The sequence below is a fragment of the Canis aureus genome, chromosome 25 (genome assembly GCF_053574225.1).
Source record: "Canis aureus isolate CA01 chromosome 25, VMU_Caureus_v.1.0, whole genome shotgun sequence".
Taxonomy (NCBI): domain Eukaryota; kingdom Metazoa; phylum Chordata; class Mammalia; order Carnivora; family Canidae; genus Canis; species Canis aureus.
The window spans coordinates 32,149,645-32,378,004 of NC_135635.1; the positions used below are offsets into that span (position 1 = coordinate 32,149,645).

Below are 228,360 nucleotides of genomic sequence, written 5' to 3' on the forward strand. Positions count from 1 at the left end.
GCCCATTAAGGCAAATATTGAGGAGCATTAAATGCAAAATGTCTTCTGTCTTTCTTACTGATCCCTGAAGCAGGCATCTTCATTGGGAGTGGCTCCATTTTGCTGCTTTTGAGACAAAGGAAACACTCCCGTTGAATATAGGATATGTGCTGAAGATATAACACAATGGATTAAAGTTCTGATACAGCTACTTAATTTCTCTTGGTGTGGTACATCAAGAACTGGAAACATGGCTGCAAAAACTTCCTTAGTTGACAGAGGAGTACTGGCCCATATTGACTGAGGGGGAATATGGAGGGAAAGTGTCCATAGACACGATCCCAAAGAACTGCTTCAAGAAAGGCCTGGTTTGGGGACTTTTAAATAACTCCAATTAGATAAGAGGGGCTGAGGGTTCATTTCAACTTAAGTTGGTAGAAATAAATATAAATATTCAGAAATACAGAACTTGATAGGGGAAGAAGGTAACATGTTATATCCGAACACAAATGCCATAAGATTCTGTGTAATTGAATCTCTTAAAATTCTATATCATCTACCTAGACAATTCTTTCCACATCCCAGACTTCAAAGACTTCCTGTATGCCCAGATGATGAAATCTCTGTCTCAGGCCTCTTTCCCAAACTTCAGACCCATTAGGCATTCAACTCCTTACTGGCTATTCCATTCTGAATTCTGTATGTAAGAAAAATCAAGCCTATCCTCTCACAACTGGTTCTTTCCTTTCATTCACTCAACATCTTGTCTCTTGAATATTCATTATGCACCAGGCGCAATGGTAGAGGCTGGAAATACAGAGATACCTACACTAGATCCCAACATTCAGGAAGTTCAGGTTTAATGGAGCAGGCAAATAAAAAGGAGCACAATGCACACATGAGGACAGCTAACAGGCTACAGGACACAAAACTGGCTCATCCTATCCAGGTGTGGGTTGTGGAGAGGAAACAGATTCGTAGTCACGAAAGTCATTGAAGATAAAACATTGGTGCATTCTCAAAGGATTGGGAGGATGACACCTGAACAGCTAGGCAATTCCTACCTGTGCCACCATGCAGCATCTCCATTCAGTCTGGCCCTTGACTCTGAGAGCAGTGGCTTCCCAGGTCAGCACTGGCCCTGGAAACTGCCTTCCTGGTTACATCTCTCCCATCAGGGAACTGCAGATGTTCCCTGAGTGCTAGCTCCCTGTCTGCTCTATATTGCAGTGGTTTTCTGGAGGCCACCTAGTATCCTGGTAAGAACACCCCAAATCTGAAGGCATGAAATAATAGCCTTGTGTTTCCTGCTCCTTTGATCCGAAGTTTCATAGTCTTTGGGAAATCATTTAACCTCTCCGAAACTCACCTCCTCATCTGTGAAAGGCTAATAATTATAATACTAGTGCTCAAGGGAGGGTGTCACTCTCAAACGAGACGAGGGATGAAAGCAGGTCTAGTGCAGCACCAATATTAATAATCATCTTCGTTAGGTTCTGAGGATGGTGGAGTGTGACTCCTATTCAAACATTAGAAAGGCCCATCATGGAAAGGAGATGGTGAAGCTTTTGGAGCTTTGTCAGATATGTATAACTATAAATAACTATATTAGTTATTTACGCCATATAGTATTGTATAACTGTATATAGTATTATAATGTTAACTGTATTAGTCACTATAACTATATATAACTATAAATGACAATAACTATAAATTTCCATTACATTCAGTACTTTAGATCGCTCCTAGCATCTCTCAGCTTCCAATCCGGCCTGGATTTCATTGCAACCATTTACTAGCCTTGGACAAGTTATTTATCTCCTCTTTCAATTTCCTGTTGGGTAGCACGGGGAGAACTCAAAGGTGCCCCAAGGGGATGTCTCAGTAAGCATCGTCGGAAGTAAGGAATGGAGGCTTTCGGAGAGAGCGAGGCTTTCACGCCAAGAGTTTCAAGCGAGGAGAGAGGTCCTCGTGGGGGGGACCCGGCGGCCGGGCGGAGCGGGAAGGCGCCCCAGGCGGCGGGGCTGCAGCGCGCGGGGGCCGGTGTCGCGGGAGGATCGCGCCCCGGCCCCAGCAGGGGGCGCCGCCGCGCCGCACTGCAGCATCTCGGCGGCCCGGCCGGGCTGAGCTCGCGTCCTGCCGCAGTCCCCCGGCCGCCAGTCCCGGCGAGCGCCCGCGCCCGCGCCCGCGCCCGCGCCCGGACCCCGCCGCCCCGTCGGCGCCCGCAGCTGCAGCGGCGGCTCCCGCGCGCCCCCGCGGCCCCGAGCCTGGGGAACGCCGGCCGCGGCCGCGCTGCTTCGCGGTCCCGGGGGGCCGATTCCCAACTTGCGGGGGACCGCGGCTCTCCCGGGCCTGCAGAGTGTGAACAGGTGAGTGTCACGCACGCGCCCAGGTGGCTCTTTCGGGACGACCCCCCTTCCCCCGAGCGCTTGGCCTGCGGTCGGCCGTCCTGGCCTGGGGCTCGCGGAGAGCGAGGCAGCTGTGAGCCCGGCGCCCCGAGCCTGCCAGCGCCCTCCCGGCCAGGCGGAGCCAATGCCCTCTGGACTCAGGCTGCAGGGCAGGGCGCTCCAGGTGGAGAGCGGGTGGCCCGCCGTCCGCGACGGGCTTGGTGATCACTCTGCGAGACCTGTTGCTTTTGGAGCAAAGCTGTCCCCGCAGGGCGTTCGTTGCACGACTGCCCTGGTCGCGGCGGGGGCTGCGTTGCAAGAGGAGGGAGAGCTGAGGAAGGGAGAGGAGGAGAACTTGATCTCAGAGCTGGAGAAGAGGATCTCATTCCCACCACCAGGCTGGACGCTTTGCTTGCCTAAACAGCTGCGCTTTATTTGATGACAAATACAGAAGTTAGAAAAACTGTTATCTTATAAAGATGCTTGCTTGCTACCCCCCCACCACCCACCCACCAGAGAGGAAGTGGAAAGCAGAAATTTTGATAAATATAGTCTTGGGAATGATGAATGAATCCTTTCTTTCAATAAATGTAAAAAAAAAAAAAAAAAATCAGGTTATTGGTGACCGAAATGTCACAGGTCTAACAGATTGTAAGCTCCTGGAAGGTAGCCACTTTTGTTTGTCTGTGGTTAGCATGATTGTGGAATGATCAATGAATGTATTAATAATGACTTAAGATTTGGAGGCTAGCTTCTTTTTTCTTCTTCTTCTTTCTAAGCTTTCTTTTAATTCTTTTATGTGTTGAGGGGGGCAATCACTATGCTTTAAATCTCTTAAATATTTACATGTGATTTTAGTTTTAGGAGCGATAGAAACTCAGAAGTTTTTGTCTTAGGAAAGCACCATCCACATAGTAAGTCGATGGCAGCTCCTAGACCCAGCCAGGATATTACTATACAATAATTAAAACAAATGTTTTTAGGCCCACGTTATGGAAGATCTTGGATCATAAACTATTTTGAACATCAGGAATTGGCAAAAGGTCACTTGTTGCAACAATTTGCACATTTATCTTTGTTTTATATCTTTGTCAAATGTAACCTCACATTTTTATGTGAAAAACAAGCTGTTGAAAGGTACATGTCAGCTTGTGTCTTCCTTTAAGTGATTTTTCTAAACATAAGCTTGACAATAAGCAGCTGTATCTTTATAAGTGAAAAAATTAACCTACACAATTTCTCTCTCTTATGTGAAATTCCTGTACTGCTGAGGCCATTTGGGAGTTAATGAAATACTTGACTTAGCAAATGTTGTTTTTACAAATCACATTTGATGGCTACTTTCATGAACTATAAATCAGATAGATAATTACTTAGGTTTTATGTGCATGGGAATGAGCGATTTTGCATGAAATAACAAATTGTTGTTTATACAAGCTTCAGACCCTCCCATGGTCTATGTTTCAAAGAAATGCTTGCCATTCTCATTTAGAATTTATATAGTTATGTATCTCAATATATTCTGCTTTTGTGATGCTTCTGTGATGAGGCTCTGAGGTTTAAGCATAGGGTCTTTCCTTAATGAATACATTAAAATGACAAATAAGGAAATTCTTTTATCTTGAGCCAAAAGTAGGGGCCTGGACAAATTGCAGATGTTAAAGCTTCTGGTTTTCATACTATTAGCGATTACAGAGAAATTTTTTTTGTTACTGGGGGTGAGATAAACAATAGCTAATTTAGATATTGACCTCTTTATCCTTCAGAGGAAGCTCTGGTCCTTTGGGAATCAGCAAGTTCAAAGTTAGTTAGGTCCAAGTCCATGGCTAAGATACATCAGGAAGAAAACAATTACGCATTAATGTCTTTGTAGAATACTTTTCGCAGGAGGATTTTTACCTTATCCTTTCTTTTGAGAAACTCTTTTGAAAAGTTGTAGATGACAAAACCCTGGCAGGAGCCGTTTACACGTTAGATAACAGATTTGTGTTGCAAAAATATCTTTGCAGTCTGAAAAAAAAAAAAAAGGAAGAGAGGATGAAATGAATGAATCACTGATGTGATTAAGTTTAACATGATGAGAGTGAAGTCTTATATTTAGGCTTAAAACCCTGATTGCTGAAGTTCAGAACGAGGGAGTCTCCAGTTCCTGTGAGAGATGTGAGTCTTGCTGTGAGTGGCTGTGCAGCCACGGTGCCAAGAATAGAGAGAATCGTGATGAATTTTGATAGGTTAGTTTGTCAGGACATATCTCAACTAGTGAACGCAGTGGATGCCATGCTTTTGGTGATCACATGACAAGTACCAGCAAAGAGGGCTGCGTGTGGTAAAGAGAGCAGGCAATGGAATATTCCTCAGCCATTAGAAACGACAAATACCCACCATTTGCTTCAACGTGGATGGAACTGGTGGGTGAGTGAAATAAGTCAATCGGAGGAGGACAAACATTATATGGTCTCATTCATTCGGGGAATATAAATAATAGTGAAAGGGAATATAGGGGAAGGGAGAAGAAATGGGTAGGATATATCAGAAAGGGAGACAGAACATGAAGATTCCTAATTCTGGGAAACGAACTAGGGGTGGTGGAAGGGGAGGAGGGCGGGGGGTGGGGGTGAATGGGTGACGGGCACTGAGGGGGGCACTTGACGGGATGAGCACTGGGTGTTATTCTGTATGTTGGCAAAGTGAACACCAATAAAAAATAAATTTATTATAAAAAAAAAGAGAGAGAGCAGGCAAGAGTCAAAAACAAGACCATACAGCTCATAAAGAACAAGGGAAGGTCCAGGTCTCCTTTTCCTAGGAAGTAGTAACCTAGGATGGGACAGAGGGTCCTAATAGCTGCTAGGCTACGTGAAGGCTTCTGAATGAATGTAAACAAAAATTTGACTTGATGTCTACTCACCAGCACTGACCCCAAGTTCCCGCAAGTGGTAAATCAGACGCAAGACAGTTGTCTGATGGCTGGAGGATTCCTTCGGTTGAGCCCAAGGCTCTTTCCAACTTCACATATTCGTGGTACTAAGAACCTAGGTGTCATTCCTACAACACTCACCTCTATATAATGTGCTTACATTGTATGTAATGTCATTTCCTAAGTATTGGACAGTGTTCAGTGTTAAAGTTGTTATAAAAAAGGAATCAAATATGTGTACCAGGGGCATTGTGCCCAGAAAAATATAAAAATATAAACTAGATAGTATATATCAATTCCTGGAACATGTATACCTGTCACATGACCCAATCATGTGATCTAGTGTGAACTGAGCCCAAATTTGACCTTGAAGTACAAATCCAATCATTACAGTAGGATAGATTAAGATGAAAATATATTATTCAGCCCTATGGAATAGAAAGAATTCCAAATGTGACTCTCCCCGTCATACGAGTTGTGTATTGGGTATTTAATGACGCATGATAAATACAAGTATTCACATACTTCAAGTACTTGTTATCAGTTAGTGACCAAAAAACAGTGCCTTCATAAAAACGCGACTTAAATAATGCTATTTTGTATGAAAATGCATATGTTTTAGAACCAAAGAGAACTGAGTTCAGGTCATGAGTCTGTCACTTATTAGCTGACTGGTTTGTAGTAAAGGACTATCACCCTTTCACAGGATTGCGATGAAGATCAAAATGGAAAATGTTGATCAAGGGAATGGTGGCTGGCATGTATAAGGTGCTTACTAAACACTAATTCCTTTCTTCAGTCACTTATGAGTCTCCAAATCTCTTTTGTTCAGGGATTGCAGATTTACAATGATATGGTGAATCCTAAGGCTGGAAGCAAAAAGATTTTCTCAGCTTTTTAGTTTGAACGACAGTGAATTATTTACGGACACCCGGCATGGCTAAAAGTGCAGAGGTCAAACTGGCAATATTTGGGAGAGCAGGTGTGGGCAAGTCAGGTAAGTTTTTTGTTATAGTCTTCGTACTCTGTGTGTGTGTGTGTGTGTGTGTGTGTGTGTGTGTCTTTGATACTGCCTCCTGGGATTAGACAGGATGATGGTTGGCATTTCTCATAGTCTCATGTGTTGCTCTTTTAGGTGAAGTCTCTTTCTCTTTATCTAGAACTTTTACTTTGCATAACCAGGTTTATGTACTTTTTTGCTTATTGATGATGAAGCAGCTCTGCCAACAATACACAAAGCAATGGATATATCATAGGTCTTGGTATTCTGAGGAAGTGTATAAAATAAACCTCCAAAGAAATCAGATTGTGGAAATGAAAAAATATAGTTTTCCTTTTTTCTCTATGCAAGATCCTGTGGGACCAACTTTGTATCTCGTTCATCTCGGTATTTGTAGCAGCCAGCCCAATGTCAAGCATGTGTTGAGTGCTTAATAAATCCTTGTTGAATGAGTATATCCTTTCAAGAAACAGAATTGCATTATTACCCAGCACTTCTAAAATTTGGGGGTTAGGATTGGGGAAAATGTAGAATTCACGACCTCATTTTTTTTTTTTATTGGTGTTCAATTTACTAACATACAGAATAACACCCAGTGCCCGTCACCCATTCTCTCCCACCCCCCGCCCTCCTCCCCTTCTACCACCCCTAGTTCGTTTCCCAGAGTTAGCAGTCTTTATGTTCTGTCTCCCTTTCTGATATTTCCCACACATTTCTTCTCCCTTCCCTTATTTTCCCTTTCACTATTATTTATATTCCCCAAATGAATGAGAACATATAATGTTTGTCTTTCTCCGACTGACTTACTTCACTCAGCATAATACCCTCCAGTTCCATCCACGTTGAAGCAAATGGTGGGTAGAATTCACGACCTCAAGCAAGATAGATATTGCCAGTGTCTCTGGAGTGAATTTAAATGATCGTATTGTGGCTTACACTAGTAATTCAGAGACTTTTTTTTTTTTTTTATTCCTCACCTAAGAAAAGTCTTGTAAGACCTTAAAGATTAAGGGGGAAATTACAGATGTGAAAATGTATCTGATCCAATTTTGAAAAATGTATCTCAGACTTTATAATTAAAGAATACTGCTGAAGTAGATGTTGCTAAAATCTAAGGGCAACATGGCTTCTTAGACCACATTGTCTTGATCTCTTACTGGAGGAAAGAATCATAATTGACTTTGCACACAGAGCTCTGGGTTTAGGAAAAGACTCAAACAGATATCTAGTAGGAGCCTGTGTATAGAGGGAAATGCATTTGGGTCGTCCAATATAATAGGTAATCCACATAATCTTAAATAAACACACGTGAGTAGTTTTTAATTCTGTGACCAACCTCTCTTTTCTAATCCAGCACTCTGGTTTAAGTTCAGCAGTAAATCTTCCCTATTCTAAGTCTTTCTCTCTCTCTCTTTTTCTTTTAATTTTCTAAAAAGTGCTCTCTTCTGCGTCACCCTTTCTTCTTACTGCTCACTCTTGCCTCTGGCAGAAACCAAACAAAGAAAATAAGATAGTTGGCAAGGCTTAAAAACTGCCTTCACAAGATTGAAGATAGTTGAACTCCTCCCCATTAATCTCCTCAGTGTTTTCCGATGGCGTGAGAACCTAATTTCCGTAGCTGGTGGAAGGATCTGGAGAATGAGGAAGCTGTTCCAGTGCATGGAGAAAGAAGGGAAGGGACTGTGTGGGAGCCTGTGCTGCCAACAATAGCTTGTCTGAGTCCTTCGTGAGTGGAGGGTCTAGGCCTGGGGCTCCCTGTTTATTACTCATTCATTCAAACCTTACCATAGGCAGTAAAAGAAGGGAATTTTTAGAACTTTGATCATTTACCAAAATCAATTCCATATGGTTGGGAAAGTTAAGCATAAAAATTAAACTTTGGTGGGGAGAACTAACTAGCTGTATGTATAGCCACCCATTTCCTATCTTTACTGTCTCAGAGCAAGCTCCATACATCCTCTTCATCAAGCTTCATCAGCCTGAACTCTACCTATTTCTTTAGTCTTCTCTCAAATTGTTTCTCTTACTGCTTCAATTATTTCTCTCATTCTCCACCAACAGTTTCCCCTTAAGCATTTCTTTGACCACTGCACCATCTTTTTCTCTTTTCCAAACTTATAGAATGTGGGCTCTGGCCTTACTGTCTTAACTGTTTTTACCTTTCATTCATTACCTAAAACATGGCAATCTTCCACTGTAGTCATGTTTCTGAAACTGCTTTTGCTAGGTCATGACTGATCAATAACCAACAAATCTAAAGGAACGTTTCCTAGTTCTACTCTTCTTAGAACTTTTTTTTTACTATTTGGCACAACCACTCACTTACTCTTTCCTAAAATTCCTTCCCTCCCAGGCTCTCATGACTTCACATTGCTTGGCTTTCTTGCTATGGCTCCATTGTCTTTAACCAGCTGCTTTCATGGAGGGCTCTTCATTGGCCCACTTCTCAGAGCCCAGGGCTTTCAGGGTCCTACATACCCATTTTATGTCTTCTCACTCCATAATTCTCTCTAGGGGCAGTTCTTCACACCCACAGCTGAAGATACACCTGCATGCACAATCTAGATTCTATTGACCATGGTTTTATTTTATGTAAAATACAGAAGTTGGACTTGTTCACTAAATTTCTAACTGGAAAGTCTTATAATTCTTAATGCATGTTCTTTGGACTGGTTTTTCCATCCACCTTATATACATTCTACCATTTGTATTTATTTTCATGTAGGCGACAATGACAATGATAGAATATATGCCTTAAACAATTGCTTTTTGTCTGTCATCGATACACAGTGTTTACCTATTTCGACATTAGACTGTCTTCCTGAGACCTGGTGACCACACCTCACATTTAAAGGTAGTACTGGTTTGACTTTTGCATGGGAGACAATTCTGAGAGTTTTTCGCATAATTAAGTGAAAAGAACCAGAGAGTACTTCGTATTTATCAACACTGAAACCTGATAGTAGCACTATTGAACTCATGTTTATTCTAATTCTTTATTAATAAAGATATATGATATCTCTACCAGTAACTGTACGACACATTCACTTTTCTATCCTACAGGCTGTATCAATCTTTCTAAAAACTTTTAAAATTTAAATTCAATTAATTAATATATAATGTATTGTTAGTTTCAGAGATAGAGGTCAGTGATTCATCAGTTTTATATAACACCTAGTACTCATTACATCACGTGCCCTCGTTAATGCCCATCACCCAGTTAGTTACCTCATCCCCCCACCCCCTCCCATCCAGCAACCTTCAGTCTGTTTTCTATGATTAAGAGTCTCTTTTTTTAAAGATTATTTATTTATTTATTCATGAGAGTCAGAGAGAGAGACAGAGACAGAGAGAGAGGCAGAGACACAGGCAGAGGGAGAAGCAGGCTCCATGCAGGGAGCTTGACTTGGGACTTGATCCTGAGTCTCCAGGATCAGGCCCTGGGCTGAAGGCAGTGCTAAACCGCTGAGCCCCCCAGGCTGCCCTGATTAAGAGTCTCTTATGGTTTATCTCCCTCTCTGATTTCGTCTTATTCTATTTTTTCCTCTCTTCCCCTGTGGCCCTCTGTTTTGTTTCTTAAATTTCACATATGAGTGAGGAAAAATGAAATCTTGCCATTTGCAATGACATGGTTGGAACTAGAGGGTATTATGCTAAGTGAAATAATTCAATCAGAGAAAGACTCTTAGCATTATGATCTCACTTATAGTCTGTATCAACCTTATACGTAGCTTTTTTTTTTTTTTTTTTTTTTTTAGTCTGTACGAGGTTATACCTGCTAGGATGTCACTGCAGCTCCTTGTTTTCTCAAATGCCTCCCCACAGATCATCATGATCTTCCCATGGGCTCAACAATCTGTTTCTCTCCAGACACCCAGCAGAGGAAGCATTCTTGGAGGGAGCCAGCTTGTGATCTTGGAAAGTAGAAATGGAGTGTCTCTGATTGCACTGCTTCAGAGGCTTCAAGTCTTACATGTACCATCTACTTTTTCCCCACACTCACTACCAAATTAGAAATTGGGATAAAGATCATGTTGTCCATTTGCAATTAGAGAGCAGTGTAGACTGGAGTTGGGAGTAGGAGGTCTGGGGTTTCACTATTAGTCTGACTTCCAATTCTACACTTTATTAGTGGTGTGAATGTGGGAACTTTGGCAAGTTACTTAACTTCTCAAGTCCATCAACTATAGAAAGGATATAGGAGCACCTGAGTGGCCCAGTTGGTTAAGCCTCTAACTCTTAATTTTGGCTCAGGTCATGATCTCAGGGTTGTGGGATCGAGCCCCCCTTGGGCTCCATGCTGAGTGCAGAGTCTACTTTTCCCTCTCTCTCTGCTTCTCCCCCTGCTCACATGTTCATAAATAAATAAATAAATAAATAAATAAATAAATAAATAAATAATAAATAAATAAATAAAATCTTTTTAAAAAGGATCTAATCGTGCCTATCTCAAAGAATTGTTAGTATTGAATAACCTATTAGATGCAGATGTCTTAGAAAAGCACCTGGCACGTAGTAAATGCTCCAGTATTAGCTTATAATATTATAGCTTTTCGAGGTATGCTCATTTTGATTTGTAAGTTTTCTAGTGAAAACATGCAATCAAAGATACATTTACATTCAAGTGGGCATTTTAGTTTTCATTAAATTCAGGAAGTTTATAAGGCAAAAATTCTATATTGCTACTTTGCATACCCTAAGCATGTACACATGCACAAACATACACACACACATGCACACACACAGATTTTCTGTACGTGTACATTTATGTACATGAGATTGCACATATATTAAATGAAAACAGCAATATCAAATTTTCAGCAGTATCCAATTTTCTCTGTCTTTTGAATCCAAAGTCTGGTTAATGTCAATTATGGTGTGACTACTAGTGATCATAACAATACTTCTTGTGGCTTATATCTTGAAAAAACAGCCAGAAATATGTTTGTGTCATCAATAAATCATCAGCCTTAAATTTGAAAGTGCTTCTGGTATGTAGTAGACAGCTTCTTAAGCCACGTAATAGATAAGCCCTCTGTGTTTAAAACAGAATTTAACACTAACCAGAAATTTTTGGTTGACAGGTTGACCATAGAAGTGATGTTAGCACAGGCAAAATTTAGTAATATGTTGATTCTTAAGGAGCACTGAAGGAACATGTGATGTGTGTGTGTGTGTGTGTGTGTGTGTGTGTGTGTATATATATATTATATATATATCAGTATTTACATGGTCTTCTGTATTGGGAGGATTCTTTCCTTTTCTGTCTAATTTTACCTTACAGTTCTGTCTTCAGGGGAGCTTGCTTGCTGACTCAGCATGGTGAGCACTGTGGGGGATGCTGCAGACCACAGAGCCACAGTGTCCCAGCCCATTGCATTTTCTCTTGCCCCAGCAGGGTAAACATTTCCTTTCACTGGCTGAGAGTAGAGCGCTAATAACATGGCATGTGGGACATAGATTTCCTTACTTGTGTGTGTCAGCCTATAATTTGACAGGCTCCAAGTGATTAAAGCAGTGCTACCTGCAATAAAACCTAGAATGCACATCATATTTATTTAAATGCTTCCCGGCTTCATCTTATTCAAATTTGTAGTAAGTGCGGGAGTAGCTGAGAGAAAAGCCACTGAAATTTTAAATTTAGTTTCACAGCTGACATTCTCATTTTAGAATTGAAATATTGTTGTGCCATCGCTAAATATATTTCTTGAAAGGGCTAGTCTCAAAGTTAATTGAGTAATGCTATCCTCTAATTCAAAAGCCAATTGGTGCACTCATCCGTGAAGGCTTAAGTTCATAGATTCAGATTGCTGAGTTATAAATTGGGGGCTGAACACAAACAAACTTGTGATATATTTTTACTTGGCACAGAGAGGAGTGATTTATTTTCCCCCTTTTTAATTTGTTTCCTTGTTCTGTTTGCTTTTCTCCTCTCTCTCTCTCAATTATAAAAAAGTTTTGAAAACCTTTTTTTTCATTTTATTTTTTAGTGGGACAGAGACAATTCTGATTTTAAATATGACTCTTCTAGTAAGTACCAAATACTGCTTTAACATATATGTGTGCTTTATGGCTGGGGTATGTACATGAGATTGCACATATATTAAATGAAAACACCAATATCGAAAGTATCTTGAGGAGGTCAGTTTCCTTATGTTATACAACCAATCTTTGCATTTTAAATATTTGTTTATTTATGTTAGAGAGAGAGAGAGAGAGGGAGTGTGAGCTTGGGGGAGGGGAAGAGGGAAAGTGAATCTCAAGCAGACACCCTGCTGATTCTGAAGCCTGATGCAGGACTTGATCCCATGACCCTTAGATCATGACTTGAGTTGAAACTAGGAATTGGTTGCTCAACTGACTGAGCCACCCAGGCATCCCCCAACCTTGTATTTTAGAAGTTTTTCTCTATGTGTAGCTATATGCCAGTTCGTTCCATTTATTGAGAATGGTGTAGTATGATGCTTGAACATCATTTTCAAAGGACTTCTGAAAGAAGAGAAAGATCTAGGCAGTTTGGAGTATATAAGCATCTCATTATGATCATATAATTATTTTGCATGCTTTCTCAATTACATAAAAACTAGGCAAAACTTAATGTTGTTCTATAATGCTTCTATGTTTGAAAATAAAAGTGATACCCCCAGCCAAATAGTGACTAAAATGAACTCATTGGGAAGATAAAACAAGTTGATCTGTGACTTCAATAACATGTAGGCTCCAGGTCCAGTTTCAAAGCCACAAGTATAGGAAATGGCCTCAGCTGTGTATATCACATGAAAGCACATGTGATTTGCACTGACAACACTCCTGTAGCACCTACTTTGTTTTTTGTTTTGTTACCTACTTAAATTCTCAATCAGCTCTTCAAGTTCTTGGTCATTCTTGCTTTAAAATTATATAACCTTAATGGTAAATTTTCTTTAAAAATTTGGGTAAGAAGAGGGACAGATTGTGTCTAAAGGTGGGTACAGAAATTCCACAGCTCCTGGACACATGTATGTGTGTGTGTGAGTGTGTGTGTGTGCATGCATTTCCTAGGCGGTTGTTGAATTTGAAGGATTATCAGAGATGAGGCCCATTGGTGGTTCCTTGTATAGTTAGTTGGGGGTTAGAGAAAAAAATTGGCTTTTAAAGGGCTAGGCCAACGAGAGGAAGTTGGCATTGAGACAGGTTTGGATGGGGCTAGAAAACTAGCTGTTTTCCTGTCATAAAATGTTAATGATATGGTTACCTGTGGCTTTCAAGCATTAAGACTTTCTTTTACCTGCAAACATAGAAAAGCAAAAAGAGATGAACAGCCTAGGTGAGTTGATTTTCATTTGTTTCTTCTATCCCAACAGGAACAAAAGGGTATTTTCAAATGGCAGGTGTATGTGTAAAAACCAGACTTTGGTGCAAGCTATAAGTCATACTGACCTTTATTGTATGCCCAGGAAGAAAAGCAAAGATAGGAAATGGTGAGGGTTTAGTAAAAGGAAAGAAAAAGAAATAATTAAAAGGAAAGAAGAAATTAAAATCAAAATCAGTTGTTAGTTGGTGGGTAAGCGTCTTTTAGGTTGGCAATGACCAATTCTTAGATTTTTGTTAAGGAAAATATAATGAAGGAGGAAACAATGTGGAAAACAAAACAAAACAAAATCAAGATGTTTATCAAAGCCAAAAGGACATACCTCTGTCCCTGCATTTTTCTATTGGAATATATTATTAAAATTCAGGTGTCCTTTATTTTTAACTTATGGCTAATTTATTCATTGGAATAGTTTCCTGTAGTTACTTGTCAGTCATCGCTTGGTTCCATTTTGCTCTCAACTTGTTTTCTTGGCAACTGACAAGGACTAACTTTAAGGAAAGGGAGTGAAGAAAATTGTAAATCATCCATGTAATTCCCCTTTTTATTCCTGGTATTTCTCCAACTTATGAGTTTGGGGAAATCAGCCAAATTTTCAAAGTGGTACTGTCCTTGAAGCCAAAATTCCAGTGCAAACGCATCTCTGTTGCTACAGCTGCCTTTGAAAATTGATGTGGTTTCAGAAAACCGGCTATAATTTCTTCCATCCCATTAAAAAATGAGAGCAGTTACATTATAAACACAAAGTAGTCTGAAAGGTAATTTCAGCATGGAGCAAGCAAATATGTAAAGCTTCTGTACATACCTATGAGTGAGAGGTTGTTACATAGATCACCCAGCTTCTTGGGGCACAGCCAAGTCTAGAATCCTAGTTTATGACTCTTGCAGTTTTGCTACTAAATGTTTTCATTCTGTATCACCTCATTCTTTTCCACATTCTTTTGAACACCTCCTTTTAGGAAATGAGGTGATCATTGGAATTTTAGGATATGAACCTTGTAAAACCTGATGAGTTTTGTTTTTATAAGAAATTTCCAATAATCAATAAATAACCAATGCATAGCAAATCCTCCTGGGACTCCTGGGTGTGTTGCCAGCCAAGACAGCTATCTGTGAGATTCTCAGCAACCTGCGTATATAAGAAAGTTCCCCTATAATGTATTTCATGTCTTACAGCATTGAATCAAGTGTAAAAAACTGATGAATCATCCTCTGCTAAGGAATACATTTCTTATTTTTTAAAAAAGATTTATTTATTTATTTATTTATTTATTTATTTATTTATTTATTTATTTTAGAGAAAGAGCATGGGTGGGATGGGCAGAGGGAGAGAATCCCCAGGAGACACTCCGCTGAGCATGGAGCCCAATGTGCAGCTCCATCTCATGACCCTGAGATCACAACCTGAACTGAAACCAAGAGTTGGATGTTTAACCACCTGTGCCACCCAGGCACTTCAAATTTCTCATTGTTATCAAAAGAATGTTTTATACTATGTCCTGTCAATATGATCTCATTTTTTTTTATAAAAAAGCACTCAACTGTACTTACTGAAAGAATTGGGGTTAAAACTTCAGGTTTAGCACTGCCTTCGGCCTAGGGTGTGATCCTGGAGACCCAGGATCGAGTCCCATGTCAGGCTCCCTGCATGGAGCCTGCTTCTCCCTCTGCCTGTGTCTCTGCCTCTCTCTCTGTCTCGCATGAATAAATAAATAAATCTTAAAAAAAAAAAACACTTCAGCTTTTTCCTGTTCATACCTCTTTTTATCATATACATTTACTTGCTTGCTTGCTTATTTATTTATATAGCAATACAAGTAGGAAGCTTTGAAAGTACTTTGAAAAATTACAAGTGTGATATGAATTCGGTCTTCATACTATCATGCTCTTGTTGTCAGAGTCTATGTAGTTCTTCCCCTATAGTTCCTTCACATTTCTTTTTGGACAAACAGTATGGTGAGTTCTCGGACTGTCCCATTGCTGGAAGCCCGAGGAGAACACACAGTCCCGCAGATGGCTGTTACTCCTCCTCTACCGAGTACATAACATTCCAGACTGTTCCGAGGGAGCAGTTTCTATGCCTTAAGAGTTTGCCCTTTGAAATATGTGAAATGAATAAACATTGAGTTGGGGTTTTTTTTTGAGGATCAGTATGGAAGAGGTCAATATGCGAGAAGAGTTTAGGAAAGTAATTCAGACTTATGCCTTATTGGGGAAGGAAGCGTGACATGGTATATATATTTTTTGAGGATCAAATCCTATCCTTATTAAAAAATTAAAGTGTAAGACATGAAAATATTTTTAATTGAAAGGCTTCTCAAATAATATATAAATGAAAAAAAAAGAAAAAAAAATAATATATGAATGTATGTATCTATATATTTCCCTACAATCTTAGAATATATTTCACATTCATTCAGTTACTCATTTAACAAGTATCTGTTGGACATCACCTTTATGTTCTAGAGTAGTTGCATATGCTACAAAATTCATGTCCATTCCAACAAAGGAGAACAGTAGGTATATACCTACTCATCATTATGTCCCCAGACCCTCACACAATATTTGACACAGACTGGATCCTCAATAAAATGAATAAATTGAGTTAGACTCAGTGTGGGCTATCCATGCTTTATAATTTTATTAACAGAGATATATTTTAATGATCTCCTTATTATAACTAAAGTCATTTCCTCAGCTGCACCTGAATATCTCCAGTGAAAGGAACTCAGTATGACTTGATGTAGACCATTCTATCCTTGAACAGTTGGCAGTCTGTTCCAGAGAAACAGAACCAACAGAATAAGGACACACACACACAATTTATTTATTTGCTTATTTATGCTAGCAAAACTGTTATCTATAGAGCAAGCTGGCAGGCTGGAAGCTCAGGCAGGAGTTAATGTTGTAATCTTTTGGCCAAATTTCTTTCACTCTGGAAACCTAGGTTTTTGCACTAAAGGCCTTCCAGTAATTGGATGAGGCCCACCCACATTATTAAAGTTAATCTCCTTTACTTAAGGTCAACTGACTGTAGATGTTAACCACATCCACAAAGTACCTTCACAGTTACTCTTACCGTAATCTGTGATTAAATCATTGGGCACTGCTTTAGCCCAGCCAAACTGGTACATAAAACTATCACAATAGTTATTCCTGCTTGTTACTTTACCTTTGGAACCAAAGGTAGTTCATTAGCTTCTACTCATTGACTTGAAGCTTACCCTCAGAGTTACATGGGGGCATTTCAATGCCTCTTTCTTGTGACAGCTCTTAAGACATTTGAAGATAGCTAGCGTGCCTGGACTCATGCTGAGTTTTCTCTTCCACAGTCTGGTTACTCATAGTTACTGCATTTGCCCTACAGAGAGTGGTTTCTAGCCACAGCACCATTCTGGCTGTTTCACTTGATCTGTGCACCCCATGAAGTATGGGACCTGGAGGAGAATGCAGACATTTCAGAAATGGGACATCCAGACCAGATCAAAGCACAGCTCTGAATCTGTGGCTATACATCCTGCTTTTGTTAAGATATCCTAAGGTCATTGTTGCCTTCTGGGTGACAGCAGATGCACTGTTGGCTCATGGGGAGGTTATTGCAAATGAAGTTTGTTTTGTTTTGTTTAGTTTTGTTTTAATATATGGTGTTGCTGTGTCAAATCTTCCCAAACTTATATTTTTGTACGTTTAGTCCAGGTGTAGGGATGCCTGGGTGGCTCAGTGGTTGAACGTCTGCCTTCAGGTCAAGGTGTAAATCCCAGGGCAGCCTGGGTGGCTCAGCGGTTTAGCGCCACCTTCAGCCCAGGGCCTGATGCTGGAGTCCTGGGATAGAGTCCCATGTCAGGCTCCCTGCATGGAGCCTGCTTTTCTCTCTCTCTCTCTCTCTCTCTCTTTCTCTCTCTCTCTCTGATTCTCATGAATAAATAAATAAAATCTTAAAAAAGAAAAATCCCAGCAGTCCAGCAATCGAGTCCCCCATAGGGGTCCCTGCAGGGAGCCTGCTTCTCCCTCTATGTCTCTGCCTCTCCCTCTGTGTCTCTCATGAATAAATAAATAAAATCTTTAACCCAGGTTAGAAGTTTATTTTCATCCTTTTATTTTTTTTTATTTTTTTTCTGCTTTATTTTATTTATTTATTTATTTATTTATTTATTTTTTTTTTATTGGTGTTCAATTTACTAACATAGAGAATAACACCCAGTGCCCGTCACCCATTCACTCCCACCCCCCGCCCTCCTCCCCTTCTACCACCCCTGGTTTGTTTCCCAGAGTTAGCAGTCTTTACGTTCTGTCTCCCTTTCTGATATTTCCCACACATTTCTTCTCCCTTCCCTTATTTTCCCTTTCACTATTATTTATATTCCCCAAATGAATGAGAACATATAATGTTTGTCCTTCTCCGACTGGCTTACTTCACTCAGCATAATACCCTCCAGTTTTCATCCTTTTAAACATAGTTTCGTTAGATTTCATCTATTCTCCTGGCCTATTCTGGAGACTTTTGGATCTAGTATATGTATCACCCTTCTTTATTTTCTGTCATCTAGAAATATGTTGGTTTTAAACATTATGGGCCCTTGATGCTCTTATTCATGCATAGAATTTTCCACTTTGGTATAATTTAGCTCACTGAAATGATTAAGAATCCCAATGAGTTTTTTTGGGTAATTTATAGCCAGTAAAGAAAAACAAAGGTCTTTGGCTCTAAGTGTGAGGACATTACCAGCATATCACATTACTTCTGTGTTCATTAAATAAATTCTATTTAGATTTGCCTTAGAAAGAGTGATGTGGGAGGATGGCTTACAGTTATAATCCCTTGCTTAATGTTATATTTAGCATTTCTTGTTTTTGTCTCATATTCTTAGGATTCAAGGTATATCATTATATAAAGTGCATAACCGTGATCAGCTTTTATTGGTCCAAGTATCTATTCTCTACAAAAAGTTGTTTTTTAGGGGCACCTGGCTGACTCAGTCAGGTAAGCATCTGACTCCTGATTTCAGCTCAGGTCATGATCTCAGGGTCTTGAGATAGAGTCTGCCTGAGATTCTCTTCTTCTCTCTTTGCCACACTCAGACCACAAGCACTCTCAGTCTCTCTCTCTCTCTCTCTCTCTTTCAAATAAATAAATCTTGTTTTAAAAAAGGAAGGAAGTAATTTTTCAGACACTCATCCAGGATTTGAATGTACACTTCTGCACTAAAATGGAAGGATTTATGTGATTCGGAACTGCCACTGCAAATCCCCACTGAGTTTGGAAAGAGATTTTCTTCATTGGGTTATCCCAGTTGCTAGCAAACTTTAGCCTACCTCAGAATCACACGGAGGGCTTGTTCAAATACATGTTTCAGGACCCCATCCCCAGAGGCTCTGGTTCAGTAGATCTGTAGTAGAGTCAGAGAATTTGTATTTCTAACAAGTTCCCAGATGATTCTGATGCTGCTAGTCTGGGGACCACGTTTTGGGAACCATTGTGTTAAGCTTGCTAAGTACTCAATTTCCATTTGAAATAGGTGTTTGCAACATTGAAAATGCATAGAGCTCTTCTCCAGCTGTGTGTTAGAAACAGTGAGTGCCAGTCACTGCCATAAGTACTGGTGATACAGTGGCAAAAAAACGGATGGGCTATCTGCCCTCATGAGGCTAATCTGAGTGTGAGTGGATTAGGTGAGCCAAAAATACTCTCTGGGACAAAGCAAATGTGAGGTTTTTCTGAGGTTTCTTACAACTAGAATTTTTCACTCTATGGTAAGTTTTCTTTTAAAAAAAGAATATATACTTCAACAACTGTGACGTGCTGAGCTTTGGTTTTGAGATGAAATGTTTGACAATAGTAGGGGTCAGTTCAGCTAAACTGCATTGTTAAGTGTCTGGAAATTAAACATATAGCCTAAGACCACAATACTGAACTTTCTATTGAGAGAAGCTAAGCAGTCCACATAGGAATTGAACCCATAACCTTGAACTTTTCATTAACACCAAGCTTCACTGTGTCAAGTTAAGGCAAATGTAGAACTAAAGTAAGATAGTTTTACTTTTGGAACAATGACTTGGAAAAATGATTTTTAACTGCTCTTTGACAGTGGCATTTATAAAACTTATGGAATGGTATGTAGAACTCTATTATTGACAAAAGTTCCTAAGTTTCCACTGTTGGGGTAGAAAGATAACATCTTTTTCTCAATGATGCATTTCCTTGTTTTTTAAAATATTTTTTTAAAATTCTCTTTTGTTTTATGCCATTGGGCAGTAATTTAAGAGGAAAAGCCAAAAATTTAAAAAGAATAAAAAATTGTGAATATTTATTTGTCTGAAAACTATTTGACTTTTTTGTGCATTATGAACCCCATAAATTACAACTGAATCTAACAACTGAGCCAGCTTCCTAGTCATTTGGCAACACATGTTAAGTTAGAGGTTTTAAAGGAAGATTCAGCCATGCATGGTGATATGAGTAATGGTTATCTGTTCCAATGTCAGGGACATTTTTCCATTCAAATATTTTATAATCTTAAATTAATTTTTCCACAGTGTTCCAAAAGAGATGAAAACAGGAGCATAGCAACCATGAATTTGGATCTTTGAGTCCCAAAATTTAATCCATGATTTCCTGTCTCTCACTTATCAATTTACAAATGTTTATGAAATTTCCTCCTATGTTCCCAACTCTTCCACTCTCTCCGTCCTCCTATCTAGAATGTCAATATTTGTGGGGGAAGTCCAGAGAACTATATCCTTGTTTTTGTCTTCCAAGACCTTAGTGCTTTGTTGGATATATGTATGACTTACAATTAGAAATCAGCTAGTGATAGTTTGTGTTCCAGCAGAATGATTGATTTTTATAATTTTTTATCCTGAAATGTTTTTAAAAAGAATTGTCAGAGTTGCAAAACAGTACAGAGAGTTCTCGTGTATGCATCACCTAGCTCTTCCTGGTGATAACATTTTATATAACCACAACGTATTATCAAAACCATGAAATTACATGGACAAAATGCCAATTGCATTGCATGGATACAACTAAGCTATAGATCTTAGAATGATTGATTTTTTTACTCAATTCTGGCTCAGGGCCCATTTGGAAAGACAGTTGGGGAGGAATACAGAAGGAGAGCCTTCAAGAAAGGATGGAACTCTTCATGAGTTTTCAAAAGGTGAAATCTGATAAACTACTTATCAGAAATTTATAGAGGTATAATTGCAATTTAGCAATTTAGATCATACATAACATGTTCTAGCAGTTTAGTTCAGACCATAAATGCTAGAGGAATTGAGAAAAGGAAGAGAAATCAGTGGAAAATACTTGGAGAGACCTTGAAGGAGGCTTCTCTCTTATTTCTTATCTTTCAAGATTATGATGTTTTCCTCATACCAATTCACATATGTCATGAATGTTGGGAATTAGAAGGGGGGAAAAGGACAACAAAGTGAAAGAAAGAGATAGGAACTGAATGGTAGTCAGGAGAGAAGAGCTTTCACCATCATGCTGGTTCAGTTCCAGGAAAAGTCCTCTAAAATATGCCCAGAGCTAGTTCAGCAGTCCTCATTCCCTTCAGTGGCAGAAGCACAGTCTTGGAGCCCAACAGATCATTTGGGAACTGTGTGTGTGATTAGCTTACTTACCTTTGGGGAGCCCATTTTCCTCTTCAGTAAAATACAAATGATAATAATCATCTTATATGTGGGCTCTGGTGCACCCAAACCGAATGAGATCTAATGATAGTCAGCAATAATAATAACTAGCTAATGCTTACAGCATCAATTATAAGCCAAGCACTATTATAGGGCACAACACATATGACCCCAAATAATTACCTCAACTGCTCTATAGATTTGGCCCTATTACTATCCCTTCTTTACAGATGGGTAGCTTGAGGTCCCAAAGAGTAAGTAATTTGTGCCAGGCCACACAGGTAGTGACTGGATTCTGGCAAAGCTGGAATTCAAACCCAGGCATTTTGCCTTCACTGTCTGTCCTTTATCTATGATACTTGTGAAGTTTTCTAACAAAATGTCAACCACAATACTAGAAATACTCCATGAGTGTTTTCTTTCCCTCTCCTGCCCCCCTTCTCTTCCTCAGTACTTAGAAGCACTCATTTAGATAATTTGGTATCTATGAAAACTACTTTATTTACTTGATCCATTACTAAGGAAAATGAGGAACCAGAACAGAGAAGACGGTGATTACTAAGAGATCTTATTGCCTTATATTACATTTTTATTCGGCTCAGTTTTAAAAATAATATTTCTATTCCAAATTCTGCCTATGATTTCATGCTAAAACCTCTCATTTGGCTTTTGAGACCCAGCAGTATGTGAAGGAGGTGCTAGGAAGAAGATGGAAATTATAAAGACAGAAGAGCCTAACATTGCATATGTGAAAAATGTGAAGTGTGTTAAATATCCTCAGTGGGAAGGGAGGATACACTAATAAATTGACCTGGAAGAGCCCCAAAAGCAAAACTCAGAAGCTTTTTAAAAACATGAAAGTCCTAGCATGTCAACATTAAGGAAAATATATAGTCAAGTCAAAATTTTAAAATGATGTGTGTTAGAAATATTGGATTGCAGAGATTTCCTCCATTATTTGTCACAATAGGAGAGTGTTGTTTTTCTTCACTGAAATACAAGATGTTCTTGTGAACCAAATAGCTGAAAGAATCAGGCTCCTACACAGGGCAAAATGCCAAAAGGCTTCAAACATTTTATGAGGGCAGATTGGGCAGGTTTGGATCCCATCAGATAACTCAAGATCCTTTATCTGCTATGAATAATTTGTGATTAATTATTGCTGGAGACTTATAGGTCAATAAATTTGTTAAAGTATGATGCTGCTTATAACTGCAAGGGACTACCATCATTTATTGTTGCCAATTATTTTTAATCCGATAATTGATAATTCATTTTATATCATAATTCAAATTACATTATAGTGGTGCTATTTTGGATGAATAATTGGCATAAACAGTTGTGATGTCAAGGTGGAAACTTTGCATATAGTTTTTCAGGTCACTGTTTCAGATTCAGTAAAAAGGAGGTTTTTTTCAGTGCAAATTATGAAATTCTCAAACCAACCATCATGAGAAAATGTAGCTTCTGTAAGTGCATTTTACTTAAAGTATCACGAAACAAGATTTTAAAGATTATCTTTTATTTATGCAATATTGCATTGCCATAGTTAGTAATTAAACACTTCTATATTATTTGATCCCCTATAGAATAGTCATCAGAGTCTCCCAAATTCCTTTGCTTAGTCAAGCTTATTTTAAGTCCTCTGCACCTCGTATTAAGTTCTGACACAATTCGCACTATTGATATGTTTATTTCTAACATGTCCTGGTTTGAATGACTCCAAATTTACTATAATTTTATGACAGTGAAAGGGTTTTGTTTTATTGGTAAACAAATGCAAACATAAAGAAAGCAATTTCCAAGAAATATCAGGTTTATTTTAATCTTGGAGTATTTTTCTATGAAGATATATCAATAAAGGTGGAAACGAAACTGAATTTTAAAAGATACTGGACTAGCCATTCAATTAAGTTAGGTAATTTTCTAATCTCCACTGTTACTTGATGAATGTCTGTGTGTGTGTGTGTGCATGTGTGTGTGTTGACTAAGAGTATTACTCCAAAAAGTCAAAAACCTAAACCCTCTATGAGTAGTAGTGTTTCCTAAGTTTGAAATATATGGAAAATTCTGAGATTCTAATGGGCTTAATATTTCGTCTTCATTTAGTTTCATATGTAGCTTTTTAGAGCTGCAGACAGAATGGAAAGATTAAAGTGGAATGCAGTAGACATATGGGGACATACAGAAACAAAACAAAACAAGATACCCACTCATAGTCTTTTGGAATAAACAAAAGGAAACAAAATACCCACTCATGGTCTTTTTGAATGCCATCACCAAATGGAAGCATTTGATAAAATGTGTTAACTATAGAAACAGTAACAACTGTGTTATTTTAAAATATTTGCATTGGAAAAAGATTACCTCCTGTTGCCACCCAGAGCCTCACCCATAGCTGGTTTATATGAGGTAGTTAATGAGATTTGGGACTTTGGAGCTGGTGAGATTAATGTGAGCTTTGGGACTATGAATAGATATAATAGACTGTAAATATTGAGAACCTTAGAATGTAGTGAATATATTTGCATGTGGAACTCCCATTGGGGGCTGTGAGAGCATTGCAATGGGCAGAGTAATGACTCCCCAAAGATATCCATGCCCCAATCTCAAGAACCTGTCAGTATATTTTCTTACATGGCAAAGGGGACTTTACAGATATGATTGAAGTTATGAACCTTGACATGAGGAGATTCTTCTAGATTGCCCAGCCTAATCCCATGATTCCTAAAAATTGAAGAACCTTTCTAGGCTGAGGTCAGAGATGTGCTGCAGGGAGGCAAAGGGAAGATGTGACTAAGAAGGAATGGTCACAGAGGTGTAATGAGGTGCTGGCTTTGAGGACAGAGAAAGGGGACCATTGGCCAAAAAATATGGATAAACTCTGGGGGCTGGAGGAGGCAGGGAAATGGATTCTCTCCTAGCCTCCAGAGGGGCCCTGATAACTGTCAGGGGCCTACAAAAGTATAAGATGATAAGTTTGTGTTGTTGAGTAGTAAATGTGTGATAATTTGGATTCTTGTGCATGAAAATTGAGGCTCCTAGAAAATTTGGCTGCATACAGTGTGAAACTGCTGAGAATCAATATTTTCTATCCAAAATAAATTCTCTGAGTCTGTGTCTACATTTGCCCCCTTGCCCCAAAGTTCAAAATAGTCTGTGAAAACTCAGGAATGGAGTCCTAATAAGACTTCATGGAGACCAACTGAGTGGAGATGACCAAAATGCTAAAGAATCATAGCTAGTTAGTTTCCAAGTACAGGGCATCACAATGAGTGATCATTTGAGTGAGGCATGTTCTGGGTGGACTGGAGTCCTGCACCCCTCTTGGAAAAGAAGGGGCTGCCTTAGAGAATGGTACACATAGGAGAGGAGGCTATACCCATAGTTGTTCAAACCATGCGCATATCTCAATGGATGCATCCTCACCAAGGGAGAAGACCGTAAGAGAGATAAAAGGGAAAGTTTAGTCCACCACTAAAGAGAACTGAAGCATTGAATATGGGGATCCAGGCCAAGTGATATCCTCATAGACAAAGCAGTTTATGATCTTTAGGAATCTTGGTTTTCTATGGGCCCTAGATAACCTGGGCTTTTTTAGGGCAGACACCTAAAGGAAGCAAAGCTGGTGGCACAGGATGAAAACCAGTCTCCCCAATACAGGTTGCTCAGCCTCTGAGTCAGGCTAAATAGTGCCCTGGGTCAGGCAGAGCAGCCTGTCCACTCTCTGTGCACTGCCCACCCCCATGAGCACACATGCTGAAGACAGATGGGTGTAGTGTGCCCTGGTCTGTATAGTCAGGAATTTATAAGGTGCAGGGCTCACATTCCTAAGATGACTTAAGTTAGCTTCATGAGAACATTCTGTTGTCTAGCATTGAGGGCCCCTAAACAGTGAATAATAAAAATATCTTCCTTCACAGAACACCAGGCATTTTACAAAATACTTTACTTATAATACCTCACCTAATGGCTCATCATAGCACCACCATTTAGGTCTTGTTATGATCTCTGTCTTACTGATGAGTAAATGGAGGTTCCAAGAGGTTTAGCAACTTGCCCACAGCATAGATGTAGTGAATGGTGGTTCAGAACTGGAACCCAGGAGCACTGACTGCAAATGCTAGCTCTCTTCAGTTCTAGGCCTTGCCTGCTTAGACTGTCCTAGTTGAGAGTAGTTCAATTTCGCCAATCCAATAGTATCAGAGAATGCAAATATCTCCCAATTGTTTCACTTTTAACTATTGGTGATTTATGAGATTCCCATTGGCTCCAAAAGAGGCTGCATTTTATGATACCTTGCTAATAACTATAATAATTTTATAGCTCAGTAGCCAGACTTCTTGAATTCGGATCCTGGCTGCACTGCTTCTTGGCTTCCCTGCAATGAAAGCTACAGAATACAGGCATTTTTGTGTTATGACACGTGCAACAGCCCCAGCACCCAGACTAGTGTTTGACACGTTGTATGTAGTTGCTCAATAAATATTTGTAGAATGAAAGACTGCCCCAGGTGTCATTGTAAGTATTAAGTGGAATAATCTATGAGCATACTTAGAACAGTGCCTGACAACTACTGAAAGCTCAGTCAGTGTTAGCAATTGTTATTATACATGAGATGGAACCCCTCGACCTTACTTTGTGATTAGCAACTTTCTCCCTTGTTCCTGACCTTGCTTTCACCTCTCTTCTTGCTCTCACCTAGGACTCTTCTGTTTCAGTGTCAGCAATTAAGAAGGATCACACAGTATTTGTTAAATATAAACTGTGCCATGAATGCTGAAGAATAGCTATTCCTCTCCAGTACAACACAATAGGGGTAAAAAACCCCTTTCTTTGAATGAACTACTGCCTGCAACTGGGGAATCACCTCTTCTGCAGGTCTTTAAAAAACAATTTATCATCCGAGAGAGGTGGCATGGATTTTGTTTTCAGTGTAAACTAACTATTCACCACTCACCAAAAGCTTCCTCTTCACTTGTGTGTTTGCTTGAGTTGACTCGGCATATTTTGGGTGCGAGGTCCACAGTCTTGGAAGTAGAGGAGACCTGACTGACCTTTGCACGAGGGCTTAAAACTCAAGCACAGTCACTCAGATGAAGCCTGAGCTGGGGGTTGCATCTGTTTGAGAAATACTTCCTCAAGGGAAAAGATCGGCTAAGACAAGGGGTCATTTTCCAGCATATCTCTGCCAACCTTGTAGCAAGCTGATGTTAATTATCTTCATCCAGGATCAACTCTTCAGTCAGAAAAGCTGTGCCTGGGTAGAACAAAATGTTTTCCTTTTTTCCATCAACAAACAAAACCTCTGCATCCACACCATTTCACATGGATGGTGTGCACATCCCACGTATCTCTAGGACTGGGCTGCTTTCTAACTTGACTCAGGATGGATCCTGTTCAACAAATTGTTGACTGCAGAGGGCTTACTGACATAATTTGTGGAGGAATAGCCATTTCTTTCCCAGATTTTAAATGTCATGAAGGGAGAAGAGATGTCATTGGCTCATATTCCTCAGGTAGTCAAAGGTCACACAGCTTTGAGAGTGTTGCTGTGGGTGAAGCATGCATGCAGTCCAGTGAGCATTCTGGGTAGACAGCTATGTCCTTTTCACATGCTTGTCTGTCCAGCTTATTTTAAATATCTCAAGATACATAAAACACAAAACCATCTGATTGAGTGGCTCTCCATCTTAAGTTGTTCATAAATCCAATTTAAATGTGATTTGGTGATGGGAACATAGGATGGTAACTGAAGCTGCAAGCCTTCTGGGGAGGAGGATGGCATGTTAATAGTGTATTTATCATCAGTGATGCAACTTCTAGGTATCTGCTTGCCTCAGTTTGGTGCCATATGGCAGCCAACTCTGATTTCCTCCCACCTTCGTGAACTGATTTTCTTTTGACCTCAGTTCAATTTGAGACAAATAAATGCTGATGGATTTGGGCAATTAACTAAACCAACAGTTAAAAAAAAAAAAACAGCCAAACTTGTTGTGCATTAAGAAAGTAAATGGAGATTTTCCATGAGTGGTTTCAGAACCAGGATACACAATTATTCCCAGAGCAGAGTGAAGGCCACCTACTTAGCAGGAAGAAGATGAGTAGGCAGGAAAGATTGGAGATTAATAATGACCCGTCTCTGATGATCCAACTCTTTACTTCCTAATTAGGTACCTTTTGCATTTGGGACAGTGGCCTTTGTACATAACATGGGAAAGACAGGTAAGGGGTCTCAAAAAGTTTGTACCTCATTCCATCTGTATTGGGTTAGGCTAATCCTTAGCCCATGTTGGACCTCACCCATAGCAACCCTCTTGAAGGCAGTGAGGGAATCTCTGCCATTCTGCCACCATCTCTGGGTGACTCATTAGAATCTTTCCCTACTTGTCCATTAGCCACAACTATAATGATGTTCAGGAGGACTTTACCCAAGTCACTTTGCAAGCATTAATTTGATACGCTCTAACTTTCTGGGGAATGCGTTAAACCTTTGTATATTGGAAGACAATATATTGGAAGACAATATATAAAGATCCTTAAGAAACACAACAAAAAAAAACTCTCAATTTCTGATACATGTTGAGGGTGAATCCTTGATGTAAGTTACTCTGTGCCATCTAACAACCTGGAAATTGATCTTGCTTAACTGGTGGATATTGAGATAGTTGTGGAAATTATACCTGGAGAACCTGACAACCACCAGTAGGGTTTTCTTTATGGATTTCATCAAGTTCTCAGTGGTCAGACAATCAACCCAGTATCGTGCAGCAACCAGAGGGTGAAGTATGGACACAGCAAGAGGTCCTGCTATGGTCAACAGAATTGCTTTTAACCAATACAGCAAAATAGCACTCCTTTCTTGGCAGCTGTAAACTGGACATCGTGTTAAGCATTCCTGGAAGAGATGGGCTCCAGGCTTTTAAACAACACCAAGACTGTATATATAGTGCATGAATCTGAGATAATGGAATGCTAGTAAAAGAGCGAAACATTCCTAGTACAGATTTCACTGAACAGCAACCTTTTTCAAGAGATCAGGCTTCTTTTTTTTTTTTTTCTTAATTAAAAACATTCCACCTAATAAAAGCTATTTTCAAAAGCATAGGTTCTGAGGGGAGAACATATATATTTTGAGACCTGGGGAGCAGCAGACAATATATGAGACAGTAGAGAAAGAGTGCTTCAAAAGATCAGTTTCCAGTGACTTCTAAATGATCATTTATGATCATACTTAAATGTCTTTTGCCTTTGCTCCCTTAATAGCAGGCCTGGAATGTGCTTTTGAAGGAAGTCAGTGTTTGTTATTTAGAGTCCAGCCTGGATCCTGTGAATGTGTGTCATGCAAGCATAGATGTCCTACAGCTGCACACTCTTTTTTACCCTTCAGCATATTATTTAGCATAATCCCCCCAAAGTTCTCAAAACAGGGAAATAATCTTAAATCCTTGCACAGTTTGTGAGTCATTGTTTTGATTGTTCTTGAGGTACTTACTTTTTTTCCTGCTGGCAAAGGAAAATCTCAGATTCAAATCCTTTTGGGGGAGGGGTGGGAAAGTAGAGACTAAAAAGAAGCAAGGCTCTTTTCACCGATTCACTCCTTTTTGTAGTATAATAATAACCTGAATCCTTTGCCTTCCATTGAAATTTAGGAACAGGAGAACGCATGCAGGGAAAATAATAGCCAAGTGTTTTTAGGCAGCGTTTCTTCCTTCGCAATGATATTTATACTTGCTCTTACTTACAATATATTTTCTATCCAAACCAGACTCAGAGTTAAAATGCTAGATTATCAGGAATATCTTCCAGCTCTAAATTCAGCACCCTTTCTATTATTTTGTATTTTCAAATGTCTGTTATTATGTCATGGACCCTTATAGGTTTCTAAAACTGTCATATTAAGGGGAAACAGAAGAGAGGATTTCAGTGCGGGAAGTGTGGGAATGGGTGTGGAGTTCAGACAGGCAAGTATAATTCTCTAATAAAAGGAATCAGGATTCCCTGGAGAAGTGGTTGGTTCCAGGGCTGGGGCAGACAAATGAAAGATGAGCATTGGATATCTTGTGGTGTCAGAAAGTAAGGAAGAACTGAAAAACAGAGCATGGAGGCATGCCTACTAACCTGAAAGGGCTTCCAGGGGTGAGAACTGAAATCATTTGAACAAAATATGAACATAAACCCAGTAATAGTACTGATTATAACCCCGGGGGAAAACATGGATATTCTTGCATCCATACTGATATAAACAAACTATGAAATGATCCCTGGAAGTATAGTCTTCACTTGATCTTAGCCAAAAGGCCGAGAAGCGATTGGAAGTATAGTCTTGCAACAAATAAGTGACTAAAGAAATAAAAGCGGAAGAAATGACAAACCTTCCTTATAAAGAAATTCTAAATACTAAAGAATGAACAAAGGAAATAGAACATTTGAACACCATGGTAATAATTACTGCAGGCAACCATGGGTGGGTTTAGTGGGTAAAAGTTTAAGCAGAAACAAGATATTTGCATAGTCTGAATGTTTCACAGGGAACAGGGGCATCCCTCCATACGTTGAGCATCTGGCTCTTGATTTCGGCACAGGTCATGATGTAGGGGTTGTGGGATACAATTCTTGTTGTACCATGTCCCGTATCAGGACCTGCACTCAGCACAGACTTGTTTGAGTTTCTCACTCTGCTCTTCCCCCCTGCCCATGTGCACACACTCTCTCTCTAGTAAATAAAGAAATCTTCAAAAAAAAAATTATAAAGGGAACAATAGTAACTGTACAGTGAAGAAACCTGGCAGATACCACCTTAACCAAGTCCTAGAGGTTAGCATCACTAGGAAGAGGGCATAATGCCATAGTGATACGATGCCCTGAGAAGGACACATCATCTTGGTGGCATTCTTTCCAGTAACTCCAATAATCTCATATCTGATCACAGATTAACATCAGACAAGCCCAAATTGAAGGACATTCTATATAAATAGCTGGCCAGTACTCTTTATAAATGTCAAGGTCAAGAAAGACAAAGAAAGACTGAGGATCTGTCACAGATTGGAAGAGAATAAGGAGATGTGGCCATCCTATGTTCAGCATGAGATCCTGCATTGTATCCTGAAGGGGAGAAAAAAAAAAGGGACATTACTGAAAAAACTAGTAAAACCAAATAAGAGCTGTAGTTTAGTTAATGGTACTGTACCAATGTTAATTTCTTAGTTGTGGTCATTGTGCTATGGTTATGTAAGATGTTAACATTTCATGAATGTGGGTGAAAGGAATAGGGAACTCTACTATTTTTACAACTCTTTTAAGTCTAAAATTATCTCCACACAAGAAGTCCTTGCATATGTGATATTTAGTTATCTCTCTATACTTTTCAACACTAGAAAATAAATGTAAGACATTTGGGACAGTAGCAAGATAGCTGCTAATCATAAAACTTGTCATTTATTCATTCAACAGCTACTCAGCAGCCCTAGGTTGAATCACTGTTAGTTTCAGGGATTTAGCAGCTAATAAACCAGGTAGATCCTGATAAAGCAACTAGTGCCAGGAAAGGGGAGGTACATGGTTCTGTGGGGATACACAGAAGCAGCACTTAATTTAGGCTTGGGGAATCAGAGATCACAGAGCTAAAGATGAATACAAGTTAGCAAGTCTGGGTTGTTTGGGGAGAGAGGAGGCAGGAGGGGTATAGGGATATGTTTCAGGCAGAAGAAATAGCAGAGCAAGAGTGGAGGCAAGAAAAAACATGGAGCTTTTGAAAAAACAACAAGCATCGCCAATTGGAATGGATCATGGAGCTCAGGGGGAGCTAAAGAGGTGAAGCAGAAACCAGACTATATTAAGAAGTTTGTAACTAAAATGAGAGGGACAGCTAGTAAAGCGCTTTTATTGGGGAGCTATGCTATCATATTTATGTTTTAGAAAAATCACTCTGGCTTCTGTGTGAAGAATAGATCATAAAGAGGGATAAGGCAGAGGCAGAGGTTCAGGGAGACCAGTTAGGAAGCTGATCTAGCAGTCCCAGCAAGGAATGGCAAAGACCTTGACACCTGGTGAGCTTTATAGAGAACATGGACAGATTTGAGAAATTTCCGGAAGGTATAATGAACAGAAGCTACTGTTTCTTTTGTGTGATGGTGGTGAGGGTGAGGGACACTTCCTGTTTAGAATGCTCAGTTCCCCATCCAGAATCCGTCCATCATTTCTTAGTCTACACATAGATCCACACTATCATATATGGCAGTGGCAGCCTGTGACTCAAACATAGTCATCTGGAGCTCTATGATGATGCTTGTGTGGGTATGACAGACATACCTGGAGAGCGTCTCTAATGAGTTACATCCCCTTCCCTGGAGTTTGGGCATAAACTGTAACTTGTTGCTAACCTATAGAAAATGGCAAGAATGGGATGTCACTTCTATGATTAAGTTACATCATGTATGACTCCATCTCAGCCAACTGAAGTGAGAGACCCCGGTTCTGGCTCTGAAGGAATAAGACACCATGTTGTGAAAGGGCTGCACGGCAAAAAGTTATGGGTAATCTCTAGGAGCTGACAGCCAGCAAAGAAAATGAGCATGGGTCTTACAACTGCCATGAATTGAAATTCTACCAGCAACCTGAAGAGGCCTGGAAGTGCATCTTGCCCAAATCAAGCCTCTGATGAGACCACAATCCCAACTGACTCTGCAATCTGGTGAATTTCCTGACCCAAGGAACTTAAGAGATAATCAAGGGTGTTTTGAGCCTCTAAATTTGTTATGCAGTTTGCTGTGCAGTCACAGAAACTGAATCTACTTGCTCTGGATGACTTTGTCTTCTCTTTTGTGTTTTCTATCTTTAGCTGTCCGTTATTAAACTCTTAAACCAAGGGTCTTTCTTCTTGTTTTTATCTATCCTTATGTTTTCAGGTACTTAACCCAGATGTTCCAAATATCAAAAACTTCCTTTGGTTCTAGTATTATAAGTGTGTTAATTTACAAACCAAGAAACATCTTACCACCTTTGGATCTCTCTAAAATGATGGGCACCCATTGCCAATGACATTTGCTTTCAGGTGTTTCAGCATCCCAAAGGCCTTCTCTCTGTTTAAATCCTGAGGACCCACTGTAGACCCCAGCTGGCTTCCCATGTTATCCTGTATCACTTGTCACAGGCACTATGGACCTAATGGTGTTTACGGTTTTATTTAAACTATCACTATCTGCTTTAATTCTTACAGTTCTTCAAACCCCTCTAATCGTATCCTTAGCCTGGACTCTATATAGTGTAACCTCAATTCTTCCCTGTCTTCCTGTTACTAAGAAAATTAACATTTTAAGTTAATGCTAAGAAATAAATAGATTGGATGCCTGTGTGGCTCAGTGGTTAAGCGTCTGCCTTCAGCTCAGGGTGTGATCGTGGAGTCTCCTGATGGAGTCCCACATCGGGCTCCCTTAGGGAGCCTGCTTCTCCCTCTACCTGTGTCTCTGCCTCTCTCTCTCTGTGTGTATCTTATGAATAAATAAACTTAAAAAAACACAAAGCATTAAAAAAAATAGATTGTTATGAAAATAATATATTTGGGGATGTTCACAGTCTAAGAAATTATAGAGAGTTGTTAATGTCAAGCTCCCTGGTTTGTATCCTTACTGAAATTGGTGATAACTAGAAGGCTATGGCTTTCTGCCTTTTCCATGAACTTTTGATGATGAGGTTCACCAAGCTCTCCACTTCTTAGCCCTCACTTTGGTGAAGGTCATGTAAATTCTCCCAGAAGCTCCTTCTTCCTCATATTTTAGCTAGAGAACATTTATGCAACCAATGTTTATTTAATACCTACTGTATGCTAGACACAGTCCAAACTCTGGGAATATAACAAGGAACAATTACTTAAAAATAATGGAATTTACATTCTAAAGGGGAAGAGATAAAATAAGAAAAAAATAATGCAAATTATGTCAAATGATCATAGCTGTAATGGAAAAAAAATTAAAAATGGGAGTAGAAACAGTGTTGAGGGTTGCAATTTTAAAGAGTGATCAGGGAAGATTTCAATGAAAAGATGTCATTTAAGCAAAGATCTGAAGAAAGTGAGGGAGTGAGTCTTGTGGTTGGCTATCTGAATAAAAAGCATTCCAGGCAAATGGAACAGTAAGTGCAAAGGTTCTATGTATGCAAGGACACTGAAGAGGGAGGCCAATTTAGTTGGAGAGGAGAGGAGTGGAATGGAGGAAGGGAAAGAGGTCAGAGAGATTCTAGAAGATGGTGAAACCATATAGGTGCTTATTGGTCAGTGTAACAACTTTGACTCTTACTGGAATGAGATGAAAAGCCACTGAAATATTTTAAGCAGAGCAGTGATACGATATGGTTTGCATTTTAATTATACTGTTCTGATTTCTATACTAAGAATACAATAGGGTGTGTATTTAGGGCAGAGAGATTTGAAACAAGGGTGGGACAAAGAAAGAGTTAGGCAGCTATTTCAATAATCTGGGTAGAACAAAAAAAGAAAAAGAAAAAGAATCTGGGAAGGACAGTGTAAATAGAGAACATTTCCATCATCACAGAAAGTTCTACTTGACTTACTGGGAAGAGGGACAATATGGGAAACCTTGGCTTCTTTTGATCACTGATGTCAAGAGACCAAGAGTGCGCTTGCTCTCTCTCTCTCTCCTTCTCTCTCTCTCTCTCTCTTTCTCTCTCCTGAGAGGACATGTTGTCTGGGGTATTCTTTTAACTCCTGCCTGTGGTGAGTAGAAAACTGTGGAAGGAATAATAGGTTCCTCCTTCTCTAGAACATTTATTTCTCTCTAATAATTATCATTTTGGCTGGAAAGGCTCTGTTAAGAAAGAACAGATAAAAATCTTACTATTAAGTACACATTACATGCTACATACAATTTTAATATGCTCTTGGTATAAACACACATTATATTGTATCTATTATATGCTACATACAATTAACTCATTTTTTATCTTCACACTAAATATGTAAAATGTATTCCCATTGTTTGGTAAAGCCAAAGTGTAGAGAAGATAAATTAGTGTAGGCATTAGTGTTAGAGCAAGAACTGATCCCAAGACTACTCCCTTTTCATTGATATACTTCATACTGTCTCCTTTCTGGACATTTCTTCATGCATGATGATCAAAGAAGAATGTCAGTAGATTAGAAATCTTTGTACATGTGTTTGTGTAACTTCCTTATTATATCAGAGAAACATTGTGACCTTTTCCAACTGACAGTGCTTACTCAAGCTTGGATCTTTGAGCAGAGTGTGCTCTCTTGTCCTTTGTCAAAAGCTTATTCTATTAGAGAATGAAAGATAAACATCTCTTCACCAAGGAGAAGCTGACCGTGTGAGAAAAAGAAAATGCTGGTAGAAGTATATGAACTTTGGATTGGGTGGGGGTGGGGACAGAAGTTATGGTCTTGACTTTGCCACGGTTAGCCTTGTGACCTTGGGCAAGCAAATAATCCATGTCTCTGGATATCTATTCCTCATCCTTAAAATAAAACTACTGCCTGTTTAAGAACCCATTCTAGTTCTGGAACTCTGTGACCCAGTTTGGCATCATCTATTCTTATTTACTATAATGGGAAGAAATTTTCTAGGTCCTTGTGTCTTCGGTATTTGTTTATTTCCTGATAATGCAAAGGAAAGCAAGATATAATCCTACAAAAGAATAATAAATGCTTACTTCATTGTAGTTCTCCTAGGACAATTGAAAAGGTCTCAGAGTATTGAGTTTTGCTATTAAAAATAGCTAAATGACCAAGACGCAGCAATAAATATATTTGGCTTTAATTCACGTTAGTATCAGACATTGTCAGACTTAAGAGTTAACAGTGGTATAGCTGGTCGCTGACATATGGGCCAATTAGTAATGGTGCTAAGACCCCAGACCTAAGGAACTTTCTGGCTGCCAGTCAAGTCAAATTTAAATTTTGTATTAGTATGTTAATATTTAGCATATGGTTGTGCTGAATATTGCATTTACTCTCCTTTACACTGTAAGCCTTATTCTCCAAAAAGAATAGTATCTTTTACTTGGGGTTCATCATGGTCTCATCCTAATTCTTGATCTGAACACCTGTTCTATCACCTCTTAGAAGCTCAATTTTTATAACATCTATTCTTCTGCCCTTCCCATCTTTTCAACAATTACCTTGATCCTAACTCCCAGTGTAGTGAAAGTTTTATCCATGGTTAAGAGACTTGGTGAGAGATAAATTAGACAGTCTAATTATCTCTGTAGGAATCTTAATTGAAACCAAGCTATCCCCTGTGTTAAGTTTTTTTAAATAGGAAGAAAAAGGAGAAAACAAACCAGGCACCCAGGTCCTCCACCATTTTCTGCTTAATAGCGAAGTTAACAAGAGGCTTTTCCTGGGTATTATTCATTCACTGGGATCATTTCGGCTGTCCCCAGGGCCATCGACTCTTCCCAGCTGCTCCATTAATCTCCGGGAAATCCCCAGCGCTGCAACTGTCACTGTATAATTAAATGCTTTGTTATTTTCCGCATGGTCCTGGACTTTGGCAGCTTATTTTCATTAATAGCAAGGCCTGTTCTTTGTCACTTATCTCATATGGCTGTGAAGAAGTAGTCTCCAAGTGTTTTTTTTTTTTTTTTAATTTCTTCTTTTTTTTTTTCTTTTTTTCTTTTAAAATTTTATTTTAGAGAGACAGTTTGTGCATTTGTGTGTGAGGGTGGGGGAGGAGGGGTGGAAGGAGAGGGAGAGAGAATGTCAAGTAGATTCAACAGTCAGTGCCAGGGCCAGTGGGGTGGAGGGAGGGAGCTAAGAGAGAGGGCTCGATCTCACCACCCTGAGATCATGACCTGAGCTGAAACTGAGAGTTGGACACCTAACCAGCTGAGCCACCCAGGTGCCCCTCTCCATCTTTTTTCTGAGTCAGTCAGCTTCCTTTTCTTTCTCCTTCCCTTTTCCCTTCTCTTCTCCTTTTCTCTTCTTTTTTCCCCTTGCATCTCTCTGACTCAAAGCCAGATTCTCTCATATATCAGATGGATATCAACTATTTTTTCAATTTTCCTTCTAATCTCTTCTTACTCAGAAGAAGGTTTTAAGTTTTAGAATTAAATATGTATTGCTTTTAAATGTCTTTCTCCACAAAGGTTAATCTTTGGGTTGAGCACATGGTCCAGGAAATATCCCGATGATATGGATTGCTATAAAAGCTGAACAAGAAAAAAATAAAGAATTTCATTATTTGGCATTATGGTAGTAATTTTTTACTTGTGATCACAAGGACCACACCTTGACAACACAGGAAGGTATTTAAAAAGCATTATATTTTTCAGAGATTCCAACCTCAGAATTTTCCCCTTGATGCTCTGTTAATGCTTACAACAAACGCCATTGCTTTCACATAGAGAGGTTCTTGGCACTAAATGAGATGCCTTCCCCTAGCAGAAGGTAGAGGCATCCAAGGAGATCTAGCAGAATCAGGGATTCTAAGAGCAGATGGTCACAGAATTGAATTGCAAGCTCCCTAAGGAGCTTCCTTACCCATGCTTTGCATCTCCTCTCCATTCATTCTCAGCCTTTGGGTACACATTAGAATTATGTGGGGCGGTGGGGGGGGGCACCTGAATGTACGGTTGGTTGACCATCTGACTCTTGGTTTTGGCTCAGGTTATGATCTCAGGGTCGTGGAATCGAGTCTCGCATCATGCTCTGTGTTCAGCACTGAGTCTGATTAGGACTCTAGCTCCTTCTTCTGCCCCTCCCCCCTACCCTAAAATAAATTTAAAAAATATTTAAAACAATTATAGGGGGGAGCTTTTACAAATCCTAATGCATAGGTCACACCCAAGACCAATGTGACAAGGAATTATGGGAGGAGAGAATTAATTGAATAATTCCAAAGAAGAAATAGATGATAAAATATAGCAAAGAGTTCCCGTTGGAGGCCATTATTACAGTTATAAATTTGGCACCTGCTTAGCTGTCTCACTTTCTCCTTAAAGGGGAGAAAATAGAAGTACCTGGATGGTTCAGTCAGTTAAACATCTGCCTTTGTCTCAGGTCAGGATCTCAGGGTCCTGGGATTGAGCCCTACACAGGGCTTCCTGCTCAGCGGGTAGACTGCTTCTCCCTCTCTCTTTGCCTCTCCCCTCACTCTGCACACACACACACACACACACACACACACATTCTCTCTGTCTCTCTTTTCTCTCAAATAAATAAAGAGAATCTTTTTTTAAAGGACAGTGTGGTGGAGCAGATGATGCTTAGCTTCTGGAGTCTGACCAAATGTGAACTAGCACTGCTGCTTAAAATATGAAACAACACTCTTGACCTCTCTAGGCCTCAGTTCTCTCATTTGTACATAAGAATAATTGTATCTAGTGCATATGTGTGCCATGAAGTTTAAATAAAAAATTTATAAGGCGCGTAGACAGTGAGCGGCACTTGCTAAGAACCTAATCAGTCATTCAGGGGTCATGTAGCATGATAGCCCTTTTCCACACTTTACTTTTGTTTTTATGCTTCCTCTACTCCCACGGACTCACTGTGTCTGGTGCAGTAGTCACAATTCTCTTTCCTACCTCCACAGTTTTATACAGGGTTTGTATCCTAACCACAAGCAGCTATCCCCTTTGCTCACTCAGCAAAGTAATATTTACCCTTCAAGGATTAGCTCAGTTTTCACCTGCAAAGTGTTCTTCACCTTACCTGATCATACTTAAGTCCTTTCGTGACTGTCTTCCTATACTCTGTACCCATCTTGACAAGGGTAAAGTATGCTAATGGTTTAAAGCCCCATCTGTCTTCCCATTCAATCCTCAGTTTTTAAGGGCAAGAATGAAATCTTTTGTCTGTAAAAATACATGGAACAGAGTAGGCATTTGTAAATATTGTTCAGATGAATAAACAAATGAATTCCTTTAATGTCTTTTTCAAACACACACAAGTGGTTGGAGTTGCCCAGAACACTGTCAGGAGTGAGAAAGGAGAGGGAGACCCTGAGAACTAGTCCTGCAAAGAAGGAGATCACCTGGTAGTCAGAGCTAAGAAACATGGAAGTTGAAAAGGGGAATCTTCAAATAACATTAACCTCTAAAGAAAATAGAAATGTTTTGATTGTGTATTACAAAATTTAATTTATTAAGCTGAATTGAATTGCAGGCTTCCTGAGGAGCTTCCTTACCCAGGTAGCTTCCCTTTTTCTACCAACTCTAAACCAGTGGATGCATATTGGAATTATCTGGGAGCATTTAAGAAATCTGAAGCCACATCCTAGCCCCAAACATTAGCATTTTTCAGTTTCCCTAGGGACTTCATTGAGAAGCCAAGTTTGTAGCCATTGCCCAGCACAGAACTTAGGTCACTTCCTTGTTCACCATTGGAGGCTCAGAATCTGTTCTCTGATTGTACAACTGAGCTTTCGTTCATGCCCCAGCTTCCTCATCATAGCTAAGAATGAGAGCGAATTTCAGTGTTTTCCAAATACTGAATTCATCAGCCCTATAAGTCTTCAAAACAGACAGGAACAACTAATTTGTAGCTTCAGGGAATGAGTCTTTGTTATTACTGGGTTTTGTTGTTGTTGCCTGTTCATCTTTACTGTCAAACTAATATATTACATCCTTAAAGCAGTAAAACAACTCTAAAACTCTTGTGGCAGAAGGAGCGAAATAGAGTAATTGCACTTCTGTTTCTGCCAGTTGACCATTCAGATGTCCTCTGACCCTTACCAAAGCAAACAGGAAATGCTCCATGTACACAGTGGCTGTTCAGCATATAATGGCCACTAGAGTTTCTCAAAACTGTGGCTTGGAACTTAATTGTTGATATCAGTGTAGAATTGCACAGCATCGTATGGTAAAGGGAAGAATTCATGAGGATCAAGATTTCTTTCACTCCTAGAAGCAAAAAAGTGTTTGTTACACATTTGAAAGTGAAGGAAAAGAAGAGAGGAGGAGGAGGACTGTTTTAAACTCTGACTTGCCTTACCATTTTGGAAGTCAAGAAATACTGACTTCCCGTCAAACATGAGAGCCTATGGTTTCATGTTGAAACGTGCAATGCCAATATGTTGCTGGTTGCTTTTGGAACCCTTGCATGCCATAGAGAGAAACTGTTAAAAGCTCATCTTTCATCAGCATTCCTTGAGGGGGTGGAAAGGATGTTCCTTATAGATTGGCACAGATGAATATCATTAAGCAGATTGCCTTCCCCCTGTTCAGAAGTGTATTGCCATAGAAAAGGCAGTTTCACTCTTTAATCTACATAGATGTTTAATGTAGTAACTTGTCCCTTGTGTGCTTAAAACCCATATATTGTAGGGGTGCCTGGGTGGCGGAGTCAGTTGAGCATCCGACCAGTGGTTTCAGCTCAGGTCATGACCTCAAGGTTGTGGGCTCAAGCCAGGCATTGGGCTCTACACTGGTCACAGAGTCGGCTTGAGATTCTCTCTCCTTTCTCCCTCTGCTCCTGCCTCTTGTGCTCTCTCTGCCTCTCTCTCTCTAAAAATAAATAGATCTTTTAAAAAAACCATATATTATAAAGAGAGTTGAATCTGTATTACTTTTCTATGGCTGCATAACAAATTACTGCAAATTTAGTGACTTAACACAGCACTCATTTATTATCTCACAGTGTTCATGGGCCAGATGGCCAGTCTGATCATGGGTAGATTCTCTGCTAAGGGTTTCATGATGATGTCATCCAAGTGCATTCTCATCTGGAGGCTTGACCAGGAAAAAATCTGCTTCCAAACTCATTTAAGATTTTGACAGAATAGTGAAAGGGAGCATAAGAGAAAGGAGAGAAATTGAATGGGGAAAAATTAGAGAGGAAGACAAACCATGGGAGACTCCTGACTCTGGGAAACAAAGAGCTTCAAAAGGGGAGGTGGGTGGGGGAATGGGGTAACTGGGTGACAGGCACTAGGGAGGGCACATGATGAGGTGAGCACTGGGTGTTATACTGTATGTTGGCAAATTGAATTTAAATAAAATGTTAAAAAGTAAAAAATTAAAAAAAATATTTTCACAGAATTCATTTTCTTGCTGTCAGCCAGTGATCTCTCTCGGCTCTACAAGCACCCACAGTTCCTTGCCACATGACCTCCTTGCGATATGACAGCTTACTTCTTCAAAGCTGGCGAATAAATCTCTCTCACTCCGGTCTGGGTAACATAACATAATTATGAGAATGACATCCCATCACCTTTGCTGTGTTCTATTGGTTAGAAATGAGTCACGGTTTTCACAGTCAAGAAGAGGTGTGAGGGGAGGGGTTTCCACAAAATTGTGATTCACTGCTGTGACCCTACTGTGTGTGTTCACCACAGTATTCTAAACAGCTGCTTTCCTGAAATTGTTAATTTATTAGAACCAACTTGATAAGGATGGCACAGTGTAAAATTAATAAAAAGAATATGAAGATTATGTGCTCTGTGCTTGTCTAGCTCCATGGCTTTAGACTAGTTACTTAAATTTTGAGATTCAGTTTTATTTCCAGTAAAATGGGAACAACTAACATCTCCTATATGAGTTATAAATACAAAGTTACACATGTGTTCAAAAGTTTCTGAAAGGTGTTCAGTAAATCTTAATTTCCATTAAAAACAGTGATCAGCAAAGATTATTTTAGTATGTCTATCCTTTAAACCCAGGATCAGATCACTAAGATTCAAGATGTCTTTAACTCAACTTCTAGAATTTTAGCAATGAATCTGGAAACAGCACTTTATAACTTACTGTCTTTAGCAGGTATGACTTGCTATAGCAGGATCAAGTTCCAATGGAATCCTTCAGGACAAGACTATATAGAGGGAAAAATAATCAGGCAAATAGAAGTATCCTAATAACCTTAGACTTTTCCTCCTCCCTGTGAAAAAGATGAAAGAGGCACATTTTTAAGCATGGAGAGATAATGACGATTCTAGAATATCAAGCTTTAGGTCACAAAATTTCATCCCAGCCTATATTATTCCTTTTTAGAGAACGTGTTTGAGGTTTGGGTTGTAAAAGGACACAGTTTTAGGAATATAAACCATATCTCAGGAGCAAAGAAAATAAGTATTTCGTGTTCTATATTCTAGTTGTTGAAACATTGCAGAATTTAAGTTCAATTTATGTGCGTTCTGGCAGTTGTGGCAATCAACATAAGATCTAAATGTTTTGGGGGGAATGAATATTATATAAACATACCATCAGAAAAAAATTGTGGGCATATGCTTCCCTAAGATCTTGTCTGCTTAGGAATGAAGTAAATGTTGGGGAATCACATGGAGGTTATTTGTGCAGTGCTTAGTCTATGTTTGACAAATTGTTGGAGTTGCTTTTCTGTCACTATAAGGTTAAGGGAAAATAAAATTACATGTAAAACAGATTGTTGTTCCTTATGTCTACCCCCCCTTTCTTGTGATAATTTCAAATCATACGATCTAAGAGAGACTTTATAAGCACCTTAGTTCATATTCTGAACGAACTTCCAAGAGTTGGCCCTTTTAAGAAGAATTACAGGAAAATCACAAGTTGCCCCCAAACTGACTTGATATGCATTTTTCACAATTCTTATTAGACTGCTTTTATGACACACTGTCTGTCATTATGATTTGCTGTCATTGGATGCTTGCTATTTAATTCATTGGTTTGATCACACTCTGTTCCCAGGTTTATAGCTTGTAATAATGATCTGGATCTCTGTGAATTCCTGATAAATTAGGCCTGAATGATCATGTAACTGGTATGAGTGAGGTTTGCTGGATTAAAAAATTTCAAAAATTCTGGTTTATTACCTCTTCACTAGAAAAAAATTATAGTTTATAGTCCTTTTTAAAAAAAAAAGATTTTATTTATTTATTTGAGAAAAAGAGAGAGAAAGCAGGAGCAGCAGGGAGGGGCAAAAGGAGAAGCAGACTCTCCAGTGAGTGTGGAGCTCAATGCAGGGCTCAATATCAGGACTCCTAGACTATGACCGAAGGCAAAAGCAGAAGCTCAACGGACTGAATCACCTCAAGCATCCCTATGTTCCTTTTTTTAAAAGAAGCAAGCCACAAATTTAGGAACAGTAAATGACATATTTGAAGATAAATAAGACCTGCTTTCTGCAAAACTACTCCTATATACAAAAGAACATCTCTCACTTCTCTTTGGACCAGGCTCATTTGGATTAACTACATGTCACTACCACACTCATGTATTATTCACATTATAAAAACTATAAAGTGTAGAAATTTTTAAAAGATGAAATTAAAATTAATAGAAACAGAAGTTTGGGTATGTGCTTCTTGTCTCCCTTTGGAGACTACTGGTATGGATGAAAAATGGACTAAAAGGTGTTAAGTGATTTACCCAAATTTTCCTTTCTCCAGTTTGTGCTCACCATCATGTTCTGACTCATGAGTGTCATTGGACTTGACATATGTGTCTTGGTTGCAAGAGATAGAGGGTGATAGTAGGATAAAGTAGGTTTCCATAAATTCACATCACACATTTTACTTTAAGAAAAGTTACTTGGCTTCCTACAAAAATTTGATAGGAAAATAGAGATATTAAGTGTTAGTTTACAGACTCCCCAGTATGTTCTTCAGAGAAGCTGAAGAAATACATAGTTCTGATAAAACTGGGCATTATTCCCAGCTGGATTTGTGACAGGCTTACCCTGAAATGTGTGTATTTAGGGTTAATCAGGATGAGACTTTGCTCTCCATACTCTTAAGGGCCTGTGTAAAAGCTGTGCTTTCTATGGATTTAGGATAAACTATAATAAAGTGATTTTTCTAAAATAATACATGAAGGCCAGTTATTTAAAGAAAAAATATCCTAATAGCTTTCTAATTTTTTCACATCCCAGAATGAGATTGCAAAATAAATATACCATGCATAAAACTTTACATAACATCAGGGAAAATATTCTTCCTGCATTGTACACCTGAACTAGAAGTTTGGATCGAATGTGATATTTTATGCCTTCATTGGTTTTCTTTCACTAAAAATTGAGTTAGATGCCTATATTTTCTGGCTACCAGAAAGAAAGACTTTTATTTATTATATATATTTCAGAAAGAAGATGCAAATTTTTGAGTTGCAAAAATGGTGTTGAATAAGTATACCATTACACATTTAAATTTGTAAACAAAATCATCATTTTTGTAGATTTTATTTTTTATTCATGAGAAACCCAGAGAGAGAGAGTCAGAGACATAGGCAGAGAGAGAGGCAGGCTCCATGCAGGGAGCCTGATGTGGGCCTCTGTCCCAGAACTGTGAGATCACGCCCTGAGCCAAAGACAGATGCCCAACTGCTGAGCCACCCAACCTTCCCAACACAATTATTTTTATTCAGCATTTACTATCTTTTCTTTTTTATGTATTTTTTAAAATTTAAATTCAATTAGCCAACATATAGTACATCATTAGTTTCAGATGTGGTTTTCAATAATTAATCAGTTGTTATATATCATATAACACCCAGTGCTCATCACATCACGTGCCCTCCTTGATGCCCATCACCCAGTTACCCTATCCCCCCAACCCCCCTCCCCATCAGCAACCTTCAATTTGTTTCCCAAAGTTAAGAGTTTTTCATGGTTTGTCTCTCTCTCTAATTTTTTCCCATTCAGTTTCTCTCCCTTCCCTTATAGTCCTCTGCACTTTTTCTTATATTCTGCATATGAGTGAAACCATATGATAATTTTCTTTCTCCAATTGACTTATTTCATTCAGCATAATACCCTTCATTCCATCCATGTCAATGTAAATGGTAGGTAATCATCCTTTTGGATGGCTGAGTAATATCCCATTATATATATATATATATATATATATATATATATATATATATATAGTTTTCTTCTCAAAACTACTATATATATATATATATATATATATATATATATCTCACATCTTCTTTATCCATTCATCTGTTGCACTTGATCTTAGACAAAAGGCCAAGAAGTGATCCATTCATCTGTTGAAGGACATCTTGGCTCCTTCCACAGATTGGCTATTGTTGGCTTTAGCATTTAGTTAAAATCCTCAACTAAATTTAATGAGTCAACTTGATCACAGATTATTATTATATATTCTCCTGCCACTCTCCTAGTTTATGTTAAAATTTAAATGATATCCTGACTGAAAAGACATTTTCTTAACTATTAAACATGATATGATAACAAGTTATTATATTATGCATTATTATGTAATATTATATTATTATTACATTTCAGATTATTATCATTACATTCATTGAACTTCTGGTCTTCCATTCCATATCTCCCATCACTTTTTCATAATGTTTGGGCGAGCATCTCCTATTAATACCTTCTTAATGAGATAATGTCTGTAAAATATTTTGAGGTCATCAGGAAGTGAAAGATCATTATTATTAAGTTAGAATATAGAGATGAACAGTTTATATCACTTGATGTTGGTATCATTCTGGAATCAACATGTATGAAGAAAGTACATGTTTTATAATTTAGCAATAGGCTCATATTTCCTAGAACTTATGTATTCTTAATGGTGTTAGATGAAAAGAAATAAGACATGTATTTTATGTGATCTTCTATCTTTGTGTCAATATTTGATGATTTTCAACCTTCAAAACTCATATTAGCCATTTTGTTCCCATTATGTTTAAGATAAGGGAGGAATTACTTGGTGTATATGGACAGTGCTTTTCACAAGAACCCCCTTCAAGTATAGTCTGCCAGTTATTTTCTTCTTCTGGGATAAAATTGTTTCATCAACTGTAATTTAATTCTTCGGAGTATAAAAGAGAAAATGACTGAATTTCCAGATGACTCCTTCCAAGCATCATAATGACATTCTCTCAGAATTTACTCTGAATAGCAGAACCATTCAGCTACACCTTTGCAATGAGCTCATGGGGCATTTTCCACCTGGCTGTGTATGTGTGATCTCACTTCTCATCTTCTCTTTCTCCTTATTGATAGAAACTTAGAGGGATGCCCTTTCAGACTTTAGTTACTTCCTTTCTTCCCATATGGATTGGAGAGCAGGTTCACCCAGCCATAATGATAGAGCCTAACATTTACTGAGCTCTTCTGATATTTCAGGAATTGTTCTGAACATCTTACATATATTAATTAATTTCTTTTTGTATTAATTTCTTAACAACCCTATGAGATAACTAACTTTATCTCTGCTTACAGTTGGGGAAATTAGGGATAAAAGGCTAAGTAGGTGGCACAGCCAGGATTTGCAATCTAGCCAATACCTTACACTGTGTCCTGACAATAGTTGGTTGTTCACTCTTTAAGTCTGCAAAGCCCAGCTATCAGCTACTTTGACGAATGGGATAACTGTGAACACAAACAAGGAAACAAATCCATCCAGCTTTTGAATTGGATATGGAATTTCATAAAAGTGTTCTAGCTTAATATTTCAGATACTGTTTGGATTAAGATTTTTCAGGATGAAGATGACTAGCTTGCTGGCTGTTGGGTCTCGCTCAGAGTATTCACTGTTCTGGGAGGGATGAGGATTTTATTTGGACTGTTCTGTATGTGCTGGTTCTAAATTAAACCAGTCTCAGATGCAGAAGAGGAACCAAAACCAAATTTTTAAAGCTATTGATGTCTATGTTCGTTTTTTTCCTGGCCTAAGGATGTTTGCCAAGGAAACAAAAAATAAGTGGAAAAAGATAAGCCTGAATACAATAGGATTGTCATTATTAATCATTTATATGGATTAGAAGAATCAAGACGGAGAACAGATAAAGTATCTTTATAACTCATGGTCTGCCTAACGAGAAGCAACCTGGCTGTGTGACCTTATTCTCCAGTTTAGATAAAGAATACTAGAAAATTCTGCTTTCTGCTCACAAAGTTGGGAACCCCTCCTTCCATCCCTTACCACATCCAACGGGGAAGATACATCCCTATGGAGTCAGGAGTGAGGCATCCAGAAGTGAGGCTGATAGCTGATAGATCCACCTCAGAAATTGCTTTATCAGTAGTGCAAGGGATGGATGGTGGTTTAGAATCACCTAGTTTCTTTCGGATAGGAGGGCTCCACAACATTCCTATTGACTTCAGCCAGTGTGACTCCAGTCTCAAACCTTGTCCCTCTGGAGTTAGAGGGTGCTATGGATGATTTATTAGATTTGCCTCAAGGGCATGGGATTTTATGTTTGAACATTCTTGGCCACAGTTTTCAGAGCTACTGCTTGCAGGAAGCTTGGCTGTCGAGGCTGTGCAGAGGCAGGGCTCCTCCTCATGCCAGAGCCATAGACGCTAGCTCAGGCCTTTCCACCCAGGGCCTCAGCCCTCCCACCTCTTAAGCCAGAATAAAAAGGAGGGGTTTGAAGAAGGCTCCTAGGGGATGAATGGCTTGAGGCAGGGGCCCCAGGACCCATGGATGTGCTTTATGGGTTCATTTCACACTGGAAATAAAGCTAATCTTTATTTTTTATTTTATAATTCAAAACTTTATGAACTTCCTATGTCAGCCCTTTGCAGTAAAATTTCAAGATCTCTATTGCTTGTATAATAATAATCCTCTCTCTTTGAAAGGACAGTATTACATTATATTTCTTGCCTTTCCAGTTAGAAGAAGTTAAATTCCTACCCAAGGAATTGTGCTATCCTTTCTTTCTTTCATTTTCTTCCACTGGAAACCTCCTGAAATAGGATCATATGCATGGATTTCACGTCTCTTCCTCCTTCTTCTCAAAACTACTAAACTCAGCCCACCTGCTTTTCATTACAGCTTTGGCCTGGCCACTGACCCTGATGATCTGTGTCCAAGCTTGTGAAGTGCTGTCCCATGTGCTTCATGCAAAGTTCAGACACAATCTTTTGAAGCTCCCGCTGTTCAGTGGATAAGCTGCCATAAAGCATGACTATAACTGGAGCTGCCCACACTATATCCCTCAGTGTCTCATTTTGCTTTCTCTTAATTGGTAATTTTCTCCATGAAAAGCAGTGAATCACTGTGTTGTGGCTTTCAGGAATGGCAATTGGAATAAAAAACCCATACACATTTTCTCACATGTCTCTTAATGCCTTGATATTTTTGGATGTTACATGGCAGCGAGCAAATGTTTCCTAACAATTTTTTTTTTGGAGAAAGATGCAACCTAAATATGAATGATAATGCATTCAGGGGAATAAGCCAGATAATTCAGAAAGTTTTGGTGGAAATTCAGAAAATCTATATTTTTAATTGCAGCAGTGTGGGTCAGGAGGTTGCTTTTAACAGGAACAGAACTCTCATCCTGGACTTGAACAGTGATTGATGGCAGAGACCTTAATGCAGTTCTATAGTTCCATTTAGATAGATAAAAGGAGTTCAGGGCCCTAGCTTTCAGCCTTTCTCCAAACTGCATTGGTTTTTGAGACCCTTTTAACTAAACTGCCTTTGAGATTGCAAAAGTTATGGCTGATCATGTAAGGAGAAAATCACTGATGTCTTTAGAAGCAATTGTGTTAATTAAAGGACAATAAAGGGGTTTAAATTGGTTCCAGAATAGCTAAGAAGTAGCTACCCTCACCCTCCTACACACACATTCCTACCACTCACTCTTCCTCACCAGCCCCCATAAACACCGATTCTCTCTTGCTTTCCCCCTTTCCTCCCCTTTTTTCTCTTACTTCTACATTTCTGATGTACAAAATTTTCTTCTAACGGGGATATGGGGAAACAATTGTGATTTAGGCAACATATCATCTAGAGAGAGTAATAAATTATATCTTCCTCACCAGCCCCCATAAACACCGATTCTCTCTTGCTTTCCCCCTCTCCTCCCCTTTTTTCTCTTACTTCTACATTTCTGATGTACAAATTTTTTTTCTAACGAGGATATGGGGAAACAATTGTGATTTAGGCAACATATCATCTAGAGAAAGTAATAAATTCTAATTTCAACACAAACTCTTTTTTTGTGAGTAAAGGGACAGAAGTTTATTCAGTTCAACACAAACTCTTAGTAATTAATTTGGAAACTTTTACTGTAGGCACTCACTTCTTGTAACTGAGATTAAAGAGTCATAGCTGAGTTTTAATGCAGTTATAACTCTAGAAAAAGAAAACAGTTATATCCTGATAGGGGAGATCTCTTCAGGGAAGCATATTTTTTTTCACGTGTTTAATGGATGGTCATCTTATGGACTCTCCATGTAAATTGAGAAACATATCCTGGATGAATGTCTTTGAGGTCTGTAGGAGTCAAACTCTCCTTTCAATACAGTCATTTAATTTGTGTTTATGATTTAGTTTGGTTCTCACAATAGGTTTTATTATCTGTCTTACAGATGAGGAAATTGAGGCTCAAATATAATAAATAACTTGCATAAGGCCACAGTTAGTTATTAAGAGATGAATCTGGAACTCAAGTCTAGGCCTCCATGAATCCAAAGCATATTCTCTCCCTATATATTCTATAAAATTAATGAAAAAAAACTTCTGATGGATGTTGTCTCTATGCCTTCCTTGATAGTGTATCGATTATTCCTGATACTTTAATTTTGCAGAATTTAGATGAAGTCTATGCATCAGGGCCAACATCCTAGTATTCATATTTTTACTTGGGACCCAGAGAAATATATAATAGTGAATATTGCAGAAATCCCAATGATGTCATTTCAAGTGGGGTGGGAAGGTAGCATGTTTTAGCCAGAAGAATGATTGAAATGAATAAGAAGAATATAACTAGTCATTTCTAGACAGCTTGGAGATACTCTTGAAATTACTTCATTATATAATCATGTTCTTCTTAATACATAGCCCAAATGAGAGAATAGCAGAATATTCCTAAGTTATAGCACTTCTTTTACCCTTTCCTGCTCCATTTTAGTGATAGAAATGTGAAATCAGTTCCCTCAGTCAACCAGGGAAGGTCTCAACCTCTTTGGGAAAAAACTAAAGAGAGATTTGGTGACTATAACATTTAAATGTCTAAATGTATGTTTCCAACTCCATTTCTTCCATGTGCTCTGTGCTTCTAGTTAGCAGCACAAATAATTTAATAGATGATACATGTTAAAATGAAAGAGATGGAATCAGAGAAATCACAATTTTAGTCTCTCATTTTGTCTCTTGCATCTTCATTCCTAATGTCCTTCATAGGCTCCATCTTTCAAAAAAAAAATTTTTATCTTTGTCCTAGGCTTTTAGGTGTAGTCTAGGTGTTTATAAGACAGGAGGTTGATAACAAATGTTCCTGTAAGCTGACAGCTTAGGTGTCCTCAATTCTAAAATATAATGTGTTTGTTTTGTTTTGTTTTGTTTGCTTTTTATATTCAAACATAGGGCCATTAAACTTATTAGGAAGAAATATACTTTGAGGTATTCCACTAAGCAATGGTATGAATTTCAGGAGAAACTCATAAATAAGTGCTAAATTACAAAGGGATAACTTTTAAGGTTTTTAAGAAATTAGAAGTTATTATGCCAAAATATATTCTTAAACTTATTTGGAAATAAACAAAAGATTATGCACCTGTGTATAACTTAGATATAGAAAAATTCAGGAAGGACATTTTCAATAAAATCAATGGTTTTCATGCATATGTAACATTTTAATAAGATGGCATAAAGGTTTAGTGACCAAATAAATTTGCTTACTCTTGTTTTTTAAGTGTTGTGTGGTTAGTTAAGAGTAATGACTAATGAATTCTTTTATTGAAAGATTGAACATTAGAAAGGTACTGTAAGGTAATGCATTTCCCAGTAGAAGAAACCTTACATTATTCTTGCTTAAATATATGTATGTATTTTACTTTGACATATATATATTTTATATATATTTACTTTGTGTGTATATATATATTTATTATATATATAATAAAATATAATAAAATAAAATACCAAGTAAAAATTTGTGTGCTCTGGTATTTTAAATTCATGATTATCCTTATAGTCATTAAAGATGGATGGAATTTTTTTTCTCTCCATTGTTTCTTAAAGAATTTATAGGCATCACAGCAGGCAGCTGGAAAAATGTGTTTCAGCAAACTAGCTTTCTACCCATTTTCAAATTCCAGTGTACCAAAGTTCCTGAACTCCATTACAGAAAAACTAACCTATCAGCATCTATTTCACAATTTTCATTATCCAATCCTATTTTAAGCTGATATGAATCTGTGTAGATTCACATACTCAAGCAGGTATATACATTGATAAACAACAGCAATATAAACATAATAGCTATAACAGGGGAAATGGAAAAGTCCTTCTATGTTCTGCAAAGGTCTGATTGCAAAGGAATATTGTGTTTTGTTTTGGGTACTAATGGTACAAAAGGCATAACCAAACTAGAAGGAATAGATAGGAGAGTCACTTAGGGAATTGAATCTTTGATATAATATGAGGAACTATGTAAATGAAGAAGGAGCTGAAAAGAAACAGAAAAATTTAGGTTTCTGCCAGATGTCATAAATTCATGAATTTTGAATTAAATATGCAACCACCTAAATAAAATTGATGAAAATGGAGGTGAAGAATCATTTAAAATATATGAAAGGTTTTAATCAAATTTCATTTCCCTCTAAGAATAAATAATGGTAGAAGACTTCTGGAATGGCACAATGTAGACCTCTGTAGATTTCTCCTTCTATAAAAGCAGTGAAAACAGTGGCAGAATCATCAAAGTCAACTTTTTAGACCATTGTCAATTAACTAGTCTTTAATAATCTGAAGAGTTTATTCAGGGAAAACTAATGTACCTCATTAAGAACTATAGGATTCGTGGCATTTCAACTTGATTTACTATTATCACTCTTTTTCCAGCTCTGTATGTAGTAGCCTTGAAAACCAGCAGCCTCACAACCATGATAGCTGTGAAATATGGCAGCTTTTCAGGCACTGGAGGGACAGGCAGATCATATTTGCAGCTCCACAAAGAGTTCCAACTGTAGAACATTGTCACTATTTGACTTATTTCACAGCCTCTGGAAAAGTCCATCCAAGGTGGTGGTGTTATTTGATGTGACTCAGAACACCTGCTGGAGGAAAAGCCTATCTTTAGGGCATGTGTCAAAAAACATCAGTGGTGATTATTTAACATCACAAATAGCTAAAAGCCTGGCCAGAAACTTAAAAGGAAGTTAAGGGAAATATGATGTCCATAGGGTTTTTTTTTTAAAAAAGCTCTAGCATGTTCCTGGGGATCTAGAGGGCTGCATTCATGCACAGGGCTGTATGCATGCCCAGGAAAGACCTGAGAAGTTCCCAATATCTCACCTCTGGCTGACCTTGAATCTTTGTGCAAGCAGAAAATAAAATCTAAGGCAGAGTGGTAAACTCACTGCCTGAGCCATTGAAATCATGCCCCAAAATACACATACAGCCTGACAGCAAGGGTTGGAAGATTTAGTTTTTCAAGACATTTAAAGAAATATCTGGCCAATCATTAGCTGATTAATAAGGTAACCAAACAGAGACTTTAGCAGTTACACACTACAGAGAATACAAAATTTACAGGATCGGTCCAGGAAAGTTACAAAACAGACAGCAGCAACACAATAATAAGAAAATAATAATAACAACAATAAAACTTGGTTGGGAGAGGATAGTCTAATTTCCAAAATTTCCACATTATATTACTTAGAATGTCCAATTTTTAAGAAAAAAAAATAGATGTACAAAAGAATAGTAAAATACACAGGAAAAGAAGCAGTCAATAGAAACTGTCCCTGAGGGATCAGACTTTGTTTAGACTTACTAAACAAAGAATTTAAATTAGCTCTTAAAAATATGTTCAAAGAACTAAAGGAAAATATTCCAAAAGAATTAAAAAGGAAAATATGACGATGAAAGTCACTAAATAGAGAATATCAATAAAGAAATAGTGATTATAAGTAAAGAACCAAATAGAAATTTTGGTCTTGAAGTTATAAGAACTAAAATGAAAAATACAGAAGAACCCAACAGCAGATTTTAGCTGACAAAAAAAAAAAATAATCAGCAAACTTGGATACAGCTTAATTGAGATTATCCAGTATGAAAAACAGAGAGGAAGAAGAAAAAGAAACAGCTTCAGGGTGCCTGGGTGGCTCAGCGGTTGAGTGTCTGCCTTTGGCTCAGGTCATGATCCCAGGGTGCTGGGATCCAGTCCTGCATTGGGCTCCCTGCAGAAAGCCTGCTTCTTCCTCTGCCTATGTTTCTGACTTCTCTTTATGTCTCTCATGAATAAATAAATACAATCTTAAAAAAAAAGAAACAGCTTCATAGACCTGTGAGAACATGAAAAATAACAGATGTATCATGGGAATCCCAGAGTAGAAGAGAGAAAAAAAACTCCTCAAATTTGATTTTAAAAAACCCATTAATCCACATATTAAAACTCAAAAACTCTAGTAGAATAAACAAAAGAAGATCTACACCTACACACATTATCATAGTCAAACTTTCAAAAGACAAAGAGAGAATCTTGAAAGTAGGAGAAAAATTACCCATCATATATAATGAATCCTCAATAAGAGTGACAACTGACTTTTCCTCAGAAACCATAGAGACCAGAAGGAAGAAAGAATGTCCAAAGTGCTGAAAGAAAAAGATTATCAACCAAGAATTCAATATCCAGCAAAATTACACTTCAAAATGGAATAAATTAAAACAGAAACTTCTCTAAAAACAAAAAAACTAAAGAATTTGTCTCTAATATATCTGTCTTATGAAACACACTAAAGGAAATCCTTCAGGCAGAATTGAAAAGACACAAGGGATACTTGACTCACAAAAGACACAAAGAACATGAGTAAAGGTAACTGCAGAGGTAAATATGGAAGGTAGTATAAAAGGTTTTATTTTTTTAATAAATGACAACCAGTTTAGAAAGGAAGAAATAAAACAATCTTTACTGACAGATGGCATGATGATATATATAGAAAATCCTAAGGCATTCTAATGGGTTTTATTAGAAATAATAAACAAGTTTATCAAGGTTTCAGGATAGAGTCCATTTACAAAAATCACTAACGATCTATACACTATATGCCAACAATCAATTCTAAAATTAAAGGAATAAAACAATTCCATTGATAATAGCATAAAAAGAATAAAATGCTTAGGTGTTAAGGTCACAAAAGTAGTGCTATACTTGTACAATGAAAACTATAGAACATTGCTGATAGAAATCAACTACCACTGAAGTAAGTGAAAGACAGACAACTCATGCCCATGTATTGGAAGATTACTACTGCTAAGATAACAAGACGGCAGTACTCCACAAATTTTGTACAAATTCAGTGCAATCCCCATTAAAATTTCATCTAGAATTTTTTATGACATTCGTAAGTTGTTCCTAATAACACTAATATGGAAATGCAATAAATCCAGAATACCCAAAGAATCTTGATAAAGAAGACCAGAGTTGGAGACCCATAGAAGAAAGACAAATATCAAAACTTACTACAAAGCTACAGTAATCAAAACGATGTGCTACTGTCATAAGGATAGACATATAAATCAATGGAATAAAATTGACAGCCCAAAAATAAATCTATATATATGACTGAGTTTTACAGACATACCAAAACAATTCAGTGAAGAATGAAGAGCTTTACCAACATGTGGTTCTGGGACAACTACAAATCCACATGTAAAAGGATGAAGTGGGGACTTGTACTTCATACCATATATAAAATCTAACTCAACATACATCATAGATCTTTGGGGGTCCCTGGGTGGCTCAGCAGCTTAGCACCTGCCTTAGGCCCAGAGTGTGATCCTGCAGTCCCAGGATTGAGTTCCGCATCGGGTGTCCTGCGTAGAGCCTGCTTCTCGACTCTGCCTGTGTCTCTGCCTCTCTCTTTCTCTCTCTGTGTGTCTGAGAGAATAAATAAATAAATAAATAAATAAATAAATAAATAAATAAAATATTTAAAAATACATCATAGATCTAAATATAAAAGCTAAACTATAAACTCTTAGAAGAAAAACTAGGAGTAGGAGTAGGTATTTATAAGCAATAGTTTCTTAAATGTGACATGAAAATGTGACAAAAGAAAAAGATAAATACATTGGACTTAATCAAAATTTAAAACTTTTTGTTCCTCAAAGGATATTATCAGGGGGTGTCTGGGTGGCTCAGTCAATTAAGTATATGCCTTCAGTTCAGGTCATGATTTCAGAGTCCTGGGATCAAGCCCCACATAAGGCTCCATGCTCAGCAAGGAGTCTGCTTCTCCCTCTCTCCCTCCTCCTGCTCCTGCTGCCTTGCTCTCTCTCAAATAAATAAATAAAATCTTTTTTTTTTTTTTTTTAAAAAAGGACATTATCAAGAAAGTGAAAAAACACCTCACAGAATGGGAGAAATGTATTCAAACCAAATATCTGATAAGGGACTTGTATCCAGAATTTACAAAGAAACTTTATGTTAAATGATAAAAAATATGACTATCCAGTTTAAAAAGTAGAGAAAAGGAAACCCTTGTGCGCTATTGGTAGCAATGTAAATTGGTGCAGCCAGTATAGAAAACAGTATGGCGGTTCCTTGAAAGCTTGAAAACAGAACTTGAAATAGATTTTACTTCTAGGTATTTAAAGAAAATGAAAACACTAATTCAAATTATATATGCACCCCTGTGTTCATTGTAGCATTAGCTACAATAGCCAAGATATGAAAGCAACTCAAGTGTCCAGCAGTTGATGAATGGATAAAGATACAGTATATATATGATGGAATATTAATCATAAAAAATAATGAAATTTTGTCATTTGCAATGACATAGATGGACATGGAAGATATGCTAAGTGAGATAAGTCAGTTAGAGGAAAACAAATGCCATATGATTTCATTTTATGTGAAATCTACAAAATAGAACAAACAAAACAGAAACTGAATAGATACAGAGAACAACCTGGTGATTGCCAGAGGGGAGGAACGTGGAGAGATAGGCAAAAATAGGTGAAAGGGGTTAGCGGTTACAAACTTTCAGTTATGAAGTGACTAAGTCACAGGGATGTAATGTACAGCATGGGTAATACAGTCCATAATATTGTTGTAACTTTATATACTGACAGATGGTAACTGGGCCTATTGAGATGATCGTTTCATAACACATAAAAATACCCACTGTTTTGTGCACCTGAGAATAATATAATATTGCATGCCAATTACAAATAAATTTTTAAAGTGGACAAAATATTTGATTTGACATGTCTCCACAGGAGATATATAATGAAAAATAAGCACATGAAGAGATGCTCAACATCATTAGCCATTAGGAAAATGTAAATGAAAACCACAATGAGATATTATTTTTCACCCACTTAAGATGGCTATAATCAAAAACACAAATAGTGGTGAATGTTGGCAAGGATGTGGACAAATTGGGACCCTCAAACAAAGCTGGGGGAATGTAAACTGGTGTACTTTGGAAAAAAGCTGGCAGCTCCTCAAGATGTTAAACCTAGAGTTACTCTATGACCAAGCGATTCTCCTCCTAGATATATACCCAATAGAAAGAAAAGATATGTCTACACAAAATCTTGCACGTGAATGTTTATAGAGTGTTATTTATAATAATCCTCAAATGAAAACAACTCAAACGTTCATAAACCGATGAATGTATAAACAAAGTGGTAATTCATATAATGGAATATTTTCAGTAATAAAAAGGAATTAGTAGTCATACATGCTATAACATGGATAAACCTTGGAAACATCATGTTAATTGACAAAAGCCAATCATAAGAGATCACATACTATATGATATCATTTATGTGAAATTTCCACAAAGGGCAAATATATAGATACAGAAAGATTAATGAGTGGTTGCCTAGGGCTGGGATGGAGAGTGACTGCCGATGGGTATGAGGTTTCTTTTGGTGATTAAAATATTCTAAAACTAGATTGTGTTGATGGTCGTACAACTTGAATACACTAAAAACATCAAATTATACATGTTAAATTGGTAAATGTTTTATGTCAATTATCTTTTTAATAAATCCATTTGTAAAACTATTACATAGCTTAAAAAGAATAAACAAGAAGTGATAGGTGTTAGATGTGTTAAAATACTTTATTTCATGAAAAGTAGAGGAGGACTGTATATGATAATTCTATTAATTGTTAGCATAATTTTATTAGGATATTTAAACAGTAACCTATTATTTTAGTTAGGTTGCACTCTTAGAGTGTGTGAATTCTTCCCCCCCCCCCCCCCGTGGAAATACATCACTTAGAAAATACTCTTTTTTATGAGCTCATTGAAACAGAATAATTTTAATTTTATTAAAATTTGAAGACTTTTTCAGATTAACCTAAAACATTTCAAAATAATTCAATAATTATATAAAATAAAAAGAAAGAATAATTGCCTTGTAGGTATTCTGTTATTTACTTTGACTCATCACTCCTGATCACATTCTTACTAAAGTAAGTTTGATTATATTCCTGCCCCACTCAGAAACCTTCAGTGGCTCTTCTCTTCCAAGCTTCTCTGCCAGCCACTCAGGATCTCCCACAGTTTAATTGCAATCTACAGGCCAGCCTTATCTGCTGCTCTTACGTAAATTCTGTACATCATTCAAATGATTTGGCCTCTGAACTCACCTGGCATTCATTCATTCATTTATTCCACTAATCTTTAAAATATTTGTTCAATGTCTACTATGTATCATATGTACAGTAAACTAAAGTTCTTGACAGAAATTAGAAGGCCACAAGGTAGAGTAGAAATTAGTGGTGTTATCAACTCAGACATGCATGGTAAGGTCAAACACCAGCTGCAGTCACCAGCTCTGATTATAGCTTACTAACTAGGTAGATACAAACATCCCAAAGTGAGAAAGTAGCATCACGCTGCAGAGTTTATGGGCATAGTCAGGTAGTAAGGGACAAAGGTCATTTCTACTTGCTCTGGTTATTAGGGAAGTGATTTAGATTTTTAAAAAGTGGTTATTTAGGGTCATTTTCTCTTTAAGGAGCTAAAGTAGTTAGGAGGTGAGTGGGAAAATGGGTGTCTTCAGTGAGAGCTGGAAATGTCATTTAGATTCAGAGTGGAGAATTCCACAGGTTTCCTATAATGTGACTGCCCATTGTATGTTCTTCAAAATATGTTCATTCAGAGTAAAGGTTTGTGACCAGAAGTTAAACTAGAGTCTAGCCTCCAGAGTATACTCAGAGTTTGGAAGCCACTGGCCCCTGCATGTTTGTAAGAAACACTTGATAGCAATGATCCTGAGGACTTACAACTCCAGAAAGTGTGTCTTTAAAAAATTGGAAATGTTTCTTTTTTTAAATGGATCTTAGGGCGGCCCCGGTGACTCAACGGTTTGGTGCCACCTTCGGTCCAGGGCATGATCCTGGAGACCCGGGATCGAGTCCCATGTTGGGCTCCCTGCATGGAGCCTGCTTCTCCCTCTGCCTGTGTCTCTGTCTCTCTCTCTCTTTTTCTCTCTCTCTCTGTGTCTCTCATGAACAAATAAATAAAATATTTTTAAAAAATTAAAAAATTAAAAAATTGATCTTTTTTTTAGTTTTGTTCACAGCTAAATTGAGTTGAAAACACAGTTCCCATACAAATTCATCCTTATCAATATCCCACACTAGAGTGGTACATTTGTTACTATGAATGAATGCACAGTAGCAAATCATTGTCATCCAAGTCCATAGTTTACAGTAGGGCTTCCTTTTTTAATATTTATTTTAAAAATCATTTAGAGCACTGCTTTTATTTAAATAAATTTATATCTTTATGTGTAAGTAGTCCTAAGTCTTATTATTGTTAGGGTAGTTGAATTCAGTTGTGAATGCCAATTCCATGTATGGATATCTCACTTTAAATTTGGTGGGCTTTACAATAATTAACAATAGAAACATGTTGCAAGCTGGGTCTTGATATCTGGTTTCCCCAGAATTGCTTCATTGTAGATCTGATACAACATGCACAAACACACATGTACATACACACACACACACACACACACATACTTTTTTTTTTTTGTTTTTAGATTTTATTCATTTATTCATGAGAGACACACACACACACAGAGGCAGAGACACAGGCAGAGGGAGAAGCAGGCTCCATGCAAGGAGCCCGATGTGGGACTCGATCTGGGGTCTCCAGGATCAGGCCCTGGGCTGAAGGCGGCGCTAAACCACTGAGCCACCTGGGCTGCCCACACATACACACTTTAAAGTGGATTATCTGTTGGTATGTGCTCTCCTTGTTTCGGAGCTCATGTTGTGTCTGGCTTTTGCTAAAGTTACCACCTCCTGCCCTCCATAAGACAGTGGTAAATTATTAAAAGAGGACATTTAGCCTAGTCCAGAGATTGGTGTCACATGAATGCCTAGCTAGGAAAACATAAAAATAAGATTCTATACACATTTGAAAGGGAGCCCTTTCTGTCTAGAAGGAATATTACAGATGTCTTTATGGGTTATCTCTTAGAGAACCCATTGTGGGCTGAAACCAATTAAACTTCACCATTTTAAACCTTAAGGTTCAAGTTTGGGTTTATGGTTCATTTCACTGGCAAGCCAGAACTCCTATTCTCTTGTTTTATTTTCTTGCCTTGAGATCTCTTTGTTGTAAATTAAATCAACCCCCTAAGTCATTAAAACAATATTATCATACAAAGAAGAAAGTTTTAGTGTACCAGCAGAATATACTCTTTAATCGGCTGTTTGTCCATCCAGCATTCATCCATCTATTATCTATCTGCTTACCTACTTATCTATCTTTTTATCTATTTAAATTTGGTTTACCAGAAAAGAACCATCTTAGAGATGGGAAGACCTTGAACTTTCTGAGACAGCTGGGTTCTGCCTCTGTACTTGAGAAAACTGATAGTCTACATCTTTGCTTCCTCATCTGTAAATTGGGGAAATAATACTAACTGTACAGGTTTTAAAGGTTAAGAGAGATCATGTATTTAGAAATGACCGTATTACCTATATTCCACAGTGGAGAAATGTTAGCATTATGGGGGTATGAATGGTGTGGAACCATCACCTGTCTGGTCAGTCTACAGAAAGGATCCAGCAGCACCGGAGCAAGAGCAAAGGCTGGGAACACGGACCAGGGGGAACTAACAATCCATCAGTGAGAATACACTGTGCCCGTAACTTGACACCAAGAAGAAGGAAACCTTGCCAATTTTAAGGCTTAACAGTTTCCAAAGCGCTCTCATTCATGTTATTTAATTTTTTATTTGATCACCAAAACAACCCTTTGAAGTAGTCTAGGTGCATGTTGGCCCCATTTTACTATTGAAAACATGTGGGGAGTCAAGGGCTTCCTCCACGTCTGGAAGTAGGGAGCATTAGAGCTGGATGGAGGCTGAGTCTTCAGACTCAAAACCAGAGGCTCTCACTGCAGGGTTGCTCCAGAGCTAAAAAGGTGAGCAGATGAGGGAGGGTGGAGGCTGCACTGTGCTCATTCTTCACTTCTGGTTTGCAATGCATGATTGAAGCTACAGAGGATGCATTCCCATCATCCGTATTGAACCTGAAAATAGCACATAAATCTCAGGAAATGTAACGGCTTAGGAAAGTAGGGGACTATACACCTTTTGTTATGATGGAATGCACTGTTAAAAGCGGTGCCTTGGAGCTCTGAGTGTGACGACAGAAGGGTAAGAGCTTAATTGGTTAATTAGGTGAGAAGCAATCATAAGCCAAACTTGCAGGTATAATGAAGGAAAAAACAGAGGTCTAAAACTGACCTTACCTTTCTCTCAAGTCATAATTTCTAACTATTATTCAACTTTCAGAGGACAAATTGTAAATCTGTGTTGCCAATCTGAAAGCCTTTTGCCTTGATTTGGGCAAAGAACCGATTAAAACTTTATTCACTTTTCTAGCCAGAGGGGGGCAAAAGATTAAACCAAAAACAAAAAATAGATACCTGATGATTTTGTGTCTTTATAAAAATGTTAAAAAGAGAAATCTATACACAAAAAATAATATTTATTTGAATGTAATTTATCGAACAAGATTATTTTTAAGTTCATATTTATTTTTAAAATCACCCTTTTCTATTCCAGCTTCCATCAGAACCAACTCACAAGACTGCTTGTTTCTGAAGCACATGTAAAGGGTTATTTTAGATACCAGTACATATGTTGGCTCCTCCTAAATAGTGATTCTCATTGTGTGGTCTTCAGACAATGAGCATCAGCATTACCTTGGGAATGCAAATTCCCAGGCTCCTTCCCAGACCTACCACATTGGAAACTCTGGAGTTGGGGTCCAGGAATCTCTATGTTACAAGACCTCCAACTGATTCTGATGATTTTAAATTCCGAAAATGTCTGTTCCAGAAGAATCAGGCATTGACTTGGCAGTGGGATTCTTTCAGTACAAAATCTAAATCCCTTCTGATTTCACTTGGAACAAACAGGGAGAGGCAATCTAGAGACTGGATTCCTCTCAGGGGCAACTCAGCAGGAGGTTGCATTCAATCCTGGCTAGGTTAAGTCTCAGAGAAATCCTGCTATGTTTGGTCCTCCAAGCAGGTCCAATTGGGAAAGCCAGATTAGGCTAATGGGAAGAAATCTTTACACACACCCTATACTGCATTTGGCAGCGGGAATATGTAAGTCTTGCTTATGCATTGTCTCCTTAATAAGATTTGCCTTACTTGCATGACAATATATTTTAATTGAGGTTTTGAATTTAGAAGATAAGAAAGAGCATGAATACATGGGATAATATAATCTTAGGGTCAAGGGTTCTTAAAAGTCATAGAGTTCAGCTCTTTGTCAGGCAGTATTATGGTTATTTACAAATAATCTAAATAATAATGATAGCAAAGTACTATATCTTTTATAATTTAATACATAGAAACAATGTAGTTTCCAAATAACCTGTATATCAGGGAATATGAGTATCATCATCTTCATCATCATAAGGAAACTGAAGCTCAGAGAGGCTGATTGGCTTTTCCAGAGTTCAATAATTGCATGGGAGAATTCAAACTGAAATTCATATTTTCCTATCCTCTTTGCATCGTACTTCCCTAGGATCAGGGAAATAGATTAATTTGAATGAATTGGATGAATATGATGTTTTATTTGTAAAAATTCTCCTTGCAAGCTCATGAGAGTGGATATTCCCTTTCAATATATTTTAGATTATAAGAAACCCTGGGATCACTAGCTCTGCCTCCTTGGTCCCTTGCTCTTGGCAGCCACTTTCCTTCATTGCCCCTGCTACACATCATTGCCCAGGCATGCAGCAGGGCAATCCCTCATGCCCTAAGGGTTCAATAACAATAGAAATGCCTTTGGGATTCTTGCTCAAATTAGAGATGATGGGTTCTGATGGAGCAAAGTCCTTCAGCCTGTGCATACAGAAATGAATGTCTTGAATTCTCTCCAGTAGTGGTAATGATTATACACCACCTACATATCCTACATATCCCAATTATCCTGTAACTCTGACCTATACCTAGGAGGTATCAGAGGAGGTCATTATAGTTCTAGAGCAGACTGTGATCCAAGCACCTCCTTGCTTTTGTCCTTCTATCTCTAAAAGAATGAAGGGGAGGGATGGGGAGGCTAAAATTCTATGATTAGCAAATTGTGGATTACTTCTGGGGGGTTTGAGTGAGATGGTTAGGTGACACCTGAAAGCAAAGCTGACTTTCAGAGATTCTAATGATGTACTAGGCTGAAAGTGGCACCATTTTGTTTTTATCTTTTTTTAAAACTTCTTGGATCTCCCTTGAACCAACTTCAGGGCACCATGGTCCCAGTTTAAGAAAAACAACCTGCTCATGAAAGCCTTCCCAGCACATCTAAGTAGGGTTGTCATTTAAAGCCTCTCCAGTCACTGCCTGTTGCAAATGGAGGCAACTGGTGCATGGTAACTCATACCCCCATCCGTGACAATAAAATCATTGGCCCAAGAGCAGGCAGTGCATGAAATGAGGGACCTCAGGACCCTACATCATCCATTCATTCTACAAGGTCTCTTAGGGAAGCCTAGAATGTGTGTTTTCTGGAAGTACAGTTGTTTGAAAATGTTACTCCGAGCAACAGATGTTATTTTTGGAGCCTGAGCAACTTTATTTTAGTGAAAAAAAAAAAAAATCCTTGGCAGAAGTTAAAAGATTGTTGGCTAGAAGAAGTGGTTGGTATATGGGGTTCCAATCTAGTCTCCTCAGTTGTACCATAATGGTTTATATGCAGAGCCAGAAATCAGTAATTTGCAATCTTTGAGTGGCTGCCACCCTCCTATGACTAATGCCACCAGGAGTCCACAGGGAAGCAAGGAGACTTCCTTTCACCTTCAGCTTTTGAAGTGCCACCGAGAGAGGAAAAATGGTCAAGCAGCTGACTGTGTCCTCGGATCCTTTGGGGTTTCAGAACACTTTGTTCCCCCTTTTCATTTAGCTCAGAATCTGCTCTAGAGGAGCCGTTGAAGCCTTGAAGAAAGAGCACAACCTTTAGTGCCAAGAGAATTATTTACAATTTGCTCTTACATTTAAATTTTCTGAGTAGCACTCTGGCTTAAGGCAGTTGAATGGAAAACTTCACCAACACTCTTTTGGATTCTTCTTGGGGGCAAAAGGTCAAGTTTCTAAAGCAAATTTAGTTTTATTTCTATCTTATTCTCATATGTCTTGGACTATTTTGTGCTAATTAACAGCTCTCAGGGGTGGCAAATTACTGAAGGAAAGATAAAGAAGGAAAACTCAATTTTAATGCTTAATGGAAAACAGGGGCTGTCTGAATGCAGGGAACTAAACAGTTCTGTTGCCCCCACGGCTGATAGCCTTCAGATGAAGGCAGATGCTGTTGACCCTATCAAGGAGGTCCCGTCTGGAGGGTGGGGACACCGAGTCTGGGGACGCTGACTGGTGGCGATGAATGACATCCCACTGATGGCTGCACTGGGATGCCAGGTGATCAGTTCATTCTGTATCAGTATCCTGTTCCAAATTTAAGAGTTCAAGCTTGTTCATGTCCCTTGGAAGAGGGAATTAGAGCTGCTGAGGCTGTCAGGGTCTCAGAAAAATCCAACAGGTTCAGAGTAGACTCATATGGTAAGCTGGAGCCTAACTTCATACTGGTCCAAACACTTTAAAGCAAATAGATAGTGAGTTTGGAGCTCACTTCTGAAGTACCAGAGAGGAGGATGGACAAATCCAGACCCCACAGTCACTGAGGTCCTAATGGAAAACTGGCTTCAATCAGGACTGGCTCAGAGATTAATGTAACAGCACGGCTGGGGTCAGACTGCATTAAATGTGGGTGTTTTGGTCAACTACCTGGGGCATTTTGGATTTTTTTCTGCCCTTTTCTGACTCTAATCTATTTCAATGGAATTACATTTTCTAGGCTCCTTTGTCCTTTGCTTTACTGGTATGGCCACTGTGAGGCGGTGGCAGAAGATTGTAGGGTAGGAAAAGGAAAACCACAGTATTTCTCCTTCTTCCTCTCTCTGCATCTTTTTGTGTCTCCTGTGGTTGCTACCTTTCCTCTAGAGTTCTAATTACCTAAAAAAAGAAGCCTATCCCTCCATGGTCCCATCTCCCACATGCAGTCTCCACTGACTCCAGCTCCTTCTGGAAGGTTCCAGATGCCCAGGCCCTGGTTACCCACTTTCTCCCACTGTCCTGTCAGCACTAGTTGCCATTATAGCTTTCTGCTGTTGCTGCCCCATCTCCTTCCTAGCTGGATTTCCAGTTCTTCTATCATTTTGAATAACAATCTCCCTCTATTAAATGCCCTCTGTGTGAAAGACCTACACTGGTATTACATTTACCTGGCTAGACCCTATGATATATTCTCACTGTGCAGACCTGAAATTGCCTCAAAAACCATCTGACTATTAAATTACTTCCTTTTCACTATTCCAGATTTATGTCCTATTCCCTACTGAAACAGTTCTTTCTAGCCTGATTCTTCACATCCATGTTGAATTTTAGTTCTTTTGGGTCACCTATCTTTTTCGTCTCAAATCAGTATATCCATTTTAAAAAATTAACTGCATTATTTGAAATACGATCTGGAAAAATGGTCCTATGAGTCACAAAATGAAATTATAGACGTTAGTCCTCATCGTATCTTCCCTCCAGCCTGAATCATTGACTTTTCCTATTATGCTATTCTTTTCTCTTCTTTGAATATCAGGCCACCTGGCAGAGGTAGTGTCTGCTCAGGTTTGTATAGTGCTTCCGGCATTGTTGGCTCAGAGCAAGAGGAAAGTTCTCGTGATCTCCACCCACATCTGTTGTATTTCAACAGAAGGCAGAAATGCCATGTCACCATGAGGCTGAGGGATCCTCATTAACACAGCCAAGGGCCCAAGAACAAATAATATTCATGTTGCTTCAGCAAAGTTTGTCAAAATTCTTAGCAAAAATTTAGGCTTACCTGAATATCTGCCTGGTAAGAATGGTAATGGTAAGAATGGTAAGAATTTAAATTGTTCACAGTACAAATGTATGCTAGAGGATTTCAAGGTCAGGCACTACATTGTAAGGAGGCCTGTGCCAGTTATTAGCTATGTGACCAGAAGCAAGACTTTTCCTTATGGGTCTGTTTTCACATTTGCAAAGTAAGGGAGTTTGACTAGATAATCTCTAAGAGCCCAGAAATATAAAGTTATAACTTTCTGGTAAATTCAATTGTGCTTTTTTTCTTATTCTTCATACTTTATTTTCCCTCCTTAAGAACAAAAGAGCTCTTCATGAGCATAGAGAACAAAACATTCCTTTGCTTCTTTTCCTGATCGGATACTCCCATCTGTATTCCCCCCTAACACCTTGAATCATAAAGCATCTCTAATTATCCCTTTGCCCAAGAAGCAGTGCTTTGGCAGTTAGCTCTAAGAGTGGGAGAAAAGACTAATGGGGCTTTGGAGTCTGTGTTTTCGGTTTGTGTAGTTAACCTCCATATACCCAAGCTCCCCATCCTTCTTCACTGGAGGATTAACTTGGTATGTTGGAAGACTAGATCTCCTGAATTTTTTTCCCTTATTCTAATTGGCTCACCCCATGCTTTCTCCTGGTGGCAGTGCTCTGTGAGGGCTGTGTGTACACTGGGTTTACTTGGTGCTTAACCAGGGTAGGCACTCATTTCCACAATGAGATTTGAATTTTCCTGCTCTCAAATATTTCTCTTCTCATCACCCTACCATTGTCCCATGTTAAGACCTTAAAAGCTTCATAAGAGACTTGATTTTGATGAAGGCAGTATCTTATCTTTCAAGTCTTAGTTAGACAACACTTCCTTAGGAAAGTTTTTCATTTCTACCCCTAGGGTGGATTACAGTATGTTTCTACAATCCTCTCTACTTTCTTTACCCAGAGTACAGAGACTAAAGCCAGACTAGGTTTAAGTTCTGCCTCTTTTAGGTAGTTACTGGGGGAAAGTTACTTAAGCTTTACAAGACTTATTTTTTTTTAATTGTAAAATGGGAATGACAACAATATATACATTCATGTTTGAGGGAAGATTTTTCATCTAAACAGAGCATTAGTAAATGCTCAACAATATGGTTTCTTGTAATTATTAGATTGTTATTGACATTACTGATTAATTATGCCCATCTCCAAAGTTTAAGGTAATTTCTAATGCTCTCTTATGTCTTATATGATCAGTGGGACATTAAAATTTTGCTCCTTTCTGTAAGACCAAGATCCACGAAGTCTTTCTTTTTTCATACTCAAGAAGATGACTTGGGCAGAATTCTTTTGTTTCTTTTGTTTTGAGTCTGATTGATTCTTTTATCAATAAATATAAAGAAATATCTGAAAGCAATAACTAAAATAAAGAAAACTGAAAATTCTGAAAAGCTAAATATAAATCTTAGAAGAAGACATACACACACACACACATATAGTTAAATCAATCATTAATCTTTATTCTCCTTCCTGCAAAAGTAAAATGAATCATCTTTATGTAAGAACTAAAGATATTTTTGTACTGGCAGGGCATCAAATTATGCAAAAGAGTGAAATACTGTCATGGTTGTGCTCAACAGATGATGGGGACCTATCAAAAGGGCACAGGAACCAGCTCAATAGGGCTCTCACTGGACAATACTGAGACAAAATCAATACTGACAGTAATGGATTACAATTCATTGAATAAAATAAGATTATATGAGTCTATGGCAATATAAACAAATTCTGTTCTGTTAGAACAGAATATCAACTACTAAGTGTAGAGAGAATGGCAGATTTAGAGAACTACCATTTGTTTTTTTTGTTTTTTTTTTTGAGAACTACCATTTGGGCAGTGTTATATTACTAATTGATTCAGACATGTCATCAGTGGTTTCTGAAACTGATGGTTGAAAGTTTGATGAGGATCAAGCTATTTACATAGTCTCAGAATACCTTCTCCAAATTATTATTAATTGCAAGTGGAAAAATAACAAGTTTACAAGGGAGAAAACATGAAAAATCCCACCTTAATCAAAGGAATAAAGTTAGCATCACCAGTGATGAGACAAACCAACAACCTGTGCCTTCTGATATGATGTACTGAGGACACAGTGTTACTTCTGTGGCATTTCTGCCCCCACATGCACAAGCTGGATCTAATCATGAGGAAATATTAGACAAACCTAATTGGGGAACATTTTAGTCTGTCCCTCTTCATAAACTGTATACTCTTCAAGATGCTGTTGTGCTCTTCAAAAATCTCAAAGGCTTGAAATATTTTTTAAAAAGAAGAATGAGGAAATATTATAGTTTAAAAGAGAGTAAAGATAGAGGCACCTGGGTGGCACAGTCATTTGAGCATAGACTCTTGATTTCAGCTCAAGTCATGATCTCAGGGCCATGAGATCAAGTCCTGAGTCCGGTGCCATGCTCAGTGGAGAGTTGGCCTGAGGATTGTCCCTCTCCTTCTTCCCCTCCCCCTGCTCACACACACACACACTCTCTCTCTCAAATAAATAAATAAATCTTAAAAAAAAAAAGAAGACTGAGGAAATGTAACAGTTTAAAAGACAATAAAGATATATAACAACTAACTGGAATGTTTGCTCCTGCATCAGACTCTAGATCAGGAAAAAAGAAATGAATTATAACAGCATTATTGGGACAGTTGAGGAAATTTGAATATGAACTATGGACTAGATAATATTGTATCAATGCTAAATTTTCTGGTATTGATAATTATACTGGCATATTAGAAAATATCTTTATTATAAAGTACACATATTGAAATATTTAGAGGTAAGAATGCATAGTATCTCCAACTTACTCTCTAATGGCACAAAAAATGTAAATATATACATGTTCCTTCTATATTTAGCTGTATATATATATATAGAGAGAGAGAGATTTATATAATCTATCTATCTATCTATCTAATCTATCTATCATCTATCTATGTATTGAGAGAAAGGAGTGAATGATAAAATAAATCAAGCAAAGTGTAAACAATGTGTGGATCTCAATAGAGAGTATATGAGAGTTACTTATTCTATATTCATAGCTTTTTTCTAGGTTTGAAAGTACATTCTCAAAAAAATGACCCCCAAAATATGGGAAAGCAAAATTCCCCCAACAGCAGATGCAATCATCTGCATCTCACTGGAATGAGAAAGGAAAGCCCAGCTTCCTGAAATAAGCAGCCAAAACTCTCATTTCCTAATCATTATCTCTGTGTGTTTTGTGTTACTTATCTTTATGTGTTTTGGAGTTAGAGTTTTGTTTTGCTTTGTTTTTAATTTTTGCATCTTTACTTATAAGGTGGGAACTAAAGGGGGTAAAAATGGGACACTCCTGGTAAGTTCAGCCCTACGATTTTAGGGACAGGACACAGATGATCAGTTTTAGTACCATATTTTCATGAAACAAGAATATGGTTATTTCCCAAGAATGGCAATAAATTACATTCTTCAAGTCAGCCCCAACTGATGGGAATTTGTATGAAAAATTACTTGCTAGTTCTCAAGCTTCTTGTACTTCTCTCATGACATTTTGCCAAAGTAAAACTGGGGGTGGCTGGATTGTAAAATATTTCCCAAAATCACAAAATATTTTAGAGCTGATACCAGACATACACTTATCTGCTGACTACACATAATTTTAAGCTATTCTGGTATGCCCTGAGAATCTGCCTTATGCAATCCAAGGGGCCTCTTCCATCTCTTCCTGCCTTTTTAAACCAAGGAAATTTAAGAGTCCAGAATGAAAATCAGAGAACATCTACTAAAGGGGAAAATCTAGAGTAGGTCCAAAAAAAAGAAGCTGAAAGAGCAGACAGGCCAAGATGTTTGACAGATCTGTGGCCGGTCTTCATTTTCTCATTTCAAACAGGCAAGGGATACTCTATGACTTTATCTCATTTCACCCCTTAATATTTCTGAGGTGGGCACTATTTTTATCTCCTTTTAGCAGCTCAGATGACTAAAATTTAGAGAAGTAAAATGACTCACCAAATGTGAGTAGCAGGGTTGAGATTTGAATGAACTTCTCCATAACTTCAGAATCTCACTAAACTTTATCCTGTTTCATGAACTGTATCGATCAACTCACTCTACTTTTTCTCCTGAAGACTCATAGAATAATGATAACATCATCCACTCTTGCATAATTTGTTGTATATCCCAGTTTATTTTTTTAAAGATTTTACTTATTTTATTCATGAGAGACAGAGAGAGAGAGGCAGAGACATAGACAGAGGGAGAAGCAGGCTCTATGTGGCAAGCCTGATGTGGGACTTGATCCCATGACCCTGGAATCATGACCTGAGCCAAAGGCAGATGCTCAACCACTGAGCCACCCAGGTGTCCCACATATCCTGGTTTAGATAGAAGTACCAACAACAATTATAGGTTTTCTGACCTTGACAATCTCAGTCACAAGCATTCCTCCAATCTCCAGGCAACAGCATTTGGTACTCACAATGTTATCTGTTGGCATGCTGTAAGATTTTGAAATGACTTCTGAATCATCAGAAAGATTAGAGATTAAATTAACATTTCTTAAAAGTGGGTCATCATAATACAATTGCTTAAAAACTGATGTGGCATTGACATTATTGTGGTAAACTTCTGCATCAGGGTAGGTATACCTCTATAGTAGTTTTTAACCTGAGGTCCAGACCCACCAAGCAGCCAGCAGATAGATTTCAGAGGGTCTGGGAACTTGAATGGGAATACATTTCATCTTAATTTCCACTAACCTTTAAATTTTATTTGATTTATTAAGAAGTTAATAAATTAAATAATTTATTAAATTTTAATTTTTTAAGAAATTTAGCACTGCCTTCCATTGTGAATGTCGATATATACAAATCACAGTATTGTTAGCAATACCTGTGACTTTGTCACCAATAGAAATTACAGATATTTTCGACCCTGCCGATTGTTGCTAATATTTCAAAATGTCATTTATATTCATAATTAATTTGAGATTATGGGGGCACCTGGCTGGCTCAGTCGGTAGACTGTGAGACTCCTGATCTCGGGGTTGTGAGTTTGAGTCCCAGGTTGAGTGTAGAGATTACTTAAAAATAAAACCTTAAAAAAAACCCTTGAGATTATGATAATTTTTAGGTAATTATTAAACTTGTGACTCGATCTTATTTTAAATGTTAACAAAAATGTAATGGCTATATCACAAATTTGCTTCAAAAGTATTTTTATAGTAGTATGTCAATATTTTTGAACACTTTAATAGTGGTATCTCATCCTAGTTGGTTTTATTTGTAATTATATGTCTTTTATATTATTATTATTATTGTTGTTGTTATTATTAGAATTGGTTTATAGCCTATGCCAAAATGGTACATGGCACAAGAATGGTTAAGAATTCTGCTCTGTAGCGTAAACACTATCTTAGCCTTAGTGGGGAGTAACAATGGCTGCTTTCAGAGCCCCCTGGGGCATTGCAGTGACCCCAGGAATGGGGAAAGGCTCTAAATGCTAGACAAGATAATTGTGAGGAACTATTACGCATGTCCAACCTGATGCTTCCCAGTCAGAAGAGAAAGAGCCATCCTCTCCCCTCTCGGACCCCAAGCCCTTGCAGGACCAGAAGCCTGGGCAGTTACTCTGCCCAGCCCCACTGCTTGTTGTCTTTCCTACTCCATTTTAATGAAAGCAGATCTTTTGGCAGCAACTCCAGTGGACCCCAGTGCTCTGGGGAGTTGGGCCTGTGTTAGCAGGCTACAGGGGTGGATGGGAGCCAAGACTTTTGTGATTCTCTCCACTCTCATTTGCCTGTGAAAACACAGCCCAGAAGGACTATGCTGGAGGGTTGATGATCTTAGCTATATATTTGTGTTACTGGAAACTTAAGTTGTCCTTTTATGTGTCATTTTCTCTAATTTCTTTTTTTTAATCCTTTATTTTCCAACAGGCAGATTCTGGTCACACCTACACAGGTGGCACCAGGTGTGTGCATATTTTTCTGATAGTTACAATGCATCATAGACCCTTACTGGAAAATGAAAGATGAAAAAACGTAGTGGTGTTAGATTACTTTAGATATTCTATTATTATGCTGGCATTTTTTCCCCTTCACCTAGGTTTCCTTGTTGGTTGTCTTTCCACCCACCACTCCCTTCCCCACCAGAGTATCTCTTAGCTGAGTTTCTTATCATAACTTATCATTTTTTTTAAAGATTTATTTATTTAATCATGAGAGACAGAGAGAGGCAGAGACACAGGCAGGGGGAGAAGCAGCCTCCCCCCAGGGAGCCCGATGTGGGACTTGATCCTGGGATTCTGGGATCATGCCCTGAACCTGAGAAGGCAGATGCTCAATCACTGAACCACTCAGGCATCCCACAGCTTATCATTTTAATACATACATAATTCAGTGTCTTTTCCAAGTCTCTTTGTGGAGTGAGTACCATGAAGAGATGTGGCATCAGTGTTGAAATATCAAAGCACATGTAACCTACATTTCAAAAAATGAAAATGTGTGATACTATAATTTCATTTAAATTAGCTTCTCTTAAGTTTGTTCATCAACTATCTGGACAGACCCATTCTTGAAGTTTAATATATTTTAAAAATAGTAATAGTAAAAATTCTGTTGCATGATGGTTTTTAAGGCATCATCTTAATAATACGTGGAGGAAATATTTATAAGCATAATTGCTGAGTGTGACTGAGACAAGTTTTAATCTACACTGATTTCCCTGTTGGGTAGGAAACCAATGACCTGCCACCTAAATAGAAGCAGAAGATTTGCTGTGTTCTTGGGCCATCAGTGGATAACCATGGTGGCTTCTGGTTAATTCTAGTGTTTGTTTGTTTGTTTTACATTCTGCTAAATTCTTATTAATCAGACTACTCTAGCTATTTGGTCAAATTTTCCTGGAAGAAAATGAAATACAATCAAACCTTGATTCTCTTCTGATTATTGAGGCCACTTCTTCCTTTATGAGGAGCAATAATCAAAATAGAATTTGTTTTGCTTCCTCATGTATATAGTATGTGAATTTTTACAACAGATTTGCCCTTCTAATTGTGCCAGTCTGGCACATTTTTAAAGGAACTTGCCTTACATAGGTGGCAGTGTGAGATGGTTTAGAACCAGATCAGGTTGTTGAGTCTAAAGGCAATCTGGACACAACTTCTGTGCTCTGTTGATTGCCAGGAAGGCTGAACAGCTCAATGGCAAGCCAAAAGACAGGGATACATATCTGTGTGTGTTTGCTGGTGTTGCCATAACAAAGTACCACAAACTGGGCGGTTTAAACAACAGAAGTATATTATCTGACCATTTTAGAGGCTGGAAGCCTAAAATCAAGGTGTCAGCAGTATAGTTGGCTTTTTCTGAGGCTGTGAGGCAACATCTGTTCCAGGCCTTTCTCCTGCTGGTCATCTCAGGCATTCTTTGGCTTATAGATGGTGTTCTCCAGTGTCTTCATATCATCTTCCCTCTGTACATATCTATCTCTGCATTCAAACTTCCTCTTTATAACGATGCAGTCATGTTGGGTTAGGGCCCACCCTAATGACCTCATCTTAATTTGATCATCTGTAGAGACTCTATCTCCAAATATGGTCACATTCAAAGGCACTGGGAATTAAAACTTCAATACCAATATTAATTCACTATCAATTATATCCATTACAGTGTCTATCTTGAAATACCACCAGAGAAGATCATTATAACTATTAATAAAATGTATGTGAATCGTATCATTTGCCTTCAGCGAATTTATTTATTCCAGATGTCTTACTTAGATGGTAGAATGCTAGAATGCCAAAAGTAATGTACCGTGAATGTTCTTTTTCTATAAATTATAAATGCTATTCAATTCTTCCTACATTTTCCAGAGACTGTGATTCTTTATTATTTCCTCATAGACCCTGTTGGCATTTTCTTAAATCTCATTGTTTCCTCTTAACTTATAAACACTAGACTCTCCCTCTTTTATGCTGGGGTAGCATGTCTGGGGCCCTGTTATTTGGGAAATTTAATTCACTTTCATTTCTTTCAAATATTCAAAGTCTGTACCACTGGTTTATGTTTTTCACTATCAGAAGAGTAACCTTCACAATAGTTGGCTGTGTTCTCTTAAAGTAACAGACAATTATAATCAAATCTAAAATTAAGCATCCATCATAACTTTTCCTGTTCTTCCTTTAAAAAAAAACTTAAAAAGCCTTGGGTGATACTTGGGCTCTGTGGAATGGCTGGAAAAATACTGACCCAGAAAATAAATGTGTAACAATCTTTTCCATTACTAAAGGGAAATTGTGGCATTAATTTTTTTTCTTAATCTCTGGGTTAAGTGTAAATATATGACTCACCCAAACTACCTCACTCTTAGGCCATAAATATTAGGAGTGATGACTTATAAGGAGGTCATGTTGATGTGTAGTGAGCAAATGCTTGTCTGCACATATTAATTTAATAAGAAAGTAGCATTTTTCTAAGTGCATAACATGAGAAACAGTAGATAATTCAATAAAAGTACAAAGTGATGATATTTTTGAAGAAAAGTTATTATGACAAAAGAATCCTTTTTTTCAAGTAATAATAATAATGTAATTGTATTGGTTCTTTAATACCTAAAAACATGTACACCAGATCTTGTTCTAAAAAGCTTCCTGTTAAATTTCAAATACTGTGTGAAAATTAACTTTTAAAAAATATAGTTGTTCGTACCAAATTTAAATTCCTAGTACATGGGAAACTACAGGGAAGTTTTCCAGCTGGGTCGGTTCCCTCAATTCAAGTGATAAGTGGCAAACTTCACTCCTAGGGCACTGCTACATGGCCTGAATTTTCAGTGGCACAAGTGAGACAGTGCCATGTGTTCCCAGTTCTGAGAGCAAACCCCTACTATGTCCAGGATCAGGCAGGAAAGGATGAAGCTCTGAGTTTTCAAGAGGTGGCATGCCTCAGAATCTTCTCTGTTAGGGAAACAAATAAACAAAATACAACCCACTATGGATAACAGCTTCAGAAAATATTAAAAGCTCATCAGTTACAGTAGGGGGCTTAGAAATATCACTTAGTCTCTAAAACAGGTGCATTTTAAAGTTTTCCAGGGGTGCCTGGGTGGCTCAATTGGATAAGCAGCAGACTCTTGATTTTGGCTCTCACCATGATCTTGGGGTCCTTGGATGATCCCGGCATCAGGATCTGCCCTCAGCAGAGAGTCTGCTTGCGGTTCTCTCCCTCTCCCTCTGCCCCTCCCCCTATTCGCCCCCTCTCTAAAATAAATAAATAGATCTTTAAAAAAAAGTTTTCTAAATCAATGTTCAGACAGCCAGTGATATTAAATAAAGGCATTATTAGTTTTTCTTACTAATGAAATTTCTACTTCTATGACTTTGCTAATGCTGGCTTCTGTTTTCTTCTGTAGCAAGTTGATATGCTTCTGTGCCTTCCTCTAATGGCTTTCCAAAATGACTGTGGCCAATATTCTCATTGCTGAGCAATAGCATTTGTCAAAACCAAATAGCATAGATCTTCTATATGTTACAGTTTGTGGGTTTTTTCATGTGCCCCATAGTTTTTCAGATGCCCTGTGCTTGTCTGACTTGCGGGCAAGCAGGTGATTTTGTAGCTAGTTTGTACCATCATGGTGACAAGCTCAGTATTTAGCACATGGGAGATACTCAACATCTATTGTCAGCTTACATTTTTGTAATCAAATGGTTATAGCAATTTAAGAGTTGTAATAGTAAGTAAGTAATAGTAAGTAAGTAAGTTGTAATAGTAAGAGTAGCCCATAGTCCATCGATCTCTCCATAAGGAGGAAAAACCTTACCTAATTTATGGGGAAAAAAGCAAGCAAAATAAAAGTAGAATTCTGTTGACTTAATCACACTGGTTTTCTCTGCCTAGAACTCCAGAGGGGAGTGGGCTGTTCACCTTTTCCTGAGAAAGTTTTGTACATACATACTGGCAGTGCCCTCTAGTGGATAGTAACAATTCTCTTGCATCACTCAGATCCTGGACATCCATTTCACTGGAAGGATTTGTACCTTTTGCTACCACTTTGTACACCCTTCCCCACCTCACCCCCATTTTGCATTGATAGGGTTTTCTTTCAAAGTGACTTGGGATGCTACAGTCTACCACAGATGTCACCAGTGTGTGGTTTGTGAGAAATATTTAAGGTGAATTCAACTGAAGTGAGTTTCAGTTTTTACCACTGCCCTTCAAAGTCGTCCAGTTGCCAGTATGGGTGCAATTTAACTGTTGCGTGCAAACCCTTCGCTTGGTTGTGTTTATATAAATGGTTCAAAGCCATGGACTTTGTGTCTGGCAAGCTGCTTCCAAGAAACAAAGGAGAAATAAGCGTGTTTTCCATTTAAAAGACATGTGGTTCTTATTGCCTTACAGAAATTGGTTTTGTTTTCACTTCATTTTATTTTTTAAAGTTGGTTTTCCACCGTGAAATGAAGTGTGTTCGTTATAGAAAATGTTGAAAATACAGAGGAAAAAAATCACCCACAGCTACACCAAAGCCAACACTGATTTTGGTTAGAGCCTACCAACATAGACTGCTTCCCTGGAATATATCCTAAGGGAACAGACTCTAATGGACTGAGGGTGAGCGTGTCATTAACTTTCCATGCAGCTGTTTTCTCATTTTATAAAGTGCAATGATAATATTGCATTTATGTACTTTCATTTTCTGTCCCAAATTAGGTATGGCAATTGCATAATAATAATAGCAGCCATTTATTTAGCACAGATTTGCCAAGCCTAACCCTCACATTGCCATTTGCCTCCTAGAAAACAGTAATTTAGCTCACACTCAATTCTTCCCTATAACCTCCCACATCTCCTAGGAATTGTTCTTGTAATACTAATAACTGCCATTTATTAGGCTCTTATTACACAAGATAATACAGTGGTTAAGTATGTGGCCGATTGCATTTAATTCTGGCTTCCCCCCCTACTATCTGTGTGATCTTAGATGAGTAATTTAAAGTCTAGTGCTACAGTTTCTTCCTTTGTCAAATAAAGGCCCTCTCCCACAAGATTTTTAGGAGAAAATTAAAGTCCCTATAACAGTACATGGGAAGTACTCCACAAATGTTAGCTGTTATTATTAATAATTTATGTGATATATTAGGCATTATACTGAGTTCTTTCCATTTATCATGCCATCTAACCCTCATAACAATCCTGTGAGTTAGATATTCTTATCCTTATTTCATATAAGGAAAATTATCCTGGGACACCCGGGTGGCTTAGAGGTTGAGTGTCTGCCTTAGGCTCAGGTCATGATCCCAGGGCCCTGGGGATCAAGTTCTGCATCAAGCCCCTGTGGGGAGCCTGCTTCTCCCTCTCCTTATGTCTCTGCCTCTGTCTCTGTGTTTCTCATGAATAAATAAATAAAATCTTTAAAAAAAAGAGAGAGAAAAGAACAGAAAGAAAAGAAAGACAAGAGAAGAGAAAAGAAAAGAGAAGAGAAGGAAAGGAAAAGGAAAAGGAAAAGGAAAAGGAAAAGGAAAAGGAAAAGGAAAAGGAAAAGAAAAGATGATCCTGAGAACCCCAGGGACTTATACTAGTCACATGGCAAATTACTGCAGAGGGCCTAAATCCTACCCGATCTGACTGTCTGTAACACCTGAGCTCACCATATATTTTTGGATGTGGTGAGTTAACTATTAGTTAGCTTCTTTGGTTTTTATGGATGTATAAGATACATAGAGAAAAATGCATGTAAAAAAGAAAGATGCACAAATCATGAGTTTAAGCTGTGTGAATTTTCACAAGTCAAAGCATGTGAGAAATCAGTGCTGCCCCATTCCCAGACTCTCAAAAGTCTCCTTGTGCCTGTGTGCCGTCACAACACCTGCAGTGGTCACCAGCGAGCTAATTGCTAACACATAGATGGTTTGCCTGGTTTTGAACTCTATATACATGGAAGTAGACAGTATAACCCTTTTTGTATCTGATTTCCTTCACTTAGCTTTATGTTTGCAAGATTTATCCAAGTTGTTCATTCATTTTCATTTCTTTTTTTTTAAAGATTTTATTTATTTATTCATGAGAGACACAGAGAGAGAGAGAGGCAGAGACACAGGCAGAGGGAGAAGCAGGCTCCCCATGTGGAGCCCTACTCAGGACTCAATCCCGGAACTCTGGGATCACGCCCTGAGCCGAAGGCAGATGCACAACTGCTGAGCCACCCAGGCACCCCCATTTTCATTCCTATATAGTGTACTATTACGTGTCACATCACAATGTATCTGTTTCCCTCTCTGACATTTGGGAGATTTCCAACTTGGGACCATTATGAATATTGCTGTAGTGATAATGTAGTGACATGACTTTTGGTGAACATATGTATGTATTTCCATTGGATGAACCCCTAGGAGCCCAGTTGCTGGGTAAGCATATTTTTAGCTTTAGTATGTTATTGCCATATAATTTTCCAAAATAGTCTCAGCAATTTATACCCCATAGAGTTAACTTTCAGCTAATGTAAGAGAATTAGAGGCCATTTTTTTTAAATTTTTAAAACATATTAGAACAGAAGACATCATTTGATCTAAATCACTTTGGGATCTAAAAAATGAAATCCATTAATAATTATGAGCTCTTGAAAAGCACTTAAGTTTAAATTTACTTACACAATAGAAAGAACTCATTTGTAACATAGTTAAATTCTATAATATGAATGAGATATCAAGAAATCTAAATTTAGAGGCTAAAATTAAAAGTAAGCAAGGATGCGGTATTTATGGCAAAGTAGTTCGTGAACAGAAAAGTCTGCTTGTGTTCTGGCAAATTTCTCATATAGTCATTATTACCTAGTCATCCATAAACGGTGTGACAGAACAAGTTGTTCAATATCAAGGATCTTGTCTTTATCAATTAGGGAGATTAGGAGTCATAAGAGTCTTCAAATTCTTAGCAAAGAAATTACTGCAAAGAAATCTTATTCTGAGGTGCAAAATGTCAACCAGAAGAGCTGCTGGGAGAAACTTCAGATCTCCACATGTTCTGCCTTCTGCTCACTGCTCCTGCCAGCCCCCAAGACCTTTCCTGAACTCAGGGAGCATGGCATGAGAATGAGGGCCTACATCCTGGATAATAAAATGTTCTCATCTTTTGCTGTCTCAATACTTGGTAGCAATTCTCAAGAATTATATGTCAGGAAGGAAGGATTCTAATGACCTGATGAGAATACAGACCAAAGTATGCCATGATCAATTAGTAATGTCTGTCACGGGCACAAAAAGGACAGTGAGGGTCTATACGTCAGCCCCAGATATTTTATATACATATAAATATATAAAAATAATACAAATATATATTATATTTATTATATACTTATATATTTTTATATAAATATAAACATTTTATATATATATATATATATATATATCTCCTTTCTTTTAAGTATTTTATTTTCTATTAACTCTAAATCCAGAATAAAAGTGATTGTCATGTTGGCACAGTCAAGCATCTGGCTAATTGTTTAGTGCACATGGCCAAATACTGACATAGGAAGCATCTTGGTAGATACATCTCCTTGCATTTGTCCAATACAGCTTTCGAGATAAATTACTAGAAGTGGAATTCCCAACACTGGAGTTAAAGCTCCATACTCTTTTAGAGAAGAGCACTCTGCACCCCCCACCCCGCCCCCAGTTTGTGGCACAGGTCACATTCTGCCGTGTACTATTGCTAAGCAACTATCTTCCCATCAGAACTGCAGAGCCCTGAGGTATAAGTTCTCTTTTGTGCTTCTGTGTTTCATCCTCACCCAATGACAATTACTGACAGCGCCTGACACCATGTTGCCTTTTTCCACAGTAGATGTGGATGCAAACTTTGCTTTAAATATAGGGATATATATATATATATATATATATATGGATATAATTATATCCATATATATATGGATATAATCCCTTATACTGAGCCATCCAGGTGTCCTACATTTTAATATTTTAATATATTAAATATTTTAATATTGTTTTTAGAAAGCTAAGAATTAGGTATCAGAATTAAGCTCATTTAAGGGAAGCCTGAGATGCAGTAATAAAAAATTGGAGAAGATTTTCTTGATTTTAAGAAAGAACCAATAAACTCAGCCCTGTTTTTCTCAGTTTCTCTAATGAATTTAATGAATTTAATGGAACCATTGTTCAAATGACTGATGTTAGGGTACAGACCAAAATTTAGTACTAAGTAGACACATTAATATTGGAACTGGAATATTGGAGTAATGAAAAATCTCTAAATGCCTATGGAACAGGTACTTTTAATTAAAAGGTGACCCTGTAATTCACTTCATGTCCCCTCAGTACCTTTGCCCTTGGCATCAATGGCTGATTTATCAAGTCATCTCACATAAAGCTTATTCATTGATAATACTCTTAGGGGTGCCTGGGTGGCTCCTTTGGTTGAGGAACTGACTCTTGATTTCATCTCAAGTCATGATTTTATGATTGTGAGATCAAGCCCTATGCTGGGCTTTGCCCAGCATAGAGTCTGCTTGAGATTTCCTCTCTCTCTCTGCCCTTCCCCACTCACATACATACACACACTCTCTCTCTCTCAAAATAAACAAATAAAATCTTTAAAAAATAATTAATACACTTAGATCATTTCTTACAAAGTGTCTTGTGCTGAATGGATAGAAATATTTTCCCATCGTCCTTAAGTTTTATTCTTATCATACTTAGTCCACATTCTTCCAGAAACAGGAGGCTGACTAAAGCAAACCATTACTGGCATTCTTCTTCATTTGTTGCTTGTTTGTTTTTTTGGTGTTGTTTTTAATCTCTACATTCTTTATTCACCCCGTCTTGTTTTATACCAGTTAGCATTTCCAATATCTTTTGGGAATCTTAACAGTCCCCACAATGGCCAGTCTGCTTAGCCCTCTAGGTGTCCTTTGACTTTATTACCTACAACTCAGTTTATTTTGAAGGTACCTATATAGCCTTGTCTTCTGGAGAACTTCTCTGTATGACTCCCCCCAACTTCAGTTCACATTATCTCAGAATGCATTGCAGTCACTCCCTAGACCGTAAGTCTGTTTTCAACTTTGCAGTATTTTCTTGGATCCATGTAAACATACTCCCTGTGAGTGGAGATCTGAGATCCAGACATTTGTCCATGTCATTCCGAGGAAATGTGATATACTTTACATATGTGTTTGATATTTCAGGTGCACGAGTTACTGTTATCCATCAAGATGCACGGATGTGCTATCTGACCTGAGATGGCATTTTTGATTCTACAGAAATGATAGAAAGATTAGCCTCAGTTTTATAAACCTACATTTTCCCAAGTAGAAAGCAATTCATCAGCCTCTCTTTTCTTGTTCATCACTATAATACATGAATTTCTCACAATCTGCTTTTTACTGCATTTAGATCTCTTCAGTGAATCATTCTGGGCTAATATTTTGCTTGATGTTTAATTTTCCGAAATAGTCAATGACGTGTTGATAGACGAATGTGGGTCAGTGGGCATGATTACAGGTTCTATGTGTACATGTATTTAAAAAAAAAACAAAACTGTAGTTTCCCCCATCTTTTATCAGTATAACAAGATGTTCACTTATGCCCTCACAGTTCTGAAAAATAAATATATCTGCATGATTACAGTCATACAGTCATAAAATGATTCCACTTTTCCTCTATTTTTATTCAGATTATTTCAGCCTGAATTAACTGAAGATCATCCCTCAAATATCCATTGTATTTGGATTATAAAGACACAGTTTTTGTGAAAGGATGTTACAAAATGCTTTTTTTGCCTACAGCAAATTTTCCAATAGGAATAATGTTCACTCTCAGATCCAGATTTTAATCTCTTTGATTTATAATATTAACTTAAGGTCACATAATTCTGTAAACTAAAGCCAGAGAACCTTTCTGGTTACCAGTACAATTATAACTTCCATCCAGTGTTTACCAGGGAATAGTGAATTCATTTTGTTAAAATGAGATCTGGCATGGACCTTATCCAGGCTTAACTGAAGCAAACATAGCTTGCTTGCTTTTTTTCTATTTCAGCAAATTAGGTTTACAAGCTGGACACAATTAAAAGCTTTAGAACACCAAGGAAAAGGCAGATTTGAGAGAGATATAGATTTTTCTTTTAAAAATATTTGACTGAAACCCAAATAAAAAGAAAGAAAACTGATGAGGGGTTGTTAGTGTAATATTTCTAAGTTGATTTGCTTAAAGCTAATCTGCATGCTTTTGTACTGTTTGCCAATCCAATGCAAAGGCCAAATGGCTAAAGGTAAACAGGATTTGGGAGGCTGCTCAGGGATTCAGGGATTAGCCTGTAGTCTGCCCCTGACTTGCTGCTGTCGTTCAAATGGCTGCCATCCTTGGTACCTCAGAGAAATGGCTTCAGTGTACACACACGTAGTTCTAATGCAAACCAAGAGTAATATTGTCAGTGAGGGAAAGACAAACACCACATGACTTCACTCGCATGTGGAATTAAGAAACAAAACAAATGAACAAACAAAAAAGCCAACTGGAGTACAGAGAACAAACTGGTGATTGCCAGAGGAGAGGTGGATGGGGGGATGGGTGAAATAGGTGAAGGGGATTAAGAGTACACTTATCCTGAAGAGCACAGAGTAATGTGCAGAATCGTTGAATCATTGTATTGTAGGCCTGAAATAGAATACTGTATGTTAATTATGCTTCAATAATAAAATAAAAGGGAATAAAAGAGTAATGCTGTCCCTTACATGATGGTACGGTAGACAAAACAGCCTGACTTTTCAAGTTGGCAGACCTAGATTTGATTTTCAATAAAGCAACATAACTAGTATCTATATTATGGTATATGCATATTAAATATAAAAGTATAAAATACACATAATATTTACTATAATACAAGGAGCCTGGTACATTGCAGCACCTAGTATTGGTTTCTTTACACTTTATTTTGGAACATTTATTTTTTATTTTATTTTTTAAGATTTTACTTATTTATTAGAGACACAGAGAGAGAGAGAGAGAGGGGCAGAGACACAGGCAGAGGGAGAAGCAGGCTCCATGCAAGGAGCCCGATGTGGGACTCAATCTGGGGTCCCCAGGATCAGGCCCTGGGCTGAAGGCGGTGCTAAACTGCTGGGCCACCGGGGCTGACCTATTTTGGAACATTTGAAGTTTATCAAGCATTTTTATTTATTTTTATTTTTTTAAAGGACTTTATTTGTTTGAAAGAGAGAGAGAGCACAAGAGGGGGGAGAGGGAGAAGTAGACTCCCTGCTGAGTACAGAAGCCCAATGCAGAGCTCCATCCCAGAAAGCCGGGATCATGACCTAGGCGAAGACAGATGTTTAACCTGAGCCACCCAGGCACCACCCCCAAACACTTTTACATATAGTATGGCGTTTTATAATCACGACAGTATTGCAAGATATACTTACTTGTCTTCATTTTGCAAAGAAGGGCACCAGAGCTCAGAAAGCTTAATTACCTTGCTTGAAATTCTAGGGAAACAACAGAGCTGGGATTCATATCCAGTTCTTAACTATCCCAAGAACAGTGTATTGTACTTCTCTATCCCACAGTTTCTCCCAAAGAGCTTGTAAACATATTTTCTTTGTGATTGTGGGTGCATGTAGCTGGTATAAATTTCTCTACAACAACCTAATTTCAAATCTTAAGTCTTTCCTGTGTTCCAACATGAACTTAAAATAGCCGATTTTATGTGAATTTCATCTGAAATTCAGCCTTTCCTTAGTGAATTTATGGTCCACTGTAGGGTTTTGCTGCCTCCCACTTCACTCCAGGGTATGAGATAGAAGATATGCAGGCTTTATTTTATTTTATTTTATTTTATTTTATTTTATTTTATTTTATTTTATTTTAAGATTTTACTTATTTATTTGACAGGGAAAGAGAGAGTGAGAGCGCACAATCAGGGGGAGCAGCAGAGGGAGAGGGAGAGGGAGAGGGAGAAGCAGACTCTACACTGAGCAGGGAGCCCGATGTGGGACTCCATCTCAGGACCCTGGGCTCATGACCTGAGCCAAAGGCAAACACTTAAAAGACTGAACCACCCAGGTGCCCCAATATGCAAGCTTATATCCAGCATTGCAATCTCTTTATCACTTGGGCCTGCAGGGGTCTACTGGCATTGGTATTCAGGTACACAGCCAGCCCTCTGTGTAGCCATTCCACTGATGAACTTGAGCACATTTGCTGTTGAAATCCTCTTGTCAGACTATTGGATATGCTCAGGCCCACTGGCTCTTGATGGCATACCTGGAGCACTTTCTGAGCCATGGAGCAAATTTTTGGAGGTGGCCTGGGTCCTATGTGACAGTGATTCTGAGACCCTGTTTGAAATCCCTCTGCTTGGTCGTCCCATGAGTTGCCCCTACTGTTCTTCCTTAGACATGGGACTCTGTGGGCCAGGACTGGCTGTAAAGGAAAGGTTCCTCTTCTTCCTCTTCTAAATCCACTAAAGCTAACTGGAGATTGCCTGCCCTTTTCTCCAGCTCCACATCTCTGCCTCAGATTAAGAGGTGGGAGATATAGGTCTATATCAAAATTTCATTTGCTTTTCTCTCTGTTTTTTCCCCCTCTTCTTAGTATAGAAACAGTGTTTATCTCAGGCATCTGAGGATGCGGTGTTTAGGAGTTCTGGCTACAATCTAATTACTAATGCCAAAATCTTGGCTTCCGGATGCTTATATCTATGAATAAATATCTGATTTTTCTTTGTATTCATTCTCTGGCTTAACTTCCCTTGGGTGAGCAGAGGTCAAGGTCTAATTGAAAGGAGGAAAAGAGAATGAGAAAAAAAAAAACAAGAAATTTTTTGCTAAAAAAAAAATCCACACGCACATTTAAGTAAATGCCTCACCACATTTTCTCCCACTCTCATCTTACAACTTTCTGTCATTTTGTTCTAGTCTCATCGCTATAGCATTACACATTTAAACTATATTTGGTATACTGCTAAATAGTAGCTGAATATATCATTAAATTTGTGTGATTCACAATGTTACCTTCAAACAAATGATGACTGATAAATGTTTAAAATGGGCACATCACTGTGAATGGTTATGTGATTCAGAGCCATTTGATAATAGCTTAAAAGCCTAGCTTTACTTCTCCATTTCCTCTCCTCTGTATTCTCTTGAGCCCACTCCAATCAAGCTGTCATTCATACCACTCCATCACCAATGATTTCACACAGTGAAATCCAATTCTCCATCCTCCTTTTACTTATTTGCAGCTTTTAAAATGGTTGATCAATCCCTTCTTCACAAAAAAATTTTCTTTGCATAGCTTCCAGGATTCTGAATTCTCCTATTTTCCTATTTACCTTTCTAGTCACTTTCACTGGCTTTTACCTCATCGACCCAACTGCTAAAACTTAGAGATGTCCCACAATTCAAGAAACTCCTATATTTGTACTGTCTTTGGGTGGCTTCATCAAGTTTTGTGTCTTTAAATACCATTGTTATACTGACATATTTACACACTTGGATATCTAGTCTGGATTTTTGCCCTCAGCTCCAGATTTTTACATCCCACTGGTTCCTAATGTCCCCATTGCATGTATAAAAGCTGTCACCCACTTATCATGTCTGAAATTGACTCCTTATCTTTCCTCTACAAGCTTCGCTACCTGTAGTCTTTCCTCATCTGAGCAAATGGCAGTTTGTCCCTCCAATTTCTTAGACCATAAATCTAGGAGTCATCCTTATTCCTCTTTTCTTCTCACACTCCATCACCAGTTCAAAAGCAAATCTGATTTTTCTCACCTTTCCTCTGCTCTTCCCTGGTTCAGCTACCATGATTTCAGTTATCCCAACAATCTCCTGATTGCTCTCCCTCTCCTTCCCTTGCCCTTAACCCTCATAGTGATCAAATCATGTCACTTCTTTCCTCAGAATGGTCTGATATTTCTCTGACTCCAGTCAACATCTGTATACTCACCTCCATGGCTCTGCATGATCTCACCACCCTTTACTTAACTTTCCCCCTCCATACACTCTTTCCTTTGTTCTCTCTGCTCCAGCCGCAATGGCTGCCTTGTGTTACTTAAACATGCCAAGTGCCTTTTTTCCTCAGGGCCTTTACATGTGCTCTTTCTTCTGTCTGAAACATTCTTTCCCCAAATAGTTAGATGACTCACTCCATTACCCACTTTGGGTCTCTGCCAGGATGATCAAGCCTTCCTTGATCACTCTTTTTAATGCAGTACTCCATGCCAGCCCTTCAAATCTCCTTTTCTCTGCTCTACTTTTCTCCATAGTACTTATCACCATATAATACACTATTTATTTACTTGTTTATTATTTAATATCTGCCTTCCTGTACTGGATTCTAAGGACAAAGCTTATCAGATGAGACTTTGCTCTGTTTATGTCTCTAGATCCTAAAGGAACCTGACACATTGTAGTTTCTCCAAAAGTATTGAATGAATTAATGAACAAAAAAGACTCACACCAGTACTGTTACTCAGTAATGAGCTCAAAGATATACACATAACAGTTATTAGTGAAAATATGTCACATAGATGAATGAAATGGGCTAAACCTATGAGAACTTTGTCTTGAACTCTAAAACTCACAGAAAAAAATATATATCCTTAATTTAACCTTTCTATAGTTTTTGTCTTTTTCTGAGATTTTCTATGGAAGGAACCACTAATTACTGATGAATTATCCTTTAAGGGGCTTACATACAAGACTGGTACACTTACATACTGGTAAGTGCCTTCGGTAAGAGCTACCAACATGACTACCACTTTAATATACCATCCCGACTGCCAGTGTGCAGCAGAGCTTTAGAAAGCATGTGCTAAAGAAGATCATTGAAATAATCCTTTGGATTGGAAATTAGGGTTCTGTGAGGTCAGTCTATTCTGTATCCAAATGTATTCCCTGCTATGTGCAGATTGCTTTCATATCCCACACTGAAAAGTGGGTTTGGAACAGCTAGAAGAGAGTTGGTTAAGTTCTGTGCTTTTGCCAATATATGCATCAAATTTGTGCCAATTATTTCAAAATGAAACATAACAGATGACAATATAGTTTTAGAAAGTGTGTAAAACATATGCCAGTGAATTTTTAAAATGCTTTGGCTTATCTAATTAGAGGGACTAGTATTACATTTTTCATTTCTGTTCTCCCACACTTCTTATGGGACCCAAAATATTATTATTATCCAGAGAAAATGCTAGAAAAATAAAAATAAAAAAAAACTAATTGATAAATCACCACCAAATAATCCATAATTGACACTCAAATCACACTGCATGAGCCTTATCAACCATATATTCATCTTAGGGTCATGTATATAACAAATAAATGAACATGACAATAATTTGGTGAGCTTTTGTAATTTAAGAACAAAGGAAACAAAACATAAAGTATGAAGTGAAATCTTTTTATAAAATACTCTAGTAAGTGACATGGAAACTTTGCTCTGTGTCTATAAATCTCTAGCTGTTAGATTTTAGTTTTGCTTGACAATTTTGAGAAAGTGCTAGCAAGAGAATATGCTTATGTCATTTGTGTTGAAAAGAAATAAAATTAGCAAAATGAATCTGAAGTATAACATTTCAATTTGAATAACTCAATGGATCTAGGATTATAAAGGCTAAGACAATAACACATGTAAGGTTATGAGTCTATGAAAAAATTTGAACACAATTTTATTTATTAATAGAGAATAATCAAGAGTTTGTGATTATATATAATAATATATATGAACTAAATATTCTTGTACAATGATGGGATGAGCACAGAGTGCTATCCTCTATGTTGGCAAATTGAATTTAAATAAAACATTAAAACAATATTCTTGTACAATATGTAAAGTTAGGTAAATATGAGCAATTTTTAAAATTAGAAGTAAACTAAATACTAATGATGGAATATTAAATACTTGTCAATCTGAAGTCTGTGTCCAGGCCTAGGGTGTTGATGTAGGTCCGTGAAATCCGTCTTTACATTGCACACTTAAAAATATGTAAATAACACATTATTTTTAAAATGCTAGAAAAATAAAATAAAATGCTAGAATGAAGGTAATATATGGCTGAGCTGGAAGAAGAGTAAGAGAATACTAAAAAGGCAAAAATAACAACAGGGTTAAGAAGCTCTGAAACCTATTTATTATATAAAGAAGGTGGACAATCTTCCAATTTCAGCCCTGAGATGTAAAGAGCTTCTAACTCATCATTCCTATCCTTAAAACTAGAAGAGCTAAACAAACAAAATCAATTACTTTTCTTGGACTACTTAAAAAAATGAAGCTTCTGGGAAATCCACTATATCCTAAAATCTGGAGAGAGAAAAATATTGAAAATCATAGCCAAGATTAGCTTACTTGGACAAAAACTAACAGAACTGTGGACTGTAGACAACAGGCAAGAATAGATAAGAAATGTAAATGGAGATGGAAACTTTATGAAAGAATAAAAATGATATTCTGGAAATGGAAAACTATGTAAAAGAAATGAATGCCTTAGATAGATTCATCAGTAGACTGACACAGTTGAGGAAATAATCAGTAAACTTTCGTTGAAATTTCCTAGGCTGAAATGTGAAGAGAAAAAGCAGAATATCTAAGAAGTGTAGGATAATCCTAAAAGGTATAAAATAGGGTGCCTGGATGGCTCAGTCAGTTAAACATCTGCCTTCAGCCCAGGTCATGATTCCAGGGTCCTGGAATTGAATCCTACCCCACACTCCCACTCAGTGGGGAGCCTGCTTCTCCCTCTCCTTCAGCTGCTCCCCTTGTTTGTCTCTCTCTCTATGTCTCTGTCGAGTAAGTAAATAAAACCTTAAAAAAGGTATAAAATGCATATAGTTGGAACATCATAAGGAGAAGACAGAGAATGGAGAAGAAATATTTGAGAGAATGACTAAGAATATTTCAAAACTAGTAACAGACACCAAAACTATGGTTCCAAAAATCTCAGAGAATACTGAGCAAGATGAATACCAAAAAAAATGTACACATAGATATATCATAATCTGAAAAAAACAAAAACAAAAACAAAAGCCAAAACCAAAGGGAGTATCTTGAAAGAAACTGGAATGGGGTGGGATCATCTTAGTTGTAGAGGAGTATAAGAATTATACAGTCCGCCTCTCATCAGAAACCAAGCATGAAGAGAATGTAGTGAAATATTTTAAATGTTGAAAAGAAAAATAACTCAACCAACCTAGAATTTTATATCAGAAAGGTTGTAAAAATAGAAATTATCCTTCACAAGTAAAGAAGTCAAGAAAGTCAAACAAAAATGGACAGAATTCATCACTAGCAGAGCTGCCCTGCAAGAAATACTCAAAGTTCTTCCTAAAGAAGGAAAATAATACAGATCAGAAACTCAAATTTACATAAAAAAGGAAAGCATTGCAGAACGAAGCCAAAAAAAGAAGGCCAAATAAAATCTTTTATGTTTCTTATCCTTAATAGACCTAATGGATAACTATTATTATTTAAATTATTAATGGTAACTATGTATTGATAATTATAGCATTTGGATAAGTGAAATGAATGACATAATGACATATAAGAAATGAATGACTATTCTAAGAGATGAAAGGAAGGTATTGGGAATAACTTGATATAAAGTAACTTCCATAAAGCAGTATAGTATTATTTTAAAGTAGATTTGGTTGTAAATTTATATTGTAAGCTATAAAAAAACCACTAAAATTTTCTTAAAAAGAAGTAATTGATATGCTAACAATGAAGCAAAAATGAAATCATATAAAGTACTCAGTGAAACCCAGAGAAGCCAGATAAAGAGGGAAGAAAAAAGAAACAATAAATGCAACAGATAGAAAGTGATTACAAATATAGTAGATATTAATTTAACTATTTAAATAAACATTCGGAATGTGAATGATCTCCATAAACCAACTGAAGAGATTGTCAGGATGGATAAGAAAACAAAAACAACTATTGGTTGTCTACAAAAACTATTATATGCCACAAGCAAGTGGAATTTAGCCCAGTATACAAGGCTAGTTCAACATTCAAAGACCAGTTAATGTATTCATTCTATCACATGAACAGGCAGGAGAAGAAAAAAAAATGACATGATCATAATAATGGATGCAAAAAAAAAGGCATTTGACAAAATCTAACACCCAGTTAAGATGAAAACTGTTAGCAAACTAGGAATAGAGAGGAACTTTCTCAATTTGACAAAGAACAGCTGAAAAACCTATAGCTAATGTTATAATTAATAATGAGAAGCTAGAAAGTTCTCCACTAAGATCAGGAACAAGGATAGGGTGGCCCATTCACCACTCCTTTACAACGTGTGGATATGGGAAAACTGACCCTAAAGTTACAGGAAGAGGCAAAAGACCTGGAATAGCCAACACAATATTGAAAGAAAAGAACAAAGTTGGAAGACTGACAGTACCTGACTTTCCAAGGTATACTGTAAGCCACAATAATCAAGACTGTGTGGTATTGTCAAAAGAATTCACAAATAGATCTATGGAACAGATAGAGCAGAAATAGACCCACATAAATTATGTCAAGTATCTTTGACAAAGGAGTAAAGGGAATACAATGAAGCAAAGATAAGTCTTTTAGACAAATGGTGCTAGAACAACCAGACATCCACATGCAAAAAAAATGAATCTTGATACAGATCTTATACTCTTCCCAAAAATTAAGTCAAAATGTATCATAGAACTAAATACAAAATACAGAACTATGAAACGCATAGAAGATAATGCAGGAGAAAAATTAGGTGAACTAGGGAAAGGCAGTGACTTTTTAGATATACCACTAAAGGCATGACCCATAAAAGAAATGACTGATAAGCTGAACTTCTTCAAAATTAAAACTTCTGCTCTGAGAAAGACATTGTCAAGAGAATGAAAAGACAAGCCCCAGACTGGGAGAAAATATTTGCAAAGGACATTTTGATAAAGAATAATTATCCAGAATATACAAAGGACTTTTAAAACTCAAAAATAAGAAAAATAACCCAGTTAAAAAAATGAATAAAATAAAAAAAAATGAATAAAATATCTGAATAGATACCTCACAAAAGAAGATATACAGATGCCAAATGAATATAGAAAAAGATGCTGCACATATGTCATTACAGAATTTAAAATGCAAACAACAATGATATACCACTATACACCTATTAGAATGAACAAAATCAAAATACTGGCAACACCAAATGTGATATATGGATGTGGAGCAACAGGAGCACTCATTCGTTGCTGGTGGGAATGCAAAATTACATAGCCACTTTAGAAGACAGTTTGATGGTTTCTTACAAAACTCAACATACTCTTAAAATAAATACAATCCAGCACTCACCCTTCTTAGTATTTACCCGGGTGAGATGAAAACTTATGTCCATACAAAACCTTCACATGGTTGTTTATAGCTGCTTTACTGACAATTGCCAAAATTTGGAAGCAATCAATGTCCCTTAAATAACTGAGTGGATAAATAAACTGTGCTATATGCAGACTATGAAATAGTATTCAGTACTAAAAAGAAATGCTGTATAAAGCCATGAGAAGACATAGTGAGACCATAAATGCGTATTACTAAGTTAAAAAAATCACCTGAGAAGGCTGCATATTATATGATTCCAACTATATACTATTCTGGGAAAAGGCAAAACTACAGAGACAAGAAAAAGAATAGTGATTGCCAAGATTTATGAGGGAGGAAGGGATAAAAGGGCAGAAAATACAAAACTGCTCTAAAATAATTTTTTTTAAATGGACAAAAGATCTGAACAGACACCTTGCCAAAGAAGATATATGGATGGCAAAAAAAAATCAAGTGAAAGGATTATCAATATCATTTATCACTAGAGAACTACAACAAATGAACAAACAAATCAACAGCAGTGAGAAAATACTGCACACCTGCTTGAATGGCAAAAAAAAAATTAAAACAACAAAACAAAATTGATAATACTAACTGCTTTCAAAACTAGGGAGCAACAGGAACTCTCATTTATTATTTGTGGAAATGCAGAATGGGACAGCCGCTTTGGAAAACAGTTTTTCAGTTTTTTATAAAGTTAAACACGATTTAATAATAATCCAACAATTGTGCTCTTACATATTTACCCAACTATCTGATAACTTATATCTATATACATACCCTCATGTGAATGTTTATAGCCGAAACATAATTGCCAAAGATTGAAAGCGTCCAAGATGTTCTTCAATTGCTGGCCGGATAAACAAGTTGTGGTATACAATGGATTATTCAGCAATAAACAGAAATAAGTTCTTGAGCCAGGACAGGACATAGAAAAACCTTAAATGCATATTGCTACGTGCAAGTCAGATTGAAAATGCCACATAATGTCTACTCCCAATTATGTCTTGACACGTTGACTACTGGAGAGGAGTGAAGGAGGAGTCATCCATTGGGTTTCACTTTTTTTTTTTTTTCTCTATAGTACTGGAATTGGTCCCATCTTAATCCTCCTGTCTCTAGCCTTGCCTTCATCACCCTTGTTCATCTTGGCATGGAAACAGCAGTGCCCCTTATAAAATGAAAAGATGATCATGGCATCTTTATGTTTATAATACTTTAGTGGCTTCTTGTCATTGTGAGCATAATTTGGTATTTCTTAGTTTGGCTTATCAACACTTCAGAATGTGGATAATTTTCTAACCCAATCTCTCACAATTCCTCTGTAGTTCTCCATTTACACTGTGGCTTTTTAAATTCCCTTTTATGTTGTTGTTTAATGAGGTTATAAAGCTAGCAGTAGGATTGGTATTGGGGCTGCAAGTAGAGACACTCTATTGCTAGCAGTAACCCCCTCTGGGCTAGAGTCATAGCCACAGCCTATTACATCTGTATGTGCCCAGATATCCAGGAAGCAAACTGAGTCTGGGGCAGGGGTATACATGAGCAGAGTAACTGGTAAGTTCCCTGATCCTTTATAAAAGAAAGCGATTATATGAGATACTTCTCTGTTTCCCTGGGATACTTAGTGACTCTGAATCACTTTTATGTCACATCAAAGTCCAGATGTTTTCAGTTGCCAGTTTCTCGTGTTCTTTAGCAAAATAAGCATAGAAAATATTCAGACATTAACACCGTATATGTTTCCTCTTTTAGAAAAAAGCAAAGTTAAAAAATACAAATTCATATCCAGATTTCTTGAAAATTTAAAAAAACACACCAATACAGTACAGATAATTCTGTTTAAATATAATGCTTTGGTATAAAATATTATTTTAATAAAAACATATTAAATTAAAAATTATTAAGTTAAAAACTCTGGTTTGGAAAATTTAGTAATTTCTTCTTTTAGAGAGAGAGAAAGTGGTCAAACGGGGTGCGAGAGAGGTAAGAAGGGCCAGAAGGTGAGAGAGAGAATCTTAAGCAGCCTCCCAGCCCAGTGCAGAGCCCAATGGGGCTCAATCCCCTGACCCTGAGATCATGACCTGAGCTGAATTCAAGAGTCAGATGCTTAACCTACCAAGCCATCTTGGTTCTTCTAGTAAAACATCACTCTTATTCTTAAACATCACTTGTAATTAAAATGAATAATAATTTTCAATTTACATAAACTGGTTTGAATTCTTGGGCACAGAATCCATAACTTTATTAATCTCTATACAAACAAAGGATAAAGCCAAATCAATTGATTACCATATTCCAAGTTTAATTCCTCTTATTTCTATTTTCAATTTAAATTCAGGAATAATTTGTTGTTATTCAGTCATACAAGTTAATTTTTAAATTTAAAACAAAATATTTTTGATTTTACATTCTTTCTAAGCATCCCCTAACCTCTGCTCCCTATCAAACATATTAGGAATTACAAGTCAGGGTTCTGCCATTTTTCCCATTCTCATTTGTCATCCTAAAATCCAGTTTTCATATCAAATTAACCTTTACCTTACCAACTCTTAGGACTTAGCATGCGCTGAAGCTAGACTTTCAGGCTATTTTCAGAGACAAGTGTTTGCTTTATTAATTCTTAGAGATTATAGCACTTATCCTTAATAAATTCCTTGTGAAGAGAACTGACATTTTTCCTGTAACTCTGTCTCTCAGTGATATTTTTGTCAGAATGCAGGACAAGTCAAAATTTTCAGGCTTAAACCTAATAATTTAAAAGCAATCCCTAGACGCCCATGTGGAACTAATTTACTTCTCATTTTAACTTGTGGCATTACAAAGCACTCACTTTTATATTGCCCTAATTTTAAATTTCCATTAAATTACTCCATTTCTGTGTTTTTATATGGCTTAAGAGTTTTTATGTCAAATTATTTTGACCTTCCCAGGGAGCAGAGCAAGGAGCAGGGGTAGCGTCAGAGATGGACTGCTTCAGAAACTACAGCTATATGAACAAATTTTTGTCCCTTGGCTTGAACCATCAACTTTTTTAGTTTAGCTGGAAATTTTGAGGGGTTGAGATAGGGGAAAACATAGGAAACTAAAAAGATCACCATAGGATGAGAATGAACATAGAGTTTTGTGCTAACTTCTCTTTTCTTACTTTAAACTGCCTATATGGGACACCTTAACCATGGCCATTGCATTTACTAATCACTACAAAGTGTCACTAGGGCAAAGATCACTTCTTCCAGCTTCAGGAGGGTGATGTCAGCTGCCTATATGTCAAGCAGTGCCTGGGACATGATAGATATTTAATGAGCATATGTTTAATGTGTGATAGATGAGTAGATGAATGGAAGGATAGAGGATAGATGGATGGACAGATGGATAGATGGAACTTCTCTATCTGGATATTCTCATTAATGTCTCTTGTTCCACTTGCTCAAACCTAACCTGACTTGCTCTCCCCCCCCCCCTCACTTGCTCCTATTTCATTATATTCTGTCTCAGAGAATATGCTACCCCAGACTTTTATGCCCTATGGACTAATTTCTCTGTCTCACTCTGCAACTAAACAATGAACAATTTCCATAAGTAACCAGTTCATATTAAGCCATCCCCCTACTCAGATTGCTGTGTGTTCATAGATTTCAGAGTAAAATCTGAGCTCTTAAAGGTGACATAGGAGCACCTTCCTGGTCTGATTTCTGAAGAAGCTCACAACTTACCCTCCACAAAACTCTACCCTCAGACCACTCAACCTACCTTGAACCACATGTGGTTCTAGACCAGGCTCTTCCACTTCTAGGCCTTTGAACATTCCTCTTTGCTTGGAATGCCCTTCCTACATTCATGAGCTTCAACTCGTCTAAGACCCAGCTCAAAATTTAGTTCTTTTTTTTTTTAAAGATTTTATTTATTCATAGAGACAGAGAGGGAGAGAGAGAGAGGCAGAGACACAGGCAGAGGGAGAAGCAGGCACCATACAGAGAGCCTGACGCGGGACTCCATCCAGTGTCTCCAGGATCACGCCCTGGGCTGCAGGCGGCGCTAAACCGCTGTGCCACCGGGGCTGCCCTCAAAATTTAGTTCTAATGTGAAGTCATTTCTAATATCTTGCTTAGGGTATCCTCTCGGCCTTGTTTTCTTTGGTGCCTAGCATGTGCTCGGTAAATATTTATAAATTAAATGGATATGTGTAGAACTCATAGGGGAGGAGGGAGAAGAGAAAGATTTAGTAACAAAGACAAGTGGAAAATTATTAAATTTAGATATCAGTATTTCTGAAATCTGAATTCCATGTCCATATCTTTGCTCCAAGCCCCCTCTTTAAGATCTGACATTTTAAATCACACTGTTTGCTGTATGATTTTTGACATTTCCTTTGTAGTCTAGCTCCTCAGTTCAGAAAAGGCTTTTAGCCCCATCCCACTGTGGGTCCTGAGATTCCAAACTGGCACATTCTTGGTCTCAGCTGTCACGGACAGTTCTTAAGCCAAAACTTCAAAAAGCTGTCCTGGCCCCCACATGATGTGACTACTAGACCAAGGCTCAGTCTATAATTCACTTTGATTTTAGGCACAACAGCCCATATTTCTTAGAGGAGGCTAGAGTAATCATAGAAAAGAGAGGACTGGGACACCTGGGTGGCTCAGGGGTTGAGCACCTGCCCCTGGCTCAGGGCATTATCCACGGTCTCAGGATCAAGTCCCACATCAGGCTCTGCCTGGAACCTGCTTCTCCTTCTGCCTACATCTCTGCCTTTCTCTCTCTGTGTCTTTCATGAATAAATAAATAAAATCTTAAAAAAAAAGAAAAAGAAAAGAGAGGACTGCTAAAAAGAACATGAACTTGAGGGTTGGTGGTTGAGGAAAGACCCAGGAATAAGATATGAAGGACCATAAGTATTGGACTCCAGAAATGGGAGAACAGGGAAATTTGATGTATAGTATTTTTTTTTTGAGTCCTGATTTAACAGAAGGATGATATACCTAGGTGACAAAGGGAAGGAGGTGAAACTGAACTTCCTCTTGTATTTTAGGTAAGCCTTCTGGTTTGCAGTCTCTAAGATGGAACAGAAGCAGTTATAGGCTTGATGCTTGAGACAAACTACTTGGATTTTGTCTGTTACATTTTCTCTTCCAGAAAACACAAGATTTTTTTTTTCATTTTGTTTTGTTTTTTTTCTCTCTGATGCACTAAAGTCAGTTGGACTCACCTCCGTCTGGCTTTCCTCCTTTTGCCCAGACATCATAATAGGACTTAAATTAGATAATATTCTACCTATAGATCTTTTTATTTTTCCTGAAACATACAAAGGCACAGACTCTCATCTCCTCAAGAATAGAAACTGTATCTTGTTTTCTTCCCTGTTTCCTTCACTGCCTAAAATGGTTCCTGACATTCTGGGTTTCCTCGTCGTTGTTAAAAGAATGAACTTGCAAATGTCTGAGGAAACGAGTAGGAAGCAGTTGCTTATCATGTTCTACCCTACGTCTATATCATTATACACTTGTTTTCCTCCTTTGCTGCATCCTTAAAGACCTGCTTCAGAGAAAAACAAAAATCTTATTTATATAAGAGTTTCCTTTTTGAAATTCATATTCTCTTTCTGTGTTGCCATGGTTTCTGGTCATGGATATTCCCTCCACCAAGGATGAAGAAATCTAGTGATGAACAAAAAAATGTGCTTTTCCAAAGCATGCCTGTCCATAGGAAGTATGCTCACTTTGCAAACAATGTCAACCATTCAGAATTAGATCATATCCATAGAAATACTAAAATATAGTGGTATGTATTGAATATTGGAAAAAACAGGAGGTTTAAAGGAAACAAACATGGGTTTAATCTCAGTTCTGTCACTTTACTGCTTTGTAAAATAGACAAGTTTATTTACTTCTTGGTTCAGGTCTCTTACATGTAAAGTTGGAGCCTTAATTCCTACTTTTAAGAATGTTGTGAGACATAAATAAGCTTGTGGTCAGGATTCAATACAAACTGCCCTTCTGATATTTAGCGTGTCAGAATTCCCAATCATGTTTTGATTTAAAACAGAACTAAAATCTCCCTGATCATATTTTTGCAGAGTATATACACTTTTAATCCAACAACTAATGTCATTTAGTAAGTGGATTCTTGGTTCCATAAATTTAATTTATTTATCAATAAACTATCTCTGCAAACATAGAGTACAATTCCCTCTGTTTTCTGTACGTATGTTTATTTCTACTTTTGTGAAGCTTTTTACCACTGCAGTGTTGGAGTTAAACCTGAGGCTGCTATCAGTATGAGATCAGGGATAGTGGTTCTTCTCTGGCCTAGGAGAAGAGGCATCATGGATCACGCCCTTCTCTGTCTGTCAGGTTTGTGATAGGCATCTGCACTAGGCACTGGACCTGAGAAGGGTGATATATATTCAGTAGAAGGTACTTGAAAGAACATGTTATCTTTAAATGATAAAGACACCCTAGCGTACAGACAATGGTAATATGGAAGCCAAATAATTTATCTAGTTTTTAATTGTTTTCTCATTTGTTTCTCAAATATTTATTGAGCCTGTTTAATGGTATCAGGTGATGTGCCAGCCACTGGAGATAAAGATGAACAAGGCTTAATCTACAGCCTCAGAATTTGTAAGACACATAGAAATGTAAATTAATATCTATAAAACAGTTGTACATGCTCTATAATAGGGAAGAAACAAACAAGTTCATGTCAGGTAGGGAGTGATTGATGGTTTGGGAAGGTCAGTGATTGACAGTTTAAAGGGGAGGTGGTGCCTCACTAGTTACACAGTTAGAAATGCTATGTGGTGAATAGTAACTCCATCTATGAGTCTATTCCATTCTTTGTTTTTTTTTTTTTTAAGATTGTATTTTTTATTCAGGAGAGACACACAGAGAGAGGCAGAGACATAGGCAGAGGGCTAAGCAGGCTCCCTATGGGGAGCCTGATGTAGGACTCTATCCCAGGACCCCAGGATCACAACCTGGGCCAAAGGTAGATGCTCAACTGCTAAGCCACCTAGGTGCCCCGAGTCTATTCCATTCTAAATACATCTTTCTTTTCCTCTTTGATTCAGTTCTATATCACCTGCTTAACATGTGGACTAGTTTTTAGCTTATTTCGATGTTTAAGGGTACATAGTTTTAAAAAAGAAATGAGCCTGGAAGTATTTATGGAACACCCAAAAGAAGTTATGATCTTTGCATTATATAAAATAATAATAATGATAAGCTCTAAAAGACACCTTAGAAACATACAGTCAACTACAATAAAATGATGAAGCAAAATTGTATCATGAGGATGACTACATTGTCTTCTGTATGTTTTTATACACCATGGATTACAGAATAAAAAGAACAGTATTAGTGCTCTACATTAAGTCTATTAAAGAAACTCATGAATGTTCAGAAGTTTATATCGGAGACATTTCAAGCTTTATTTTTCCTAGAGACATTTCAGACTTTATTTTTTTTTTGCCAGGTCTTTGATTCTTTTCTTTTGTAATAAAAGCAGTGTTTGTGATCACACAATATATTTTCTTCAAAATGCATCCTCTATCTAAAGTACAAACAATTTCACCCCCAAAGTTTTCAAGTTAAGAGTTTAATAACCATGGAGGATCATATCAGCAGGACTCAAAAGCTGTCCAGTAACAAATTCCTCATCTGTAGAAAGAGGGGATTCCACTAAATGAGTTAGGGTGGGGCACTGAAAGTTGAGCAAACATTCCAGAAAGAAATGTAAATAATCTGAGCTTCGGTTTCTTCATTGATGCACACAGATACATATCCATAGGCATATACACATATACATATACACTGTGCTATAAGGCAGTGAAGGGTAAAGACACATAGTTGGCTCTTGAACAATGTGGAGGTTAAGGACACCAACCTCCCATACAATTAAAAACCCATGTATAACTTTTGATTCCCCCAAAACTTAATAGCCTACTGTTGACCAGAAGTCTTACTGATACCATTAAGTCAATTAACACATATTTTGTATGTTATGTATTATATACTGTATTCCTATAATAAAGTAAGCTAGAGAAAAGAAAGTGTCACTAGAAAAATCATGAGGAAAAGAAAATATATTTATGGTGTTGTATTTATTTAAAAAATGTGCATACAAATAGACCCAGACATTTCAAACCTATGTTGGTCAAGGACCAAGTATGTATGTAAAGTTAAGGTAAAGCATCTGACCTAACGGTGCACACTCACCAAATGAAGGTGGGTAGCAAAGCTAGTGATAGTGCATTACATTTAAATGCTTTCCCATCATAATTTTTATGATTCTGCTTACATTGATGTGTTTATTGAAGTGAGAAAACAGTTCCCAAATGGTATTAAACTCTCTCATCTTTCTCCTTTTCATTATTTTTCAAATCCTTTATCTATTGTGACATTTTACCTATAGTTTATAAAATTCAACCTGAAACCAATGTAGTGTTGATTTGGCCACCCATGCAGGCTTGGGATTACACACCACTGCCTCTGTTTTCTAATGGCCAGGTAATTATACTGTACGTTCTGTAAAAAGGAAGAAAGGAGGAGGAGGGGGAAGAGAGCTACTCTCTCCTGGTCTGGCAGTCTAATTTTGAGAAGTTTCACATTTAGGATACTGGGTATGTTTATTATAATGTCTTCATGTAGTTTTCAAGCTTTAAGAATTCTATTGAATGTTGAAACATTTTGTTGTTAAAAAAAATAGAAAAATGATTTGGATAACATGTTGTGAATATACTGGCAACCCGTGGTGGGCTATGCTTTTGCTAGTATTATCCACTTTTGCCTTCTTTCCCTTCAGCAGAAATAGTTGTGTTTTTTTTTTTTTTTCACAGAATAATTGAGACTCATTGCAACATAAATGTTCTGAACTTAGTAGACTCTTGTGGAAGGTCATTAAAGACTATCTCAAAGTTACTGGTCTTACAACTTAAAAGTAACTATGTTTTTCTATTATTATTTTTTTTATTGGAGAGAGTGAGAGCACAGAGAGAGAGCACAAGCAGGAGGCGTGCCAGAGGGAGACAGAATCAGAAGCAGACCCCCTGCTGAGCAGTGAGCCTAATGTGGGGCTTGATTGATCATTACCCTGAATTCATTACCTGAGCTGAAGGCAGACACTTAACTAACCAACTGAGCCACCCAGGTGCCCCAGGAACTATGTATTTTTTTATGAAGGTCCCAGAGGTTACAGAATGAAAACCATACACATCACTTAATACATATTCATAATAAGTTCTCATTATTATATGAATGTAGAAGACAACAAGCACCATCTTTGAGCAAATATTAAATCAAGGGTTTCACTGGGTGTGTTACCAGGATTACAGGCAGAATTCAAAAGGAATTTAGGTGAAGAACAGTGTTCTTTGAAGTACTCTTAATTGAAACAGAAATTGTTTTCCTGTCCTAAAACAATCTGAACTGGCTGTTTTAAACACAGTTAGTGGGCTTTTTCCAGCACAATCAGTTGACCACAGTTTCATAAGCACATTATAATTTTCTTATAATAAATATTCATTGTTGCATGCTGCTGAGTTTGGGGGTATATATTTGTTCAGCAGCAGTAGCTAATTGATAGAGAAAGGAACTGTTTCACAAAGGAGGTTATATTTGAACTAGATTTTGAAGAATGATTAGGATTTTATTTGTTAGATAAGGACCTTTAAGGCAGCAGGAACAACATGATTAGATGCATTCAGAGATGAACATGCATGATATTAAATAGTACAAACAATCTGGCAGGCTGATTTAAGCATAAGGAACACTACTGGAAGTGATTGAAATTCAGGTTGAGAAAGTGTGTGAGGATCAGGGGAAGCAAGGGAATCAACTCTGAGCCATAGGGTAGTATTGCTATCCATATATTATAGATGAGAAAGCTGAAGTTTGGAGAGGACAGGTAACTGGAAACTGCTTTAAGTGATAGAGCATTCAATATATATCAGTGAAATAAGAAAGTTCCCTTCAGACAAAAGGACTAGATTTTCACATTAAGGACACTTCTTCAAGAGACCTATAGAGAAGAATAATAACCACAAATATTTTGGGGACCATATATACTTAAGGATCTACAAAACAATTGTATTATAAACACTGTTAATTGGGTCACCTCAGGTTATTTTGTAAACCGTAGAAGTGAAAAATAATGGCATCACAAGAATTGTTTTAAGAACATGAGCCTGAAAAGTAATATTTGAAAGTTCTGTCAGAATCTCTCTTGAGTATATTTTTAAATTTTTTTGAGGCTATCATGTGTGTTAGTGTTCATTTACCTTGAAAAGTTCATTTCTTTCTGAAAGTTGGTTTACCATACAGATCATATTCAATCATGATTTTATTGATTTTTTTAAGATTTATATATTTATTTATTCATGAGAGACACAGAGAGAGAGAAAGAGAGAGAGAGAGAGGCAGAGACACAGGCAGAGGGAGAAGCAGGGAGCCTGACATGGGACTCGATCCCAGGTCTCCAGGATCAGGCCCTGGGCTGAAGGCAGGCACTAAACCACTGAGCCACCCAGGCTGCCCCTCAACCATGATTTTAAAATATGATTCTGATCATTAAAGTTGGTACTTTTGATATTTTCTTCTTGATAATGACATTGGAAATCATTTTGAATAACTCACCCAGACTTGTTAATTTTTAGAAATGGCATAATTATTTTAATATAGAAATGTTACCTTTTAGCATTTGCTTATAAATGAACTATCCGATGGAATTATTAAATTGATGTGCCATTAAATAATATTTCCTTGGATTAAATTCTACCTAGTGAATTTTCCATTTTGCTAGAAGGCAGCTTTCATAGATAATCATGAAATTCAGTTATAGTAATATAAAAATAAACCGTATATAATGCAGAGTTATTCAAGTAGGTAATACATTAAGCAAAATGTTCTTCTCTAACTTTTAGACAAGTTTGGCTTATTTAGTGGAAAGGTAGGTTTTCAAGGCAAAGGGAAGAAAATAAGATATTTCAGAATGCAGAAACTTACCTGCAACCAATTAAATATGTCAAACCTCAAAACTTCAGGGAAAACAAGATCTTATATCAGATTGCTAGCAAACATAAAGATTATCCATACCACCTTTTTACATCAAGACTTTTGCTCAGGCTAGTTGGGATGAAGAGGAAAAGGTATTCAAAAGAAAATTAAATCAATTCTGTATTAATCATTTAAAAAAACTACAGAAGTATAATTTGTAGGAGGATTATGAAGTACCCATTAGAAGGCATTGCAGATTATATATTTATATAAACTTTCAAGAAAAAGTTATGGAAACATGGCATGGTTCTGTTGTGAACTCTCTTGCTTTGTTTTTTCTGCTGCTTCTCTCAACCCCTGGTTGTTATCTAACTCTAAGAAGAGTGAGCTGTAACAAGGATTGATGTATCTTTTTCATCTATTCAACAAGTGTTTTGCAGTCTACTGTGTGCCAGACAATGTTCCCCATACTAGAAAACAGTGATAAACCAATTAAATGCCCTCAGGAATACAGATTCTAAAGAAAAAATCAAGTAAAATAATAATAACAATAAAATAGCTTTTCAGTTTTTTTATTATTACTATTATTACTAGTAGTGGTAGTAGTGATATTAACAGTACTAGTAGTAGTAGTAGATTTACGGAATGCATGACTGGGGGAGTGGCAGGAAATGACCTCACTTATTTACTGGACTAGTCCAAAGTCCTAAAATAGAACCTGATAGAGTAGTCACTCAATAAATATTTATCCAATGAGATAAAGTCAGGGAGCATTTGGGGAAAAGATGTGGCATGCGATGATTTAACAGAAGCATTGGCTGCTTTGTGGAGAATAGTTTGAGGGAGTTCTGGGAGTGCAGCTGAAGGATGAACACTACTGAGGAAGCAATTGTATTATCATTAACAGGTGAAATCATGTGATGAGAGTGGTAGTGGTGGAAGAGGTGAGACATGGCAAGACATATCCCATGTGAAAGTCATATTTCCTAAATAAAATTATAATCAAATTTGTGGGTAAATAATATTGAAGTTCTATGATTCCATCGGTAAATGGTGAATGTCACAAAAGTACCTCAGACACAATGTAAATAATAGAGCCTTTAACAGAAATCCCTTCCACAGATGTAAAGTTATTTTCATTCTTGAGACTAATAATTTTCAATTAAAATACTTTTGAAAGCTTAAAAATATAGACAATGTGCTTGTCTTTTCCATGAATAATCTGTGTGTGAGAGAAATAAAAACATGTCCTTCAAGAATAAACATAAGGCATGTCAATTCTTCAATGTGGTTTGGATGTTTTTTGCTGCATTTGAAATAGACTGAATTGGGGACGCCTGGGTGGCTCAGTTAGTTAAGCATCTGACTCTTGACTCTGGTTCAGGTCATGATCTCAAGGTCATGGGATTGAGTCCTGCATTGGGCTCCCCACTCAGTGGGAATCTGCTTGTCTTCCTCTACTCTCCCTCTGTCTCTCTGTCTCTCTCTCAAGTAAATAAATCAATCTTTTAAAATAAAAAAGTAGCTCTGGGAAACAAACAAGGGGTGGTGGAAAGGGAGGTGGGCAGGGAGTGGGGGTGACTGGGTGATGGGCACTGAGGGGGGCACTTGATGGGATGAGCACTGGGTGTTATGCTATATGTTGGCAAATTGAACTCCAATAAAAAAAATAGAATGAACTTTAAAAGTATGATACTATTGTTAAAATGGCCATCAAATAATAATGTGTGTCTCTTAACAATATTAGAAATGTTTAGATTGATTTCAATGACAAAGCCTAGCAACGCTGCCCCATTGGAAGGTGGCTTTCTGCAACTGAACCAATAACTCAGCTTCTCAACAACAAACATGACATCTCAAAGGTCACCAGAATCCTGTTTATATTCATAGAACGGCTTCCTTAGTATCCAACCACAGAGCTAATTTACTCTAATGTGAGAAAAATTCTAACAAGCTTGTTAATATGGTTTATCGGTCTTGGGAATAATAAAAGTAACAAAGGAAGCATACAGATGGATTTGGAGGTGGTCTCAGTGACTGTGGCAAAAAGAGAAAGCCAGGGGCACCTGAATGGCTCAGTCAGTAAAGTGCCAGCCTTTGGCTCAGCTCGTGATCTCAGGGTCTTGGGATCGAGTTCCACATCAGGCTCCCTACTCAGTGGGGAGCCTGTTTCTCCCTCTCTCTCTGCCACTCCCCCCTCTCATGCACTTGTACTCTCTCTCTCCCTTTCTCTCTCTCTCTCTCTCTCTCTCTCTCAAATAAATAATTTTTTTTAAAAATCTTTTAAAAAAGAGAGAAAGCCATGGTATTTGAGAGAGGAAAAAAAGCTATGTACATATGAATATATATACTTAAAAACTAAAATGATTTAAAGCCCTAGCATTTTAGAGTTGTGTTGCTTCAACCATTCTATGGATTCTGAAAGTATTATTGTGTAACTGCATAGGGTACTAATCCAGGTTAACTAAGATCTAGGCATTTTTAAATGATTTGGTTATGTTCAATATACTCAGTTTTGAAAGGCAATGGAGTCTCAAATACATTTTAGAAAGATTTCTTGAAGAAATAATTGAAGTTTAAATGGTCTTAGAATTGGGGAAGTTCAAACTTCAGTTATGTAAGACTTTAATTTTACTACATTATTGCTTAAAGACGTCTGATCAATGTATTTTTCCAGTTGAAACTTTTAGAGTTAAAACTACATATTCTAACAAAAGGTGAACTATGGATACTGTAGGCAGTTAGTTATGTTTCCTAACATGCTAATTTAAAAACAGAAAAATATCTGTCTACTGCTTACTGCGTCTTACACACCCAAAAAAAAAAAAAAAAAAAAAAAAAAGGATTCTCAAGAGAGTGAACAGTGACAGACTGAAAATTGCAGATAAAACCACAAGTACACTCACTGTGGGAAGTATTATAGGGTCAGTGGCCTTGCTACTTTAGGCACTGCAAATATTTTGGCTTAAATTCAGACTCACACTCTGTAATTAGAAAGAACATTGCTACTCTCAGTCTCCAGCCAAGCCACATATGTTTGTGGTCTGTTTTATGAGGTTCTCATCGTAATTTGCACTGTGATCTCTCACATAAGACACTATGATAGGGACGATACACTTCTGCTGATCCTGCAGGGGCAACAAAGAAACTAACAGTAATCTCCAAATAACTAGTTCTGTTTCTTCCAGGAGTATCCTTAGACTCATACATCCAGGGCCTTTTGGTAAAAATAAAAAAAAAAAAACCTCTAATAATAGATATTTTTAAACTATAAAATGTGATAGACATTCTTTAGTGAGGATCAGTGGGATCCCAGGAAGACCACAGAAGGTCTTCAGAGGGCTCATTAGCCTGCTGAAGTTGTTTGCCAAAATGCACATTATATGCACTTCACCAGGGAACAGATTCCAAGCTCTCATTCCATTTTCAAAGTGTCTGTGACACCCTTTTCCAAAAAAGAATATTTTAAAGATTAAAAGCTGCTGTTTTCAGTACACCTACAGGAAAATGTTGAGCATGTGTCCCATCGGTTGTTGGTTTTCTTTTCTTAAGATTGTATTTATTTATTTGACAGAGAGAGAGAGAGCACGCTAGCATACAGCAGCGGGAGTGGGGGAGAGAGAAGCAGACTCCCTGCTGAGCAGGGAGCCCGACTGTGGGGCTTGTTCCCAAGACCCTGGGATCACGAGCTGAGTCAAAGGCAGACCCTTAACCCCTGAGCCACCCAGGTGCCCCATGTCCTACCAGTTTTTAAGGACATTGGAGCCGACACATTTTACCAATTCTCCTTCTGTCACCAGGTTCTAGTCAAGTATTATCTGGATGGCCCAGGCCTTAAATTAACTTCAGAATAATGGATAAATCACCGGCTTTGGAAACAGACTACACGGCTCAAGTCCTGACTTGGCCACTAACTAGCTAAGTGAACTCAGTGAAATTTGTTGAGCTTTCAGAGCCTCAGTTTCCTTATTTGAAAAATGGAAACAATCATAGTATCTGCCTCATAGAGATGAAGTAAAGGTTGAGAAGATCAGGCAAGTAGTGTTTCACACGGTTCAGGACCCTACCTCTGACTGTACTGTTTCATCAGTTTCATCTTTGATGAGCTTTAATGAGTCATTAATAAAATCCTTAATTTTAAATAGCTGGGTTTTTAAAAATATTTATTTAGAGAGAGAGCATGTATATACACACACACACACACACACACAAGTGGGGTGGGGGGGACAGAAAGAGAGGAATAAAGAGAATCTCGAGCAGACTCCCCCTGTGCAGGGCTCAATCTCATGACCCTGAGATCATGACCTGAGAAGAAATTAAGAGTCAGCTGCTTAACTGACTGAGCCGCCCAAATGCCCATTTAAATATCTATTTTTTAAATGCAAATTACCACCTAGTGATCTTTTCATTACAGTTAAAATTCTTTGTGTTTTCAACTCACTGCTATTAATTGTTATCAATATTCAAACTTTAGACACCTATATTGTGACACATCCAAATTTATTGTTTTGCTAAAAATTTTATATGTGAGCATTTTCACATTGTGATGTCTTTTGTTTGTTTTAACCCTGTAACTAAAAGAACAAATCTAACCTGTTAATGTACCATTAAAACATTATACAAGTTTTTAGGCCACAATATGAAATTGAAAAAGTACTTGAATAAACGTAAATAAATGCATTGAGTTTATGTGCCAAGAAATATAAAGCACTATGGTTGTCTGAGCTATTTCTCTTTCGATACAAGGATAAGAACTATAAGAAAATTAACAAATTTATTTGAAATGTTGCTCTTTTTTTTCCACAGCTCTTGTAGTGAGATTCCTGACCAAACGGTTCATCTGGGAATATGATCCCACTCTTGGTAGGTCAAATTTTGTTTCCTCCTCTTCCCAGTCAAAGTTTATGACCTAAAAGCGGCAATGACATTTTCTTTTGCAACATTTTGAAGCACCTACCAGTTGCTTGGGAAGTGCCTTATCAAATCATGCAAAGTCTTTAAAGAAACTAGACATGTGTCTCATGCTGTCTGTGCTTAGAACCATGCAGGGTTTTCATGCATAGATGAAAAAAAAATAGGTCAGACTGGAGACGAGACAAGAAGGAAGTGGGTACAACATGATGCCCTCCCTTTGGGAAATGTAGTATCATTCATTCTAGTGGGAGAAGGAGGACACCAGTGGACAAGACTAATCTGGTGTGGAAGAGACTGGCATGCTGAGGGGAGTATTACAATAAAATAAACTGTCTGAATACTGATTTGGGGAAAACATAAAAATAAACTGTTTCTCTTCAGGGGATCTGAGTAAAGCCTATTTAAAAAAGAAAAAAAGAAGCAGCAAAAATTAATGTCTGTGGATCTTGAAAGTAGCATAATATTGATGTATGAAGCATTCATCATGCTTTTAAATAGTCCAAAACATACCTATACCTAGTCCAATAGATACCTATTTTGTTGTCATCCTCAAAACAATGCTGACAATCCCTGGGTTCTAATTTCAGCTTCAGATTTTACTCTGAAATAATCTTTTGAGTTTTTGTTCCTTACACATCTGGGACCCAGGCTGGTTTTGTAAAGGGCAACAACTTTCAATCCAGAGAAGGAGGGAGAGACATTGTTTCCTTACCAGTAACAGGATCCAGGCTGAGCTGGCCTTAGAATAGTGTAATGGGCAATTATTCCTTTTTTTTTTTTTTAATTTCATTTTGTTTTGATTTGGTTATGACTCCAAGCTTACAAGTGTTCAGGTAAAAAGGGATATTTCTTTCCATATATGCCTCCTTTTATTGCTTTTATTCACTTATTCAGCAAATATCATAAATCATCTCCTATGTATCAGATTATTCCAGGTGCAGAGGATGCATCAATAGGCAGGAAAGGAAAGCCTCTGGATTTTTGAACTAACAATCTAGTAAATACAGAAGAGTCAATAAACAAATATATGTCAAAAAGTGATAAATACTATGAAGAAAAACTGACCAGAGACAGGAATACAGAGTGATCTTTTAAGTTTATTTAATTTTTAACTTCTTGATCCATCTGGGACTTACTTTTGTGAGAAGTACAGGCTCAAGATCCAACAGTGTTTCCAAATAGTTGACAAATTGTCCTGCTACTATTTACTAAATAGTCCCCACCTTTTCTCCCTACTTCCAAACCTGTTTTTTTTTTTTTAGTACATTGGGTCATTTACATTAGGATGCAGCTCTAGATTTGCTTTTGTTTTTATATCCACCACCAATACCACACACTTTTCATAATTGTGCTCTTTAGAACATTTTGACACACAGTAGAGAGGTCTTCTTTCTTAAACTTTATACAAAATTACTTTGGCTAGTATTTCTAGTCTATTCTCTAAGGCCAATTTTTAAAACTCTATAATAGCATGACATGATTTTCTGGAATTGAATTAAAACTATAAATTACTTTGGGAAGATTCACCTCTTTATAGTATTCAGTTTTTTATGATCTAATAACATATCTATTTTTATTAGTCTTTACTTCTCTGTTTTTGCTTTTAAATCGTTTTTTAACATCAGTAATTTTTAACATGTTTTTAATATAAGTGCAATCTAATCTTAAAATGATATATTTGTATCAAACATGCACTTGTTTTTAAAAAATCATTTATTATCTATTTTTGTCCCACTCTCCTCTGATATTTTTATTACTTATATAAGCTTTACAAAGATTATAGTTCCTGAGAACCTTAATGGTTTACCGGAGTTCAGTAGAAAAATCCTGATTTTACTTAGCAATCCTAGTATATTTCAACAAAAGATGAAGCTTATAAAAAATTATCTCTTTTTTTTTTACCTCTCTGAATATGTTCCAGTAACTAATGTTACTATTTTTAGTCTTAGGTGAATCATTGTCCCTTTTGTTTTATTCCTTCTGAAAAACAACTGCTGTTAATAGAAATCTGCCTGCATTGGTTATTTATAATACAGGCTTCCCTCACTAGGAACAATGAAACTTTATTGAGTGACCTTGTACTGTACTGTTCAGAAAGGATTACTGCTGCTAAGCAACAAGAGCCTTGATCAGACTTCAGGAGTATCTGATGTATGACTCACTTCTAGGTGAGGGTTTCATTAACTCACCCTGGAAACTGGTGTGTGTGTGTGTGTGTGTGTGTGTGCATGCTAGAAGTCACCAATGTTCAAGCCTACAGGAGGTTCCCATCTATTTGATGCAAGATGAATCAAGCATTTCCTGGGCTTGACTTTACACTATCATAGCGTTTCAAAACCACCACGAGAAAGGAAAGCTACCATTAAAAAGCTAAGTGGCATATTTGCCAAAACAGCCTTGAATTCTGAATCCAGAGCCTTCTTCAAAAACCTGGAGCATACTATAACACTCTAAGTTAATTATACTTCAACAAAAATAGGTAGCAACATTTTTTAATCGTGCAGTGTTTTCAACCTATAATAGAATTACTGCTCCATGAGAAGCCAAAGACTATGAGCACCATTCGACATATTAGGGAAGTTGAATATTTACTGCTCTGAAGTACAACTAAGAAGAAAATGTTTGCATCTATAATAGCAAATGATTCCCGGACTTTTCATTTCAGTAGGTTTTGCTTTTTGGTCTTCTAAAGAGAGGTATTATCATAAGAACTGCCATTAGAGATACAAACAAGGCACAGAGGTGAGAGAGAACTAAAATTATTTAAAACTAATTTTAAACTAAATATTCTTTTTTTAAAAGATTTTATTTATTTATTCATGAGAGATACAGAGAGAGAGACAGGCAGAGACACAGAGGGAGAAGCAGGCTCCATGCAGGGAGCCTGATGTGGGACTGGATCCCGGGACCCCAGGGTCATGCCCTGGGTCGAAGGCTGCTGAGCCACCCAGGGGGTCCCTAAATTAAATATTCTATTTGCACTTGCATTTCATAGAATGGCAAGTATACTTAACATCCAAATGTTTTAAGGCTATAATCTAAGAAAAAAAGTTCAGTTCTTTACATTAGGCAATTTTAGTTTTCCTTAAATTTTTCTCATTTCGCAGTGAAATGTTTGTCAGGGATCAGAGCTGGTCTATGACTAGCATTTGAAAACCAGCACTGAAGCCTTTGAGGTTTGGGACTTGCACCATCTGACCAGCAAAAGTGCTTTATGGTGGTGAGTGTAGTGTTCTATTTGCAACAGGGTCTGTGTTCTGATTAGATCCCCAACAGGAACTGAATCCCTGCTTCTGAGAGTCCCTCAGAAGAGTGCTGATTGTGGCAGAGCATATGGACAAAGGCTTAGATGTGTATGGTTGTGTGTGTGTGTGTGTGTGTGTGTGTGTGTGTGTTGGTGTCTGGAGAAGAGAGAGACTGCATATCAGCACTTACCACTACTATTACCATCTTGGAGGCACCTTTTACTCTGTGTTCGAATGGATTATGGCATCTCTCTCTCGTTAGTAAAGGCTCAGATAGGAACGAGGGTAGGAATTGGGAGACAGACCCAATGACACTTGGATTTTGGGATTAGTTCTTCCTTCCTGCTTCACAGTACCCACTGTTTGGAAAGAAAGGTTTACACAAGAGACAGGCACACCCAGAACAAATTATCTGAATTGGATACTAAAACAGAGGTACTTAGCCAACTCATGAAACTATTCAGTATTGGCACAGCAGGGAACATTGAGGTCGTCATTAGGCAAATAAGGAAACAAGTCGAGTGAAGTAAATTCATCCCACATTATGTGGCTTGTGTGAGGTTAGACCAGTAACAGAACTCAAGTCAGTACAATTTCCACTGTAGCATAAATCAACATTACTAACTGCTGTTGTTACTGTACTGGCTAAATGTCCATATTAATATGTCGAAATACACAAAAAAAGCTAAATCAGTAAAGGATTAAGCATCTACAACATCTCTTTGAGCATCAAGTTCTCTTGGAGTATACAAAATATACTTCTATTGATAGAAATGTCACTGAATGCAGGTTTTAGATCATGTATTGTTCATATACAATGCAATTCAGATATAATTTTTAATATACCAAATTGCATCTTGAAACTAATATTGGTCTTTAGTGTATGATATTTTGGTTCATTTAGATATATGCCTTAAACAATCACCCCCCCCTTCCTTTTAAAAAGAAAAAAAGACTCGGAATTTCTATTTTAGGTTAGCATAAACAAAATAAAAGGTGTGTCCACTCTCCCCACATATACACATTTAATCTTGTTTTAGAATGAATAGTGAAGTTTAATTCCAAAAAGTGCTTAATATGTTTTTTTAGAATTAGCTTCATTAAAGTTAGCGCTTAGAGGCACAACATTTTGCCTGCGTGGGCTATACTTCACTGTTTACATGAAGATATGGGTTTCTAATGAGAGAGAAAAGGCTTAAAGAGAAAAGGCTCAAAATGGCATGAAACCAATACTCAGCTTAGATGAAATCACTGCTACTCCCCGCTGCTATGTCTGTGGCAGACATTCCCTCATTTCCTGCATTCCATCATTTTCGTTTCAGTTAACAAACAGCCAAAGAATCACACAACTTCATACAATTTTCATTATATTTTATTTCCCCCCTACTGTGGCCTTCTGTGGTTGAAATACATATCCTATTTATCATGGAAGCAACAGAGAAAAATGTCCCTGTCTGTCAGACAACTTTTGGTGTAAAGAAATGGAAGAGAGCCCAGAACTCTGTTTTTCAGGCCCTAAGGCTGATGCCAGCCCTTTTAAAAAGGAAGGTAGCACAAAGGCCACCACAGAACAGTAGTGGAAGAAACAGAAATGGTATAGATCCTAACATGCATGCTGCTGTCTGGGCCTCTCCTTGTCAAACTGGAGCACTGAAGACGCAAAAGGAAGTAGTTAAGAGAACATGTATAGATGAGAAGTTGCTACACATGGTATTTTAGAGCATTAAATTACGCAAAATAATAATCTCTCATTTAACATAAAGAGTAGGAGGATGGAATGTTCTAGAATTGAGAATCATTGTACATGCCACATACAGATTACCTATTCTAACAGAATAACAATACTGCAAAATATGCTCTTTTAAAATATATTGAACATAACTTCATTTTTAAATTGTACTGTTCAGAAAAGATTTCAGCCATGTGCCATGCCTATGGCAATGTTCATGACACAGGGCTGATGGCAGGCAGAAGGCTGGGTTATGCTACTTAGTTAAGCTTCCTTTCTGCAGTTTGTCTTTTAGGTAGGAGATTATATTTGTAGCAAAGTAACAAAAACTGTGGTTAAAAAAGAACTGCCTCTTGTGTCTCCCCACTCCTCCCACCCCAGTATATTGGTATCATCAAGAATTATAATTCTTGATTGCTTTTGGTGTGGTTTGATTAGTCTATTTTACTCCATTGGGATCTCAAGTTCAGTTTTACTGGTGAGAAGTCTAATGTCAATCTGAGTCATGTCCTTCTATAGGTGATGTGCTTTTTTTCTGTTGACCCTTTAAAATTTGTCTTTATCACTGATATCCCTAAATTTTGCTGTGATGTTTTATATATGTTTCATATATATATATATATATATATATATATATATATATATATATATAGTTTATATATGATGTTTTCCTTGTTTGTCCTTTTAGTCCTTTGGATCTGAACTGTTTCAAGACCTTCCCTCCTGGGAAATTCTCAGTTATTACAGCCTCAAGTATTTTCACTGCCCCCCCCCCCAAGTGTATTTTATTCTCTTTGAGGCTCATTTTATAAGAGATAATAACATGTCTATTTCAATTATCCATCTCTCTTATATTTTACTTTTACAGTTTCCTTCTTCTTATCATGTACTGATGCCTTCTGAAAGAGTTCTTCAACCTGACCTTCATTGGCTCAGTCAATCATTTGTTGAGTTCATTATTTCAACTGTTTTAGTTTTTATACAGAGCAGTACCAGTTGGTATTTATTTTAACCTCTGGCCATGTCATGTGGTGAAAGGCACACTTAGACCACCCAAAGTTCTTGTATCTGCTGACTTCTCCTCACCCCAGTAGAGTTTGGGGACCTCTCTGATATTACCCTACCAGCCTTCAGCTGGCACTGAGCTATTGTCATTTTTCTACCTTGAAGAGGTAACATGAGCAGGAGAACTCTGCTTTGTTGCATCTCTCTCTGTGCAACCCAGCCCTCCTCTGCTTTCCTCACAATCACCAAACATGGAGCCTAACTGCCTTTTACTGCCACAAGGGTTTCTCATAGCTTTACATGGTCATCTTTTACATGAATGGCTTATCCACCTTATCTAATGTCCACTGCATTTCCAGGGCTGGAGTCTTGAAGGCAATGAACAACTCCTGCTTATATGTCATCTTGTCAGGTACAATAACTAACTGTGATTCCCTGAAACAGGATTTTAGGAATATCAAGGTAGAAGGCATTTTGTGGGAATCATTTTCTCAGTCTAGGATGTAGAGGCCTTATTTTAGAAGGAAGAGAACATCAGGAAGCTGGCCTCATAGGAGAATAAAATGAGCAAAGAGACAAAGATTCTCTCAGGTGATATACCCTCATGCTATATACCCTGAAAATCTGTGACTCGCACATGAGAACCTGTACTTCTAGGATTTCAAAGAGTGTAGAAATGGCACATTCTTGCACATCCATCCTCTCCTCTCTAGGATGCACATTCCCTTATGCTATATAAACAGATGTACTTCTATGACAACTTTGTAATTTAAACATCAAATTAAATCATGAACTAATTTGCTTTTTTATCTTTTTTTGCTCATTCTCTCAGAATCCACCTATCGACACCAAGCAACCATCGATGATGAAGTTGTCACCATGGAGATACTAGATACTGCTGGTCAGGTGAATAAAGGGTTCAGATAAAAATTTCCTGGATCAAATAAAAATGAGATGTATACATGCATACTATGAATAAAATTAAGACACCTTCCTCCAACTAACTAATGATGCCTAAAGACTTTTCTCTTTGATTATCTAGTTATTTATATACTAACATATATGGAACAGCTTATGTATGCATACCTATATAAATTACCCAGTACTTTAGCAGGATGGGAGGAGGATTGAAAATACTATAACATCCAGATGACATCATCTAGAATAGAATTACCCACATATATTTTGGCACGATATTAAGAGGTTCATGGTTAAGTATTTTGAAATGCTCTGATAGAGTTAAACAAGTATTGTTATAGGGAAGTTCTCAGAGCCTTCTATGCCAAGGTATAAGATGAATCCTTAAGAGTTTCAGTATATATTATATTCTAAACTTATATAACCTCCAAATCTTTTTTCAGAATATTTTAGGAATCTCTCCTGTAATATTCTTTCCAGACTTCACAACATCCTATTGAAGATTTGAGCTACATAATTGTATAATAAGCAATCCATAACAAAGGAAGCTAACATAAATTTGTCCTAATGTCAGTCAGTTCTGAGATTACAGCTAGGTTCATAGCTAAGCTTAGTTCCCAAGAATAAAATGACCGATAGGAGTGAAAGTTAGGAAGCTGAAAGGTTCCATGGTGCTCTATCAGTGACCTATGACCTGAAGAAGACTTGAACTAATGTATTTAATCCAAGAAATGTTCTTGAAACCAGCTAGACACTTTTATTTCTCATCATCACCTCATTATATATGCTTTCCCTGCCACCCATCCCTGATTCTAGAGAGACATGGTAGGGACTTACATACCTGCAGAGTTATATAAGCCCATGTGAGCAATGCATTTTCAAATCTCGCATGCTGCTTTCCTAGGAAAGAGTGATCACCCCCTTTGAAAATCACTTCAAATGAGTTTCTATCATTATTGGGATGGTGTAATATTTTGGGTGTGTTTAGATAGAAAAAAAAAAGCCAAAAGCCCTTGGCTTTGAGTTTGACTCACTATACAATTTTTCACTGTTTTTCTGTCCCTGGTGCCCAATTGTTTATGATCCGCAGGCAAAAGAGATTAAAGCAAAAAACGAAATCAAAACCACTTACTAAGCTGTGCCTCTAAATCTGATCTCTAAAGGGTGGCAAAAGAGCTACTTGTTTGTTACCTATTTGCCGATTCTTTAATTGTGATGAAAAGCCTTGGAGGCAGTGCACTCAACTAAGATAATTTCTTTATAGTTCTTGTAATTATGGATTTAATAATATGTCCAGTAGAAAATTAGAAGCAGAAAGTAAAAGGTCTATGCAGTTAGAATGTTTTTAGTTCCTTGACATATCTGTCTGTGAGTAAGTAATGCTTCTATTCCAAGCTGATTGAGAAGGTAAGCTTGTATGGGCATACTATCAAGACATTTTAATGACACCAAACATAAAGAATAGTAATTAAGGACTAATTATTAGCATGAGCAACATCTATACACTGAAATGACTTCCAATTCCCCAACTGCCATTGTTTCCTTGTCAACAGGAAGATACCATTCAGAGGGAAGGACACATGCGATGGGGGGAAGGCTTTGTGCTGGTCTATGACATTACTGACCGAGGAAGTTTTGAGGAAGTTCTCCCACTTAAGAACATCCTGGATGAGATAAAAAAGCCTAAGAATGTGACTCTTATCTTGGTTGGAAACAAAGCTGATTTGGACCACTCCAGACAGGTTAGTACAGAAGAAGGGGAGAAGCTGGCCACCGAATTGGCATGTGCTTTTTATGAGTGTTCTGCTTGCACTGGAGAAGGAAACATCACGGAGATATTCTATGAGCTGTGTCGAGAGGTGCGTCGCAGGAGGATGGTCCAGGGCAAGACAAGGCGACGAAGCTCCACCACACATGTCAAGCAAGCCATTAACAAGATGCTCACTAAAATCAGTAGTTAGGTGGCTCTGTTCTTGAAAAGACCCTACTGAAGTGGGTCAGGTAATTAGAAACACTTTCTTGCCCATTTTTCCCCCTTCTTCGTCTCAAAATAAAAGAAAATACTCCATTCCTTGTTCTGACATTGAGAAATGTCTGGACTTCCCATTGTTCCCAGGTCTTCCATATGTTGAGAAGTTATAGAGTGTTTTATGCGATTTTAGTGCTGACAATTTCTCCCTTTCCTGCTTGAATAAGATCCACTCTATTGCTGTCTGAACCTGTAATCACCAGAGATTATGAAATGGCTGGGTTCATATTAAGCTATTTTTAGGCATCCTCACCTTGCTTCAATAGGTTGAAGGCTTTTCAAAGGCATTTTGAAATTCCATTCCTTGTCAAAGACTGCAAATGATCATCTTAAAAGTGTAAGATAATAGAAAATACAATAAAACCCCAGGAAGAAAGCTGAGATACTGGAGCAGGGAGTAGAACCCTAGTTCCTATTTGAAATGAGAATTTTCTTACTTATCTTAAATTATCTAGTTTTTCTTTTAGCCCTTATTCTGCCCTTATTCAAACCTGTTGTCACAAAGTTTTCCACTGTAGTAGAGTTCCATTTCATTTTGAGTGGGTTCTCTCAATGAGCTCTTGATCACTGTACTCTGATTCTTCTGTCGCTTCAGTAAGATTTCATCATAAGAGAGGCAGCAGGATACTTCAATTCAGATCCTGCTGAGCTATTTCTCACCAAGCCCAGGGCAATGTAAAGACATTAAAAGTTTTTTTCACCAAACCCTGATTTTTATTGAATGCTAATAGAGGATTTAGAATTAGAGGTGTCTGATTCATTTATCTCTCCACTTATCATCTTAGCAGAAAGACAACAGTCCAAAACACAGGAAAATTAAGAATGAAGCTAAACTACCCTTCCATTGGGAAGCCAAGGATTTAATGCTAGGCACAGTAAGAAAAATTAGCTTCTGATTCATTAAATTGGCTATATGACTTCTAATATTTTGGATAAATTAATTCACTCAGAATTCAGAAAAGAATGAGTAATTAAAGTTCACTATACCTGGATAAATGTGTGTAAAACAGATCCTTATATTGTGAAAGTACAGTCTGTAACTGATAAAACTTTATGATTTTTTTCCCTATTATGCCCCCACATATCAAGATTTGGGCACTTTATTTTAGAAGAAAATATATATCTTTTACATATGTGTGTATTTATAAATGCATAGATATATGTATAAAAATTTGTAAGAGCTGGAGGCTTTAATTCACCAGTGCATTTGGACAACTTGGTGTAACTATTTTATGTGATCCAATAAAAAGCATAATTTTCACATTCTGTCACATCCAGCAGTCTTTCTTGTGATAACATGAAAAGTTTGTAATTTTAGAAGAGACGAGTAGACAATCAAATTGCAGAGTTGACAAAGCAGTGCATGTGATATAAAAAATAAGCTTCCATTCATAATAATAGCTCTTTTGGTAGAATGCTTAGGTGATATTTTAGGCACTTTGTGTATTATCTCATTGAATCCTCAAATACCCTATGCAAGAGATATTGCTCTGATCACAATTGCAGGGATTAAGGTATTGAGCCCCAAGAAAAAATGATTGCACAGCTATTTAGTAGGTGGAACAAGGATTTGAACCCAGAGGGACAATGTGACCATAGAGCCCATACTATTTATTATCCAATACAATTTATTAGTAGACTGACATATAGCTCTTCTTCTGGAGCTGTGGGGATGAAGACAAGGAAGAAGAAAATTTAGGGAAGATTTGCTTCACTTATGCTTTCATTCATTCATTAGGAAATATTTATATATAAGTTGGGCATATAACTTAACACAATTTATTCCATTTGTTAGCGTCTTAGCTGAGCATTGAAGAATACATACAAGCAACTCAGGAAAGAAAGATGGTGAGAATATTCTACCCAAAAGGAATAGCATGGAACCAAAATAAGGAGACATGAAAGGTCACAGAGTGTAGTAATTAAAAGCAATTGAGCCATTTATATCATTCTTTTTTTTTTAATTTATATCATTCTTAAGGAAAAAAAACCAGAATGGAGAACAGAGGGAAGGAATTAAAAGAAAGAAAAAATAATAAGGCATTTGGGAATAAGAAAAAATGTCAAAAATGCATAAAACTGAAAATTTAGGTAACCAAATATTAAAGGTTACTTGGTAGGTAACCTGTGATTCATTTTCAGTAATGTCCATCTAGACAGGGTATAGAAGGGGAAAACAGAGTAAAATTCTTTTCTAAATGTTACCACCTTCTAGAATCACAACCTCTTTCACTGTCTCATACCTATACTTGCAGATGAATCTCAGCCAGTTCTTATAAAGAGCAAGCTCCTAAGGAGAGTGAAATACCTGGGTGCTATTTTGGGTCAAACACTAAGGAAATGAAATTCACAGTCAACAACACCAGCAACTTCCCTAGACATATACATACAAATCCAGACCTGTTAAAAATTCAAAGAACCACTGGCATACGTGCCAACGAGTAATTACAGAAGAACATGAGATTGCACAAATATAAATTAGTTATTCCTCTCATGCCTCAGGCTTCTCCACAAACAAAGGTTATAAATAAGTTGGGGTTTTTTTTTAGAATATTTTAATGCTGGAAACCTGTGTGTTCTTGAATAATGGGTTGTTATCACCATATTACCACTACCAACATTTGCTGTTTGTAGTTGTTTTCCTTTTCTTCAAAAAACTTTATTTCTAAATATTGGGTTTGTATTCGTATGCTTCACAGCACTGAGAGAAGGAACCCATAATTCAGGATCTTCCTTTCAGATAACATGTATAATACACATACATAGATAAACACAATATTTGGGGTTCAAAGTAGAATACCAACTAAGATTTCTTCTTAAATCAGCCTGTGTCCACTTTGAAGATTATAAGAAAGTGGTCAGTTCATTGGGCCAGATTTAATCAGAATAATTTTGAATTCAGTTGTCCTGAGCTTATTGGGGGATTCTGAGGAAAAAAATGACATAAATATATTTTCTCCAAAGATGTGAAATGCTATGTTTAGCATACATTTATGTCTGTTTTTGAACTGTCTGTTCTGTTTCATTGGTGTATTTGTCTATTCATGCTCTAGAGCCATGATATTTAAAAATTGAGTCTGATAATATGTTAAAATAGTTCCTATTAGGTATCAAAATTAAGAATAAATGTTTTGGCTTGGGTATTACTCTGCTTTGATACTATACAACTGTTCTAAAATGGAATTTGAAGGAAAATTTGCTGTTTATGCTTTGAAACCAGTACCCTTTTTTTCAGCTTTATTGAGATGTAATCAACATGAAACATTGTGTAAGTTTAAGGTATACAAGACGATGATGTGATACATATATATACTGTGAAATAATTACCACAATAAGATTCATTCATATTAATCACATCACATAATTACCTTTTTTTGTGGTGAGAGTATTCAAGATTTACCCTCTTAACAACTTTCAAGTATATAATACAGTATTGTTAACTGTGGTCACCTTACTGAATATTAGATCCCTGGAACTTACATTTTAAATGAAAGTTTGAAGATTTTGACCAACATTCGTACATCTCCCCCACTCCTACCCCTGACAACCAGCATTCTATGATCTGTTTCTATGACTTTTTCTAGTTTCCACATATAAGTGAAATCATATAGCATATGTCTTTCTCTATATGACATATTTCATTTAGCTTAATATCCTCAAAGTCTGTCCATGTTATCACAAAAAACAGGATTTCCTCCTTTTTTTCTGGCTGAAAATATTCAAATATGTGTATGCATGTATTAATCTCACTTTTTAGAAAATCCATTTATCCATTGATGAACACTTGTTTCCACATCTTGGCTACTGTAAGTAATGCTGCAATGAATGAACATGGGGGTCCAGATATCTCCTTGACATAGTGATTTCGTTTCCTTCTAATATATACCCAGAAATGGGATTGATGGGTCATATGGTAGCTCTATTTGAACTTTATTGAGGAAATTCCATAATGGCTGTACTAATTTGTATTCCCATTAATAGTGCACTAGGGTCCACATCCTCACCAATACTTGTTGTCTCTTGTCTTTTGGATAATACCTTTCTAACAGGTATGAGGTGATATCTCATTGTGGTTTTCATATGCATTTCCCTGATAATTAGTGATGTTGAACATCTTTTCATGTGCCTGTTGCCCATCTGTATGTTTTTTGGAAATTTTTCTATTCAAGCTGTTTACCCATTTTTTATTTGGATTATTGTATTTTGTTATTATCTTGCTCTTGAGCTATATGAGTTCCTTAAACATTTTGGATGTTAATCCTTTATGTGAAATATGACTTTCTAATATTTTTTCCAATTCCATAGGTTTTTTTTTCTTTCTGTTGTTTCTTTTGCTGTATAGAAGCTTTAAGGTTTCATGTACTCCCACTTGCTTATTTTTGCTTTTGCTGCTTGTGCTTTTGGTGTCATATCCAAAAATTCATTGCCAGGATCAATGTCAAAGAGTTTTCTCTATGTTTTCCTTTAGTTTAGTGGTTTCAGGTCTTACATTTAAGTTTAATCCACTTCAAGTTAGTTTTATCAGTGGTATAAATTAAGGGTTCAATTTCATTCTTTTACATGTGAATATCTAGTTTCTTCAACACTGTTTGTTAAAAAGATTTCTGCATCTAGGGCCCTTTTACAATCTCTCGGGGCCCAGATTGCAATTTATCCTTCCTGGTTCCTTGCCAGCTTCCTGTGATGCAGGTGGGATAGAGATGATGCCTAGTATATAGGGCCCTTCCAGGACCTCCAGGGACACAGAGGGGAGTGTCTCCTACAGAGTCCCTGTGGCAGCAAAACTGGCCATAGACTGGATGGGATAGACTGGACCCCAGTTATAGGGCCCTTTCACAATCTGCAATCTGACCATATTTGGTGGGTTTTACCTCCAGAGTCTCCTGGACCACAGTTGAGAGGGGCTGGAGCCTGTTCACAGCCATGTCAGGGTCTGTAGGTGTCACTGAGGCCTGTATGTCTATTACACAGGTGGGTGTGACTCCTCCTGGGTCCCTTAGCCTATGGTGCTGGTGACAGACTTAACACCAAATAGGGCTCTAGCTGAGTTCTCAGATATATAGAGCCTGTTTCTGTGTCTGTAGCTGGGATTCCAGTTGGCAAGTCGGCCACAGGCTTGTGAGCCTGTCTTCTCAAAATGTCTCTCCTCAGTCTTTGACCAACTATGGTTTCAGAATCTCCTACCTGGGCCTCAAAGTCCCCACAAAGGCACTTTTATCCATGAATAAATGCCAGATTTTTATTGTTGAGGGTAGAATACATGTGAGGAAGGTCTTATTCAGGCATCTTGCTGATGCCATTCCTAAACAAGTTAGGACTACTAGTTATTTGGAAGCTGAGCTTCATTTGCATGATTGTGAATGAAGCAAGATTTACTTTGCTTCAGTAGAGATAGATTTTCATTTTTAGCGTTAAAAGTATAGCATTCATCTTGCCATGATGGAGTAACAGATAGGAAATTTACCCTTACATATTAAACAAGTAGAAACAATCAGGCAAAATACTTGAAACAATGGTTTTCAGACTTTGAACAACAAGCATTCCAGTGGTCCCTGAGAGAAAGGAAAAAAGTGAGGTAAACTGAAAGCATGCCAACTTACTGCCAAATGGCAAATTGCAGGAAGTAGTGCATACGCAGACAGAACCTGGCAGTCTTACTGAATTGAGGAGACAAAAATCAGTTTGAGTAGGCCAAATTGTAAGAATTTTGGGGGTAGAACTTCTGGAAGGAAAGGAGCTTTACAGAGTGAAACTGTTAGAGATCTTTAGAATGTTTCCCTTTAGTCTTAGGTTGAGTATGGACTTTCTCATGGTGAGAAAAATTCACTTGAGGCTGAAGAAAAAAAAATACACCCCCCAAAAAATAGGCCAAAACTTGGGGAGTGTACTTAGGGCTAGGAACAGTTTGTATTTCCACTGGTCAGAGTAGAAAGATGTTGTAATACTTAGGGCATCAGGTAATACACAAGATCTCAAAAAGATATTGTATTAATTATGACTATAAACTAGTCCAAGACCAGGCTTCTAAGTATCTGCCCCAGTGAAACTTAAAAGCAAGTCTGAAACTTTTTAAAGTGAGTCCAGGTAACTTGATTTTGTACTAGAAACGTGCCTCATACACTATAAATTGTTAAAATCCTGCACCCAAATGGTAAGTTACAATGTCAGCATCCAGTTGAAAAGTAGCATGAGGGATGCCTGGGTGGCTCAGCGGTTGAGCACCTGCCTTTGGCCCAGGGAATGATCCTGGAGTCCCAGGATCAAGTCCCACATCGGGATCCCTGCATGGAGCCTGCTTCTCTCTCTGCCTGTGTCTCTGCCTCTCTCTGTGTGTCTCTTATGAATAAATAAATAAAATATTTTTTAAACAAAAGTACCATGAATGCTAAGAAACAAGAAAATATGACTCATAAATAGGAACAGAACAAGAAATGAGATGATCACATTAACAAGGAGCTTAAGACAGCTATTACAAATATGCTTTATATGCTCAAGAAGATAGAAAAAGACATGAGCATAATAAGGACAGAAATGAAAGGTATAAACAAGGCCCAAATGTAACTTTTTAAAAATGTTTTAAAGATTTTATTTATTCATGGGAGACACACAGAGAGAGGCAGAGACATAAGCAGAAGGAGAAGCAGGCTCCATGCAGTACTTGATCCCAGGACCCCGGATCGTGCCCTGAGCCAAAGGCAGATGCTCAACCACTGAGCCACCCACATGCCCCCCAAATGTAACTTTTTAAAAAAGATATGTATTTTCGTATTTGAGGGACAGAGAAAGCATGAGCAGGGGAGGGACAGAGAGGGAAGGAGGAGAGAATCTCTAACAGACTTTGCTGAGCACAGAGCTTGACATGGGACTTGCTGAGATCATGACCTGAGCTGAAATCAAGAGCTGGATGCTTAACAGACTGAGCCACCCAGGAGCCCCCCGAATGTAACTTTTAGAGGAAAATAAAATATCTAAAATAATAAAACACTAAATTGGATTAACATTAGATGAGACCCTGAAGAAATGACCAGTGAACTCAAATGATGACACAGAAATACAAACAATCCAAAATGAAGCAGAGAGGCAAAAAAAGACTAAAAACTCAATAATGAAGAAAGGATCAATGATCTGTGAGACAAAATCAAACAATATAACATCCATAATAATTGGATTCCCAGAAACAAAAGAGAGGGATGATGGCACCTCAGGAATAAAAAGCAGAGGAATCCATACCAAGAAATATCAAAATCAAATTCCTGAAAAGCAATGATAAAGAGAAAATGTTTAAAACAGCCAAGGGTTAGGTGGGGAGATGGAAACACATGTGTACAGTGGATAAGAGAGAAGAATGATCAGGGGCATCTGGGTGGCTCAGTAGTTGAGCATCTGCCTTTGGCTCAGGGCATGACCCCAGGGTCCTGAGATCCATTCCTGCATCTGGCTCCCTGCAGAGAGCCTACTGCTCCCTCTGCCTGTGTCTCTGCTTTTCTCTGTGTCTCTCATGAATAGATAAATAAAAATCTTTTTTAAAAAAAGAGATAAGAATAATCAAATATAATTATATTATTTGAAGGTAGGCACTCCCCCCACCCCCAAAGAAAAGAAGGTAGGCAGTGAGGAGTTGAATGACAACATTGTAAATGTTAGAACAACTTGCTAAACTACAGACCAATAGTCCTCATGAACATAGAAACAAAACTCCTTATCAAAATTTTAGCAAATCAAGACCACACACACACACACACGTATATATATACATGCACCATGATCAAAAGGGATTAATACTAGCAATTGTGAAGTCGGTTTAACATTCAAAAATCAATTAATGGGGGACGTCTGGGTGGCTCAGCAGTTGAGCATCTGCCTTCGGACCAGGGCGTGATCCTGGAGTCCCTGGATCAAGTCCCACATCAGGCTCCCTGCATGTGGCCTGCTTCTCCCTCTGCCTGTTTCTGCCTCTCTATGTCTCTCATAAAGAAATAAATAAAATCTTTAAAAATTTTTTTTAAAAATCAGTTAATGTAATTCACAATTTTAACAAATGAAGATACAATCTTACAGTAATCTCAATGGATTCACAATAGTATTTTTATAAAGTCCAATACCAAATCATGTTGTAAAAAAAAGAAAAAGCCTAAGTATTTCCCAGCAAACTAGGACTAGAGGAGAACTTCTTCACTCTGAAAAAGAATAGCTTCAAACTTTTTGAAGTTAATATGATACTTGATGTTGAAAGACTGAAAGCTTTTCCCTGAGAAAGGGAACAAAGCAAAAAAAAAAGAAAAAAGAAAAAAAGAAAGGGAACAAAGCAAATATGCATGTTCTCATCACATATACACAGCATTATACTATTATAGCTAGTGCAATAAGGTAAGGGAATGTAGAAGTAAATAGTTTTTATTTGCAGATGACATGATCATTTGCATAGAAAATTCTAAGGAATCTACAAATAGATGCAGAGATATGCCATGTCCATGGGTTGGAAGACTTAATATTGTTAAGATGTTACTTTCCTCTAATTTGATTTATAGATTCAACAAAATGCTAACCACAATTTTAGCAGGCTATTTTGTAAGGTGGACAAGCTGATTCTAAAACTGATATTGAACTGCAGAGGGCCTAGGATAGTCAAAATAGTTTTTGAAAAGAAAAATGTTAAAGAACTTATACTGCCTGATTTTAAATGCTTTTTATAAAGCTATAATCATCAAGATAACATGTTATAAGAGTAAGGATCTAATAAAAAAAATCTATGGAACAGAACAAATCGAGAAGTAGAACTATCCTGTAAGATTGATTGATTTTTGACACAGGTACAAAGATAATTCAGTTGAAAAAGAATATTGTTTTCAACAAAGGATGCTAGAACTATAACATATCTGTCTGCAAAATAAATAAACATCAACTCATACTTCCTATTATATGCAAAATTTAAATTCTAAATGGATCTTTGACCTAAATAAAAGAACTATAAAACTATAATAAAATAAAAGAACTATAAAACTTCCAGTAGAAAGCATAGAAGATTTTTGTGACCTTGAGTTAGGCAAGGATCTCTTAGAGCACAAAAAGCACAAATAAAAACTAAATTAAAAAGTTGTTATTTTGAGAGACTTTAAGAAAATGCAACAGCAAGTCAGATGGGAAGAAAAATATGGGAAATACATATCTCACCAAAGATGTATATCCAGAATATATGAAGAACTCTTAGTACTCAAGACAAATATTCTGGTTAAAATATTGGGCAAAAGTTTTGAATAGGTAAATCACCAAAGAAGATATGCAAATGGCAAACAATTACATGAAAAGATGCTCTACATCATCAGACGTTAGGGAAATACAAGTTAGAAGTACAATGCATTATCTGTACACACCCACTAGATTAGCTAAATTTCAAAAAAGACTGATGATACAGATATTGGTGGGGATGTGTCTCATACATCACCAGTGGGGATGCAAGATTGTACAGCCAATCTGGAGAACAGGTTGACAGTTATTATAAAGTTCAAAATGTACTTAACATGCAACTTAGCAATCCTTTCCTAGTCCCAAAATAAATGAAAATCTAGGTCCACATGAAGACCTATCTGCTAACATTACAGCAGCTTTATTCATAATTGCAAAAAAACCCCCACAAACTTGGCAACAACTCCACTTTCTATCAATGAGTGAATGAATAAAAAACTGTGGTGTATCTACACAATGAAGTGCCACTCAGCACTAAACACAGGAAACTAACTGCCTACCTCTCAAAGCATTACCCTAAGTAAAAGAAGCCAGGCACAGGATACTCTATATGATAAGATTCCATCTATACAAAATCCTAGAAGAGGAAAGCAATAGTAAAAGCAGATCTGTGGTCATCGGAGTCTGAAAGTAACAAATAGAAATAGAGCATTGGGGGATTCAAGGGAACTTTCTAGAGTGATGGAAATATGATATATTATAAATGTAGCAGTAGTTATATGACTTATACACTTTCTTAAACATTGTTTTGTAAATGTGAAATTGGTTCATTTATTATATATAAATTGTATCTCAAAAATGTGGATTAGAAAAAGAAACCTATCTTTTATTTGGGAATTCAGCAAGGAGATCAAGTCAAAGAAAGCCTTCCCGAAATCTATTTAAAACAAATGCCTAACATCTCAGAATAGGTTTTTCATTTGCATCTTTTCCATTCTTAATAAGCTGTCAATATTTCATTTTAAAATGATAGTTTCATTTAAATTCTCCATGCTACTATACCATTTCAGGCTCCCTGGCTGAAGTACCTCCAATCAACAGAGATACATTGCAAGTGAACATTCCATTCTATGCTAGTGAATCCAGATATTATTGCATTTTTTTCCTTAGGAACCGGTGAATGAGCATTTGGGCTTCCTGAGTTTGAGAGTGTATGTATGTGCATGTGTCTGTCTATTCCTGACATGTTTTATGAGAGAAGAAAATGGTTTATTCTATAAAGGAGTAGTTTTAAGAATAAAAACATCACTATTTAGTAACCTAGGGAAGCACTTAACAATACTTCTTGACATTCTTTTATGGTTTATGAGATCCTATAAACACTGTCATAAAAATGTGTGTTCTTTCATTCCTCCCCTCTCTTCACTGTTTGGGAAAGCAAGGGGCTTATTGTGAAAAGCACGGTATTGTAATAAATACAGGATATTGATTCCTTTTATTCCCTAAGCTTCCAAGTCAATCTATACCCCTGGTAGGGTCCAACTTAAAATTTATGTTCCTAACATTTGCTTTTAAATTGGCTTTTTTTGGAATGCTGATGCAATTTTCCTGGAAAGCCAAGTTATAAATCATACTTAGGTTCCCCAGCTAGTCCATAGGAGCCTGCTTAATACATAACAGCACTTTTCTTGGTGATAAATATATTAAATATAACATTTCAAAAAAGACAAATACCTTTCAGAACCTCTCCCATGGCTTTCCCACACATTGTGATCTTCCCCACCCCCAACTCCCCATCTCCTTGAACCCTTGACTATAAACCTTCTTTGGGAAGTGGGGCAAATAGGAAATTTTTTAAAGAGGGTGACTGATAACATAAACACATCTAACTGCTAATATTTCAAATCACCCAGAAAAGTGAAAGAAAATATTTTATGTAGGAGAAAGGAAGGAGTTTTTTTAGAAAAGGAGCATGCATCCACAGAAACAAGTACAATTTGTAAGAGATGAGCTTCTATCAGCTGCCTGTAAAGCCACAATGGACAAAAGGAAATACAGCATGTCCCAAAGTAACTTTCTTGAGTCTATAGATTGCTACTAGTTGTCATATAAAGATAAAGGGATTCTGTTTCAAATGAATTTGTGGATTCACATGAAAGAGGCAGGTTTCATTAACTGGGTGACTTAGTTGAACTTTCATTATGCTAGTCAATCAGTAAGAGGGGGACAGTGTTGCCTAAACTCACTTGACTATGGTGATATCCCTCCCAGGACTTGTGCTCCATGAATTATATTTTTTAAAAATAATGTTTTAATCTTCAAAAAATCTCTTCCATCTTACAAGGCTTTCCATCAGTAATGGGGAGACTTCTCTGATCTTCAGGGGCTTCATTTGTAGGATGTACTATCCCCTTAGAGTAATGCTGCCCAATAAAAATGCAATGTGAGCCATATCTTGAGGTTAAAGTTTTCTATTTTAAATATATTAGATCATTATTAATTGCCTAAGTTTAAATTATTTAGATTTTAAAATGATTATACTTAAAATTTTAAAAATACATGGAATTTATTTTAATATGATTTATTTAGTGCAATAGTCTAAGATATAATGAACATAAAACTTACTAATTTATAGGATACGTTACAAATTTCTGCACTTTTTAAAAAACATTTTATTTATTTATTCATGAGAGACAGAGAGAGAGAGAGAGGCAGAAACACAGGCAGAGGGAGAAGCAGGCTCCACGCAGGGGGAGCCCAACGTGGGACTTGATCCTGGGTCTCCAGGATCACGCCCTGGACTGAAGGCGGCGCTAAACAGCTGAGCCACTGGGGCTGCCCTGCACGAAGTCTTTGAAGTCCAATGTGTACTTTACACTTATAGTGCATCTCAATTTGGACCAACCATATTTCAAGAGCTCAATAGCCACATCTGATTAGTGGCTATGGGATTGAATGGCGCAGTTATAGAATATTTTAACATCTGTTGAGTCTTAGCCCTCCTTTATTTTGAACAAATCCAGTGAATAAAAAAATTGCAATTAGAATCCTGAAATTTGGCAGCCAGGGTGGCACAGCGGTTTAGTGCCGCCTTCAGCCCAGGGTGTGATCCTGGGGACCCAGGATCAAGTTCCACGTTGGGCTCCCTGCGTGGAGCCTGCTTCTCCCTCTGCCTGTGTCTCTGCCTCTGTATGTGTGTGTGTCTCATGAATAAATAATAAAATCTTTAAAAAAAAAAAAAAGAAAAGAATCCTGAAATTTTAGTAATGAAGTGTTCTTAGAAATCATCTAATACAGTCCCTTTCAATTCTATAGCAAAGTAATGAAATAGTGATGAGATTGGAACACAGGTCTTTGGATGGCCTGGTGACATTCTCCTGGGCTTTCATATACGATACTGTTTTAAAAATGACAACATCAGGATTGAATTTATGAAAATAATTGCTAGCTATCCCTTAAAAAACAATCACTATAGAATTCCTCTTAAAAATTGCCCACCTTCAGGAAATTAACTATGTGATTTTTTAAATAAAAATTCAATTTGCAAACACATTTTCCAGACTTTAGCTACTGTATAAAGTGATACCACCTGCTCATGTTTAGTGCCAAGCTAAAAACAGAACATATTTTGTAGATTATAGAGCAACTTTTCTTCTTGTCTGTTGCTACACTTTCATTGTATGAAGCACTTAAGTCAATACAAACATATAATAAAGTCAGCTTCCATAGCCAAGTTAGTAATATGCTCGATCTCCATTTCTCTGATGAGATGGGTATACAGCTCTCATTTACCTGCTCAGCATTTATCTGTAAGACCAATTATATCACACACAACTTGAATCTTAAAATTCATTTTACTAGTTTTTCTAGCCAACTCATTCTATTGGACCTTGGGGAAAATAGAAATATGAAAAAAAATCAGCAAATTGAGATTTAATTATCTATACATTTACCAAACTATTTTTCTATGGAAAATTGAGATATTTCACATCCACATTGACTTTTCACAAAAAAAAAAAAAAAAAAAAAAATGGGTCTCCAGTTTGCTAGCTTCACTTTACTACTCTAATTGTTGTTCATCATAAATATTATGCACTCAAGTCAACCAGAGTACTAAATGAAACCTTTTATGGGGAAAAGGAATAGATCAAAGGATAGGTGAAAACAAAGCAGGCAAAGCACTATCCATCCACGTTTCTTAGGAACAATGACGATAGGCAAACAAGACATAGGCTGCTGTGATTCTCTTCCCACTTGAAGTTAATTAACAGTGAATCAACACCCTATCTCCAGCTACCACCTTGTCTAGAAACAATCTGTTAAAATCATAGCTCAGAGTGAGGAACAGAAATTATGCTGGACAAATGTAGGATGCTGATAAATGATCTAAGCGTGACCATAAAACATCATGAGCAATTAAAGCAGATTGGAATTGTTCTCACCAACTGCAATTCCTGGGCACCAGCTCACAAACCATACTGCTCTATCTGAATTCTGCTTGTCCTAACACTAAGCTACACCCAGGACTGCCAATCCTCCAGATGTTACTTCCATGCTGCAAATCATGTTCTCATTAGAGTCAAGGGTAAAATCATGTGGGAGCAAAAATCTGAACTCATAAGTAAATAGCCCTTTCTCCTCCATCTTTCTCCATCTTAGTCAAAACCTATTGGGAGACTAATAGGAAAGACCTTATCCCCTTTCTACACAGCTTGGAGGGACTTTAGGAATACCTGAAATTCACGAAATAGCTGAGGACTCTATTCCCTGTTGCAATGTTTCTCAAAGTATAGCCCATGGAACACTTTCAGTAGAGTGATCTGGGAAGCTTGTTTAAAATTTATATCCTGGGATCCCTGGGTGGCGCAGCGGTTTGGCGCCTGCCTTTGGCCCAGGGCGCGATCCTGGAGACCCGGGATCAAATCCCACATCAGGCTCCCAGTGCATGGAGCCTGCTTCTCCCTCTGCCTGTGTCTCTGCCTCTCTCTCTCTCTCTCTCTCTCTGTGACTATCATAAATAAATTTTTAAAAAATTAAAAATAAAATAAAAATAAAATTTATATCCTAGACCTACTCTAGGCTTACTGAACCAGAATATATGGGAGTAGAGCTCAGAAATCTGCATTTTAGCAAGCTTCCTAAGTGGTGATTGTATACATCAAAACATGACAACTTCTGTTGGGCCAAAGAACACAAGAAACCAATATCAAATATATCAAATATCTATATTCTGAAGAGTCTATGAATTTTATGGGGCAGGGGAATATCTAAATTGTTATTGTTTTCTCTTATCCTATAATAGGAAATGTCAGGTATTATTATTATTGTGCAGGAGCCAGGGTTGTCCAATGTTCTTAGAGTTATGACAGCTTTGACAAAAGTACCTGAGTAAATTTGTATAGTTCCTGAAGAATGGAATGAAGCTGAGTTTCTAATAAAGCCTCTCACCTCCAACTTTATAATAATACTTATTTAATTAAAATGGTAAAAAGAACTCGGGCCAACATAATGAATCTGAATACCAAAGTCTCTATAATCATCTTATTTTTTATCCAGAACAGACATTATCTTGAAGTAGTCTTGGCATCATTTTTAGTGATGGCAGTCCTCACTTAAATTGAGCAGAAATACATCAAAAGAATGAGGATAAGAAGATAAATATATTAATTTCTGATGCTTGCAAGGCAGTATCCCAAGAGGTCAGCTTCTCCCAATAGCCCACGGATAATTAAACTGCTAAAAACCTTAGTGGGGGAACCCTGGGTGGCGCAGCGGTTTGGCGCCTGCCTTTGGCCCAGGGCGCGATCCTGGAGACCCAGGATCGAATCCCACATCGGGCTCCCGGTGCATGGAGCCTGCTTCTCCCTCTGCCTGTGTCTCTGCCTCTCTCTCTCTCTCTCTCTCTCTCTGTATGACTATCATAAATAAAAAAAAATAAAAAAAATAAAAAAAAATAAAAACCTTAGTGATGTCAGAACAAGGACAAAGACTTCTGTAATTTACCCTGTGGAGAGAGAAAAGAAGTACTCCAGAGCTTGTGAGGAGGCGTTGAGGCTGAATCCTGCCTGAACAGGATGGTGATTTGTGATATAGCCTAAACTTGTCAAGGGAGGAGTGAAAATTATTTAGCTTGGGTGTTGAGAAAGACACAGGGAAATAATTACAAACATTATATGAAACTTTTTCCATCTCAAGCATTCGTATTATTTTGCATCATTGAAAAGATTGGAGATTTAGGCACAAATGACTCGAAGTCATAAAAATCTAGAAAGTTTTAGGGCACCTGGGTGGCTCAGTGGTTGAGCACTGGCTTTGGCTGGGAGCATTATCCAGGGGTCCTGGGATCAAGTGCCAGCAGGGAGCCTGCTTCTCCTTCTACCTATGTCTCCACCTGCTTGATTCTCATGAATTAAAAAAAAATCTTTTTAAAAAATCCAGAAAGTGTTGACCATGTGGAAGGACGCTTAGACTTAACACTTCTTATTGTACGGTAAAGCAAAAGAAATTTACAACTACTTTATCAGGAATGCAATTTTAAGAAAAATTTCAAAAAGATTTCTAGTAATTAAATAATAGTACATAAAAGTTAATTAATATACATGATACTAAAGCTTACTTAAAAAGTCAGTAACATTATATTTATTCAATGTTTGTTTTATTCCTGTGAGCTTAATAAATACTTGTAAGTGTATTTGACCATCTATAGCCTCGTTTTGTTATATAAGGTCCCTGAACTTTTCCAAGGCAAATTCTTCTGTCATAGGGATTTTTCGGGAACTTGAGCCTAACGGTTCAAGAAGGAATACAATATATTTTACTTTCTTACTTCACTTCAGAGTTTTCTAAATAAATACTGTCTTTTCTTTAACAAACTCATTTCTGTGGAACATAAGAAATACATGTTAGTCAGTACATTTTTCGTCATAGCTGACAGAAACTATGCAATGGATGAGTGGGAAGGTCAAGGATAAGGGTTTCAGGCATGGATGGATCCAGGGAATTAAAACAAAATAGGATACTGTCTCCCTTCATTCTCTGTCAAGAAAAACAAAACCAGCTACTGGTGAGCCCAGGGGAAAGAGGGCTGGAAAACCCCCCACAGAACCTAATTGTCCTCCTGAGGATCTTAAACCCATCCTTAAACCATTTACTGTGGTCAGCAAGTTGGGTACTCTAATTGCTCAAGACCATATTTGTTCTCAATTCCTCTAGCTGGAGAAAAGATCAGCTCCACCTAGATAACATGTTGTGATTTCCCTATAAGAAAGAGGTTCTAGTTCTAGGAGAATGGGGATCTACTACTGGATTTTTTGTTTGTTTGTTTTTGTTCTTTTACTTTCTAATGTTTTCTAAAACATTAAACCAAACAAAATGGAGCTCCATGTAAAACTGTTAATGTGCCAGTAGATATATTTCTCTCTGCTGCTCTCCTCTCTTCATAATTATTTATTAATTAAAAGGGGATCATTTCTGGCTAAAGAACATAGGTTGGCTTCGTGTTTTCCTCTCATTGTGGCTGTTACCAGGTGGTAGGAAAGAACTGTCAACTTTCAATTATTTGTGGATGAGTTGGGCACACTGGTATTTCCTGACCTAGGAAGATATACCCCTATTAGATTGAAGCGGTTTCATGCCTCTCAGCAGCCAAGATCAACTCCCCATAAAAGTCATTCAGAAAATCTTCCTAGGGTTCTTCCTGTGATCCCTCTAATCAAAAGAAACTACATCAAGAACCCACTTCTGGATTGTACCAGCCCATATCTCCTCTTCTTTTCCCACTATTTCATCCCTAGAAAAAGAAGATCATTTTTAGATTCTCTGTGTGAATTTTATTTGTCTGGTGCCTCATCATTAGCTCTTCCTTTATATAATTTTTTAATCAGAACCTCTGGTACTCTGTGTTTAGTGATCTGGATTCTCTCTATTAGCAAAGTTATACAATTAGCAGCTTCCCCCATTTTATCTTAAAATCACTATTTACTTGTAATTCATAATTCTCTGCCCACCCAGACAATTTATCTCCACATTCAGTCATTTTTCTAGATGAAGTTTATTTTCTTACAGTTATTTTCACAACTGGGGAAATAGCCTACTGTTATTATGCTTCATCTAAAAGAATATTTCTGTATCTGCCCTTTTATATCTTCAAGTACTTATACTCAAGAGGCAATTTCCAGAAAATGATTTTAAAGAAATTTTTTTAATATATGGCAAATATATAATACCAAAGGTATAAGTCACACTCTTGAGTCTCATAATAACAAAAAACAAACAAGCAAATGAAATTTTTTAAAAGGAAGCAACTTACATATCCAATAAGGGGTTTGTTGGAAATTATAGTGTAGGCAAATACATTTTACACAGACATTGCGATTATTTATGAAGTTTTAAAAAACATGAGGAAGTGCTTATGACTTTTTTAAAAAGATTAATGAGATGTAAATTATACAGATAAACCTTAACCATATGAAAACCATGCCTACAAAGAAAGACTGAGGGGTGCCTAGGCAATTTAGTTGGTTAAGTGTCTGGCTCTTAATTTGGCTTAGGTCATGATCTCAGGGTTCTGAGATGGAGCCCCACATTGGGCTCTACACCAAACGTGGAGTTTGCATGAGATTCTTTCCCTCTCCCTCTGCCTCTCCCTTCCTCTCTCTCTCCCTCTCTAAATCTGAAATAAAATGCTGATGTGCTTGTCTTTTACTGAATTATAATGTTTTGGTGTTTGTCAAATAACCTGCACCTGTATAACTTTTCAGATAAGAAAAAGAAGCTATAGACAGTATTAAAAATAGATACTACCTAATCTTAAAGATTTAATCTTAAATATCTTCAGCTTCAATAGCATCTTTTCAATGAACATTTTTTTCACAGACCTTTCTCCTTTTCCTTCTTTGTATTCACAGATTACTTGATTTATAATGATTATTTTTTAACTTGCATTGTGGTGATGTATGTTTTTGTTAGTTTCATGAACTAGATCATCATTCATTTAATTGTAGGAGTCATGCCTTGTTTTGATTTTGGCTTCCATAGGTCTGAGAACAAGGTCTTTTAAAACCATGGTGCTCATTTGCAGTATATTTATTATATTAAGCCAAAATCTTGAGAATTACAGTTTTCCCAATTTTACTACAGCCTCTACTTTTCTATATTAATGAGCATTTAAGGACCTGGCTAGGGACTTAAAAAAATTAAGCCCACATTTGGTCCATAAATAAGAGCAATCAGCTACCAGCTACGTGAATACAAGATCAATCTCTGGATGAAAACTGCCATTAAAAAATAGAAAAGAAAAGAAAACTGCCATTATTTCCAGGAAAGAGTTGGGGGAAATAAAGGACAATGTACCTGAATTAAAATTATAGCTCAAAGACAAAGACAAAACCTAAAACTCAGGAGCATATAATCTGTGATCTTTGTCCAAAAAGAAAATGTCACTTTTTATTTGATGTGTCTGCATCCACTCAGTCACAGTCAAGGCTTGGTTTTGATCCCTGATTCTGGCTGTGATGATGGAGCCAAACCACCAGCTTAAAAATGTCTCGTTAGTAAAGCCAGTTATTTGTTTCCATGAGACCCAAAATAAACCAGTTGTTAAGACTTTTTAAAATCTGAGGTTAGCAAATCGATCTGTGGTCTTGCTTTGCCTAAAATATGACCTTAAATGTGAACTCTGAGTAGCTGAATATGGATACAACCAACTCATATTGCAGGGTCTGATCCCAGCCAGAATTCTGAAATGAGTAGTTTGTCTTGTCTCCTCTTTTCTTACTCAGAGCCACTCCTTCCAGTCTCTCTTTCTTCCTCTCATTCTCTCTCAATGTCTGCTGTTTTGTGATCCTAGCTTATCACAATTTGCTGTACAGCAAACAAATAGGTTCATCACTAAAACCTAATTTCAAAATAGTGATTTCTTAATGAATTTCTTAACATCTTAAGTAAACAGATTGTCCAAAATAATTTAAAAGTGAAACAATATTATATTTTTAAGTCCCCTTTCCTCTTTTTACTTCTACAGTAGCTCCTCTGGCACATTTCTGTTCAAACCCTCAAAAGAGAAAAAAAGCCTCCCCACCCTTCCTCATTCTATCTGCCCATTTCTCCAGATTCTGCACTATAAAAACTCAAAGTACAAATCTAAAAGTGAAACGGCTTTCTTTTGGTGGGCAATCAAGAGGAAAAAACTGAAAGAGAAAAGCTGACCATCTTTGGTAGGGGGGAGGAGGAAAGGAGACACTTGGAAAATATTTACATTTTTAAATTTGCTTACCATGTTTGCTTCCCATAAATGTCTTCGGGTCTTCACATAGGAAAGAAAAAACTAACATATTAATTATTATCAATCTAAATCCTTTCTCATTTTCTTCATATGAGCCATTTGGAAAGCTGAAGACAAAATATAGTAACAAAAGTTAAATATTGAGTGCTTCATTTATGTTAGACATTGTGATATTTTCAATGTGTTATTTAATATCAGAATCAAACCTATAAGTTAGATATTACCACCACTTAACAGGTGGGGAAGTGAAGGTTTATATAAGGTAAAGCTTTCCCAATGTCACTTACTAGAAATAATAGCATACTAAGGGTTAAACCCCGATATCTTTGACCATAAGGCCTAATTCTGAAACACTCTTTTCTATTGTATGATTAGACCAGATCAAAGGATAATATGTATTAGTTACCTTTTTATTTCCCATGCATCAAGTGGGTCTGGCTTCTACATCCTATGGGAGAAGAGTAACAACAAAAAAAGTAGCCATGTGTACTCCCAAATTATATTATCAGTTTATTTTAGGTCAATAAGTTCTGTCTTCAGGAATCTTAGAATATGCTAGTAATCTCAGTATCAAGTTTAGTATCTAGTAGATAAGGACCATGTCCAAGTTTGTTTCTTTTTTTTTTTTTTTTTTCATTTTTGTCTAGAACAGCCAGAGAAAGTGGTATCTTGATGAGTTAAAAGATGTGGTAGTCTTTGTGGTACATTTACAAAGTAAATATAGAACTTGAACCTGGAAAGTAAGAGAAAGTTATCACTAAAATAAAAGGCAATCACTGAGGTATCAGTCAGGAACAGGAAAGAAAAAGAAAGAAGAAAGAAGAAAGAAAAGAAAAGAAAGAAAAGAAAGAAAAGAAAAGAAGAAAAAAAGAAAAAAGAAAAGAAAAGAAAAGAAAAGAAAAGGAAAGAAAAGAAAAGAAAAGAAAGGAAAAGAAAAGAAAGAAAAGAAAAGAAAAGAAAAGAAAGGGAAAGAAAAGTAAAGAAAGAGAAATTTTACCCAGTGTAAGGAGAATTGATAGAATTTGTGGTTATGGTTTTGATAATCAGTCTTATTTTCTCATATGGCTATAAAATAGGGATAAATCTTATTCACTGTCAGATTTTTACTCTCAAATAGGAAATCATGTAATAAATTTTTATAACAAACCTCTTCAGTTAAGGGCAGTGACAATAACATCTCCATTTTATAGTAAAAGAATCGACTCAGAGAAAATGTATGCAAGGGTACTGTGGTAGGCAGAATAATGGCCTCCATTATTGTGAACCAGTGAGTATGTCACCTTATTTGGCAAAGGGGACATGGCAGATGTGATTAAATAGAGGACCTGGAGATGGGGAAATTATCCTGGATTGTCCAGGTGGACCCAAACTAATCACATGGGTCCTTAAAAGCAGAGAATCTTCGCTGGCTAATATCAGAGAAAGAGATGTAACAATTCCAGAAGCAGGGTCAGAGAGATGTTGAGTCAACCCACCATAGTTGGCTTTGACGATGGAGGAAGGGAACCATGAGCCAAGAAATGCAGACAGCCTCTAGAAGCTGGAAAGGACAAGGAAATGTATTCTCCCCTTGAGCCTCCAGAAAGAGGACAGCCCTGCTGGCTCGTGATTTTAGCCCAGTGAGACCCGTGTCAGACTTCTGACTGCCAGAACTGTAACATAATAAATTAACATTGTTTTAAAGCTCTAATTTTGTAGTAATTTGTTATAAGAGCAATAGAAAATAGATATAGGTATACAGTTAATACGTGGTAGAGGGAGGACTAGAATCCTATTTTTGCTAATTTTTGAACACTTCAGTCATATATTATCACTTTAAATATTATTATAGTTATAATATAGCAAAATAACCTCTGAGATACCATTCCTATTTTTCAGATGAGAAAAGTAAGACGGAATGGTTACCTTACTCACCTATATAACCACCAGTCAGAGCTACATTTGCCGTGTTTCCAGCATCCCAAACTACCTTCGCAGATCAGGGCTCTTGATCTGTAACACAAACTGACTTCAAGACTCAGCTTGCTATTAGCAAAGTTATGAAGTATATGAAGTGTGTTCCAAACACTCTTGCATGTGCAGTGCCCATAAGCAGCCCAGAGATCCTCAGAAGTAAGACTTCTAACCCATGTATGCTGTTATGAGCTGAATTGTGTCCTCTCCAAAATTGATGTGTTGAAAAGCTTAACCTCAATACCTCAGAATGTAACTGTATTTAGAAGTGGAGACTTTAAAGGGGTAAAGGTAAAACAGGGTCATTAGAGTGGGCCCTAATCAAATCCGACTAGTGTCCTTAGGAGAAGAAGAGATTAGGACACAGACAACAAGACAGAAGGATGACCATGTGAGGACACAGCAAAGTGACCGTCTGCCAGCCCAGCAGAGGCCTCAGAAGAAATTAAACCTGAACACGCCTTGGTTGTGGCCTTCTAACCTTCAGAAATATGAGAGAATAAATTTCTGTTCTTTGTCTTCCACTCTGTGGTATGTTGTTATGGCAGCCCTACAAACTAATATACATGTCCTCCCAGGAACCAGGCGTCATCCTCATCCTCCAGAGATGGATTGAGTATTCAGTTGGTCTGAGTGGGGCTTATGCACCAAATTTTTATCTGTTCTTTTTAATGTACAGAATGTTTGTAGAGAATACAGAGATAGCCCCTTTTGTAGATGAGTAAGATTTTAACAGATGGAGAATAATTTCCAGTCATTCAGACACATTCCACAAAATGTTCATTTGACTATTATAGGGCAACATTAACTTTTTTAATAGTAAAAGACTTGCTTTACCTAGTTTCCATGCAAGTGTTTCTACTGAGAATTTTTATTACATCTGAACTATGGAAGGTATTTACATAAAGGAAAGTTTGCCAGCTTAGATATTGAGAGAACAGTTTGAGTTCTGTCTTTGCTCCCATCTGGGTAAGGCTTCAACCCACTTAATTTTTCTGGCTTCACATTTCCTTCAATGTTATACCCCTCACCTTTTCTTAAAAGTTCAGAGAAGGACTTTGGGGATAGACTTCTATGATTGTCCTAAAATCATTGAACACAGCCTCAGAATTTCCTATCTTGAATTTCACAAGAAACATGTTGCTTCCTTCAGTAAGGAAACTTTGTATTTCTATTTCTTGCCTTAAATTCTACACGTAGGAATCTTTTTTAGTATCTCCTGAATGCCTTAAGAAAAAACATTATTTTAGTAACTTTTTAAAAATTGTTTTATTGTGAAATAATTTCAAACTTACAGAATAGTTGCAAAGGTAGTACAAAGAAATCCCATATTCACCCAAATTCATCAATTGCTAACATTTGACCACATTTCCTTTATCATTTTCTCAATAGATAGGTAGTAGTTAGATAGCAGATAGATGCAGATATGTACAGATAGATAACTTTGATCCTTAGTAGAGTGTTTCATGCCCCTTTACCCCCTAAATACTTCATAGTGTAATTCTCAGTAATAAAAAACATTCTCTCATATAACCACAGTTCAATCACAAGAATCAGGAAATCTAATGTTGATATACTATTATCCAAGCTACAATTCATGTTCAGATTCTCCCCACTGTCCCAGGAATGTCCTTTGAAGCACTTTTTCCCCATCCAGGACCCAATCCAGGAGTACTACAGATATCTCTCCAGTCAGTTCCTCGGCTTTCCTCGTCTTTCTTGACATTGACAGCTGTAAAGAGGCCAGGTCACTTCTGGCATGGAAAGTCCCCCGATCTAGGTTTGTCCAATGTTTTCTCATGATTAGATGGGGTTACCCATTCTTTTTTTATAAATTTATTTTTTATTGGTGTTCGATTTGCCAACATATAGAATAACACCCAGTGCTCATCCCATCAAGTGCCCCCCTCCGTGCCCGTCACCCAGTCACCCCCACCCCCTGCCCACCTCCCTTTCTACCACCCCTAGTTTGTTTCCCAGAGTTAGGAGTCTCTCATGTTCTGTCTCCCTTTATGATATTTCCACCCATTTCTTCTCCCTTCCCTTCTGTTCCCTTTCGCTATTTTTTATATTCCCCAAATGAATCAGACCATATAATGTTTGTCCTTCTCCGATTGACTTATTTCACTCAGCATAATAGCCTCCAGTTCCATCCATGTCGAAGCAAATGGTGGGTATTTGTCATTTCTAATGGCTGAGGAATATTCCATCGTATACATAGACCACATCTTCTTTATCCATTCATCTTTCGATGGACACCGAGGCTCCTTCCACAGTTTGGCTATTGTGGACATTGCTGCTATAAACATCAGGGTGCAGTGTCCCAGCGCTTCACTGCATCTGTATCTTTGGGGTAAATCCCCAGCAGTGCAATTGCTGGGTCGTAGGGCAGGTCTATTTTTAACTCTTTGAGGAACCTCCACACAGTTTTCCAGAGTGGATGTACCAGTTCACATTCCCACCAACAGTGTAAGAGGGTTTCCCTTTCTCCGCATCCTCTCCAACATTTGTGGTTTCCTGCCTTGTGAATTTTCCCCATTCTCACTGGTGTGAGGTGGTATCTGATTGTGGTTTTGATTTTTATTTCCCTGATGGCCAGTGATGCGGAGCATTTTCTCATGTGCGTGTTGGCCATGTCTATGTCTTCCTCTGTGAGATTTCTGTTCATGTCTTTTGCCCATTTCATGATTGGATTGTTTGTTTCCTTGCTGTTGAGTTTACTAAGTTCTTCATAGATCTTGGACACTAGCCCTTTATCTGATACGTCATTTGCAAATATCTTCTCCCATTCTGTAGGTTGTCTTTTAGTTTTGTTGACTGTTTCTTTTGCTGTGCAAAAGCTTCTTATCTTGATGAAGTCCCAATAGTTCACTTTTGCTTTTGTTTCCCTTGCCTTCATGGATGTATGTTGCAAGAAGTTACTGTGGCCAAGTTCAAAAAGGGTGTTGCCTGTGTTCTCCTCTAGGATTTTGATGGAATCTTGTCTCACATTTAGATCTTTCATCCATTTTTAGTAACTTTTAATGACAGTTGCATGCATGAAATGTAATACTTTCTACTCTGGCCTGGGTAAATGGAAATAGAAAAATTACTCCTACAGGGCACCTGGGTGACTCAATGTGTTAAGCATCCAAATCTTGGTTTGCCTCAGGTCACGATCTTGGGGTCATGAGATCAAGCTCCAAGCTGGACTCCACACTAAGCACAGAGTCTGCTTAAGATTCTTTCTCTCCCTATCTCTCTCTGCCTTTCCCCCTACTTGCATACACATGCTCTCGCAAAAATAAATAAATCAGGCTTAAAAATAAAAAAAGAAAGATTACTCCCTCTAGGAAGAGAGGATAAGAAAACTAGAAGCTGTCCCTCTGCTGATGCTAAGTTACTTAAATGGCCAAGGTTAGGTAGCTACCTTCAGCCTGCCAGAAACATGGAGGGCAAAGATTCTGACAGTTCCATGCCCTTCTCTGTTATAATATCTTTCTGAAGGCAATGTGGATTTTAAAACTTCCCAGCATGTATTTGTTTGCTCTTTAATGGAATATTCAACATTAAGAATGGCAATTCTAAATTTGATAGCTATTTGGATTTTCCAGAATGGCATTATTTAAAGCTAGTTGTATCGATCACAATTTCTTCTAATATTCTCAGAGGATTAGTTACTTTGATCTCTTCCTCCCTTTGTCCCCATGGCTGGAATTTCTAGAGAGCAACCTTATTTCATGTAGAATGAAATGGCCCCTAAGTCTGCATAAACAGACTGGTAAATAAAAAGGAGATTCTTTATTGTGCCATTTGTTTAATTTCACTGCAGATTTGGCAGCAGTTTGCTCAAAGCGCTTGGCACAAATGCTGCTGAAGAGTTGACATTTGGCACAGAAGCACTGAGCACAGGCATTTTGTACATCATTTTAAGGCCCAAATAGCAGGCAAATTCTAGTTGGCACCTGTTAAATGCCCTTAAAATATTATAAGTCATGCATTCCTCAGCACAACCATCTATCCTATTTATTGGAAACCTACATTTATATAATTGTCTTGTGCTTCTTTACTGAACTTTAAATTATTTTTTATAAACTGTAGGGCCTAAAGCAATACTAAGAACAAAGTTGGTAGTAAATAATTCATTTACTTGAAAGCAGAAATGCACTTGTCAGAATATGACTTTATGACAAATTTATGATGTCTATTGATACTTGGACGTAGTATCTGTGACCTAAATAGATAATGAGCATGAGTAGATAATAATAAACATTAATAGATAATGAACAGCAAAGAGAAGACCCCTTTTATGGGGAAACTTTCTGGTCTCTATACATAATGGACCCTCTTATCTGTAAATATCATCCACTACAATTCCTTCCTTTTTCCTGAATAATTTAAAAATACTTTCTAAAATTTATTTGCACTATAGACAGCAATAACAACAATTCAAAATATGTTTAGTATGATGATGTCATTTTTTCCAGATATATAAACAATACAATTTCCAATTGTCACTGATAAAAGTACTGGTGTCACCAAGTTGTCCCATCTTGCATTTCGTGTGCCTTATACCTTCAGTGTGTCTATTGGGAACTCTCTATGAATCAGAGACTAATTATTTGCTGAAGTCAATGCCTGTTGTTACCCCAGTGTTGTGGAAATTATAAGCATACAAGGAACCAGAAGATGTTTACAACTTACTTCTTCAATAAACATACAAGAAAGTGGTTTTTTGAGTATGATTTACACTTGTAATAAATAAGATGATAAGATGTTTACCATCCAAAGTGAAGCACTCTGTATCAAAAAGGAACATTATTAATAAGTTTGCCAAAGAAACAGACATAAACCAAGACTGTCCCAGGCAAAATGCTCTCTATACTCATCCTACTCACAAATACACTTTTGCCATAATACCAAGGAAACATACTTTGTATCTAAAAGTACATCATTGCTCAAAAAGCACCATGATTTTCATTAAAATTTTGCAGTCTGTTGCTGTCTACATCATTTTCTTCTGCCTGCTGGAATCCAAACATCATTTCAATATATAGAACTTACAAGGATGCAGAACCGAAAATTCAAAATTAGAGCTAACATCAGATGTGATTCCTGGATGCTACATGAGTCCCTTCTGCAAGGCATGTGGTAGTTCACAGATAAAGGGTGCCAAACTTGCAACTCAATTCCTTTCAAAGCTCTGTCTATCCTACACCACACAACAGAGTGAGAAATATAATCAATTTTGTCTAGACAGTATCAATCAATGTCAACCACTGGAAAATGAACAAGCATGGAGAATAATGGTGAGAAAATAAACTTGAAATGCTCACAATTAACTAAATTACATACATATCATCATATAGAGAAGTTCAAAATTAATAGTTTAGGCCTTGTTTACACTTTCAAATTATGTGACTATTATATATCCTCAAACCAATTCTGCATATGAAGAGCCCCAGAATGGCGTTCTGATTCTAGAGAATTTGAATCTTTTTGGAAAGGAAATAGAATAAAAATATCTTTATCCCATACGGCTGACTTTCAAACATGGATCTTGTTTTATAACAGAAGAAAAGATACTGAATTTGAAATGCTTTGCTTTGAGAACTTGGGGAAGGAGGTAGTTATTTCACTCATTTGAGATGACTGTTCTGTGTCAATGTGCAAGGCACCAAGAGCTCAGGGGCTCCTTGGGTAAAGACAAAGAACTCCACTGATCCATTCTCCTATGTAGCCTGTCCTCATGTGTTATGGAGGGAGTGAGACTCAATCCCAGTCTAAATCAAGCACATTCAATATCTTTGTACTATAAATGGTATAAAAGATTAATCAAGATCAAGTTCTGGTTTTTGTTACTCTTATTTTTAGTATGTCACTTCTGCAGAGTCTGGCTATGATAGAATATTGCAACAAAAGCTTCTGGGGGAGGGGGGAAATGTAAGTGAATCAGTGGGGTTTAGTCAATGCTCTTCATATAAGGGCATGTACTTTCAATCCTGTAGAGTTTTCATACTAGCAAAACTGCAAAATATGAAAGTTACCAGGTGCCCCTTCATGAGAAGAAGCTTAAATACAAATAGACATGGTTTACCTAAGGTCACCCTTAGTAGGTGGCAAAGCTAAGGTTGTACAATATGGGAACTTATGCTTTGTTATGCGACAGGGCAGTGAAGGATATTTGAGGCATTTCAAGAATATAGTGTTCCTGCAATGTTACCTGCAAAGAGCACTCCATATGTTTTAATATATTACCTTCATCAGTGGTTCACAAAATACAGCCTCCAGATCAGCATCATCAGCATCTCCTGGGAACTTGTAAGAATTGCAAATGTCTTGGGTCCCACCCCACATCAACTGAATCATCAACTGTGGAGCTCCCAAAAACGTTTTAACAAATCTTCTAGCTCATTCTGAAGCATGCTAAAATATAAGAACTACTGATTTAGTTGTTTCCCATAGTCTATATGATTGGCAACACATTTAGGATATTTCCTCTCTTCACCTAATTTTTTAAAAAGTACCACAAAATCAAGGTAAATCTGATCGTTGGGCTCAAAATCTGATCATTTATGGGTGAGAAAATAGCGTAAGTTTATTAATTAATTTATTTCATTCATTCAAACTGACCAACTGTAAACTTCATCCTACAAATCTATTTCAGAGATGGAAGAAGAAACAAAGAATGTTTAAGGTATGATTCTATCTTTTAGGAGCTCAAATATACCAAGAAAATAAGAAACTGCATTTAGCATTATTTTGAAAGTGGTACTTGGTAAGTGCTACTATTAACTAGTAATTAACTGAGAGCCTTCCAGCCATCAGATCCAAGTAAAACACTTTAGAATTCCTATAGCCTCTGGAAGTCTACAGTTCTTTCCCAAGATTAACGCAAATTGTTCTTGCAGCCACATCTGTCTTCTGATGGCTGATCTCTCTCATCCTTAATTTTTTGTTCTTAATGTGAAACACAGTCTTTTTCAAATTCCAAAGATCAAAGTAAAACAAAATACAAAACACTCACCTAAATTATTAAGGAATTACAGTCAGTTTCAACTGGAACTCCAAGGGTCATGAAAAAGTGTTCTATCCTGAAGGAAGGCAAAAGGATTCCAGTCAGAGACAGGATTCTTTGTGTCCCTTAAAAGTCCTAACAGTTTCCCTATGACTTTATCCCTCACAGCATCCAGCCTTCCAATCCCTTGACTTCTCATCTCACTCTTACCCCATTTCTTGCAGAAGAAAAGGTCTCTGTTGCTTATTTTCCTGCTTGCCATCATGATCAGGAATTCCATTTCCTAATCCCATGCAGCATTTTCTTTTTTCTGTAAACAAATAAATCTCCTCGAAGAGATGTATTTGTAATAAATGTTTGTAAAAAAAAAATATTCACCTCTTATAACTCAAAACTTTGGTGACTAGCAGAACAATTTGTACTTGAGATATTAATAGGACTTTCAATAGCATATGAATGATAAGCATTTACTCAAGAAAATCTTTATCAGCTGTGTCCAGAGAACTGTTAAATCTACACAGAGGAATGAACTGTCTTTGGTTTTACAGAGCTTGTGAACTAGTAAGTTCTTGACAGGGAAAGATGTGGGAGGAAGAGAGAGATTCCCACAGAGCTGGGTAAATTGCTTTGAATTTTCTATGAAATGACAGCAGAAATGTTCATCCCAATACTACTTCAATAATTCCATAACTTCAAAGAAGTCAACATTTAAGGCATGACCCTGAAAGTTTAGAGTTACAACTCTAGACCAAAGAGACCATTTGTTTAGGGGTTAAAGCCACAGGAATTGACTAGAATCACTAGGGAGAAAGGAGAAAGAATATCTTCTGAGAAGAGTAACTGTAAATATCTGCAAGGTACATGAAATAAAGGAGTCAAATATTATTAGAGATACAAATACAAACGAATACATGGAGGAGAATATCAAGAATAGCATGGTTGGGGCAGCCCTGGTGGCTCAGTGGTTTAGCGCCACCTTCAGCTCAGGGCATGATCCTGGAGACCCAGGATCGAGTCCCATGTCGGGCTCCCTACATGGAGCCTGCTTCTCCCTCTGCCTGTGTCTCTGCCTCTCTCTCTGACTCTGTGTCTCTCATGAATAAATAAATAAAATCTTAAAAAAAAAAAAAAGAATAGCATGGTTGTTACTAATAAATGCTTCAGAGGTTAAGGAGGTTGAAAGTTGAGATATACTTATTGTCTCAAGTGAATTGAGTCATTGAACTTGTTTAGAAGATACTGTAGAATGAAGGGGTTGAAAATCAGGCTGGTGGGTCAATGGGCTGGAAATAAAAAACTTAAAATTAAAAAAAAAAACAAAACTCAAAATAACTATTTTGCCCCATTCCCTATTTCAACATTCTTGGGAGAGAAGGTGATAATTTAATTAACTAAAACACAAATATGAGGAATTTCACATTAAAAGAACTTCTTTGATAAAAAAAAATTGAAAGAATTCCTATTATCAAAAGGCAAGAAGGATTGACTAGCATTGGGCTTACCCTCTTGTTATAAATAGTTAAGAGTTAAAACACATAAACAATTCTTGTAGGCACTTGAAGTACAACTAGAGCAGAGCTCCAAACTTGAGAGAAGTAGACAACACAAAGTGAACCCTGTGTTCTTCCTGGGTCTCACTGAGGGCATCTTCCAAACTTCAGTGCAGAGAGATGGAGTCCAAGCAAAGAGCAGTGTTGCCTGCTAACAAGAAGATATAGGTTATTATTTGGGGTTGCCAAGGCAGGTAAGATTTGAGGGGAGGGTCCTGGAGATGAGAACAATAAGGTAAAAACTCTAAAAATCTGTGTTCAGAAATCTCTTCTGTTCCTTGGCTGATCCCAAGCTGTACACCCACAAAATTAGAACAAAATTCTAAGAGGCACAGCAGAGAACACTACATGGCTCTGAAAAGACAGAAGTTGGAGTTGTGCTAAACCAGTGTGGAGAGGCCTTGGTGAACAATCTTGTCTTTGGGTTCCAAGCCCAGAAAATGTCACACCCTAGGAGTAGGTGCAAAACAAAACAGGCCTGCTGTAACAAAGCCTAAAATCAAGTTTCTCTATGATCAAAGTTAACTGCAGGTAATTTAACTGACTGTCAGAACAAAACTCAACACTCTTTAGAGGAAGACATCATAGTGTAGAGCTTGATCATGTATCATCCAAATGTGATTAAGCAGGAAAAAGCTAATAAAAGAGATTTAAAAATTAATGAGATCCAGAGATGATTCACATGCAGAAGTTAGCATGTAACACAATCAATGTATAAAGAAAATAGAGGAAATGGACAAATTAGATTTTAAAAATGAAATATTTAAATACAGAATTAGAATTTTTTAAAAAAACTTAATGGGCATTCTAGAACTGCAACTTGTAATATCTGAAATATATCTGAAATGAAGAATTTATTGGATAGGCTTAACAGTAGATCAGCACAGAAGACAGGATTAGTGAGTGCAAAGATATTTCAATAGGATGTATTGACACTGAAGTACAGAGAGAACAAGGATAGAAACAATAGAATATGCAGATCTTCTCTAAAAGTCTAAACACCTTCCACTGGAATTCCAAAAGGAGATGCAAGAGAATGAGACAGAAGGGATATCTGAGAAATATTGGCAGAGAAATTTTCATATCTGATGAGAGATATCAACCTACAAATTCTAGTTCACTGATCTCTTATACAGGACAAATACAAACAAAATCACACTTAAGCCCTCTATAATCAATTGCTAAAAATCAAATACAAAAAGGAAACCTTAAAAGCAACCAGGAATAGAGACATACCACTTTCAAAGGTCCTCTAAGAAGACTGACTTTCCCCAAATTTTATTTCCTTCCTACCTCCTCATATGCTGGACAGACTGGCACTTCCCATTATTTCATGAGCAAATAATTCTCTGATATTATTTGTCCTGATAGGCCCCCAATTTAAAGGATTTTGTCAAAGACAGACAAAAAAACAACAAGAGCAAAGAAATACTTCTGGGCCAGAAAGTTTCTGTCCGATTACAGCAGGTTCCACAAAAGCAAGCATCTTATCTACTTTGCCCTGGCAATCTACCTAGTGCCTAGAACAGTGTATGCCATATAGCAGTGATTCACTCAGACTTTGAATTATGAATGAATGATAAAATATTGAAATCTAAATTTAACAGACTATACACCAAAAAAATGGAAGCAAATTTTACTATAAATCAGGAATATATTATTAAACATTATTTAACATTAAATACATCTTGTTTAGGGATGCCTGGGTGGCTCAGAGCTTGAGCATCTGCCTTGGCTCAGGGAGTGATCTCAGGGTCCTGGGATTGAGTCCCGCATTGTGCTTCTATCTGCCTATGTCTCTGCCTCTCTCTGTGTCTCTCATGAAATCTTTAAAAAAATAAACAAATAAAAATAAACATTTTGTTTAAACATAAAAACACAAGCAATATTTATAAATATCATAAAAACATTCAGAAAGCCTTATTTGAGAGAGAAATTGGGATTCCTGATAAGATTACATCTGATATGGAAATTATTACTTTATTTTAGGTACTCGCAAATATTATAAAATTCAGTTTTCTAAAAATCAGGTTTTTATAATTTATCCTTCTAGACAATCAAATTTCAAGCAAGGAAGATTGTTTTCTAGGTATATTGCCATACATTTGAAATTGCTTTATAATATTCTTTTATCTTAAGCCAAATCACTTGGCAAGGCATATTCTTTAAAGTTAAAATGTAGGGACACCTGGGTGGCTCAGTGGTTGAGTGCCTGCCTTCAGCTCAGTGCATGATTCTGGAGTGCCAGGATCGAGTCCCACATCAGGCTCCCTGCATGGAGCCTGCTTCTCTCTCTGCCTATGTCTCTGCCTCTCTCTGTGTGTCTCTCATGATTAAATAAATAAAATCTTTTTTAAAAATTAAAAAATAAAGTTAAAATATAAAATGAGGAGGGGGGATGTGGAATAGCAGAATAATTTTAAATTGAAATTCTACTCATGGTATTGTAATGTTCTTTGATCTTGCCCTCACACAGTAGGGGTTAAGAAAACATCACTAGAAAACATAATTTGGACACTTAATCTTAAATAGAGTCAAACACAAATGGCATGAATATCAGAGAAAAAGATATTTCACCATCTCATGCTAGTAGTATCTAGTAGCAGTAATATAACTAGCAATCAGAGGGTATCTCTTAGAGTAATCCCTATCATATTCACTAAATTTGGAACTACTACAGAGAATACATTGGTTTAAATTTCGGAAGGTGAAACTATAGTGTCATCTTTTAATTAATTAATTAGAAGATTGATTGATTGATTTTGAGTAGGGGGGCATGCAAGCATGTAGAGGGGCAGAGGGAGAGAGCATCTTCAAGCAGACTCCCCACTGAACATGGGGCCCCACCTGGTGCCCAATCCCAGGACCCTGAGACCATAACCTGAGCCAAAAATCAAGATTTGACCATTTAACCTACTGAGCCATCCAGATGCCCCAAATGTAATCTTAGAATCAGCCCAGGATTCCCTTTTATTTAAAGCTAAGATGGCATTCCTCCCCCAACAAACTATATAGCCAGTTTTTTTTTAAAGTTGAAAACTTATGTTACACTAACTCACTGTTAGCTTTTAATTATATTGCTTCTCTGATCATCTTAATTTATTTTAAACCAGATATTTCTGTTCAAAGATACTTAATATACTTCTATGTACTTTAAGTACCACAGCTATATACATAAAAAAATGAGCGGTATGGGATCCCTGGGTGGCGCAGCGGTTTGGCGCCTGCCTTTGGCCCAGGGCGCGATCCTGGAGACCCGGGATCGAATCCCACGTCGGGCTCCCGGTGCATGGAGCCTGCTTCTCCCTCTGCCTGTGTCTCTACCCCTCTCTCTCTCAATCTGTGTGACTATCATAAATAAAAGTTAAAAAAAAAAAAAAAAGAAAATGAGTGGTATGAAGTTTGACCTTTTGACCTTCTTTCTTTTTAAATATAGTTTTTAAATATTTTATTTATTCATGAGAGACATATAAAGAGAGTCAGAGACACGCAGAGAGAGAAGTAGGTTCCCCATGGGAAGCCTGATGCAAGATTTGATCCTAGGATCCCCGGATCATGACCTGAGCCAAAGGCAGATGCTCAACCACTAAGCCACCCAGGCATCCTGAAAGTTTGACTTTCTAACAATTTCACCATTTTGATATTCCCCCTGCACAAAAGTGTTATTTCTGGTATTTTTTAAAATTTTGTTTATAAATCTCTTACCATGTGTTATGTTGACCACAATGCCCTACAGGGTAAAAGATAAATGAGACAAATTTCTGCCCTTAGAGTTCAGAGTCTACTTAAAGAGAAAGATAAATTATAATATTTTCTTAGTATTGATGTAATGTCAGGCTCTGATAGAAGTAATTTATAAATAAAAGACCTGATCCACGTGGTGGGATGGGTATGAGTTTCATGGCAGAGAATGAACACTGGGAATTCATCTTGAAGGCCAAGCAAAAGTCAGCTTAATATGGGTGTTTGGAGGATGAAAAGAGGGTAAATGGTTCAAGAGGATCATGCAAAAAAATGTGCAGAATCAGAATGGCAGGGCACCCATAACATTGTATGGGTTGGGAACAAATTATGGGACATATAAACAAAGCTGGTTTGGCATAGAATTTTATCATTGTGGGCAGCCTGCGTGGCTCAGCGATTTAGCGCCACCTTCAGCCCAGGGCGTGATCCTGGAGACCCAGGATCGAGTCCCACATCAGGCTCCCTGCATGGGGCCTGCTTCTCCCTCTGCCTGTGTCTCTGCCTTTCTCTCTGTGTCTCTCATGAATAAATAAAATCTTTAAAAAAAATAATTTTATCATTGTTAGGTACAAATAGTTATTCCTAAAATGATACAGACTTGTCAACCAACAAAACTGTAAGTCTAGTATCATATGATTATAGCACAATATCTTTTGATTAATAAAAATTTCAGATGCCTTGGAAATTTTTTCCAATCTATCTTCTTTAAGAAACCTGTGATAGAGATTTTGCCTCAAATCATGATAAATATCCCTTTTGTCTACTAATAACTTGTAACTACACTCCTTCCCAAAGGAAGAGGATTGCAGGTATCCTATCCACTACAGTAAACTGAGATACAGATATTGATGATCATAAGTGTTTAGAAGGAAGTATTTGGCATTATTATTTCTCTACAGTCACTAGGATTGTGTCTCTTGAGAGCCAAGGAGATATCAATTTCCTCTGTCATTCTCCTGAGTAATCAAGATATAGCTCCATTTGGGTCTGGCTAACAACAGAAAACTACACAACTCCCACAGACTCTCCCCATGTCTTAAACCACTTTATTTTAGGGTCATATATGCATGTTTGAACTTGACAGAAAGCTATTTTATTACTAAACAGTGTGGAGAAGATAAACATTGCTTTCTTAAAATAGTAAGAAACAATGCAACTTATCAGCCATTAATTTTTTTTATTTATTTATTCATTAGAAACACAGAGAGGAGAGAGGGGCACAGGCAGGGGGAGAATCAGTCTCCATGCAGGGCGCCTGACGTGGTACTACCTCCCAGGTCTCCAGGATCATGCCCTGGGCCAAAGGTGGCACTAAACCCCTGAGCCACCTGGGCTGCCCTAAAGATTTTATTTATTTACTCATGAGAGACACACAGAGAAAGAGAAAGAGAGAGAGAGAGAGGCAGAGACACAGGCAGAGGGAGAAGCAGGCTCCATGCAGGGAGCCTAACGCGGAACTCGATCCCAGGTCTCCAGGATCAGGCCCTGGGCTGAATGCAGCACTGAACTGCTGAGCACTGAACAGGCTGCCCTAAAAAAATTTTTTTAGTAGGCTTCAGACCCAGCATATAGCCTACTGTGTGACTTGAATTCACAACCCTGAGACCAAAATCTGAGCTAAAGTCAAGAGTCAGATACTTAACTGAGTGAGCCACCTAGGCCTCCCAACTGTCAGCCATTTTTACTCATAATGTCCCTTCCATTCCTATTGCAATCTTAATTTATTCATTAGTCAGGTAAAACAACAAAAACAAAAAATGCCAGAACAAATAAGTAACAGAAGAGCATTGGATTAGGGCAGGAGTAAGTAAGAGATATTTTATACTTTAAAATGATCAGTGGGGCTTCTGGGTGGCTCAATCAATTAAGCATCTGCCTTCAATTCAGATCATGATCCCAGGGTCCCAGGACTAAGCCCTGCTTCTGGCTCCCTGTTCAGTGGGGGTCTGCTTCTACCTCTCCCTCTGTCCCTACTGCCCCCCACTCATGTTCTCTCTCTCTCTCTTGATCTCTCTATATATCTCAAATAAATAAATAAAATCTTTTTGTTTGTTTGTTTGTTTAAGAGTCCAATTCTTTATTTCAGCTCAGATCATGATCTCAGGGTCCTGGGGTTGAGCCCCGCATCAGCCTCTGCACTCAGTAGGAAATCTGCTTGAGGTTTCTCTCTCTCCTTCTCCCTCTATCCCTCCTCCTACTCTCTCTCTCTCTCAAATAGATAAATAATTGTTTTTAAAAAGATGATCAAGCACTACTATTTAATATTAGTCATCACTGCTGGCTAGTGTAATTAAAAATAGTTTATTTCCCCTGTCTGTAAGTTCCTCTGCCATAATCATGAGCTCCAAGTGGAATTAGTTCTTAGTTAAGTTTTATATCTATAATTAACTGCATCTAACAGAAAAATGACAGTTACACTTGCAGAATTGGTTTATGTCTTCCTTCTGCCTTGAAGTTTGTTGTTGTTTTAAACAAAATTAGAAAAGGAACAGGATACATTTGAAATCTAACATATTTAGATTTTTATTCAAATGTTCTTGAAATTTCTGAAGTTAGTTATCATGAAGATATATGTAATCAAATGCCATATTCAAATGATCACAGCTGTACCAGAAGGGCTATAGCTAATCAGTGAAACTCAAAATATAAGATTAAATATCAGAAAGTATTTAATCAACATCCTTCATTTATAGGCAAGGAAACCAAGACCCAAAACGATATGTGACATTCCTAAAGATGTCAGAATGTTGGATGATCCCCTAACCTAATCCTTGAGCTAGTTAGACTAGCACCAGTTTACTAGTAGTGGTGGTTAGAAGTAATAATTAGCACCAAATTTACTCATTCATCATTTCCTTTCCAATTCTTCTGAAGGGTCCAATGACATACACAGGGATTTTACAAAGGAGGAGATTAACAGACACAAAAAAATAGTCTTAAATTATATAGAGGCAGTCATACCAAATGTTCCTTACTTCCTTTGTAACCAATATCACCTAAATCAATTCTATTCCAGTCATTCTTTCAGTGTTTGCAAGAGCTATATTGCATTGTAGTATACTTCTTTTTAGTGAATTTATTTTACATCTTCTCCCAGAAGCTGAAAAGATTCTAATACCTTTAAGTATTTCACAGAACTCCATACAGGAGAGTAAAAGTATTAAGTAATAAAAATAATGTGAAAAATATTTAATATATCTCTTTTTTAAAAAAGCATTGTTTTTAATATAAATATATTTTACCATCAGACCAAAAATGAATAGCTAATACAATCTTATCTCAAACCTAATTTGGGAGGGGAGTTCTTTTAGCAATAAGTACAATATATCTGGTTATTGCTAGCTGATTTGATCGAATTAATTTTAAGAAATATGCAAAATCCTATATGTGAGTGGTAGTAATGTCAGCATCAGACACTTATCGGCATGTTATAATTTTCATAGAAAAGAAACTTCATTTTCCATTGTAGGCAGTCAATTATCTTTTATGAGCTCTTGTGATACCAATAAAACCTATGACTCCACTCCTGAGAGTTCATGTAACAAGACTGAGTTTAATCAATTCAAAAAAAAAAATTAACTTCTATAACCAAGGAAACATAAAAAACAGCCTTTTCAAATAGGAAAATGAATACATGTATTTATAATTTTACTTAGCAATTCAAAATGAAAGGTCAAATCGTGTCCCTGGGCCAGCAAGTAGGAATGACTATTGTTAGACAGTAATTTAATAAATGAATGAATGGGCACTAATCTTGCAGTCATGGTAACTGATTTTTCTGTAACTGTACTGAAAAGAGATTCATCTGAGAAAGGAAAAGCTCTCATTTTATTTATATAGCCTGGATCTCATACAAGAAAAAACAGGCATAAACAAGTTTTGCTGCTAACATTTTCAATATTTGCTGTTAAGAAAATGATACTAGGATGTTTAGCAATGGTAAACACTTGGTTAAATATGATATACTCTGGTTGTTTTTATCAAAGTGGAAAATATGTATATATTCAGTTTCAAAGCATAATCTTTCTAAACAAAGATCCCAACCTATGTTTCTGAATCTGCTGGTATGATAACCAAATTTGTAATGTCAATGCATCTACCTATAAAACAAAGCCTTCTTGCTGGATTTAGAAAAGACAAAAGATGAAAGGGAGATTTGGATAGGCAGACAGGCCACATAGAAAAAACAGTAATCTTCTCAAATTCTAATGGCACCTAACATATATTTTAAAACATTTTATTATATATTGAAATATATAATAGTTAAAAATAATAAATTAAATATATAAAATATAAATAAAACTTATATAACTATATAATTTATTTATAAATATGATTTAATTACAAATTTTATATATATGAAATTATAAAAATAAATTTATATCAATAAATTTTTATACACACATATATACATATATATCTTTACCACTAATAAAGACAGGGGCTGATAAATGACATAGCAAAGCATGAAATTCTGAGGCTATAGGGTTAGTAGAAGGACACTAAATATGTAACTTAGAACACATTTATTATCAGTTAGGATTCATGATGAGGATTCATGACAAGGGTCATGCTATGGATTCAAAGGCTTGCATCCTTTCCTCTTTTAAGTTAGTTTTAATGTAATACTTGGTAGAATAAAGATTATTTTACTGAAAAGCGATCTAATATACTTCTTACAGTAGTGGGGAAATATGAAATTAAAAAAAGATAAAACACTGAGCTATTGAAAAATCTTCAAGGTGACAGGAATGTTCCAGGCAAGAAAAAGAAATTTAGAATGCAGAAGTGGGAATGAAGATGGAAGAAAATTGAGAGTAAACAGTTTTCATATAGGAAGGACCCAAAACATCATGCTTATTTTACAGATAATGAAACTGAGGTTAAAAAGGTTTCATAAGTTCCTCATGTAATTTAACTTACTTCCAGAAATTCTCACCATACTACCCTTATTTGAATGTGCTTTCAGTAATAGTGAGCAAAAGTTTCTTACCTTCTCAGTCCCTGTGACATTACGAAGTTATGACCCTACTCCTGGAGCAGAAAGGCAACTATATCTGGAAGCATTCTTTTCTACACCAGGTCCTGATCTAATTACAGAGCTCAACTAATAAGACTCCCAAAATCGGAGTCCCATTGAAATGGAACTCTTTTCCCTGCCTACTTCAACCTAATGGGCCTAATCAAATTTAAAACTACAGAGATAATGCTTATTTAAACAGATTTACTGCCTAAGGAAATTATCAGATTTTTTAATTAAATTTAGAAACAAAGCAAGTGACTCCTCTACAGCACATATATTCAATTTTTTAAAATCAACATCAATTTGTGAATCAGGTAAATATGAGGCACATTTCCTGCTTTCATGGAACTTAGGGGAAAAGCCAACAATCTGTCAAGTAGCTAAAACAAAGGATACTACATGGAGGCATATAGGAGGATACCTGACAGGGTAGCAGCTAAACTTCATGGCACATCAGAATAATTGGGGGCTTGTTAAGAAAAATACTGATAATCTCCAAATCCACAGTTTCTTATTTAGTGGGTCTTGAATGGGGCCAATAAGTTTTATTTCTAATAATTCCCCCAATGATGTTGATGCTGCTTTCCTAAGACTTACTTTGAGCACCACTGTTCTAGGGAAGCAAGAAAATTCTCCTAGAAGTTTAAGCTTATTTATTAAAGAAGGAGAAGAAGGAGGAGGAGGAGGAAAAGGAAAAGGACAAGAAGTTTATTAAGTTATGTGATATGGGAAAGATAAGTAGAAAGTATAATTAAACATCTATTTTAAGTTATGAATAGCTAATAGGAACAAAGTTCCTCCAAAACAATGATTAAAACTTCTGTTCTAAAAAAAAATAAAAAATAAAACTCCTGTTTTGCCCATAAGAGATTTCCACTTCTGCTCATGACGAAGTAACTGGTACCCAACTAATGTTTCCAAGGTAAGCCATTGTAAAATAGGATTGAAAAAATATGAGGAATCTGTTTTCAGATGATGGACAATAGGCAACATAGGGCTGTGATACTTCAGAGAGGAAAATTGATGAGATGAGCCCAGCAATGACCATGACTTTTTAACTGGGAGTAGTTTCTTGACTGCGGTACATGGAAGAAAGACTTCAAGAAAGCCCTATTAGGTCTCAATAAACTGATAAGGCAGAAATCAGACTTTGATGTTACCACATTGGTTGAAATTTACAAGAGAGATGAGGGCTACAAAGAAGAAGAAGAAGAAGAAGAAGAAGAAGAAGAAGAAGAAGAAGAAGAAGAAGAAGAAGAAGAAGAAGAAGAAGAAGAAGAAGAAGAAGAAGAAGAAGAAGAAGAAGAAGAAGAAAAAGAAGAAGAAGAAGAAGAAGAAAGAGGAGGAGGAGGAGGAGAAGGAGAAGGAGAAAATAATCTTCATATGATGCCTCTTAAGATTTTAGCCGAATACTAATATAAACATGCATACAAAAATCATAAGTGAGGGGGATCCCTGGGTGGTGCAGCAGTTTAGCGCCTGCCTTTGGCCCAGGGCGCGAACCTGGAGACCCGGGATCGAGTCCCACGTTGGGCTCCCGGTGCATGGAGCCTGCTTCTCCCTCTGCCTGTGTCTCTGCCTCTCTCTCTCTCTCTGTGACTATCATAAATAAATAAAAATTTAAAAATAAAGTCATAAGTGAGGTCTTCCAGAAAAGAGATACTATAAATTTATGAGATGAATGGAAATTCTAGAGCCATATGGGGAGACAGAAATTCTGACCAGTCAGAATGGAGAAACCTCACCAAATACATATAGAGCTAAAGTAATGGCTGCTCTAGAAGCACACTTAAAGAGCTTAAAAACAAACTCAAAAGATCAAACTTATCTACCAGTAAATTAATCGCCTGCCAAAACAATATGAAGCATGATAAATCCAGATACAACTACACACTGCAAGTTTCCCAAGTTTGATGATGAACAGGAACATAGAGATCCAAAATCTCAATAAACTATGAACAGAATGAAAACAAAGAAAACCCCAGAGAGGTACATCACTGGCAAATTGTTGAGAGTAAAGAATAAAGAGAAGATATTGAAGACAACTAGGGAAAAATACACACAGAAAAAAAATTATATGAATTATCAAAGACTTCTTATCAAAAATATTGAAGACCAAAAGACAATGGAGTGAAATTTTTTAAAGTGTTAAGAGAAAACTGGTAGGAGGAAGCAACTCTATACTGTAAATCCAGTGAAAACATTTCATCTCTAAATAAAGTATTAATAATAGAGAAATAATAAGAGAATTTTCTGGCAGCAGAATAAATTTTAAAGGAAATTCTATTCAATGAATGGTATTAACATTAAATGCAAACTTGAATTTAGAGGAAAAATGAAAAGTACCAAAAGTGGTAAATATCAGTGTAAATATAAAAGACTATATTTTTCTTCTCTTTATATTTTTATAAAGACAAACAACTATTTAAAGCAAATATAAATTTCTATTGTGGAGCTTATAATGTATAAATATAAAACATAAAATAGTAAAGTGGGGATGGTAAATAGAATTTCACTGTTAAGAAGTTCTTACATTTTATGTAAAGGGTTTAAACATCATTTCAAAGGAATGCATTCTGAAGACCTTGAATCAAACACTAAACTATAATGGTACAAATATAAAAATATATAAACAAAGAGATATAGCTAAATAGCCAATGGAGGAGTTAAGATGGGATAAAAATGATTGATTTACAACAAGACAAGAAACGAAGAACTAAGGATAAAAAACATATGAAAAAAAAAACATACGCAAATGACAAAAATTTTTAAAATGCAAAATAGTATTAAATGCAAACATATCAATAATCATGTCGTATGTAATGGTCTAAATTTTCCAACTGAAAGAGAAGAGGTCGTCAGACTCAATCAAAAAGCAAGACTCAACTAAATGCTGTCACTAAGAAACACAATTTACATATAAAGACACTGACAGATTGAAAACAAATTAGTGGAAACAATGCTTACTAAAAACAGTCAGCATAAGAAGTCTGGAGTAGCTATATTAATTTCAGATGAAGTAGGATGACTTCAAGACAAAGAAAGTTATTTAATAATGACAAAAAAGACAATTCAATAGAAATCATAATAAATCATAAATTATTTATAATCATAAATTATAAATGTATGTGTGCCTGCCTAATATAAGAGCTTTGAAATGAAGCAATATATTGACAAAATTAAAGGAAGAGAAATCTACAAAAATAGTTTGATACCAACACCTCTATCTCAGCAATTGATAGAACAATTAATTATATAAAACCACGCAGTAAAGAGAAAAAAGATTTAAACACTAACCAGTTTGACCTAATTCCTACTCATCACTACATAAAACTAAATTTTATAAATGCATATGCTCTTTTTTTAAAAGATTTTATATACTAATCTATTTTAGAGAGAGAGCATGAGAGGAGGAGCAGAGAGAAAAGGACAAGCTCAGAGCCCAACCCAGGGCTCCATCCTACAACCCTGAGATCACAACCTGAGCTGAAACCAAGGACTGAGTGCTTAATTGACTGAGCTATCAAGGTACCCCTATATGTATATACTCTTAAGGGCATATGAAATATTTACCAAGATGAACCATATGCTGTACCACAGAATAAATTTCAATAAAATTTAAAGACTGAGATCTCATGGAGTACATTCTTTAAGCACAACAAAATTAAATTATTAGAATTCAATAAAAATATGATCTCTCAATATCCTTCGGGATCAATGTACTCATCTAGGAGGTAGAAAAAAAAGAAATAAAAAGCTGAAATCAATACAATAAGAACCAGACATACAGTATAAAAATAAAAGCCAAATTGTTTCTTTGAAAAAAACAACAACAACAATAAAATTGGAACACCTCTACCAAGGGAATATCAAGGTAAGGGGAGGGGAGATGGGGGAGGGGGAGAGGAAGGAAGAGGAAAGGGAGAAGGAAAGGAAAGGCAGTACAAAAGGAAGAGGAAAGGGAGAAGGAAAGGAAAAGCAGTACAAAAGGAAAGATGAAGAGGAGGGGGAGGTGGGGTTGAAGAGAAGAGTCAGAGGGAAAGGGAGGGGGAAACAGAGAGAAAAAGGAAAGAGGAGGAGGAGGAGCAACAGCAGGAGCAGAACAGAGGGACTGATGGAGAGACCACAATTTACCAAAACTATAAATGAAAGACAAAATAGCTGCAGATACCACAGATATTAAAAGGAGAATAAGGACACCTCGTGGATAACTTTATGTTGATAAATTCAACAACTTAGATGAAATGGTTAGGTTTCTTAAAACACAAAACTTAATAAAAATTGAGAAGATATGAAATAGAAAATCTGAATAGACTTATTCCTATGAAGGTAACTAATAACAAATGAAAAAACTCCATGAAGAAAACATCACACCTAGATGATTTCCCTAGTAAATTATACTAAATATTTAAGAAAGAAATAATGCCAATTTTACATAATGCCCTTCAGCAGAGAAAAAGAGGATGGAATACTGCCCAGATTGTTGGGTCCAGCATAATTCTGATACCAAAAGCCAGACAAAGGTATAACAAAGAGTAAACTGCAGACCAATGTGCATTATAAACATACATGCAGAAACCCTTAAGAGATTTAGCATTTTGAATTTGGCAATATATAGAAAGGATAAAACATTAATGGCCAAATGGTGTTTATCCTAGGAATGCAAGTCAGCTTAACATTTGAAAATCACTGTAAGTCTGCACAATGACAAGTTAAAGAAAAAGCCATATGATTATCTTATCTGATAAGAAAGTATTTGACAAAATTATGTGCTAGTCATGATAAAAGTTCAAAACAAATAGGAATAGAATGGAATTTCCTTACTCTGATAAGAGTATTTATTTAAAAAACAAAACAAAACTTAGTTTACTTAATGGTGCAACACTGAACACTTTTTACTTAACATCAGGAACAAAGCAAGGATATCAGTTTTCAACATATCTATTTAATAGTATAAAGAAGGTCTTACTGGGGCACCTGGGTGACTCAATTGTTGAACATCTGCGTTTGGCTCAGGTCATGATCCTGGAGTACTAGGATTGAGTCCCACATCAGGCTCCTCACAGGAGCCTGCTTCTCCCTCTGCCTATATCTCTGCCTCTCTTTCTGTGTTTCTCATGAATAAATAAATAAAACCTTAAAAAAAAAAAAAAAAAAAAGAAGGCCTTACAGTGCCACAAAGCAAGAAAAATACAAACTACATAAAAATTAGAAAAGTAAAGTCTTTATTTGGAGATAACATGATTGTTTGTGTAAGAATATTTGAGGTCATTCATGAAACAACTATTAAGAGAATTTAGTAAGTTCTCCATACAAAGTCAATAGGCAAAATTGATTTATTTCTATACACTTGCACCACACAATTAAAAAACAAAATTTAAAATTCTATTCACAATAACACGAACAGAAAATTCTTATATATCCTAAGATATTCTTTGATATAAATTTATATCCTTAGATATAAATTTAGCAAAATATCTAAAGACCTATATACTGAAAACACAAAGAATTGCACACAGAAAGTATAGGTGAATGAAGGATATATTAAATTCATGGGTTGAAACATTCAATATTGTTAAACTATTAATGCTCCCCAAATTGATATATATATATATATATATATATATATATATATATGAAAACAGCCTAATTATAACTTCAGCAGGATTTCACTAAAATTAATAAGGTATTTCTAAAATTTAAATGAAAATGCAAAGAACTCACATTAGTCAAAATGATTTTTGAAAAATCATTAGAAGTCACTACCATATTTCAAAATTTCCTATTAACCTACAGTAATTAAAATGTGTAGTGCTGGCATAAGGATTGGCTAGTAGATTGGTCAAATAGGAGAGAGCCCAGAAATAAACATACTTACACAGTCAATTGACTTGAAAGATGATAAAACTACTCATTAAGCAGGTAAACGTTTTTCAAAGAAAGATGCTGAAACAACAGGCTATCCATGGAAAATAATTCATCTCAACATTTATTTGAAAAACTAATATGAAATGGACATATGTACTGCTAAACTTACAAACTACAATATAATATCTAAATGTAAAACTACAATATAATATCTAAATAATATCTAAAAAATATAGGAGAAAACATATCTTTGCAATCCAGGATAAGGCAAATACTTCTTAGAATGCAGAAAGCAATAACCACAAAAGAAAAAGTGTTAGATTTCTGTTCATCCAGACAGCCTTAGAAAATAAATTGGCAAGCTGCCAACTCAGAGAGCATATTCCCAAGACATATATCTGACCAAGGTGTATATCCAGAATATATAAAGAGTGCCTACAACTCAATGAAAAGACAATGCTACTTTAAGGTGGCAGGGGAGAGAATTGGGACGCTTCACTAAGAAAGATACGGGGAATAGCATGTAAGCACAAGAAAAAAAGCTCCACACATTAATTAACCAAGGGAATACAAAATAAACCTCAGTGAGATTCACTACATATTACTACAGTGGCCAAAATTTAAAAGACTGACAACATTAAAAATCAGTAAAGATATGAAACAGATGGAATAATCATAAGTATTGATGGGAATATAAAATAGTACAAAGTGATACACTTTGAGGAAAGCCTCGGCAGTTTTTTTCATGTCCCATTATCTGTCTTATAACCTACCAGTTCTCACAAAAAAGAAAAAGAGAAAGAAGAAAAGAAAGAAAGAAAGAAAGAAAGAAAGAAAGAAAGAAAGAAAGAAAGAAAGGGAAAATGGATATCCACAAACTTATATACAAATGCTTATATCAATTTGACTTATACACAAATGCTTATATCAACTTGACTTATAATAGCTAAATATTAGAAATAATCCAAATGATCGCCAATAAGAGAACAGATGAACAAATTGTGGTGTATTCATACAATGGACTAGTACTCAGCAATTAAAAGGAATCAAATATTTAGGTATGCAACAAGGTGAGTAAATCTCAGACTGGGTTGGGTGTTAGAATTGGGACGCAAGAAAGTATCAACTATATGATTTTATTTGTAAGAAAGTTAGACTAGGGATCCCTGGGTGGCGCCGCGGTTTAGCGCCTGCCTTTGGCCCAGGGCGCGATCCTGGAGACCCGGGATCGAATCCCATGTCGGGCTCCCGGTGCATGGAGCCTGCTTCTCCCTCTGCCTATGTCTCTGCCTCTCTCTCTCTCTCTGTGACTATCATAAATAAATTTAAAAAAATTTTAAAAAAAAAAGAAAGTTAGACTAGGCAAAACTCACCTATAGTGGGAAAAAAGATAGGAACATTAATTGCCTGAGGTAGTGGATATATGAGAAAGTCCTCAAGGAATGTGGGGGAAGTGAAAAAACTCAATATCTTCACTGGTTTGTTGGTTTTATAGGTGAATGCATTTTTCAAAACTCGATTTGTACACTTAATATCTGACATTTCACTCAATGTAAAATTCACCTTAAAGGCAACTAAAGCCACAGGTATAATCAGTGTGGTAGCATATGGTGAAAGAACCTTGACCCGTGATCTAGAAAACCTGAAAATGAGTCCAAACTCTACCTACTGCCTTAGAATATCATTTTAACTTTTCAGTGCTTCAAGTACCTATTTTTTAAAAAATAAGACATCAATATCTACACTTCACTCAGTCAATCCTTAAGAACCTACTACATGCCAGGGGCTTAATAAGGGATACTACTCTTTCATAGGTTTATGATAAAGTTCAAATGAGAATATGAAAGTAATTTACAAATGATAAGACAGCATAAAAATGTTATGATTTGTTACTGGGTTAAGTAACAGAAACCACCTCACAGGAAAAAAAAAAAAAAGAGATGTATGTAAGGCTTCAAATTGGAGACGCATCCTGTATATAGCAGAGACTAATTTCTGCCTTTTTAATATGAAAGAACATGAGTGATCTTAGATGAGAGGGAATATTTTAAAAAGCAAACTACACACAGCCCCTTTGGTTTATGATCCCAGAAAAGACTCATTTGTGCAATTAAAGCTGGTTCCCAAGGGAAATAGCAAACCTAAAACCAAAAGCTTAAAGATCAAGTATTTAAATCCCTGCCTGAAGTAGAACAGTTGACCCAGAATGAATCCAAAGGAAACGTTCTAAACAAAAAAAAAACGGAGGTAAAACTAGGACTATAATATATCAGTTCTATTCTCACTCATTTTAACTTTATTTTATATATACACTAAATTAAAATATGAAATTCTTTAGACAGGAATAATCACTGATTTTTTTTAAATGTTTAAAGTTACTTTTTTGCAATGGGTTTGCCGCCAGAACACAGGTGTCGTGAAAACCACTGCTAAACCTAAACCAAAATGGGAAAGGAAAAGATTCACATCAACATTGTCGTCATTGGACACGTAGATTCGGGCAAGTCTACCACTACTGGCCATCTTATCTACAAATGTGGTGGGATCGACAAAAGAACTATCGAAAAATTTGGGAAGGAGGCTGCTGAGATGGGAGAAGGCTCCTTCAAGTGTGCCTGGGTCTTGGATAAACTGAAAGCTGAACGTGAACGTGGGATCACCATTGATATCTCCCTGTAGTATCACCATTGATATCTCCCAGCAAGTATTATGCGACCATCATTGATGCCCCAGGACACAGAGACTTTATTGAAAACATGACTACAAGCACATCTCAGGCTGACTGTTCTATCCTGATTGGGGCTGCTGGTGTTGGTGAATTTGAAGCAGGTATCTCCAATAATAGGCAGACCCATGAGCATGCCCAGGCTTACACACTGGGTGTAAAACAACTATTTGTTGGTGTCAACAAAATGGATTCCACTGAACCACCCTACAGCCAGAAGAGATACGAGGAAATCACTAAGGAAGTCAGCACCTACATTAAGAAAATTGGCTACAACCCTGACACAGTAGCATTTGTGCCAATTTCTGGTTGGAATGGTGACAACATGCTGGAGCCAAGTGCTAATATCCCTTGGTTCAAGGGATGGAAAGTCACTCGTAAACATTGGAATGCCAGTGGAACCACACTGCTTGAAGGTCTGGATTGCATTTGGCCACCAACTCGTCCAGCTGATAAGCCCTTGCGTCTGCCTCTCCAGGATGTCTACAAAATTGGTGGTATTGGTACTGTCCCTGTGGACGAGTGGAGACTGGTGTTCTTAAGCCTGGCATGGTGGTCCCCTTTGCTCCAGCCAATGTTACAACTGAAATAAAGTCTGTTGAAATGCACCACGAAGCTTTGAGTGAGGCTCTTCCTGGGGATAATGTGGGCTTCAATGTCAAGAATGTATCTGTCAAAGATGTTCATCATGGTAACGTGGCTGGTGACAGCAAAAATGACCCACCAATGGAAGCAGCTGGTTTCACCGCTCAGGTGATTATCCTGAACCATCCGGGCCAAATCAGTGCTGGATATGCACCTGTGCTTGATTGTCACATAGCTCACATTGCTTGCAAGTTTGCTGAGCTGAGGAAGATAGATCGTCGTTCTGGAAAAAAGCTGGAAGATGGTCCCAAGTTCTTGAAATCTGGGGATGCTGCCTTTGTTGATATGGTTCCTGGCAAACCTATGTGTGTTGAGAGCTTCTCTGACTATCCTCCTCTGGGCCGTTTTGCTGTTCGCGACATGAGACAGACAGTTGCTATGGGTGTCATCAAAGCAGTGGACAAGAAGGCAGCTGGAGCTGGCAAAGTCACCAAGTCTGCCCAGAAAGCTCAGAAGGCTAAATGAGTATTATCCCCAATACCTGCCACCCCAGTCTTAATCAGTGGTGGAAGAACAGTCTCAGAACTGTTTGTGTCAATTGGCCATTTAAGTTTAATAGTAAAAGACTGGTTAATGATAACAATGCATCGTAAAACCCTCAGAAGGAAAGGAGAATGTTTTGTGGACCATTTGGGGTTTTTTTTGTGTGTGTGTGTGGCAGTTTTACATTATTAGTTTTTAAAATCAGTACTTTTTAATGGAAACAACTTGACCAAAAATCTGTCACAGAATTTTGACACCCATTAAAACAAAAGCTTAATGAGAAAAAAAATGTTTAAAGTTAGAAAATAAAATGTTTAAATCTATAACTCATAGAAGATAAATAGTCCATTACTTTGAAGTAGAAGTAGCTACTTCCACTTAGCTCTCAACCTTAATTGGAATATCAACTTAAAAATAAATAAGTAAATAAAAGGAGTATCAACTTAGTATCTAAAATGCAAGAAACAAGCCCCACACCATGCTAAGATATCTTAACAAATTCTCCCAAATTTGGCTCTGTGGGATCTAAATTAAGTTTGTAAAATAATTTTATCACTCAAGTTAATTGAGTAAATTTTACTTTAATGACGACACCTTTCCTTTTTAATTCCAATTCTGACCAACTTATTAAATAAATTTGATAAGACATAAGCCAGTGGTGGAGACAGAATCTATTTCAAAGCAGAGAGTGAAATTATGGAGGTACTGCTCCCGTCTTTGGCCTTTGCTTGTTTTCTTCATAAATACTTCTGATGTAAATGCAGGTGACAAAAGATACATTATTTGTATTCATATACATTTAACTTCTGTTTAGATCTTATTTTCCAAAAGGGTACCAGTGCCAGTCATGAGATATCCTATGAATTTAGGAAACCAATAATCATTGAATAAAGTTCCAACAGACATGTCAGCCAACTTATTAAGTTAAAATAAGATAAATTATTAAAAGGTACCCAAAGTCAATGAGACAATATCTCTAATGAATATCTTACAGAGCAACGGGTTTTAGAGAATTTTATTTGAATATTAGATATCCTTATATACTGATAATATTTGTAGTACAGCTTACAAACAAAAAGGTCTGACAAAATAGTTTGAGTCTGCTTTTCCACAATTTCAGAATAATGCTAAGGCATAGCTATGTGTCCAGTCAATAAGGAAATGCAAGTATAGATAGACTCTTCCTCCAAGACAAAACAAAATAAAGCTGCAGACATCCTAATGCCTTGAAGAGGTTCATGACACCCATGGAAACTCTTCAGAGATATTGTCTTGCCTTATGGGCTAGTTAAGATCCATTCACTTAGGGTATCAACCATTATTATGTTTGTTACAAATTTTTGAGATCAAGTTAATTGGATGCATGGATAAAAGTGGGGAGTATATAGAATCAGTTTGATGGTGATAGTAAGTAGAGAAAATTTAGAACTCTATATTCTTAACATTAATATCTATTGTTTCCTGATGGTCTACCACTCATATTTCACATGCTTTATTTTCTTCCCTCCTTATGCTAGTCCTCAAGGAATATTTTTTATCTTTTTATTTAAAGAAAAAAATAGACATTCAAACTTTAAATAACTTGCCTAGAATGATATAACTACTAAGGACAGAGGCAAGATTTGAACCTAAGTCAGCCAAATTTCAAGGCTCATGGTTTGTTGTGTTTTTTACCACAACTGAATTCAGTTTTTTCACCCATAGTGTTTACAGTCTACCCCTTTCCACATCATAAACAATTCATTGTCACAAAGCAAAGGTAACTTACGACATCTTGGCTTAACCAACCCTAATGGATTTGGTCACCTATGTATTTTTCCATGTGACTGAAGGATCACATGTAACCAGATGACTAAAAAGCTCTTCTACCTGCATTTGAACATAATGATTCAAACTATATTGCCTTATATTTCGTCCTAAAACCCCAAAGAGCTGGTTACTATAGAAATAAGTCTAGTGAATATGCTATAGACTAACAGGTATACCAAAATACAGATGGTTCCAAATACTAAGTTGAAACAAAAAAAAAATTAATCTGTGGCCATTCTTAATGATTGGCACAAGTGGGAATAAATGGAAAGTAAATGTTTTGAATAATGGTATTTAATTGGGTCAGTATCTCATAGCTGGATAGGAGATAGGGCCCCAAGGGGTTTGCAGATACTTTGTGAATTTCCTCCTATATGGCTTTTATTTGGCAATAAGAAGACATGGAAATAAACACATCACTTTTAAAGAAACAAAGAGATAATTTTAGCTTAAACAGTGGGTAGTTACTCCACCCTTGTTTCCATTAAGTGGATATTTTTTTTCATTTCAACATCATGGACACTAAGTGTTAGGTCATTTCTCAAAGGGAAATATCCCATCCTTGCTTATATTAGGAAAGTTTTGGGTTCTAGCTAATATTTGTTGGTCCTGGGTAATATCTGTGGTTCCATTTTCTAAAAGGCAACCATCTATTACTTGCTCAATAACATAGGGAGGTCTATACTCCTTCAAAGAATTTTAGAAATAAGTGAAGACAGAAACCCTTTAAGCAAGAGAATCATATGGGCAAAAATTAATTCAAGGCTCTGTCCCTTTCTTCCCCATCTTTCTTCTTACTCAACTGAAATGTTCAAGTATACTTGGCTGTTTACATACTTGCTAATCCTGCCTGCACAGAAAGCAATCTAACTTGCTTTTGCATGCAAGTCTTTGTCATTTTCCCAAAAAATAATTAGTAAAGGAAGATCCATTTAGAACAGGAGGGTGAAGAGGGATTTTTCGGACAAACGGAAAAGGCTGTTGGTGCCCTTCAAATCATACAACATAGAAACATAACAGTTTGAGCCCAGCTCTGAACAAAAAGGAAAATCTCTACTGCAATCCTAAACGCTGCAGCTTATGTTCGAATATTAGACATCTAACTACTTGGCTGACATTTAAACATATGGCTAACATATGCCAAATTTGTTTAAAGTTGTGTCCAAAAGTTCAAATGTGGAAGACTAAAAGTCCTTATTCATGTTTTCTTATTATATTCTCCTGAAGATAAATCAGTGCCAACATGTCTGTGTGTGTGGTGGGGCGGGGGTCAGGTGGGGAGAAATGAAAGAAATTTAGGAAGGGGGAGACAATCTTTCTTTGTTTTTCCTCCTTCCTCAGCAAATGGGGAAGCAAGGCAGAACACTGAAAATCTGCAGCAAAGCAAGTCTTAGTGGCCAGTAGAATACACGTTCTACATGATAGCTGAAGATAAGGGCACAGTTTACTCAGAGGAATGTAAAGCTACCCCAGTTCCATGAATGGGAGAATAGAAAAGGGTGGATTTAAAAATAAATAAACAAATAAGCAAATATGTAAAAGCATGTCAAGGCTCATTTACAACTTTACAACTATATTTAGCCTGCATAGTAGCAAGTTTTCAGTAGTAGAAAAATATTAGAAAACCAAAAAAAATGTAACCTTAACTATAGTTACATAATAGTTTGTGGTCCTATCTGTGCCTAGCACTTTTTAAGAAGGCATGCATTAATTATTTAAATCTCTCAGAATAATCCAAGAAAGTAGATATTTATTATCATTTCCATTTCACAGAGATGCCCTGAGAAACTAAATATTTTGGCCAAGTCAGCAGTGCAAAAATGGTGGAGCCAGGATTCAAACTAAGGCTCCTTGGCTTAGGCAAGGCAACTTGGCTCAAGGATTCATAGCCTTAGCCATAGCATATTGATGCTTGGGGCTGAAGAGGGCTGAACTGATCAAGTCTGCTACTATTTTTTTGAGAAGGCAGGAAGCAAGTTTCATCCTTAGAAATCTAAGGATTATTTTAAATTCTTCTTATATCCATCTATTTCTATGCAGTTATTAGGAGTAAAAATATCTAAAAAACAAGATGCCACATATGATGTATTCCAAAAGAACAAGAGTTTATCAGCAAAGGGAAGTAGGCAGCCCCATGTGAAATACAGAATGAGCTCTCCAGCATCATTAGAAAAACACACAAAAGTAGGTTGATGTAAGCAAACAGTGACAAGTAAAAATGTGGTCTTCAGCCTTCTACCATTAACAACCAGAAAAGGACGATTCCAGAAATTGGTATTAACTAGTACTATAAACATTTGACAACACAAATTAGAAGAGATATGCTCTTAAAGTCACAAAAGTAGCATCTTCAAAATGCTTTTGTATCAGTGAATAAAGTTACATCAAAAGGGCAAGTACATTTATCAATGTGCTTTTCTTAAAAGGGGTCTGAAATTGAACACAAATCTTTCCTCCAGCTGACATATCTACTTATTGTTTGTGATCATACCTAACATTTCTGTGGCAATACCTTTGTTCCTGTCACTCCCATATGACAATAATATTGTCAAACCTGTAATGTCTTCTTCAAGGCTTTTCCTTCAAACCATTCCTTTCTCTTGAAGACTTAACTGACTGTATGTCTCATCTTTGAAAATTGTGACATCGAATACTTGTTCTGCAGTGTATATTGTCTGTATTCTATACATTACCTTGTTATTGAAAGAGTAAATTTGTAATGGCTCAATATTCTTACTGACTCAAACACTGATATTATAAGTTTATAAATAAGAGATACTCAGCATGCATGATTTTCTATTTTTATAGTTACAATGAAATACTTAGAAAGGTGACAGAAGATTTAAAGATTGATTGTAAATCAGTAGCTAGATCCCAAGTAGTGGCCTTTGTTGCAACAAAGTAGATTAGAAGAATAATTTTACAAATCACAGGGACTCATTGGTACTCTTGCCAAGATACATTTAAAATATACTCTCTCACAATAGTCCAGACTCAAAGGGAATTCACATCATTCTATGTTACAGTTCTTGAACTCACCTATTTACTTTTCAAACTAGCACAACAAAGAAGCTATAGTACTTGTAACTAACACATTCTATTAGCCACTTCTTTACTGATTTTGCAGGCTTAGTCATTGGAATCATGAACCTGGCCAACAGAGGTTCTGTGGAGACTTTCAAAGACTCCACCTCAAAGCACTGGCATGTGGCCATCTTTATAGGCTTAGAGTTTCCTAAGCCAGTCATCCCCAAGGGGCAGAATCATAACTATTCAGCTAATTCCACAAGCAGCAAGAATTTGTTAATTCTGCCAAAGTCCATGAGTTTTCACACCTGCAGTCAAATTAGGTTTGGTTTGTGTTCTACCATAAAGTAAAAATATTTGGGTAGCTTGCAATACATTAAGCCTAGGAAATGTTATTTAGACTATTAGGCTCTAACAGTATTGCCTAAGGGATAAAATTGAGAAATGAGGATAAGGCAAAAGACAGGAGCATAGGTACATTAGTGGAAAACAGTATGCAACACCTAAAACCAATAACCCAGTGCCACTTAGTACCATTAACACTTAAACATCATGTAAAAAAGAAACTATGTAAGTCACTTTCCCTAAATATTTTAAACATTATGCAAGAACATTTGCTCCACTATACAACCAGGAAATAATATATTTTAGAGTTAAGGGAATAAACAAAATGCTATTAGTGCCAGAATTGGAGCAAATACTCAAAAAATTCAAATTCCTTATAAATCTTTCAATGAAAAAATCCTTTTAAAGGGGTCTAGAATTGACCTTATTGGGCCTTCCACTCTGATGAAGGGTGTCAATGAAGCAACAGAGCACTTTCAGATATTACTCATCAAATACTCACCAACGCCAAGGTAATAGCTGACATTTGGTTAATTATGATTATGTTCTCAATATTTAATTTATATTAATATAAATTCTCAGAACAAAACAGAAAACATCCCCACTTTTAAGATGGGGAAATTGAGGCACAGATGCATTAAATAAACTTCTCGAAGTTACACAGATAACAGGGCTAAGACTTGAAGTGGTGTGGCCTGGTTTCAAAACCTTTGCCCTTTATTTTTTTTTTTTAATTTATTTATGATAGTCACACAGAGAGAGAGAGAGGCGCAGAGACATAGGCAGAGGGAGAAGCAGGCTCCATGCACCGGGAGCCCGACGTGGGATTCGATCCCGGGTCTCCAGGATTGCGCCCTGGGCCAAAGGCAGGCGCCAAACCGCTGCGCCACCCAGGGATCCCCAACCTTTGCCCTTTAAATTGCCAACCTAACCCACCTCTAGCACTTGGAGAGCTATAGGTAATGATCATAGTGAAATTTCACCCTTGACTTATAACTAATGATAATGAAGTAAAGGTATTTTTACACATGCCCCTTTCTTAAAACAGCTGCAAATAACAAGACTTTCAGGGGAGTCTGGATGGCTTAGTCAGTTAAGACTCTGCCTTTGGCTCAGGTCATGATCCCAGGGTGCTGGAATAGAGCCCCACATCAAGATCTCTGCTCAGCAGGGAGTCTGCTTCTCCCTCTACCCTCTGCTTGTGTTCTCTCCTTCACTCTCTGTCAAATAAATAAATAAAACCTTTTTAAAAAAAAAGAATTTCAATAAATATATGACAATACTAAAATATAAACTTTAAAAACTAGGTACTGAATAAGTCTGAGAATAAAATAATGGAGTAATTCAAACTTACCAGTGTTCCAATCCTATTTTTCTTGTCAAACTTAACAGTGTGGGCTTGGGAAAATGATTTTACTTTTAGCTTTTGATTCTTCAATAAGATGAAAATACAGCTATTATGGTAAGGATTAAACACCCGAGTCTATATACCCTTTACAGCTCCTGGCCAACAGGAACTGCAGAGTCTATAAATTAGTAATGCCAGTTCTTCTGTAAGGACACTAGGGTGACGGAATGGGAGAAGAAAAAAGAAGCTATTTAATTAAAATAGCATTCTTATTATTAAGAAGCCATGTTCCTTGACTATTTCAGGTGAAGTAAGAGCCCTTGTTGTTCAACTTCTAATTTTATTTAGGTCCCACTCTGGCTGCATGTTAGAAACTCCATGAACTTTAATAGAAACATTGATGCTAGGGCCAAGTCAGCCCAATTAAATCAAATCTCTGGAGAGCAGAACTGAGCATTATGTTTTTAAATGCCCCAGGTGATTATAATTGAGAATCAAGTCGCATTCTACCATAGGCTCTTCAGCTGTGCCCAGTGAAGTGCCTACAGATGTGGTCATGTGGATGGCAGCCACAGGTGCAATGGCTCAAGTTACTTTCTAGCTTTGCAAATATAGGGATGGTAAGACTGACCTTCCCCATAAGAAAGAATAGGTACAATGATAATATAGCTAATTGGACTCAAAAGATCAGCTTTATTTATGGCCAGTTAGGTGCTCATTTTTCTACTAATGTGCAGAGTAATCCTTCGACAAGATGGACTTTAACAACATGAAAGACCATTTTTTCCCTAACCCCAAGCTGATTACATCAAAAATATTCAGGCCTGGCTTGATTTACAGTTCCTGGCTAAGACACTAGAACAGAGGAAGCAGAGACTTAGCTGGCCCTTCCAGGTAAAGTCCCTATCTTTCTTTTTTCTCCAGGGGACTAGAAGAACCAAACAAGTCAACTGCCTTTTCGGCTGAGTGGTGCCATTTTTTCCAGTTTTAAAGCAAAGTACTCTATAAACTAGTAAAAAGCCATGAGCCCATAAATGCAGAGACTCATTATTCATCCTTTATCTGAACAAGAGAGCAAATAAGGATGTGAGGTACAGGTTAACACTTGCTCCTATTTCCCAAGTTGGATGGAAAATTGAAATATCCTGCTTTCTGGCCCAAAACAGCAATGTAGTTTCATGCAATGTTACTAAGATTCCACAATTTTTTTTTTCTATCATAGTCAGTAGACTGTACAGCCATGCATCTGGTCAATTAGGAGTGTGAATGGCCTTCTTGGCTGTCTTTCACATTGCCATGCCAGACTAGGTTCAATGCCCTGATACATTCTTCTGAAGTTCATGAAATTGCCACTCAGTGGTCACCCCCAAAATACTTTCATATGGGTCAGAACAAAGCATTAACTAATTCAAAGTTATGTGGTCTATACAAAAAGTCAACCTTATTCTATTTCTCATTTCCAGATTACGCTCGGTAATTTTATCCATTATAACTCATCCAAGATTATAGGTGATACCCCAATGACAGCATAAATACTATCTCCAAATAATACAACGTGCTGAAAACTAATATGTACATTTTCTAAATCTGACGTTACCAGAGAAAATTACATTTTTAGATGGAATATTCTTCTTGTGCACTAAAAAATCAAAGTTCAAAAGCCATTTTCTCTGTTGCTCAGCTCAGAGGACACTCATTTAATTGGGGTTTCTTCACCAGCTGCTGTGTCCTATGGTGTCCCTCCCTGGTGCCTCCCAAATTGTTATTTCAACTCTAGAGCTTGTGTGTACATCTTTGTCCAGGCCTACTGAAAAGGATATACGCTATCATATCACTGGCCTCATCTCCATTAAACTTGTAAAACAAATTTTTGGCCCCATGGCTAAATTCCTAGGAACAAGATTATTCCATGCCTACCTACCAAAGTGTACCAAGGCAAAAGCTTGATCTTATCTTAGAAAGGGTAGACAGGAAATATACAAGGTAAAGGAGAAAAATATATCTTACCTTCAATGGATTGGGATGCCATTCATTCTCTGAACAGTAGTCTGAAGCTTGCAATCTGTAGGATGAAACTCATTTCCAAGAATGTCCCACTGAGAGGTAAATTTTCATATTTCCCCTATCCTAGGGAAAGAGAATCTATCATATGCACCGCTTTATCGCTCAGTCAGAGCATTTGAGACATTCCAGTCTCCATGAGCCTTCTTTTTGCCCCTTGATCCCATATATTTAAAAAGTCTTAATTTCCTTTTTCCCTTTGAGTTTTATGTACTCAGCACTCTAGGCAAGGAATTTGTGTAAATTATTTTTCATGCAACCACTGGTGCTTCTTATATGTAAACTCCTCTCATTTTTAACCTGCAACCTAAAGAAACATTTACTGCCCTTCTTTCTTTGCAGGCTTTTTATCTATTTCTGCCTTCCAGTAAGATCCCAAAGCATTCCAGTCCTCTGCCATATGTTGCCTATGAATCTTGTCTCCTAGGAGCAGTTTCCCCATTGACCCCACATACATGCCAGATGCAGAACTACTCTCAGCCAACTTTTGAAATGAAGTTGCTGGTGATGCTTTCAAAGCCCATACCCTCAGAGGCACAGTGAGGTTCAATGCTTTCCCTCACCTTCTGAAGTTTCTAGATACATTAAAAAACCAAACAAATGGAAAAAAGAGCCAGTTGTTAACTCCAGGAGAAGTTAAAAGTTATATGAGGAAAAATGTAATCATAATACACCATGTGCCTCAGCAAACAATATGTGCATAATTCTAATAATCTAAGCCTAATACTGATTTAACAAAAATGTGTCCAATAAATACGTTGGAATGAAGGAGAAGTGGAAGTGCCTGAGACCATGGTATAATATTAAAGGACTAAATCATCTTCCCAAGTAGGAAGCCATCACACAATATCCTAACGAAATAAATCAAGAAATAGCCAATAAGCATACTACTCAGAAATATGGAAGCAAATACTAGGAGCAGTAGCTAAAAATGTTGAAAAACAGTTTTCCCTGGGGAGTAGGACTCAGGAACAAAAGGTGGGTCATGTGCTCGGTGTGGTTATGTGTGTAATATGAGCCTTTGGGTCTATCTGAATTTCTAAGCCATGTACAGGAACTAAAATAAAAATTGAAAGTTAATATACAATAGTACACATTCAAAACTGAGGAAACCCATTTTTCTAATCTTTTTAACTATTTTTAAAAATTTATTTGAGAAAAAAAATTTATTTGAGAGAGAGAGAGCGTGAGTGGCAGGGAGGGATGGAGGGCAGGGGAGAAACAGTCCTCACTGAACAGGAAGCCCCACCAGGGGTGGAACCAAGATCATGACCTGAGCCAAAGGCAGGTGCTTAACCAACTGAGCCACCTAATTTTTGTTTTTATTAAACTACATCACACTGGTCGCCTAAATACACTAGAAATGGAGCACTGAGGGTCTCTTGGTTAAGACCACACCCAAAAACATTTCTGGTAGCATATATCTCAATTCTAAACAAAATAAGGATAGGCTGATTATTTGGCTTCCACTTCTCCCCCATTTTTTCCCTCTCTTCTATGTGTAATTCTTCTAATTCTTAAGCAAAGGAAAGCTATATATGCTTTTCCATTTTTGTGAAGCAAAGAAATGGAAGCCACCTGGAAAACCCTATCTGCTTCAAGGAAACTTGACCTGCTTGGGCTTCAATATGCCTTGAAGTTAGAAAGGGTTGGGGGTGGGGGGGTGGCGAGATAAAGAGATCAAGATGGGTAGGTGAACACTCCATGGAGGAAGTTGGTTTTGGATTTGAGAAAGTGGAAAGATATCATGTCATGTTTGAGATGGAAGCAAAGGCTCCCCATTAGGAAGGAATAGTTCCCATATGCCAATTCAACTGACAAACCTTGCTGAGCCTCCCAAGGACTTTTCACAAGCAAAAAAATGTCATCTTCAGACTTCTGTGTTTCAATGCAAAGCAGGGGTTGGGAAAACCATTTTCACCTCTGGATACATGACATAGCATTACATCTCCTTCATAGACAACTTCGCTTTGTTGAAAATGTCAGTGTTATCCTGAGCCACTGCCTTTAGCAGCAGGCAGATTCTGTGCCTCACCAGTCATGTGACTCCTCTGACTCCTACCTACTGTGCACAATTCTTGCCCTTTACTAAATTCTTGTATCTATCCTTGAAGCTTTACTGATATTTTTCTGGTATTTTGCTGCGCTTTGTAATTGCAATTTAGATCCTTCTTTTCACTTGAAAAGAAGACAAATGAAAGGATCAGAAAAATAAAACAGAAGAAACGGCTAGAATTCTTTTGTTTTAATCCAAGTAGAGGGTTGAGAAGTAAATTTGTCATGTATTTCAATATATAAGAGATTATTATAAGAGGAGAACAATCATAAATGTTTTTGTTTCATTGAATGAATACCCGAAACAATTGTTAACTTGCTCCAATTATAAATTGAATACATAACTGTTTATTGATTTCATTTTATCCAGAAACAATCAAACAAGGACCAAGCCTCATGTTAAGCTTGCCAACATTATCTTCCTGCCTCCAATTATCTGGTCTGTTGAGACCAGCTTTGGCCTGGTTTCCAGTGATAACTTCTGCCTGGAACATTGGCATTTCTCTGTATTGCGCTGCCTCTTGGCAGCTGATCCCCTTCACTGCTCTCCCTGCGTATATAAAAAATGCTAGTTATCGGAGTCTCTCCTAAGGATATTAATACAATTCTGTTCTTTCTTCTACAATAAACATGTAATACTTTCAAATGAATACAGTAGTTTTTTAAATTAACAATAAAAGTATTCAATAAAGTTTAAGATTTCTTTCAGTTTTTAGTCTTTAAGTTAAACATAGCTAAGGATTTAAAGTCACAGTAGGTCAAGCAGAATAAATTTTATTTATTTATTTATTTATTTATTTATTTATGGTCAAGCAGAATGAATTTTAGCTTTGTAAGGTTTTTTTCCCCCACCAAGTTAATATATGGTTATATTAATTTATTTGTTGTTTTCAATTTTCAATGATGCCAAAGGATTATTTTCTTCATTATTTAATTATTTTATTATGTAAAATATTTACATAGTTCGAGATTCAAAACTCAGTGAGGGATCTCAAAGAATTCTTGTGTTAACCCTACATTTCCCTTCATTGTTTCACTTTGCAAACATATATATTTTGCAAATTATATGTATTTCCCCCATCTCTCATATACAAAAAAGCCAACATTCTATAATATTCTTCATACTTTGTTATTTTTTTCACTTAGCAATATATATTGGAGATGACTACATTTTAATGTATAGAGATCCCTCTAATATCTTAATTCCTTTTTACCACTGCATAGGATTCAATGGTGTGATCATGCTATAGTTATTCAACCAGTTGCCTATTGATAACCATGCAAGTTCTTTTGAGTCTTTTGCTATTACAAATAATGCCACAATGAATAATCTTGTATATATGTCACTTTTTCTTTTTTAAATTTATATTTGTGATATATTTCCAAAAGTGAGATTACTAAGTCAAAGGAGAAATTTTAGAGGGGATTTTACTAACTGCAGTCAAATTCTCCTCTATGAAAGCTACCCCATTTTGCATTTTCACTAACAAAGTGTGAGAGTGACTGCCTTTCTAGAGCCACACCAACAGAACATGCTGTGAAACTGATGGTAAGAAACAGTATGTCAGTGTGGATTTAATTTGCATTTCTCTTATTATGGGAAAGATTGAGCAACATTTTTTCATATTCATTATTCATCAGGGTCATTGTCATTCTTTTTTGAGAACTGTCTATATTTTTGTCCATTTTCAAAATCAAGTTATTATGGGTGGCTTAGTTGGTTAGGCATCCAACTCTTGATCTCAGCTCAGGTCTTGATCTCAGGGTTGTGAGTTCAAGCCCCACATCAGGCTCCACACTGGGTATGGAGCCGACTTAAAAAAAAAAAAAAGAACAGAAAAGAAAATCAAATTGTTGGGTTTTTTTCCTATTGATGTTCAGAAGATTGTTACATATTAGGGTTATTGGTGCTTTTTCTAAGATAAAAGTTGTAACAGTTTTTTCCCAGTGTGTCATTTGTCTCTTTGGTTTTTGCCATGCAGAGGTTTGTTTTTGTTTTAATATGACCAAATGTATTGACATTTGTTGCTCCTGAATTTTAGGTATAATTAGGAAGTTTTCCCCTGTACCTTGGTGCAAAGGGGAATTCACACATGATTTCTTCTAGACATCATACAATTCCATTTGTATGGTGCTAATCTTTTTAGAATTTTTCTTAGTTGTAGTGTATAATCTAGATAGAATTTTGCCTTTTTCCAAATGGCTGCTGATCAGTTGTTCCAAAACCTTTTATTAAAAAGTCTGTCTTTCCAGGGCACCTGAGTAGCTCAGTCAGTTAAGTGTCCTCCTTTGACTCAGGTCATGATCTCAGGGTCCTGGGATTGAGCCCAGAGTCCAGCTCCATGCTCAGCAAGGACTCTGCTTCTCCCTCCCCTCTCCCTTTGCCACTGCCCCCTGCTCATACTCAGTCTCTCACTTGCTTTCAAATAAATAAATAAAATCTTTTTTGAAAAAAAAAATCTGTCTTTCCATCCATAAATTTGAGTTTCCTAATTTATCATATACAGAATTACTATATTCATGGGTCTATTTTTTTAAATTTATTTATCCTATTCCATTAGCTTTCCTATTTATTCAATAATATCATACTCCCTCAATTATAGAAGCTTTATGTTATGTTTTAACATATAACAGAACTAACTAGTCTCCTCAAAGCACTTTTTAGGTCTTCTTGTTTATTTACTCTTCCATATGAACTTTTTGGTCAATTTGCATGGCTTGAGAAAATAAAAACTTATTGGCAAGGTTATTTGAAATACATTAAACATATAAATTTAGAAAGGTCTGGCAACTGAGTGATATTAAATTTTAAACAAGAACATAGTTTATTTGTGTAAGTCATCTTTTATGTTTTTCACTAGTGTTTTAAAACTTTCTTCATAAGGAGATTGTTTCTCTTTATTGTGATTATAAATGGATTCTTCAATTTGATTGTATCATCTAACTAGTTACTGTTTGTATATACAAAGAAGAGAGAGACAGGTATTGTTTTTATATTCTTCTACTTTATTAGGGACTCTTATTTTGTAGTAATTTTTCTAGATTTTTAAATATGTAATTATATCATCTATAGATACAGTTAGTTTTACCTTTCCTTTTACAAATCTTATGTCTTCGGTAACTTTTAACAGTCTAATTTTGCTAGTAATACTTCTGATGCAATGTTAAATAGTAGAGATGATTTGGGAAAATCTATTTTATTTCTGACTTTAGGAGGAATGTGTTAGGTATTTAATGTTCTTCTGTTAAGTAAAATCCTGGCATCAGAGTGTGCCTGCTAAATTGTTTTATTTTTATTTCATTGATTTTATCTTAATCCAGAGTAGTCATTGATTTTTTAATTGATTCTGAAATGCATTTTCAGAATTTATGGAGATGATCCTATAATTCTCCTAGAAATATCAATGTACAGTTTAGATTAGTGGAACCCATAATATTAAACTATCCTTGCATTGCTGAAATAAGTCTTACTGAATCCAAAGGTAATGTATATTGAATTCTATATGCTTTGTGATTTTATAATTGATTATTTTGCATCAGCATTCATAAGCAAAATTAGTTATTCCTTTGTGAAGTTTTCACCTGATATTGGCCTTAGTGTTGTTATATTTACATTATAAAAGAATTCAGAATTTTTTTCTCTGTGCTGTAATAGCGTAAATAGTGCTAGGACTATCCAGATTTTCAAAGTTTTAGTAGAATTTCCCTATGAAATCATCTGGGTCAATGATTTTGTGTAGGGAAGCTATTACACAACTTTTTGCATTATTTCAATGGAAATTGGTCTGCTTGGATCTGCTATAGCAACTGCATTTCTAATAAAGCATATTTTCCTAGAAGCTTATTCATTTCATTTAGGTTTATACATTTATTTGTAAAAGATACATAGAGTAGTTACATGATAATTTTAAATTATTTAGCTTTGCTAATTATTCTGTTTTGCCAACTTATAATTGTATTTGTGTATCTGTGCCTACTTTTTTAACCAGACTAGAAAAATGCTTTTCATTTTGTTGATAATTTCACAAATATATTTTCTTTGTTCTATAATTTTTCTTTTCTAACTCATTTTTTTTTGCTTTTTTCAATTACTCCCTTCTGCTTTTGCAAAGTCAATGTTGATGTTCTTTTTCTAAGCTTTTGAATTGAAGGTTTGGTTCACATATTTTTAATGAGCTATGTCTATGTGCTATCCCAAGTTGTGCAGGAAATATGCTTAGGAAATGGCTGTAAAATATGCAAATCGTTCATGTTGTATTTTCCATCTTTGAAGGGTTGATTCCCTTCAGCCTGCATCTGATCACTTTCCAGTGCCTTCAAATGGTTATGTATTATGTAGTGTCCAGATTTTACAATTGTCATCTTAGAAGAGTTCATTTGACCCAACTATTTTGCCAATACCAGAAGCTAGAACGTCTGTCTGGCTTATGGAAAAGAGATTGGGAAGACTAAAAAACAAATCAAAACTATCCTATTTTCTTTATCATATCTCCCTAAATTTCACAGCCTCTGCCTTAGGCAGAAGCAAAAAGAGGGAGGCATTCTTTATGTCGTGTGATTTTCACAGGATTTTGAGAGCACATGTGAAATGATAATGGCTTGCACTCAGGGAAATAAGATTGCCCCCTGAGCCTTAAAAAAATAAAGTAAACCTATAATATAACCTTTCAGTGAACAGAAGGCCCTGCCATGAAAAAGAAAGAACTACTGATATTAACATATTTAAGAAAAATCACATAGATGTAAAAGTCCTAAATAAAATAATTAAGTACCTATAATTGAACAGGTTATTATTGAAATATTTTAAATTTCAATTTTAACATTTTATGGTGAACATTTTCAAACTTCCAGAAAAACAGAAGTAATCAATCCCCTTCTACTTCAATTATTCTTTTCCTTTTTAATGCATGATGGCAACATAGGGTTTTAACTCAGGAATATGAGGAACTTAAACATCAAAAAAATCTCTCAAAGTAATTCACCACATTATAGACTTAAAATAGAAAAATATCAAAAGATTCCTTAAAAGCCTGCTGTGGTGTTCAAGATCTATCAATAATAAAAATTATTAGAAAATTATGATTAGAAGAGAACTTTCTTAATCTTATGACTTTCTCCCAATCATTTTTAATATACAAATTTTAGAGAAACTTTATGTAAGTTTAGGAACCTGACAGGAGTTTTTGCTGTGACAAGTGATTCCTCAACAAAATTTTCTAGGTCTTCCTAGTGAAAAAAACACCGAAAAGAAAACGTATAATAACAAGTAGATACTATTTAGTAATGATTTTATTTATACTGAAACCCTAAGAAAATTCCTATATAAACTATAAGAACTATAAGAAATTCAAAAAAATTACTTAATCAAAGAGCCATATACAAGAATTAATACTATTCCTCTCTCCCAGTAATAACCAACTATATAAAATAACATTTCACAAAATTTGCAACATTCCTAGGAATTAACAAAGAAAACATAGACTTTTGTAGAGAAAAATTTAGTATTCTTCTAGAAGATATAAAGGAATATATATGTATGTGTGTATTGGTTAACAGCAGTTCATCTCTAAAATAATTTATAAATTATACACTCTGTTAAATTTCAATCAAAATCTCAGAAAGCAGGAACCTTAATAAATTAATTAAAAAATTAATATTAGTAAATAAAAGTCCCTGCATAGCTAATACATTTTGAAAAAAAAAGAAGAGCAAAGGTGCTTGTGCTCAAACAACATTACAAAGACAAATATTTAAAATTGTGTGGTGCTAGAAGAAGAACATAAATCAACCAGGAAAACAAGTGGAAAATTCATAAATGGACTTTTGTATACATGTAACTTATGATAGTTATCTGAGAGATGCCTGATAATGATGTGGTCAAATGTGCATAATTTTTTTTCTCTATGGTTTGAACTTTTAGGGTGTTAAGAAATAAATATATACATTTGACTTCATCAAAACCAAAATTTCTCTTCAATTAAAGAGACCTTAGACAAAGCAAAGAAGACAGGTTGGGGAAAAGTATTTGTAATTTTTAAAACTAACAAGGGTTAGTATTGAGAATATACAAGAAACTCCTAAACTGAGCAAGAAAAAATACTGAAAACCCAAAAGAAAACTTAAGTATATGTATTTTAATGAGCTAAAAAGCTCAATCAAAAAAATTTTTTTTTAATTTTTATTTATTTACTTATGATAGTCACAGAGAGAGAGAGAGGCAGAGACACAGGCAGAGGGAGAAGCAGGCTCCATGCATCGGGAGCCTGATATGGGATTCGATCCCGGGTCTCCAGGATCGCGCCCTGGGCCAAAGGCAGGCGCCAAACCGCTGCGCCACCCAGGGATCCCATCAATCAAAATATTGAGTGCACCAGAATGTTCACATAGTACTGCTTGTGGTAGCAGAATTGGAAATAACTAACACGATCATTGCTACTGGAATGGCCAAATAACATCTGATATATACATAGAATGGATTATTATAGCAATCACAAGCCATAACTGGACTTCCTAACTTTTTTGGTCATCAAGAACACAGTGCTGTATGAAAAATAAAGGAAAAAGAATATAATTGTAACTTTTATTTTACAGCATTACATTAATATGTATATTAAACTGACAAAATCACACCTTACATTTTTCTAAGGTTAAAACAGGTATAGAAGGTGGATTGGAAGAAACATATACTAGAGTGGGTGCCTACTGAGGGGATAAGGAAATGGAATTACCCTTCGGGCTGGTAAAGGAAAAAATAATAAGTATCACAAAATAAACATGGAGTCTTGGAATGCAGATCATAATTAGCCTAAAACTGAGAAATGTGATCAATTCTATTCTCCTAAAAGAAGAGAAAAATACTATTCAGTGGGTTTTTAGGAAGAAAGGCTGTGGTGGTCAGCAATAAAAGCATAAAATTAGAAACACCGGTTTTATTATTCACTGTCCAAAGATGAGAATATCCTGAAAGACTGACTCAAATGTCCCATCCACCTTGCTAGATTGGATTGGTATTCAGCAAGTATGTACCATTTTGGTAGATTATGGCCAGAGGCATAATTGGTGATGGTATCCATTCATCTGGGTTGAGGCAACTTCATTATGGAGATTGAATCATCGAATTATCAGAATTGGATATTAGTAAGCATTTAGATCATATAATTAATCCCTCTGTTCTGAAACCAGGCCTCCTGGTAACATCATCATTAGCTTGCCTATAGAAAAATATATATCGATCAGTACAAGGAAGTAACTGTTGTGCCTGATTGCTTTGTTTTTCAGTGTAAAATAAGAATGTCAATGTTATAGTTAATTTTTTATAATACAACGTCTGAACATACAAAGGCGAGGATGAGAACCTAGGTCCCGATAAATTCATCAAAATGAGATTGCTTCTTACATTTCCTTGTTTTTAAAAATTATATATTTTTATTTTAAAAAATGTTTCCAAGTCCCATTTCAATATTTATGAGGAGTCTGAATTTGAATAATTTAAAATGAAACTTCCCAATAAGTTTTCATTGTTGAGGGAATCTTCCAATAGAAAATGAATTTTATTACCTGAATCATTGGCTGAAGTGACTCTAAATTGTTATAAGATAATAATCAAGTTGCCCTACACATGGACATGCAAAACAAATCATAGCTACCCGCCCCCCTTAGCCTCCCAAACTATCTCATAAAAAAGGCATGATTTTTTAAAGATTTATTTATTTATTCATTCATTCATTCATTCATTCATGAGAGACACACACAGAGAGAGAGAGGCAGAGACATAGACAGAGGGAGAAGCAGGCTCCCCATGGGGAGCCCAATGTGGGACTCAATCCTGAGACCTGGGATCACATCCTGAGCTGAAGGCAGACGTTCAACCACTGAGCCTCCCAGGCGTCCCCAAGGCATGATATTTAAAAATCAACTGCCTTCTTTCTTTTAATACCTTCACAGAGTTGACATTTTAATTACACATCCAACCACTTATTTTTTGGCCCTGCCAAGAATAATTTGTGTGGTCTTTTGCCATTTGAAATACTCACAAACTAAGGAGTCTCTGAGTTGAAATCATCTCTCCTTTTTCCTAGAGAGAAGCTTCTTGACAATGTGTGACTTGCCGTCTCAAAGAGAGGAAGACCCAAAAGATATCTAAACCCTTGCTACCTAAAGAGTATCTCCTGAGAAATGGAGAGCCTCAGTCCCCACCTGAGATCTGCTGAATTAAAACCTCCATTCTAGCTAAAGCCTGAGTGAATTACATGTACTTTAAATTTGAAAAGCATTGGTTTCCCCAAATCTGGGCAATCAACAAAATCACAGTAGAGCACTATCTGAAAATATCTAGTCTTGGATCTTGACCATGGAAATTCTGATTCACTTAGTTTGGGGGTGGGCCTAAATCTGTTTTTAAAACTTCCAAAGCTTGGTCAGATTCAGGAACCACTGTCGAAAATGTTTTCATCAGTAGTGCCCAAACATTAATTCCACCAAGTGTAAATAGCTGTTTGCTTGCATACAGGAAATAGCTCTTCTCTAACATGAGAGATGCCAGGACAACTCTGAAACACCTAACAATGTATCCTTTTGAGGTAAATATTTTGATCTACAGAAAACAAAATTGTAGCTAGAGATATGAAGTGATTTATTCAAAATTCACATTGTTGGTTATTCTCAGACCAGGGATTGAACATAAACATCCTGCCTCAAAATATAGGCATCCTTTCACTACAAGAAGTCTTCTTTCCTACATCTTTTACAATCATGGAGCCTAGATTAATTTGGGCGGGGAATGAAGGGTGGGAACCCTAATTGTGATTGCCCTCTGGCGATGCAGGAGTGTGAGGAAGTGGGCAGAAGACCCACGTCCACAGTAAATCTTGTGTTCCCTTCTCACTGGAGGAGGGCACATTGGGCTAAATGAAATCTCAGTTACATCTCCTCTCTTTCCTACTACAGCTACAAAGTATACAATTTATGAAGTTCCCAATTCTAAATTTGAATCCTATTTCCAATAGTCATAGGGAAATAAAATCTCTCACCACCTTACCACAACTTCTATTGTTAGATTGTCACTTCTATACAATATTAGAGTATATACAATATATATTTACATAGTGACAAGTACTAAATAAAGCTTGAGCTCCAAGAATTCCTCCAAATCTCTCCCCACCCCAAAACAGACCAGGGTGACCCAAAAATACAGGCTTCACTGCAGTGCAGAAGGAAGCAAACGTGGGGAAAGGCAGTCTGGAGGCTCACAGAGAGAACTTCCTGTCTTCAGTCAAAACTTGGATGTGGGGAATATCTCTAAGCACAGGGACATCAATATAATGTCTGTATAGACATCTCCTTCTTCAGTCCTGCACAAATTCTGTTTTATTTGGGGCTTGTTTTTTTGTTGTTGTTGTTTTTGTTTTTGTTTTTTTGCTTTTTTATCTTTTTATTTTTAAAGATTTTATTTATTTATTCACGAGAGACACCGAGAGAGGCAGAGACACAGGTAGAGGGAGAAGCAGGCTCCCTGCAGGGAGCCCAATGCGGGACTCATCACAACCTGAGCAGAAGGCCCATACTCAACTGCTGAGCCACCCAGGTGTCCCATTTTACTTTGGTTTAAACGGTAATTCAAAAGTCTGACATTGGCCATGATTTTGATCAGTCTTCCATGTCCAGATTTTTAAAACTATTAATTTTAACAAGATATTGTCTTATTTGAATATTTCCTCTCCCCTCAAACAGCCATCCTACATTTTTTTTTTTTTTTTCCAGGGGAAAACAGGTTAGGAGAGTGGTTTTTAAACTTTTAGCAGAGAACAATTGGACAGGCTTAAGTCTCCCCAGCTAGCCCATTTCTTCCACAATTCAGCTCTCTATGTTTTATTTATGTTACACATTCGTGTTAAAATTTTTAAAAACTGGTTTCTGTGATTTTAAACATTTTGAGGATTGGTTTGGCAATGGGGCTTTGGTGTAGTGTTTGTTAACAAGGAGTAGAAGATAAGAAATGCAGGGATAATGGGTAGCTAGGAGAAGTGGCAAATGCCAGACATTTCTACGTTGCCATTCATGTAACCAAAATTAGAGATTGTCTGTATCACCTACTTTTCCCAAGATTAAAATCTACAGATGTATTTTTTCCCCTGGGTGTTTTGCATTTTAAGCGGTTTATTTCTGATTACAGAATGAAATCAGTTGTTTCCTCTTAAGATTTTTTAATTATCAGCAAACAAGAGAAAATGTAAGACTCTTCCCGTATCCCTAAAATGACATTTCCTCATAGAAGTAAGAAAGAAATTTTATCCATAGGATAAAATATTTGGAACTTAAGACTAGCCAAAAGGTTCTTATGTTTTCTGATAAGAAAACGTAAGATCTGTTCCTCATAGATTTCAAATATCTGAAACTCTCTGATCCTAGTGGGAAGCAGAATTCTGGGAACTCAACAAAATTTTAGCAATCAATTCAAACATTGTATAAAAGAAATAATACATCATAACCAAGTAGCATTTATTCCACATATATATGCTGGCTCTACATTCAAAATTTAACCAACCTAATTCATGCAACAACCACTAAAAAATCATATGATATCAATTAACACAGAAAAAATATTTAACATAATTCAACTTTGATTCATAATAAAAACTCCCAGTACACCAAGATGAGAGGAGGACTTTTTTAACCTCATAAAGAGCATCTACAAATAACTTATAGTCAACATCATCTTTAATAGTGAAAGAATGCTTCCCCATATGATCAGAAATAAGGCTAGGGATATCCATTCTCACAACTTTTACTTAACCAGACCTGGAAATTTTAACCACTATAATAATTAGGCATGAAAAAGGAACAAAATACATACAAATTGGAAAGAAAGAAAACGACATCCATTTGCAAATGATATGTATGTATAGAAAATTCCAAGGAATTTCTAAAACAAAACCTCCTTAGACAATTTAGTAGAGTGACAGGATCCATGATCAGCACACAATCAATCGTTTTTCTATATATTGACAATGAACAAGTAGAAACTGGAATAAAGCATGTAGTACCATTTATAATTGGTCAAAGAAAGTGAAATAGATAAAAATGTAACAAAATAGAGTGAATCTGTAAAAATTATAAAATGCTGGGGAGAAAAATCAGACTTAAACACTTGGAGAGAATATGCCATGATTATGGGTTGAAAAGTGCCACATAGCAAATATATCAATTTTCCCCAAATTTATCTGTTTATTGAAATTTCAGTTTCATGTTGACATAGACAAACTTATTCTAAAATTTATATGGAAAGAGAAAAAGTTTTAGAGGCCTTTATTTTTGAAAATAATTTTGAAAATTAAAAATAAAGTAGAGGAATCACTTTTCCTAATATTCTTACTTCCTACATAGCCGAAATAATCAAGAGAGTATAGTGCTATTGGAAGGATACAAAGATCACTAGAATAGAATAGAGAACCCAGAAACTAACCTACACAAGTATGTCCAATTAATTTCTGACAAATGAACAAAAACAATTCAGTGAAGGAAGGATTGCTTTTTCAATAAATGGTGCTGGAACAATTGAGTATTCATTGGCAAGAAAAAAACCTATATCTCACATGGTACACAAAAATTAACAACACAAAATTTAACTCATACAAAGATGGGTTATGGATGCGACATAAAATTATAAATTTTTTAGAAAATAACATAGGATAAAATATTTGGGACTTAAGACGAACCAAAGGGTTCTTAGACTTGACACCAAAAGCATAATTCATAAGAGTAAACAATTGATAAATTGGATCTAATAAAAATTGAGAGCCTTGATCTACAAAATATCATGTGAAAAGACAGAGAAGACAAAGTACATACTGGAATAAATTTGTTAAATCAGACAAAGGCCTTATATTCAGAACATATGAAAATATGTTCAAAATCATTAGCAATCAGTGAAATAAATATTAAAATTACGATGAGCCAACACTGCACATCTATAAGAATGGCTAAAATGAAAAATGGTGACAACACCAAATACTGGTGAGGATGGGAAGAAACTGGATCACTTTAATTTTACAGATGAGGATAGAAAGTGATAAAGGAACTCTGGAAAACAGTCTGGCAATTAAATGGGAAAAAAAACTAAACATGAAACTACCACAGAGCCCAACATTTGTCTCCTAGGCACTTATTTCAGAGAAGTTAAAATTTTTGTTCACACATAAACCTGTGCCCAAATGGTCATAGCAGCTTTATTCGTAATAGCAAGAAACTATCAAAATTCTAGTGTCTTTCAACAGCTGAATGGTTAAACAAACTGTGTAACATGCGTACCATACTACTTAAAAATAAAAAGGAATGAACTATAGATACATACAATTTGAATAAATTTCCAAAGAATTATGCTGATTAAAAAAGATCCAATTCCAAAAGGGTCATACCAAATGATTACATTTATATAACATTCTTAAAATGGTAAAATTGTAGAGATGGAGAACAGATCGGTGGTTGCCAGGGGTTAAGAAAGAAGAAAGAGGCACCAATAAAAAATAAATTTATATTAAAAAAAAAAGAAAGAGGGAAGAGGGAGGTTAATTTCAATAAACCTTTCAGCAAAGGTTAATTAAAAATTTTAAAAAGAAGTCTTCTGATATTACCTCTGATGCTGAGAAAACTCAATCAATTACCATACTATTCTCCATCCAAGAATAAAACTTTTCTATCCTATTCTTTGAGTACTTCTCTCCCACACTTGACCTTTGCTGGAGGTACTGTTATGCAGACTGTCAGCACTCACCCACACCCCTTATGATTTTATCACTGGAGTGAAAAACTAACCAATCTTTAACTGTCTGTGAGTTTTCTCTACAGGCTGAAACCTGCCTAAAAACCTGGCTACAAGTGCTGAGGAATTAGTTTCCCTTTACACAATCTCTGCAGTATCCCTTAACCCTGACCCCTTGGATGAGCTAACTATGAAGCACATTTTCTTTATCAGCTCCCAGGGAGTTCCCCAGAAGAATTAAGATCCAGTAGCCAACAGTGGTAATTGGCTTTGATCATGCATTCTTTTTATTGGCTGGTTTCCCTTCCCTTTCTTGATTTCCCACCCTCTAACTTCTTTCACTGAAATTCTTCTTTTTGGACCTGTTTTTGAAAAACCCAAAACAAGACAGTTAACTTCACAATTCTAGGAGTGAATATTGGTGGAATTGAGATGGTCTCCTTTCTCCTCTGGTTTCTGCACTTCTCATTTCTGCACTTACCTGGCCCCTGAAAGTGTATAAGGTCTGAGGTCCCATTCTTTTCTTCTATTTCCTTTGAATTGTGAGCAATGATTACAGTACCTGGCCAAGTATTCCTGGTCCGAGTACAATTTTCACTCCTTATTAACTCCTTGAATTCAGCCAAGACAAAGAACCTTGCTGGGTCTTTTTTTTTTTTTTTCTTGGATAAAACAGTACTTGCCCTAATGCCATCACAAATTTGTCATGAGGATAAAATGCGAAAGTAGCTGGGAAAGAATACAGCATGATGAAATGTGAAGTCAGAACATTTGTACCTTTGTTTTCACAGGGAGAATTCTCTCTGAAATCCCACTGCCCTGCTGTGACTGGCTACAGGAAGGAGAGACTCTCTGAGTCATCCCTTTAACCTTCTCCTTCAAGGCTTTTTCTGCCTTCCACCAGCACCAAATGGCTTTTGTTAGTGTCAGTATGGTTGTGTTCTATCTTGTTAGGAACATCAAGATATCCAATTCCCTTTTCACAAATCCTACTCCAATGTCATTTCAGGTTCAGCCTAAACCAGCAAAGGAGCTTCGGTTCTGTAAAAAGCAATTGTCTGTTCACTTTGTTGTTTTGTGTGACTCTCTAACAAAGTCATCTGAGTTTTATGATTTTTTCCCCTCCCCACAGTCATAACAGGGATATGCTATTTTCCCTCCTTTTTAAATTCAAAGAGAAGATATTGCCCAAGGCAGAGAATACTTATCAGATACTCATTCTTCATGTAGCTTTCCCCCTGCTGTGGCTTAATGTAGAGATGATAAAGCTAAAGGTCTCATATAATCTGGGTTTTAAATAACCATGACAAAGTTCTCTCTGACACTTCCTGGCTAATGTGGTGCAGATCTCTTGAAATGAGGGAAAGCTTGAGTCAAGAAATGAGAAATGTTTGGTGGGTCAGGTTCTAAGAAGTTAGGCCTCCAAAAGCCTTCTCCTGTTTCCAAATTCTCTGTTTCTAAATTCTCTTAGAGGCAGTAGTAGCTTTAATACCCAAGAGGCTTTTACATTATACTCTTATTTTATAGCTGTATAGCCTTCGACAAGATATAACCCCTGTAAGACTTCCTCTGAAAAATGGGGCTAATAGTGATGGTACCTTGGGGGCAAAATGTTTAGTTCCTAATGTTAGTTCCTGAGCTTTCAGCAAATGTTCACTCCTGTTACCATTATCAGCATCATTGGTAACATTAATACTATTTTTTCAGAAGTAGTTGTGATCATTTAGGATTTTCTTCTTAGAAGATATACAGCTGTTGACTAATACTTCTTTTCTTTAAATGGCCGATTATCCATTTGCTTCCAATGACATGGTCCTGGCTCACTTGAGAATCTACCCCACCCCATGGAAAGACAAAATTTTCATGAGCATCCTGAGAATCACCAGTTCTTCCCCTGTAATGTTTGGCACTAATACTAACAGCCAATAACAAGAGAAGGTGTCTGCCTGTGTTACACTAAAATCATCTTTACTTTAGCTGCTTGGGGATCTTGGGTTCAGTACCATCAGGTGCGTAATAAAGCATACATAGATGTTAAGTAAACTATTTGCCTGTCTTCAGAAATTAAGGTGTACTTTTTAAATATATAACTGACTGTATTTCTTTCTTTAGAAGTAGTTTTAGGTTTATGGGAAAACTGAGCAGAAAGTAGAGTTCCCATATACTTATGTACAGTTAAAATCAATGAAATAATAAAACAATAGTTATGAGCCACCTAGAACTAAGATTCCGTATGGCTAAAAGTACATTCACTTATAAAAATGTTCACAGGGCAAGTTTTTAGGAGAGTAAACCAGCCAAAGGAAATAATATGCAATGGCACAGATGTGAAAGCAAGCATAGTAGAGTCTCAAATTAAAGAACAATTTTGTTTGAGCATACGATGCAAAGATAATATAAATAAGAGATGGTGCTTGAGAGGAGGTCCAAGAGAGCACCCAAAAGATAATGAAAAAGTGTAAGGATTTTTATCTTACAGGTAATAAAGAACGACTAGGAATTTTGTACAGCAAAACATAATTAGATGTGTGTGTGTGTGTGTAGGGGCCAAGGGCAAGCTGCCCCAAAGATGAGCCACTTCATCATGAAGATCATGTTTAAGTTAATAGTAATCTAATCAAAATTCAGCAGGTTCAGGAAAAGCTCTTTACCTTCCCCTCAGCTGCTAAAAAGAATTTAGAGAACTTGCTCCAGGAGGAAAACCATCACCATAGATAGTTACATTACAATATGAACTGGGTGTGGTAGACAGGAAGGAACCCAGCAAGGGCTGTTTGATCCAAGTCTTCTATGTTGCACTGTTTCTGAGTGGCCTAGCAAATATCTGTTTACCAACCATTTAGTCTTCTTCATTTTCCTGTGAATTGCATTCCTTCTCTTTGAAGTCCCAGACTTCTTACTCCCTTCTTAGTTCAGGATGGCATATATACCTCATGTTGCCTGTCTTTAGAATTTCGTATCTACGTGAATTTCCCATACATATGAAATTAAATATCATTTTCTCCTGTTAATTTGTCTCTTGTCAATTTTATTCTTAATCCTGCTAGAAGGACCTCAAAGGGCAGAAGTAATTCTTCCTTCTCAACATAGGCTAAGATCCTTCTGACAGTAATATGTTGGGTGAATTAAGGTAAGTCAAGGCTAGGTGGGTGGAAACTAATGAATCTGTTGAAATACTTAAAATGAGATCATTCAAATGAGTACTCAAACGGTGATAGTAGGATGAGGGAGAAGATGAGTCATACATCTAAAGTGTTAAAGAGATGAAATTAACAGAGCATCTTGGGCAATGTTGGGTGAGGATTAGATGGAGGAAGAAATATAGAGTGACCCCCCATTTCTGACTTGAGAAATTAAATTAATAGTGGTGTCATTTTCTGAAACAGAATGTGTAAGAAGAGAATGACATAAGAAAAGAGTTGAGTTTAATTGTGTCTTGAGTTTGGGACATTCAAGGTAGAACTCTCTGGTAGCATGTAAGATGTTATACTTTGGACCCCAGAAAAAGATATTTGAGCTGGAGAGAAGATTTGGGGACATTAATTAGTTGATGAGATTTCCCAAGGTGTATGCATTGAGAAGAAAGGAGGGCCTAGGATCAAATGCTGAATGAATAGTACCAATACTTAAGGGAGCAGGCAGGGGTGATGTCATGGAAGCTGATAGAGAAAAAAGTTTGAACAAGGAGGAACTAGTCAATAAGGCTCTGTCAAACATGCTTCTAGAGTATTTAGTTACCAGAAGGTCATCAACAACCTCACCAAGGGGGAATTTGCAATATAGACTTGAAGTGTGAAATGTCAGTCAGTCCCATTCATTGCTAAATCCCTATCACCTAGCGCAATGATTGGTTCTCCTCATTGTCTAGTAAATATTTATTGAAGATTGCACTAGTATATTTTTCTAAGTCACGTAACAGCACAGAATTGTTCTTTTTTTCTCAACTGTACTTAAAATGTAGTGATTCTCATTCTCTGATCTAAAAGCTTATCTGACAGATAACACAACCACACTCAGCTACTCTCTCCATGTTCTGTGTTCCTACTCAATTATTCTTGCCAGGATTTTATAGCGAAGTCTTGTTCTTTGTGAAATAGCTTAAACTAAATTTTAAATACTTTAAAATTTTTTAATTGTAAAAAAATTCACATAAAAATTACCGCCTTAACCATTTGGGAACCCATTAGGGAACCATATAGTTCCCTATTGAACTATTCCCTATCATATTATTAAGTATATTCACATTGTTGTGCACTAGATCTGAACTTTTTTGTCTTGCAAAACTGAAACTCCATCCACTGAAAAGAAGCTGCCTATATCTCCTTCCCTCCAGCTACTGGCAACCATCATTATATACTTTGTTTCTTTGAATTTGACTACTTTAGATGCCTCTTATATAAGTGGAATCATAGAGCATTTGTCTTTTTTGTGGCTGGCTTATTGGCCGCTAGATTCATCCATGTTGTACCATATAAAATAGATCTGTTTTTTAAACAGGATTTCAGTGTTTTTCTTGCAAAAGTTCTAAGAATCCAACAACATACATACATCATACAATTTCCAAGTAAGTAGTAATCATGAAGATTTGTCCATCCATTTTGTGGATATTTTTACATGGAAGAGATCATTATTCTTATTAGAAATAATTCAGTGATAGGGAACCAACCAATTTGAGGGTGCCTACTGCACTTTTCGATAAACCTCACCATTAAAATCTACAATATTCTACCCTCTGTACTCTTCTGGGGATGAATTTATTGAAATCCTAGAATTTGACATACAGGAAGTATCTAAATCCAGTTTAGAGCACTTATTTTTCTTAAAGCATTACAGCATTCTTCAAGTCACCTTTGTCTTTCTGGTAACTAGCCACTCGGTTCCTTGTATCATTAAACTGTGGTTACTTATTAATCACCCCCCATGAGATGGCTGCAGTAACAATGTGCACATAGGTTAAGCTGTCTGGTTTGGGAAAATGAAAAGAAGAAGTATAAAAGAGGAGGGTTAGAATCCATCCCCACACACCGAAAACAAAGGAAAAGCAGTCTGGCATCTCAGCTGCTACCTCCCACACTACTAGATTTTACTATAATTAAGCTCTCAGCTTCCAACTTAGTACAACTGTAATCTCCAGCAGCATTTCAGATATAGAAAGCCTAAAACACATTTCCACATATTTTTATTTATAGCTTGGTCTACAGAAAGTTTGAAAATGAAAATGAAAATTTGAAAGGATGTCTAACTTTCTACATAAAGAGAAAGGTGGGATCATCCAGTCACTGTGCTTACATCTACACTTCTCAATTCTGCCCCACATGGTATATTCCAGTAAGAACTGGGTTAATCTTCGCTGATGTTGTTTTTTCCTTTTGGCCCGGTACAAAAGTCTAGACAGCCGAGGGCAAACATGTTTAGTTATTTTTACTAAGGTTGAGCAAATAAGCACTAAATCTTGTCTTAAAACTTGAGCTGATCCTCAACATAACCTTTTAGGAAGTTCCAAAAGGTGTTGTTGCCTTAGGTTTTCAACCTGGTGTTTTCATTTGTTCTCCTGTTATCTTTAAAAAATATATATGCTTTATTTTGGTCTTTAAAAAAATATATGCTTTAAGAAAGATCTTATCAGCTCCCCATACACGATATAAGGGAGAAAAATCCATGATTGTTCTGTGTACAGAGTTACTGAAAATACCTCTCTAAGTTTTTGCCAAGCAAGTATTCTTTCCACCATGGAACACAAGCAGTATAGATGTATGATGATCTTATTACTAAGATTTAAGATTTCCTTTTTGGGAAGATCTATGCATGCACATTGAGATTAACAGAAATTCCTTTATATGGAAGATGCTGACAGTTGACTTTTGCTCTCCAATCTATTCAGATATAACTGTTCATTCTCTGATGCCCCTTGTTCCTAAGCCAGGAATCCGGGGTTAGGTTATGAAGCATGGCCTCAGTTTTTACTAACCTACATGATTCTCCCCTAGGATGGATTTGACTTCCTCTACCCCCAGGTCCTCCACAGTTTTGAGTTACATCCCCTCAGCCTTCCAACTTCTATGTGAGGCACAGCTGTACAAAAATAACAATTCTTGACACTTTTATAGGAAACGCAATTACAAGATACGTTCTTACATATTACCTTAACACAACAATCTGGGATAATCAGATCCAGAAGCAAAGTCACATTTTAAAGATAAGGAAACTATGGGTAAATGGAAATCAGAACCTAGATTCTCTGTCTGTTGTGGTTTTTGCCTTCTGGTTGTCTGTTTAAGCCCCAAAGAGAAAGGCACATTGTTCTCAATATTCCATCTTCCTTTCAGTTGTTTTTCTTTTCGCCCCTCATCCTTGTCTTCCCTTCATTCAGTATGCTGTGGTTTTCTGGAAGTTACCTCTGCCTTGTAATAGCCAATTCACATTTACACTGTGGAGCCACTTCCTACAGCTTCCTGAGCTTCCGGTTTTCCTGAGCTCCAGAAACCTCCTGTTCTCTCAATACTCTGCTAGACTCTTGGAGCCAAATCACAGGATTAATGGAAGGTAATAGTTCAGTGCAACAGTTCTCAGCCAGGGTGATTTTGCCCTACAGGGAGCTTTAGCAGTGTCTAGAGATATTTTATACTACTGGCATCTAACAGGTAGAGACCAAGTACTGCTAAACATCCTACAATGCCAGGACAACCCCAAAGATGAAGAAATACCTAGCCAAATGTGAATAGTTTCCCAAATGCCAAGGTTGCAAAGCCTCAGCTTACAGCAGTAATACATTCCATCCCACAGTGCCTATTACAAGCATTTACCCAAAAGGACTAGCCAATGTCAAGCCTTTTTATCACCATGGTGGTCAGAGAAAATAATAGGTTACAGCAGAGGAGGTAGGGGTGGTGGAAGGGTATGGTAGTGTTTTCATTCAGGTCCTGGAAATAATAATCTGCTTGGATTGTGTTTATTGATAACTCTTGACACCATAAGGCCACATTAAGTTTGCAGGTTTGCTCCATGGCAACATAACAGAAACTTGTCATAAGGTGAAAGAAAAGCCAATGACCCCAGGGTTCTCTGTCTCAGAGACACTGAAGATTTGTTATGAGTATGCCCCGCGTCGGGCCTCCTGCTTCTGAATGTGAGCTTTTGGCAAATGACTCGCCAGCAACCACATGAGATGATTATGTGATGGGCATCATCAGCCTTGAGGATTAAAGGACAACAAATATTTTTAATGTAGTATCCCATGGTGAGGAACGCATTGCAGATGGGAGAATTTGAGTGTGAGATCCAGGCTCTGCTCTTAACTGGATCTATCAGAGCAGTTGGTCATCTAATTCCATTCCATCTGTAGAATAAGACATTTAAAAAAAAATCATTCTGGGACCTGTGCCATGCACGTTTCTAACCAACAGTGCAAAATTCCATTTCATCTCAAGGACAAAGAACAATTTGCTCTCAGCTACAGCTTCCTTTCTTCCTTCTCTGACATCAACTCTGTTCTACTTGGTCCCTGCTCTCTAGCCTGATGTGCTCAAAAGACAAAGATGTCCTTTGACCTCACTGTCCCTCCGCTTTCATGTTCACAGCATGTATTTATAATATTTGAATGAGTGATCACCATTTAATTCTAACACATGTTTTGAAAGAACATTTTCTTTAAATGGTTTACTTTTCAAGTCCATTTCTCTCAATCCCAAGAATTTCTTCCTTCCCATTTAGCTAAATCCAGGGTCCACTATTTATTATCTGATTTCTGGACCCGGTTTGACATTTGACATTTTTTTGTGCTCTCTGCTTGACCACTTTCCAGCCTCAGATGCAGACACACTCGATTTTTATCTTATTGCTTCTTTATGTAACCAGAACATTATATGCACTTGCATCACTTCTTTTCCTGCCATGTGTACTTACAGGATTGGAACTACATGAAGATACAAGTTCTAGTTGCTACTACATGTGGAGAACTACATTTATTTTGAATTTTCATCCCAGTTAATGGTAACCCACTAGTTACAGGCTAATTCATCTACTGAGATAAATGGGCCTAAGTTCAACTAATGTTTCTCCTTTCCACAATTTTGAGAAAAATTACATGCAGTGAGGGTATGTGTGTGACTATAAGAAAAAGAAAGAAAGTAGGAAATTATTTTAGGTACTTAAAGGTGATAGAAGTTCTTTTTCTTAAATAAGATTTTGTCTGTGGGGCACCTTGGTGGCTCAGTCGGTTAAACATCTGACTCTGAACTTGGGCTCAGGTCAACATCTTAGGGTCATGAGATCAATCCCCATGTTGGGCTCCACACTCAGGGCAGAGTCTGCTTGAGATTCTCTCTCTCCCTCTGCCCCTTCCCCACCTCTAAAAATTAATAAATAAAATAAAAATAAATAAGATTCTGTGACATTGGCCAGTATAGTTCTTGAATTGAACTCCCAGTATAGTTCTTGAAATGAAAGAATAAGGGGAAATTTTGTGTTATGTTCTACAGAAAAAAAGTTTCCCCTTGTTCTTTCATTTCAAGATTCAAAGTACAAGGATCATGCTGAGAAAAGAGGGATTTGGGGCTGCATTTGTTTGAATTCACTATTGGAGTTTCTTCCAATGATTGACCTTTATTTTTCCTTTGGCAAGGACAAATTTTTGTTTTGCTTAGAAAATCCTTTGCTGTTGGCAGTGGTAGGTATTTCAAAGGAGGATGGAATGAAGGAAATGGAAAGAACTATGTGATAGAACATTTTCCTTGTTTTTTTTTCCCTGAAAGTAGAAGAATGGGGGGTCATTTAGGATGAGGAAAACATGATGTTTTTTGACCTCCCTGAAGCAAACACCATATTATTTTGCCTTCCCACAGAGCCTAGTTAAATTTCTATAACCAACGAGTGTCCGGAAAATATTTGTATCTGACTGTTTTCATCCTAAAACCCTAATAAAAATACTCAGATAAGAGTTTTATGTAAGAATTCACATTTTACTTACTTTATAATAAATAACTACGTAGAAAGTTAAATGAATCCACCCAGCGAAAGGGTGCATATGGCTTTAAACCTTTCAGTGTGCTGCTCCCTAGTGGGCATTTTTAAAAAGACAGCTCTGCCTGAACTATACCACAGGCACCAGCAGGGCAACAACCAACCTGTGAGGCCAGATAGGTGGTGGTGGTAGCGGTGGCAATGTCCAGGGGGATCAGGAGAGACAAGAAATTTACCAAGGAGCCTGAGACAGAAGATCAGAGACCTGAAGTCCAGGGAGCAAAACTGGGTGTTACATGACTACTTATCAGAGGTATCTCCACATTAATAGATTTTGCAGACTGGTTCACCTGGGTGGCTCAGCAGTTGAGCGTCTGCCTTTGGCTCAGAGAATGATCCTGGAGTCCTGGGATTGAGTCCACATTGGGCTTCCTGAATGGAAACTGCTTCTCCCCCCTCTGCCTGTGTCTCTGCCTCTCTCTCTCTCTCTCTCTCTCTCTCTCTGTGTGTGTGTGTGTGTGTGTGTGTCTCTCATGAATAAATAAATAAAATCTTAAAAAAAATAGATTTTGCGGACTGAGACCAGGCCAAAGCCAGGGCAAGTCCAATGATCACCTAAGCACTCTCTTAAGCAAACCAGGGACTGATGGGAGAAATTGAGAGACAGTGAGCAAGAAGTTGATTTCCAGTTGGCAGTAATAAACAGACAAAATAAACAAAAGGATACTCCTCTTGAGATTCATATATGCAGTCAGAATCCTGTCTGAACGAGCTAGCTGGATACTTAGAAGTATTGCACCTACCCCACACCACCTTCTCTTTTTAAGTGACATCTTCTCACCACTTTTAGTCTTTAGAGTTACCCTACTTACCTGCCTACCTACACACACACACACACACACACACACACAGAGAGAGAGAGTTATTGCCAGAAAAATGGAATTTGTGCCATGTTGGGGAAGGGTTGGGTTTGGGCCCAAAATTGTCACCCTGCCTAAGATGAGTTGTAGATAAACTGAACCACAGCTTACAAAGGATGAGGATTCTGGAGGTTTGACCACCTCAGTAAATACTAAATATTTTGTTTCAGCTTTCTAAGGTAGCCTACTGTCCCCTTCTTTGGTGTGGAATATAGGATTAACTTCCTCAAAAATATGAAAAAAGTAGAATACATTTTAGAAGGCATCTTCTTATATAGCAATCCCATTCCCTTTTGGCATTATTATTATTATAAGAAACACACTAGCTTTTATTTTTGAATACCTACTGTGCCTTTTTTAAAGTTTATTTCTTTTTCTAGTAATCTCTAATACCCAGCATGTGGCTCAAATTCACAACCCCATCAAGGGTCTCTTGTTCTTCTGTCTGAGCCAGCCAGGTGCCCCTACTGTGTCTTTCTTTAATGTTAATAATAACTAGCCCTGGATGTAAATGTAATTGTCCAAGAGATTGCTGCTAAGACAGTTACCCATGATTAGGAAACTAGTACATGGCAGTGTTGAGAATTAAATGTTTTGTCTGACACTAAGGACACTATGCTCCAGTTGCTTGCTTGCTCGCTTGCTTGCTTGCTTACTTGCTTTTTAACAACCATTTCCTTTCAAGACATACCTAATTCTATTGCTCTTTGGAAGATAATTAGTGAAGTGGATGAATTAATCTGACCAATGGTAACCTTCCTCTTCGCCTAACATGGACACTTGTCACCATGGCTTTTGAGATGCTATCCCACCCAAGGTCATTGGTCATTTCCATTCAGCTGTAAAAGAAAACTGAAACTATGACAAAATAGTAGAAGCATTAATTCTAGGCAGATAAAACCTTACAATTCCTCTCAAAATAAACCAGTATTTGTTTGGACGACTAGACTTTTCCTCCTACCTTCTTTTATTGAACCATTGTATTGGGTTGAATAATGTCCCCCACAATCCATGTCCACCTGAGACCTCAGAATGTGCCCTTATTTGGAAATAGGGAAATAAAGAGAAGTAGTTAAGATGAGGCCATACTGGATTAGAGTGAACCCTAAATCCAGTGACTAATGTCTCTCTAAGAGAAGGGAGAAGGAAGGGCACCTGAGTGGCTCAGTGGGTTAAGTATCCCACTCTTGACTTGGGCAAGTCATGATCTCAGGGTCATGAGCCTGAGCCCCTCAGAGCCCTACACTAGCTCTGCACTAGGCATGGAGCCTGCTTCAGATTCTTTCTCTCTCTCCCTCTTCCTCTGCCCCTTCCTTACCAGCTCACATATGCTTGCGCTGGCACCCTGTCTGTCTCTGCCTGTCTCTCAAAAAAGAGGGTTGGGTTTGGGTCCAACATTGTCACCCTGCCAAAGATGAGTTATAGGTAAACTGAACCACAGCTTACAAAGGATGAGGAGTTGCTCAATTTTTTGAGAGTTGCTCAAAAAAGGAGAGGGAGATTCAGATGCAGAGACATAGCAGAGACATAAGGAACAGAGACTGGAACGATGCAGCTACAAGTCAAGAAACACCGAGGATTGACAGGACCCACCAGGAGCTCAGAAGAAACGAGAAAGTTGTCTTCCCCTAGGACCTTCAGAGGGAGTGCCACCCTGCCAATATCTTGACTTTGGACTTCTGGCCTCCGGAATGGTGAGAGAATAAATTTCTGCTGTTTTAAGTCGCCCATTTTGTGGCACTTTGCTATGACAACCCTGGAAAAATAATACGCCCATTGTCACTAATTGATTTAACCATGTAGTTATCTCTTTGAACACTTGAAAAAGCGTAGAATGTGGGAGAATGAAATAGAAAATAGTGACGCTTCAGTGGCTGCCAAAGGCATAGGAGCGAGACATCCCAAGTGGCTAGAGGACAAATAAAGCGATCCAAGAAATGAAGAGGAGACAAGAGGGAGAAGACAGATCAAAAATACGATATTGAAGCGAGACTGCCTGCTGTTCACTTTTGTCTAAGGGTCCAGGTTGATTACAGTCAGCCCTGCTGATGTCCTCAAAATCATTTAGGAAAATTAGCACGCTTATTTTATGTAAATAAAGCCTTTTTTTTTCCAATAAAGACATCTAACAAACTTTGATTGTGATATGCTAAACCAAAACATACATTCTTAGATAAATGAGTGATTTTTCAAAATAAATAAACTTCAAAAACTGATATTCACATTAGGCCTTCCTAAAGTCAACAGTCAATGTACGTTTATATTAGTTCTAGCCAGAAAACTCTTTCAAAATGGTATTTGTACAAACAGTTCTTTGCTTAAAGGTTTCATAAAACCCTTACTGAATACTTTTCAAGGCTCTTTAGAAAAACAAAGTTGGAGTTAAAGTTGATTGCTTTCTCAGAATAAGCAAGCAGGAGTCTTGGATGGAGTGTGGAAATCCCTTCTAGTCCCATTCATTATTAAGGAAAAAACAAAAAGACTTCATAGTTTAATAAAAGGGGCCTTGTGCTGAGAGTTAGGAGACTCCGTTTGAATTATAGCCCAGGCTCTGACATAGATTTACTGTATGACTTTAAGGCAAGTATATGATATCCCAAGTTTCAATTTACTTTTTGCTGTGTAACATTGGACAAGTTGTAACAATGCTCTACCTCTGTTTTCTCATCTATTAAATAAGGATGACATATTCTTGCAGAGTAACTATGAGGATAAAATGACTTAATATGTCTAACGTCCTGAGAACAATGCCTGGCACCAAGTACCTAGTAATCACAGTATTATATGGCTTCTCACTCTTCTAAACCTTAAGCTTCTTGAGGATAGGAATCATGTCTTATTCACCTTGGTATCTCTCAAAACCCCTAGAAATGTATCTTGCACATAGTAGTTGCACAATAAATATTTCCTGAATTGAATTTCAACTCTAAGGATAAAGGCCACATGTGCTCTAGCTTGTTGGGTTGCATTCATTAATTTTTAAAATCCAATTATCTGGGAAAAGAAAACAGCATCTTCAGGGAAAACATCTGTGAGCAAGGCATTCCCATGAGAAAGTTTGTCTCAGGTTGGAAAAGTATTTTAACAGATCTTCTCCTAGTGACAGTAGAAGACTTCAGCTCTTTGTAGGTGCCAGTCTCTGCTCCCTTAGAACAGCTTGGAACATACTCATTGTCTGGAAGAGCCTACTTTCTCTCTTAATCCCCTCCTCTTCTTTCTACTTTCCCCTTCTAGGCTCAACCTAGCCTCTTTCCCATTCTGCTGGTGGCCTCCTTCTCCCAGGAGAACTAATAGTGAATTCTTTACTGCTTTAGCTTTGTTGCTTTTAGCTCTGAAATAGTGTGCGTTTGGGCAGTAATTATATTTCATGTATAAATATTATCTCTAAGAGAATAGCTAATAGCTTTTTTGTAATGCTATCTGTAATTCTGTAGCTGCTAAATTTATGTATCAACTAGAATCTTGAAGTAAACAAAGTTTATAAATTGATTCCCGTAGAATGATGTAAGATCTTGCCAGACTCCACTACTGCTCAATTGAACATTCTGAGCAGGCTTCAAGAACCATGACAAATTACAGTAAAAACAAATGCATGAATGTCAGTTGCTTTGTCAAGAAGTCAGGTTACAAGTTACTCAGCCTCCTCCTGGCCACAGGTTCATGTATTTCTTCCCAAGTTAAGCTTGGGAAGGTAGCTTTTTCATCAAAAACAATTCAGATGGGAAAGAGCCTTTTAACCTCACAGCAAAGAGTTAAAGAAGAACATAAGCTACAGGCAGCACATGTAGGCTGCCTCAATATAGGGTCTGTGGATGGAAATCCTTGAGCAGAGGTTAATGTCCACTCTGATGTCTTAGTCAATGACAGTGTCATGATGAGATAGGATGGTAGTAGAATCCCATCCTCATACCGTGGGGCTCCTAAGGAAAATGGTGTGCAACAGCCTTCTGGACACCAAGGAGTCTTAAATGTTAGCAGACATCTGCATACTTTGCTAAAACTCACTTTCTCTAGAGAGGTAGCATTATGTAATGATAAACTGCATAAGCTCTGGAGGACAGAACTTTATGGATTTATTTCCAAAACTGAGTTGGGGGGTACCTGGGTGGCTCTATCGGTTAAGCATCGCCTTTCACTCAAGTCATTATCTCAGGGTCCTGGGATCGAGCAGCCTGTGGAGCACCGCATGGTGCTCTGCAGTCAGGGAGGAATCAGCTCATCCCCCTGTCCCTCCCCCACTTATGATGTCTCTCTCTCTCTCTCTCTCTCTCTCTCAAATAAATGAATAAATTCTTTTAAAAAAGTGAGTTGGACAAGCTATATCAGGTTTTTTTTGTTTGTAAAATGGATACTAGCTGAAAACATTAACTGAGTTAATATAATTGAAGAGCCTGTTAGACCATAAAAGATCAGTAAGTGTTTGCATTATATATTACTATTGTTATTATTTAGGACTATTTTATTTAAGGGACTCCTGGGTGGCTCAGTGGTTAAGCATCTCCCTTAGGCTCAGAGCATGATTCCAGGGTCCTGGGATCAAGTCCCGCATTGGAGCCTGCTTCTCCTTCTGCCTATGTCTGCCTCTCTCTCTCTCTCTCTCTCTCTCTCCCTCTGTGTGTGTGTCTCATAAATAAATAAAATCTTTTTTAAAAAAGAACTATTTTATTTAGAGTAATTATTGGGATTATTCAATTTTAAGTCGTTACATTATTTAGAATTATTATTTAGCTCTCTCTTAGCTCTTGTATCTTAATTTTAGCCCAGGAATGGCCAAGCGGCTGCCTCCAATGTTACTGTCCTGAAGAGGTATTCTGACAACCTTCCCTCTACCATGGCCCTAGCCAGGACAATTCTAGTCAGCCCTAAAAGGAGGAGAAATCTTTTCTAAAAAAAATAAAAATAAAAAAATTAAAGGAGCAAATGAGAATAAAAACAATTATTGTCTGAAAAGAAAGATAATACAGTAGTCGCTCCTTATCCACGATTCTGCTTCCAGAATTTCAGTTAACAATGGTCAGCCACCGTCAGAAAGCAGGTGATTCTCCTTCTCATGGTCAAGAGTAGCGTAAGTCTGCTCTCAAAGCACATTATCACTCAGCTCGCTTCATTGTATCACGTAAGCATTGTTATCACCTTATGGCATCCCAAGAAGAATGGTGAGTATGGTAAGGTATTTTGAGAAAGAGAGGGCCCACATTCACATAATTTTTGTTAGTATATTGTTATACTTGTTCTATTTATTTGTTATTGTTGTTCATCTCTTGCTGTGCCTCATTTATACATGAAGCTCTATCACAGTTGTGTATGTCTAGGAAAAAAACTAGTATATGTAAGGCTCAGTACTAGCCACGATTTCAGGCACCACTGGGGGTCCTGGAATGTCTCCCCTGCAGATAAAGGGGGCAAACAGCACAGAACACAGCATTCCAAAGTGACTTGTGGCTACTTCTAAGGGAGCTGAGGTCCCCGGGAATCCTTTGTAGTCCCTGGGGGCCCTCTATTCTTGGAAGTGCAATGAATAGTTTTCCTCTCCTCCTCTGAGCTGGGGCTTTTGTTTTCATCTACATGGATGCCTTTTCCTCAAGATCAGTTTCAGACTTTTTCCTCTTTGTGCTATCTCCCTGAAGTAATAAACAATCTTTTTTCATCCCACGATTTTATTATTAAGTAGAAGAATACAATAGAAGAATGATGCTAAAAACTTTTTTTTTTTGAATAAAAAATAAAATTGGAAGCTTCAGAGTTCCCAAATTTCTTATAGTAGTCTGGAATTTTGACCCTGAATGCCTTTCTTGGGTGGAGCACAGACCCTTACTGTCCTGCAATTCTTCTCTAAGTCTTAAAGATGGAATTGGCCAAAGTGTCATCCATGAATAAACTTTCACCAGATCCTTTTCTTTTTGAAAACTCTTCCAAATAGGGAAAAAGATGTAATTCAGGTGGATTAATTAGGCTCTTCTCAAGTAAGTGACTTGTACCTCAGATGAATTGCAGGCATGCATTTCTCCTTTGGGTCCATCTCCATGTTCCTCTGTTTCTGTACATGAAAGGTCACTGGATGGCCCTCATTTATTTCATGACTCAGTTTCCAGTGGTTCTTAAATCTTAGTATATCTCACAATAGCTTGGAGGACTTGTCAAAGAATAGAATACTGGTCCCTCCTCTCAGAGTTGCTTAGTCAATGGGAGCTGGGGTAGAGCCTGAGAAGTTGCGACTTCTGGGGGACACTGCTTCTGCAGGAAGCACCCTAAGATCTCTGGACTTATGGTCCTTCTATCCAGTTTTGCTCTTTGGTTGAAAAGGGGAGCCTCTTTGTAGAATGAAGTCAGAATCAGAGACATGGAATAAAGAGAACGGAAGGGGCATGCGGGGAGAAGCCTAAACAAGATTGTACAGCTCTGCAGCCCATCAGGGTCTGAAGCCAGCTCCCACACTCTATTTCCCAGCTATATATTAAAAGTTATAAATACACTTCTTGCTAAACTAGTGTCAGTTGGGTTTTGGCCACTTGCTACAAAAAAAAAGACACAGCCAATACAATTTCAGTAAAATATATTGTTACCAAAATGTCCATTCAGGAACATTTCTCATTGCTCCTGGAAATAATCAGAGAGGTCATTTCTCCACATCCCTTAATCAGCTTTGTCAACAACAACAAATATCCATTACCAACCTGACAAAGACTGTGTTTATTTATGGAGATTTGATGGTGGGTGGAACAGATGGAAATTCCCCAGGTAGACATAGGCTCAGAAGGCGAAGTTGAGCATATGTTTGGCAAGCCTAGAATTCATTCACCCATTTATTTAATAAATATTTGCTAACTCCCAACTATGTGCTCCTTACTATGCTAAGTGCTGGAATGAAACAGTGAAGAAGACCTCTTCATGCCTGTCACTCCTCAAGTTGGGGTGACAGAAACAGCCAGTTACAACAGAGCTAGATATTGCTCTATGGATATCACACGGTACCACCAGGGCATCAGGCATGTGCTCTATAAACTGTTGCTCTGAGTCAAGGTTTGGGCGATGGTATGATGCAGTGGACATGGTGGGATAGATTTTAGTGCTTTGGGGAATAGGCTTTGGGCTTTGGATAGACTTGATTTGAGGCATTGCCCCACTATCTTCTAGTCTAGTTAGTAACATTCAACAATTACCTTCTGAGCCTCAGTGTCTCTTATTTATAAGTCGGGCTATTCAATATTACCTGTCTTAGGTAATATTGCAGTAAGAATTGCACTCTAGCGTCAAACATATAATAATAAATATTCTTTCAATGTTTGCTAAAGAAAATACCTCCAAATCACATAGTTTTAGAAAAACAGTAAAGGAAGCTCCCATCTTCCATTGGAATACAACTCACAGAGCAAATGCGAAACCTGAAGTTCTAAGGACAAATGCGACATTAAAATTCAAGGAGGAATTTTTGAGTGATCAATAGCTTCAGATCTGAAACTCTAAGCCACCTCCTTAGGAATCAATACCAATGCCATAAGATTTATTGAAAAATTAAGAAATGGCATGATACCTGTTTTTGAAATGGAAAAATAATGCAAATTTTTTAAAAAGTTGCAAGAGACATCAGTTCTCTGTGGTTTTCATTCATGAAAAATTGTAAAAAATGTCCCTGTAAGATTATGCACAAGTGCATATCTGTTATAGTGGAAAGAGGAAAAATGAAAAGGCAACATGTCAGGCTTTAGACTTAGACTTGACCAAGGATGAGCTCCACCACTATCTAGTTGTGGGGGATTAAATTCTGGGCATGATAAATTCTACCATTATAATATTTACAACACAGGTTTGTGGAGAACTATGAAAGAAAATGTGTGTAAAGTAGCTACAATAATGCTTCCATTTGTTTGGAAGCTGCCCTGACTCTGACCCACCAGGAAAGGATGGTTTCCTAAAACTTGCTTCACGAACACTGTGTACCTACATCCTTCTTGCTGTGAATAGACTCTGGCAGGCAAAAGCAAGTGGTCTGTCGAGATTAGGCTCTTCTGAAAACTACTCAAATGATTCAATCTAAAACAACAACAACAACAACAACAAATTTAACTGCACGGGATAGGATTAGAAATCATAGGAATTTCTTCTCCCCTCCAATATCAGATGATGATCTCAGAATTCATGGAGCATTCATAGTTTTTTCTTTTTTTTTATGTTGTACTTTTAAAAAAAGATAGTTTTAAGAGTAAAAAATGCATTGACCCAATTGAAATGTGTTAAAATTGATCACTGGAATTATGGTATTTATATTCTGTACATGCTTCCATGCATTTTATGTAGTTAAATACCCATCATCATAAAAATATTTTTAAATTAAAAGAAATCTTGAATTACTATTAAATTAAATTTTAAAAAGGTCGACAAGTTTGTGGTTAAATTTTTAGAGCTTTAAAATATAGAATTTGTAGGGGCACCTGGGTGGCTCAGTTAAGTGGCTGACTCTTGACTTGGGCTCAGGTCATGGTCTCAGGATCCTAGGATCAGCTGCGTCAGCTCCAGGCTCAGCACAGAGTCTGCTTGTCCCTCTCCTCCCACTCTACTCTCGTGCACACCCTCTTTCTCTTTCTCTCTCTCTCTGAAATAAATAAATTTTTTTAAAAAATTAATAAAATACAGAATTTGCAGAAACACATATAGCTTTAGGATAGAAAACATGAGTATCATTGTCCACTGGAGTCCAGTTTAGGCAGCTAGAAAGCATGCTAATTACTTAACAGATATAAATAGTATAAGTTAATTATAATCAATTAAGGAACTCCCTAAATAAGCATTAGAAGGCCAAAAATGCAGAAAGGGAACACTGAGGTAATGAATACAGACAGAACTTCCAGAAGCAGGAACCACCATAAGGAAGGTGCAGTAGAGGGAAAAACTTGGAGGTGGAGAAGGGGCCCTCGGAGTTCACCAGACCTCTGTGGAGAAGGCACTCCCTGGCTGGTGCTGACAGCTCTTCAGAAGGAGGGAGAGCATAGAAGGAACTGGAGAACAGAAGGGATCAGTCACTGCTGCCAAGAGAGAGCAGCTGCTGCTGGGTATACTGTTGACAGGAAAGAAACAGGAACTTCCCCTTCTCTCCCTCTACCTCCCAGCATGCCCCCAGGGCCTCCTCCTCCAGGCAGCCCAAATTACAATTCCTGGCCTCTCAGCCTGGCCTCACAAAGCTGAAGATAGAAAGCTGAGTTTGGAATAGAGACTAGCTTCAGAAATCAGTCCAGTATCTTCTTAGCAACCACTTCAAGTAAACTGAGGCAGTCACAAATCATAGCAGTGCTTCAATTGGCACCTGAAGTTTGTAAACAAAGAACATCATTTCTGTGTCTAAGAGTAGGGAAGCCCTGTTCATGCCATGTTGATCTTTCCAGCCATCCATAGACACAAATAATCATCCCATTCACTTATTCATATATTTATTCAACCATGAAGTATTTTTTGACGTTCATTTCTAGGCATTTTTTCTGGGTGCTGGGGTGGTTATAACAGTGAATAAGACGGACAAATTCCCTGTCCTCATGAAGCTTATATTATTCTAATGGGGTAGACAGACTGCAAACAAACACATAACCAATGGCCAGTAGTGCTAGGTCCGTGGGGTGGGGGTAGGGAAGGGGTCTTCAATCCACTTCCCTTTTGTAATGTGATGAACACAGAGTATTTTATAAAAATAACTGAATGCTCCAGCTCATCTGGATTGCAATTTTACATTAATTTCTGTTTTTCATAAGCCATCATTCCAACTGTCAGTAGCTCGTATTAAGCATTCTGGCTGACAACATGTCCCTGATAAAACAAGACCTAGGATTTGCTGCTCCCTGGAAAAATCCAAAGTCAGACACATCAGCTCAAGCCCGAACACTAAGGTGGGGGGCAGTAGGACACTCTCTTGGAGGATGTTTTTGCCCTGGACATATCCTATGATGTCTGAAATGATCCTCCCAAAGAGATTTAGTGGAGAGTTACAGGCACAGCTTATGCAGGAGAATTAAAACCCAGAGACATTTCAGGAACTTGTCCTTTCTTTAAAGCTTCAGTGGCAAATCACTTGTTTACAGTTGAGTGTATAGTTAGTTGTCCACATACAAATATTGTAAGATGAGTTATTCTAGCTCCATTATATTTTTACTCTGGGCAAAATAAATACTACCGATGTCTTGACTCCAACTTGCTTTGCTTCTTCTAGGCACCATAACTATTAAAATATGGAGAATATTAATCAAATTTGTGTCTTTGTGTCTTTGTGCAAAAGTAACTAAGATTCTGGCATACATTTATTGATCCTTGATTAATTTAAACTCTATAAAACATCTGTAGGTTATATAGATTATTTAGAATGCTATAAAGATAAATTTTATTTCCAGAGGGATTTAAAAAAACACTCTTCCTACTATATTTTTTCTCACAGCTAACATTAAAACCCATATTCTGAGAATCAGATAACACTAGCTCTCAATTTCCAGTGGCCACCCTTGAAGATGTCCTCTAACATGAGCATGCTGTCCCTGGGGCACAATCTCTGGTCCTGCTCAAACTGCTGCACCCAGTTCCATCACCTACTGGCCTTTGGAGAAATTTGAGTTTTACAGACTCTGTACTCATTGAATAGCTCAGAAAGATATTAAACATATATAAGAACCAAGAACGTAGGTACCTGGGCGCCTCAGTGGGTTAAGCGTCTGCCTTCAGCTCCGATCATGACCCCAGGGTCCTGGGATCAAGCCTGTTGGGTTTCCCTGCTCAGTGGGAAGCCTGCTTCTCCCTCTGCCCCTCTCCCTGCTCATGATCTTTCTTTCTCACTTGCTATTTCTCTCTCTCAAATAAATAAATAAAACCTTTAAAAAAATAACCAAAAAGGTATGGGTAATAGAGTGAGGTCCTACAGGTCTCATGCAGTGTTAAGTATTAACCCATTGCTTTCTGATTGTGTAGAGAAGAGGTTAAGGTGCAGAGGTGTGGGGGACATGTAGGAAGCTCAGGACAGTACTTACCTACTTATATTATAGAAATATCAATATCCAGACAACACAATATCCACAACACATATTAACTGAATATCATATCTAAGTGTGCAATCTTTAGTTGAAGGTTCATGAAACTCCATGAGTTTAAGGTGACTATTAAGGGAAGGAAGATATAGAAGGGAATGAAGATGTGGAGTCAAGAAAGAAGAGGTCTTAGGTCATACAACTTAAAGGTAGAAGTGTGTGTGTGTGTGTGTGTGTGTGTGTGTGTGTGTGAATTTACCAGAAAACCTACAGAAAGCCTGTAAAGCTTAGAAAGAATATTGTTTCTAAGGGCCTAAGCATGGGGTATACAAGATACTAACTCTACAAAATATCTGAAACTCCTGTTTTAAAATGGATAAGAAGAGGTGCCTGGGTAGCTCAGTCAATTGAGTGTCCAACTCTTGATTTTGGTTCAGTTCATGATCTCAGGATCATAATATCAAGACCCACAGGCCTAGCATGGAGCCTGCTTAAGATTCTTTCTCCCTCTGCCCCTTCCTAACCCTGTTCATTTTCTTTCTGTCTCTAACAAGTAAAAATAAATTACATTAAATTAATAAATTAAATAAAATAATGGATAAGAAACGCAGTGATTCCTTGGTCCCACAGGCCTGAATAACGGAAGATCTAAGATGACAGGAACCTCTATCTGATCCCTTATCCCACATATCTCCTTCCACTGGACTCAGTTTTTTCATCTTTGTACTTCCCAAACTTAAGACAGTGCCTGGCACATAATGCCTCCTCCCAGTCCCTTCCAACTTCAAGTTGATTTAGATGTTCTAGTTTATCTGTCTCATCTGGAAGATCCCTGAGGCAAGGGATTATGTCTTATTTACTGAATATGGTGCCTAGTGCCTGACTCAGAGTAATATATTTGTTGAATGGAGAAACAGATGAATATCAATCAATAAACTATATTGGCAAATAGTTGTGGGAATAATCTGTAATGTTAAGCATTTATTTGTTCAAAGTATGCTGCTGATTTATGAAATAATGGGGCAGACATTGGTGATTGGCTCACCAAAAGCCATTCCTAACCCTTTCATCCTGTGGTCTCTGTATATAGCAATTGGATATCTTTAAGGCCTCCTTTGCTTAGAGGTAACCATGTGATATATTTCTGATCTATAAGCAGAAGTCTGCTGGGGTGGGGACCAGAATAAGTGCTGTATTCTCTGGCTATTTTTGCCTCTTCTCCTATTTCCTCATTCTATCTTGAACATTGATGTGATGACTATAGTGGTCATCTTATAGTTATGAAAAAAAAAAAAAAAAGGACCTGAAAATCCAGAAGACCAACTTTGACATATTCTAGCAACCCTGACATCTTTGAGCAATTGAATGACCACTAGCATCTATACATTTTCTACCGCTTCATGATTTTTAAAAAAGTGGTTTAAAAAAAAAAAAAAAAGGTTTAACCAACAGATTTCCTGTTACTTGCAGCTAATCAGTAAATACCAGATGTTAAAGTTCCCGATGCCAAAGTGTAATTTCTCAGATAAGCGCATTGTGGGGATGGAGACAGAATGTATTCAGAGACCCTGGATCTGAAAGAGTGGGGTGTTAGAAACCAAGGTACATTTTCTCAGTGTCTTCTGTAGTCTTCAGACAATTTCCCTCCTGGACACACCCTAAGAATTAACCTACCCTGCTGGAAGATGAAAAACAAACAAAAAAAAGTCTTAGAAATTTACTCCTTCATTTCTCAGGAATAGAATCTGAAGTCCCTAATTATGTTCCTTCTCACTGTAGAGAATGTTGCTTAACTGGATGTGATTTCTTTCCCTTTCCTGATTCCCCACTGGCCTTCGCATCTGTTTGATCTGCAAATAGTAGGTTTAGCCCTGTCCAAATCCACCGTCCCTCTGTATTTTCACAATAAGACTGTCTTAGTAGTAAGTGTGTTAATACCTTGTTACAATGTTACAAAACCAATTACAGTGATAAAAAAATTAATCACTATATTGCTACCCCCTAATATTTATCTTTCAAAAACTAATGAATATTGATGATTAGTACGTTCTTGCCATGCATCTGCAGCAATTTGAAAGCTCCTAGATCTGAAACAGAATAAGCCAACAACTTTAAGTACTTCTAAATGTGATTCTTGAATAATAAGTTATAATCATTGAAAGGAAGCTTAGAGATTCTATCACCCTCTAATGTCTATTTTACATGAGGAGTCTGAAAGACCTAAGTGGGAGCTGTCTTTTTTTTTTTTTTTTTTTTTTTTAGGTGGCGATTTTATTTTATTTTTTTCTTTAATTTTTTTATTGGAGTTCAATTTGCCAACATATAGCATAACACCCAGTGCTCATCCATCAAGTGCCCCACTCAGTGCCCGTCACCCAGTCACCCCAACCCCCTGCCCACTTCCCCTTCCACTACCCCTTATTCATTTCCCAGAGTTAGGGGTCTCTCATGTTTGTCACCCTCACTGATATTTTCACTCATTTTCTCTCCTTTCCCCTTTATTCCCTTTCACTATTTTTTATATTCCCCAAATGAGTGAGACCATATAATGTTTGCCCTTTTCTGATTGACTTATTTCACTCAGTATAATACCCTCCAGTTCCATCCACGTTGAAGCAAATGGTGGGTATTTGTCGTTTCTAATGGCTGAGGAATATTCCATTGTATACATAGACCACATCTTCTTTATCCATTCATCTTTCGTTGGACACCGAGGCTCCTTCCACAGTTTGGCTATTGTGGACATTGCTGCTGGAAACATCGGGGTGCAGGTGTCTCGGCATGTCACTGCATCTGTATCTTTGGGGTAAATCCCCAGCAGTGCAATTGCTGGGTCATAGGGCAGGTCTATTTTTAACTCTTTGAGGAACCTCCACACAGTTTTCCAGGGTGGCTGCACCAATAGGAGCTGTCTTTACCTATGTTTTCATTCTTACATCAACTAGGTCTATTTATATAAATAGAAAGGGACAGGGCTTGCTTTTCCTGTGCTACCTATCCAATGTCCAACACAATACCCTGCTTGCACATAGGAGCAACTTAACTCGTGTTTATTGACTAAAGAAGTGATTCCACACATTCCATTAGGTTTTGTCTCATTCATTAGACCATAATAGGATGGTTTTCACTGGGTCCTCTGACTGTGCCTTGATCACTCTCATCTGCCTACCATATCTCTGACTATGGTCCCACTCATGACACCTCAGCCTCTAGCTCCTCTAGGGAGCCATCCATGCTGCCTCCAATCCTCACGGCTCTCACTCTTGCTGAAAGAGCTTAAAAGACAATCAGCCATTTTATACCATTTGGGATTTAATTATATAATCTCTCTTATTGATTCTTGTTTACCTGAATTGTTTTGTCCATGCCACTACCATTTATATTCCTAGAAGGCGGCAAAAATATGCCATATTTTTATGTACCAACGTGCATATCATATTTCAAAAAACATGGAGGTCCTCAGCATGTTCCTGATTTGTTAATTGGAAAGAACAGAAACTATCTCCAAGTTCCTTTGTAAATCCCTACTCAACAAAATAGATGTGAAATAATTTCTGCATCATTAAACCAACACCATAAACATATGAAAGGAAGAGTATTTTATTAAGAATCAGAAAAGGACACACCAGCACTAGTGAAATAGAACATTTTAACATCAAAGGGAGTCACGTGTTCAAGGATATCTGTCTTTATATCCCATTTCTCCCAGAACAAACTGAAATATTTCAGAAACAAACACACACAACATCAAGAAAACAGCAGGAATGGAGGGTAAGAATAACCAATAGATGAGAGATTTCAATAAATCCCTAGAAGACAGGACACGGATGGGAGTTTATTGTTATTGATGGACTATAGCAAAAGAGGTCATACCCTGGGATGTTCCATGAGAGAAATGCATTGGAGGATGGGGGTGCCACTATCTGCCAACTAGAATCTCAAAGGGGCTCTGGGCTCAGGGTGAGGAATTGGTCAGGAGCCTGGAAACAGACAGATTTACTGAAAATATAAATAGGGAAAAGGGATACCAGTTCAATTCTTTTCTCTCCACCTCCTTCATTGCCAACATTTGCAAGCCTCCTGGGGAGCTAAGAGCTAACTAAGACTTCTAGTGTGATGTTGGCCCCCACAGTAAAATCTCCTTGCTCTGACTTTTGGAAAAAGCACACCTGACAGCCACCTCCACATCTTCTCATTGTAAAACTAAGCTTGCCATTCCACAGGCTCTGCCTGTGTAAACAGAACTCCCTCCTTCCACTCAGTTGGAGCAGCTGTCTGAAAGCCAATATTGGAAACCAATATAACAGGGTAGGTGCTTTTACCAGATCCCATCCTTCATTCTTAAATATGAAGAAACAATCCAAAGGTGACCAGATAAGTGAGAAAAAAACAACAGCGTAAAGGAAAAAAGGATCAACAACAAAAACAAAATCACAACAGGGGATAAAAAAGAAACTGTGTGTACAAAAAGATTTGACATCCATGAACAGAATGTGAAGAGAAAGGAGAAAGCAAAGACCAGTAAAGAAGTTGGAAATAGGATAGAAAAAGAACTACACACACACACACACACACACACACACACACTAAAATGATATGAACAGTAAAGGACAGAAATATCAAAAAATGTAAGCAAGACAATAGGAGGAATATAGTATGAGAGAAAACATAAGAGGTATAGAAAAACCATTTTTTACTTAGAATCTCAGAGACAGAGAGAAAAGGGAGAAATAATGTTATCAAAGGAACAGCAGGGTGGGGGGGGGAGTCTTGAGAAATTGAGAAAGATGTTTTCAGCAGAGAAGGAGTTCCTTTTTTTTTTAAGATTTTATTAATTTATTCATGAGAGACGCAGAGAAAGGCATAGGCAGAGGGAGAAGAAGGCTCCCCATGGGGAGCCTAATGTGGGACTTAATCCCAGGACCCCGGGATCATGCCCTGAGCCAAAAGCAGACACTCAACCACAGAGCCACCCAGGGCTCCTGAGGAGGGGTTCCTGATTGCCGATTGCCGAGTAGACTCAATGAAAAATCTTTGTAAATTTTAGAGCACCAATGATAAAAAAAAAAATAATCACAAATGTTTACAGGAATGAAAACACAAATTTGGTCTGGAATTTGATCTGTTGTCTGGGACAACACAACTACGCTACAAGCTTGGAAAACAGCCAGTCCAGACAGGCCCAGTAGGACAGATGCTCTCATGGGGTCTCCCCTAAAAGAGTCAGAGAACTTGGTTCAATATACAAAATAATCATGAGGTTAGATAAACTATGAGAGTATGACAAAGACATAGAGTTTTTTTTTGCCAAAAAACAAACAAAAAAAGATAATCGGAAAAAGAAATAGAAAAACAATGAATTTATAAGACTTAAAGTAATAAATGACGTGTAAAGGAAGAGATTCTTCATTTTTTTAAGTAGGCTCCACAATCAGGGCTGAGCCCAACAGAGGGCTTGAATTCATAACCCCAAGATCAAGACCTGAGCTGAGATCAAGAGTCAGACGCCTAACCAACCAAGCCACCCAGGTGCCCCAAGATTTCTTTTGACCTTGATGCTGGGAAGATGTTCCACTGAGCAGTCCAGAAATGTAGACACTGAATGAATAGAGAAGAAATGTTTACTAAGTATACTACTTGGCCCTACTTTAGGGGAAAAAAGATATATAATCATAATAATGTAACTGCTATTGATTAGTTTTGTTTTTAGGATCATTTTATAGGAGAAATGTAGAAGGTTCCTGTAGGGCTAGTGAACAGAATGTTAATGTTAAAAATCCTGAGAATGTGAAAGAAAAGTTGTGGCTGACAGAATGGTGAAAAGAGAAGAGAAAGTAGGAGAAGGGGGTAAAAGCACTAATCTCATCCTAAATAAGCAAAGAATCAAGAAAATGACAAAAGCTGTTTGAAGAAGAAATGTCACTTGAACTGTATCAATGAAATTATAGTGATAATGAATAGAAGATCTAAAACTAAGAATTGAATTTAAGAAATGAGAATGGATAAGGAAAGTAGCCAATGATATAAGTCATATATACCATCTTTTCTAGCAAGGACTCTATACATATTGTTTAAACAAAGGCATAAGCCTCTAATTTAAGGTTATACTGGTAATGATGAGAAGCTAAAAAGTAGAAGCAGACAAAGAGTTGCCCTTAGAAAGTAGAGAATGGAAAAAGTATAATGGGCATTTTGCTATTTTTAAAAATTTATTTATTCATGAAAGACACAGAGAGACAGAGACAGAGACACAGGCAGAGACACAGGCAGACGGAGAAGCAGGCCCCATGCGGGGAGCCCGACGTGGGACTTGATCCCAGGTCTCCAGGATCAGGCCCTGGGTCGAAGGCAGGCGCTAAACCGCTGAGCCCCCCATGGATTCCCCCATTTTGCTATTTATAATAAGCTCTTTTACTTTCTTAAATATGTATTTACACTGATTTTTATGAAATAATTTTGCAATAAAATAGTGTGCTAAGAACCACGCTTTGGCTTCATCCATTTCTGAACCTCATCCTATCCTTATTCACACCTAAAATCTCATCTTTGTCCAACCTGTGCCTCGAACCCGGTCTTACTCTATCTGGAGGTCCAGAGGAGCAGAAAGCTACTGATATACCAAAATGGCTCATCAAATTGGCCAAATAAAAATATTGTATAAACGTAAAGTCTGCTCCCGGTTTTAACGTTTCCTAAGAATACTTGTGCACATATTTATGTATTGGTCTCTCAGCACTAGACTATGAAGCTAAATATCCACAAGATGGCAGTCTAAGTCTAGTTCTAGAAAGAGTCCCTTTCATTCTTTTTAACCCTCCTAGTCTTATTGGGAGAAATTACAAAGCTAAGAACTAAGAGAAATAGGTTGAGGAAAAGCCCCATAAGGCCATAAATACCATTCAGAGACAGCTGACTCCGCACAACCTTCCACCCCCTTAACAGCCTGTGAACATAGTTCCCCAGTAATAATCACAAAATCATCTTTCTCTGGTTTGTACTTCCACTCCCACTGTGGGAAATTCAATCTGCTCCTCACGACCCTCACTCCTCCAGTTAATTCTGAGATCCCTGGCAGGTATGCTTCATCAACCAAACCTCTTAGCACCTTCACTTCCATACCAGTCAGTGTTCCGCCAGAGAAACAGAATGAGTAGGCTATAAACATTAAGACGTTTTTATTAAGAAATTGATGTATGCGGTTTTGGGGACTGGCGAGGTAGGCCTGAAATCTTAATGCAGGCTGGAAACTCTCAAGCAGAAGCTGGTTGGTACAGGCCAAATTTTTCTTCGGAGAACCATCAGTTGTGCTCTCAAGGCTTTACAACTGATTGGATCAGGCTCACCCAGATTAGCAAGGATAATCTCCTTTACTTCAATCCATGATTGTAGATGTTAATCACAATGACAAAATATCTTCCCAGCCTATTAGTGTTTTCGATTGAAAAGCTAGGCAGTACAGCCTTGCCCAGTTGATACATAGAACCAACTATCCCAATTTCTTTGCCATTTCCTCTTTCTCTTGCTCAGGCTCCTTGGGGCAATGCTGGCTCTCAAACATGGAAACGTTCCTGGTGTTGCTCTGGCATAGTGTTTCTGGAATACTCCTAACCACTGAAGCGCCATCCTCCTAGGCTTTGATATGCTCATGTTCCCTTGTCCTCTCAATGCTTCTCCCAGATTTCAGGGACACAGTCTCTGATTACAGCCTCTCTACCCTGGGTCTCTCTACCCTGGATATTCTGAGTAGGAAGAACCCAGGACATACATAGTCTTGTACAAACACACCATCAGCCACTAGCTTTTTTCTTTGGACTCAACTTGTATAATTTGGCTTTCTCTAACATTCTCATAGGATGGATGAAAAAAGGTCTAACTAATTCTTGCCAGGGCCAGCAAGACACATTGTCTGACACCCTCTGTTCCTCCAGTCTCATCCTGCACTGTGCTCCTCCTGCCTCCTCCCCACACTCCTGCTTTAACAAACTTTGCTCAATTCCAGGAACTTGCAAGGATCACTCCTCCTTGAGCTATTGAATGCTCTCTACCTTCTGCCTGACATATTTCATCACATCTTCATTACACCATCATCTAGATAATCAGATTTTCCTTTGGATCTCACTTCAGTTGTTTTTTTCTTCAAGAATGTCTATCCTGACCACCTTTCCTGGTTATTTCTCCATTACAGTTTTATATACCACAGATCATTATACATCTAACCACAGCTGAAATTTTACTTTTCTATATGTCATCTTTATTTATTATATTTCTCCCAACTAGAGTGTAAGTGCCGCAAAGGCAAGGATCATGTCTGGTTTTGTTCTTTATTATATCTGTAGCACAGTGCAAGAGTACCTGACACAAACTGGTGCTCAAAATATTTGGTAAATGATGAGGCACCTGGGTAGCACAGTTGGTTGAACATCTGACTCTTGACTTCAGCCCAGGTCATGACCTCAGGGTCCTGATATCGAGCCCTGCATCGGGCTCTGCACTCAGTGTGGAGTCTGCTTGAGATTCTCTCTCTCCCACTCTCTCTGTCCCTCCCCCGACTCTCTCTCCCAAATAAATAAATCTTTAAAAAATTAGTAAATGAATAAATAATTAGCTTTTGTATATCTCTTTCAAGACCTAACAGAATGTACTAATTTCCTAATGTAGGATCATAACTAAGGCAATTAGGGCTGCCATAACAAAGTACCACAAACTGAGTGACGTAGTGGAAATTTTTTCTCTCACAGTTCTAAAGCCTGGTATCTGAAATGAAGATGCTGGTTAGGTCATTCTCCCTCCAAAGCCTCTAAGGAAGGATCTGTCCTTGTCTAATCCAGCTTCTGATAGTGTTTCCAGATGTTTCTTGGCTTATGGCAACCTACCTTCAATCCCCACCTTTGTCTTCACAGGGAGATCTTCCCTGTGTGTCAGTGTCTGTGTCCAAAATTCCCCTTTTTTGTAAAGACAATGGTCATATTCAGTTATAGGTCCACCCTACTTCAATATTATCTCATATTTTTTATTATATCCACAAAGACCCTATTTCTAAATAAGGTCACATTCATGGTACTAGGAATTTGGACTTTTCGCATATCTTTTGGGGAGAATACAGCTCAACCCATAACACACATTTTTTAAAATAATTTTTTTTTAAATTTTATTTATTTATTCATGAGAGACATAGACAGAGAGAGAGAGTAAGGCAGAGACACAGGCAGAGGGAGAAGCAGGCTCCATGCAGAAGCCTGATGTGGGACTCAATCCCGGGACTCCAGGATCATGCCTTGGACCGAAGGCAGGCACTAAACCGCTGAGCCACCCAGGGATCCCTAAAATAATTGATACTGAAAAATTTTATTAAATTTATATAAATTTCTCCAAATTTCAAGCAGAAACATCATCATATCATTGAATATGTTCTTTTTTAAAGATTTATTTATTTATTTGAGAGAGAGAGCGCGAGAGTACATGGTGTGGGCAGGAGTGGGGGCAGGGGGAAAGAATCTCACACATACTTCCTGCTGAACCCAGAGCTCAATGTGGGGCTCAATCCCATGACTCTGAGATCAAGACCTGAGCAAAAATCAGGAGCCAGTCGTGCAACTGACAGAGTGACCCACATACCCCATATATATTCTACATATGAGTATGTTCTGAGGCCATACATATCTTATTCCCAGAATACCTCCAAACTACTTTTTTGCATTTCATGGAATTGATCATTTATACTTGAAAGTTCAATGTAGTTTAAGTCCCTTCTTATCCTATGCAAATAGCAGGTGTAATGAAAAGAACTTTTCAATTTGTGTTCCAAGACCAGCATTTTAATCACACTTCTGCTATTTTAACCTTGCTAAGACTTACTTTCCTATATAGTGTAAAATGCTATTAATAATGCACACATTGAATTTTTATTCTCAGGACTAAAGGAAGGTAATCTAAATCATCAGACACATAAAAAATGTTATAGAAATGACAATTTTTCTACTGCCTCATCTGAAAATAGAAACACACATATATACACGTGGATACTACAGATACACTATATATAAATGTGCTTATATAGTATCTCTATAAATGTGTGTATAACTCTACATATATGCATATATATGTATATATATATATATATATATATATATATATATATATATATTTGCTCTGTCCATGTTTGCCATGAAGTACATGAAAAAATTCATAACAGTAGCTAAAACATTAAGCCAGGAATTAGTCATTTCCTAGGTCCTCATTCATAATCCATTCTTAGCTTTTTCTGTGATTCTAGAGGATGTTACTCACTGTCTCTGGACATTATGTGTAAAATGAGATGTCCCACTTCAAAGGGCAGATCTGTAGGGCCGCGTAATTAAAAATGAGAATAATTCAGCATCAAGACAATTGGCCATATCAGACACAAGTAATGAGACAAAACTGGCCACACTCTTTCCAAAGAGTATTCAAGAATAAGAATATTAATAAAAATGTACATTGTATGTAAAGGACAAAAACAGAAACTTTGTGAATTAACCCCACAATTAATTATACCTAACACCCTACTCTCTACCTCTAGACAGAATGTTACATGATAGAGCTAAAAACAAAAGCTAACATGCTCTAAAACTTTGTGGTCTCTAATAGAAAACAAAACATTATTTACTCTATGGGGATTCTTAAAAACATAGATTAATGGAATTCTGCTAAGCTAGTGAAGGATATGCAAGCAAGGTGCTAATAGATGTATCTTTAATTGAAATTTCTCAAGAAATTTCTTGATTTGGGAAATACAGATCAAAACCACAGCAAGATATCACTTCATACCAGTCAGAATGGCTAAAATGAACAAGACAGGAAATAACAAATGTTGGCAAGAATTCAGAGAAAGGGGAAGCCTCTTACACTGTTGGTGGGAATCCAAGCTGTTACAGCCACACTGGAAAATGGTATGGAGGTTCCTCAAGAAGTTAAAAATGGAGCTACCCTATGACTCAGCAATTGCACTACTAGGTACTTACCTCAAAGATATAAATGTAGTGACCCTAAGGGGCACCTCCACCCCAGAGTTCATAGCAGCAATGTCCACAATAATCAAACTGTGGAAAGAGCCCAGATGTCCATCAATAGATGAATGGATAAAGAAGATGTGGTCTATATACAATGGAATACTATTCAGCCACCAGAAAGGATGAATACTTATCATTTACATCAACATGGATGGAACTAGAGGGTATTATGATGAGCGAAATAAGTCAACCAGAGAAAGACAATTATCATATGGTTTCACTCATATATGGAATATAAGAAAGAGCACACAGGATTACAGGGGAAAGGTGGGAAAACTAAATGAGAAGTCAGCAGAGAGGGAGAAAAACCATAAGAGACTCTTAACTATAGGAAACAAACCGAAGGTTCCTGGAAGGGGGGTTGGTGGGGAGATGGGGTAACTGAGTGATGGGCATTAAGGAGGGCACATGATGTGATGAGCACAGGACGTTATATGCAACTGATAAATTATTGAACACTACATCTGAAAGTAATGATGTACTATATGTTGGCTAATTGAATTTAAATTGAAAAAAAACTTTCTTGACATTTAGAAAGAGAGAGAATGTATGTTAATGTTTCAGCTGAGTTTACAATGCTGAACCTACAGACATCTAGGTCAATATAATATTTTTCCAGTACTGCCAAGTGACCTCCCGTGAATACAAAATCAACACGAAGGAGGATGCCTGTAGGCTAAGATAGAAATGTTACTCAGCTATTAGAAATGACAAATACCCACCATTTGCTTCAACGTGGATGGAACTGGAGGGTATTATGCTGAGTGAAGCAAGTCAGTCGGAGAAGGACAAACATTATATGTTCTCATTCATGTGGGGAATATAAATAATAGTGAAAGGGAATATAAGGGAAGGGAGAAGAAATGTGTGGGAAATATCAGAAAGGGAGACATAACGTAAAAACTGCTAACTCTGGGAAACGAACTAGGGGTGGTAGAAGGGGAGGAGGGCGGGGGGGTGGGAGTGATTGGGTGACGAGCACTGGGGGTTATTCTGTCTGTTGGTAAATTGAACACCAATAAAAAAAAAAAAAAGAAACGTTAGGACCAGAGTCCTTTAGTTCATTATTTATTCATTAATTCAACAAATATCTATTGAGTGCTTACTGTCTGACTCCATGCCAGACACTGAGAACACAGCCAAAAACAATACTTTAAGGTCACTGTTTTCCCAGAGTTTACATTCTAAACTCTGGGAAAACAGACACTATAGCTGCAATCTAAAGGATGAATTGGGGGCAGGGGTGAGAACAGAAAGATTATTTGAAGCTTGTTATAATAATTCATCCAGAATATAATGGAAATGGAGAGCAATGGCATATTCACCTAAATTATTACTCTTCCTAACTTCAATATTCATCGTCCCCCCCACCGCCCCCACCACAAACACAACATCTACCAGTACTGTCATGTAGCTGATGACTCCTTTCAGTGTGATCTAATTTCAAAATTTGTCCTTGTGCTAGGCTGTAAGCACCTTGAAAGCAAGAGATTCATAATAATAATAACAATGACAATAGCAATCAGACTGTGATCACTAAGCACTTTACTATGAGCTTGGCATTACACTCTCATCTCATATAATCTTCAAAAAACACTCCCATGAAATAGATGCTATATTCTCCAAAAGACATTTGGAGAAGCAATATATTTATCTCTGTGTTTCCCAGAGCTTGTCTTGGGTCTTACCCATACTAAGCCTCCAAAAATATCAACCAGAGAGTTTATTGAATTGATATAACCAAAGCATACTATTTGTTTCTTTTTCCTGCTCTGATTATTACCTTTCTTGCCTGCATCTCACAACCTTCCACTATGACATCAGTCAGGCCAAAAGTACCATCTCAAATTGAGAGGATTGCAAAATAACAAGATATACATATTTTTTTCTTTTGGCAAATGTCAGCTTATTTTTAAAAAATAACATTCTATTCAAGGTCAGACACAAAATCACATGAAAACATGAAGCTTATTGGTAACGGTAAGTACACAGATAAATAATTTTGTAATACTGTAATGTGTTATGTTAATCATTTCTATTCTTGCATAGAGGTTAAAAGGCAAAAGTAGAAAGAAACTATAACTCTAAAAATATGCTCAAGGATACAGAATATCAAAAGATGTAATTTGTGACATCAATAACATAGAAAAGAGGAGTAAAAATGTAGAGGATTTGTGCACCTTTGAAGTTAGTTTGTTATCAGCTTAAAATAAATTGTTACAACTATAAGATGTTTTATGAAAATCCCATGGTAACCAGAAAAAAAAATACCTATAGAAGATATGCAGAAGAAAATGAGAAAGAAATCAAAACATACTGCTACATAAAATCAATGAAATACAAACGAAGGCAGCAAGAGAAGAAAATAAGAGCAAAAGAGCTACAAGATGGCCAGAAAACATTTAACAAAAAAGCAATAGTAACTCCTTCCTTATCAATAATGAAAATGGATAAAATTCTCCAGTCAAAAGATGTAGAATGACTAAATGGGTAAAAAAAAAATTTTTAATTATCCAATGTTCATGGATTGGAAGACTTAATGTTGTTAAAAAGTCCATACAATCAAAGTAATCTATAAATTCAATGCAATCTTTATCAAAATCTCAATAGTGCTTTTGACAAAAATATTTTAAAAATCTCAAAATTCATATAAAATCACAAAGGTCCCTGAGTAGCCAAAATGATCTTGACAAAGGGCAAAGCTGGAGACCCCAGACTTCCTGATTTGAAAACATATTACAAAGCCACAGAATTCAAAAAAGCATGGTATTGGCATAATCACAAACATATAGGATCAATGGAACAGAGTAGAATGCCCAAAAGTAAACTCATACATGTACAGTCAAATGATCAAAAAGGGTGCCATGCTACACAATGGGGAAAAGATAGTCTCTTCGACAAATGGCGATGGGAAAACCACATGGAAAAGTATGAAAGCAGACCCTATATCACACCATACGTAAAAATCAACATAAAATGGCTATCAAGACTTAAAGACCTAAAACCATTACATTTCTAGAAGAAAACATAGGGGACACCTTTCATAGCATTGGTCTTGGCAGTGATTTCATGGGTATGATACCCAAAGAACAGGCAACAAAAATCAAAATAGACAAGTGGGAATGTATCAAAACAAAATGCTTCTGCTCAGCAAAGGAAATAATCCACCAGCGTGAAGAGGCAATATAGAGAATCGGAGAAAATATTTGCAAACCATATATCTGATAAGGGTTTACTACCCAAAAATAAATAATGAATTCTTAAAATTCAATAACAAAAAAAATCCCAGACAACTTGATTAAAGAATGGACAAAGGACTTGAATACAAATTTCCCCAAAGAAGGCATACGAATGGCCAACTGGTGCATGAAAAGATACTCAACATCACTAACTACGAGGGAAACGCAAATCAAAACCGCAAACGAGATATTACCTCATACCTGTTAGAATAACCATTATAAAAAATAAACAACCAGGGACGCCGGGGTGGCTCAGTGGTTGAGAGTCTGCCTTTGGCTCATGGTGTGATCCCGGAGTCCCAGGATCGAGTCCCACATCGAGCTCCCTGTGAGGAACCTGCTTCCCCCTCTGTATGTTTCTGCTTCTCTCTTGTGTCTCTCAGGAATAAATAAATAAAATCTTTAAAAAAAAATAAACAAACAAATAAACAAACCCCAGAAAATCAGTGTTGGCAAGGATGTGGAAAAAATGGAAGCTTTGTACACTATTCATGGGAATGTAAAATGGTGCAGCTCCCATGGAAAATAATATGGAGGTTCCTCAAAAAATAAAAAATGGACCTACCACATGATCCAGCGATTCCACTTCAAATATACCCAAAATATGTGAATTAGGATCTCAAAGAGATATTTACAGCCCCAAGTTTATTTGCAGCATTATTCACAATAGCAAGGAGATAGAAAGGAACTAAATGTCTATTGATAGATGAATGAATAAAGAAAATGTTGCGCATATACACAATGAAATATTATTATTCAGCCATTAGAAAGAGGGAGATATTCTCATATGCTACAATACGGATGAAATTTGAGGTTATTATGCTAAGTCATATTAGATCAGTCATGGAAAGACAAATACTGCATGGTTCCATTTTCATTAAATAGAATTGGTGATTGCCAGGGGCTAGGAGAAGGGGAGAATGGGAAGCTGCTATTTAATAGGTATAGAATTTCAGTCACACAAGGTGAAACTTTTCTAGGGATCCACTGTACAACATTGCTCTTAGAGTTAACGATATTGCACACAAAAATTTACGAAGGTAAATTTTATATTTATTTTTACCACAATAAAAATAAAGATAACTTTTTTGGGGGTTTGTTCATGTGCAAGATGGAAGTGGAAGGAGTTAGACAAGCTGATTCTAAATTACAAATGAAAAAAATAAACATGCAATAATATCCAGAAAATGTGTGGAAAAGAATCATAATGAGACAATGAGTTTTCTCAGATCTTACAACATGGTCTAATGTTTGTAGCTATTTAATTTTTTAATTTTTATTTTTTTAAAGATTTTATTTATTTGTTCATGAAAGGCATGGGGAGGGAGGCAGAGACATAGGCAGAGGGAGAAGCAGGCTCCATGCAGGAAGCCCGACATGGGACTCAGTCCGAGGACTCCAGAATCACACCCTGGGCAGAAGGCAGGCGCCCCATCGCTGAACCACCCAGGGATCCCTGTAGCTATTTAAAAATAGAGCAGGTATAACATAACAGAAATAGAGACACTGTGATAAACATAGCAATTCAATAAAGTAATGGGAATATGGATTGTAAAATAAATTCTATTAGGATATATGTCTCTTTACCTGGGAAAAATATTCTCTGCAATAACTTTCAGATGAATCCAAGATTTAAAGTAAAAAATGAAAGAAAAAATTGGGAGAAAATATGAAAGTTATTTTTTTCAAATTTGGAATGGAAAAAATCTAAGTGAAACAAAAATAAACAAAAAAAGCAGTCACTAAAATTTATAAATATGACTATATAAAGTATAAAAGATCTACATGGTGAAAAATAATATAAATTATTATAAAATATAAAATAAGAAACCAAATAGAAAAAAAATTACTACACATAAAAGACAAATATTTCCTTTCAGATAGACTGGTAGTCAAATAGAAATTAATATCTTACAATTAAGTACAAAGATCAATCATTTTATCAGAAAACAGGTAGAGCACATAAGACAATTCATAAAGACATAAAAGTGATTTTTAAACATGAAAACTTGCTCAAACTCAGACAAAATAAAAATTTATTAATACTTTAGGCAAAAGTGTTAGGAAAAGTATATTTAATTGTGTATTTTGCGTTAATGATTAAAAATTATTTGGAGGCTAATTTGGCCATCTTTTTCCTTCAAAATCCATCTGTTCTACTACCAAGAATTTACCCTAGATAGACCTGTGCAAAAGTGTCATACAGGTGCAGACAGTTAAAGAAAGATGTACTAGACTAAAAACCCAAAATGACCATCAATGTGAGACTGGAAAAGTGAATTAGACTTCAATCATATAAATAGAACCTATGAGGTACATGAAAATTTACAGACAAAGGGACCCCTGCATGGCTCAGTCTGTTAAATGTCTGCCTTCAGCTCAGGTCATGATCTCAGGGTCCTGGATCCTGGATCCAGCCCTAAATTGGACTCTCTGCTCAGCGGGGGCGGGGGGTGGGGGGAGTGTCCTGCTTCTCCTTCTGCCTGCGTCTCTGCCTCTCTCTCTCTGTGTGTGTCTTTCATGAATAAATAAATAAAATCTTTAAAAAAAAAAGAAAGGAAAAGATGTAAACACATAATACAGTCTCTGGAAGTATTTAGAACAAACTAGTAACAGGGATTGCCTGAGAATGGGTGGGAGACAGAGGGCATTGGATGAAAACAAAACTTACCTTGTTCACCTGTATTACTCCTTTAATGTTTAGAAGTATTATAAATACACAGGCAGACACTGCTATCAGACACAGACGAAAACCATGCACACATTACAGAAACCACAAACGTTGGAGAGGATGCGGAGAAAAGGGAACCCTCTTACACTGTTGGTGGGAATGTGAACTGGTGCAGCCACTGTGGAAAACTGTGTGGAGGTTCCTCAAACAGTTAAAAATAGACCTGCCCTACGACCCAGCAATTGCACTGCTGGGGATTTACCCCAAATACTCAGATGCAATGAAACGCCGGGACACCTGCACCCCGATGTTTCTAGCAGCAATGTCCACAATAGCCAAACTGTGGAAGGAGCCTCAGTGTCCATCGAAAGATGAATGGATAAAGAAGATGTGGTCTATGTATACAATGGAATATTCCTCAGCCATTAGAGACGACAAATACCCACCATTTGCTTCAACGTGGATGGAACTGGAGGGTATTATGCTGAGTGAAGTAAGTCAGTCGGAGAAGGACAAACATTATATGTTCTCACTCATTTGGGGAATATAAATAATGGTGAAAGGGAACAGAAGGGAAGGGAGAAGAAATGGGTGGGAATATCAGAAAGGGAGACAGAACATAAAGACTCCTAACTCTGGGAAACGAACTAGGGGTGGTGGAAGGGGAGGAGGGCGGGGGGTGGGGGTGAGTGGGTGACGGGCACTGAGGGGGGCGCTTGACGTGATGAGCACAGGGTGTTATTCTGTATGTTGGCAAATTGAACACCAATAAAAAATAAATTTATTATTTAAAAAGTATAAATATTAAATATTTATAAATATTATAAATATGGAATAAACATGCACTTGATAAACATAAATAGCCACATAGCATAACAATTGAAATTGGTCAGTGAGTGGGAACAAATTCAGAACTAGCTCCGTGGAATTGAAAGTTTTCCAATTGATAGGGTCTTCCAAATGTTCATGAAGTGGTCATTCATTACAGCAGGTGGCAGTATTACATATGAAAAGAGCTCAAAACTCCGTGCCTTAGGACTTCTGGCCAGAAAGGGTATGGCTGGTTCATGTTTGAAATATGCTTAGATTTATTACTTGGTTTTTAGAATCTTATACTGCAAGGGGCCTTGGCAATTACTTAGTCCAATATCCATGCTTTATTTTCAAACACTGAGCCCCAAAAGATGTCTAGCAAATCCTATGCAGACAGCCGGACAGAACCCATGCCTCCTGATTGGCCGTAAGGGTGTGACTGATGTGGATAAGAGGTTTATGAATCTTGTTTTAAATTCTAGTTTTCATCAGTCTGACTGCCCTTAAAAAAGTAAAAAACAAAGTCAAATAACTCATTTCAAGTTGCAGAAAGCACTAGGCTAGTTTCTATAAGCACACAATTTCTGTGGCCTGTATAAGCCTTTTCCCTCTAGTCTTACATCAAATAAAAGTCCTTTCCTGTTTCTCTCTTTAAAACAATTTATTGTCATATATGCTTGGTTGTCATAATATTTGTTGAGTTGGTCAGTCTTGAGGGATTGGTTTTCCTCTTCTTCAAAATATTAGTCTCACTAATTATTCTTGTCTATGTATGTTTTCTCCTCACTTCTTTAGTTGCTGAGACAATACTTTCCCTCCTTTTCTCAGTTTATGGTGATTCTTGTTTCTCTCAGTATTCAAAAAAAAAAAATAGAGGTCAGTTGCACAGTTCCAAATGTTTAATAACAACTGTGTTTATTTGCTCATGCGGGGGCGGGGGGGACACTCCAGAGGAGCATTTTCTCCTAACACACTGTTTCTGCTCTGACATAATGCTACTGAGCTCTAGCATGGAGGCTGGTGCCTACATCACCAGCACCATCGACCCCAACTTCTACCCAATAATGTAAACAAATAGGAAAGGGGTGGAGGCTAAGTGAAGGTCACTGCCTCCACCTGCTGAGACAAAGCTTTCTCCCTCCGTGGTCACCACTACTCCAGTCAGAGGAGGAAGATGAGGGCAGCAAATGACATAGACTACAGAGTAAGGGAAGCCATGTGAGACAACGGCAAGCTGTCCACCCTGGGAGTATTGGTGACTGTTTGGTCCTACATTTCTTGGAACTGCTTCAGTCTAACACTTTCTAAACTCTCTGACATTCTGTGCAATTTGAGAAGCATTAACTGAGTTAGTGTCATGAGACATGTCTGTTTGATCAATATAAGAGTCAAGACACCAGAATGTTAACCCCTGTTCTCACATGTATTATATATGTTATTAGGGGCAAGTGGACCCAGCTAATCAGTTGCCTGGGTGGTAACAAGAATCCTCCAATTCCTAATACTTACAGTGTAGGCTTGGACTACATCAGTGTTTTCAAACTGACACAAATACAAGGATCCCCTGGAGCCCTTCTTGAAAATAAAAGTTTCCGAGATCTTACTCCTGGAGACTTTTATTCAGAAAATCTGGAATGGGGCCCAAATTTCGTGTATCTAAAAAGAAAGCCACAATGGTTGTTATTATCAAGAAAGTGTCAGAACATTTCCAAAAATTCTCCAAACCCTTAAATGCTGTGATAACTTCCTCTTGCTATTGTTCTCTTTTGCCGATTGTGTTATTCTATTTGACGTGGTCCTTCCTTCACCTTCACAGATTTTACACCTACCCAGGCTTATTTCCCAACTTCAACTAACAATTGCTGGTGGACAGTTGGTTTCTATTCTTTCATACTGTGACCCACTGGCTAATTCCCCTCCACATCTATTTGCCCCTCCACATCCACTCTCCACTCTTCACCTGATCTCTGCTCTTGGAAGTGAACTTTACACAGTGAACCACATCAGTGAACTCTTTTGTCTTCTGACTTCCAATTGGGGTTATCCAATGGGAGGTATCAACAGAAGGGTAGAGAATGAGAAAGAATAACATTGAGTTACTTATTAGCTTAAACTTCTCTCCTCTTTTTTTTTTATAAATTTATTTTTTATTGGTGTTCAATTTGCCAACATACAGAATAACACCCAGTGCTCATCCCGTCAAGTGCCCACCTCAGTGCCCATCACCCAGTCACCCCACCCCCCGCCCACCTCCCCTTCCACCACCCTTAGTTCGTTTCCCAGAGTTAGGAGTCTTCCATGTTCTGTCTCCTTTTCTGATATTTCCCACTCAATTTTTTCTCCTTTCCCCTTTATTCCCTTTCACTATTTTTAATATTCCCCAAATAAATGAGACCATATAATGTTTGTCCTTCTCCAATTGACTTATTTCACTCAGCATAATACCCTCCAGTTCCATCCATGTTGAAGCAAATGGCGGGTATTGGTCATTTCTAATGGCTGAGTAATATTCCATTGTAAGACAGTAACTTGGGGCTAGCAAAGTTTCCAGTCCTACACCTGAGGGAATCCCAGTAAGTCTTCTCTATACAAAAGGTCTCCAAGAGGGCTGTAGAAGGACGAAGCCACCTCACAGTAATCCATCAAGTAATCAAGAGGAGAGGAGGTTAAGCTCCTGTGGGGGTGGCCGGGTCCTTTTGTACAGCCCTCTTGGAGGCCCTCTTGGAGGCCTTTTGTATAGAGAAGACTTACTGGGATTCCTTCAGGTGTAGGACTGGAAAGTTTGTTAGCCCCAAGTTACTGTCTTACCGTTCATAGAGGCTCCTTAATCCTTTCCAGGCCTTTTTTACTGTATTCTTTTCTTTTCTTTTTTTTTTTTTTTTTCAAAATAAGCCCTACACCCAATACGGGGCTTGAACTTAAGACCCTGAAGTCAAGAGTTACATGTTCTACTGACTGAGCCAGCTAGGCTCTTCCACCCCAAGCCTTTCTAAATAGTCCCTTTGATTAAACTTTCTCAGTTACTCCGAGTCTGGATTTCTGCTGCCAGGACTTTGATGAGGACCATGACTTACCTTTAACTATATGTGCTATTTATATAAGAAGGGCTTCCTTGTTTCTTATTAGAA

General features: G+C 37.1%; 1 protein-coding gene across 6 annotated transcripts; it reads left to right on the forward strand.

Annotated features, from left to right (window-relative positions):
• The first annotated feature begins 2,191 nt into the window (after positions 1-2,191).
• RERG (RAS like estrogen regulated growth inhibitor) lies at positions 2,192-115,995 on the forward strand. Of its 6 annotated transcripts, XM_077870950.1 has the most exons (7): positions 4,526-4,774; positions 6,116-6,280; positions 12,274-12,313; positions 27,443-27,494; positions 105,701-105,757; positions 112,620-112,693; positions 114,259-115,995. In XM_077870950.1, exons 3-7 carry the CDS (start codon positions 12,302-12,304, stop codon positions 114,664-114,666), a joined length of 603 nt encoding a protein of 200 aa, XP_077727076.1. In that variant the 5' UTR covers positions 4,526-4,774; positions 6,116-6,280; positions 12,274-12,301; the 3' UTR covers positions 114,667-115,995. The 6 variants fall into 6 exon arrangements, with proteins under 6 accessions (XP_077727077.1, XP_077727079.1, XP_077727076.1 ...); XM_077870951.1 differs by lacking the exons at positions 4,526-4,774; positions 12,274-12,313; positions 27,443-27,494 and adding an exon at positions 2,192-2,348; XM_077870953.1 differs by lacking the exons at positions 4,526-4,774; positions 12,274-12,313; positions 27,443-27,494 and adding an exon at positions 2,576-2,764.
• The last annotated feature ends 112,365 nt before the right edge of the window (positions 115,996-228,360 follow it).

Excerpts from the sequence above, each read along its gene's own strand:
- RERG (XM_077870950.1), top strand. Across the intron at positions 27,495-105,700 it reads ACATAACATGGGAAAGACAG|CTCTTGTAGTGAGATTCCTG; the intron begins GTAAGGGGTCTC and ends TTTTTTCCACAG. Across the intron at positions 105,758-112,619 it reads GGAATATGATCCCACTCTTG|AATCCACCTATCGACACCAA; the intron begins GTAGGTCAAATT and ends TCATTCTCTCAG.